The 247,149-nt window shown below is 39.6% G+C and overlaps 4 protein-coding genes across 12 annotated transcripts in view; 3 read left to right on the top strand and 1 right to left on the bottom strand.

Annotated features, from left to right (window-relative positions):
• Positions 1-34,768: 34,768 nt before the first annotated feature.
• Positions 34,769-101,126, top strand: g6fl (g6f-like). 3 transcript variants are annotated; one of them, XM_039773160.1, is made up of 10 exons: positions 34,769-34,909; positions 35,088-35,432; positions 43,702-43,962; positions 68,898-68,930; positions 73,993-74,316; positions 78,095-78,349; positions 80,836-80,946; positions 81,018-81,094; positions 84,893-84,934; positions 100,790-101,126. In XM_039773160.1, exons 1-10 carry the CDS (start codon positions 34,810-34,812, stop codon positions 100,835-100,837), a joined length of 1,596 nt encoding a protein of 531 aa, XP_039629094.1. In that variant the 5' UTR covers positions 34,769-34,809; the 3' UTR covers positions 100,838-101,126. The 3 variants fall into 3 exon arrangements, with proteins under 3 accessions (XP_039629094.1, XP_039629095.1, XP_039629097.1); XM_039773161.1 differs by lacking the exon at positions 84,893-84,934; XM_039773163.1 differs by lacking the exon at positions 78,095-78,349 and having other exon boundaries at positions 34,770-34,909.
• Positions 101,127-109,334: 8,208 nt separating this feature from the next.
• znf526 (zinc finger protein 526) lies at positions 109,335-138,801 on the bottom strand. Of its 4 annotated transcripts, XM_039773152.1 has the most exons (9): positions 138,604-138,800; positions 136,832-136,914; positions 134,112-134,622; positions 128,827-129,044; positions 124,265-124,390; positions 120,507-121,354; positions 120,167-120,329; positions 113,518-115,035; positions 109,335-109,721 (listed from the first exon to the last, which is right to left on the bottom strand). In XM_039773152.1, exons 3-9 carry the CDS (start codon positions 134,473-134,475, stop codon positions 109,524-109,526), a joined length of 3,435 nt encoding a protein of 1,144 aa, XP_039629086.1. In that variant the 5' UTR covers positions 134,476-134,622; positions 136,832-136,914; positions 138,604-138,800; the 3' UTR covers positions 109,335-109,523. The 4 variants fall into 4 exon arrangements, with proteins under 4 accessions (XP_039629086.1, XP_039629087.1, XP_039629084.1 ...); XM_039773153.1 differs by lacking the exon at positions 136,832-136,914 and having other exon boundaries at positions 128,827-129,038; positions 138,604-138,801; XM_039773150.1 differs by lacking the exon at positions 136,832-136,914.
• A 6,195-nt stretch (positions 138,802-144,996) lies between these two features.
• gsk3ab (glycogen synthase kinase 3 alpha b) lies at positions 144,997-217,273 on the top strand. The gene is made up of 10 exons (XM_039773149.1): positions 144,997-145,343; positions 171,993-172,180; positions 181,362-181,445; positions 181,530-181,640; positions 183,963-184,093; positions 184,308-184,512; positions 184,595-184,690; positions 206,540-206,726; positions 210,083-210,163; positions 215,530-217,273. The coding sequence occupies exons 1-10, from the start codon at positions 145,169-145,171 to the stop codon at positions 215,604-215,606; spliced, it is 1,335 nt and encodes a 444-aa protein (XP_039629083.1). The 5' UTR covers positions 144,997-145,168; the 3' UTR covers positions 215,607-217,273.
• A 28,001-nt stretch (positions 217,274-245,274) lies between these two features.
• Positions 245,275-247,149, top strand: part of znf574 (zinc finger protein 574) — a 46,715-nt gene continuing 44,840 nt past the window's right edge. The window contains exon 1 of one of the 4 annotated variants that reach the window (XM_039773147.1): positions 245,275-245,339. The gene's annotated coding sequence lies outside the window, so the exon portion shown is untranslated. Of the gene's footprint in view, positions 245,340-245,566; positions 245,606-247,149 lie in introns of those variants that run through there. The other 3 variants (XM_039773144.1, XM_039773145.1, XM_039773148.1) reach the window with 3 other exon arrangements.

Here is a 247,149-nt window from a genome sequence, read left to right as displayed (position 1 = left end):
AGCAGAAAGCATGTTTGGATTGCATCAGTTCTATTTGAGAACGTGTTAATGTGTCTAGATGTGTCTCCATGTATTCCGGAAACAGGGGTAGCCTGTATGGACGCATCCCATTTTTTTTCCTGGCGGTATCGAAACTCTTAGTAACCTTATACAAAGTGTCGTGTGACATTCTCATACTCAGTCCAATTCGGGATCACGAAGGAATGATGTTATATCTAAGCACAGGGAATAGCTTATTGCGAAAGAATTTATAAGGGAAATGCCTTCGCCATAGCCTCATTTAAAATCAGTGACGCCTGAGCAGAGAACACAAAACTGAAAGGAAATAAAAAAATGTTTGAGCTATTTACTATTTAGAAATTATGTATGCCTAATTTGTAAATATGCCCATTAATACACCACATCTATATGTGTCTGCTTTATTTAACTTTGTTCGGTAGTCATTCTAAAATGAAACATTTTCCATATCCTACAGCTATGATCACGCAGTCCAAAAGTAACCGCCTCCTTAATGCTCGGCAGTAAAGCAGGACCTGCCGTGTGCTTAGCCGATTTACATGGGGCTGCCAGCAGAGGGATTACAGCAGAAGCCCGGCATCGACACGCCGCCAAGCGCCCCACTTACCGAACGTATTGTCATTAACCGGCTATGATAACCAGCAGCTGTCTCGTTAATCAGCCTGCCAAGCAAGCTGTCGTGTACAACAGCGGCCTCTGCCGGGTTCGCTGTGATCTGCACAGTCTGTCCATCCATCTGAACGAAGTGGCTCCCAAACGACAGCCTTGACGAATGTCGTCCATCCATCCATTAATTCATTCATTCATTTGCTTTGTTCGCCTTTTCCCAGTCAACAGGGACATGCAAGCATGGTATGAGCCAAGCCGGGACGATTGCGCTAAGTGCTGTTTTGATGTCTTTCCATATTTGTTTTTGTTTAGCTTTGTAAAGATTATTTTACTAGTTATATAAAGTACGTGTGTACGAAAATAATCAAAGGATTTTTTAAATCCTTTATGTGTGCATAATTACGTGAGATGTAAATATTTTGCTATGGTATTTTGGTTAAGAGAAAACAAAACAAGAATTCATTGAAGAGCACTATATAAAGGTTATATTTTTCTTAATGCTTTACATAGACAAAAACAAAAATGAAACCAGTACAAATTATGGCAAAGGTGGTCCCAGCTCCAGTCATTTTGTAAGTGGTGCTCCCTTATTATCTACGACATCACTGCCCTCCTCTGTAATGTTATGGCTTCTTCCTGTGTTAGACAGACAAGCAGAAAAAGGCTTTCCAACATAGGACCCCCAAACACAAAAATACACACAAACCCACGTCACATCTGACCGGACCAATCACGAGATAAGCAGTCAGCCTTGTGTGTGGGTGGAAAGCACAGGGAGAACACGCAAACTCCACATAGCAGGCGCTTAAACATTTGTGTTTTTCCTATTGAGCCATGTAACAGCATGGCTTCCACAATACAAATTTTACAAAGTGTAATGAACAATGGAACAAACCAATAGAAATATGAAAAGCAGCAGGAGGGAACACTGAAAAGGGAAGAAAAAATGCAACAACTCTAATTCAAAATGCCACAGTAAATATGAAGAGAAGTTATAAAAAAGCAGAAGTGCAATGTGGACATTATCTGAATTTGAGCATCCATCCATTTTCTAAATCCACTTTATCCTGAGCAAGATGGTGGGGAAGATGGAGCCTATCATAGCAGGCATGGGGGCGCAAGGCAGGAACAATTCCTGGAGTGGACGCCACTCAATTGCAGGGTGAATACACAGACACAAAAACACACCGCATACACGGGCCAAATCGGTATCACCAAACAACCTAACCTGTGTGTCTCTGGACAGCGGGAGGACACTGGAGCACCAGGAGGAAACTCATGCGGACTCAGGGAGAACATGTAAAATCCACACAGGGAGGACCCCTGATGTGAACCAAAGCAGCAGAGCTACCACCATGTCACTCCAAACTATAATGTAATATTTGTAAACCTAATTCATCAGTTTCAGGGTCATGGGACACTGTGGTGTATCCTAGTATATTGGGCACAAGACAGGAACCAACCCTTGTTAGGACCCAATCCATTGCAAATTCCACTAACCCTTGGAGTATTTAGAGAAAAAACCCACACAGATATGAAAAGAATGACAGCAACTGGATGTGGGAACTGAACACAGGATGCTGGATCTGTGAGGAAGCAGCACCAATGCCTGCAACACCAAGGCACCTTCATCCATAATATGTAATGGCTATTTACAGATGTTAGTAAAGAAACTTCCATTTGTAGTGTATGCCATTACCTGAGCAGAGTTAGCTGGAGTAATGGAGGTGTGCACAGAAGTAGTGTCCCACTAGTGACAGAGAGCGTTCATTTTGCTTTCACTTTGAACTTATCTGTCCATCCTTCCATCTATTCAGCTACTCAAGGGACACCTTGCCTCATTCCAAAGGTACAAGACGTGGACTATTCCATCACATTCTGTCAGTTAACATTTTGTGCACTGTTCTGGACATTCTCTGTTAAAGTGAATACCCATTTTTTTGGAAGGAACCCCTTCAGAGAAGGTCCATAGGATGGATGCACATGCTGGGACTGAAGAAGTACGGATGTGATGCAGGGAGGCTTTAGTATGGTGACAAGACCATCACAGCAGCTTCATCGAGCATAATGACTGAAGCAAGGTGTACTGGGGTGTTAGCAGAGTGATTGTGCACATGACATGAAGGCACCACAGACATGACACCCTGGCACATACCAATGCTCTGTCAGGCACAGTTGGAACCAGCTTAGGCCTGCTGTCATGTCTTGCGGGAAGACCACCGAGCAGGCAACTGACTTAATTCACTCGCACAAGAATTCTCTTTGTGAGGTTTTTCCGCAACCTTCTCAAGAATAGGAGGAAGGCAAATCATTGTGGATCTTCTGTTTGGAGACGTTCTTGCAGGTCGCGCCTCCTCCCCATTCTCGTCACTTCTCTGTTAAACAGGTTCTGTTTGTTAAACCTCTTGATGGGTCCGAGTGTTGACATATTGTCTTTGTCTCTGATGAAGCTCTTATTTAATTTAGCTGGTCTCATTATTTGCTCATTTGAAGACAATGTACTTCCAATTGCTGGTATCTTTTACTAACAATGCTTTCAAAGCATCTGAGTGAAAAAAACAACCAAGAAATCAATGGGGCGTCAGCAGAGTCTAGACAGATATCTAGTCATCAGTTTCCAAATCTTAATCTGAATTTCCTTTATCTTAATATTGAAATATACAGTGCCTTCAGAAAGTATATTTAATATATATTTTCACATTTTGTTATGTCACAGCCTTGTGCTAAAATCATGTAAATGTATTTTTTTCCTCACATCAAACATCCCAGGATGACAAACCAAAAAACAGTATTTTGGGTAATTTTGATAATTCAATAAAAAACACATAAATGAAATCTAACACTGACACAAGTATTCAGACCCTTTGCTATGAATGGGTGCATCCCACTATTGCGATGTTTCTAAAGCTGGTTTGGAGACAACCTGTGGTCAATTCAATTGATTGGACACAACCAGGAAAGACAGCCCCCCCACTCCGTCGATAGAAGGCCTCACAGCTGACAATGCATATCAGAGTAAAACTCAAGCAATGAGGTCAAAGGAGGTGATTGTAGAGCTTAGAGAATGGATTGTGTTGAGTCACAGATCTCGGGAAGGCTACAAAAACGCTTAGCAGCATCAGATGCTCCCAAGAGTACAGTGGACTCCATAGTTCTTCAATAAAAGGAGTTTGGAACATCCACAACTCTTTCTAGAGCTGGCTGCCCAGCCAAACTGAGCAATTGTGGGAGAAGGGCCTTGGTAAGAGATGTGACCAAGAACCTGATGGTCACTGTGACCTCTGACTGCACTCTAGAAGAACCTGTGTGAACACGAGAGAAACTTCCAGAAGGACAGCCACCACTTGAACACCACACTAGTTCAGGCTTTATGGCAGAGTGGCCGGACAACACACGAAAGCCCACCTGGAGTTTTCAAGAAGGCACCTAAAGGACTCTCAGACTATGAGAAACGAGATTTTCTGGTCTGATGAAAACAAGATTGAACTGTTTAGCCTCAACTCTAAGTGTCATGCCACAAGAAAATGAGGCACCATGCATCATCTGCACCATACCGTTCCAATGGTGAAGTATGGTGGGTGGTATCATCATACTGTAGGGTTGTTTTTCAGTAGCAGCGACTGGGAGACTAGTTAGGGTCAAGAGAAAGCTGAGCAGAACAAAGTACAGAGATATCCTTAATGAAAACCTGCACCAGAGTTCCCTGGACCTCAGAGTGGGCTGAAGATTCACCTTGTTACAGTACAGTGACCCTCCACAGAAAATAAAGGCAGTGCAGGAGTTGCTTAGAAACAACTCTGGGAATGTTCTTGAGTGGCCCAGCCAGAACCCGGACTTGAACCTAATCGCACATCTCTGGAGAGATCTGAAAAGAGCTGTCCACTGACGATTTTCATCCAATCTGACAGAGCCTGAGAGGATCTGCAGAGAAAAATGGCAGAAATCCAGGAGTACAAAGCTCGTCATGTCAAACCCAAGAACACTACCGGCTGTAATCGCTGCCAAAGGGGCTTCAGCTATGTACTAAGTAAATCATTGAATACTTGTGTCAATGGAAGATTCCAGTTTTCTGTTTCTAATACATTTTTCAAAAATGTCTAAAATCCTATATTTGCTTTGCCATTTGGGGATGATAAGAGTTATTTGATTAGGAAAAAAATATTTAAATGATTTTATCATAAGGCTGCAATTAGCAAAATGTGAAAAAAGAACAGGGGTCTGCATACTTTGTGAATGGATGCACTATAAGCGGAATTATGCCCCTATCTTATAATAAAATGGGGAATTACCTACATAATCCAATTCAGGGGCACTGAGGCACTGAGTTTGATTTAGAAGCATTGAGCGCAAGGGAGACATCAAGCCAGATGGGGTGCCCACCCATAATATACATCCATCCATTTTCAAACTCGATTAGTGCAATTCAGACTACTGGATGACCCCAGCCTATTCTCAAAGCATCAAGCCCAAAGCAGGAACCAATCCCAGAAGTGATGCCAGTCAATTGTAATAGTACAATATTATCCAGTGTAAGTGCTCTTAAGGGGTGGACTGGTACCCCGACCATGATGAGGGTGCTTCCTGGCCCATATGGGAGGCCATAATTGATGGTCACTATCCATGGAGGTGTAACTTGGCTGGGATATTTCTTGATTATTAATGGATGGACGTGGGGAAGATTGTCTGTCAAGCATATTTTCTTCCTCAGTATGATAGATGGTATTACTACTCTACCAATGTCCCAGTATGGTTACCCACAGATCTATGGGATTCATAGTCATGAAGAACAATCCTGTCGGGGTCCAAGGGCGCTGCCGGGAGAAGAGCTCCCTATTTTGTGGGGCTTCCATGTGACCCAGAAGTCCTTCCACAATTCCATGCTAATGGCACCAGAAGTATTCCCGGGTCCAACATAAAAGAAGCCGCTTGAGCTCATTCAGCCGAGTTGGAGTTGGGTGCAAGAAGACAATACTTGCCAGGAGAAGTGTGAAGGGGGATTACTGAGTTCATGCTAGAGGTCATTTTGTACTTTGAGGAGGCTGTAAAAGGTACTGTTATGTAGTAAACCTCACTTGATTTAAATCCTTCACTCTGTGGATGCATTTGTGACTGGAGTCTGGAGCTCTGGAGTGCATACCTTTGCTCATACGAGCCATTCATTTCTGACCTTATTTAATGTAATTCAGGGTCAGGGTGAGTGGAGGCTCTGATGGCAGATTTGTATGCAAAGTAGGAGCCAATCCAGCCATTTGTAATGGAGAAATGCCAGATTAATGAAAACAAAAAGTGACATGACTAAGAAATGTAAAATGCCATGTAAGAGTTAAACATCACAGGAAAGTGTGGTGTAGTGGCTAAGGAAGTTGAAATTGTAAAGTTAGTGCTTCAATGCCCTTCTTCTGCCTGACCTGGTGACATTGAGCAGGTCACTTCAGCAGCCTGTGTCCAATTTAGAGAAACTATACATGGAAACAATTGTATTGTATCCCAGTCTCCTAAATCACCTTAGGTAGAGGAGTCGGCCAAACATAATTATAAGGCGCTCTGACCACTGCTGTTCGAACAGCTGGACTCAAGTATGGCAGACAATTCCTTGCCCTCCCACATTCCTTTTCTCTTAACCAGTTCCACAGATCTTTCCGCACTTCATTTCACTAAATCACTTGTAAGCTCATGTCTGAATTGGACTAATGCCCTGTTGAAGGGCTATAAAATATTTTCTCTTCCTCCCTTGGTTCCAGTAATGAGTAAGTAGCTCATTATCTCTGTGTGCGCCCCGGCTCTTCTCGGTCTTTGGTATTCTTTTGCAGGGGCCCCAGACCAATAAAGTCCAGTGGTGTCTTTCACTAAAAGATCGACATTCATTCCAAAAGCTGACATTGCATTGTCTGTTATTCATTAGAGAACTCTGCAGTCATTCCTGTTTCTGATTATCCTACTTGGCCCAGGTTCTTCTGTCGCCTCTAGCTTTTAATGGGAGTGTACATTTACTTGCTGCTTTTATGCAGTCACTGCCCTACTGTCCACAGCTGGTAGATTGTATGGCCATCTCTTTACAGAGGTAGAGGGTGAAAGGGTTAAGTTAAGGAATCCAGGGGCCTGTGTCTGGTAAATTCCAATATCTTCTGCTCCGGGGTGTCTGGACATCATCAGAATTGGAGATGACTTTTTATTTGGCTAACATGTAGATGCGGGCCAAGGTACTACTGGTACACAAAACTCATGTTCTGATTGTTCAGTCTTTATTAATATAGTGACTTTCATCAGGAAACCTCTATTAGTAGTTTTAAAAAATATTTGACATTACAGGATATGATAAGTAGCATCATTTTAACCCAGTGGATGGGAGATACTGCACACTCATAAGTTTCCTTACACAGTATAGAGGTTAGAGGTATGTTCATATGTTGCCCAGAGACCCTAAAATGCCCCATCGTGTGTGACAATGCCATGTGAGAGACTTGTATCAAGGTTTCAGATTTTTACCCATTACTTCAAGTATAACCTCATTGAGAAGAAATCCATCCATTCATTCATCTATCCCTGATATGGTTATTCTTTAGTCTCCACACTGACTGGCTTTAAGACATGGGTGAGGAGTGGGTGGACTGGCACCCTGAACGGAATAGAGGGCAAGGTCTTGCCCAACAAGGCAGCTATAATGGAAGGGAAACTTGGATGGAGGTGCAACTCAGCTCAGGATGGATTTCATTTCTTATCCTAGTTGGGGTGAAAGGAAAATCGATGCAGTAGGAGAAGCACAGAATCAACAGTTCAGCTCCCAGTACGAGAGGTGGCAGTGTTCCTCAGGCGTGTTTCCAGTTTGGACACATGCAGGGTTGCCTGGGACAAATGGTTTGGATGGGTAGCCCTGTTGGGGTTCTTGGATACTGCCAGAGGATGCTGTTGGGAAAATACCACCCTACTATGTGCAGCTTCCGTATGCCATGGCACAGGCAGCACTCCCAGGTCTCACATAAAAGGGGGTTCACACCGCACTCCTCACTATGGAGGAGGACAGAACAGGGTTACTTACAATACTGTGCTAAAGTGACTGTTGAGCCTGTTACGGTATCATTATGTGATAAATTAACTTTATTATAACCTCAAACTGCGTATGGTGTTCGGGGCTGTGAGGTGTGGCCCCCTAGTGGCACAAAGGGTATGTTCACACTACTACATTTTCATTTAAAAATGATGAAAACAATCTCCACCCACACTAGCATTTTCACATTGTTTACAAAAGTGTTTTTGTCCATATTAAAGCAACCAAAAATGCATATGACATGGTCGTCCACCCACACTGGGCATGCACACAGCGCAGACATTGTTAACCTAGTATACGCTGCACAATTATGACATGATTTTAAGCCCATTCTACAGCCACCGACTGATTTTCTGAGTCAGCCTGAATTTCAGCTTCACTGGCCGTCGTATCACATGCCGTAAGAGATTCATTGCGATGCCAAATGGCATCTTTTTGAATGATTTTTATGTCCTTTCAGAAATCTCAGTCAGCTGTCTTGCAGTGTGAGTAGTCTCATAAGCCAGTTTTATAACGTCGCCATCAAATTGCCCAAAATCCATTGAGCACTGACTGCAATAAGGGTGTATTGTACACATATAGTCTGAGCACCCATGTTGTGGCATCTCAATCAGACTGAACGTGCTTGTGCAGTTTAAACATATACTGTACAGTATATGACAGCAAACTCTATCCTGCAGCATGACCAGTGGCTTGACCATGATTTCTAAAAATCGCACAAAATTCAAATTGCACTTAATGGCCACTTTATTAGGTACACCCGTTCAACTGCTTGTTAAAGCAAATATCCAATCAGCCAATCACATGGCAGCAACTCAATGCATTTAGGTATGTAGACATTGTCAAGATGACCTGCTGAAGTTCAAACAGAGCATCAGAATGGGGAAGAAACGGAATTGAAGTAAATTTGAATATGGCATTGTTGTTGGTGCCAGACGGGCTGGTCTGAGTATTTCAGAAACTGCTGATCTACTGGCATTTTCATGCACAACCATCTCTAAGGTTTACAAAAAATGGTCAGAAAAAGGGAAGATATCAGTGAGTGGCAGTTCTCTGGGCGAAAATGCCTTATTGATGCCAGAGGTCAGAAGAGAATGGCCAGACTGGTCTGGGATAGCCAGTTTCTGTAGCCGAGGATCAGACCGCCGAGGTCCCCGCCTTCGGCCACCACCCAACTCACACTGCACCCAACCTCCTTGGCCCCTCCCATAGGTGGTGAGCCCATGGGGAGGAGGACCCATGTTACCTCTTCGGGCTGTGCCTGACCAAGCCCCATGGGTGCAGGCCCGGCCACCAGGCGCTCGCCATCGAGTCCCACCTCCGGGCCTGGCTCCAGAGGGGGGCCCCGGTGACCCGCGTCCGGGCAAGGGAAAACGTCGTCCATAGTTTTTATTCTTCATCGGAGGTTTGTTGAACCGCTCTTTGTCTCATCCCTCACCTAGGACCAGTTTGCCTTGGGTGGCCCTACCAGGGTCATAAAGCCCCGGACAACATAGCTCCTAGGATCATTGGGACACGCAAACCCCTCCACCACGATAAGGTGACGGTTCAAGGAGGGGACAACAGTAACTCAAATAACCACACAGTACAACCAAGGTATGCAGTAGAGCGTCTCTGAGCGCACAACATATCAAATGGCAGATGGGCTACAGCAGCAGGAGACCACACCGGTTGCCACTCCTGTCAGCTAAGAACAGGCAACTGAGGCAACAATTCACACAGGTTCACCAAAATTGGGCAATAGAAGATTGGAAAAACGTTGTCTGGTCTGACGAGTCTCGATTTCTGCTGCAACATTCGGATGGTAGGGTCAGAATTTGGCATAAATACCATCAAATCATGGATCCATTTTACATTGTATCTACGGTTCAGGCTGCTGCTGGTGGTGTAATGGTGTGGGGGATATTTTCTTGGCACACTTTGGGCCCCTTACTACCAATTGAGTATTGAGCATCTGAGTATTGTTGCTGACGTCTATCCCTTTATGACTACAGTGTACCCATCTTCTAATGGCTACTTCCAGTAGGATAACATGCCATGTTTCAAAGTCAAATTATCTCACACTGGTTTCTTGAACATGGCAATGAGTTCACTGTACTCAAATGGCCTCCACAGTCACCAGATCTCAATCCAATAGAGCACCATTGGGATGTAGTGGAATGGGAGACTTGCATCATGGATGTGCACCTGACAAATCTTCAGTAACTACATGATGCCATAATATCACTATGGGTGAAAATCTCTGATGAATGTTTCCAGCACCTTGTTGAATCTATGCCATGAAGAACTGCAAAAGTTCTGAAGACAAAAGGGCAACCCAGCACTAGCAATGTGTACCTAATAAAGTGGCCGGTGAGTGTAGATGCATACAGTTAAGCAACACAACAAGCACCATTAACAGCAGCTCTTCTATGCACACCAGACCAGAATATATTTTTCTTCCGTGAAGGGTGACCGATCAGGGAAGGGGATATTATAATGAACAGGGTCCAATCAGGGAAGAGCCACGTAATAAGCACTAATCAAGAGTGTGCGATGGGGTGCGTCTTTTCAAAAATCTTTGTTTGCATCCATTCATACTGAAATGCCCTGCTGCCATTGTTTAAAGCCTTGGCTCTGAAGAACATTTCCAGAATTGTTGGTTTTTGTGAGCTGAAAACGTTGGTGTAGTGTAGCTGAAAGGTGAAATCAGAGATAAATGTCTGTGTTTTTAAAGAAAAATGTAATATTATTGGAGGAGCTTGAATGACATAACCAGCTAAGGGACACAACAACATAGGACATTTGAGAAATGAGGAGACCATTCAGTCCATCAAGCCCGTTTGTTTAGCTAATAGCTAAGCTGTCCAGATATGCCTTAAAAGTTGTCAAGGTTTCTGCATCCACTCCATGTCTCAGTAGTTTGTTCCAGAGTTACACAACTCTTTGCCTAAAGAAGAGCTTCCTGATTTCAGTCCTAAATGCACTTCCCCTTACTTTCCACTGGTGTCCTTGAGTACCTGACTCACCCTTAAGATGATAGAATTCTGCAGGATTTCCTTTATCAGATCCATTGAGAATTTTGAAGACCTGGATCAGATCCCCACGCAGTCTCCTCTGCTCGAGACTAAACAGGTCTAATTCTCTGAGTCTGTCACAGTAGGACATGTCCTTCCGTCCTGGGATGCGCCTAGTTATCTGCGCAGCTTCAAGTGCTGCTATATCTTTCTTGTTGTTCATTGTCGAATTTTCTAGGGGCGCCGCGAAAACTTTTGTAAAATATTTAAAATTGCTAGTGTTTTTGAACTTTTGGTTGATTAAAAAGATAATGTTTAAAAAACATATTTTATGTTGGAAAAACAGATAACGGTTAATCAGATTGTTGAATAAACGAATTTATTTATTTTGAATGCAAGTTAAAATCTTCGCTGTTCACCATTCATCATAATATCAACACCAGCGGTGTCAAAAACACATCTCGTGAGACTTAAAAAGTCTCGTTGTTAGAAGATCTCGCTCACTGTACGGATAGAAGAAGGCGGAGCAAATATAGAACGAGAATACGAACGCTACATTTCGGCTCTTGCCGACGAGAGAGTATCGCTGTAGCTGCAGCTCTCACCACTTAATCGTCTGAGTATTACTATGGAAAAATTAACCTTATTTTCGCTCTGACACCGCTGATCAACACAGTAAACTTTGTAAACTCAGTGACCTTTTCCAGTTCTTTGTGGTGAAAAACATTTTGTTGTGACGCAAGCATTCGATACTTCCTTGTCATTTAATTCTCGACGATTATTACTCGCTTTTTATTTACGGCAATTTTAATTAAACTTTATCTAGAAAAATTCATACACAGTTTATTTTCGTCACGACTTTATTTATGGGCAGTCCCTCAGGTGCGCCGCGAAAGAAAATTTTTGGACTTAGTGCGCCGCAACTCGAAAAAGGTTACCTTTCACTGTTGTAGATATACAGTATGGGTAGTGTTGACTACACTAAGGTGCTATAAAAAAACCTTTAATGTAATTTTTTTAAATCTCCACTTCTGACTTCCTCTATAAACTTGAACAAATGACTAATTCCACTAAGATTTACATCAGGGTGATACGGAATGTGTTCTGCAGTGCCTGTAAAGTTCTGTAATGGATCACATTATAGAAAGCCATCAGAGTTTTCTATTTCAGTTTTTGAATTCCTACATGATGCTGAGTGAATCACTTACCACGCTAAAGATGAGACTGAAGAAATATTGCTACATATGCATGTTATTCATAGAATTTACTGGTTGACTGTCTGTTTATGACAAATATGTTCTGAGATTCTCCAGGTAAGGAAGACAGGAGTTTCAAGGTGAGTTAGTTATAATCATTAATCATGGCACCAGAGAGTGAGTCGTGACATCTTGCATGTTGATTACTCTGTACACGTGACAATAATGACCTTATCAACCTAGACACCTATGCATTCAAAAAAGGAACGGATGGATGGATTGGCTGCAGGGAAGGAACATGTCAAAGTCTGTAGGATGATAAAAATGTAGCCTAGACAGTCACAGTGACATACAGCTGCCCTGTTTCTGTTCCCTGAGAAGAAAAAAGGAAAACATATCAGAAAAGGATTTTTTTTACAGAGACAGACTAATATTTATAACCGTCTAGCCACACTGGTCCTCCTATTACCACACTCTGACAAGAAGACAAGACAGGATCTGATAAGACAGCGTCTCCTCTCTGTTCCATACTCTGACGTAGTGTTTATTAATAGAGGACCTCTGCTGCTGGCAGTACTGGTCCATGTCAGTCTCACACACTGCCATAGTCTGATTTTTATTATTGCCTCCTCAAACATGGTTCACTCTAGAAAAGCAGATGCAGCTTTAAGACTGAACAGACCTTGTACCTTATCTTCATTCCTAAAGTGCCGTTTACCAACCATCCATCATGGACTTTATCATAGAACAGCAGCTCGTCCCCTTTGAGGACACATCTCAGCTTGAATGAGCTCACTCTCAGTCTGTCTAGCATAACCTCCTTCAGAGACTGCATGCATTTAAAATGAAGGAAACAAAAACAAGTGGATGCAGCCAGTGAAGGGTCTTGGTACCTCTCTAATCTGTTCAGCCATCCAATTCTTATTCCTCTTTTAGATGTCTGAGTTTGATGGTTCCACAGACCTATTCCAAAAGATGACATTAAATTGGCCTTTCAGGAATGAGTGTGAGAAGCATGAATGGGTCCTGTTATGGACTGGTGCCACACTCAAGGTGGGTCCCTGCTTTGCCCGCAGTGCTTCTGCAGTAGCCTACAGCCTTATACGATACTTGAATGACGTTCATGCGAAACACTGACTGCAGTGTATAAGCAGACATGTGCCTACACTCTTAAAAATAAAGATGTCAGCGTGCTTCTTCAGAGTGATGACATAGGGGAACCATTATTTGGTTCCCCAAATGAAGGTTCCTGAAAGATCCATTTATTTATTTAGATCTGTAACAGGCTCCATACTATAAATAACCATGAATAGATGGTAACAGAATTGTGAAACAGCAATGAGTCATGACTTCAAAAGGACTCTGGCTGACAATAACACAGACTAAGGGCCTAGGTTTTCTTAATCTGTTAGTATCCTGCTAGGTAGCCCCCCACACATTAAAAAAAATCAGTTTTTTTTTTTTTACATATTAGGAAGGTTTTCAAAGCAGTTTTGGGTTCATCTGCCCAATTTGAAACATTGGTACCATTTGTAACACTGCAAGTGGCTAAAACAATCCTGTGTTTTAACGTACAACATCTGAAAAGGTTTTTTTGCCAATTTCACACAGAATTTCATGGACAGACCCTTCATATTTCATGTCATTCTCTAACTCCCTTAACCCAAAGGGTTGTGGGGGGGTGCTGGAGCCTAACCCAGCTAACATAAGGTGCAAAGCAGGAACAAAACACACACTGGTGCCAGTTTAGCATCACCAATCCATCTAAGCTGCATATCTTTGGACAATGGGAGGGAAACTGGAGTACCTGCAGAAAATCCACACAGATACGGGAGAACAGGCAAACTCTACACGGATAGGGCCCGGGACATGAACCCTGTTCTCCTTACTAAGAGGCAACAGTGCTACCACTGCACCACCATACCGCCTTCTTCATATTTCAAATAGCAAACAATCACAAAATGCACAGCAGACAACTTCACTACTGCATGTACTCAATGACTTAGTAATGCAGCCTGAGTGAACAAGTAGGGATTTTAATGGTCAGTGTCACCCCTACGCACCACCACTATCACAAGTCTGCTATACTGGCTCGTTGGCACCCTATTTAAGAGGTTTGGCTTCTTTGTGGACATACCTCATATAATCATCACAGAAACAATTAATAACAAGAATAATAATTCATTCTGATTCCTCAAATTCAAAAGTATAGATCTGACTATGCACACACCAAAATTTCTAAAGACAGGCAAACATTAACAAACTTTGGCATTCACAACAGCTTCAGTGTTGGATGAGTCCACTACAAATCTTCAACTAGAGAATTCAAAACCCAAGAACAGTGCTAAGAACTTAATGTTTCTGCTGTTTTGTGTACAGATTGTTTTCTCTAAGCATTTCACAAAGATACAAGGCCAAGGTACTAACAGAGGATGTCATTTATGTAAACCGTTATATAAAACTCCCAGAGGATCAAAAAAAAATGTGATTCTCAAATGACTGGCATGCCATCTGCCAATATACAGGACATGCTTAGATATTCCAATTAGGCATTGTTTTCAGTTCAATCCTGTTTGGATCAGATTATAAGCACCACGCAGATCTATGGTGATGGATGTACTCCATAGACACACATACTGCATGACATCAAGAAACGGTGAAAATCCGTGGACAAGGAAGTTGTTTCTCATGATTATCTGGTTTAGTTCTCAATAATCCAGTTCAACAGAAAACTGACAAAACCTTCTGCCATGACAGGGTCAATGAAGGTCTCCACAACCACAAAGAAATTCTGCTTTTAGATAGATAGATAGATAGATAGATAGATAGATAGATAGATAGATAGATAGATAGATAGACAGACATGAACGGCACTCTATAATAGATAGATAGATAGATAGATAGATAGATAGATAGATAGATAGATAGATAGATAGATAGATAGATAGAACTGAAGAGCACTATATAACAGATAGATAGATAGATAGATAGATAGATAGATAGATAGATAGATAGATAGATAGATAGATAGATAGATAGATAGATAGATAGATAGATATGTGTTCCTAGGGGGAAATTTGACTTTTTACAAACACTCTTTAAATAAATACATAAATAGATAGGTAAGTAAATAAATAAATATCATAAATAAAGCACAAGAACACATTAAAGTTTTCAGAATCCATCCCATATAGTGTCATAAATGGTTGAGGTCTTTACAGACTTGAGTCCAAAACAGAACTGCAAAACAACAAAATGGCGATCAAATGAGGTCATGGAAAGTGGCATTTTGGGATCGGAAGTGACATCCACAGGAGGTGGGATCTTGAGGCCTGAGACAGAAAGTGACGTTGTGGGTGTCTTCTGAGGGTCAGAAGTGATCTTTAGCTTGAAGGGTCATTGGTTGTTCTGCAGGAAGAGAGGAGAAAGACTTAGAAGTCAGCGCCAACCTGCTCCGGTGGGAATGTACTCTATTTTGAGCCTGTAAACTGTCTCCCAGTTGCACATGTGTAACAATATACTCACACTTTGGCCTGAACATTCAGCAGAATGACTATAAAGCATGAAAATTCAAAAGAAAGAACAGTTCTGACATGGCTTTCACAGTCCCAGTGAGGCATTATGCAGGTATATTTTGTTGGTATAAAGGAGCCCCCGTAGCGTTTCTTGACACACTTCTGAATAATTTGCTAGCTGAAAGTCCTCAGTATTAGTGTGTCAGATAGAGGATGTGCAGCATTGTTCATAATGACACTCAGTTTTGTTTTAATCCTCTCCTTTGCGATGACCTCCAGGGTGTCCAGAGTGCATCTTATAACTGAGCTTGCCCTTTTAATTAGCTTGTTGATCTGGTGGGCCTTTCTGGAAGTGATGTTATCAGCCCAGCACATCACAGCATAGAAAGTCACACTGGGCATTACAGAGTTGTAGAAGACATGAAAGATGTCACTTCCCACATTAAAGGAACGCAGTCTCCTAAGGAAGAAGAGCCTGCCCTGCCCGTTCTTATGTAGGATGTGCTCATTAATGTGGACCCCCAAGTACTTATAGGAGTGGATCACTCTTTATTGGTAGCACTGCTGCCTCACAGTAAGGAGACCTGGGTTTGCTTCCCAGGTCATCCCTGCGTGCAGTTTGCATTTTCTCCCCATGTCTGTGTGGGTTTCCTCCGGGTGCTCTGGTTTCTTCCCACAGTCCAAAGACATGCAGGTTAGGTGCACTGGCAATTCTAAATTGTCCCTAGTGTGTGCTTGGTGTGTGTGTGTCCTGCGGTGGGCTGGCGTCCTGCCCGGGGTTTGTTTCCTGCCTTGCGCCCTGTGTTGGCTGGACCCCCGTGACCCTGTGTTAGGATATAGCAGGCTGGACAATGACTAAGTGACTGACCACTTTTTATTCACGCCTTGAATAGAGACCAGACGCAGGGGCTCTTTGGCTCTTTGGTCAAAGTCAATAACCATTCCCCTGTTTTTCCTCATGTTAAGTTGCAGACAATTCTTTCTGCACCAAGAAACAAAGTTCTCCCCCTGATTCCTCTCCTCTGTCTCATCCTCCTTATCAATACACACCATAAGTGTAGAATCATCTGAGAATTTCAACAAGTAACATGACCTGCTTTTATATTTATAGTCTGAGGTGTCTAAGGTTCTGCATGTCCCACTTACTAGTCTCATCCAATTTCCCTTTTGTTTTTAAATACTTTCTTAAAATGTTTTGCTCCTGAACAATAAAAGCAAAGGCCTTATATAACCCATCTTATCATCCTTAACTATTTTGGCAGTAACTTTAAAAGTTCCTTTTTCCTACCTCTCATGAGTAAGATGAGACAAAACAGGTCTCAAGGCTTTTTTCTCACGGTGAAACTCCTATCTCTTTTTAGCACCCGCCGAATGACTTCCTCTGATGGAGTGGGCTAGTAAGTATCTTAAGGCAGGAGGGGTTCGGTTAAACTGAATCAGCGCAGCACAAGCTGAGTTGTAGGGAAGTCACTACTGGCCGAGAGAGGAGCGTCTGGCTGGTGTGACTACAGAGCCGGCAAACACTCAGTCAGTGAGACCTGATAAGAGAGAAGAGAGTGTTTGGAATGAAATTTTACACAGCTACAAATATCCCAAGGAACGGATGTTACGGTGCCCTCCATAATGTTTGGGACAGAGACACATTTTTCCTTGATTCACCCATCTGCTCCACAGTTGAAAATTAGATGTCGAACAATGGCAACTACAAACTGCAAAGGTAGTCTGTAGGTAGAAGCAAGTCGAGGTATCTTATGTCTGCACTAATGAAGCAATGAAACACGCCTGAGGAATCACAAACACACTGATGCTGATTGTCCCAAACATTATGGTGCCCTGAAATGGGGGGGTCCATGTATGAAAAGTGTTGTCATTTCCACAACGTTTGGCCAAAATATATAATCCTCTTAAATGAAAGTCTACAATGTGTAGCGACCCCGGCTGAATGATGATCAACTCTCAGACTGATGGTTTATGAATGTTTATTACTGTTTTTGTGACTTTGTTTCATAAACACACCGTAAGAGCTATAAAGGCAAAGTACAAAATAAAAAGCATGTAAATAACATAAACATTCGTAACTTTTGTTTTACATATAACACAGAGAAATTAATACCTTGTTCACTTTTCAGCTAGGTGCTTGTTTATTAACCCCATATGTCACCATTGTCCTTTCCTATTCCCGACAAAAATTCCACAATTAATTATGCAAAGACACCCAATAACTTATCAAAATAAAAGTAACTGTGTCTTTATCCCAAAAATTATGGAGGGCAATATATAATTCAGTAAGGGTCTCAACCCTAGCACCAGTATGTTTTCTTTTTGTTGGACTTTTTCTTCTTTTTGAATTATTTTGTTATGCATTATGTTTTTGATTCTTTTACATTTTATGTTATGAGTATTGCTTTGTTCAATAATGTTTTAGTAGTTCTGCATGTAACGATAACGTGCAGTGAATACACTTGACTTGAGCATTCCTAGTTTTCATCCTCTTTCTCTGTACGTTTAGCATGCGTTTGCTCAGAGGTTGATGCGCTCGCTACTTTCTGAGCAGCTCCTCGTTTCTCCACCCTAGCGGCCCGCTTCTTCTCTTCTTTCGTCGGCATCTTTTCACGTTAAAACTGATTACATCAGTGTTTGTGTTGCAATTACTTAGTACGTTTTCCTTAATTGTTCAGTTAAGCTGGCACTTAAGTTTTCAACCTGCCTCAAGAATGATTTAAGATATGAAGAGTTAGGGGAAGTGACAGCGAAGATGGTAGGGAATGAGAACGGCGCCCGTAAGCATGCGCCGCACAGCCTCCCTGCTGGCCACTGTTGAGAGTTGATTCTACAATAAAATAAAATAAAAATAAAAAGAGGAATAACCTTGGAGGTCAATCATCACCCTGAAAGCAGATAGTAGACGTCAAGTAGTATATGTGCACCAAATTTTAGGTCAATAGGTCAAACAGTTTGCGAGCTACAGGTGATTTAAAATCCTGGACAGACAAACGGACAGCCATGGTAGCATATTTTATATATAAAGATAATGTATTTGAATGCCCATTCTCTGCGTCTTGTGGATTGTTCTACAGGAGGTGGCATCGCCGGAAACATCACCCTCTGCCTACAGTGAATTCAAAAGGTATTCATACCCCTTCACTTTCTGCACTTTACACTTTTACTGTGTTGAAGTTTTCATTTTAAATGATAAATGTAATATTTTTGCCCATCTGTTTACACTCAATAACCCATAAAGGCAAAGTGAATGAAAAACTGAAATCTCTCACTCAAATACATATTCAGACCCTTCATTCAGGACTTTGGAGAATCTCCTTTGGCAGCAACTCCAGCTTTGAGTCTTTTGAATAAGCTTTGTATTCCTGGATTTGAGAAGTTTATTGCATTCCTTCCTGGCAAATCCTCTCAAGCTCTGTTAGATGGGATATGAAGAGTCTGTAAACTGCCATCTTCTGGTCTCTCTGCACATATTCTACAGGGTTTAAGTGTGGGCTTTGGCTGGACCACTCAAGGACAGTCAGAGACTTGTTCCAAAGCCGCTCCAGCATTGTCTTGGCAATATGCTTCAGGTCGTTGTTGTGCTGAAGATTGAACCATTGGCTCAGCATGAGGTTGCATGTCCACTGGAGCAGATTTTTTTTTCCTCCCTGTATTTGGCTTCTTTAATTCTGACTAGTCTACCTGTCCCTGCTGCTGAGAAGCACTGCCACTACACCATGTTTCACCTTAGGGATGGTATCAGGCAGGTGATAAGCAGTGCCTGGTCTTCGCCAGACATAGTGTTTGGAGCTCTGCACAAAGATTTACATTTTTGTCTCATCAGTCCAAGGCTTCTGTCTAGTCACTCCACCATAAAGGCTTGATTAATGCTGAGATAGTCGTCCTTCTGACAAGTTCTCCCATTTCATCTGAAACTCTATTAGAGTAGCCATTGAGATTTTGGTCACCTCCCTGAACAAGGTCCTTCTTGCCCAGTTACTCAGTTTGGCTGGTCAGCCAACTCTAGGAAGAGTCCAAGTGGTTCCAAACGTCTTCCAGTTTACAATTATTGAGACCACTATGCTCCTGTGAACACTCAGAGCTTTAGAAAGGGTTTTATGCCCCCGTCCCGATCTCTGCCACACTACACTTGTATAACACAGAGGTCTACAGAGCGGCCCTTGGACTTCTTGTGTAGGTTTTTGTCCTGACGTGCAGTCAGTGAATTGTAGGTCCTTACATACACAGTGATGGGCCTTTCTAACTAAAGTCCAAACAATTCGGTTGGCCACGGGTGGACTCAAGGATAATTAAAGCAAGCAGGATGCACTTGGCCACAGTAAAGGCTCTGAACTCTTACTATATGAAAGAAAGATTTCAGTATTTAATTTTTAATAAATGGGCAATCCTTTCTGAAAACATGTTATCACTTTGTCATTATGGGTTACTGATCATAGATTGATGAGTAAAAATGGCAAATATATCCATTTAAAATTAAATCTACTACACAATAGAGTGTGCAGACAGTGAGGTTGGTCTTAATACTTCCAGAGAAGTGCAGCAGAGAGTGAGGCGCTTCACTTTGGCATTGTGGTAAAGATGTCACTAAGTACCAAGTTGTCTGTTTTGGGATTTCTGTAGCTCTGTGTCTTGACTAAGTGTCTGGATTTTAGACTGGCATTGTTTATTCCTGCTTGCCATTGGGCACATTATTTGATCCTTTCTGCTTTTGAAGTGTTTTTTTTTTTGCGTTTAATATTTATGTTTTGCAAATAAATCTTCATTTTTTAAAGAATGCACTGTTTTAGTATAATGGAAACTGAGGCTTTTACCAGTTCCTTCTCCTTCCTTCTAATCCTTTTGTGAAGCTGTCATAATATTGTTATTGATGAGTTTATATTTGTTTTAAAGTAAGGCCTCATTTGTATTCAAGGGCTCAGATTTAGAACGCAAGGTCAGATCTGACTATTATAATTTAAGAGGCCTTCAGGCAGGAAAGGACGACGCTCCAGCGTGGAAGCAGAGGTCTCATCTTGAGTTTTCTTTTTTTCTTTTTTATTGAAATCCTGAAGGTTTTTATAACAATGAAGTGCACTGTTAGGGAAAGGCATAGTTAAAGAGGAGTCAGACTTTATAAATCAGTAGGACAGCAAAATGATTGATCCAATCAAGGACAAGAGACAGAATTGTAATTAAAAAATAAAATAAAGGCTGACCGTAAAGCTAGAAAATCCAATAAGTACTTTAGGTTGATTACCTGTAACTAATGCTAGCAGAAATTTACATTTCTTCTCAACAGCCCAACACTGGAGTCACACATATGATCTCAGAGTGCCGCAAATGTTTTTTCGCATGACGAATATTAGCACTTGGTGAATTTTTCCAGTGTTTAATATTTTTTCTTTGCACTTATTACTTTTTTACTGGGGAGTTGATGCAAATAGGGCTTAGTTTCAATTTTGTTCTTTTTTTTTACATTTGTTTTGGCTTTGGACTTATTTTATTTTACTCTCATATTTTTAATACTAGGGTGTTATATCATGTTTGCCATTATGACTGTAGTGGGAAGTCAAGCAAAATGACACCTTTCATTAGTTAGCTTAAAAGATTACAATATGCAGGCATTCGAGGCAACCCAGGCCCCTTCTTCAGGCAAGATGTCACCCACACACAGACACACAGACATCTTGCCTGAAGAAGGGGCCTGGGTTGCCTCGAACGCCTGCATATTGTACTCTTTTAAGCTAACTAATGAAAGGTGTCATTTTGCTTGACTTCTCATTACTGTTATGTTTTAAAATATTTGTGTTTTGTTTCAGCAAGAGTGTCCACTTGCGTTGTGGCTAACATTTGCTTCTCGTAGTCCCTGAAAATTGTCCTCCAGTGGCAGTACAGAGCCACGGGCACTAAGCAAACTCCTGTCAATCATGGAGAATCCACTGCATCCACTGAACAGTGTCATCTCCAGGCAGAGGAGTAGCTTCAGTGACAGACTTTTGTCACCGTCCTGCTCCACTGACAGACTGAGGAGATCGTTCCTCCCCCACACTATGCGACTCTTCAATTCCACCCGGGAGTAAATGCGAACATTAATTTTATTTTAATTTTTTCATTTTATTACTATTTAATTTAATATTGTTTCTTTGTATCAGTATACTGCTGCTGGATTATGTGAATTTCCCCTTGGGATTAATAAAGTATCTATCTATCTATCTATCTATCTATCAGTACATTGAGTGGTGATGTCATGTGTCATGATGATGCCTGATCTCGTGACTAGCGGGGTGGCCAAACATCTGTGGACACTTGACCATCACACCTATAAAGGCTTGTTGGACATCACATTCCAAAACCATGAGCATTAATATGGGGTTAACACCGTAACCCCTGCACCTGGATGCTGTAAAAGGTTTCACTCTTCTGGGATCCCAAAACATTTGAAGTGTGTCTGGCGGAATTTATGCCCATTCATCCAAAAGAGCATTTGTGATGGTGAACAAAAAAGACCTGTGTCACAATCAGTATGACAGTTCATCCCAAAGGTGTTCAGATGGGTTGAGGTTAGGGTTCTGTGCAGGCCACTCAAATTCCTTTGTGTCTTTATGGACTTGGCATTATGCACATGGGCTCAGGAACAGAAAGGGGCCTTCACCAAACTGTTGGCGCATAGTTGGAAGCATACAATGGTCTAAAATGTCTTTGTATGCTGTAGCATTAAGAGTACTCTTCACTGGAACCAAGGGGCCTACTCTAAACCCTAAAAAGCTGCCCCAGACCATTATCCCTTCTCCGCCAAACTATGTGGTGGTACAGAAGGCAACGCTCGCTCCAAACCCACCCAGATTTTGTCCAGACTGCCAGCTAGTAAAGCATGATTCATCAGTTCAGACAACATGTCTCCATTGCTCCAGTGTCCAATGGCAGTATGCTTTACACCACTCCAGCCCAAGCTTGGCATTATGTGTAGTGATCTTAGATTTATGTACAGTAGCTTGACCATGAAAAACCATTTCATGAAGCTCCTGACAGAGGTCTTGTGCTGATGTTCCTTACAGAGGCAGTCTGGAACTCTGTTGTGAGTGATGTCACAAAGAAGAGGTGTTTTTAACACACTATGCATTTTAGCACTTGGCGGTCTCGCTCTGTGTGTTTGTGTGGTCTCCCACTTTGAGTCTGAGCTGTTCGCTGCTCCTCAACACTTCCACTTCCCAATAATAGTACATTTGACCTGAGCAAATCTAGCAGAGCAGAAATTTCATGTACTGACTAGTTGGAACAGTGACATGCTATGACAGTGCCACGTTCAAAGTCTTTGAGCTCTTCAGTGTGACCCATTGTACTGCCAGTATTTGTCAATGGAGATGGCATGGCTATGTGCTTTATTTTAGCCCATTGTTAACAATGGGTGGGCCGAAACACCTGAACTTAGTCATTTGAAGGGGTGTCCATATGCTTTTTGCTATATAGTGTATATGTCAGTGGCTCTTTAGAAACACCAGAAAATGGCTGTGATCCTAGCAGAAAAATTCAAAGGTGGCACTGCAATGACACCACCACCAACATGATAAAATTAATATAAACACAAACTCATTTTCAGTAATTCCTAACTAAGAATTACTACAGGCATCCTGTCCAGAATGATAGCATGCTTTTACAGTTTATATTGTTTTATTTTTGATTTTATTAAATTATACATCTGTATTATGGGTTGGAGACAGTGGCACTGACCAGAAAGCAGGAGACAGAACTGGAGGTGACAGAGTTAAAGAAGCTAAGATTTGCACTGGGTGTGACGAGGATAGATAGGATTAGAAATGAGGACATTAGAGGGTCAGCTCAAGTTGGACGTTTGGGAGACAAAGTCAGAGAGGCGAGATTGCGTTGGTTTGGACACCAGCAGAGGAGAGATGCTGGGTATATTGGGAGAAGGATGTTAAGGATAGAGCTGCCAGGCAAGAGGAAGGCCTAAGAGAAGGTTTATGGATGTGGTGAGAGAGGACATGCAGGTGATGGGTGTAAAAGAACAAGATGCAGAGGTCAGAAAGATATGGAAGAAGATAATCCGATTTGGCAACCCCTAATGGGAGTAGCCAAAAGAAGAAGAAGAAGTAGAAGATACATGTGTATTTATCGCTCCATAATGAAGCATTTCTCTGAGTTTATCTACACACACACACTCCAGAAATGACATTGGTTGCTCAACAACTGTAGCCAAGGAAAAAAAATGGAACAAAGCTTACTGTGTATATACTTTCTGTTCTTTTCTTCAGTTCAAGTTGTTTTGTCCTTGAGTTTTTTTTGTTTTTTTTTTAAGATTTGTGAATAATCTAGGTCTGAACAACAATGCCTGTACTTACTTAGTATACCATGTCCAGTACACACAGTGGCTACCAGCATCTCTCAATCCAAGAGATGCATGATATCAGGACTAGGGGGAAAGTGGAATAAATCACTATGGACCCCACACATCCAGACAATCAAATGGATTCAAATGGTACTGCTCCACCAGAACCAGAACTGTGCGGCACTGTTTCTTTCCAGTAGCAAGCATCCTTCTTGACATTTCATTGCCAACAGATAGGCAGAGATGGCCCGCGTCCTTTATCTAACTTACTGTGTAGTGTTGCGGTTATCGCTACTGTTGTAAGTCTATGTGTGTATACAGCAGGCAACGGTCAGTATTGAGTCTACACCTCTCTGTGTTTGCACATTTGTGGCTCTGTATTTGTATGTTCTTGCAATGATCATCTACCAAGCTAAATCCCTGTGTACCGTTGCTTCATTTGGAGAATATAGAGATTTTGATTCTATTTGTATAACATGAGCCCTGAAACCTAAAATAATTCAAAAAAAATTTTTTGGTGAGTAAAACAAAATCATTATGGACCATCTCTCCAAGATATAAGATTACGATGGTGTTCTCCACCCAAATGAGGTCAGGGTTCTGCTCCATTCACCAAAGGATCATGTTGTTTTGCCTCCCTGAGAATGATAAAAGAAAGCAGACTCCTGCCAACTGTCAAAACCTGAACTCTGTTGTGATTGTTAAAGTGTAAAGTGCCTCTTTATCATGTACAGTACAGTATGTACTCTTGAGGGCTTATGGGAATCTGCCACCATTGTTGACACGTGTTTTGAAGAAGCTGAAGAAAACATTGCGTTTATATAGTGATTTTAAACTACTCAAAGCACTTTACATTGACAGAGGGGAGACTCTTCAAGCACCACCAATGTGTAGTATCCTGCTGGATGATGCAATGCCAGCCATTTTTGCGCCAGTATGCTCACCACACGTTAACTATTAGGTGATGAAGGTGTGAGAGTATTGTAAAATAAAATCCCAAACTAATAATATCCAAAGCCAGGAAATCATGCAGAGTCCAAAAGCCTTTAGGTTTCAGATTAGACATTTATTAAAGATAATAACCAGATGTGCTTTTCTGCAGAGAAAGTCACAGTTTCTGAGCGTGAGGACATTTTTATACCTAGCTTAACATAAATAAGATACCTTGACATGCTTACTATGCTAATGGATAACACCTAATGGCATTATGCCTCCATTGTGTGATCGTCTTTCAGTCATGCCCATTGTATTAGCCCATCCATGCTGATAGTCGACACCTGCTTGGCATTTGGCAATCTTTGTCTGGTCTGCCAGGATCCCTTATTGCTAATCGTCCCCCAAGTCTTTGGCATCAGCATTCAGGGAGTCATTTTACATTGGTGGAGTGGTTACACGTAAGACTCCGTGCATATCAGTGCATTCCAGTTTTTTGACTGTCTAATGTTCAGTGCAATTCAGTGTCTAATATACTTGAAAAATAATAGGCACAGAATCACATAGTAAAACAAGTGCTTAATTATAATAAGTCCTTAATCATATTCCATCCATCCATCCATCCTCTTCTGCTTATCCGAGGTCGGGTCACGGGGGCAGCAGCTTAAGCAGAGATGTCCAGACTTCCCTCTCCCCGGCCACTTCTTCCAGCTCTTCCGGGAGAATCCCAAGGCGTTCCCAGGCCAGCCGGGAGACATAGTCCCTCCAGCGTGTCCTGGGTCTTCCCCGGGCCTCCTCCCGGTTGGACGTGCCCGGAACACCTCACCAGGGAGGCGTCCAGGAGGCATCCTGATCAGATGCCCGAGCCACCTCATCTGACTCCTCTCGATGCAGAGCAGCGGCTCTACTCTTAGCCCCTCCCGGATGACTGAGCTTCTCACCCTATCTTTAAGGGAAAGCCCAGACACCCAGCGGAGGAAACTCATTTCAGCTGCTTGTATTCACAATCTCGTTCTTTCGGTCACTACCCACAGCTCATGACCATAGGTGAGGGTAGGAGCATAGATCAACTGGTAAATTGAGAGCTTTGCCTTACGGCTCAGCTCTTTTTTCACCACGACAGACCGATGCAGAGCCCGCATCACTGCGGATGCCGCACCGATCCGCCTGTCAATCTTGCGCTCCATTATTCCCTCACTCGTGAACAAGACCCCGAGATACTTGAACTCCTCCACTTGGGGCAGGATCTCGCTCCCAACCCTGAGAGGGCACTCCACCCTTTTCCAGCTGAGGACCATGGTCTCGGATTTGGAGATGCTGATTCTCATCCCAGCCGCTTCACACTCAGCTGCAAACCATTCCAGAGAGCTGAAGATCACGGCCTGATGAAGCAAACAGGACAACATCATCTGCAAAAAGCAGTGACCCAATCCTGAGTCCACCAAACCGGACCCCTTCAACACCCTGGCTGCGCCTAGAAATTCTGTCCATAAAAGTTATGAACAGAATCGGTGACAAAGGGCAGCCCTGGCGGAGTCCAACTCTCACTGGAAACGGGTTTGACTTACTGCCGGCAATGCAGACCAAGCTCTGACACGGTTGTACAGGGACCAACCAGCCATTATCAGGCGGTCTGGTACCCCATACTCCTGGAGCACCCCCCACAGGACTCCCCGAGGGACATGGTCGAACTCCTTTTCCAAGTCCACCAAACACATTTAGACTGGTTGGGCAAACTCCCATGCACCCTCCAGGACCCTGGTAAGGGTGTAGAGCTGGTCCACTGTTCGCGACCAGGACGAAAACCACACTGTTCCTCCTGAATCCGAGGTTCGACTATCCGACGGACCCTCCTCTCCAGAACCCCCAAATAGACTTGTGTGATCCCTCTGTAGTTGGAACACACCCTCCGGTCCCCCCTTTTAAAGAGGGGGACCACCACCCCGTCTGCCAATCCAGAGGCACTGTCCCAATGTCCATGCGATGTTGCAGAGGCGTGTCAACCAAGACAGTCCTACAACATCCAGAGCCTTAAGGAACTCGGCGTATCTCATCCACCCCCGGGGCCCTGCCACCAAGGAGTTTTTTGACAAACCTCGGTGACCTCAGTCCCAGAGATGGGAGAGCCCACCTTTGAGTCCCCAGGCTCTGCTTCCTCATTGGAAGGCATGTTAGTGGGATTGAGGAGATCTTCGAAGTACTCCCCCCACCGACCCACAACGTCCCGAGTTGAGGTCAACAACGCACCATCCCCACCATATACGGTGTTGACACTGCACTGCTTCCCCCTCCTGAGACGCCGGATGGTGGACCAGAATCTCCTCAAAGCCATCCGAAAGTCGTTCTCCATGGTCTCTCCAAACTCCTCCCATGCCCGAGTTTTTGCCTCAGCAACCACAGAAGCCGCATTCCGCTTGGCCTGCCGGTACCTATCAGCTGCCTCCAGAGACCCACAGGACAAAAAGGTCCTATAGGACTCCTTCTTCAGCTTGATGGCATCCCTCACGCGGTGTCCACCAGCGGTTGGGGATTGCCGCCACGACAGGCACCGACCACCTTGCGGCCACAGCTCCGGTCAGCCGCCTCAACAATAGAGGCACAGAACATGGCCCATTCGGACTCAATGTCCCTCACCACCATCGAAGCCAACTCACCACCAGGTGGTGATCAGTTGACAGCTCCGCCCCTCTCTTCACCCGAGTGTCCAAGACATATGGCGCAAGTCCGCCACGACCACAAAGTCGATCATCGACCTGAGGCTTAGGGTGTCCTGGTGCCAAGTGCACATATGAACACCCTTATGCTTGAACATGGTGTTCGTTATGGACAATCCGTGATGAGCACAGAAGTCCAATAACAAAACACCGCTCGGGTTCAGATCGGGGGGGGTCATTCCTCCCAATCACGCCCTTCCAGGTCTCATTGTCATTGCCCACATGAGCATTGAAGTCTCCCAGCAGAACGAGGGAGTCCCCAGAAGGTACGCCCTCTAGCACCCCCTCCAGGGACTCCAAAAAGGGTGGGTACTCCAAACTGCTGTTCGGCGCATACGCACAAACAACAGTTAGGAACCTTCCCCCCACTCGAAGGCGGAGGGAGGCCCCCTCTCGTCCATCGGGGTAAACCCCAATGCACAGGCTCCAAGTCGGGGGGCAATAAGTATGCCCACACCTGCTCGGCGCCTCTCACCGGGGGCAACTCCAGAGTGGTAGAGAGTCCTGCCCCTCTCAAGGAGATTGGTTCCAGAGTCAAAGCTGTGCGTCGAGGTGAGTCCAACTATATCTAGCCAGAACCTCTCGACCTCGCGCACTACCTCAGGCTCCTTCCCCTTCAGAGAGATGACATTCCACGTCCCAAGAGCCAGTTTCTGTAGCTGAGGATCAGACCGCCAAGGTCCCCACCCCGCCACCACCCAACTCACACTGCACCTGACCTACTTGGCCCCTCCCATAGGTGGTGAGCCTATGAGAAGATCATAATCTTAATCATATTACACATTCTAATTTCTGTACATACTATATTCTAAGTATCCAGTATGTGATTGTATATTTCCAGTAAATATTCATATATGTATTTATACAGGGTGGTGCAGGGAAACAGGAAATTTTCAAATGACGTTCAATGCACAAATAAACACATTACAAAATACATTTAATGATGAACTGTCTTGTACAGGATATGCATTTAATGATGGTAAGCAATACATTCAATTTTTATTTTATGCTTTGAAGAAGATATCGTGAAGGTGTTGTTCATTTCTCTGTACACATTCTGACAGGCTGTTGTGGAAATTCTGTACTGCTCAACGTATGTCAAAAGGAATGGCAGCGATTTCCTCTTCAATCCTCATTTTTAGTTTGGCAATGGTTGAAGGATGTGTGCAGTACACTTGGCTTTTAAGATGTCCCCACAGAAAAAAATCACAAATAGTGAGATGTGAAGATCTCCGAGGCCATGGAATGTCACCCGTTGTGTGAAATGACATGCTTTCCAAACAATCGTTGAATACCTGCCATCGATTGTCAGGCAGTATGCAAAGTGGCTCCACCTGGGGACTGCTTTTTTAAGGCTGTTCCCAATTCTTTGAAATTACGCACCCATGTTGTAATCGGATGAGCAGACAGGACATGATCGTGGCATCTTAACTGGTAATGACGCCGAAATTCCCTTTGTGAAGCAGTCACACTATCACCATTCTTATTAAATGCTTTCACAGTGAATGCCCGTTGTGCACAACTCCACTACTCCAGTATAACTAATGGCAAGAGGTTTTAAATGAAGTCACATTGGTCCCAAACAACTGCCGATGCTCAAGGGTCGCCAATACCTAGTTCCAAAATTTCCCGTTTCCCTGTGCCACTCTGTATATCTTTATATATAATACGCTACTGTGGCTGTTCGTTTGTCTGTCCAGGATTTTAAATCACCTGTAACTCACAATCCTTTTGAACTATTGACCTGAAATTTGGTCAATCTTGAGGCAGATTGACGACTTAAGTGCCAGCTTAAGTGAAAAATTAAAGAAAACATACTAAGTAATTGCAGCACCAAAAATTTACTTAATCTGTTTAACGCAAAAAGATGCCAACAAAAGAAGAGAAGCAGTGGGCCGCTAGGGTGAAGAAAAGAAGAACTGCTCAGGAAGCAGCAAGTGGATCAACCTCTGAGCAAACGAATGCTAAACAGAGACAGAGAAAGAGGATGAAAACTAGGAATGCTCAAGTCAAGTGTATTCACAGCACGTTATCGTGCAGTACACCATTACTGGTATATTTATTCCATAAGACAGGGGTCTTCAACTCCAGTCCTGGAGAGCTACTGTAGCTGCAGGTTTTCATTCTAACCCTTTTCTTAATTAGTGACCACAGTCTGCTGCTAATTAACTATTTTCCTTAATTTCAATTGATTCACATTTTAAGACTCAGGTCCCTTATTTATTTTTTCCTTAATTAGCAACCAAACAATATTAAGACACAAAATGTACCAACACATAAACAACAACCTGCATCCATCACACAATAACTGAAAATAAAGAAAGGTGAAGGCCTCAGTAATGTTGATCTGCTCAGGTCCTCAAAACATTTTGACAGCCAGCGCTCTTAAAAAAGAAAATCAACAGTTTGGGAAATGTCTTTCATGGCAGAATGAGCACCATGGAATTAAATAACGGGTTTAATTGGCAACGAGAATTGGCTTCAAATTAAAAAACTGAATAAAGTGAAGTTCATTGGAATTTGAGGCCCTAACTTAGTTGGTCATCTGTTGGCTCACTTCACATCAAATTTATGTTTAGGTGCTGTTTAAGGAAAAAAGAATTAATGCAGTGGTCAGAGTCTCAAGAAAAGTCAATTAAAATAAAGGAAAATAGTTAATTAGCTGCAAAAACTGATCACTAATTAAGAAAAGAGTTAGAATGAAAACTTGCCGCCACAGTAGCTCTCCAGGGGCCTCATGCATAGCGCCGTGCGTAGAATTCGCACAATAACATGGCGTATGGACAAAAGCGGAAATATGCTTACAAACAAAAAAATCCAGATGCATAAATCTGTGCAAACTCCAACTTCCACGTTCTTCCGCTACATAAATCCCGGTCAGCGTGAAAAGTAACGCATGTTCACGCGCCTGCTGTCCCGACTCGTCTCCTCCCAGAATTACGCCTCTTTGAATATGCAAATCAATATAAATAGTCCTTAAGCTCAGTGTTCTGTGAAAAGGCAATGGCAAAAGCACGGAGGGAAATAGAAGAAGTACAGCGAATACCAAGTGGAGGCAAGGAAAACGTACTATTTGTTGGTTTAAACAGTGGTATAAACAACAAATGGAAGTTGATCGAGTGACATAGAGTGTCGGAGAAACTCGAAAGCTCAAGTTCACAAAGTCGCACAGTGCCCGAAATAAAAAAAGAAGTTGTCACATATCAAAGTCGCCATGAAAAGGCAAGTTGTAGCCCAACGTCTGAGTTTCATATGAAAGCTTATTAGGGTACAGAGAAAAGAAAAATACATAGGGACACAGTGGGAAAAAAGCATGAAATGTCAACTTTAATCTTGAAATTTCCACTTTAATCACGTAGTTTATTTTGTCATTAAAGTAGAACATCAAAAACTTCATCTTAAAATCGTTTAATTTACTAGTTTCTCAAATCCCATCGTAACTAAAGTAGCACGTTAAATCCTTTGTTTTGTATTTGATCTTCTATGTGCTCTTTGTGTGTGAATCGCTACGTGCTTCCGGGCTTTCTCTTCCTGCGACAGGACACAGAATCCTTTACATTCGTGATATTACAGCTCTCTGAATAATTAAAATAGTGAGATGTATACTTGATATCATTTTCATGATGATAGGAGTTAAAGCATGTTATTAAACATGGGAACACAGTGGCGCAGTGATTGTGCGTGACTTTCGATGAAATAATTTATTGCAGCAGTACTGTTTCTTTCAAACACCCAATTCCTGTCCTTACTTTTATTTCTCCAAGTAACCAATCGCCACACAATCAACTCTGTAATAGATGTTAGGCCATCTGTAAGCTTAGAACGCCAATTCTTCAAAACTTTTAAGGAACTTTGAAATATCTTCTTAGTACATGTTTAAATATTCTATCCTTCCAGTGTCATGCCAGTCTCAGCAAGCATACAGCGTGAGGCAGGAACAATCCACGAACGGAGCGCCAGATCCTTGCTAGCGCAGCAATGCCGTGTCCTCACATGTTTAATTATTAACAATATACTGTAGATTATTTAAATGAAGTTAAAGTTTTATCTGTATAATATAATAAACATATTTTGCTGCATTTCATCTTAAAAATGATATCGTCACCATATGTAAATATGCGCTTTATAAAGTGGCTCAGGTTGTGCAATATTATAACTGTAGTGCAGGTTTACAGTGAGGTGATTGTACTTAAAAGTACAAACAGTTCTACAAGGAGCACTTGATGGACTGATGGAGTGCGTTTAGAGTTCTTGGGATGAAACTGTTTCTGAACTGTGAGGTCCCAGGAAAGGTTTTGAAGCATTTGCCGTGTGAGAAGCAGTTCAAATAGGAAGCATGGCTGAGGCAGTGTGTGCTTGATGCTGTATACCGATAATTCTCTTTCCGATCAACTACCCTGAGTGTTGCAGTGAGAGTAATATAGAAAAAGCTGATCCGCTGTGGCAACCCCTAATGGGAGCAGCTGGAAGAAGAAGAAGAAGGTGCAGTAAGAGTAATAACGCTAAAGCAGCTATGGTATTTGGAATAGTTTGGCCATTCTGTCGACCATTATATTGTTACAGGTTAATTAAAATCAGATGCATTAAACTAATAAACAATATGCGGTTAATTTCAGTGTATTTATAAAACTGTGTAAGGGATGTGGATCTAAAAAAGAAAGGGAAACCACACTGGAACAGTAGCACTACTTTGACGCTGGGTGCCGCCAGTTTGCAAAACCGAGTGCAGAACTTGCGTATGCCAGGGTATGAGCTACCGTGGAAATGTGCGTGGCTTTACACCAAGTTTAGGTTTTATACATCCGCAATGTGAACGTGGAAACAGGAGTACACAACATTTGTGTGCATACGCACCGTTTACAGTATACATGAGGCCCCTGGACTGGAGTTGGAGACCCCTGCCATAAGAGCTACTTAGCCAATTAGTGACAGGGGATGATTAGGGGGCCAGAATGAACAGGCCAGGATGGCACATTGGGGTATACCTAGCTCTTAACGAAGGAAGAGATATTTTATGACCACAGGGGTTCACAACCTCAGGACTTTTATGTCTCTTCTGAAGGACATTTTTACAGCACAGTGTCCCCAACACTGCAGTGGGCCATTGGGATCCAGACACAGACCACAGGATAAGGACCCCTGATGGCCTCACCAACAATTCATCCTGCAACAACCCAAGCCATTCCTAGATGATCTCCTGCCCAAGCATACTTTGCTTCTGGTGGATTACTTGTCCTAAAGTACAGGTGACATGGCTAAGAAGTCTTATGCCCTTCTACTCAGAAGTGGCAGGTGTTGCAAGTGCACACTGGGCTCACTGCCATGTGTCATTTGGTTTCCGAATCTATGGAGTGAGAGCTGTTCCTGTATTCTGAGTATTAAATTGATTCCAATATGAAGTGGCCTTAGGACTTAAGTATTCATCTTGCCTTCTCTTTTCTGTGATCTTCATGGGCAGATAAGGATTGGTGATCATCCTGTTTGAGATTAAAGACTTGTTTCTAAAGCTCTTTGAGAACAATGTTGTCGTTTTGGCCTCTGCTGATTGCAGTCACCAGAATCCACTTTAGGGGTACATTGTGAAGAAAGTGAGGTTAAAATCAGGAAATTCTAATCAAAGTTCATGGTCCTTTCAAACAAGCAGTAGTTTTGTTTGTACCAATAAGTGGGTAACAACTTTTCCAAATACCTTGGGGTTTTGTTCAAGGGAAGAGGACATTAGATTGACCAACTGTGACAACAAGAGAGCAGGAGTTGTCATGGTTGTGGTGTCCTTTCATAACATGGTTGATTTGCTGGATAATTTACTTCCCCATCCTTATCTATGATTACATAATAACAGGTACAAGCTGACCAAATGAGGTCCTGCCCAGAGTTAAATGTCTCTTTTTCATGGCAGCAGGAAGACAACAATCAAGACTGGTGCATTATGGTCCAGTCACACTAGACAAGTTTTCCAGCGATTTCAGACTTCATTTACATCACCCTAGTGAGTCAGGGACAGGCAATCATGTAGTTTGACACCCTCACAGACTCAGTCTCACCAGGTTGCAACTCACCTTGACAAGTTTGATTTTGTCTTAAGTCGTAAGGGTGGGCTCAGTGTGCATGTGAGAACTAACAACCAATGAACGCTCACCCAGAAGTACAATGCTTGCAATTCAGGCACATGCAAACAAAACACTTGCATGTTTTGGACCTCATGAACAGGGTAGAGACTTGCTTGTCTGATGCCATATGTTTTACATACCACGACAGAGCTTTCATACAGCACTGTGCCCAATCAGGCAGTCAGGGAAAGGGGGAAAGTTTACAATACTTTGGAAAATTGTAACAAAGTCAGGTAGTTTGTCACCAATGCAAATCCTAGTTTTGTAATTTGATATCCTCAGGTGACGAGATCAGCAACTGCAGGCGACAAGTTTGTCATTCCCTTCACTGAGTCACATTAACTGCAACAGACTTTACATTAAGAGGAGCTGGATAAAGAGTTTTGGGTACCTAACAAAGAAGCCCCTGTGTTTTTCATAGTGTTTAAGCAACAGTTATGGCCCAATGGGAGGAGACTCAAAGTCTTTTATGCTCTTCTTAGCCTTGTATGGAAAATGCAATGAGACATACCCCAAGAGATGAAGCTTTGAAGAGAAGCAGCAAAAACTGTGGAAGTCTAATTGGGCCATTTCTTAGTGATGGGTGTGAACTTTAGCCCGGATGCAGACAGGCATGGATGCAGAATGTCCCAAAACACACACATTTACTAACGTTTTGCACCACTACAATGTACACAGTGCCCAAACCTCACAAATGTTCCGTCCTTATCTCTTTTTCTTGTCCTTTTCTTCTGCTGCCTCCACTCCTCTCTCGCAAGTTCTGTCCTCTTCCACCCAACTCCGGCTCCCTGAGTGGAGTGAAGTGGCCTCTTTTATTCCGCACCTGGAAGTGCTCCAGGTGCTTCTTGATCAAGTTCTGGCAGGGCCCCCATAGGGTTGAGTTTCTAAGCTCCAATCCCGTGACCCTGATGTAAACCAGGGGGGCTGCCCTCTCATGTCCCGGGAGAGGTACTGCTGGTGATATGCCCACTCCCCCGGTCCTCTCCTCTAAAGGGCCTCCCCCGGCCGTCTATCACATGGCCAAACACTTTGTTTTTTAAATGATTGAGGTGGCTTAAAACTTGGGCGACAAATTCCATGACTTTTGTTTCCTTAGGATCCTTATAGTCATGTAATGGATGCAATATCTTGGAATACCAGCAGTAGCCTCTAACAGCATTTTGCCTGGCATGACCTCAGCTTCTTGGTATAGCTTTGTTTATCTTAAGTAGACAATGCTGCTAAGAAAGCGAGACCAAGTGACTTGCACTTCCTGCTGGGCATGATGCCTCTGCATTGTCACTGCAGCCAGAAGAAGAACACAGGAGAAGATCTGTCATATATCCCAAGCGATTCATAGGAGCTGCAATGATCTTCTTTGGGCAAGGACCTGTGTGCCTAATTTCGTCCACCAAGATTGTAATTATTTTATGCCTTTTAGTTTCATGTCCTTCCTCATCCTTCAAAGGTAAGGCTGCTTCTCTTTACTCAGCATATTTTTAATATGCTGCATACATTTGTTTGCTCTTTGCTTCACTCATATTTTCCTCCTTTCCCGGTTTGTCCATGCACTACACTGCACAAACTCTTTGGTTTTCATAGCTTTCAGATTATCTGATGGTCATTTCCACCTTTGATTCTTTCAGGTCTGAAGTGGGACACAATCATTGTAGGCCTTGTGCCCTCTCCTGTCACACTGCCATGTGAAGACCTGTCAGCAGTTGGAACCGACCGAGTTAAGTGGCTCTGGAAGTCCTCCACACGGGACAGCTGGTCATTGGTCATCTCAGCAAGGGATGAGAAGATCTACACAGGGGGAGGAGGGAAAGTGAGCCTTGGATTTGTGCACAAAGAGCCCCTGAAGTCAGGAAATTTGTCTCTGGTCTTCAATGCTCGGTTCGAGGACTCGGGTCTGTACTCCTGCCAAGTCCAATCATTTGAGAGTAAGGCCGCACAACTCAAACACTTAGTCCTTCTTGTTACACTTCAAGGTGAGAATCTTGTAGGTTTGTATCTTTGGGGTTTATTTAAGCAAATATGGCAGGCAGGCAGTATGGCATAGTGGTTAAGGCTCTGGACTCCAAGCCCTATGGTTTTGGGTTCAGATCCTGACACTGTGTGACCATGAGCAAGTCTCTTCATCCGCCTGTGCTTCAATTGGCCAAACCCAAGAAATGGAATGGATCATATGTCAAATGTTCCAGGTTGAATAAAGGTGTCAGCCAAATAAGTATAATGTAGATGTTGTCAAGGTTAGGAGGATTTGTCCTGTGGTGGTAAATTCAAAGAATAGCAATAATAAGGCACATAAACAGTGCTTGCTTTTTACATTAATTAGTCCATAAATGTTACATTTATATAGTGCTATCCATGGTGAGCAGAGTCTTAAAACCGTTGAAATTATTTAGTGCTAATATCAATCTGAAGATTTTAGTTATGGTCTATATAGTGTCTTTCATGGACAACTCCCCAGAACATTGTACGTATGAATTATGACAAAAAGAATGTGAAATGCTGTAGTTTAGGTAATATAGTGCCTTGCATGTTAAATAAATATCATCACATAGCACTTTATATGAATGCCATAACTTGCTAAAATTCATTTTCCCCCTTTTCTATTTCCAAATACTCTTCATTCAGTTCTATGTCCAGATGGCCATAACCCATACCAGCAACATTGGGTGCAAGGCAGGAACAAACTCGGGATGTGGTGAGGCCCACTCTTGCACACACAACCACACTCCAAGTAAGATCTGGACAGGGGGTGAAATGTGAGGGTCCTTGCAGGAGTCTTGGTTCCCCTAATATAAACTGTTGGTCCTCCTGAAAGCCAGCAAATCAAAATTGCAGGTTGTAAAGGGGGGGGGGGGGGGGTCCAATGAAAATAAAGTCAAAACAAATTGTGATAGTGTCACAAATTACTCAGTGCTTATTACTTACTGAGCTTGGCAGAAAATACTGAAGCAGAGTGCAGAGAGCTCTTCACAGGAAAGAAGGAGAGAGATGAGTGTATGGCCACTGGCTTTGTAGGTTAAGATGTTTTGGTGGCAGGGGCCGGGACATCGATTGCTTCAGTGCTGATTTGGGGCTTAGTCTCAGCTCCCTGAGGCCACCTTTGGAGTTTTTGCACCATTATCAAAACAGCAAATGGGAGAAACCAGGGCTAGTTCATAGGAAATCAAGGGCTATAGGAATATGTAGATTGAACAGGTTGGGGAAGTGCTCTCAAAGATTAGCAGCTAAAGCCCTAGAAACTCCCCACAAGACTGGGAACAGAATAAACCAGTCACGTATTGTTTCCAGGTCCTGTCAGTTCTGGAGGCAATTTCCCATGACCCATAAAAATGTGAAAGAGAAATCATCAGTCTAGTTAGACTCACAGATTGCTGCTGTTCAATACACAAGCCTGTTATTGAGGAGAACCTGAGACAGCACTTCTGAGAGGACTTCAATTCCTAGCAGTTAGCAAAGGGGCCAACTGACAAAGGAGTTGACATTCGGAGGGAAACAGTTAATAGAGGAGCTGCTGTGATTTTAAGTCTAAATGCTCATATTTTGTGAAGAATGGCATATCCATATGTTGCTGGCGTGGTTTTTGTTTGCAGACTGTGCATCTATTCTATATACAGTATATATAAAGATTAGCTAAATCGTGCAATGTTTTCATGCAACACTCATTTTTCTTCTATATATCTATATATCATTTTCTCATCTTCATTAGGAGAATACAACATACAATACTCTCATGTCAATACAACCAATTTAATGTAAATACATCAAAAGAAAAATAAGTAATATACATCTGCTTCGCTAAGAACAGTAGTGGTTGAGTTGTGTGTTATCAGTTGACAAGCCATGTAGGTGGTGCAATGCTAGCGCGGTTGACTTGCAGTAAGGAGATTGTGAGCATGGGTCTTCCCTGTGTGAAATATTGTATAAAGTGTTATTTTTCTTTTTAATTTAGCAAAAAATTCCACCATGCACTGATAGTAAGTGAAGCAAGATATCAATGGGAGGATGGGCCACCATAGGCAGCCAGGGGGGCACACTCCTAGTCCATGCATAATACAATTTGTCTAATTAAGATATACATTTTCAAAATGATAACATCATCTGTATCTGATTTATTGCATATTGCATAGTACCAGAGTAAGATTTCAGTGTTCACCAACAGGAACCCCAAACACCACGGGGTATTTCACACATTGGTCACAATAAGACCACCTGCACTTCTGGACAGGTAATCCACCTAAAGCTAAGCATGTTTGGGCCTGGAGGTTTTTGAATGGGAGGCCGGCAAAGTAAAGCTTGGGTTGTGGCTTAAAGAGGTGTTGGTGAGACCACTGGGGGAAGCTTATGATTACCTGATGACACTGTGTGTGGATCCTAATGCCCCAGTGCAGACATGGGTACACTGTGATATAAAAATTGTCACCATCTTCCAGATGAGACGTAAAACCAAGGTCCTGACTATCTGTTCTTATAGACGATTCCTGGGCATTTTTCCTAAACTGTAGGGTGTTCCCAAATGTACTGGCTTAATTGCCCATCATGGCCTTGTCATTTTGGCCCCTAAACATCTCCAGTCTCTAACTGGCTAAATATCTTTCTCATCCCTACACCACCTAACAGCTAACGTGTGCTGAGCCTACTGGCACAAGAATGGTGACCCTGGTGGATACTACACATAGGTGGTGGTTAGGTTGGCTCCCAACTGTCTACATAAAGCATGTTGAGTAGTTATAAAAGCACTATGTCAATGTAATTTATTATTATCTCTCTATTATAAAAAAAATCTTGGAAGGCTTGGAAGGAGACGAGACGTGATTTTCTCAGAGACACTTTAATGTCCTGTGAGACAAGGCAGTGAGACAAAAGGACAGCTGCTGTACAGGCTTTTAAATGTTCAAAGTGCTGCACGACATGCAGATCACGCAGCACGGCAGCAGCATCAGCAGCAAGCCAGCAGCTGATCCGACCACATCTCCTTAGCGTGCGTTCAGCCCCCCTCTTCACAACGTGAGCGGCAGATCCACAAAGTGGCTGGCGCATTGCACGCCCCTGTAAAGGGGTGGGCGAGCAAAGTGAGCAGTGGGTAAAGCCCCCTTGTTGTCATTATTATTATTATTATTATTATTACTGCGTTCTCATGCCAGGCTAATTTAGAGATGCCCAGTGTAAACCCCACATAGGCACACGGAGAGACAGCACCTGATCCAGGAGGTAGCTGACTATAGCACTACCCTGACACCCATCACTTAAAAGACTATATTTCAAGATCTCACTTCAGTTTTTCTAGAATATTCCATGGTCAACAGCATTCCAAAAGCACTCTAAATCATCTATACTGCTAATCAGAATTCAAAAACCTCAGCTTCAGTTTATACACTGCTATTCAGGGTGCACACCATATTAGGGCACTTCAGTGAACTAGTGAAGAATACAAAATTTCACAAATATCACATCAATATGTATATAGTGCCTTGTATAGTGCCTCGGTGTCCTTCCTGGTGAACACAGCCCTATAGCACTTTAGAGAATCTGTTAACCAAAGTCAGGTTAAAATCTGCCTCTTAGGTTCATATGCATAAATCTTTTTCTTAGAGTCATGTAGGGTCCTTCATGATGTTTTACTATATTAAAAAAATTGAAACAGATTAAAGAAATCCAAAGTCAAATTAAAAGTAAAATTTATTGTCATCTGAACCATATACAAGTATAAAGAAAGATGATATTTCGAAGATCAGGGCTCATAGTGTACACAAATAAGACAAGACATGCGTTATACAGTTTAAACAGGCAGTATGCCAATAAAATGAACTGCCACAATTCCTCCGAGTCCCATTAAATGCAAGGTCCACAGATCAATGCAGTTACTGACTGCTTGACATTATAGATAAAGTGACATGTGCATAAGCTAGAGGGAGAGATTGTGTGCTAGGATGTTAGGGTAAGATGGAAGCTGTTGAGTAGTATGACAGCCTGAGGGAAAAGGCTATCACACAACAAATAATAGATCAAACTTTCCTGATGGCATAAGAATTGTCCTGCACAATACAGCAGACCTTGGAGAACGTGCCTCCCAGAGAAAAGAGGGGCACCCCAATCATACTCTCCACTAACCTCACTATTCTTTGTAGTCTCTAACAGTCGACATGCTGCACTTGCCATACTAGACTGTAATGCTGCTGGTCAGGACTCTCTTGATGGTGCCTCTGTAAAACACAGAGAGAATGGGAAATGCCTTCACTTCAGCCACCTCAGAAAGTGTAGTCTCTGCTGGGCCTTTTTAGTTAAGGAAACGGTACTGGTAGTCCATGTGAGGTCCCTTGTTATGTGCACACCAAGGAACTTTAAAACCACAATGATTTACAAGGTAAAACATAAAACAGAAGCAGTATGTCATGTTTTGGCCAGGGTTATTCCTCTGGATGGGGTTCAAATTCATGTTCTGTTACTCTTCTGTTTATTTTTGCTTCTTTTATCTATGTTGATTATGTAAATCATTCTTTATTTTTGTTTTTGTCTATTGTGAGACCTACCCGGACACCACCAGTCAGAGACCACATCTTTATAAAAAGACACATGTCTATTTCTCCCAAATAAACACAGGATTTAAGTCCCGAACACCACACAATGCACACAGCAATCAATCACCACAATAATTCTCTTCTCTTCCTCAGTCCTTGGCCGCCTGTCTCCTCCTGGGAGCTTCGTCCTGCTCCCACTCCCGACTCAAGCTCCCCGACTGCAAGGAGGCGGCCTCTTTTATTCCCACCCTGATGTGCTCCAGGTGGCTGATGACGATCTTCTGGAAGCACTTCCTGGTGTGGTGGAAGTGCTGCTCTTTGCACCAGAAGATGCTTATATGCCTGTTAGGAGTCTCCTGTCTGGGCAAGGAACCATCCCCTCTTCTGGCTGGGATGCCCATCCAGCCCATGTGGCATCTGCAATGAACAATAGGTAATCAGAAAATCAAAAGTACACCTTATGAGAAGGATTTAGGAGTCATAGTGGACTCTACGCTATCTATTGTCAGACAGTGTTCAGAGGCCATTAAGAAGGCTAACAGTGTGACAGGTTATATAGCGCCCTGATGTGCAGAGTACAAGTCACAGGAGGTTCTGCTCAACCTTTATAATACACTGGTGAGACCTCATTTGGAGTGCTGTGTGCTGTTTTGGTCTCCAGGCTACAAAAAATATCAAGAGAAGAGCGACTAGGCTGAGTCCAGGGCTAGAGGGGATGGCTAATGAGGAAAGATTGAAAGAGCTGAGCCTATACAGTTTAACCAAAAGGAGATTAAGAGGTGACATAACTGAAGTGCTTAAAATTATGAAGGGAATTAGTACAATGGATCAAGACTGTTATTTTAAATTGAGCTCATCAAGAACATGGGAAGACAGTTGAAATCTTTTTCAGGTAAAATTTCACTCAAACATTAGGAAGTTTTTCTTTACACAGAGAACCACAGAGGCATGGAATAAGTGACCAAGAAGTGTGGTAGACAGTAGGACTTTAGGGACTTTTAAAACTTGGCTTGATGTTGTTTTAGAAGAATTAAGTGGATAGGACTGGCGAGCTTTGTTGGGCTGAATGGCCTATTCTCGTCTACATTGTTCTAATGTTCTAAAAAATTGACACGCATGAGAATAATCGTAATCACAAGAACTCACCAACACCAGCGCATACAATACAAGGCACTGTGGGTTTCCTCAGCTCCCTCAACAGTGATGGGCAGGTGGTCCCATCTCTTGGGGAACCACCCACAAAACACATTTAATGTAGTAGAAGATACCTAGACACACAGAAACCAAATGATGAAGAATGCTGACAATGAATACATAATTATATAATTGTTAAACATGAACAAAATTAACCTAAACAAAAGAATCAAAAGTGAAGAATAAAGGACATCCATCCATCCAACCCACTATATCCTAACACAGGGTCACGGGGGATTGCTGGAGCCAATCCCAGCCAACACAGGGCACAAGGCAGGAACAAATCCCAAGCAGGGCGCCAGCTCACTGCATGGCACACACACACCAGGAACCTATTTAGAATCACCAATCCACCTAACCTGCATGTCTTTGGACTGTGGGAGGAAACCCACGCAGACACGGGGAGAACATGCAAACTGCATGCAGGGAAGTGAACCCAGGTCTCCTTACTGCAAGACGGCAAAGCTACCACTGTGCCACTGTGCCGCCGAATAAAGGACATAAAAAAGGAATTTGAACCACTTTTGAACACCTTTCATGATGACAAAATAAGAACAGCAAATTTTAAATAGCAAAAGATGCCAGTTACTGTAACTCCATACCAGTGCTTATACCACCCGTCATGACAGCAAGCTTTGTGGTCGATAGCAGTTGTATGGAAAAGGAACAGAAGAGTATTTAGCCAAGTGTTCTAATTCTACAATGTAACCAGGAAACACTGGACTCTTCTATTGATTTGTGTTTATCAGCAGGCACACCTTCACCTCACAGCATGTATGTTTACAGAGTTTGAGATTGTTGTGATGGTGGCAATAAATCCATCCACCCACCTTAGAAACATTATTACCCAATGGATGAGTTCTAGAAACATCCAGGAACCACCTAAATAGGCACATCCCTGCACGAGGCCATACAATTCCAGGAGGAGCAGATCTATTATGAAACCAATGAATCTTAAGCTTCAGGGCCCCTAATCCTAGAGGGGCCACCAGAAACGACTTTAGTCCACATCGCTTAGAAATGCTGGGTGTCTGCTGTATGAGAAGGGGTTTTTAAAGCCCATACCTGGAATGGTTACATTTTTTAGAAAATCTGTGGTGATCTGTTGTGGAACAAACCCATTGAAGAAGACAGCAGAGGTTACCCAAGCCTCCTTGCTGGAAGTGAAAGGGCCACCATAACAGTTCAAGCTTCAGGGTCCAATTTAGTGTTGTGAATGACCCTAACGTGCACGTAGGGCACAGAGGAAAAACCCACTTAGAGCCAGGGAGAGTATGCAAACTCCACGTAGGCTACGTCTGGGCCAGGACACGAGCTGAGGACTCTGGATTTGTGAGGCAGGAACGCAGACCACTTGACAATGGCAAGTAAACTCACAAACGTGTCCATTTAGGATGAGCAGATTCAGTGAATGGATGTCACAACCACAAGAACACAACCACCACAAGGAGTGTCATGAATGGGTAGTTCTAAAACACTTTCAAAAATTGTCCACTACAAAAAACAATCTAAAACCCTGATTAGAAACCCAAAGGGGCGAGAAAAATCTTTATAAAATAAAAGGTTTATTTCCGCAAAAGACTTTGCAATACACAATGTTCTAAAGAGCACAAAGGAATTGCCAGTCATTACACAAGATAACCACTCAGGCAGTCATTCATTTATTTTTTTCTTTTTCCTATATAAAGCTATGGAGAGTTGGGAACTGTAGCTGATCCTCATTGGGTAACAGTCCACAATGGCACATTCACTTACACAAGCTCTAACTCCAGGCTAAAACAATTGATCCAGACTGGACGCCATTGGGGATGTGGGAGGAAACAGGAGTACCTGCAGAAAAGACACAAGGAGTGGCTGCAGTGCCATTTGAACCCTTCCTAGGAGCCACAAAATGCCAACCTATTCTATAATACAAATAATAATAACGGCCCAACAGCCATTCAGCGAATGATAGCCATGAGGGCTTCTGACAGGCTTTTCACTGCCTCTGTGGGTGACAAAAACTTCACAACAATCCAGCTAGTAATGACCCTTAGCAGAAAGGATATTTGGGAGTCTTGCATTCTTAGGAAGTATACTGTACAAGAGCTCTCTTTCTTGCCATGAGGCACATTGCACAGATTCCAGTGATGTCCACATTTGTCCTTGTTCATCAGTCATAGTCACAGTTACAAACGCAGACTCAGGCAAAGCATCTTATAGGTGACTCACTGATCATGAGCTCAGGCTGGGTACACAGCAAGTAGACTGCCAGATTACCATTGAACCTCTTAGAATGGCCGAATTGTACACATAAAATTGTAAACTTGTCGTAGATATCTCTAATGACGAAAGAATTAAGCCAGAATTCCAAAGGCTGCTAGTTCAGTCCCCACCTATGACTTACTGCATGACTTTGAACCAATCACTTAACCTGTTGATGCTCTAAATGTAAAAATCCATGTAAGTAATTTTATGTTATGTCTGCACTTGTAAAGAGTCCTGGATTGGTTTCATATAAAGTTAAGGTTATTGAGCTTTTTGCTTTCCCTTTCAGTCACCAGCAGTCCACCAAACCCCATCCCGATAGACAGTACGCTGCAGCTAAATGCCACCGTGTCATGGCCCAATGTGGTGGCGCACACACGGTGGATTTCTCCTTCTGGAAATGCTCTCCATGTGAAGAATGACCTTGGCATCACCTACTACACTCGGCTGACCCGCATAAGCCAGCAAGAGGCTGGGCACTATGTATGCCAGATTCTTCTCAAGACCACTGCCACCCCCCTGGCTTTTAGCCACCATATCTCAGTTAGCGGTAAGAAGAAATTTCTTATACTTATTATTATCCTTATTTTTATATTTATTCTTTTTTCTAATCTGTTTTAATTTTTCTATCTATCTATCTATCTATCTATCTATCTATCTATCTATCTATCTATCTATCTATCTATCTATCTATCTATCTATCTATCTATCTATTTATCATATAGTGTTCTTCAGGTCTATCTATTTATCTATCATATAATGCCTTTCATATCTATCTATCTATCTATCTATCTATCTATCTATCTATTATATAGTGTTCTTCAGGACTGTCTATCTATCTATCTATCTATCTATCTATTTATCTATCTATCTATCTATTTATCTATCTATCATATAGTGTTCTTCAGGTCTATCTATTTATCTATCATATAATGCCTTTCATATCTATCTATCTATCTATCTATCTATCTATCTATCTATCTATCTATCTATCTATCTATCTGTCTGTCTGTCTGTCTCTCTGTCGGTCTGCCTGTCTGTCTGTCTACCATATAGCGCACTACATTTCTATGTACAGTGCCATCCGTAATGTTCAGGACAAAGACACGTTTTTCCTTGATTTCCCCCTCTGTTCCACAGTTTAAAATTTCAAATCAAACAATTCAGATGTGATTAAAGTGCACATTTCAGACTGTCATTTGAGGGTATTATCGTACATTTCAGTCATACCATATTGAAATGACAACACTTTCTCTACATGGTCCCCCCATATCAGGCTCCATAATATTTGGGACACAGTCTCCCAGGTGTTTGTGATTCCTCAGTTGTGTTTCATTGCTTAATAAAATACCTTTGCTTGCTTCTACCCTTTTGGGTCTGTAGTTGCCATTCTTCAACATGGGGGCAAGAGCTGTGTCAATGAAAGTCAAAGAAGCCATTATGAGGCTGAAAAACAAGAATAAAACTATTAGAGACATCAGTAAAACCTTAGAATTACCGAAATCAACTTTCTAGAATATCATTAAGAAAATGTTGTGAGCTCAGTAATCACAAAGGGACTGGTAGTCCAAGGAAGACCTCCACTGCTGAGGACAGACAAATCATCACTATGGTAAAGAAAAAGCTCCAGCTCCTACTCAACAGATTAGAGACATTCTTCAGGAGGCCAATGTGTTTGTTAGACGACTGTCTCCAGAAGAAGACTTCATGAACAGAAATACAGAGGTCTAGTTCTGTCTCCTGATTGCTGTGGTGACTTGCATCACAGTGATAATGATTTTATTAAGTTTAACAATTCATATCATAAGTGCCACTTTTGTAAATAGTTGAAGGTGCGCTTACCTTTAGAAACAAGGTTAGTGCAGGGGAGTCGCACTCTGGTAATAGTAGCTCCAATAATGGCATACAGGCGAGCTTTGGCGGTGACTGGCCTAGCACAGAGGCCTACACACACGCGCATGTCTTCAGGTAAAAACGAGCCCATCATCGCAATGGTAGTCTGCCACTAAGGAGCAGTGGAGCATAAACGGCTCCAAGCACACATAGACAAAGAGCCCAAAGTTAGCTTGGACAGCCACTAGAAGCAGTGGAAAGAGAAACCTCACACACATGAGAAGGTCTGAATAGTTTTAGTGATTTCCTACCAGAATACAGCACAACGCATAGCCAGCGTCGCAACATGTATGATAATTGGAAAACTCCCAAGAGCATCCCTGGAAATTGAGAGAGAAAACCCGGAGGTAGAATAAAATGAATAAGATGAAGCCAGGGGTCACCATTTGATCGTTCTGCTTTGCTGATCAATCAAGCAGCAGTGAGGAAAGTGTAAGGGGGGCTTCAGATTAGGCCTCCGAGTTAACAGGAGGAGTGCAGGGGATCTCTGGGGATGGAGCTGGGGAGCTCTGTGCTTATTGGATTCCTTTCCATTATTTTTTTTTGAACAATTCTCTAATATTTCTTTATTATTCTTTAAAGGAAGAAAAGCTTCTTTCTTCTTTTTAACTGCATAGCTCCTGGAAGGTGCAGTCATGTAATTGGTGTATTGAGTCTTTAATTTTCTTTTTTGCATTTTCCTTTTTGTGTGTTAGTGCTAATTGACTGTGTTTGATACAAGTACATGACTCTGGTTTCTGATCATTGATTTACTGGCACTTGCTGCAAAAAATGACGGCTAGTTTCTGCTCGGTGATGAACTACAAGATGCCCAGAGTTTAATCCATGCAGGGGTTCATAAGCACAGGGCATCATAATTCCAGTTTTTTAAATCACCTGCCATCCCAAACAGGTCAGAACATAGAGGCTAAATCATTTCAGATTTTCTGGTCGTCAACAGTCTTTTATGTTCTGCCATGAAGGTTTCCATAATTCTTGTAACTAAGTCTGTTTATGTCATATCTGGTTGGTCCTTTCACCTTTTTCTTTCTACTTTTCAAACATGAACGTTTTGTAAAAAGTCCAGTCTTCTCACTGTGACAGACGGCCGGGGCCCATGCCCGGCCAGGACGCCCCTTCTCTATATGTTCCAGGGGAGTAAGAATGGGCTGCGCAGTACCTCCCTCGGGCCACTTGGTGGCAGACCCCTGGGTGACTCTGGTGCCTCAGATGCCCGCAAGGCTCCATGGGAGATGGAGTTCTCCACAGCTCTGTTGGGATCATGGGTTCCAGGGCCCGTCTAGGCCGTAGTTCAGCCACACCCAAAGGTGCAATCGGAGGCAGGTGTTCAAGCACTTGAAGCACTTCCGAGTGAGCTATAAAAGGGGCCAGCAGCCACCAGTCCAGGATCCTGAGTCGGGAGGAGGAGGACAATGCTTGCCGGGAGCAGTGGTGGTAAAGAGAGTAGTGAGCCTTTTATTATGTTTTGGTTTTGTGCTTTTGGGATTGTGCTGTGACTGAGGGGCACGGGGAAGACGTGCCCCCCAGCTGAAGAAAAACAAATCCTTTTGGTTTAATTTTAACATGCCTCCGTTGTCAGTCTATGTCGGGTTGGGCGAATATACAGTATAGCGCCTTTAACATACTATATACCCAAAAAATGACAGTTTATGTCTCCTCATATGGACTCCTTATGAATATTGACAGTTAATTCGGTTTGAAATCATCATAAAGACTTTTTCATTTCCCTGTCTTGCTTCTTCATTGTCCATCTTTCACATTTGGACAATACATCACTTAACCATCCTGGCCTGACCTTTCACAACACTTACATCTTTCTTTGTTGCTCTTCTAAATGCCAACATTCCACTTATTTCCCGAGTGCTGGAGCCATTATTATTGCTAACTGATCAAAGAGTCTTCCACAAAAGTTGATCAATCAATCAATCAATCAAGCACTTTACTGTCATTGTATAACACAATGAAATTACTTTTGGAAGTCAAAAATCTTCATCATCTGCTTTGTCAGGTTCACCTGATTGTCTTAAAAGTTAAACTGAACCCAACTTGTCACTCTTTATTTCCAATTGACCAATAAAGCTCTTAAATTTTCTTTCTTTTCTTCTAACTGTGGAATCATCTGCGTATCTGGGATTGTTAATATTCCTCACACCTACCTTGAAGCCGCACTTATCTTCCTCTAGGTCAGTTTTTCTTATTGAGTATTCAGCATATAAATTAAACTCTTTGTTGTAACTCCCTTGGGAATGACTCTGTTTCTCCATGCACTGCTCTAACTGCTGCTTCTCGGCCAGAATACAAATTCCACATCAGCACATTCAGGTGTTTGCACAGTTTAACATGATCAACGCAAGAAATCAGCCACATCATTAAAAGCACTGACAGGTGACGTGAATGACATTGATGATCATGTTACAATGGCACCTGTCAAAGGGTAGGCAGCAAGTGAGTAGTCAGTTCTTGAAGGTGACGTGTTGGAAGCAGGAAAAATGAGCAAGTGTAAGGATCTGAGGGACATTGACAATGACCCAAATTGTGATGGCCGGATGACTGGGTCAGAGCATCTCCAAAACGTCAAGTCTTGTGGGGTGTTCCAGGTATGCAGTTGTTAGGGCCTACCAAAAGAGGACAACCAGTAAAATGACAACAACAAGAACAAAGTTTGTTTATAGAGCATGTTTTCATACAAAATGCTTTGCAAAACAGAAAAAAATCTAAGAATAAATTTAGGCAATACTAATTAACAAAGAATAAAGTAAGGTCCTGAGAGCTGGAGAAAAAAAAAACAATCTGCAGGTCTTCTGAGGCCATGGGACCACCCAGCCCCCTCTAGGCATTCTACCTAACATCAATGACCTCAATCAGTCCTCATGGTTTTCGGGCTTCACATGGAAGAATTAGATGATGATGATCATGTGGACTTCTGGCCTTTAATCCATCAATGTAAGGAGTTCACGGTGCTTTGATCAGGTGGTGGTGGTGCAGATCGCCACCACAGAAAACCGGAAAAAGAACAGCAGAGAAAGAAGGGGTTAGTACAGACTTCAGAGTCATAAAAATAAGATAATAAAATGCATATACAGAATATCAGGATTAAACTAAAATGAAGTTATGAGAAAGCCATGTTAAAGTAATGTGTTTTCAGCAGTGTTTTAAAATGCTCCACCGTATTAGTCTGGCGAATTTCTATCAGTCAGCTATTCCAGATTTTAGGTGCATAACAGCAGAAGGCCGCCTCACCACTTCTTTTAAGTTTAGCTCTTGGAATTCTAAGCAGACACTCGTCTGAAGATCTAAGGTTACGATTTGGAGTGTAAGGTGTAAGACATTCCAATATATATGATGGAGCAGATTATTTAAGGCTTTGTAAACCATAAGCAGTATTTTAACGTCAATTCTAAACGACACAGGTAACCAGTGTAGTGACATCAAAACTGGAGAGATGGGTTCAGATTTTCATTTCTTAGTTAAGATTCTAGCAGCTCCATTCTGCACTCTTTGCAATCGATTTATGTCTTTTATGGGTAGTCCTGAGAGGAGTGCGCTACAGTAATCTAGTCAACTAAAATATGTAAGAAAGCTCAGAGCAGAATATACTTTCTGAGAAGGTTGGCATCCTTCAACATCTGCAGTAAGATGCTGCAGATGTTCTACCAGACGGTTGTGGCGAGTGCCCTCTTCTACGCGGTGGTGTGCTTGGGTGGCAGCATAAAGATGAAAGACGCCTCACGCCTGGACAAACTTGTTAAGAAGGCAGGCTCTATTGTAGGATTAAAGTTGGACAGTTTAACATCTGTGGCAGAGCGACGGGCACTAAGCAAACTCCTGTCAATCATGAATAATCCACTGCATCCACTGAACAGTGTCATCTCCAGGCAGAGGAGTAGCTTCAGTGACAGACTTTTGTCACCGTCCTGCTCCACAGACTGAGGAGATCGTTCCTCCCCCACACTATGCGACTCTTCAATTCCACCCGGGGGAGTAAATGCGAACATTAATTTTATTTTAATTCTTTTCATTTTTATTACTATTTAATTTAATATTGTTTCTTTGTATCAGTATACTGCTGCTGGATTATGTGAATTTCCCCTTGGGATTAATAAAGTATCTATCTATCTGTCTATCTATCTATCTATCTATCTATCTATCTATCTATCTATCTATCTATCTATCTATCTATCTATCTATCTATCTATCTAAAAACAAAAGTATGAACTCATATTTCAGCATCTTGCAAAGTTATAAGGGATCTAACATTCGCTATATTTCTTAAGTGAAAAAATGCTGTCCTAGTAGTCTGATTAATAAGTATTTTAATTGACTTTTGATGATGACATTGATGTGTGTGGGGAGCAAAGACTAGCCTGTCTGGTCCCGTCTGGTCCAACTCCACAGAAGAGCTACTGGAGCACAAACTGCTGCAAAACTTAAAGCTGGCCATGAGAGAAAGGTGTCAGAATACACAGTGCATTGCAGCTTGCAACGTATGGAGGTGCCCATGCTGTCAAAGTGCCCATGCTGACCCCTGTCCACCACTGAAAGCACCTACAGTGGGCATGTGAGTGTCAGAACTGGACAATGGAGCAATGGAAGAAGGTTGCATGGTCTGATGAATCACATTTTCTTTTAGATCATGTGGACAGCGAGGTGCATGTGTGTCATTTACCAGGGGTAGAGATGGCAGCAGAATCCACTATAGGAAGGAGGCAAGCTGGTGGAGGAAGTGTGATGCTCTGGGCACTGTTCTGCTGTGGAACCTTGGGTTCAGGCATTCATGTGGGTATTACTTTAACATGTACCACCCACCTAGAAATTGTGGCACGCAACGTACACCAGTTCATGGTTCAACGACAAAAGCGCGATAGACAAATGAGCACCGACAAACTCGCTAACTGGTTTTCGACAAATGAGCACCGACAAAATTTTGAGAGAAGCCAAGAGAGTGGGACGCCCTTTCTGCAATTCTTCCTACATACGCAGGGCGTGATCTTAAGGACTATCTGCGTGCCGTACTGATGGCATGCCGCGTCTCATAATATTGACTTCTAAAATAAACATTATTATATATGATTTAAACTAGTAATTCATATTTAATGAAACTTTCGCGATTTTGTCGGGGCGATTTTTTTCAGCGTGTTTTAATCTGCGCTATTTTGTCGACGCGCATATGTCTATCGCGCAAATGTCAGGTCACTCCATTTCTTGGCAATGGTATGCCTTAATGGCAGTGGCCTCTTCCAGCAGGATAATGTGGCCTGCCACATTGCAAAAATTGTTCAGGAATGGTTTGAGGAACATAACCAAGAGTTCAAGGGGTTGGCTTTGCCTCTAAATTCCCCCAATCGCAATCCAATTGAGCATCTCTGTGATGTACTGGAAAAACCAAGTCTGATCCATGGAGGTCCCAACCGCAGCCTACAGGACATAAGGGTTTTTGCTGCTGCCATGTTGGTGCCAGATACCACCGGACACCTTCAGAAGCCTATTGGAGTCCATGCTTTGACAGGCCAGAGCTTTTTTGGTGGCACAAGGGTGACCTACACAATGTTAGACAGCTGGTTTTAATATTGTGGCTGATCAGTGCATAGCAGCTTCCTTTTGATATTCTTACATCACTAACGATATCTCTTGTTTCTCCCTCTTAAATCTGCTTGTACGTCTGGAAGTTCTCTATCTCTTTAAGTCGGCAATCTACTTTGAATGGTCTCCAACATGACCTTACTAACATTTGAGAGAAGAGAAATTGCACTGTAATTGGAACAATTTATCAGTTTCCCATCCTTGGGTATCAGTACATAAACTGGTGGCTTCCAAGCTGTTATCCACTAAATAGTTCTCTAAATTCACTGTCAAATTCTCGTTAGCCCCTTAAATGATCCTTCCTCTGCTATCTGCCGGACTTCCATTGCAATTTCATCAACTCCTACAGCTTCAGGGCTGTGAATAGCCACACATGGAGAAGGGAAACTGATGAAAAAACCTGGCTATACAAATAACATTATTTGTTATTTAATTTATTAATTAGAGCAAATAAACAGCCCAAGAAACAAATGAATTTAAATAAATGTAACATGTTAAATTGTGAAGTGCTAAAACAAGAAATCAAAAAAAAAAAACAAAATTCCAGAAAACATCCATTATCCAATCCTCTATATCCTAACTACAGGGTCAAGGGGGTCTGCTGGAGCCAATCCCAGCCAGCACAGGGCGCAAGGCAGGAAACAAACCCCGGGCAGGGCGCCAGCCCACCACAGGGCACGCACACACACACACACCAAGCACACACTAGGGACAATTTAGAAATGCCAATGCACCTAACCTGCACGTCTTTGAACTGTGGGAGGAAACCAGAGTACCCGGAGGAAACCCACAAAGACACGGGGAGAACATGCAAACTCCACACAGGGAGGACCCGGGGAGCAAACCCGGGTCTCCTAACTGCAAGGCAGCAGTGCTACCCACTGTACCATTGTGCCGCCCGCCCCAGTGGTCAATCCATTATTTTTTTCTCTGCTTGATGTTTTGACATTGTTCCTTTCCATATCTCTAACTTGTGTTCTGAGAATCTCACAGATGTTCTGGTCGGCTCCATGCAAACTCCATGTTCTCCCACGGGTCTCCTAACTGTGAGGCAGCAGCGCTACCACTGTGCCACAGTGCCGCCCTCCAGAAAGCAAAGTATTAAAAAAATACAAAGTACAACTAAAAGATCCTACAGCTGGAATTATAAATTAGCAACACAGAGGAAGGACCCAATAAAAGCTACGACATCCTCCCCAGTGGACTGTGCTCTGGTAATGCTCACCACGGAGGAAAGAATAAGGAATAAAAAATCAGAAGGGCAAAAACAGTCAAAAATACTGACTGGGTAAAAAACCACAAAAACAGAGAACCAATAGTTAAATCACAAACTGCTAAACAAAGCACAACGTCTATAAAACCTTATAAAATGTTATTGACTACCTACCTTAAAATGTTTTACTTATACCCTGTATAGCTAAACAGAAATGTTAGGTTTTAGCTGTTTCTCTTTTTCCAGAATCTGAAGTGTGAGGCCACTTTAAACGCCATTACAATGATGAGGGCAAACAGTTGGACGTTCAGGACACACCCCCTAACAACGACACTTTGTATCATAGCAACAGTGATTCAAAAATGCATCACAGGAATATTCCAACAAAATGACAAGCTACAAACACCACTTCAATAACAAAATAATTGCACAAAATGAGCACAAGACAAAAATCCTCATGATTCAAATGACCATAAAAAAATTTATTAGAACCGAATTAAAAAAATGACAACAAAATAACACCAAAATACTCTCATTCGTGACAGCCAGCCCATTAGTTTTAGCAGGGAAGTTTTAAATATTTTCACTTGCTGAACTTGTGTCATGTTAATGCAGCACATTATCAGCACTCATCTGTCCAGTTCAATTCAATCTGTCCAGTTCCACCATTAATTACCAGTAACAGACAGATATTAGTGATTTCCATTTATATTCATCATTTTTAAACTACTTTGTTTTCTTGGGTGTTTAAACAAATTGGTGTCTTTATTTGTACTCATTATTGAATTAGTAATTTGTAAAATTTATACTTACATTTTACCAGAGAACTTGTTACCATGCACTGAGGTTGTCTTTAGTGAAGAGTGCTATACAAAAATAAACTGAGCTGGATTCATACCAACCCTATTGTGTGTTTCAGTTTTCTTTCTGTTTATTCTTTTAAGTTTTCATTTGAATATTATATTGTAACAACTGAATTTTTATTTGTTTGCATTTTCTGTTTTTTTATTTCTTATTTCATCCATCCATCCATCCATTATCCAACCCGCTATATTCTAACTACAGGGTCACGGGGGTCTGCTGGAGCCAATCTCAGCCAACACAGGGCACAAAGCAGGCAACAAACCCCGGGCAGAGCACCAACCCATCGCTGGGCATGCACACACTCACACACACACACACACACAAAGCACACACTAGGGACAATTTAAGATTTATTGTTTATTTCTCTTTCCATATTTTGCAGACCGTGTTAGCTACATGTCTAAGACAGGTTGAAATATAAATAATCAACGTAGACCTTAGCATTATTGTTTGCAGTGCACCATCTACTGGAATTTATTTCGTAATGTTTGTAGTAGTGAAATTTGATTTGATGTGGCATCTGTCAGAAAGACAAATGCAATGCATATGTTTCTGTTATATGCCATTTGGTTTAGAATTTGTAAAAGCAGTGTTAATCTTTCTGATGTGCCATCTGTTGGAATGAGAAATGCAATTCATTTTATTACAGCAATTGCTTGTGATGCGCCATTTGTTGGAATGACAAATGCAATGCATATGCCTCTGTTATATGCCATTTAGCATGTTATTCATAAAAGCAGTGTTAATGTTTGTGATGTGCCAACTGTTGCCAAATGCAATGCATTTTATTACTACTAATGCTTGTGATGTGCACTCTTTTGGAATGACAAATGCAAAGCATTTTATTGCTACACATGTCTGTGATCTTCCATCTGTTAGAATGGAAAAAACAATGCATATGTCTCTGTTAAATTCCTTTTGGTATGGGATTCATAAAAGCAGTGGTAATGTTTGTGGTGCACCATCTGTTAGACTGACAAATGAAATGCATTTTATTGCTATACTTGTTTTTGATGCACTATCTATTGGAATAACAGAGACTTAGCAACCAGATGGACACACAGATACTTACCATTTTATCATGGTGGATTGTTAATTAGTTACTTGTTATTATTGTATTATGTTGATTTTGCATTTATTTGTTCTTCTGTTTATGCTCCTTGCAATATAAATGTGTATAATATGGCAGCTAAGGGACTGCACTCAGCCTTTCTCATGGACAGAGATGATTCAGAGCCCGGTTGAAGCATTCATTCTCACTTCTGTTTTTTCCTCACGTGTCTGTTTGTAAGGCTCTTTAAGGTTTTCTGGTGGATGAACTCTGCTATTGATTGTGGATTCTGCTTATTGGATTACACACTGGATTTTATTAACCTTTGACTTGTCTTTTAGTCAACTCGTTTGGAGTTCTGTTGTTATTGCCTTTCTGTTTACATTTGTATTAAAACGTTAAGTATATTAAGGAACATTGTTTTGTTATTTGGGGCCAGGGTTGTATGTGTTTCCCCTCTCTCTTCAGTTAATAATTATGACTTGATCCCTTGGGACTTGTGCAGATGTCAAAGCCAGCTGCTCAGTTCTGGGGGCCAGGCAGGTGAAGCCCACCCTTTGTGTTCAGATCAATGTAGGCATACAGGTCTGTGTTATTATCAGCTACTCTATTTAATTGTTTTAAGCTTTTGTTATTCTCGCAAGCTAGAAATGAAGAGAGTGAGACCTGGAGAAAAGGTATAGTCAAAAATACAGAAAGAGGGGTAGAAAGTGGAAGATTAAGCTGAAGTAGCAACCAAACCAAAATCTGAGGTAAAAAATACAAGCAAAGGAAGCTGAGGCGCGGCTGTGTCACATAAGGCTGGCGGGGATGGTGAGACAAGGCCGAGCTGCACTAGGGTCCTTCTCCACTGCTCACCTTAATGCTGATAAAAGGAAGGGAAATGTTGCCTGGTCCAAGAGGAGGTGAGAACAGCAGTTGAAGAGGAGAGACCTAAAGGGCAAAGGGAATGAGGGAGCAAGGTGTTGGGTCAAGATGGGAGAATGCGATAAGGAGGAAGGTGACCTGGGCTAAGCTGGACAGAGCTGCATTAAGTTTCTCATCCAGGCGATGTACAACCTGCTACCCAGTCCATCTAACCTACAAAGATGGGACAAGCCAGAGATACCAGGTTGCCTTATGTGCTTAAAGCAAAGAACTCCGGAGCACATTCTGAGATGCTGCCTGAAGACACTGGATTGGGGTGACACAGATGGAAGCATGACATGGGTCTAAAGGCAATTGCTGGAACAATGGGATGGCTCTAGCTGCAGACCTCCAGAGCTCCACATCATTGAGGAGATTGTTTCTTTTTATTATAAATCAGCTGTAAACCTGGTTGAGATTAGGGTGAGGGAGGGTTATCTGACTCAAGTCAAGTAATCCAAGTGACAAAAACCTGCAATCCAACTGGCTGTCCAGCAGAACTACTGAATCGTGGAGCTATGGAGGTCTGCAGCTGGACCCATCTCAGGCAATCCACTTCGTCAAGCCTGAAGATTGGCAGGAAGCCTTCAGCAGACAACCTGGCCTCCACAAATAAATGGCAGCTGTTGGTGAATCTTAAGTGACAGTTGAAGTTCCCCAAGCTAATAGTATCCATGACCCTGAGTCCAGATATTGTACTTTGGTCCACATCCTTGCAACAGGCAGGACCTTTGGTGCTAATAGACCTTTGGGAAGAATGCTTGGGAGAGGCCTTTGAAAGGAAGCCTGCCAAGTATAAGAGGCTGATCAAAACCTGTCAGGAAGCTGGATGAATAGCAAGGTGTCTCCCAGTGAAAGTGGGCAGTTTGCAGCTCGGTCTTTAGCTAAAGCCCTCATCTATTTGTTTATCGATGGAGAAAGGAATAGGAGAGCCACTCGCAACACCACTGAAGTGGAGGAGAGAGGCCCAAGGTGGCTGTGGATTAGTAGAGTAAAGCAATGGGGGCAAGTAGCTAGTTAGTCAGCTGCACAAATGCTGGGGTCTGATCAGTCTTAGATGAAGGAAGAAGCAACAGTGATTTTTTAGTACGGGACCAGAAGATGAAGCACGGTCAAAAACTGGCAAAATAACAAAGTTTAACAATCAAAGTGTCAAGAGCCAAAACAAAACCCAAACAAAAGTGGAAGTCATTCTGTAAAAGAAAGCCGAGACTGACAGCAGGGCAAGGACAGCTCACGAAGACAGCAAATACCATGAGGCAGTTTAAACACTTCACAGGGTGTCTCCTGGGAGTTAGTCAGGGTGACTGTCAGAAAGATAACCCCGCCAAGAGCCATTAACTGTTGCTTGTGTCTGTTCATCAGTGCTTCCTCCACTACACCTCAGGTTATTCCAGTGGCAGAAGCAAGGGATGTGAACTGGGAGGGTGAAGCTCGCTATGGGACCCCTTCCTCAAGCACCCGCCCCACCGTGTTAATGCACGGCCAGTGCACAACATACACAAATTCTAAGGTTTTAGTGTATGATCAATAAAAACTGTTTACGCTGCTGAACGGGGAGAAAGACATTTGTAGACTCACATTTTTTTTTTATGTCACATTTTTGGACCCCCCATTTGGGTGCAATGGCCTGTCGCTGCCTCTGGTACTGAATACAATGAATTGCTTAAGGAAGGTAAATGTTGAAAAAGTCCAAATCAACCTTGAAATGTCAATTGATTAAATAAAGAATCAGACTGATTTTATAATGCCAAATATTAGCACAGAGTGATTGACTAAGATGAGTGCCGAAGAACAATGAGATGCAACGCATCAACAAACCTGCAACATGGTGAAACACCAGGCATAGGCACAGCTAATGTGTGTGGAAAACGTGCTTCTGCCGTCTTCACAGGTAGCTTGTTTTTTTTGCATTACATTATACCTGAATTATTTTCTGAATACAGTATTTGAGAAGTAGATACACCATGCAATCCTTCTGAAGGAGTGTGAGAATTTTAATGCATAATTAAACTTGCTTTCAAATTATATAAATTAAACATACAGTGTACATAGTGAATTCAGAAATTGCCACCAGGCTGTCCAGGCAGCATTTGTGTGTCTGAAAGAGAGTAAAGTAGGCTGTGATGTGCAGGCTTATTGTCTTTGTTGCATCCCACTTTTGTTTTTCTCGCTGTTGGAAAGGCCGCTGCGTGCCTCGGTAAACAACAACACTCTGCTGGCATCTAAAAGAAGAACAGGCTGTTCTTTAGAAAACTGTGATGTTCTTTATGGCATGTGCCCATCATTTCTTTTACATTTGTCTTAGAAGTGTGTCTGATTTTGTGCTCATTGATATGCTTTGTTCTATTTCGATATAAAAATGTAACATCATTAGCTGTGCTGCCAGTCTAAAACAGGTTGAAATCTAAGTACTCAAAGTGGACCTGATTGTTAACATTTGCAGTGCACCATCTATTGGAATGTATTTTATAATGCATGTAGTAATAAAGTGCATTGCATTTGGCTTTCCAACAGATGGTGCATCACACAAATTTGTAGTAATAAAATGCATCACTACATATGCTGTTGGAATGACAAATGTAATGTATATGTCTCTGTTTTATGCCATTTGGTATGGCATTTGATTTGAAAAGCAATGCTACTGTTTGTAATCCGCTATTTGTTGGACTGACAAATGCAAATTATTTTATTAATACAAATGTTTTTGATGTGCCATCTGTTGGAATGCAAATTCAATGCATATGTCTCTGTTATATTCCTTTTGGTATGGGTTTTATAAAAGCAGTGTTAAGCTTTGTGATGTGCCATATGTTGTAATCAGAAATGCAATGAGTTTTATTATTACAAATGTTTGTGAAGTGCTATTTGTTATGTGCAATTTAAATAGACAGACAGACAGACAGACAGACAGACAGACAGACAGACAGACAGATAGATAGATAGATAGATAGATAGATAGATAGATAGATAGATAGATAGATAGATAGATAGATAGATAGAGAACTTCAGTTGTCCCCAATCTCTGTTAGATGCCATTTAGAGCTGACGCCTGCCATTTTAATTAGTTTGTTAACTCAGTGGGCCTCTCTTTAAGTGATGTTACCAGCCCAACACACCAAAGTGTAGAAAAATCACACTGGCCTTCACAGAGTTGTAGAAGATGTGAAGGACGTCACTTCCCACAATAAAGGAAAGCAGTCTCCTAAGGAAGAAGATCCTGCTCTGCCCATTCTTATATAGTTCATCTGAGTTCTGAGAGCAGTCCATCCAGTCATTGGTGTGGACCACCTCTACATCCAATACTTGAATAGTGATCGGACATAGAGGATCTTTGCTGCGGTGAAAGTAAATAACCAGTTCCTTGGCTGTCCCTTATCAGTGCAGAATTATCAGAGAATCTCTGGAAGTGACATGACCTACTATTATGTTTATAGTCCGAAATGTATAGAATGAAGAAAAAATTAGACATTTAGTAAGGGAATTCATAAAAGAAGTTTTAATGTTTGTGATGTGCCATCTGTTGGAATGACAGACACAAAACAATCAGATTGACACACAGACCCTTGTCCTTTTATTAAGGTGGATGTTTGCTTAATTTTGTTTTTCATAAGCTTATTTGATTTTACTGAAGTACCAATAATAAAAACATTTTATTGTCAATTGATTGATTTTCAATGGACCTGTGAAGCTTTTTTTGTAGGTGATATTCACAAACTATTACTTTATGTTCACTTGTAAATTGAACACTTAGGAGGGTTTTTGGAAAAAAGTAGCTGTATGTTACATAGGCACTCTGTAAAATTACTAGTTAATCACAAAGATTTATTGTTCTCATAAAACGCAGCTCCAATCATGTAGTGATATCACTCACAGTCGTATGCCCTGTAAATCAGTCGTTCCCAACCTTTTTCTGTTCATGGCACACTTAAAGTTTCAAGATTTTCCCACGGCACCCCAAGTTAAACCAGAGTATAGTTTATAGTTCTATAATACATACCTGACAGTTGCGGTGTGCAGTTGGTGGCTTGGTGCGATTAGTTATAAAAAAAAATTAAACATGAATTATCACAAATATTTAGAAAAGTATTTAATTAGTTCTTCTCTGTGGTGCACCATATGGTTGATAAAAAGGCCAATTTTCTGAATTAGTTGACTATGATGACAAACACCAATCAGAAAACACAAATTTTGACCTTGTGACTTCTTTTGCGCATGTTGATTGGCCCTGACTAGTTCATGCATCATAAATGGAACAAGCCTATTATATTCATGTGATTCATACGCATCTATGCTTGTTCCCTAACGTCTGGATGAGTTCATTTAGTTCTCAAAACAATACTGTGCAGTCTCATCAGTGGCACGTCATTTATCTCTCTATATATAAATTCCAACGTCTGTCTGTCTGTCTGTATGTCTATCCGCTTTTCATGAGAGAACTACTTAAAAGATTTAGATCAGGTCCTTCCTCACTTACACACCAGGCTCAGGGCGTGTACATTACCTCCGCTTAGCTAGCAAACAAGAAAACTACTTAAAGGATTTACATCGGGTTTTTTTCTATAATTTGCTTGAACATTCCGGTTGATTTTGCGACTTCTATTATCAAGCTAAGTATCATAGTTTGCTTGCAGGAGCGATTTATTTGCGCTAATCTGAGACAGAGGTTGTGGGCTGAGGGGAGGGAGAAGCTTGACGTCAGGAGCGGGGATCTGGGCAGTGCCCTCCTCACTGTTCTGTTTCACTAATATGCGGGGCATGACGAGTTATGAAAAAACTGATCATAGCACCGGAGAAACACTTAACTTAGAATAACAGTTGGATATTGTTTTTATAATGGTAGTATAATTATTATTTCTATATATTTTGAATTATTTTTGGATTTGTTATGGTTGCAAAAGATATTTTGTGGTGCCCCTGTAGGCCAGTAGCACAGTATGGGAACCGTTGCTGTAAATTGCTCACGCATGCTTAAAGCAGATTGGTCAGAGCCTGTAAAGTACGAGGTGGATGCATGTGTGACACAAATCAGGCAGCTAGTGCAGATCAGGTAGTGACATCCCCATCCAACATTGGCTGTTATAGCTCTTTGTTGTCATGCTGGTCTCACAAAGCTTCATGGGGTGGTGGGAAAATAAAGTTTCAAAAGTCAGCTGCATGGTACATTTGTAGAACAAAAAAAAAATGATGAATTAAGTTACCGGTGAACCAGGAAGTTTGCTGCGAATTCTGCCAATCAAGACCATTCAACGCTAAACTAACTGCAGATTCCAAGCCCACTGGCTCGTGCACATAACCAACATCATTCAGAGTTGTCTTGTACATTGCTGTCTCTTTTTAATGTAACTCTTCTGTATATGTTTGGTAGCCTAGTTTACCGTCTGTCCAGCCACAACTTTCATGATTCTGATTCAAGGTTGAAATTGTCTCTTTAACTGTCTCATTTTTTCAAAAGCGAATCTTGTTTTTCTCCTTATCTTTTCTAACACCCATTTGAAATCCTCTATTTAATTCTCTCATGTGCTTTCTGTTCTACTGGCATTTTGCCTCCCTTCTCCTGATTGCTATTTCCTCTGTGTCAGCTGATGTCCACTTTAGCTTTCTTCTCTGTGACTTTCCACGCTCATCTTTGATGACCTTTTTAGATTCCAGCACTCTATAGATGAGTTTCAGTGCCTCAAAACAGTTCTTCACACAATCTTTAAAAATAGTAATGCTATCTTCCAGATCGAAATTTGGGGTATATTACTTTTTCTTTCGCTTAATGTGTATCTAAGAAGATGGTGATTTGTCATGCAGTTTGTTCCTGGCAATGTCTTCTCAGGAAATAAATAAACAAAACATGTTCTGACCTAACATGACCAATGCTGTAATTGATCTGGTGCCTGTAGAGGCTGAATGGTGAGCTCCACGTGTACAGTATAGCCCTCATTTGGTTATTTAAAGCATACATTTGCTATAAAGACATTGTTTGCTCACAGAAATCAATAAGCCACTCTCCAGTCTCATTCTTCCGGTGGAGATCTTGTAGTCCACATACCTTCTTCTAGTGACTAATTCCCAACTTTGCATTCAAATTTCTTGTTACCAACAAAACATCCTGCTTATGTGTGTTCTGGGGTGAAGTGCTGTCAAAACCAGAAATAAGTCAAAACTGTGAAGATGAAACCTTCTGCACCAAAGCCTAATCGCTAACCCAAAATCAAAGTCAGAGAGAAAACTGGGAAGAAAAGAGAGATTTGCATAATGTTCGTTTAAGCTTTGCATCCAAATCATGAATATGAATGAATCATCATGCCAGTATATAAGGGGTCGCACTGATGAAACTCTATAAGACGCTGTGTTGTCCAAAGCCACATTACTTGGAAACTGGGAGCAGTGTATCAGTAATGGGAATGATAGATTGTTTAGAACAATTAAATGAATTCTCAAAGTGAGCATCTCATAACAAAAGGTTTTTCTATTTCTCTTGGACTGATTTCAGAAGGTGTCTGTTTTATAATTTTCTCCTTTCATTTTTGAAGCATCTCAATAACGATTACATTAGAAGGCTGCATCCAAAGCCTGACTGACATTAGTTGGTACAGTGGCATCTTTGGCATAAATAAATTTGGAAGGATCATGTTAGAATTTTCCTTAACATTAACTTACCTAACTATTAATATGTGTTATTATTTTCCTGTGACTAGTGAGACGTGCACATTCACACACCATTCGCATCAAACAATGGGGTGCTGGTGCTTGGTTTGTTTCAATTTGCCTTCGATTATTGTGAAGCCCTCTGACATTGTCATCATCTGAAAAATGACACCAATAAGGTGTGCCAACTCGCTTCATCAGCACATACGCCCAACCTCCTCCTCTTCCTCATAACCACCAACTGCTCAGGAGAAACATTTGGCTAGGAAGTGTGCACATTGAAACAGCAACAGCTCAGGTTTAGAACTGAATGGCTTTGAGGTGAAAAGGCAGAGCTGGTCAGTACATTGGGTGACACCTAGGACGCCGTCATCCAAGGTGCTCCGTTTCTGAAAGTTATGGGGTGGAAACATCTCCACTGCCACACTATGGACAACTAGGTGCTGTCATTTTGGTAACTAAATTGGTGCACAACAAATGGGCCTTCACCTTCCTCATAGTTTAATAATGATGAATGCAGTCAGTCAGTCAGCCCACTATATCCTAACACAGGCTCACAGGTAATGCTGAATGCTGAGGTCCACACAATGGAATAGAATATTAGAACATTAGAACAATCTAGACAAGAACGGGCCATTCAGACCAACAAAGTTCGCCAACCTTATCCACTTAAATCTTCTAAAATAGCATCAAGTCTAGTTTTGAAATTCCATGAAGTCCTACTGTCTACAACACTACTTGGTCACTTACTCCAAGTGTCTACTAAATGGTTGGTTCTCTGTGTAAAGAAAAACTTCCTAATGTTTACGTGAAATTTACCCTTAACAAGTGTCAGCTGTGTCCATTTGTTGTTGATAAATTCATTTAAACGTAACATTCTCGATCCGCTGGACTAATTTCTTTCCCAATTTTAAACACATGTCCTGCAAATGCTCAGCTCTTTGAACCTTTCTTTATAATTAATCCCCTGTAGCCCTGGACTCAGCCTAGTCTCTCTTCTCTGGACATTTTCTTGTGCTGCTATGTCCTTTTTATACCCTGGAGACCAAAACTACGCACAGTACTCAAGGTGAGGCCTCACCAGTGTGTTATAAAGCTTGAGCAGAACCTCCTGTGACTTGTACTCCACACATCAAGGCACTATATAACCTGACACTCTGTTAGCCTTCTTAATGGCTTCTCAACACTGTCAGGAAGTTGATAGTGTCAAGTCCACTATGACTCCTAAATCCTTCTCATAAGGTGTACTCTCAATTTTAAGACCTCCTATTGTATATTCAAACCTAACATTTTTAATTCCTATGTGTAATACTTTACATTTAGTGACATTAAATTTCACCTCGGACAAATCTGCTCAAACCTGTATGCTGTCCAAGTCCCTCTGTGACGATTTAACAGATTCCAGATTATCTGCCAGTCCACCTATCTTGTTATCATCTGCAAACTTAACCAGCTTGTTACTTATATTGCTATCCAAACCATTTATATATATTAAAAATAGCAGCGACCCTAGCACTGACCCCTGACGTTAGAGATTGGGCATCAAATTAAAAGAAGTGTTCGGGGTGTGGTGTGTAGATGGGTACAGAATTGGCTCAGACACAGGAAGCAGAGGGTGATGGTGCAAGGAACCTCATCAGAAGTGGCCGATGTTAAGAATGGTGTTCCACAGGGGTCAGTGCTAGGGTTGCTGCTAATTTTACTATACTGTATATAAATGATTTAGATAGGAATATAAGTAACAAGCTGGTTAAGTTTGCAAATGATACCAAGATAGGTGGATTAGCAAATAATTTGGAATCCGTTATATCATTACAGAAGGACTTAGATAGCATACGGGCTTGGGCAGATTTGTGGCAGATGAAATTTAATGTCAGTAAATGTAAAGTATTACACATAGGAAGTAAAAATGTTAGTACACCTTATGAGAAGGATTTAGGAGTCATAGTGGACTTGACACTATCAACTTCCCGACAGTGTTCAGAAGCCATTAAGAAGGCTAACAGAATGTTAGGTTATATAGCATGATCTGTGGAGTATAAATCACAGGAGGCTCTGCTCAACCTTTATAACGCACTGGTGAGGCCTCATCTGGAGTACTGTGTGTAGTTTTGGTCTCCCGGCTACAAAAAGAACATGGCAGCGCTTGAAAAGGTCCAGAAAAGAGCGACTAGGCTGATTCCAGGACTACAGGGGTTGAATTATGAGGAAAGATTAAAAGAGCTCAGCCTATACAGTTTAAGCAATAGAAGATTAAGAGGTGATATGACTGAAGTGCTTAAAATTATGAAGGGAATTAGTACAGTGGATCGAGAGTGTTATTATAAAATGAGTTCACCAAGAACACGGTGACACAGTTGGAAACTTGTTAAGGGTAAATTTCGCACAAACATTAGGAAGTTTTTCTTTACACAAAGAACGATAGACACTTGGAATAAGAGACCAAGTAGTGTGGTGGACAGTAAAGACGTTAGGGACTTTCAAAACTCGACTTGATGTTTTCTTGGAAGAAATAAGTGGATAGGACTGGTGAGCTTTGTTGGGCTGAATGGCCTGTTCTCGTCTAGAGTGTTCTAGTGTTCTAATGTTCTAATCTAGAGACTTGCAGCATCTTAGCAAACAAACTTCACAATAGCAGGGCGGGTGATGTCTTTAGTGCCGAATTCAAAACAATGGTAACTGAACTAAAATAAATGCAATGAAATGCTTTTTTTTTGTTTTATATCCTGTGTCACAGTAATGAGACATACTCAGATAAAAGTTTGGGGGAGCCGCCTGTATAATCCAATATCCTGGCTGCAAAGTCATTTTTTATGAAAATTAACAGCACTGGGGATTTAGGGAAGAGGGACAGGCTTTTAAAAGGGAAGACAGGAAGTCAGGTCATAATGTTCTTAAGCCATTGGTTCGAGCCCGGACGTGACATCACAGGGGCCGGAGCCGGTAAAGTCTCCTTCCATTGGCCCGGTCCCGGAAGTGACGTCAAGAGAGCCAGATGGAATCTCCCGGGAATGGTCTACAGAAAAGAGAGAAAAAGAGTCAGTGAACTCTGCCAGCTCCCGGCATGCCTCAGAACTGCCTTCACTCAAGCCCTTTAGCTGCCTCCCATGCGCACATGTGTGACACCTGACAACTGTATTATGATCATTATTTCTTAACAGATTTAGTTCTCTATAGTATAAATTTAGTCTAGATTAATACAAAACATTCATTCAAGGTAGGTTTTCAGATTAACATTTATGCATATGTACAGTGCCTTGCAAAATTATTCAACCCTCTCTGTGTTTGTCCTGTTTTGTCAAATTACATTCAGGAACTAACACAGATTTTGTTGAAGTGGAATGAAAATAATTGACCTGTGTATATATATATATATATATATATATATATATATATATATATATATATATATATATATATATATATATATATAAGCTATGTAAGCTCCTAGAAACTATTGAAATCGTAACAAGAAAATTAGAATGCAAAATCAACGCTTTTGTTTTGCGGATGTTCCCGACTTCCCTTGTCTATCAGTGGCTAAGCAACTTTCTCTCTCGTTTGTCTTTCCACGGCCTTTTCACTTTCTCTTTCAGCTTCATGCTGTAGCCTTATACTTCTTTCTTCTTCTGACTTGTGAACTTGGGGGTGACTTGCCAGCTCTTTGAGCTTCATGCTGTAGCCTTGCATTTCTGGGCCAGACAGACACACACAGACATTTCCACGCATCGATGTTTATATATAAGATACAATAGGTACGGAAAGTATTCAGACCCCCTTCAATTTTTCACTGTTTGTTATATTGCAGCCATTTGCTAAAACCATTGAAATTATTTTTTCCTCATTAATGTACACACAGCACCCCATATTGACAGACAAAAAAAGAATTTTTGAAATTGTTGCAGATTTATTAAAAAAGAAAAACTGAAATATCACATGGTCCTAAGTATTCAGACCCTTTGCTCAGTATTTAGTAGAAGCACCCTTTTGAGCTAATACAGCCATGAGTCTTCTTGGGAAAGATGCAACAAGTTTTTCACACCTGGATTTGGGGATCCTCTGCCATTCCTCCTTGCAGATCCTCTCTAGTTCTGTCAGGTTGGATGGTAAACGTTGGTGGACAGCCATTTTAGGTCTCTCCAGAGATGCTCAATTGGGTTTAAGTCAGGGCTCTGGCTGGGCCATTCAAGAACAGTCACAGAGTTGTTGTGAAGCCACTCCTTCGTTATTTTAGCTGTGTGCTTAGGGTCATTGTCTTGTTGGAAGGTAAACCTTCGGCCCAGTCTGAGGTCCTTAGCACTCTGGAGAAGGTTTTTGTCCAGGATATCCCTGTACTTGGCCGCATTCCCTCGATTGCAACCAGTCGTCCTGTCCCTGCAGCTGAAAAACACCCCCACAGCATGATGCTGCCACCACCATGCTTCACTGTGGGGACTGTATTGGACAAGTGATGGGCAGTGCCTGGTTGTCTCCACACATAACGCTTAGAATTAAGGCCAAAAAGTTCTATCTTGGTCTCATCAGACCAGAGAATCTTATTTCTCACCATCTCAGAGTCCTTCAGGTGTCTTTTAGCAAACTCCATGCGGGCTGTCATGTGTCTTGCACTGAGGAGAGGCTTCTGACAGGCCACTCTGCCATAAAGCCCTGACTGGTGGAGGGCTGCAGTGATGGTTGACTTTCTACAACTTTCTCCCATCTCCTGACTGCATCTCTGGAGCTCAGCCAAAGTGATCTTTGGGTTCTTCTTTACCTCTCACCAAGGCTCTTCTCACCTGGTAGTTTAGCTCGTCCAGACAGCCAGCTCTAGGAAGGGTTCTGGTCATCCCAAATGTCTTCCATTTAAGGATTGTGGAGGCCACTGTGCACTTGGGAACCTTAAGTGCAGCAGAATTTTTTTTGTAACCTTGGCCAGATCTGTGCCTTGCCACAATTCTGTCTCTGAGCTCTTCAGGCAGTTCCTTTGACCTCATGATTCTCATTTGCTCTGACATGCATTGTGAGCTGTAAGGTCTTATATAGACAGGTGTGTGGCTTTCCTAATCAAGTCCAATCAGTATAATCAAACACAGCTGGACTCAAATGAAGGTGATCTCAAGGATGATCAGAAGAAATGGAAAGCACCTGAGTTAAATATATGAGTGTCACAGCAAAGGGTCTGAATACTTAGGACCATGTGATATTTCAGTTTTTCTTTTTTAATAAATCTGCAACAATTTCAAAAATTCTTTTTTTGTCTGTCAATATGGGGTGCTGTGTGTACATTAATGAGGAAAAAAATTAATTTAAATGATTTTAGCAAATGGCTGCAATATAAAAAAGAGCGAAAAATTGAAGGGGGTCCGAATACTTTCCGTACCCACTGTATATATATGTTACCGGCAATGTATGAAAGGCAGGCATTGTATAGAATCCCTAGGCAATATATAGAATGCCGAACATTGGACGGCAAAATATGAAACGATTAATATGTCACACATTTCCTAGGCATTCTATGCAATGCCAAAAGACAAACCGTCAAAGTATAAAATACTCCCGTTAATGACGTTTCTAATGTCACGTGGCAACAAGTAGGTTCATATTTTATTTTCTCTTGTTTTCATCAATAAGAAAGTCCTGTACTTTATTTTGCATTTCTTTCATTTTCAAAAACGTCTTTTCAATAAAAGCCTTTTCATGACTCTCTTTTAATACTTTGCCTAAATAGCATTTGTCATTCTGTATAATGCCTACAGTAGGTATTACATACAATGCCTAGTAATTTGGAAATTTCATACTTTGCCCAAAAATGCATTCTATACAATGCCTGTCTTTCATACATTGCCTGTAACATATATATACAAACAAGTAAAAACTGAAAAGTTGTGCGTGCATATGTATTCATCCCCTTTGCTATGGAACTTCTAAATAAGATCTAGTCCAGCCAATTAACTTCAGAAGTCTCATAATTGGTTAATTAAGGTCTATCTGTGTCCAATCAAAGTGTCTGCATAAGCTGACCTGTTCCAATAGGTCCCTTACTGTGAAACACCACTAAGCCAGCAACATGAAGACCAAGGAGCACTCCAAATAGGTCAGAGGCAAAGTTGTGGAGAATTATGGATCAGGGTAGGCTTTGAATACCCCCATGGAGCACCATTAAATCTGTGGGGAAAAAAATCATAAAGAAAGATTCAAAGGGCTGAGCATTTTCAGGACATGTCTTTAAAATTAGGAAAGAAATTAGTCCAGTGGATTGAGAATGTTACATTTAAATGAGTTTATCAACAATGGAAAGAATATGGCAGCACTGCAAACCTGACAAGAGAAGGCCACCCACCAAAACTCACACACCAGGCAGGAAGGGTATCAATAAGTGAAGCAGTGAGGATAACTGAATGAGCTGCAAAGATCCATATCTGAGATGGGAAAATTTGTCCATAGGACCTCTTTAAACCAAGCACTCAACCGAACATGGCTTTATTGAAGACTGGCCAGAAGAAATCCATTGCTTAAAAACACAATAAGAAAACACATTTGGTGTTTTCCCAACAGCATGTGGCAGACTCCCTAAACACATGGAAGAAGGTTCTCTGCTCTAAAAAGTCTAAAGCTAAAATTGAACTTTTTGGCCATTGTGGATATCACCACGTGTAGCGCAAATCCAACACTTGCCATCTCCCAGAGAACACTATTTCCACAGTGAAGCATGGTGATAGTAATGTGACATTGGCTTTACTTAACAGAGGTAAGTTTCGGTGAAGACTCAGATCTGGGTTTTGTTTATTATGGTTAAAGTGAGATTTTCCACTCTCCACTGGGTGAGAGAGAGGTTGGGAGTATCCTCTGACAGCACAATGCCACACCCACCACATGACGAACCACCTGGATTGGGACCCGAGTGAAGCGGGTGACACCTCAGCACCACACTGGAACAGTGAGAGTTTTTTTAAGGTGGCTGGAGTGCCAATCCTGTCACCGACCCCCAGGTTTTCCCTGTAAATTGGAGGTCCTGTTTGCAGGGCTGGAGGCAGATTAACGTCATACCCAGGACAGTGGCACAATGGTGCATGGCGCAATAATGCAGTAGTCGGCACCATTGCCTCACAGCTTGAGGGACTCTGTTTCAATTCCGGTTCCAGTTTCTGTGCTTTTCTGTGGGGTTTCCAAATGCGTAATTAAGCCTGTGTGTTTGAGTGTATGTGTACCCTATGACAGACTGGTGCTCCATCTTGGGTTGCTTCCTGCCTTGTATCTGAAACTACTGTGACCATTCAAAGGAAAAAAATGATTAGGGAACAAGAAAAGATGAATACTGCATTTACTGACATTTTATTTTATTTTTTTCTCCTATCTTAAGGTACCGGAGTCAGCCCCATGAGGATCACCTATGGTAGGCCACTCCTCATGTCCACTTCTCCTGTTCAGTTATCACCAATGTTTCTTGTCTTTTTGTTGTTAAGTGTGTGTCTAATTGTTTTGTTGTTAATTGTCTCATCCTTACTGTGCTGTTCTTAATTTTGGAGCTTCATCAAATGTTAAGGGCGGCACGGTGGTGCAGTGGTAGCGCTGCTGCCTCACAGTTAGGAGACCCAGGTTTGCTTCCCGGGTCCTCCCTGCGTGGAGTTTGCATGCTCTCCCAGTGTCTGTGTGGGTTTCTTCCGGGGTGCTCCGGTTTTCTCCCGCAGTCCAAAGACATGCAGGTTAGGTGCATTGGCAATTCTAAATTGTCCCTAGTGCAGGGGTGGGCAGAGTCATTCCTGGAGGGCCGCAGTGGCTGCAGGTTTTTGTTCCAACCCAGTTGCTTAATTAGAAAGCAATCCTTGCCAATAATTACATTTCATGGCTTGTTGGTGCTTTAACTCTGCCATGTCAAGTCATTCTCATATCCTGGATTTTTTTTCCATTCTAAGGATATCATCCGAATACTTTGAAGTGTAAAACGGATGGGTAATTCTCAGTCCTTCACTTTTTTCTCTTCTTTTTTTCTTCCAAGTATTTAATTAAACCAAATAGTGCACGATAAATACACACAGCTGTAAAGGGTAACAAGCAAAATGGATAACTGCTGGTTTCTTTTGTCATTTGCATCTTATTGCTAATAAGGAGTAATTAAAAACCGAGAATGCAGCTGTTTAAGACTAAAATAAGCAATAAGGGTTCAAAATCTTAACGAGAGAGACAACTAAAAGTGTTTCTAGAGCAAGAAGTGCTTCTTATTAAGCAACTGGGTTGGAACAAAAACCTGCAGCCACTGCAGCCCTCCAGGAATGACTTTGCCCACCCCTGCAGTGTGTGATTGTGTGTGTGTGTGTGTGTGTGTGTGTGTGCCTTGCGGTGGGCTGGTGCCCTGCCTGGGGTTTGTTTCCTGCCTTGCGCCCTGTGTTGGCTGGGATTGGCTACAGCAGACCCCCGTGACCCTGTAGTTAGGATATAGCGGGTTGGATGATGGATGGATCAGATGTTAAATTTAGCAGGTGTATAGCACCACGAGCTGCTTCAAAGAGTGAGCCCAAAGTTCAAACTCACTTCAGCGGTCTACCTCCCGGAGTCCAAACCTGAGGTGTCCATCTCAAAGGTGATGCTGAGGCTGGCGTTTCAATTAGAATTAAAGGTGATCGTAGTAAAGGCAAGTCAGGGACTTCTCTCCAGGGATTTACCATTCTGAAATGTACCTCTCATGAGCATCTCTGAGGGGGCTTTCCAAAATTTACTTTAGAATTACCCTTTCTCTATACAGTGCAAATTAGAGACACAGTGAAGTTGAGGTAACTACTTACAGATAATCACATGTCAACAGGGAATAAAAATTAACAGTTTTCAGTTTTATTTGTTTATTTATTTATTTGCTAGTTGTGCTACCTGTCTAGGACTGGGCTGAAATGTAAGTAATCAACTCAGACCTCTACATTAACGTTCAGTGTGTCCATCCGGTTACTGCATCCCTGCTAAGTGCCATTTGGTTATAGGATTCGTAAAAGCATTGCTAGTGATTGTTGGATAGCAGAGACATAGCAACCAGACCCCTTTCCTTTTATTAGGGTGGATTTATTTCTTGAAATGAACCTGATCAGAGAAGTATTCTTTGCATTAGCTATTAACATCATTTGCTGTGACTAAGTAGTGTAAGTTTATCACAAATCTATCAATAAGGCTTCTCGATAGCAACATTTCAGAGCTACCACTTTTTTAAACATGGCAGGTCTGGTCTTTTAATGCAGTGAACGTTTAAAAGAGAAAGATTCTCCTAATATGATGCTACTTTTTGCGGTACTGCTTTGCCATTTGAAACAAATGACAACAGAAAAACTATTATTAGATCTTTTGGAGCAAATCGGGCAGCACTGCTGTTATACAGAATAATTTACAGGTACAAAATGCCCTTGTTTGATTTAAAGAGATGTTGTTTTGCAGTGTGCTTTGATTCAGCAATTTTGAAACTGCCTTTCAGTCATTGCATAGCCATTTGATCAAAGTGAAATACTGCTGGATGTGAGCACTTTAAACAGACTTGTATTTTTCAACAAATTTCTTATCATAGCATTCCATCGGTATCCAGTTTAGAAGCAGCCATCCCCCTCACTGCTTCATACTTAATTGTGGTCGTGTCTTTTCAGTTCCCATGCTCTATGATAATACTGGTTTCTTACCCAGCAATTTTCATCTCATCGTGGGAGTGTCATTTTATCTTCAGTGATAAATGCTGTGCAGTGCAGTGACGCTTCAAAACAATAATGCTCCACTGCAGATGAGACTTGTGAGCAGTATTGAAGGAAAGTCTCCTGGCGGCTTCCCTGGTGGTCCACAATGAACATTGTCATATTTTACTTCTCTGTCCTGCAGAACACAATGGACATAGTTTATCTTCTGTAATTTATAGAGACAAATGGTAACATGACCAGGATTCGTCCACTCGAAGGGCGAGTGGCGAGCCTGCTGCTGAGGAAGAGGTGCCCTTGCAGTTAGATGACCGATTGGCCACTGTTAATAAAGAAGTTCTCCTGTAGCTTCACTGGCTGAGAGAGTTGTGTAATCCAAAGGCTGAGTCCTGCAGAAGGTAGGGGGCATCGTCCTGAGTGAATTCTTGAGAAGAGACAATGACCAAACCCCACATGCTTTACCATACTTTCACAAAAAAGCTTATGATCTGACGTGTGTGTGCCACTTCCTTTAAAATCTAACTGCTTGCAAAAAGAAATGTCTATCCTGCTGTATGCCAATCACAAAAGCTGAAGAAAACTGGAGGGAAGAACAATTAACCATGTAGCTCCTTCCCATCAGAAGCTGCATAAAAGGCCTTCTGTCATCGAAGGGTAACACTGTCTGAGTGGACACGGGATCAGACATATGCAAGTTGTGGGACTGGGTGTAAGAGAGCATCTGGAACTCCACATCACCCCAGCCTGCAAACTGCCATCTTGAACGTTGCTCTATATTCACCCCTGAGACCATCATTCTTTATACTTAAGCAGTAAAATGGGCATACTATTTAAATGAACTCTTGTGGTTTATTGCATTCAACGATGGCTTCCTCTTAGTATACTTTTGGAAAGGTGGGTGTATTCTTACTTCAGGTCCCACCATGTGTTTCATAGCTACAGCCCCCTCTAGTGGCAGATCTGGATGAATCAAAAGACCAATGTGCTTCAGATGAGAGTGAAGTCGTGTTGTAGGTTGTGTGCTGCTCTGTTAACAGGGGTAAGACGGCATTCACCCCACCCCAGCTACAGATCATTACATAACACACGACAATTTCACACCTGCTTAATCTACTTTTAGCTCTACAGGGGGCCGAAGACTATATCATCACCGCTTGGTTCAAGGCAGTAACCAACTCTATATTTATCATGGGTCCCATTTTTGGACATGCACACACATGTTTTAGAGCAGGAAAAGAAAACCAGTGGGGTCAGGGAAAAGCGCATTGTTGTGAAATGGTGATGCAAATATGAGAAAAGGGGTAATAAGCCTCAAAAAGACCCATAAACCGTGCTGGAGCCTTCCTTGGCCAGCTCTGATATGGCCTCACCCCAGGTAGTCAGTACACAAACGACACTAAAATTGATCCCTGTTCAAAAGTTTTTAAACATCCTTCAAAATATGAGGGTAAATCAAAAAGTAAAGGCAATTAGTGAATTACAAGGTAACTGTGATGGATAGAAGCTGACATGATACAACATGTTCACAATGGTTTATGCGTAGTGTGAACACACACATGTAGTGTTGTTAGTCTAGTTGAAGCCATGGTCAAATGAACATGGAGGCTCCACTGCGAATTGCACCATTGTTAAACAACAAGGCATGGCTGACACAAGGGAGGCTGGTTGCATGGATTCATGCTGTTGGAGCCAAATTCTGACCCTTCCATCTGTGTGCCTCAGCAGAAATCGAGATTCATCAGACCAGGGTATGTTTTTTGCGTCTTCAGCTGTCCAGTTTTGGAGATCCTGTATCCACTGCAGTCTCATCTTTCTGCTCTTGGCTAACAGGAGTGGAACCCGATGTGGTCTTCTGCTGTTGTAGCCCACCTGATTGAAGGTTCAACATGTTGTGCATTCTGTGAGGCTTTTCTGCTCACCATAGTTGTACAGAGTTGTCATCTGAGTTACTGGAGCCTTTCTGTCAGCTCCAGCCAGTGTAGCCATTCTCCTCTGAACTCTGTCATCAATAAGGTGCTTCTGTCCACAGAGCTGTCTTTCACTAGATGCTTTTTGTTCTGAGTGCACTCTACAGGGTACTGTGTGTAGAAATCCCAGGAGATCAACGGTTACAGAAACGCTCAAATCAGTCCATCTGGCACCAGCAATCATGCCATTGTCAAAATCAAAAAATCAAAACCAAGGCCGCATTTTTTCCCACTCAGGCATTTAATGTAAACATTAAGTGGATCTCTTGACCTGTATCTGCATGATTTTATACACTGGACTGCTGCCACGTGATTGGCTGATTAGATAACTGCATGCATAAGCAGGTGTACAGGTGTTCCTAATAATATGCTCAGTGAGTGTACAGTTTATAAACAATTAAATGTGTACAGTACTCTGATGCTTAGCTACGAATGCATGCATACGTGCACTGTGCACATGTAAAATAGTGGAATATAAAATGAACATAATAATAATACATATGAGTTGTACTAATTTAAAGGATCTGAACTTACACTAAAAACAGAAAGTCATGTCTGTGCAGAAGCGGATATGGGGGGCTTTAGGAGGAAAAATGGAAGTATTGGTTGTTGGTGTGGATGTAAAATAAAGAAAAGATAGTTGAGCATTACACGTGTGTGAACTGCTATTTCTGATACAACAGTCATCTAAAATGCTCTACTTTTGGATAGTTTTGGAAAGATCAGATTCTGCATGCTAGCATCAGCCTGCTTCAGATTTTATTCTCCTCCTCTAGCTGTCACATTCAGGCAGTCTAAAGGTTGATGACTTCCCATTCTTGTTCCATAGGAGATTCACAACACCATGCTGTCACTGCCGGTTCAGATGTGATCATTCCATGCCACACTTCAGGAGATTTGGACTATATCTTTCTCTATTGGGAAATACCTGATTCAACGGCTATAGAACTCATCTTCGAGGTGGACCTCTGGAGGGGGACACTAAACAACAGCAAAGGTTCTAATCTACGAATGGCTTATGCTGACCCAACCCAGTCAGGTAATTACTCCTTCCTGTTGACTCCAGCCCTTGAGGACAGCGGCATCTACAAATGCGAAGTGTTCACAGGAAATGACGTTTCCACCTTCAATTACCGACTAACTGTAGTCCAAGGTAAATCTTTTCAATGTCTATGAGGTAGAAAACTTAATAAAAAGCCATGCTGAGCACCCCCAGGTCACTTGATTCAATCTGTCGTCTGCTATAAAATGAACCCTGGAACAGAGATGAGGAATGTCACTGGGATCACTCCTACTTAGTGTAATGGGTGACCAAAATATCTACATTACCCCACATGCAAAGTACAGTAGGCTCAGTTTGAATTACCTTTAGATTAGAGACTTTCAGTCAATTCTGTGACAGTCCACTTGCCTGTAAATATACAAATCACAAATGCAAAATTGTAAAAGGCATTTATGTTATATTGAGGTGGATTTGACCACTCAAAAGACTCAGAATAACAATTGTCACAAAACATCAAAGTTGTGCTACAGGTGGAAAAAATAGCACAAATAAGAAGTTAAGAATCAGGAGATAAGACACAAGAAAGGATTGTAACCAACAGACTATAATATGAATCTGAAAATGTTTCAGTGAGAATCAAAAATACAAGTCAGAAGGCTGTACCAAAAATATGTCAACAGGAAGTCAATGAAAAACAATATTATAAAATAATAAAACAGCTAGAGAAGTGTAGTTACTGTATATGCAATCTCAAATAAAGATGAGACCAAAATGGTGACCTTTTGATGACGTATGATGAAGTACTCTTCTACTGCCACATTACAGGGTCCCACCCCCACATGGTTGAACATACGTAGCATAAGAAGCATAACTCAAAGAACAAATATTAAAAGAATTGTTATGAATGGAGTTTTTTTTTTATTTTTTTCCACACTTTTCTTGAGCTATAAAAATCATCAAGGTGCCATTTCTGAGATTTTTATACTGTAGCCTGAAGGGGGCACTCCAGGTCCCCAAACCCGACACAGTCTCAGACACCAGTATAAAAGCAGTAGAGAGTTTTATTGTGGGAAATTCTTCAGTAAGCGTTTCCCACCCAGCCACAAGGACATACACAATAAGCACAGCACATACCAATGCTTTATTTTCTTTCTCTGTCTCTCTCTGACTTCTCCACTCCCCAGAGCAAACATTGTTCTCCACCTCCTGACTCTGGCTCCTGATGTGGTGGCAGCCAGCTTCTTCAATACTGCACCCGGGTGTACTTCCGGTGTCCCATAAGCCTGGTCCAAAGTAGGGATCAGCAGTACCTGCAGCACACCCTGGCCAACCCTCAGAACCCAACAGGGCTGAGCCACCAAACATCTCCCAGCGTACCCTGTGGGAATTTGTGTTTCCACAACATCCCAGGTGGGTGGCTATTTAGCAATCTGGGAGGGATAATACCCTGAGTATGCATTCTCCCCCATCCTTCCATTAAGAAGGCACCCTGGCTGGGAAAGGGTGCTGGCTGGCCAACACAGTACTTAAGGAATTCAGTTCTGTGCTCATTTTCTTGGTAATCTTGATAATAACAAAATAACTTTGTTTAGAAGTTTACTTTTATTTAACATCTCTTCACATGCCATTTTGTTTTGATGATGGCTGCCATTATTCTGTGGATTTGGTGATCAGGATGCTGGTACTGGTTGCCAGGGATGTGATGTGGCCTTTAGGGTTACAACATCTGGGGCCAATTGATGAAGAGTTAAAAGTTCTTCTTGATAGCCACTTTATATCCGAGATTGGACAAAACTTAGCAACTTGCACTTCTTTTGATATTTGGTGACTAATTCTAGAAATAAGCTCTGCGCTTTGACTTGGTCTTGACCTTTGCTTTATCTTTGTCTCAATTCTTTCCCCTGATCCTCTAAAGTTTTTTTAAATGTCTGCCTTTTTTACATTCAGTACAATAATAAACACTTAACATAAATACACAAAATACTTGTCTCTATTATATAAAAAAAATCCTGCAATGAAACAAGACTTTTTTCATTAGATTTTTTTTCAAGAGAGTTTTTCAAGTCCCACGAGACGAGACTTTGGCCATGAGATTTTATAGTACAAGTGTAAGTTTAAAAAGTATTTGCGTGTTAATTTCAAAATCCAAACAGAATGAAATCATATTACTCAACGAATAACTCTAACGCAACATGAAGCATAATTTACTTTCAAATTATTACATTTTACTATTTTTTAATATGGTTAATTACTCGCTGTAATGTAAAATAGTTCTATTATGCATATGTAACAATTCCCATGAACATAAAAATCTGTTTAAATTGTATATCTGCATCCCCATACATGAGCAGTAGAACCGCAAAGAGGGTGGTGCGTAGCACCTAGATGGAGGTTGGCGAGCAAGGCGAGCAGAGGGCAAAGCCCCCTAGTCTTAAAGAATAATCGACTACAAAGAGAAGAAGTATATAAACACTTTCAAAAGCCCAATTTACAAAGGAGAATGCGAAGAATGAAAAATAAAGAAATAAAAAGAGAAGAGCCTTGAGTCAGGTATCTCTTTAACACTTAAGCACTATATTGTGATGTATGCATACCTATGCTGACTAGACTGGCTTGTATAGCACTTACGCTCTGCATTTGATTATTATTAGTACAGTAGTATTGACAAAACATTTACTTCAGAATCCTTACTTTGCCTTTGCTACAAATCATCTGACTCTGCTAGTACATCAAAAAATAGTTTCATCAAACCAAAGGCATTATTACAAAGAATTTTAGTGTCCAAGGGCACTTTCCATAAGGATATACAGCAACCAAGGGAGGAGCAGGCACTCAGGATGACCAGCAGCATAATCCCCCCACACTCTCCTGGATCTTCATTGGGTACCTCACAGTCTTGGAGGCTCTAGGTAAACCATAATGATGCTCTCTGAATCTCTTCTACATAGGAGGCCCATGCACACACCTAACAAATAGCCTCCAATGTCCATATCCTACTTGTTTCCATTAATTGTTATTGGTCAAAATGCAGATCCAACATCAATAGCCCCAATGGTCATTATCCATTCCGCTATATCCTAATTACAGGGTCACGGGGGTCTGCTGGAGCCAATCTCAGCCAACACAGGGTGCAAGGCAGAAACAAAACCCAGGCAGGGTGTCAGCCCACTGCAGGGCACACACACACACACACCAAGCACACACTAGGGACAATTTAGGATCACCAATGCACCTAACCTGCATGTCTTTGGACTGTGGGAGGAAACCAGAGCACCCGGAGGAAACCCACAAAGACACGGGGAGAACATGCAAACTCCACGCAGGGAGGACCCGGGGAGCAAACCCGGGTCTCCTAACTGCGAGGCAGCAGTGCTACCCACTGTACCACTGTGCCGCCCGCCCCAGTGGTCAATCCATTATTTTTTTCTCTGCTTGATGTTTTGACATTGTTCCTTTCCATATCTCTAACTTGTGTTCTGAGAATCTCACAGATGTTCTGGTCGGCTCCATCTTTATTCAGTCCATCAGGTAAACAAGAATGTCCTCAAATCACCTTTTTGGTCCTGCACTCTGTTGAACTGCTTTTGCCTCCTGCGTCTCTTATGTAACCAAGCTTTATGTGATGCAAACAAGGCCAGACAGCTATTCTTGCTTCCACTACACTACACCGGCAATTCAAATATGAAACAAAATTTAGAGGTACAGATAAAGCCAGGCTGCCAATGGACACTGTGGCAGGAAGGCATTACACCACTGCCACTAACTTCAAAATAGGAATGTGTAGCTGCTCCTCAAAATCGTTCAAAGATAATTACAGTTAACCCAAATGTCTCCACCTTAGCTAATGTAACCACTTGATCAACTTCAGAAAGTGCACAGTGCCATCTGCAGATGACAATGGTGACCTTATTTTTTGCCTTTTTTAAAGTGTTTGCTCGAGAGTCCCAGAGTGGGTGGAAGCTGGACTGCCTGTACAAGGAGCGCTTGCTGGTCAAATCTGTGGGTTGGATGTTTCAGAACTACAGTTTAGATGTCATGTCCGCTGGGCCCGGCTCCCTCTCTACGGAGATCCTAGTCGGTGAACGTCCTCCTAGCAAGTGGCAGGGAACTTACAGTTGTGTAGTTTTACTAAAGAATGGGAAGAAATATTCTGCCAACTATACCCTCCAGCCAGTAACTGCAGGTAAAGCTCATACTTTTACAGAAGGCTTCATTAAACATAAGAACACAAGAAATTTGACAAATGAGAGAAGATCATTCAGTCCATCAGGCATAACTAAACTGTCCCAATAGCTCATCCAGACACTTCTTAAAGGTTATCAAAGTTTCTACTTGGTAGTTTGTTCCAGATTCTCACAACTTTTTGAGTAAAGGAGAACTTCCTGGCTTCAGGACTAAATGCACTTTCACTTAATTCCCACTGGTATCCTCCGGTTCATGATTTGCTGTTTAGTTGAAAGAATTCTGCTGGACCCAATTCATCAGTGTCTCTGGGAATTTTGAGAACCTGCATTTGGTTCCATGCAGCCTCCTCTGCATGAGACTAAACAGCTTTAATGCTTTGATTTTGTCAGAGTGTTACATGTCCTTAAGTCCTGGGATGCACTTGGTTACTGTCATGTTTCACACAGCATTTCCCCCGGTCTGGTGTTCAAAGTGGTGTTTCTTGATTGTTTTGTTTAATTTTATGCCATTTATTTGTATTCATTTGTATTAATTATTTATTATGTACATTTTTCTATGTGTGGGTTGGCGAAGGGAAATGATCTAGGCCAGTGGTGGCGAACCTATGCCACGCATGCCAAAGGGGGCACTCAGAGCCCGCTCAGTGGGCACGCACGGCGTCGCCCGAGTACAGAGTTCGTTACTATAAAGCCAGAGGAATGCAGGGCCAGGCTGCTCCCCTCACCGCTCCCCCTCTTCACGCGCACCGGAGGACTTTTCTCACATCACCCGCCCCTCTGCCCAGCAGCCCAATGGGAGCGCTTCCTTCCTCTCCTGTCTGGGGTAAGGCGGGCGGCACACATGCTGCTTGAGGGTGCGGCACGGACTGCAGACTTTTGAGCATGTGATTCTCATGGTGGGGTTGGAGGGGATGTGGTATAGCGGGTCCACAGCTCAAAATTGAAAAGGCCAGTTTTAACAGATAATTGCCGCACTTCGCTTAAAGGGGTTATGGTAGAGTGGCCGGAGCGGTTTCCGGGAGCTTTGTGATGCGGGCAGTCCTCGCTTAAGCACACAGGTGAGGAGTCGTCCGCATCTGTAATTATTGCCGGGAGTTGCTAATCGCCACACCTGATCCACGACCCGTAATATATAATGGAAGCTTTGGGGGGGAGCTTAATAGGGAAGACCTGCGTGAAACACTTGAGAGGATCGAAGGGATGACAAAGGACAGCACAGTTAGTTATGAAAATGAAATCCTTAAAGTGTGGAATTCTCTGCCAAATAATCTTAAGTCAATGAAGGCACTTGAGATTGCTTTCCTTACTTTGTTTGGAACATCTTATGCTTGTGCGCAGCTGTTTTCAGCTTTGAATTAAATCAAATCTGACACCAGAAACAGACTAACAGATGACCTGAGTGCTGCATGTGTTGCTCTCAGACTTACAAAGTATGAGCCAAGGTTAGACAAATTATCAGCATGCATACAACAGCAAAAAGCACAATAATTGTTCAAAAGCATACAGAATGCAAACTTTTACCTTTCAACAAAAAGTTGTTTGTATCATTGAAAGCTCCGCTATTATGTTTGTCTTTTAAGACAAAAGATGTTAATGTATGAGTTGCTTTTCTAAACTAAAAGCTCAGTAGATAGATAGACAGACAGAGCATCAGTATTGGTAGTTCAGTCCAATTTATCATCCAGCTGCACTCCCAGGTATTTATAGGTCTGTACCCTCTGCACACACTCACCTCTGATGATCACGGGGTCCATGAGGGGCCTGGGCCTCCTAAAATCCACCACCAGCTCCTTGGTTATGCTGGTGTTCAGTTTTAGGTGGTATTCAGGTTAAATTGCCATGTTGGCACTTTGCGATAAATAAGTGGGTTTTGGATTGCAGTTTGGGCACTTGGTTTCTAAATGGTTCGCCATCACTGATCTAGGCTATACCCCATGTGATTTGTGGGTGGTTCTCAAGGGGCGGGGCCACCTGCCAATCACTGCCAGGAACAGCCCTCCACCCTAATTATGGGAGGGCTTTCCATAGTTTCTGGTGGTTGATTTGAAACACACAAAGGATTGGAGAGTTTCTTGTATTACTGTCCCTTTGCTATTGCCTTTGTGTTTTCCAGATTTTTTGAACCTGTACCCAGTTTTCGACTACGACATTGGATTCTGTATTGAGACTTTGTTTACTGTGGATTGCTTTGTCAGTTCAGGCAATTCCTTTGTGCTCTTTGCAGCTTGGTGTATTGCAGAATGTTTTTGTGTAAATAAACCTGTCATTTTATAAAGAGTTTTCTTGGCCCTTTGGATTTCTAGTCAGGGTTTTTAACATCCCCTCTAGTGGGCAATTTTTGAAAGTGTTTTGGGACTTGTGCTTTTGACACTCCTGAGTTTCACAACAGTTGCTTCAAGTGCTGCAATATCTCTCTTGTAGTGTTGTTTGAGTTCCTATTACAGCCAACTATTATGTAATTAATAAAAAACAAATTAATTTCCAGAAATGCTCAGCACTGTTCCCATCTCCCTGGGAGCCCTGGGAGGCCTGCTACTCCTGGGATGTGTGGCTATGTGGATCACCTGGAGATATGGAATTTGCTTTTCATCTCAGAGTAAGTTGCAGTTTCATGTGCTGGGTCTTTCTTTGGGGTCGCATTACTGATCTCTCTTTTCCATCTTACAGGATTCAGACATGGTAGATCTGTAACTAGAAATGTTAATGATGACAACGTTTATGAAACCATAGAGGATGCAATGCAGGTAAATTCTTCTCATTAACCAAAGTGCTTTGAGGGCGCTAATTTGTGTTACTTGCCTGAACAGTTTAGTTACATATTATTATATATTTGGCTGACACTGTTATCCAAGGTGATTTACAAGATCATGATACATTACAGCTTTAGGAATACAGGCAGGTTAAGTGACCCTCACAGAGTCGCAGACAGGACTTGAAGTGGAGGCCTTGAAATATAAAGTCCAGTGCATTCGCTACTACTTCAAACTGTGTAGCTGCCTAGTCCTACAGTAATGGCCAACATTATCAGCACCCCTGGAATTTTTCCTGAAAATGCACCATTTCTCCCAGAAAATTGTTTCAACTACAAATGTTTTGGTATACGCATGTTTATTTCCTTTATGTGCATTGGAACAAAACAAAAAAACAGAGAGAAAAAGCCAAATCTGACATCATGTCACACAGAACTCCAAAATGGGCGGACAAAATTATTGGCACCTTTTCCAAATTGTGGGTAAATCGTTTTATTTCAAGCATATGATGCTCGTTTGAACTCACCTGTGGCAAGAAACAGGTGCTGGCAATATAGCAATCACACCTGAAGCCAGTTAAAATGGAGAAAAGTTGACTCAACCTTTCTGTTGTGTGTCTGAGTGTGCCACACTAAGCATGGAGAACAGAAAGAAGAGCAGAGAATTGTCTAAGGACTTGAGAACAAAAATTGTGGAAAAATATCAACAATCTCAAGGCTACAAGTCCATCTCCAGAGATCTTCATGTTCCTTTGTCCACTGTGCGCAACATAATCAAGAAGTTCACAACTTGGCACTGTAGCTAATCTCCCTGGACGTGAGCAGAAGAGAAAAATTTATAAAAGACTGCAACGCAGGATAGTCTGAATGGTGGATAAACAGCCACAATCAACTTCAAAACATATTCAAACTGTTCTGCAGGCTCAGGGTGCAACAGTGTCAGCTTGAACTATCCGTCGAATTCTGAATGAAATGAAACGCTATGGCAGGAGAGCCAGGAGGACCCCACTGCTGACACAGAAACATAAAAAAGCCAGACTGGAGTTTGCCAAAATGTACTTGAGGAAGCCAAAATCCTTCTGGGTAACGTATTGTGTAGACATGAGACCAAGGTACAGCTTTTTGGTAAAACTCATCATTCTACTGTTTACAGAAAACTGAATGAGGCTACGAAGAAAAGAACACAGTACCTACAGTCAAACATGGTGGAGGTTCTAAGATGTTTTGGGGATGTTTTGCTGCCTCTGGCACTGGATGCCTTGACTGTGTGCAAGGCATCATGAAATCTGAAGACTACCAAAAGATATTGGGGCGCAATGTAGGGCCCAGTGTCAGAAAGCTGGGTCTGTGTCAGAGGTCATGGGTGTTCCAGCAGGACAATGACCCCAAACATACCTCTAAAAGCACCCAGAAATGGTTGAAGACAAAGCGCTGGAGAGTTCTGAAGTGGCCAGCAATGAGTCCGGATCTAAATCCGATTGAACACTTATGGAGAGATCTCAAAATTGCTGTTGGGAGAAGGCACCCTTCAAATCTGAGAGACCTTGAGCAGTTTGCAAAAGAAGAGTGGTCGGAAATTCCAGTTGAGAGGTGTAACAAGCTTGTTGATGGTTATAGGAAGCGCTTGATTTCAGTTATTTTTCCAAAGGGCGTGCAACCAAATATTAAGTTGAGGGTACCAATAATTTTGTCCAGCCCGGTTTTTGAGTTTTGTGTGAAATGATGTCAGATTTGGCTTTTTTCTCTGTTTTTTGTGTTGTTCCAATGCACATAAAGGAAATAAACATGTGTATACCAAAACATTTGTAATTGCAACAATTTTCTGGGAGAAATGGTGCATTTTCTGGGAAAATTTCAGGGGTGCCGATAATTTGAGCTGCTCACCATGTGGCTGGGTGATCTTTCAGCTGAGGTCTGCTGGACTTGACTGGGACTTTGATGGATTTGATGTTTATTTTTATTCATTGCCACCAAATGTTCTTGGATGTGTCAATTTTTTTGATAGTTTGTGAGATGCTTTGAGTCTAACATGAGGTCATATGCAAGAATCACTCATAATCAGAACCTGTGTGGAGAGGGTCAGCATGTATACTTTAGGGTGTAAGAGTAGACCAACGCAATAATAAGCCTGGTGAGTTCCACCTATTCAATGATAATACAGTAAGCAAATTGACTCCCTTGACTCAACAGTGCTTCAGTGGACTATTAGAGTTGCACGTTCTCCCAATGTCTCTGTGGGTTTTTTTGCTCTTTCACAGAGATGTTAATGGTGTTGCTGAATGTCCTTTTTAAATTGACTCATGAGGATGCTGGCCTGCAGTAGACTGCTATCCAATCCAGGGATGCCTTTTGTTTGAGCCTGGGTTCCCCCTCTGGTGTCATGTTTCAGCTCGAATGTCTCCCCTGGCTGGGGTTCAAAGTGTCATTTCTTGTTGGTTTTTCGTTATTTTATGCAATGTATTTGTGTTAATGTTTATTTAATTTATTATGCACATCTTTCTAATTATATGTTGGAAAAGGGGAAGGGCTTTAGTTATGTCCCATGTGCTTTGTGGGTGGTCATCTGCCCTTCACCGCCAGGAACGGCCCTCCACCCTATTTAAGGGAGGACCTCCCCATGAATCTCTGCAGTTCATTGAATGCGCTGGGAGTGAAGCGTTACTGTCATTTTGCTGAGCTTTATTATTGCTTTTCAGTTTTCTGGTATGTTGAACCCCTGCTCTGTTTTTACTTCGTTTTTTGGATTTCATATTTTGACTGTGTGGATTGATATTTTTTAAACCTCTACTCTGCTTTTGACCTTGAATTTTGTATTCTGTATTGGGTCTTTGGTTACTGTGTTACGCCTTGCCATTTCAAGCTTTTCCTTGCACTCTTCGGAGCTTTGGTGTTTGCACAGCCTTTGTGAAAACAAAACTTTATTATTTTATCAAGATTCATCTCAAGCCTTTTTGGTTCTAGTCGGGGTATTTTGATGGTGTCCCTAACCCAGTGAGCAACCTTGGCAGCTGTGTTTTTGGAATTCATGCACTTTCATGGCATTTGGCTGGGGTCTCTTTTGTGTCTTTTTGTTCATTTTTTGATTCTTTTGTTTATGTTAATGTTGCTGATCATTTACTTTCTATGTATCTATGTACTTTCTGCCATGTTCCATGTGTGTTGTGGGTGGTTCTCTAAGAGGCGTGGCCACTTGTCTATTGTTGACAAGGAGCTGCCCTCAGTCCCTTGCGGTTCATTGAATATGCTGAGTTTCAGTAACTTCTGATTTACTAGAATTTTTTTACCTCTGTGCCTTGTCTTCTGACCATTCTTGGAATTTTATATTGACACTGAGTTTGCTTCTGCAATTGCCTATTTTGCAGGAATTGACTTATGTGCCTTTGTTGTCCTCAGATGTTATTTTGTGCCACAGATCATTTTCCTAATAATAAACCTTTTTATTGCCCTTTTTTGTGACAAGCCAGGGTTCGATGGTCCTTCCACCCAAACCCCCCAAGGGGCATTTTGGGACTTATTGTGCTGAGGAACCCCAAGCTCACGACAACCATGACTTTGATATCACACAAAGCACTTTCAAAAAATGGGTTTGGTGTTTAAACTGTAGTAACTGAGTCTCCCACACTGATTCAATATTTATGACATGACTACTGGTGTGTAAAACACAAAATTGCAAATCATTTGAAGTTAAAATTTAGTTTGGCACTCACCAACTTGTGGCATTTAATTGCTATCCAGAGTGTGTTAACTGAACAATTTAAAAACAACTTGCAATAATTTGAAATTGTCTCTTTAGAAAATGACAGCAAAAGAAGAGGCATCCAGCTCTGTCTATATGGTAAGGCCATCTTTCCATCTAAATGTTTGCATTTTTCTTGTTTTGCCCATTTTCTCGTCTGTGAATAGTTATATCTTACTGTCTACAGCAGGGGTGCCCAATACGTCAATCACGATCAATCGGTAGATCGCAAAGGTAGTGCAGGTAGATCACGTTGCATTCAAAAAAAATTTTTTTTTAAACGTTAGTCTATCATATATCCTCCGTATGGCATTTGCCACTTGATTGACATACAGGGCGGCCAGTCTGAGATCTCTTCTCTTCTAACACACTGGTCATCCCGCACGCACGATTAAACGCACAAGCTACTGAAAACTCCTGCTGTGATCTAGTTAGCCTTCCAATTTATATCGACTAAAGAAGGGATTTTAAAAAAATATTTAGGGAGGGTATGGGCTAGATGTGGAATCAGAATAGGATTTTTTTTCTCACAATGTCACAATCGAAGTGCGTTTGTCTGATCTGTCAATCTATCATTGCTATTCCAAAGAAGGAAAATGTGGAAAGACACTTTGGAACAGTTCATAAAAACTACGAAACTGAGTTCCTTACGAAAAGCGATCTGAGAAAGACAAAGGAGAGGGAACTAAAATCGCAGTTAATCGGATAGCCGTCATTTTTCACTCGGCTGAATTCAAAAACTCCTTGACTGCATTATTCGGCTCTACTTATTTATGCAAGTCAGCCTTTTCCCACATGAAGATTATTAAATTCAAATACTGTAGTGTCCATAAATGTATTGAATTGTTATTGTGCCATAAAAGTTATTCAGTTATGCAAGGTAAGACAATATATATTTTATGTATAAAGTATACTCAGCATATATATGTATATATATATATATTGTGACGTCCCATCGAATAAACACACTCAGGAGCCGCTTGTCCGGGGAAGTCTTCCAAATGCCGACTGGCTTTTTATTCAATATGCCGCGATATAAACGGTGCCCTACAGCCGCCCGTTGTCTGGGTCACGGGGACACCTCCAAAATAACAAAGACTAATCACCTTCGTCCTATCTACCTCTCTTAAAAACAGTTACTTTCCTTCTTTACACCTGATGCTGTTCTCCTCACTTTCTCCAGCTCCTCCAACTCACACTTCTGGCCACACCACCCCTTTTTATCACGCCCCATTAATTAACCCGGATACCTGTCACTCATCATTCTCTAGGGAGGAGCCCCATGCCCTTACAAACAGGGTTCCCCAAAGACTCCACCCCAACACTGCTTCCCTTCCCTATAGCCCATGCAATGGCAAGACACGTCACGATATATACAGTATATACTGCATATAGTATTTTTATTGTAGGTAGATCATGTCGACCTGGTCATTTTAAAAGTAGCTCGCAAGTCAAAAAAGTGTGGGCACCCCTGGTCTACAGTATGTTTTGAAATTGTATCATCTTTCTTTCTTGTTGTCACTCAACTTTCAGAATTACTTCCAGCCTAAAAATGTATGTCTGCCTTCCTATCAGCTTAAACTGCAGTCTCTTGATGAAGAATGTCTCTTGTTTTAGTTGCATGTTCTCCATCTCTCCCTTATTCAAGAATGTCCTTCCTGTCTCTTATTCTGAGGTGTTTCTCGCTATTTTATAGAGGAATTACCATTTTTAATGAGCAATCAGTACCCAACACCAATAGAAATTAAGAACAGTTATGACAAATAGGGATACTGAGCAGGTTACTTTCCTGAGAAAGGTTTTCACTTCCAACTATCAGCAACTGAAGGAAGCTCACGACAATGCAGCAATGATCCTAGCAATCCAAAGTCATCCTGTGTGTTATGAAAAGGGTATTCGTTTAATTTTTTGCTGTGTTTCTGTTCATCTTTTCATGATTCTTAGCACTCATTTTCTCTAGTGCCTGATTCTGAATCTGACATCAGTTTTTAAACCAGAGGATGATTTTTGGTGTTGTTAATTAACTGAGCCATTTTAACATTGAGGTCAGTGTTGCCATCTCCTCATTAGGACGACTCCACGTTGTCAGGTGTCCTCAGAAGTCATGAGCCGCTGGTAACGACGCGATGGGTTAGAATGTTGCCGTTTCAGCAATTTCTTCATCTGATTTTGGTTCTTCAAAACACAACTTTTGTCGATCATTTCTCTGCTTCTAAAATGTTTTTTTTTCTAATGGCCTTTTCCTGGTTTCAACACGTGCTTGACATTTTGATCTTGATTTTTAATTTGGCTTTGGTAACATTGCAGTAGATCTGCCAGCTTTAGACTCTTTTTTTATTTATGACCGTGCCTTTTCTCTCGGTTGCTTTTAAAAATATTCTTGCTAAGACTTCTAGCATAATATTGTGCCAGCTCAGCGGAAGGAAATGATCTTGTGTCAGACATGATGTAACTGTGTGCTCATGATCTTCAAACTGTCCTGGTTGAGTTTCAGTATGCTAGTATGAGCAACCTAGAGCTTGACTAACAGCTCCATCCATGAAGGAGGATGAAAGTTGTACCAAGAAAATGATTGGTTCCAAATTGCTTTAAATCTCATCCAATTGGCTTTATACTCATTGTTCTAACTAGTTATGGGTTATAACTCTCTCTTTGCTCTTAAACTGGGACATTACTACCATTCCGGTTGGGGTGGACCGTTCAAAGCAGTCCAAACACTAGGCTATCTGGGTGTTTTCTGTCAATCTGAGGCTTCACTACACTATGCTAAGGCCGTTTAGCTTAAGACTAGGAAACACTCAGACTTTTGGTCCTCACATAAAAGTGGCTCATACAGAACAATCTGAACTTTGACATTTTGGCAAGACAGTGTTTTATTTTCAGCATGCAGAGTTTCCCAGTGATGAGATTCTTCATGTATCCTTCTAAAGTAGTGCTCATTTTTTGGCACATATTTCTTTCTTGTTCTCATTTGTGATTTCTGTATCCTGCATTATAAGTGCATTCCGTGATGCGCCAGACACTTTTTTCTTTTTCTAATTATGGAGTTCTTTGTCACGGTTGAAGATCAATTAACGCAGTGCTTACACCTGATTATGAATTTGGAAGATGTATGAGTGTCCTGAGGGATTATCTACAGGAATCGTGCTTTAATTGCAGTAAATTTTTCTGTGCACCATTAAGACACTTATTGATTGGCGCCAGTTCTCTTTGTAGATGTTTGCATATGAGCAGAAGCGGTGTGTATTTAATATTATTTGTCAGCTATGGAGATTCCAGCCCCTTTACACAGACAGACAGACACCCGATGTCCAAAGAACACACGTTTAATATTTCTTTTGCCTTATACAGCACCTCACAATGTCCGAAGTAGACAAACTCTCAGATCCTTCTTTCTCTCTTCTTCTACTCTTCTGTCGCCCTCACTCCCCCTCTCACAAGCTCTGTCTTCTCGACATGCGGCTCGACTAATGAAGTGAGGCGGCCTTTTTTATAGTGCACCCGGAAGTGCTGCAGATCTTGCTTCCGAAGCTGTCCAGGCGGCCCCTGGTGGTGGCAACAGACCCCAACAGGTTTGAGCTTCAGAGCCCCAAGCCTGTGGCCCTGATGCAACCCAGGGGAGCTACTCTCTCATGTCCCGGGGTATAAGTTGCCCTCCTCCTGGTTCTTTGCTCCTCCAGGTCACCCGGTAGGGCACAATCCCCAGCCATCCATCACACAGCATACATTTGTCTGTCATTATTCTTGCATTCTATAGTGTGGGGTATGTCTGGGGTATGTCTGCCAACTGCTTAATGGCTCTATACTGTATTCAGGCTTACCTCTTGCTTTGCTATGTGTGTCAGTATCTTTTGTGTTATTGTTTGACACTCAGAAGATGGTGCTGCTATTCTTTTCCTTTTTAATAAGAAAGAGGAATTGGGAGATAGCATGAAAAAGGTAGAATGAGCACAGGAGTTGTAACCAGGAAGACTACAATTAAAAAACAAAGCTTAGTATGTGTAATCAGAGCCATAGTCAAAAAACAGTGTAGTAAATTATACAGTATGCCAAAAAGGGTATGAGTAACCAGAGGCAAGAAACATGAGATGTAAGCCATAATCAAAGGGCAGAAAAGAATGTCGTAACCAGTAAAATCAAAGACTAACAATTCAAAATGGCGCAAAGCTTTTTCTTTCAGGAATCCAACCTTGGATGAATAGGTACATGTAGCACCGGCTTTTTAAAATTCGTGCTAGTGACGTCACGGCTGTGTGAGTTTTAATAACCATCTCTCAGCACAGCAGCCTCGTGTCCTACCCACCAATCTCTATCATGACGGCATCAATAGGGAAAACAAGACAACACTGCAGAAGAAAGTTTTTAACAACATTCAAAACACACTAAAGGAAAAGATGAATACAACCACTAGATTTATTTTTCTAAGGAAACATTGGGGGAAAATGCATAAACAAGATTATGACACCTTTCAGGCCTGTCACCCTTTTTAGCAGTTTGCCTTAAGATATACAGTAATCCCCCCGCGATAGGTGAAAATCCGCGAAGTAGAAACTATATGTTTGTATGGTTATTTTTATATATTTTAAGCCCTTAGAAACTCTCCCACACTGTTTATAAATATTCCCTGCACAGTTGTACAGCATAATCTCTTTGTATTCTCTTAGATATTAGGTAAGATTCATTGAAATTATGTATATAAACACACTGTTTATATACAGTAAAACCTAAATATTATTTTAAAGATATTGAGTGTCTCCGATATCACATATGTTACAGCCATACAGCCATTATGATAGACAGGCCACCAGCAATAAATACGTAAAATGAAAGAAAAATTGTATACAGTAAATGTGTGTACAGTGACACTAAATGTACTGTAAGTAGAAAACTAATTATGGTTACTCACCAACAATGACACGATGACTTGTCCGATAACAATGAGTTTAATTTTACTGCACAACAAAGGAGAGCGTTACAGCCCTTCTAAAGGAGCCACTTCAGGCGATTGTGTAGCACTGCCATTGTTCTTCTTCTGGCAGTCTTCAATCCAAATCCCTAAAGTAGATTCCATCCAGACTACTGCCTTATTACGTCCACTTACAACTCGTTTGGCACCCTGGTTAAAAGGACACTGCGGCCGTAGATCTTATATTCCTTTCCTAATTTTTAAATAAAAAGAATCGTAGCCTTATTGATGCTGTAATGGCATCCTACAGCGGTGTAACTTTTCCCTTCCTTCAACAAATCCAAAACGTTTACCTTTTCGGCAATCGTTAACATCTTCCGTTGGCGCTGGGCACGGCCCTGAAGCAGTAGCAGGAGCAGATCGTTTTGGAGCCATAATGAAGGGCTTGACTACGCACAAAGATAAACACAAAAGAGCACAAAAGTTAACTTTTTACACAGCGAAACATGTTGATACTGAATGAGCAAGACAAGACTTCCTGGTTAACATCGCATTCAGCACGCAGGAACTAAACTGCGTGCTCTGATTGGTTAGCTTCTCAGTCATCCGCCAATAGAGTCCCTTGTATGAAATCAACTGGGCAAACCAACTGAGGAAGCATGTACAGGAATTAAAAAGACACATTGTCCGCAGAACCCGCGAAGCAGTGAAACATCCGCGTTATATATTTAGTTATGCTTACATATAAAATCCGCAATAGAGTGAAGCTGCGAAAGTCGAAGCGCGATATAGCGAGGGATTACTGTAAACCCCAATAACTTTGCAGAGGTTAGCACTACCCACATTTTTTTTACTTTTGTCAGCACCTATCACACCTTAGCTTGTAACTAAGACCAAGATCGAGCTTCTAACCCCAGTGGTTCACAAGTAACCGTGTGACAGACTTACACAACCCCTGACATTTAATATGTAACATACAGACATACCATACTAAGGCCATTTAAGTCACGCTGAACCAGCAGTGTCATGCGGCCCAGCAATTCTCTCATTCTCCAGGCACTCGTCTGATTGTCTCTTAACTGTAGGTGTCTATCAGCTGCTTTGTCTAACTGCTATCTGTTATGAATTTCTACCTTTAGAATGGATTTATCAACTTTATAATTTAATTATCCTAGTCCTGTTTAATTGTTCTGATATGGAAACATTGGTTTGGTAGCTGCTAGAACAATTCTAGACAAGGTTCCTATTTTTGGAGAGATAATTTAATTTTTGATTTTTATTTTTGTTACATTTTCATGGTGTCATTCTTTTTGTTTCATGGGTACCGTCATTTAGTGGACTCCATAGCCATTTTGAGTTACCAGAGGGCATGGTCATGTATGTTGCATCAACTGAAGTCACTACTGTGATGGTTTAAATAATGTCAGAATACTTCACTATTTACCCATGATTTTGATACTAGAAACTCTCTTTTGTGCTTGTTTTTCTAGTATTTCGTGGTCTCAGATCTTTGCTTTTCCCCTCAACAATAATCTTTGGTTTACATTGTGGTTTTGGCACTTCCGACTCTCTGTGCACGGTCCCCTAGTCTTCTTAAGCCAGATGTATACTGCATATTCCTGGAGACAACTATGAGTGAATTTTCTTTAGAACTGGGTGGAAACAAATAGAGTTCACTGGGTGTCTCGTTTCTGAACTGAACCAATGCATTAGGAGGTGGCACTCAAAGTAGAGGTGGCGATTTTGAACTGCAATGAGCAAATGTGCTCTTATTAACCAGATCTAACAGACAGCAAGCTTTGGATGATGGTTAACTGTCTATAGCTGAAAAGTCTCCTAAAGAAACTGCAGATAAACAGAACCTGTTTCAAGCAAAAAAACTACACATTGGCCTTCAAAGACATCAATGGACTAGTGGAAAACGTGCAGGTGCTGTGTGTGCTCTCTGTTGTTCAATTACAACACTGTCAGAGTAAATGTAAGGTTGAAGGAACTAGCAGCTGTTTGTAAAAATATGAATTACAAACTTTGCATTCAAAGTAAATAATGTGTGTGGACTCTGGCCCGGACACAGACAGACGGACATCATAAGTTACACCACACACTGTTTATTTTCACTGATATTTACAATAATTACGTGCACTTTCAACCCCAGTGCCTCCAGCACCGATTTCCCAAAGCACAGTCCTCACAGTTCCACTGTCTTTCTCCTGGCCGCCTCCCGTCCTCTCTCTCCAGCTCTGTCCTCTTCCACCCGACATCCACTGCTGACTGGAGGGAGGCCCCTTAAATGGGAACCCGGATGGGCTCCAGCTGCTTCCCGGCAATCAGTCCTGGTGTGGCGGAAGTGCTGGGCTCCAGGGTTCCTCAGGCACCTGGGTGCCGCCTGGCGGTGGCCACGGGCCCCTACAGGGTTGGGCTTCCAAGCCCTCTACCCGTGGCCCCCAATACAACCAGGGCGATCGCCCCCTCGCGGTCTGGAGGAAACACAAGTCCTCCTTTTGTCCTCCTGGGCGTCCTGGCCGGGCTCCAGCCCCAGCCAGGGACCACACGGGATATTCCGGCATCGGGGTGCCGCCTGGTGGTGGCCACGGGTCCCTACAGGGCTGGGCTTCCAAGCCCTGTACCCGAGGCCCCCAACATAACCAGGACGGACGCCCCCTCATGGTCTGGAGGAGGCACAAGCCCTCCTCTGGTCCTCCTGGGTGTCCCGGCCGGGGACCACATGTGTCACATCCCATCAAAAGGAGGTGAAAACAACAACAGCAACATTTATTTATATAGCACATTTTCATATAAATGATGTAGCTTTACAAGATGAAGAAAGAAAAAAGAAAAGGCAATACTAAGTAACAAAGAATAAAGTACGGTCTGATGGCCAGGAGGAGAGAAATAAACAAACCAAAATCTGTAGGAGTTCCAGGCCACGAGACCACCGGGCCCCCACTGGGCATTTTACCTAACATAAATGATCTCAATCAGTCCTCATGGTTTTCAGGCTTCACGTGAAAGAATTAGACAATGATGATCATGTGGACCCATCCATTATCCAACCCGCTATATCCTAACTACAGGGTCACGGGGGTCTGTTGGAGTCAATCCCAGCCAATACAGGGTGCAAGGCAGGAAACAAACCCCGGGCAGGGTGCCAGCCCACCGCAGTCATGTGAACCTCTGGCCTTCAATCCCATCAATGTATGGACTACACGGTGCTTTCATCAGGTGGTCGGGGGCGCAGATCGACACCACAGACAACCAGAAAAAGAACAGCAGAGAAAGTAGGGGTTAGTATGGATTTTGAATATGAATACCATTAATAACAATGATAATTAATTGAATATACAGAACATCGTGTTTAAACTAAGATGAAGCTATGAAAAAGCCATGTGTTTTCAGCAGTTTTTTAAAGTGATCCACTCTATTAGCCTGGCGAATTCCTATTGGCAGGCGATTCCAGATTTTAGGTGTATAACAGCAGAAGGCAGCCTCACCACTTCTTTGAAGTTTAGCTCTTGCAATTCTAAGCAGACACTCGTTTGAAGATCTAAAGTTACGATTTGGAGTGTAAAGTGTAAGACGTTCTGAAATATAAGATGGAGTGAGATTATTTAAGGCTTTGTAAACCATAAGCAATATTTTAAAGTCAATTCTAAATGACACACATTACCAGTGTAGTGACATCAAAACTGGAGAGATGTGCATGGATTTTCTTTTCCTAGTTAGAAAAGGACTGCCATTAAGAGAGCTGATAAGTAAGAGCCAGATGAGATGTAGACTTCAGTATTCAAAAACACATACCCAAATCTACAAATCTGTCTAATGACGCCAGTAGAAGCTAGATGAGGTGGCACAGCATCCATCTTCTGACTGCATATCTAAATGAATAACTCAAGTAAGTCAGAATTTCAATCTAATTAGAAATGCAAACATGGCATGGCAGAATATACAGTACAGTGTATCCAAAGACCACAATGCTTATCTAAATTCTGTTTGTGATTGTTATGCCAGGGGGCGGCACGGTGGCGCAGTGGTAGCGCTGCTGCCTCGCAGTTAGGAGACCCGGGTTCGCTTCCCGGGTCCTCCCTGCGTGGAGTCTTCATGTTCTCCCCTTGTCTGCGTGGGTTTCCTCCCACAGTCCAAAGACATGCAGGTTAGGTGGATTGGCGATTCTAAATTGGCCCGTGGGTGTGTGTGTCCTGCAGTGGGTTGGCGCGGTGGGTTGGCACCCTGCCCGGGATTGATTCCTGCCTTGTGCCTTGTGTTGGCTGGGATTGGCTCCAGCAGACCCCTGTGTTCGGATTCAGCAGGTTGGAAAATGGATGGATTGTTATGCCATATAGCGATGCAATAGTTAAAATAACAGAAAGACATTATAGCAGAAAGAAGCACTTCTCAAAAGCGTACCCTCAAATAGCTGCAGTGTGTGTGTGTGTATATATCCACACTCATTACAATGTAGAAATGAATCATTAAGCTTCACATATCTTGTGCTACTGAGCTCCTGAATTGATAATGCTTATTTTAACTTTTCATTTTCTCACAGCATCAAGTCTTCTGTTCAGTTTGTTTTGCTCGCTCCCTGAAACCCCAGCAGTTTTAAGTGCACGGACTGAAGGAATGGGGACGGGTATTTTAGGAAGAAGCCCTGTGGGCGGAGCCTTTGCAATGATGGATTTTGCTGCTATTCACTACTAACTTTTTAATTTGTATTCTCATTTGTGAATCACATCTGGACCCCACATGACTACCTGCCCCCTGACTACAATTCATTCCTCGGCCCCATGTGCTCAACTATTTAGTTCGCTGGCAAGACTCTGACATGTCTCACCACCCCATCTTCTCCATCTCTTGGCCTAGTTATCTTGCACGTGTCTCTGCTGGTCTGATTGCCCACCTCAGTGTGAGTGTATCCTCCTGCTTTTCCTCTGACTTTTGTTCAGGAATGTCTTCACCTGGGCTGCCTCTTCACTGAGGATGCAGCTCCACTTCTTTCTCCTTTCTGATTGTGTCTCTCTCCTGTTCATCACTCATAGCTGAGCCATCTCCCAATGTTTCTTCACCTCACCATACACAAGCTTATCACAACTTTCACAACTATCCTCACCTCCAGGCCCCCTGAATAACAATTCCTGTTGCAAGCCAAATTAACACTTAGAGGTAGCTTGAAGTAAAGCCATAGATGTCGACCCACCTGCCTTAGAAATGAGGGGGCTCCTCCCTCCCTGCTCTTATGAAATGGGTTTGATTTTAATTTTTACATTTTTCAAGCCTTTATTTAAGATTTTTTACATTCAATCGTAGGTTTTTCAGTTTGCGAAATCCATTTTTGACATTTATTTCAGTTTTGAGCACATTTTGAAAGAGTTTTTCAACACCACATTGTTTTTCTTGCAAGCTATAATTTTGTGGGTTCTTTGAGTTTCTTTTCAGCCTTTGTCGATTTTTCGTAAAGCGTTTGACTCAGTTGATCGAGCTGCCCTGTGGGACACCCTGAGGGTTCGCGGGATCCCCTCGAGGTTGCTGGATATCAAGGCCAGCCTGTACTCTGGTACTGTAAGTCCTGTGCAGAGTGGAGGCAGAACCTCTGTGTTTTTCCAGGTTGATTTCATGGTTGTGTTTTTGCTCCTACTCTGTTCAACGCTTACATTGACTGTGTGTTGGGCAAGGCCATGGGGTCCAGCGGCTGTGGGGCATCTGTTGTTGAAGAAAGATTCACTGATCTTGACTTTGCTGACAATGCTGTGATCTTCATGGGGTCAATGGAGGCTCTGTTCGGGGATCTCGAGAGACTGAGTGAGGAGTCTGAGTGTCTGAGCTTGCAAGTGTCCTGGATGAAAACCAAGAGCCAGGCCTTTAATGACCTCTTAGGCATGGCCATCAGTAGTGTGTCTGTCTGCGGAGAGAGTGTTGAGCTTATCGAGAGGTTTACTTACCTTGGCAGTGCCATTCATGTCTCTGGTGACTCTTCCTATGAAGTCAGTAGACGGATTGGGAGAGCATTGGGGGTCATGAGGTCACTAGAAAGGGGTGTGTGGCGCTTCTGATTTGCAAAATGACGAAGGTCCAAGTCTTTAGAGTCCTGGTGCTTCCAGTCTTGTTATATGGTTGTGAGACATGGACGCTATCCAGTGACCTGAGACGAAGATTGGTCTCCTTTGGTACTGTTTCTCTTCAGAGAATCCTTGGGAACCGTTGGTTTGACTTTGTGATGAATGGGCTGTTGCTCATGGAGTCCCCAATGAGGCACATTACCTGCATTGTGAGTGAGTGTCATGCCACTATGGCCATGTGGCACGATTCCCCAAGGGTGATCTGAATTGCAGGATCCTCATTGTTGAGGACCCAAGTAGCTGGACCAGACCAAGGGGATGCCCACATAACACCTGGCTACAGCAGATACAGGGTCACTGGACCGCATGTTTGCTTCACTGGTTACCAACCAGGATCCTGAGCTGTTTTCGTTGTGTGGTGGGTGAAACAATGTGCTGTACCAGTGCATGCTTCCCAGCCTGACCCTTGTATAATGTTGCTAGGGTGAATGCCACCGTTGGCTCACCAGAGATCACAACCTCTGACATCATTGGGTGAAGAGTATAAAAGTCAATGCTACTCACTTCCTGGATATCCAAGACTGTGGACACAAACTTAAGTTGTTCATGTGCGTGATACCCCAGTGCCCACAGCTATGGGCAGCACCTTCTGTCGAGACATCTAGTAATGATGAAAAAGATGGACTGAGGTGAGTGAGGAGGCAGACAATACTTTCAGTTCAAAAGTGTTAGCAGAAGTTTGTTAAGGAACGAAGAATTAAAGAGGTAAAGTGCAACAGGGCTTCAATAAAGAAGTCTTCCTAAAATTGTCCCCATAAAAATTACATCTTTGGGAGTACTCCATAAATAAATATCTTAATAAATATGTTTAAAATCCAAAGAATACTTTCTGAAGTATTCATTTCACTCTTGTCAGGATATCATAACATACAGTGCATCCGGAAAGTATTCACAGCGCATCACTTTTTCCACATTTTGTTATGTTACAGCCTCATTCCAAAATGGATTAAATTCATTTTTTTCCTCAGAATTCTACACACAACACTCCATAATGACAACGTGAAAAAAGTTTACTTGAGATTTCTGCAAATTTATTAAAAATTAAAAAATTGAGAAACCACATGTACATAAGTATTCACAGCCTTTGCTATGAAGCTCCAAATGGAGGTGCCTCCTGTTTCCCCTGATCATCCTTGAGATGTTTCTGCAGCTTACTTGGAGTCCACCTGTGGTAAATTCAGTTGATTGGACATGATTTGAAAAGGCACACACCTGTCTATAGAAGGTCCCACAGTTGACAGTTCATGTCAGAGCACAAACCAAGCATGAAGTCAAAGGAATTGTCTGTAGACCTCTGAGACAGGATTGTCTCGAGGCACAAATCTGGGGAAGGTTACAGAAAAATTTCTGCTGCTTTGAAGGTCCCAATGAGCGCAGTGGCCTCCATCATCCGTAAGTGGAAGAAGTTCAAAACCACCAGAACTCTTCCTAGAGCCATCTAAACTGAGCGATCGGGGGAGAAGGGCCTTAGTCAGGGAGGTGACCAAGAACCCGATGGTCACTCTGTCAGAGCTCCAGAGGTCCTCTGTGGAGAGAGGAGAACCTTCCAGAAGTACAACCATCTCTGCAGCAATCCACCAATCAGGCCTGTTTGGTAGAGTGGCCAGACAGAAGCCACTCCTTAATAAAAGGCACATGGCAGCCCACCTGGAGTTTGCCAAAAGGCACCTGAAGGACTCTCAGACCATGAGAAACAAAATTCTCTGGTCTGATGAGACAAAGATTGAACTCTTTGGTGTGAATGCCAGGCGTCACATTTGGAGGAAACCAGGCACCACTCATCACCAGGCCAATACCATCCCTACATTGAAGCATGGTGGTGGCAGCATCATGCTGTGAGGATGTTTTTTAGCGGCAGGAACTGGGAGACTAGTCAGGATAAAGGGAAAGATGACTGCAGCAAAGTACAGAGACATCCTGGATGAAAACCTGCTCCAGAGCGCTCTTGACCTCAGACTGAGGCGATGGTTCATCTTTCAGCAAGACAACGACCCTAAGCACACAGCCAAGATATCAAAGGAGTGGCTTCAGGACAACTCTGTGAATGTCCTTGAGTGGCCCAGCCAGAGCCCAGACTTGAATCTGATTGAACATCTCTGGAGAGATCTTAAAATGGCTGTGCACCGACGCTTCCCATCCAACCTGATGGAGCTTGAGAGGTGCTGCAAAGAGGAATGGGTGAAACTGGCCAAGGACAGGAGTGCCAAGCTTGTGGCATCATATTCAAAAAGACTTGAGGCTGTAATTGCTGCCAAAGGTGTATTGACAAAATATTGAGCAAAGGCTGTGAATACTTATTTACATGTGATTTCTCAGTTTTTTTATTTTTAATAAATTTGCAAAAACCTCAAGTAAACTTTTTTCATGTTGTCATTATGGGGTGTTGTGTGTAGAATTCTGAGGAAAAAAATGAATTTAATCCATTTTGGAATACGGCTGTAACATAACAAAAAGTGGAAAAAGAGTTGTGCTGTGAATACTTTCCGGATGCACTGTATGTTGTTATATAACCCACCACATCCTGTGCCCTGCAGACCTGAACTGCCACCTCAATCAGTGCCCTCACTGTGCATCTCACCCAGCTTTTTCCCCTCTCTATGGAAGCCGGCTATGGTCTTGGTCTAACTTTCTATGTATTGTTCCTGCTCTTCCTGTCCACTCTCATCTAAGATTCAAACATAAGACTCAAACATAACCACATTAAGGACCCGATCTGCACCAGCCATCAGTCCTGCTCCCACTTCGTAGCTTAAAAGGGCCGGTGATGCAAACCCCAACAATGAATACCTCTCACTCAAAACATCTTCAAACAAGCGCTTGTTCTTTCTAATTCTTTTCTTATTCCCAGTTTTTCTCCTTTATCAATCTCCTCTAGCACATATCCCTCCCTCTTTTAAACTGTGGCAACCCCAACTGACACCCATTTTTTATATGCAGCTCCTCCTGTAATTCACTAACCACGAGTGGCGATTGCATGCGCTCATATGTGCCATTTGGACACGGCAATGGGAAACTTTTTAAACCATCAATCATATTTAAAATGTCTTGACACGACTTATCACATTATGCTTGGCTTCATTTCTGACTAACATTTTTGAATAACAGACCTCTGAGTTTTATTCTTCTGAGCATAATTTTGGATTAACCCTTGAACTTACAGTGGTGTGAAAAACTATTTGCCCCCTTCCTGGTTTCTTATTCTTTTGCATGATTGTCACACAAAATGTTTCTGATCATCAAACACATTTAACCATTAGTCAAATATAACACAAGTAAACACAAAATGCAGTTATTAAATGATGGTTTTATTATTTAGGAAAAAAAATCCAAACCTACATGGCCCTGTGTGAAGAAGTAATTGCCCCCTGAACCTAATAACTGGTTAGGCCACCCTTAGCAGCAATAACTGCAATCAAGTATTTACGATAACTTCCAATGAGTCTTTTACAGCGCTCTGGAGGAATTTTGGCCCACTCATCTTTGCAGAATTGTTGTAATTCAGCTTTATTTGAGGGTTTTCTAGCATGAACCGCCTTTTTAAGGTCATGCCATAGCATCTCAATTGGATTCAGGTCAGGACTTTGACTAGGCCACTCCAAAGTCTTCATTTTGTTTTTCTTCAGCCATTCAGAGGTGGATTTGCTGGTGTGTTTTGGGTCATTGTCCTGTTGCAGCACCCAAGATCGCTTCAGCTTGAGTTGACGAACAGATGGCCGGACATTCTCCTTCAGGATTTTTTGGTAGACAGTAGAATTCATGGTTCCATCTATCACAGCAAGTCTTCCAGGTCCTGAAGCAGCAAAACAACCCCAGACCATCACACTACCACCACCATATTTTACTGTTGGTATGATGTTCTTTTCTGAAATGCTGTGTTCCTTTTACGCCAGATGTAACAGGACATTTGCCTTCCAAAAGTTCAACTTTTGTCTCATCAGTCCACAAGGTATTTTCCCAAAAGTCTTGGCAATCATTGAGATGTTTCTTAGCAAAATTGAGACGAGCCCTAATGTTCTTTTGCTTAACAGTGGTTTGCGTCTTGGAAATCTGCCATGCAGGCCGTTTTTTCCCAGTCTCTTTCTTATGGTGGAGTCGTGAACACTGACCTTAATTGAGGCAAGTGAGGCCTGCAGTTCTTTAGACGTTGTCCTGAGGTCTTTTGTGACCTCTCGGATGAGTCGCCTCTGCGCTCTTGGGGTAATTTTGGTCGGCCGGCCACTCCTGGGAAGGTTCACCACTGTTCCATGTTTTTGCCATTTGTGGATAATGGCTCTCACTGTGGTTCACTGGAGTCCCAAAGCTTTAGAAATGGCTTTATAACCTTTACCAGACTGATAGATCTCAATTACTTCTGTTCTCATTTGTTCCTGAATTTCTTTGGATCTTGGCATGATGTCTAGCTTTTGAGGTGCTTTTGGTCTACTTCTCTGTGTCAGGCAGCTCCTATTTAAGTGATTTCTTGATTGAAACAGGTGTGGCAGTAATCAGGCCTGGGGGTGGCTACGGAAATTGAACTCAGGTGTGATACACCACAGTTAGGTTAATTTTTAACAAGGGGGCAATTACTTTTTCACACAGGGCAATGTAGGTTTGGATTTTTTTTCTCACTAAATAATAAAAACCATCATTTAAAAACTGCATTTTGTGTTTACTTGTGTTATATTTGACTAATGGTTAAATGTGTTTGATGATCAGAAACATTTTGTGTGACAAACATGCCAAAAGAATAAGAAATCAGGAAGGGGGCAAATAGTTTTTCACACCACTGTATATTGGGTTTAGATGTTAGCTTGGAATAACACCATCATAAATTCTCCTAGCCCCTTTATAAAAATTCATTGCTCATCCCATCAGGCGTAACACGTACCTCTTGCTTGACGTTTCATCGAGGTTCACCTTTATCACCCACATTTATGTTTTTTGTTTTTCTTTTTGAAGGATCTCAGACCTTGTGATGGAGAAGTTTATTTGGATCTGAGCAGGTAAGAGTGACACTTGCATCAGTTGACCTGTCACTCTGAGGCCAGACGCAGAGTCTACAGAGAATCTTAACTTTTGAGTTGAATTCTTGAAGATCTAAACCTGCAATATTCTTTATCATGTTTCCAGCTGCCAGACTGTTTCTCCATGAACATGTATTACATCTTTCTGCCATCTCATTCGCCAAATTTTATTCTCACATCCTGAGACCCTTCTATTTTTAAATCGAGTTTTTTAATTCCAAGAGATTCAGTGCAGTATGCTACACAGGCAATAAATTAGTTAGTAAAAAAAACTTGACATTTGTGTGAAATGGATTGTGTCACGCGTGGGGCTGCTTACCGTCGGTCTTATAATTAACCTAAAGATTGCTTAGCAACTAAGCAGCGCTCCCCACGGGATTGCTCCTCTGTGGGAGTACGGCTGACTTCACGTAGAGAGTGAGCGGTGGTTTCGAATCTAGAACCGGATCTGTCCGGTGTGGATGGGTTTCCTCATGTGCCCCTCGGAGCACTGTACCACACCGAGGCCAATATGCTCACTAACGTGTCTCACTCTGAAGCTAACAGAAGTTGATAGGCACTGTCTGCTGGCATCACTGTTACTATGGCACTCCCACTTAGCGACAGACCCAAGCTGTTCCCGTGCTGGATGAACAGAAAGAGGAAGCAAATAATTGAGTTCTGTAAGTGGCAGGTGTTGCTCTCTAATACTGTAGATTATCACACCATTCAGACCATTACAATAGAGCAAGTCAGCTTGTGCAGTTGATTTACAAACCTTATGTTGCTGCCATGAATAAAAATAAAACAAAATGACAAGAAATGTGTAGTTCTGGATTGGCAATGTCAGCTCTGGCACATCAGGATGACCAGCTGGGTGAGGGTTGAGATTTTCTGAAGGCCAGTAGGGTAAAGGTTACTGTAGATTGTTCAAAAGGTGCTGGGCAGCTAGCTGGTCAAAGTCCACCAAACTTTGATTGTTCGCCAGTGTATTTATTGTAGTGTATTAGGAACATCTGTGTACCTGCTTATGCACACAGTTCTCTAATCAGCCAATCATGTGGCAGCAATGCAATGCACAAAATCCTGCAGATACAGGTCAGGAGCTTCAGTTCATGTTCAGTGAAGCCACTGTGATCTCGGTGATTTTGACTGTGGTACGACTGCTGGTGCCAGATGAGCTGGTCTGCGCGTTTCCTTAACTGCTGATCTCCTGGGAGTTTCACACACAGAGTTTACTCAGAATGGTGTGAAAAGCAAAAAATATCCAGTGAGTGGCAGTTTTGCGAATGAAAATGCTTTGTTGATGAGCGAGGTCAGAGGAGAATGGCCAGAGTGGTTTGAGCTGACAGAAAGTCTACGGTAACTCGGATATCCACTCAGTACATGTGTGGTGATAAGATAAGTGCCTCAGAATCCACACCACATTGAATCTTTAGGTAGACAGGCTGTAGCAGCAGAAGATCACGTTGGATTCCACTCCTGTCAGCCAAAGACAGAAAGCTGAGGCTGCACAGGGCACAGACTCACCAACACTGGACAGCTGAAGACTGGAAAATCATAGCCTGGTCTGATGAATCTCAACTTCTGCTGAGACACACAGGTGGTAGAGTCAGAAGTTGATGTGAATCCATGTATGTAACCTGCCTTGTGCCAACAGCCTGGGCTAGTGGAGGTTGGGTGATGGTGTGGAGAAGGTTTTCTTGGGCCCGTTTATACCAATCAATCACCACTTGAATGCCACAGCCCATTAGAGTTATATTGTTGTCCACATGCAGCTTTTCATGGCCACAATTCACCCACCTTCTAATGGCTAATTCCAACATGACAATGCACCATGTTACAAAGCAAAAGTCATCTGAAACGGGTGTCACGAGCATGATAATGAGTTCATTGTTTTCCAGTAACCTTCCCAGTCACCAGATCTGAATCCAATGAAACAGGAGATAAATTTGCAACTGACCAATCTGCTACAATTGTGTGGTGCAATCATGTCAACATGGAACAGAATCTCAGAAGAATGTTTTTTAACATCTTGCAAATTCCATGTTTTGAGAGCCCTACCCAGTATTAGTATGGTGGTCCTGAGAATTTGCTCAGTGAGGGTATACCTTACATCCTGCAATCTATCCATTTCCTAATGCATTCAGGGTTGAGAGACTCTGGTGCCTGTCCAGACATCACTTGGTCCAAGGAAGGTGCTACTTCTGGATGGCACACCAGTGTGGTAGAAGGTATACACATGCCTGACACTGACACTGGACCAATATGCCCATTCTTTCATTCATTGTCTAAGCGCCAATCCTGTCCAGGTTTTTGTGAGGACGTTGTGTCCACACAGTGTTGGAAGCCATCCTGGTTGGAAGCCCGTCAGCCCTGGATTAACCATTAAGCAAAAGTAGCAGGTGCTTAGGGCACCACAGGGTTTTTATTATCACACCTTTCGCTACCACACTCAATTTTAGTCACATTTTTTGTAATTATTCTTACTTGCCAAGTTCATCATTAATCTGCATTTACCTTCTTTGGCATGGTGAATAACTAAAGTTTAAAAGATTGGCTTGAAGGTGTTATCGGATAGAACATTTGTTTCTGTTGCATGGCCTTAAGGTTCCAAGTCTGTCAAGTGTAAACACAGCTGGCTCGGTTTGGCTGGCATGTACATCATCTGCTAATTCGTGTAATGGATCCTTGAACTCTTTATTATTTCATTTAAGGTTTTTACATAAAAAGGTCAGTTTTCATCTCTTATTTCACCTTTGGCACTTACAGAGTCTTAATGTCTTGTTAATTAAGCAATGGCAAGGCCAAGATGGCACCATTTCTGGTTAGTGCTTAAAGTATCAGTTGGCCTTAATCTGCCAAAGAGAACACGGACATTCTCAAGTACTGAAATAATATAACCCAAAAAAGGATGTCTTCATTTTTTGACAGTTTCAGATTTTTGGATCTTCTCTAACCTTAAAAATTGACGGAGAACCAGTAAACAAATGGATGCTTTCCTGAAAAACAGGTTTTTCAATAAGATAAAAAAGTGATAAATCCATGTGGCTACACCACAAATTACAATTTCTTTATTTGTGGAGATATTAAAATCCAGTCTGAAAGAAATGATGAATAACCTAAAAATATGGCTAGTATAGTTCAGAATGGATGGAAGCATAGACATTAGAAACTACATTATATTGAGTGCCTATAAACAGAACATGGAGTCCCGAATGAGGCACATTACCTGCATTGTGAGGGAGCATCAGTTACGGCACTACGGCCATGTGGTGCGATTCCCTGAGGGTGATCTGAATTGCAGGATCCTCATTGTTGGGGACCCGAGTGACTGGACCAGGCCAAGGGGTCACCCACGTAACACCTGGCTGCGGCAGATACAGGATCAGTTGCGGAGGGTGGGACTGGACCACGTGTCTGCCTGAGGAGTTGCCAACCGGGATCCCAAGCTGTTTTGTCATGTGGTGGGTGCAGCAACGCACTGTACCAGTGCATGTTCCCCAACTTGACTTGACTTGAAACATAACCGTAGAGTTTGCATGTTCTCCCTGTGGTTGTGTGTGTTTTTTAATTCCAGGTGTGTTTCTCTCACATCCCATGTGTGTGATTGGTGAGTCTAAATTGGCCCGATGTGGGTGTTGCCCTCTCAGGCTGGGCATTCCCTCATATGGCACACATCATTTTGAATTTGTTAAATTAATATAACTTGAATACCTTTGAGATGTGAGAGGAGTACTAAAATACTGGGGGACTAATTTTTTTTTTTTTAAACAGTACAACTTAGGGGCTGGACTGCCATGGGATGTTTGGTGAGGAGGGGAGCTGATTTCTTAATTTGGTCAGCTGCTCCACATCCATACCCTGGTGAATCATAATTAGAACTCGGCACCAGCAGCAGTATAAAATGGAGTCTGAGTAGAGAGGTGGGGAGTTCAGAGAAAGTGACTGAGCGAATGAATGGATGAATGAATGAATGAGCGAGAGAGAGAAAGGGAGAGGTGGCATCGAAAGGAGGAGCCAATGCACAGGATAGGTGGCACTGTGGTTGAAAGTTGACCCTTCGTAGAGCGAGTGGACGACGCTCATGGGAGGGGGTTACTCCCACTCAGGGGAAAGGACGCGGAAGATCGTCCTGCGAACACTGGGATAAGAAAATGCTGGAACGGTGGAGCTGGACCATAGGACACAAGCCATTTAAATGGTAGACTGTGCATGCTGCTGTCTTAGCTCCTGGCTGACAATACAAGATGGGTGAGCTGGGGCTGATAGGGCAGAGCAAGGCATTGAGGTAAGAAAGGGGGAAATCACCCAATTCCTTTTGTGTGGATTATTACAACTGATTTTAACTCCCATAAAGCATTGTGGTTTTACTACTTGTATGTATTCTTTTATGCATAAGTGACTGCACTGCACTTTATAGTTTGGAACACTGTGAATAAAAGCATTTTGCACTTTTACACCCCCCTCTTAATGTTTATATGCCCTTATGTCCCGGAGTTAAAGAGGAGTATGACAGCTGCAGGCAACCCGGGCATCACAACCCCAAGTTAAAAAAGCAGAAACAGGGAAATTACATATACAAAGCAGCCTGGCTTTTGAAAATGTGAGGTAATTGTGTTAAAGCCTCAATAATGTGGGCATTTTTTTATTTTTAATGGAAACTGTTGTTCCAAAGGTCAGGTCTAAGGATATGTAGACAAATACTTAAAGGGAGGTCTGATAAAAGTATTACCAAAAATTTAAAACGGAAACTAACGTCAGGAAACACATTACTTAAAAAAGCCTGCCCTCTAGTGGCATAAATATAGTATCACATAATTGTTTATACTTGACTGACTGTATTGTGTCTATAAATAAAGTATTCATCCCTTGGACGTTTTAGCATTTTATTGTTATACAACATTAAGTGATGCTGGGTTTAAATTGGATTTTGTGACAATGGATAAAGACTCTTTAATGTAAAAGTGAAAGCATATCTCTACAAAGTTAATAGTAAATATAAAACACAAAATAATCTCCTAACTCTTCACCCCTGTGAAGTCAGCGTTTAGCAGCTGTACCTTTGGCAGCCATGACAGCCTTGAGTCTGTTCGCACAGCTCTCTCGCAATCTGTCAGCTTTGCACATATGCACACTAACAATTTTTTCAAATGCTTAGTAAAATTACTCAAGCTCTGCCAGGTTGCACGGAGCTCACGAGTGGACAGCCTTTTACAAGTCCAGCCACAATTGGATTGAGATCTGGACTCTGGCTCAGCCAGTCCAGGACATTAATATTTCTGTTTAAAGGCCATTCCTGCATAGGTCCGGCTGTATGCTTGGGGTTGTTAACTTGCTAAAAAAACAAATCTTCTCGCAAGGAGGAGGTTTCTTATAGACTGTATCAGCTTTTTCTTCAGTTCTCTTATTTCGCTGCATTCATTTTATCCTCTACCCTCACGATATTTCCAGAGGCTGCTGCACAGAAGCATCCCACCATCTTGATGCTGCCCCCAACCCACCATGCTTCATACGGAGGATGATGTGTTTTTAATAATGTGCAGTGTTCAAATATTAGTCTCATTGCCAAAAAGCTCAATGCTGATCTCTTTAGACCATTGAACCTTCTTCCAGCTGTCTCCAGAGTCTCCTTCTGGTAAACTCTCTCCAAGATGTGCATTTCGGCACCCAGGCAACATTTCTCGTCTACACAGTCTCTCCCTTCTCTGCCAGTGCGGCCTGTAACTCCATCAGAATTATCAGAGATCTCTGGGTGGACTACCTCACTGGTCTTCTTGCACAATCACTCAGTCTTTGTGGATGATCTGCTCTAGGTAGATTAACAGCTGTACCATAATTTTTCATTGTTAATGATTGATTTAACAGGTCTTTAAGGGATATTCAGTTACTTGGATGTTTTCTTATCTCCATCGTCTGACTTATTACCTTTTCATGGAATTGCTTGCCAATTTCGTTTGTCTCCATTGTGTGGGTTAGGCAACCATACTAATACACTACATGTCAGACCCTCCAGGTCTGGTGTATTTATACTAAAATCAAATGAAACACCAGACAGGTGTTCTCCATTGAATGAATTCTGTGACTTCTTAAACCAGTTTAGGGGGATTTAGGGGTGCCATATTAGATGGAATTACAACGAATTGCACTGGGCCATAAAAAATTGAAAACAGATGGCACTCAAAAAGAAGAATCCTAAAATACCCTTTCAAAACTCAGAGTAGTTGATTGGTGGCAAAGCGATGCTCAACGTTATCCTAAATTGGAAAAAACAAAATTCTCTTTACAAAGCCATCTGTTCCAAAAATTACACATGATGTCGCAAGAATTCATTAAAAGGTATACTTCATCCATAAATGATATTTCTTTCATATATCACTCACCCCATGGAATCTGTACCGGTGGCTGAGAAAATTTTCATAAAGAATAGAGAGGAAAAAAGGTTATGACATAATAGAAGCCAATGGTGACCAATGCTGTATAATGGCTAACAAGAAATTGCATTGTGTCATATAAGCCACACGTCCACTAATCAGTTGTATGCACAAAACATGTAAAATGAATGCTTTTTTTGCTAAAATATTGATGAAAAAATACTTCCAGAATTATCAGTGAACATCATAAACAAGACACTCAAAGCCTCATGGGAATGATTTTTTGAAATGAAGACAGGACTCTTAATCAGGCAGGTGTTCAATTCAAAATGTCATTCCAAGTGTTACTTAACTGTCTGGTTTTATGGCTGTTGCATGTATTCCTCCATTAGAACTTCCATTCAAAAACATAACTAAAAAAAAATTACAACTATACAATAAACAAGATCACTTTTAAAACCTGTAAAAAGTAAACATTAAATGCTTGTTTTGTTTGATTCTCTTTTTTGGCTCCCAAGACTTAATTTCTATTTCAAAGTAGCACTGACTCATCGATTTATAAGTTTATATACAAGGCAGGAATTCAAATTCACTTTTTAAAATCAGAAAACATTCAAAACAAAAATATATGAATGTGTTTGTAAACATTTAGAGTTAAACACCAAGTCACTAGTTTAATCTCATTTACTATGTAACCTGAATCTATTTTATGTATCAACCAACTAGATGGCTTTATCAATAAAGGCTGGTCTAGAAATGTATATACTTTGTACTGTCTTTTATATCTTGCTCAATCCAATTCAGAGTTGTGGAGGGCCGGAGTATATTCCGCCATCACAGATCCAACTGAAAATATATAGCTTTATCAAAATTGCCAATCAACCCGACATGCAGGTCTTTGAGGATGTGGGAAGAAACCCTAAGCATGTGGAATAAAACTCATGCCGATATAGAGAGGAAGAATATCCTTCACAAGGACAACTGATCTGCTAAATCTAAGATTTAACTCCTCGCCATGCTGTGTCAAGCTGTCCGAGAAATCATTTTATGCTAAACGTGAATATTTCTAATCAAGAGTTAAAAATTATTCGTTTGCTTATGTGATTTTTTTTTCTACTTTTCAAGCTCAGTGTTAGACACAACTTCAAGTAAAATTATTCATTAATAGTACTGAAAAATTATAAATACACATGTATTGTACATTTCTTCCTTACTATATATAAAGTCACTTAAGTTTTAGGAAAGGCAGAGGTTTAGCATTCGTTATGATTCCAAAATTAAATCCCTTTTCAACGTCTTCTTGCAATTTTGGGGAATATTACCATAATGTCCAGAAAAACAGTCGTGCATTGCAGGTAGAGTCTAAAAATCTCCCTGTGTCAAAACTGAAAAATAAACTGTACTTAAATTAGTTCAACATAAGTTATTCTGCATTTTGTCTTCACCAACTAAAAAATTTGATAGAATAGCTCACCTAGACTGGAAGGGAATAACTCTGCAGTTTTATAAATTATAAAAAGCAATCATAAATACAATAATGAACTCCATGTGGCTCAAAATAGTATACTGTACTGTATGTCATATATTAATCAGGAATCTGTGAATATTTTCAGAGAAACTGCATTTTGCCGACACTGATGACTCTTGATGCAGCATTTCTTATACACTACAGAACACTTTTTACTGTTCCCATTCCATCCAGAAAAGTGTTTATGAATCCATCCCTAAAGCTTTGCTTCCATGTAGAAATTACAAAGTTTAGAAATAAAGTGGCATATCATGTCTGCTTTAGAAACTGATACTGTATTAAAAGAAGGAAACCTGGACAGCAAAATCTATACAGTGAACACTTTTTATTTGCTGACCACATTTAGGGTGCACTGTACTTTTAATACATGTGTCTGACAAATCTGTATCCTCTCCATTTTGTAGGGTTGTTACTCTGTGTGTAGAACTGTAATATGGTAAACTATCAAACAACAACTGTTTTACTATAGCTTTGTTGATCATTATGGCTTAGCAATAAACCCTGAGGTGTTTAGATTGATGTTGGATCTGAAACCTTGGTAACTTTTACTGAATTTGAAGAACGGTAAAATATATGGACAGATGAAGAGTTACTAAGACTCAAAGTACATGAAACTGCATTTATTGAACATTTAATATACAAAAAACCCAAAACAACAAGCAATTGCAGAAATGAAGCTGTATAAACTGCTGGTCATGGGCTCTGCTAGCCAACAGAGTCATTTATTAACAAAGTTTCTCTGACTGAGTTGCTGGGTCACTGTACTTGCTCCAATCAGTCAATATCCTTTACATGATAGTGTTGACTTGGATATTGTCAAGCTGCATGTTTTCTACAGTAATGTTGTCCAGCTGTAAGCTGCTCTCAATAGCTGCCTGGTAGATTTCAATGGTTTCCACAATTGGGATGCTGGAATCGGACGTCTCAATAATGGCAATTGTGTCCCCAAATTCAGTGCACATAATGGTTGGTGTTTGAGACTGTGGCTGCAAAAACAAACATGGTGTTAATGGTTAACTTGGCAAGATGTCAAACGTTTATCCCCTGGCTCCCTGACTTTCAAACAGCATAATCAGGTATAAAATATTATTAAAAAAATAACATTAAAAAAAAACAACAAAACATTGAAATTTGTCAACAAACAAACTTTAGAAATGCAAACACTACTGCATTCCTTTCCCATTAACACCAATGAAAAGATTAGCAAAGATTGACTGAAGTTGTAGAAATTGTCACTGAACACTTAAGGGAAATAGAATGGGTTTCTTTTCTGCATACTTCCTCAACTACAAAAACTTTAAACCAGACAAGGGAATGCTGATTTGCTAGAACTAGACAGTTGGCAAATCTCTAAATCATTCTGTCAAGGTTAGTAGGAACAACATAGCAGGGAGTGCTCAATACTCTGTCAAATTATAGAAAAGAACATTGTTTTAATTCAGTTTTTGGAAGCTCACAGGATATACTAGGAGGACAAAGTCTTTAATTTTGTTGTAATTATTGTACAGTATGTGCTTATAAATCCATATAACATACAATGAGTTAGAACTATTATTTATCAAGAATCCTCATAAAAGTATCGTTTCATTTTCCAAAAATATTGTTTCACCTCACTTTACATTCACTTGTCTTGGTGGGGATCACCAAATCAATGCCTGCAATCCCCAGTAACACTATTCACTACCCTCTGGGAAACTCTCAGATGCTCCTAAGCAGGCAGAGAAATATAACCCTCCAGTGAATGAAGAGCCTGCAGTGGACCAAGGCAAATGTACACTGCATCTAACTGGAGACACCCAACTACATGCCCAATCTCCCCCTGCAATGCAGAACTCTTCATTATTATCTTAAACATTTATTCTTACAAGTAATTTGTTAGCTTCATCCAAGTGCATAGCTCCAGCTTTACCACCACAGTCAGGCACAACAGTCACAGATCTTCTGCCACTATACTGACTTGCCAGTAAATCATGCTATTACATTTACCACCACTTTTGAGCAAGACTCTGAGCCGTGTTAATTACTCTACATGGGGCAGTTTCTCATCTCTTATCTGGAAGGAACAAGCTGCAAATTCTCACCTCATTTTCATCAGACTCCGCTATAGACAATTCCAGTGATTGTAGAGATCAAACTGACAAAGCCAAGAGAAATGCACCACCTGCAAACAGCAGAGGAATAACAGCTACACTGTAGATCTTTAAGGGCTGGCCAACATCGGTCCTGGAGGGTCACGGTGGATGCAGGTTTTCGTTCCAACCCAGTTAATTATAAACCAATCCTTGGCAATCTCAGACCAGATTTACCTTTATGGCTTATTAGTATGCAATGTTAGGTTTTTTAAGTGTAGATTTTTTTTTTCTTTCCAAGGATATCATCCAGATGATTTGAAGCCTAAAACAGGTCATTTTCAGTTTTCACATTAGTCTTGTGTTTTATTAAACCAAATCGTGCACGATGAATCCACGTAAGTGTAAATGGAAAAAAGTTAGATGGAGAACTGCAGGCTCCTTTGTCATTTGCATCTTATTGCTAATAAGGAGCCATTAAAAGCAGTGAATGTAGCTGTTTAAGACTTAAATGAGCAATTAAGGATGGATAACCTTAACAAATTAAAATGAAGCATCAAAATGTCACTTGAGCAATAAGTGCTTCATCAGCAAAAATCGACTTCACATTAAGAAACAAAGTTGGAACTAAAATCTACTGCCACTGCAGCCCTCCAGGACCGATGCTACCCACCCCTCAACTAGATGCTCTCCAAGCCTCATGTGCACTTTGATATCCAGTCTATGAAAACAAACAGAAAGGAGAGACAAGAGGCACCACACATGCTTTACAAAGTCATGGTATAATGCCACATGTGCGAGCATGATGCTCACTCTGTAAATGCAGGGACAACATGATATGCAGAAGTGGCCATCAAACTAAGGGATATTCAAAAAGTTTCTGTACTTTTTTTTTTTTAAAAACACTATTTATTAAGAATTTCAAAAACAAATGACATCACTTTTCCACAGTCACCTTTGTTTGTGATGCAATTTTCCCAACATCGTACCAGCTTTTTAATGTTCAATTTACTACTCTTCCCGCCTTCACCGTTTCCAACGAAAATACTTTTTGAAAGTCCCTTGTTTATTTTCTTTTGACACTACACAGTGGGAAGGCTTCTCAAAATAAACACTGCATATGCAGAAAAGACGGACAAACTCCATGACCTTCCAAATATCTGTGTAAAACAAAGTATTGGATGATATCTAAATTGTTCTTTCCAAACCTGAGGTTTAGTTTTAAAACAGTCTTCCTTCCAGTTCTCTGGGATATGCTTACCTAGGGAGGCTGAGGTTTAGGATAATTCTGCAACTGAAACACAAGCTCTAATCCATCCAACCCGCTATATCCTAACTACAGGGTCACGGGGGTCTGCTGGAGCCAATCCCAGCCAACACAGGGCGCAAGGCAGGAAACAAACCCCGGGCAGGGCACCAGCCCACCACAGAGCTCTAATCCTCTTAACATTTCGGAAGCAGTGTTCCTGTCTTACAATCACTAGATCACTAAAGAGATGTATTAACCATGACACAAGATACATTTTTGGCTGCATCACATCCAACTATGTGGCCTTGACAATTCAGACCTTTTTAACAATAACAGTGACCTCAGCTACTAAAATAGACCTAATGCCAAACAATGCTTCTGTTACTGCCTTTCCAATAGGACATGCCAACTGAGTTAAGGATTCTTCAAAGTGCTCCTTCAGCCTCTAAATAATCTCCCATGTTTAGGTTGACCTATCCTAACCTTCCTGAGAATAGCATGCTCATTATCCTATTTACATTTAGTGTAATGGTTTGCCAGAACTCTCATTTGCCATGGCCTACCAAAATTCCTCTCACATACAGGCCTTTGGCTCAACATCTTGGTCTGCCAGGATCACTCAGTCAAATCAGAAGACCATTTTGCTAACACTTATGGAAAGCTCTTTCTACAACTTAACATCTTTCTTTACAACCAGCATTCAGGGGTACTGTTCAAAAAATTATATTTCTTTTAACAGCAAGAATGTGCAGTAGATCAATACTCGCTATTTTACCTTATGAGGTTCTGTTGCAAGCATTTATAGTTGCTTTAAAGACAGTGATATAGCTGAAGTTCTAATCCATTTGTTCCATACTTAGAGCTACAACTCTCTCAAATTCCAGAGGTACTTTTCATCAATTCTTTATTTTAATACAGGATTGTTGATTTAAAAGTTGTTTACCTAGCACATAACTAAATCATTTTAAAGCACAGTTCTGAAAATGAATGGGAAATTACCTTTAAACTTTTAAGTCTCTACAATATAAAATGTTATATATTTCATCTTTTTACATGAACTCTAAAAACTGACCATGTTTCATATATGGCCCTCTACATGCTTTTGCACAATTTAATCATGCATTCAGGTCCAATCATGTTTCAGGTTAGGTATGCTAATATTTATAGAAAGACCAAAAGTTGGTGAGACAAGTATTCCAGCTGACCATTTTCTACCAAAAATAAACAGACAAAAAAAATCTACATTTTCTGGGTACCAGTTTGTTGCAAATAGGGTCAGTTCTAAGCTTGATAGTTTAAAAGACTTCACATTAATAATACTAAAAAGAAAAGTGAAATTCACATTATAGCATATACAAAAACTGACATATTTTCACATCCATCTCTCACCAAGCTGGGGAGAACTGTTATCTATGAATCAGGGTTAGGCTACACAACCTACATAACAACAAAAGCATCTCTTACCTGCTGTACCTGAAGCTGTATGTGTTGTTGTGTCTCAGGGGGAAGGTTTCCTTTCTGTTTCCCATGTGTCTTCCGATGGCAGCGCAAGTTTGAGAAAGTCTTAAAAGCTTTCCCACAGTCTGGGCATTGGTGTGGTCTCTCTCCAGTGTGAGTGCGTCTGTGCTCTGCAAGGTGCATGGACTGTACAAAGCATTTTTGACAAATTTCACATTGGAAAGGCCGTTCACCTGAGTGTGTGCGCAAATGCTCACGAAGATGAGTGGCCTGTCGAAACCTCTTGCCACACTCGGTGCAAGGGTAGGGTCGTTCTCCTGTATGGATGCGCTGATGCAAGGCCAATCCAGAGGCAGAAACAAAAGACTTTCCACACTGTGCACATTTATGTGGACTTAGCCCCCAATGACGACGCTCATGCAAATTTAGGCTTCCTTTGTTAGTGAACCCTTTAGGGCACTGTGAGCATTTGAAGGGTCTTACCCCAGAGTGAGCAAGTTCATGAAGTCTCAAATTGGCTGGAGAGTTTAACCTTTTTCCACAGACAGTACACTCAAAACTCTGTTTTACTACACTCTGGCTAGAAGTACACTGGTGTTCTGACAACTTGGAAGGATTTGCAAAAATTATTCCACATTTATCACAGTGGTATGGTTCTTTTCCTTGATGTGACAATTTATGGAGCTCTAACAGTCTCTTCTTCAGAAAAGAGCGATCACATTCAGAGCACTTATAAGGGAGTTCTCCTGTGTGCTGATATCGATGAGCTGCAAGCTTTGAAGGGCGGGTGAAAGTAGCCCCACATTCACTACAGGAGAATGGTGCAGTGGAAGAGTGGGAAAGCCTGTGCTGTTGTAGGTTTGAGGACTGTGTAAATGTCTTTTGGCACACTTCACAAGTATATGGGCGTTGTCCAGTATGGGTAAAATTGTGTCTTGTAAGGTTAGCTAAAGAAGAGAAGGTCTTACCACATTCACTGCACTGATAAGGTCTCTCTCCAGTGTGGGTACGTAGGTGGTTTTTAACATGCACCTGTTTCTTAAAACTCATTCCACAGATATTGCATTTAAATTTCCGTTCAGAAATATGCACTGTACGTTTATGTCTAACAAGCCGGATCTGTGTAGGAAAAGACTTTGGACACAGTGGGCAAGGGTAAGATTCTTCAGCTTTGGGTACATCTTCACCGGTAGTACTAGCAAGTCCTTCAGTGCCTGGTGGATTACTTGCATTCTGGTCTCCCTCTGGCACAACATCAGGACTCCCATGAAGCACACCATTCACAGCAGCATTTCCATTTTCCAAAGTCACTGGCACACTAACCAAACATTCCTGTGATTCCTCTGGCTTTCCAGGACTCAACTGACTGCAACTGCTTTCTATTGTGGCACCTTCAGTATATACGGCATTGACAGACTCTGTTCGGCTGGCTTCTTCCTTTGTTTGTTGACAGTCAGTGGAGCCATCAGGTAATGCTACCCGTGGTGGCTGTAGTAACTGTGTAACTGTCCTCCGAACAGGAATCTGAAAAACAAAAAAGATGACAATCCAAGCATAAAAATATTGCAAATTGAATCCTAATTCTTAATTGTTTACTACAGCTTTTACAAAATTACCCAAAATGATCTATACATTCCTTCTTGAACATGCATTTTCCTTCGTAAGGTCACAGAAAGATGGTACAACACAGGAATTACTAACATTAAAATCCTACTAATAAAAAACCTGTTTTGACATTAGATTAACACTTTACATAGGAATAACAGACTCACAGAAAAGAACCAAAAGCCATAAGCATGTTGCAAGTACTTCACTTGCTCCTGTTAATAAGGCCAAGGTTGATTAATACATCCCTGTTGGTATCACACTGGCATCTTTCTATATTTAAATTTACAACTTTTGCCTTAAAGACATGGCAGACAATATTTTCATATTTTTTATTTCTGGAAATAAGACATGCCGTAGAAACATAAATTCAACCAAACTAGTTATCAGGCAAGGCATTTTGTGATGACAACAATAATGCATTCAAACTGTCTAAGCAGAAAACAAAATTTTAAAACCATGATATTACCATCTTTATATACATTATTCAAGAGGGGCAACATTTACAAGGTGAAATAATGAAGCTTAATGATATAAATAATCTGTTTATTTTAAATTTCACAGAAAATCAAGTAAAAGCTACGATGTAGGGCACCTTTGAGAGGAGACAGATAAATGTAAAAGCTGAAACGTTATGAATATATGAGGCAAACCATAATATATGAAATAATAACAAGTTAAACAAAACAATTTGCCAGGGAAAAAATATCACTCTCAGTGTATCTTGACCATGCATGTACAGTGTATGTTGAACCATTTGCAATTACTTTGCAAGTAACCAGGGCAAAAAAATGCTATAATTCTCTGAAAATGCTTCAAAAAAGTCTATAAAAAGAGAAGCAGACTGTCATGGGCCTGTGGTTCTTAAATACTGCCATAATGCTGACACATTGCTCTCTTTGTCATACACAAAAATACACATTACTAAATACAATCCAAGACCTAGGATTGTCTAAAGTTAAACTAAGGAATTTTTATTAAAGGTTTTGTCTGAGGCAAAGAACACAGTAACATTAATGGAAATGAATGGGACTATATAGGGAACTATATAGAAAAAGGCAGACCAGACTGACTTTTTTTTTGTGTAATTTCCGAAATCAGGTGTGCTGACCTGGTAAAATCATTTCAAGAGAGCCCTGCTGAATCAACAAGCTGATGAAGAAGGTGGGCAAAGTTATGTAATCCCCTCTGTACACAGGAGGAAGTAGAAACAGTAAAGAGAAAATGACTGAATATTATGAACAAACCTGCACATCCTCTCTATGACATACTATCATTGAGTACTTTTAGCCAATGAATTATTCAGCATGTGTGTCAAAAAATGCGATTGTGTTTCCTTTATACCTATGGTAATATGCTTTTATAATGCCTTACTGTGACTGTATATTTATCTTTATTCAAGTCATATGTGTTCCACTAAATCAATTTCATGTTGGATTTATGCTTTCAACAAAACTGAACTGTAAAAGTACAAGTTGATGAAAAACTTATTTAAATGACTCTTTTTAATAAGGACATACTGTATTTAAAAAAACTGAACTAAAAATAGATACATAGGTTAAAAAAAAAATCAGTAACATTGCAATCATTCCTTCTCTAACTAGTCATATGGATGTATATTTATTACTGAGTTCAACTTGTTTAAACAGCATTGATTTGTGTCGAGATTCAATTTGTCTTCCTGTGACTTCTCTTCTTCTCCCTTCCTTTGTCCTTTTATTTTTGCTTTCATAAAAGCACTGCATTTTCTCTCAGTAGGTTAATACTACTAAAGAAAAGCAGTTCTATTTGAAAGTGTCAACAATAACCAGTGCAGAAGGGCAACAGAAAGAGTGTCACACATTTGGTCAAACAATTGAGCATTTTTACTCATTCGTCTGAACATTGTGCATTTTTTCTTATTTTTAAACAAATAATTTTTCATGATTGAAAATTCTGTGCAGCCATAATCTGAGACACAAACAAAATACCAATACGACTACTGCTACCATAAATAATAGTAATAAAAAAATTGAACCCAAATGCAAGAACAATTCAGTTATTGCTGACAATCCAAATGCACCACCAGTAAGGAAAACAGTCTTGAGAAAGACACGAGTATGTGATGTACCATCTGACAAAAATGCGAATTAGCACACCTTACCAGCATTAAATACAACTAGCTGACGCCGTAGCATATGTCAGTGTAAAAATAGGAAAGGAAAACGGTGAGAAAGGAATTCAGAAATCAAGAAGAAAGAAATACTTCTTGAAAGACGTAGTTGTGAATAGATGTTTGGTAGTCGAAAGGAGGAATAGGAATCGAGAAAAGCGGCGTGGGGGTGTATAGTAGGCAGCAGGCAGTGTGAAGAAGGGTTTGGAAGAGGACAAATAGGAATTGAGAAATGTCGTGTTGGCTGTGTGTGAGCAGGACTGGTTTTAAAGAGGAAGCAGGACGAACCGAGGAGCAGGGAATGCGGTAGTCCGAAGGAGGAATAGGAATCGAGAAAAGCGGCGTGGGCATAGACATATATAGATAGACGCCGCATTCACTGTGTTGCCCAGTCGACACAATACGTCAGCGCGTCCGTCCTATTGCGAGTGGCAAAAGTGCCATTTAAACTAATACAGGTAGACGTGGAAACCGAGTTTTCTGATGAAAAAACATTTAAAACAGTATCGTTTACATACAACAGATTTTGGTGAATTGTTTAAATGCAATTATTTATATCCATTTATACACTAATAATGGCAATTATTGAATAATAATAATTATTATTAAATAATTCCTCCCATATAAGTAACATTTCTTGGAGTGCCTTCTTCCATCTCCGAAAAATTTCTAGACTTCATCCTGTTCTTACGCAACACAGTACTAAAGTATTGGTTAATGCCCGAGTCACCTCACATATTGATTACTGTAATGCTATTCTATCTGGCATCCCACAAAAACGTATCCATCGCTTACAGCTTCCTCAAAATTCTGCTGTAAGGATAATAACCTGCCGTTATAAATCCACTGAACATATTACACTTACTCTCTCTCAACTTAACTGACTCCCTGTTAACTGCAAAATACTAAATACTGCTCTGAACATTTAAAGCTCTCCACAACCTCACTGATCTCCTACAGACTTGCACTCCTCTCGCTCACTCAGGTCCTCATCTGCAGCTCTACTTTCTGTACCACACATCAGACTCAGTGCTATGGGAGCTTGAGCATCTCTCATAATCCTTGTTAACTCTGGAATTCTCTTCCCTCTCAGCTCGATTCAGAACACATTTTAAAACTGCCCTCAAAACTTATCTTTTCAAACTGGCATACCAATTGTGAATTTTGCACTGTTACTGCCAGTTATCTTTGTTTGTTTGCTAATTATTGCTTTTTGATTTATCATTCTCGTTTTAATTTTACTAATGTTGTTTAATTTTATTGTAAGGTGACCCTGAGTGCTAAGATTATAAAACGGGATTTTCTAATGGCCAAATATAACCAAAACAATTGTTCAGCCTTACCTATGAAATGTAATCCCCCGGGATCTGGTTTAGAGCATACAGCGGTTTGTACAATCCCAAGTAGCACATGCATGAGACATCTTTATCCATTACTTCACTCCACAGCAGTGCCACTCGCAATATGGCGGCGACGTTGACGTACGATGCTGCTGGTCATGCGGAGTCTAGTAATTCTATGTCTATGGGCGTGGGGGTGTATGGGAGGCCGCAGGCAGCGTGGGAAAGGGTTTGGAAGAGGACGAATAGGAATCGAGAAATGCCGTGTCGGCTGCGTGTGGGCGGGACTGGTTTTGAAGAGGAAGCAGGATGAACCAGAAGAGAAATATACATAAGAGATAGTTTCTCACCTTAATTTCCATTCACAGATTTTAAACTAAAATTGAAGTATTAGAACTTTGGACACCTTGAAGGATAATCACTTTTCACAGTCAAGATGCAGATATTTTTCAAAAGCAAAGGAAAATTCAAACTTCGAAAACCTAGGTAAATAGTCATTACATAATGCAAAATAAACAATAAGTTGGGACTTGATTTTACCGTATAATTCCTGGTATTTTATAATGTTGATCGCACAAGCCGAACGCGGGAAAACTCACGCCATCGGCCCAAGAGACCACGACACACCAATGCCCACCTGAGAGTGTAACCACGGAGCACACGGCCTTTTTCTCTATGTATTCTGTCTATGCGACCACACAGTAATATCAAAACTATTCCAAAGCAACATTTTCACCGTTTTGTGTTTTTTGTATCTCACACCCTCATACACCTTTATTGTGTGAGCATCCCTTATCTGTGATGAAGTATTCAATGAGAAGAAATTATGAAGCTGGTTTAAAATAAAATGTCATTGAAGTAGCGAAAGAAATTGGTAACTGCTCTGCTGCAACAAAATTCAATGTGTCTGAGAAACTTATGTGAGATTGGAGGAGGCAAGAAGATGTATTAAAAAAAGAAAATGTTAAGTGTCACATTTTTGAACGAGCATATAAAACACCAACCTTTAAGCCATATGCACACAATAACGTATATTTTAAAATATTATAGTAATATTTGAAGATAATTAAAACTATAGGAGGTTTTCTTCATTGTAGTCATTGTCTGATGTTGATATTTTACTATTGTCACTAGTCTGTGAGAGATATGCAAGTAAATGATCACTGCAATATGTTCACACGAAATGTGCAAAAAATACTAATGTCAATTGATTCACTTTCATTATCTTAAAATTGTAAAACAGCACCAACAGGAAAAGAAGCAACCACTAGCGCGGGAAGCTTAGTGTAGCACAAAGATTTGAACATGACACTTCTTTGTTATGTGACAGATATTTTGTGTGTAGGTTTACTGTTCTTTGATTTTAAATTATTGTTAAACATAATTGTTATTCTAAAGAAAATATACCTAGCAACTTCAGATAAAAACATCACATTGTGAAATACTGTCCTTTCACTGTGTAGTATGTGTTGACTACCTAACTTCGCTACTGTAAATATTCTGTTAAAAGAATATCTAATTACATCATAGAAATATTTTTTCACCCTTTCATACAGACCTGTGCAACACTGGACACAGGGTTGTAAGCTGGTTGTGGTACTACAGCAGGGGTTCCACTCTTCCCTGAATGAGTTCTTCTATGATAAAGATACTTGGTCATGTTAGTGAAGGTCTTGGCACAGTATTGGCAACGATGAAGAGGTTCAGGTGTATGCGTCTTCCTGTAAAGAATAATCAACATACAAGAAATACTTAGACAAATTTTCAGCTCTTTTTAAAATGTATATTTTTACCGCATTAAAAGAGTTTAATATTCAAATATGATAGTTTTACTTTAAGATATTAATATATGTTCACATCTATGTTTTCAAATGGTTATAAATATTGGTAAGAACTACCTGTGAACAATAAGAGTCATTTCAGTGGCAAAGCCAAGTCCACAGTCGACACAAAGATACAGTGCCTCCCCACTGTGAACACGAGCATGTTGCTCCAGAGAGGCAGCTTTCTTGAACACCTTTGAACATTCTGGGCATTCATGTGTCCCATCAATGTGTACCTTCCTGTGAGCAGCAAGCCGATTAGCCGAGGTGAACAGACGTTGACATTCAGGACAGCGAAATTCCTCACGCATATGGTCAATACGTCGATGCCGCCTCAACTCTTCAGCAGAACTAAAGTCTAGCTTGCAGTCACTACAACGATGGTATGGGCTACGATGAGCATTCTGCCTTGAGAGCACTTCATGGAAGGCACTGCTACCACGTTTAGAACTACTGTCCAAGACCATGATACCCGTTCCTGACTCTGTCACCACTATCACACTTTCATCCTCTTCTTCATCCTCTTCTTCTGCTTGTCCATTTAATTCAGGTGGCATCACTGTCTCACCACTCTCTTTATCAGCTTCCAAAAAGTGAGCACCTTGGTGCTCTAGAAATTCTTCAGGGGTCTGAAACAGTGCACCACACTCTGAGCATTCATAAGGATGGATCTGTACTGGCTCATCGTCCTCATCAAGGCAAGTCCCAACAGTTGCTCTCTGATAGGAATGTTCAGAATCAGACAATGCTATCACAGAACCACTTGTCTGTTCCACAGCTAAAGGTGTTGCAGCACTGATAGCAGATGATCCTGCAGACTTTGAAAATGTTTGTGATGAAAGCAGTAGTCCTCTCGATTCACCACCCGGTGCCGAGCAGATCTGAAGTTGCACAGTGCCCGTTTGTTGCTGTGTGGCCAATACCTAAGATAAATAAAAATGTACAAAATTATCATTGCTGCACTACTGAATAGAACTAGGAAAGGACACTAGGTAAATTAATGACTAAAATATTCATGCTGCCATTAGACATAAAACAAGACATTTGAACAGGCTGACCTGCTGCATCTATAGTCAACTGCCAACCTACAGCACATGACTTTAGACCAGAAACAGAGGAAATCAATTTAGCTGATGAGAAAATACCAAATGCATTTAAACATACAGTATCTTAAGTGTAATTTTTTTTCTCTTTCTTTTTGTTTTCGCAATAGGTTACACAATTTGAAAAGAAAGTAAAAATGAGTTGTAAATGTGACGGAAAATGTAAATACAGACTACTCAAAGTGATTTCACATGCATACAATTTTATGCTTAAGGCATTCTTAAATTCTTTTATTAGTAAAACTCAAAAAACTGAATTGTGAGATTAGTGAAGAAATAGGTATAACTAGGAATAAAGTTTGAGAAGACTAATGATGAGAAGCTGTTCACTTGCTTTGTATGAGTAGAGAGATACCGAGCTATACAGTACCAGATTTGCTTCATTAATACACTAAATGTCTGTTACTTCTGCTGTTGCAGGAAAATACGCAACCAGAAATTTGTGTACCGGTTTAACTGTGGGCCATGCATGTTCACATTAATGTACTGTTTATAAAAAGCATGGTGTAAAAATAGTTTAAATGAAAAGAAATGTTGAATGAAAGTGTTTTGACCTTTATATACACAGCTTAAAGATTTTTTGAACATATCTTATCGAAAAAAATAGAAATAATTCACTAAATATTCCTGTCAACTTAATGCAAAAAAGCCGACCCTATGATAATTATGTTTAACAGCATTTCTAAAAATAAACATTTATTGCAGTTCATAATTACTTATAAATAAAGTACAAGGACAGAAAATTACAGTCTTATGTATTATTTTCTGGATTTCACTGGCAAATGGTGTTTTCTTCTCATGGTTCTTTGGTGAGCAAATGACTTGTAACTGACAGTTGGATTATTATTTTCATGAATATTTTGGCATTGTCTGCTGTTACTCAAACTGGATTCCCATTCAAGCCCATTGTATCATGAATTTTCTTATCTCCATGAACACAAGAAATTAAACATTTTTCATGATCATCACTACAAAACAACACGGATATATGTTTATCATTTTTGGTTGAAATAGTCCTTTAACGAGTATGTTTTTTATGGTAATATTTTGCATGACTTTCTTCTCACAACTAATCTTGAGGTCCCTTCATCATTTTCTTAAACGGAAATTCCTATTTGCACAGTTAGATTTTGAATATTCTACAACTGTTCCAGATCATTACAGGTGGTTTAATGGAAGAGCACTGCTTTAGAGCTGATCAGCAATACAAATAAACAAAATTTCAGGGCTCTGCATACAATGTCAATGCTGCAATTCAGTCAACATGTAGCTCGACAGATAAAGTCCTGCAAGTGGTGTAATGCTCTAATGTTTTACAACTAATCAGACTCTTCTAGCTAAACATTTGTTCAAATAATCCTTCACAATTTAAAAAGTAAATCTGCTAATACAAAATATTTTAGGTCTATATAAATACAGTACATGCTTTATTTTCATTGTAAATAAAAGCCAAAGTAAATGACTTATTTAGTTTTATAAACCATCATGTCCAATTTTAAACATGACCACTCCACCTCTACTAAAAAATGACAATGACAATATAAAATGCTTGTAAGAGAGTCAATATATGTGACAAAATGGCAAAATTTAAGGAACATACCATTGTTTTGTTGCAGTTCAATGTGGTCAGTGAAATTTTGCATCAACTCAAGATGGCACTTATTCACACAGTAAGTAATATTACCAAAAAATGTGTAGACTAAATCAAATACATTAGTTATTTACTACCACCATCTATTTTCTGTCTCAAATTAAACTTCTAAAACATTGCAAGCTTCAAGGAGAAAACAAGAAGAAGATGTGCAATTGTAGCTAGCTTGTTTCCACTAAAGTGGAACTGTTGGTATTGCTGTAGTGAAACATAAAACAGAAACTATAGTAGGAGTTCAAACACAAACTATATAGTCTAGTCAAATATATTCAAATTGAGCACTTCTAAATCCACAATTAGTACTGCATGCATCTCACTCTGCTACTAGTCACTTAAACAAATTGATTCCTTGATCATTTGATAGTTACTCGCGCATATCTATGTGGGACAATAAAAAAACTAATCAAAAACTGCATATATGCAGCTTCTAATGCACAGTCCTCTTTTTCCCTGCTGTTTGAACATTTCTGAGTGGAACTTGACATACATATAACATAAGTAAAAACTTAAAAAGAGGACAGAAAAAAAAAAAATCAGAACCTAGCAAAATCAGAAGAAGTAAAAGGTCAAGTTGCTTGTTTACACAATTGTGTTTTTATATATTTATAAATTATAAAGTCAAAAGAATCGAAAGTATAAAAAATTGGGAGAGCTGCCGGGGAATGTAATGTCGGAGATGGCAGTCTCATGTGAGACACTGAAATGGAACACTGATTAGTTAAACAACATTCATTCTAATGACAAGAAGTACAACTGAAGAAAAATGTACCAATAAGTACAGAATGTCTGGTGAGAAAAATCAGTAACAGGCTAAAAGGAAGATGACAGAGAGAACAAAAATATTGTAGATGAATGCTACAAATGAAAAGAACTCCTATATGAAGACATTTTTTTTCTTTCTAAACATGCTTATTTAATTTCAGTATTGGAAGTGCTGAGGCCTAAATCAGTAATATCAGAGAAGCATGGAGTGGCACTATATTGCAAATCAAAGATAATCACAAAGCCACAGTTAAAGTACTATATTAGTTGCTCCTAACCACAGAGAGATAGGGGAAATTAAAAGTAAAAAATCTGACCTGTGCCAGGCTAAGAATTTCCCCTGCTCTTTCATAGCGATGTTCACTTAATACAAGATTTTGTAAATTGAAGAAGGGCCCTCCTGGGCCATCTGTCTGAACCAAGATTTCTTGATGCTGAGGAGCCTATCAAATGAGAGATTTAAAAAAAAAAAAATCATAAACCAAACTGAATCTTTTAATATGTGCTAAAGCATAAACTGCATGGAGCTTGCAGAGTTTCTCAACAATCTCTGAATTTCTCTCAAGCAAATTGCTAACCACATGCCACATACATGTCCACCTACCCAGAGTTCTTCCTGAATGCATTACAACACAGCAGCAGTAATACTGAAGGAATACTCCACCTAAAATATGTTTGTTACTGATCCCATGTGTTTTGTAGTGATGACGAAGAAAATGTTTTTACAAATGTTTCATGGAAAAACAGATAAAAATTTTTTAGATAGAATGGTGGTCTACAGTGACCAACACTGGACTATAGTACAGGGCATAAACAAGAAATGCAATTCACATGGGATTGAGTCTTTGAACTGAAAACAGGAATTTCCTCTTTATGCCCAGCATTAATTTTTTCCAGAAGTATTTATTTAACAAAAAATGTTTGCATTTTGCATGTTGTAAGCATAAAACTAGATAACGGACATGTGGATTAGGCAACATAAGTATAGCCAAGATTTAATTTTTTTTTCATTCCCTGTATATTTTTGATATTGTTTGCTGTGGTCCTTGGTTGGTCATCATAGACCACCATTCCATGTTTAACTTTTTTAACTCCATTAAAACGTGCACTTAAAAATCTTCCTTGGTCATCAGTACTGCGGAGGGCTGGAGCTCTGCCTGAAGTTTGTTTCCTGCCTTGCGCCCCGTGTTGGCTGGGATTGACTCCAGCAGATCCCCGTAGCCCTGTGTTAGGATATAGCGGGTTTGGTAATGGATGGATGGTCATCAGTTCAAAACACATGGGTAAGTAACATCTAAAAGAAAATATCATTCCAGGTGGCGTATTGCTTTAAGAAAAATTATTTTATAACATTTTCATTAAATAGTAAAAAAAAAAAAAATTTTTATTGAAAGGAGCATATTTTTGAACCATCAGTACTTAACGAATGAACCAATTATATGTGGATACAATTAAATACCATCACTATTATGCTTGTAATATAAATACACTTACTAGATCTTACTGACTGGTACACCTATTATTTCCTAGCTTAATAGATAAACCCTGATTATCCAAGGTAATGTAGACCAATGCTACCGCGGACTCCTGAAAATTCTGATAAAATGGATAGCCCTGGCCATCTAAAGTTAAATATTACAGACCTAAAATATCTTGCCAATTTATATGGTACAGCATCACTTTTAAACCTCTTTCATACCCGTTATTGCAAACAATCTTTGCTTCCATTTGGGAGACTGGTGTCATCCCAACTGACTGGAAAACTGAACTTAGCGTCCTTATCTGGAAAGGTAAGAGTGTGTGCAGAGTGGAGGTAAAACCTCTGTGTTTTTCCCCTTTTGATTCTGGGGTTCATCAGGGGGTGTGTTCTTGCTCCTATTCTGTTCAATGCTTGCATGGACTGGGTGTTGGGCAAGGTCATGGAGTAAAGCGGCTATGGGGCATCAGTTGGGAAAGAAATTTTCACCGATCTTGACATTGCCGACGATGCTGTGATCTTCACGGAGTCAATGGAGGCTCTGATTGGGGCTCTCAAGAAACTGAACGAGGAGCCTGAGTGTTTGGGCTTGCAAGTGTTGTGGATAAAAACCAAGATCCAAGCCTTTAATGACCTCTTAGGCACAGCCATCAGCAGTGTGTCTGTCTGCGGAGAGAGTGTCGACCTTGTCAAGAGGTTTACTTAACTCGACATTAACATTCATGCCTTTGGTCATTCTTCCAATTAAGTCAGTAGACGGATTAGGAGTGCATGGGGGATCATGAGGTCAATGGAAAGGGGTGTGTGGCGTTCCTGATATCTATGCAAAAGGACAATGGTCCAAGTCTTTAGAGTCCTAGTGCTTCCTGTCTTGCTATATGGTTGCAAGACATGGATGCTATCCAGTGACTTGAGACAAAGACTGGCACAAAGTTTCTTCAGACAATCCTTGGATACCACTGGTTTGACTTGTCATGGAGTCCCAAATTAGGCACATTACCTACATTGTGAGGGAGCATCAGTTATGGCACTACGGCCATGTGGTGGATTCCCCGAGGTTGATCCGGCTCACGGGATCTTCACTGTTGAGGACCTGAGTGGCTGGAACAGGCCTAGGGGTCACCCACGTAAAACACCTGGCTGCGGAAGATAGAGGGTCATTTCCAGAAGGTAGGATTGGACCACATGTCTGCCTGGGGGTTTGCCAACTAGGATCCTGGATGTGGAATTAGAAGAGGATTTTTTTCTCACAATGTCACAAACGAAGTGCATTTTTCTGATCTGTTAATCTATCATTGCTATTCCAAAGAAGGAAAATGTGGAAAGGCACTTTATGAACTTTTAGTTCATAAAAACTACTAAACTGACTTCCTTTTGAAAAGCAAAATGAGAAAGAGAAAGGAGAGGTAACTAAAATCGCAGTTAATTGGACAGCCGTCATTTTTCACTTGGCTGAATTCAAAAGCAAAGGCAGACACACCGAAGCATCTTTCTGGGTGAGTCACTCGATCATTAAGCATAAGAAGTCCTTCCAAGATGGAGAGATGATAAAAAGAGGCTTTCGTTGAGGCAGATTGCTAGAGAGAAATTCTTTCAGATATTTCACGACCCCTGGCCGGAGAAAAAGGAGTTTCTCCTTGTCATTAAACATGAAGAATACAAGCAACTTAATAATGATCAATGGCCGCTAGACTTGGCATTTTTTTCCCCAGATTTGACCAACATGTTGAATGAGCTTAATTTACAGCTGCAAGGAAAAGAGAACTCCATGGTCAATATGATTAGCTCAGTTAATGCTTTCAAATGAAAAATGCAACATCTGTCCTCAAAGCTGCAGCGCCTTGATTGGGGGACAGCCAAAACTTTGTGTCAGAGCTGGAGATGCAATGGCATGTGCGCAACTTGACAGCATATGCTACACACAGCAGATTGAAAATTGCCTGTCACACTTTGACAGACAGTTTCAAGACTCAGCTTTACTTGAGCCAATCGCTACATTTAAGTGCTATCCATTTAGGGAAGATGTTGAGGGGGATTCACTTGCATCAGAAATTGCAACACTGTTTCACCTAAAACTCCTCTACAATGGAGGATGAGATTTTCACACTACAGGATGACATTCAGATGAAGTCTGGGGCAGTTCTGGAACTTACTCACAGAGGAAAAGTACCCAAACATGCGGGAATGTGCCACCTCCTTGACTGCATTATTCAGCTCTACTTATTTATGCGTGTCAGCCTTTTCCCACATGAAGATTATTAAACCCAAATACTGTAGTGACCATAAATGTATTGAATTGTTATTCAGTTATGCAAGGTACGACAACATATATATTTTATGTATAAAGTATACTAGATAGAGATAGATATAGAGATACAGATAGATAGAGAATTTTTAATGTAGGTAGATCATTTTGACCTGGTCATTTTAAAAGTAGCTCACAAGCCGAAAAAGTGTGGGCACCCCTGGATTAGAACATGTGTTCATGGTCAATGCTGGCAACACACTGACAATAGCTGTGGGGTACACTTGGGGAAGGGTAAATGAGTCACACCCATGTTCCTACAGTTACCAGCTCCTTGATTGTTCACTTGGTATAGTTGAGGTTAAAAGTATATTAGTTATGTGTCGAGTACAGTATTCACAGCAAAGTCTTTAGTAGTGTATGACATCCAGAGGTTTGCCTAGGATAATGTGAAACCTCAGGAAATCAGGATGCAGATAATTGGGGTTCTACTGTACTCTGCTCTAATGTAATATTTATGGAGAGACAGTTTAAAAATTCTCAAATCTCCTCCAAACTATTAAAAAACTCTCAGATCTGCTTGGGATGTATAGTTTCTAACCCAGAATGCTGGGTCAATGAAGAAGCATCGCTATCCACTGCATCATCATGCCTCTGTACAAATGAAAATAGTGAATACATTCATTGAAATTGGATTTTTTAATTAAGCTTGAAACACAGGACTGAACTATGAAAAATGTCCAACTTTTTTAGTCTATAAACTTTATAAAACGTTTTCATTATTTTTTTGTTTACAGTATTAGGCATTGTAAGGTTCTTGCCCATCTTCAGCTTTGAAAGACAAAAATCAGTCTCTCTGCCTCTCCAATTATAATATCAATGTACTTTAAAATATTACTGAATGAATAATGGCAGTACAGTCTACTGAACTTATACTTAATCCAGATGAGACTGTTTTTAGTTGCAAATAAGAGACCGATTTTAGGTATTATACCTGACCTAGAGTACCATCACAGAATGATGCATAAAATTAAAAGTTTTAATAACACTAAAGTAACATTTATCTTTCCACTGTACTGTAAAAATTCACTGAATACTTTTCATAATTTAAAAAAAAACCACACACAAACAAAACACTACCACATTAAACAACTGACCGAATCCGTTGAAGCAGAAGGATTTTCTGCAGATCCAACAACTTTTTGCTGTTGTGGTTTAGTATGAGTTTGTCGATGAGCAAGCCACATGTCTGGACTATCAAACAAAGCCTGACACTCAAGGCACTGATAGTGAATCTGCTGTGTAGATTGCTGCGTTTCTCCAATGCTGCTGTTAGCATGACTCTGTGCTGCTTCATCTAGGCCTTCAACTGCAGCTTTGAAGAAAGAAAACAGAAACATAAGTATTACCAAGATAAGAATAAGACGGCATATCAGCTGCAAACATGGATATGATACAGAAGAGAAGAATCCATAGAAGCCTCGGTTTTAAATTTATTTATGAAGACTAAAAAGTTAAATTAGAAATGCAGCTGTTGGAAAAGATACAGTACAATTCTGTAGTTTAAAGTTAATGTGCCCTCAAACATGCCTATGGTGAAAAAAGATATCAAAGAAGCTGCACATTCTTTTGTAAAAACAGCATGCTTTACAAATCAGTATATTTACAGAATATATTCATAAATGTGACAGTATGCCTAGAGTATAATTGTGTTGCCGATATGGTTGATGACAAATGCATAAGTCATAAAAACCTGGTGACAATAGATACAATATTAGAAAGATGCTAGCAAGGATGTGTGCATTAAGGTACTCATGCCCATCTAGAAGGACTTGGCAACTCCTGAGAATCAATAGCATATCATAGCAAAGCAGTTGGTGCCTTTGACCTTGTAATCTCACACTGAGGAAGAAGTCCAACCACAGTGCCATTATAACATCACAGAGTCCTTATGAAAGGCCTGAAAAGTATGGCAACTGGATCATCTTCTGTGACAAGTCCACTACTAACTTGGGGTTGGTGATCAATAATTATATGTACCTGGAGGCAAGGATAAACCTGGTTTATTCCACTCAATATTTTTGAAAAGCACACAACCATAAAAAGTATTGTGGCGTTAAGCACTATCACCTATAACTGATGTTTACAGGTGTGATGCCAGGGTAATTTCAACACGTCTAACAGATTCTGTAAATCACAGAGTCCTCAGATATGTCCACAGCTACAGTCTGCTCAACACCTTTAATGGTTTACTGCCTGTTTACAAGAGCCATTGAACAGTGCTTTAAGAAAATGTGCCATAGAACATTGCTCAACAGTGATATGATTCTGCACACCAAACAAACCACTGGCTGTACTACTTACCATGAGAATATTTCTCTAGTCTGTATTTCAAAAATGTAAAAGGTACACATATGTTCCTTGGTACTAAGCTGTGGCACCATCTGTTCCACAATATAAGGCATAACTGAGAAGGCTCCTCACAGAAACTACATACAGTTTCACACAGAGACTAACAAGACTCTTATTTGAAAGGACTCTGAAGTAGTGGAAAATTTCTGATAGATGAACCACCAAGCCACCTACAGTGTATGCAAAATTTCTTTAAATACATTTACCAGACTGGGAAATACACATTTCTCTTTTCCAGTAACCTTAAGGAAATGTTGAATTTTGTGGGAACTATTCCTTTTAGCAAATGATGATTAAAAGGTGACATGACTGAAGTGTTTAAAATTATGAAGGGAATTAGTACAGAAAATCAAGGCTGTTATTTTAAAGTGAGTTCATCAAGAACATGGGGACACAGTTGGAAACTTTTAGGGGAAAATTTCATACAAATATTAGGAAGTTTTTCCTTACACAAAGAACGATAGACACTTGGAATAAGCTGCCAAATAGCATGGTATACAGTAAGACTTTAGGGACTTTCAAAACTCAATGTTTTTTAGAAGAATTAAGTGGACAGGACTGGCGAGCTTTGTTGGACTGAATGGCCTGTTCTCGTCTAGATTGTTCTAATGTGTTCCAAATAATACAATTTTATTCTCCCCTGTTATCCATATCATTTGAGTGCAATAATTTAACTTAAATTGAGTCTGGGTATTGTGATTAGCATTTCTTTTGTGAGGTAGACCTTTTCTTATTTAATCATGACAACAAAATCTTAATTTTATATATAAAACTTAAGACAACCAGCCTCTCTCCTTTAATAAGAAGATCACACAAAACCTACTGAAATTCTCAGTTTCCCCTTGGGATCAATAAAATATCCATCTATGCAGTTGTCTTCTGTTCTTATTGACATCTGCTTATTGATCTTAACTGTAAAACAAGGCTAATGAACTAAATTGGACTACAGTAAAAGAGTGTGGGATGCAGTGCAGCAGCCAGGTCACTAGGAACCTTGTTAGATTTGACTCCTGCCTTGCTTACAGTGCTGCAAGGCTATGTTATGACCCCCAAGATCTTGTACCAGCATAAGCAGATTCAGGAAAGGACAGTAATAAAATGATAGCATGCAGATATTTAACTTTATTTTGTCTCTTTATCTTAAACGACGGTGACCTAAAAATCAAAAAGATACAATGACTTCTAAACATACACAACTGGGATACCTTGTTTTGTGAATAACATACTCTACATCACTTTCATTTTCATCTTTAACATACAACTTATATTGTACATTATTTAATAAACTGAAAGTAACAAAGGAAATAAACATACTATATAATAGGAGAGTAACAGAATCATAAATAGATCTATATATTACAAAGGTACTCTACCAGTCAAAGGTTTTAGAACACCTAATCTTTCCAATTTTTATTGAAATGTAAGTTGCTCAAGGCCAGTAAATAACCTGAAATGGTATAAAGATTAGCAGTAAATTGCCAGAGGTTTTTTTCTTTTTTTTAAGTTTTGGTTATGAAAAACTGAAAAATGTTATATTTTATTTAGTAAAATATTTTTTACTATTGAAGTAGGTATTAACATAAATTAAACACAAAAAGTAATATAAATTAAGCATTAAAGATATAGACCCTGATACATAGAACATTAGAACATACAGGATAAAAGTAACATGTTTAAAAACGCATCAGTTTTCAGATTATGGTTAATGGTGTTCCAGCGGTGTGCAAGCCAATCACTATTAAGAGCCTGAAGAAAAATTCAGAATCATAGAAATATTTAGTTGCCAATTTCCAAACATCATAGAAATATTTAGTTGCCAATTTCCAAACAAATGTTTCAACAAATTTTTGTGTACCACATTTGATAGACTAGATTTATATAATATTAAACTGTCTCTCTCAGCATCAAATACCATTCTTTTGACACTGCCAACCATCTCATTTAAATTCTTTGTTAATACCTGCATATTTTCAGCAGTTAGATCGCTATCTCCTTCAAAGAGTTTCTGACTTTATTAAAAATATCAGCTTTTCACCAACAACAAAAAAAAGAAAAAAAAACTGCCAAATCAAAAATGGAAACATTCTGCAATTGCTTAATGTTTCTGGGATATTCTCCACTTTTTTTTTTTTAGTAAAGGGTGACATTTAAGTATTTTGTTCTCTCCGACTTCCAAACTTTGTAAGATCACTTTGGTTTTGAAGATTTAAAATGCATGTGTACTATATCACAGAAAGCTGGGCAAACTAGCCTTGCAATTTTTGATAAATTAACCTAATCATCTAAATTATGTGACTGAGAGACATATAGATATATACACATAGTATGGCAGTTCATGGCACTGAAATTTATTAATTCACTTTTTGATTAATTGACCTTTAGGAAGTGTCACGGGACTGTGAAATATTCACAGCACTTTTGCCTAACAATACATAATTTTTTTCTTGAAATATGTAATGTAGATAGCATTTTCTGTTATTGCAGCAATGACAGGTTTAGGGTTGTATACACTGCTAAAGGTTGCTGCATTTTGAAGTTTTTTTTATTCATACAGAAAAACAGATGAAGGCACACAGGTTATTATTCCAAATAAGGAAGACAGAACTTCTGCAATAAGAAAGACAGGACTTTTGAGGTAAAGTAGTAATACTAATCATGGCGCCAAAGCGTGGCAACATGTTGCATGTTGATTAGCACATGCGACTAAGAATTTAACAGCACTATGTGACAATATCGACTCTATGAACATATGGTAATATTACACTCTGGTCACCCTTTGCAAAACTGAGCAATAGAGTGGTGGATATAGAGATAAAGGCCTGAGGCTGAGAATGAAAATAATTTCAGTTATCCCAAAGCATTGAAACATGTGTCCTGAAATGTAAATTCTGATATGTTTGAATGGGACCATACTGGTAAGTTTGTTTGATAAACTAATAAAGAATATTCATAATAAATAATAAATTATGATTACAATATTGCTACTTGATTATTGTTCAAGTTTACTATACAAAGTGAATGAGTGGAGTAGTTTTAGTTATAGTGTGAAAATGGTTTGTGTGTGAAAAAGTTGCAAAACCTATGAAGTAAAACACTATATGTATTATTAGCTGCTCTTTTTGCATGTTATGCATGTCATAAATTATCCCCTGCACATATGTAAATATCTTTAACTCTTTGTCTACATTATCTGCATTGTGCAACATCCGTGAATAAAAAGAACAAAAGGATTTGACAGCTGAACTCTTGCACTAAAGACAAGGGTATTTGGATCCGGTCCTGGTGGGCCGCAGTGGCTGCAGGTTTTCATTCTAACTCTTTTCCTAATCAGTAAACAGTTTTCATTGCTAATTAACTCCTTTTATCTTAATTTTAATAGCCTGTGTTTTTAAGGATTCAGTCCTCTGAATTGATTTGTTTCTTCATTAAATAGCAGCCAAGCAGAAATGAGATGTGAAATGAACCAACATATGACCAGCTAAATTAGAACATTAAACTCTAGCCAATTTCACTCCAACCAGTTTCTTAATGAGAAGCCAATTCTTGCTGTTAATTTAAATCCATTACTGAATATCATGACGTGTTGCTGCTCTCATTCTGCCACAGCAGACTGTTGATTTTCTGTTTTTTCTCTGACCACTGTCAAGATGTGACCTGAGCAGATCAACATAACCGAGACCTTCACCTTTCTTTATTTTCAGGTTAGCTGGTCATGTGGAGGCTTGTTTTGTGTCTCATTGTTTGGCTGCTCATTAAGTATGGCTGCGTCATGTCAATTAAAACTAAGGCAAAACAAATTAATCAGCCGCAAAAGCGGCGACCTAAATAAGAAGATGGTTGGAAAGAAAACATGCAGCCACTGTGGCCTCCAGGACCAGAGTTCGACACACCTGCACACCTTACTCTCTAAATTTATTATCAGTAACATGTTGTTGTCTCATTTACCTAAACTTTACTTTTGTTACAGCCACTCCAATCTTTCATTATATTGTACAAGGGAGTACTAGCATAGCTCAATCAGTAACTTTACCTTGACTCGCAATTGCATCCTTCATGTGTAGTTCCTGGTGCTGAAGTAGTTCATCAGGTGACATCAACAACTGACCGCACTCCAGGCACTGGTAATGACTTTCATGGACCCCAGCAAGTCCAGCAATTTGAACCTGTTCAACACCTTCAGTATTTTCCTCTTCCATCAGAGGACCGTTTTCTTCTTCCAAATCTTCTGCCTCTCCACTTGCTCCATCCTCATAGACTTCAGCCCCAGCAAAGTGACTTTGCTGGTGAATCAGCACTTCCTCTAGCATGTTGAACAGCTGTCCACACTCACTGCACATGTACTGATGCTGAATGTATACTGAGGAGGGCGAAATGCCCCCTTCAGATTCAGCCATTATAGTAGCTGTGTCTCAGATTTCTCTGATGAAGACTTGTTGGCTTTTCAGAGAACTTGCTTCAGGTGAAAGTCTGTTTTTCCATCACCTGCTGGGAGATTCTTCCTAAGTTACAATACTCTCAGTTACTGCTATCATGCTGTCTTCCTTATTTAAAAAGGGAAAGAGAAAAAAAACATACATTGATATTAAAAAGGCAAATATACTGCCATTATGTTTAATATTTTTTGTAGAGAGGCAAGCCTTACTAACACTCACAATAAAAAAGCAAAATTAACTATACATAAATTTGTAAAATAAAAAGGCACAGAAAAGGACAAGAACAACAAAAAGCTTACCAATAACATATGACATAGGTACCAACTTTGTAGCTTATGTAAAATTACCATAAAAGCTACATTAAATATTACAACCATTCTAGCTCACACTTACAAAAGTTAACATTCAAAAATCATCCTGGGTTAATGAGTTCTTTCAACATAAAAATATATACAACATCCTATATTTTGCTAATATGAGGTAAATAATAATTACATTTACAGTCTCCTCCATAAGTATTGGCACCCTGGTAAAGCAAAATAAGAAAAGAAAAAAAAAACAGCTAAATAAAAATAAAATATCACCTTTTGGTGAATGACCTTAATCTCACACTGAAGAATATGACAGAAAAATCAACCGTTAACTGAAGTAATTTTATTCAGAGAAAAAATTATTCCTCATCAAGAAAGAAATATTTTTAACAAAACCATATGTGCTATGATTATTGGAAATCCTAGAAAAGTCTTATGAACAAAGTTTAACTGGAGCATTTTTCCCCATTTATATCTGACATTTTTTTTTTTTTAAGTTGATCAGAGTGTGTAGAAACTTTCAGGTTGTGAACCATGACTTCCTGTTTTGTTGGGCTATAAACAAACACAGTAAAGGTAAGAGAATGGCTATATAAAACTGCTGTTAGCCTGAAAATGCCCATATCTTCATTAAGGGCAATAGTTAAAAAGTTTACAACAGCTGGAACTGTTACCTACTTGCCTGGAATAGCACCCTAGTTTATTTTGCTGCCATATACAGTGAGAAGGATTGTAAGCAGGATAAAAATAAATCCCCAAAGATCACTGTTGGATAAATACAGAAAAAGGAAGCATCTTGAGATCAACAAGTCTCCAAAACTTCCATGCAAACAGATTATTTGGAAGGCATGCTAGAAAAAAAGCCTTTTCTGTCCTTTAACCACAAATGTATGCACCTAGAGTTCGCTGAACACTATTGTAAGTTTGATTGTTCTATGGTAAGACAACATGAAAATTGTTCTTTCTGAAAGGAAAAAAAAAACCCTTCAATTGGGCTTGGCGGAAAAAGGCCATTCTGTAAAAAATTAACCACCGCTGTCAATTACGGTGGACGTTCTGGGATGTTGTGGGGCTGTTTTTACTCCAAAGGCCCTGGGAACCTTATTAGGGTACATGGCATAATGGACTCCATGAAATACCAGGAGATTCTAAATTTAAATCTGGCTGCCTCTGCCAAAAATATAAAACTAGGTCATCATTGGATTTTCCAGCAGGACAATGATTGGGAAAAATATGTCCAAATCAACACAAAAATTTTTAAAGGAATACAAAAAATCAGGTTATTGCCATGGCTCTCTCAATCCCCATACTTAAACCCCATTGAAAATCTGTGGGGCGAACTCAAGTGAAAAGGGCACAACAGAGGACCTCGGACCCTGGATGATCTGGAGAGATTCTGCAAAGAGGAATGGCCCTGAATTCCCTGCTCTGTATGCTCCAAACTTATAATGTTATAAGAAAAGACACAATGTTGTTATTTTATTGGAAAAAGGAAGTTGTACAAAACATTAAATGCAGGGATAATTGAGGCATGTGCGATTTTGTTAAAAATAATAATTTCTTAATAAGGATTTAGAATAAATTTATTTCTGTTAAAGATTGGATTTCTTTCACTTTTTTAGCATGAGATTAAGGTAATTCACAATAAAAGCGTTTTTTTTTTTCTTCCTCTTTACTAGGCATGCCAATAATAGTGCAAGTGAATGTATATAGAAAGTACCAAATCTCATTAATAAGTACCGGTTATTGATTATATGTACAAATGATTGCATTAATTGGGGGTTGCAGCTCTGTGTATGTGTTAAACTGTTCAATAATATTTCAGGCAGCACACATACAAGGGTACAATGTATTGGCCATTAAAATATTTCATTGATATACTGATCAACTGTAAATATTATTCTACCCACAACTGAGAAATACAATTGTAGACTAACTCAATATAATTTTTAAATTTCACACTCTCAAGTTTGCCAAAATAATTGCTAGGCACAATTAAAATGCACCTTTCCTCCTTTTCCAAAGGCATTACAGATTACTCCATATCACAGTGTTTTCGCTTCAGAGTTCACACTCAGCTGCAACTCCACTAAAAAGTAAAGAGCAGACAAAGTCAGCCTGAAATTGATATTTGTTTCACATCCATTAACTGATGCTCAATATTTTTTCCTCCCCCCATTCAAAATATCTTTGAGTCTCTGAATATAAACAGAGCGAGACAAAACTTTAAATTTAGTCATGTTTTCCCTTTTTTATAATGAGAAATCACTTAAAGTAATTAATTCAATTTATAAGCAATACAGTACAAAGAAAACAAACTAGGAAATTAATGTATTCAAAGATTGGTATTGGAAACTTTAATGGATTTTTAAAAATTATTTCAGTACTAATAAGCCCTAAGACACCATAAAAGTAACAGTTTAATGTTTTAAAATGGGCCTAACAGGACTTTAACAAGTTATATTTTTAATCCTCAGTCCAAAACCTTTATTATGAATCTAGGAGGAAACACAAACTGAGAGCAATGCCACAAAATTTGAAATTAAAAATATATTGGGTAGAATAGTATATTATCTTTAAAATCTTAATGAAACCACTGACCCTGCAATCACAATTCTTGCTGAATGTGTAAATCACTATTTCACAGATCCTAAGAGTCAATAGTTCTGTTCCTATGGCCTTGTTTCTAAACTACAATAAAGGTAACCATTTGAAAATAAAAGTAAATTTGTGCATTTATATATACTAAGCTGTAAAATACTGTAACTACATTTTACAACCTTTCAAAAATGTAACTAAGTAAACCTATTAAAATAAGTGTATTTTCTATAAACAAATGCAACATTTAGAAATATCAAATTGCTTATTCTTTTTTGATTCTAAAGAATAAAAATATAATCATCCAATCATATTGTCAACTTTAATTACTTTATTCCATTACAAGACATCAACCCTGCGTAGACGGATGCAAATTTACAAGTTATTTCAAATTTTAAAAACATGTAATTGATGTTCCTACTATGTACTCTGTCGGATGCAAGGTTTGTTACAATTCAAATATTTTAAACAGAAACCAGAATAATATTGCTCCGAGAATAACTACTTAGTCAACAAAATCACCAATCTTCACTCACTGAAACAGGCTGCACTACTGAACATCAAGGAAACATTTCTGTGCTACTAAAGAGGCCCACTTTTATCAGCCTAACAAATTTCGCGCCGTTCACTGCATCTGTGTTAGCGCGTTCCCGTGAAGCCGAATGGCAGCAAGCATAACAGTTTGTCCCCGCTCCCTTCTTATCAGGGCGCAGCCTCTCCGCGGCGCTCTCGCATTCTCTGTGCCTTTTCTCGAGAAGCCTGCTTGATCGTCTTCTCGTCGGAAGGCCGCAAATACCCAAGCGGTGGTGTTCAGTTGGCGGGGCCTCCATGTTACTCCAGCAGGAGGCCTAATTAGTGCTAATTGCAGACCTCAAACAAATAAGCATCACAAGGCTCGGAACTCCACTACCAAAAACTCAGACTCTGGAAGCACCAAGAGCTCGCAAGTCATTTGACTTTTCTTTCCAATTCTCTATCAGAATTTCCAGCAAGTGAAAACCAGGGACTCCATTAGTGACGTTCCCCGAGCAGACGGACGTCAGGCGGCGCTCTCCCTTTTTCTCGTCACGTCTTGAAACCAGTCGGCCTGGCTCAGACATCCCTCCCTGCTCTCGCTGGTATCTCCTCCTCGTTTACACCGCAGCCGTGGGAACCTCCCGTCAATCTGCCCACCACTTACCGTTAGTTACCTGCTGGTTAATCGTGCTTTCCACTAGATTTTTTTTCTCACTTTTTATTACCCTTATTGGAACCAAAACCGTAGAAAACCCCGAAAGCAGATTAGAGTCGCCGGCCTCTTAGAATCGCCCAGCCGCTACACTGTCGAGTTATCCCGCACAAAGCGATTGGACAGTCAAGTTGTCAATCAAAGCGTGACCACTTGCCGAATTAAGGCGGTTACTTATGACGTCAGTAGGCCGCACACTGTCACCCAGTTGTAGCTGAAAGCTGACCCATTAGACGAGATGTTGAAATTAACATTTATACAATTTCATGCATTAACATATACCCGATACTTAATAAAACGAGTTAGCGTTTCAAGCAGTTGAGCCTTCAATTACACGGAAACGAGGAATATATTTTCGAACTACATAGAAAACAAATACGTCTTATTATTTAGTGTGCAAATATCAACCGACGTCTTGGCAATAGTTGTAGGTTTGCTTTAACGTCTTGGCAATAGTTGTATGGTTCGTTTAAGATTACTTTTATAATTCAATATATCAGGTTACGGTTTACTTTTTGCACAATACTAGGTTCAGAATGCTATTGAAATCCTTATTCAGACCAATTATAAATTTCATCTGTACAGCGCCTTTGCCATGATCCGAGCGATTCACAGAAACTCAAAATGAACAACGACGTATACAACAATGCAAACAAATAATATCCGCTTAAAACACTAAATAAAAATAACTACAGGAAACACAAAGCTTTAAATTAGAATAAAACAATAAACCAGAATAAAAGTACAAACTACTGTATACAAAGTATTACAAAACCATGAACAAATATAGTTTGCGATAGAAATGCAAATCATTCTGAACACTTGGAAAGAGAGAGTAAAGTGAAAGAAGGGTCAGTAAGTCAGGGCAAGTTAAATGCCTTCCTGAACAAATGAGTTTTTAGCTTTTTTTTTTTTTTATACAGTGAAAAAGCCTGAATTAGTGTAAGCCTCAGGGCATAAGAAATGTAATGCTTTACTTCATGAGGTAGCAGTACATAATAAACAAGAATAGTTGTCCCAGTTATTTGAAATTTTAAAATGTGTGCTTCAATTTAAAGTCTAAATATTCTCAATTGAAATAGAAATTTGCCGTTTTTCACAGTGGTCAATAGAGAGCTTCATCCTTAGTAAAGGATCAAAAATCAAAATAACATATTTCTAATCACTGACCCTGAAATAATCTTAAATAATATACAAATGTTTGAAATTTGTCATTTTTAAACTTCTGGGAGTGGCGGCTCTTAGAGAGCTAGGACCTCCTGAAAGAATCAAATATCAAAAATACATATATTCATGATCAGCAATCTCGAAATAGCATAAAACATCACTCAGGCGCTATAGAGCTAAGAGCTCTGTCACCCTTAGAGAAAAGGTTAATTTGGGGACTAGTGGTGAACGGGAACATAGTGATGGTGGAGGTTACTGATATAGTCCATTCCAAAGGCATTTAAAGGTTTTTAGGTTTGTAATCAAATTTTATTTTCAATCCTATAAGACACAGGGAACCAGGGAAGGCATGGCAAGATGGATGTTATTTGCTCGCTGTTGCAGATCTGGATAATAACTCTTGCAGCCAACCCAACGTAATAATTATGTTACTAATTCAAACAACTAGGCTATTGTGGCTTTCTACCTTCGTTAAAATTATCATTAAACTTCACTTGAAAGGCACTCAACCAAAACACTTGGTGTTCTCAAACTGAGCTTTGCAGTGGCCATGCCTAGTAATTAATTATCTTTAAGTTTTTATTTCTCTCTAAATCATGCACACCAGATATTTAAATGGAGCTCAAAAGACATTTTATTTTGTTATCATTAGAGAATTAAAGATGTAATTATTCATTTTAACTTTGGGGTTTTACCATTGACATAGATCCATGATGACATTTATTGTTTACGTTAATTTTGCTATTTCTGCACTATCTATCTATCTATCTATCTATCTATCTATCTATCTATCTATCTATCTATCTATCTATCGATTAATTGTAGTATTTGTCCTGTAAGTATTACCTAGAAAGATAGATAGATAGATAGATAGATAGATAGATAGATAGATAGATAGATACTTTATTAATCCCAAGGGGAAATTCACATTAAGACAGTGACAAAAGTCTGTCACTGAAGCGACTCCTCTGCCTGGAGATGACACTGTTCAGTGGATGCAGTGGATTATTCATGATTGACAGGAGTTTGCTTAATGTCCATCGCTCTGCCACAGATGTTAAACTGTCCAACTTTACTCCTACAATGCAGCCTGCCTTCTTAACAAGTTTGTCCAGGCGTGAGGCGTCTTTCATCTTTATGCTGCCACCCAATAATATAATATAATAAATAAATATAATATAATAAATATAATTAATGACATGTACTGTATATAGTTCTTTTTCTAACTGCTCAAAATGCTTTACATAGACAATGGGCAGTCTCTGTATTGGTGATGTCATAAGAGTCATTCTTGCTCTAGTACACTCACAACTCATAACCAGTAAGGGACAGAGGATAATTACAAGGGCCAGAATGGACAAAGCCATAATGGTCAGTTTAGTCAGGACCTTAATAGCATTTATCTGATGTTCCTAGAATCCCTTCAATTTTTTATAATGGAATTAACTTTATTGTTGTGCTGAGTAAAATGCACAGTAAGTGTCCACATATTTTCAAAGTTACTATATATTTTATGAAACAAATAAAACCATACACTGTGAAAAGTGTTAATATTCTTTGTATAAGGTAGCTTGTAATACACATTAGAACCTTGTTATATTTTGTCAATGACAAACAGAGATCAAATTATAGATCCAGCATATCAGTGCACGCTCCTAACCTCTCTCTCTCTCTGTTCTGATAGCTGTGCATAATTTAAGTTTCATCTGCACCAAATAACTTCTGAACCAGAGCATAAGTTAAAGACGGTGATCAGCATGAGCTCAAGTGCGTGCAGAAGGAACTCTGAGTCCAGCTCAGGGCGGCGAAACAGCAGTACAGTAGAAAGCAGGAGCAGAAGTTGCAGAATAACAGCATGAAGGAAGTGTGGGATGGGATGAAGATTATCACTGGCTGCAGCTCGAAGCGGGGCGCCACCATAGAGAGAGACGTGGAGAGTGCAAACCAAATAAACAACTTCTTTAATAGGTTTGACCACCCTAACCCACTCTCACCTCGGAGTACTGCATCCTCCAACCATCCTTCTGCTGATACCAGCATAGGAAAGACATCCCCACCCACAATTACAGCAGCAGAGGTGAGCTGAGAGCTGAGGAGACTTCGTGCCAGCAAAGCAGCGGGTCCAGATGGTGTATCGCCACGACGGCTGAAGGCCTGTGCGTTGGAACTGGGGAGTCTTCTACAGCGCATCTTCAACCTGAGCCTGGAACAGGGGAGAGTCCCAAGGCTTTGGAAAACATCTTATATCACCCCAGTCCCAAAGGTATGCCGTCCTAGTGAGCTGAATGACTTCCGGCCTGTTGCTTTGACGTCATATGTGATGAAAACCATGGAGCGGCTGCTGCTTCACCACCTGAGGCCACAGGTCCGCCACGCCCTCGACCCTCTGCAGTTCGCATACCAGGAGAAGGTGGTAGCGGAGGATGCCATCATCTATATGCTACACCGATCCTTCTCCCACTTGGACAGAAGCAGTGGTGCTGTAAGAATTATGTTTTTGGACTTCTCTAGCGCCTTCAACACCATCCAACCTCTGCTCCTTAGAGACAAGCTGACTGAGATGGGAGTAGACTCACACCTGGTGGCATGGATCGTGGACTATCTTACAGACAGACCTCAATATGTGCATCTTGGGAACTGCAGGTCTGACATTGTGGTCAGCAACACAGGAGTGCCGCAGGGGACTGTACTTTCTCGAGTCCTGTTCAGCCTATTTACATCAGACTTCCAATACGACTCAGAGTCCTGCCACATGCAAAAGTTCGCTGATGACACTGCTATTGTGGGCTGCATCAGGAGTGGGCAGGAGGAGGAGTACAGGAAGCTAATCAAAGACTTTGTTAAATGGTGCAACTCAAACCAATTACACCTGAACACCAGCAAGACCAAGGAACTGGTGGTAGATTTTAGGAGGCCCAGGCCCCTCATGGACCCTGTGATCATCAGAGGAGACTGACTGTGTGCAGAGGGTACAGACCTATAAATACCTGGGAGTGCAACTGGATGACAAATTGGACTAGACTGCCAATACTGATGCTCTGTGTAAGAAAGGTCAGAGCTGACTATACTTTCTTAGAAGGTTGGCGTCCTTCAACATCTGCAATAAGATGCTGCAGATGTTCTACCAGACAGCTGAGGCAAGTGCCCTCTTCTACGCGGTGGTGTGCTGGGGAGGCAGCATAAAGATGAAGGACACCTCACGCCTGGACAAACTTGTTAAGAAGGCAGACTCTATTGTATGAGTAAAGCTGGACAGTTTAACATCTGTAGCAGAGTGACGGGCATTAAGCAAACTCCTGTCAATCATGAAGAATCCACTGCCTCCACTTAACAGTGTCATCTCCAGGCAGAGGAGTAGCTTCAGTGACAGTCTTTTGTCACTGTCTTGCTCCACTGTCAGACTGAGGAGATCGTTCCTCCCCCCACTCTTCAATTCCACCCGGGGGAGTAAATGCTAACATTACTCAAAGTTATTGTATGCTTTTACATGCATTTTTATTACTCTTTAATTTAATATTTATTTATTTATTTATTTATTTTGTATCAGTATATTTCTGCTGGATTATGTGAATTTCCCCTTGGGATTAATAAAGTTTCTATCTATCTATCTATCTATCTATCTATCTATCTATCTATCTATCTATCTATCTATCTATCTATCTATCTATCTATCTATCTATCTAAAGAAGGTGCACTGATAATGAGCTAATATCATTTATTCTGAATCCATATTTAAAGTACTTTACTACTGAACTTAAAATATAGTAAAATACTCAACTTTCTTCAAGGTGAAAATCTACACAAGTGTCTTAATTTCTTTAATTCTCACATTAATTGTAACTTGACCATTTAAAGCCAAGACTTGGTTAGACTACTGCATAAGACTTGATATACTGTATCTACCTTGTGACAATAAATGATTTGTTACAAAAGATAAAAAGATATCAATTATTTCTGTTTCTGTACAAGATATCACAATATCATATGGGAGAAATGTTTATATAGTTGAACCACTTGACCTTTTTATTTACCAGTTGACAAGTTTATGTTACTTGGGTCTACTACAAGCTTTTTATGAATGTATGTTAAATGCCCTGTGTTATTAATAAACTATACACTTCAGTGATTAACATGTAGAATGACACAGAGTGAACTACCATAGACTGAATAATTCAATACAAATGTTGAACCTTTATGTGTATGTCACATTTCTATAGAGAACACAATTTCAGAATACAATTGTTTACATATATTTCCTATGGGTAAAGCCCAGGTAGATTAAGTTACTTGTCCAGGATCACACAGTGAGTCAGAGGTGGGACACATTTCAAAAAAGTTGGGAACATTGCAACAAATAATAGTATTTAAGCTAGAATTTGTTTTATGAGAGATAGATTTTTTGATTGTTAAATAACAACAAAATCTAGATAAAACGATTTTTAAATAACAACAAAATCTAGATAAAGCCTTAAAGCACGTTAAATAACAACAACATCTAGATAAAGCTTTAAAGCACCTATTCTTTTCATACACATATGCAGTATGTGGAGTTAGTGAGTTAGTGGGGGACTGCATTGTTTATCTGCATAAGGAAACATTAGGTAATGGTTATTTACAAGCTGAAAAACTAGAAAAGAAGGATAGAGTCATGAAGCACTGGTTGTATAGCCATCTACTCATGAAAATTATAAAACGGAAGCATTACGTCTTTAATTTTCTTTTGAAACTCATTCATAAACTATAAAGAGGCTACCTAATATATTTAGTTATTATATATACTCTGCTGTATGTAAAATAATACGTATATCAGTGACTTAAAATGTATATTACAGTTCTATGCATAATACACAAGCTCAAAGATCTGAACTTAAACAAACGGACAAGTGCACTGTCCATACGAGTAATTCAAGCATTATTTACAGGTGTTTACTTCATTTCCCAGAAATCTGTAGCAAAAGTAGTAGAGGTAATTTCTGCAATGGTTTCTGGACGTTTGGGTTTTTTAATTAGGTTTTATAATGAGTTGCAAAAGCTACTATTCCCGATTACCCCCATTATAGAAAAGCGAGTTGTTCTTTGCATGGTCACGGGAAATGTAGTTTTATTTTGAAAATCTCACTTCTTTTTAGCCTATAGGCAGGGAAACGCTATGCCGCGGGACTTCATTTCCCAGAATACATTGCATGGGAGGGGTGACGTCGCGCTGTTCCCTGAATCCAGACGAGACAGAGTTCCCCGTCGAGAGAGTCTGAATGCCGGCTCAAGGCACCTGGACTAGCTGAGGATTTGTATTCATCTACTGAGCGACTTCTGAGATCGGGTTTACCTCGCAACACCGTTTCCAGTAGATATGAGCGGCACCGGGCGGCAAAGGACTAGCTCGTTCGCCGAGCCGCCGGGAGGACCTGGAGTTAACGGCGGATCTAGTACTGCCGCCGTTGGGGGCGCTGCAGGAAAGGCCGGCGCATCGCAGGCCGCAGCTGGTAGCTCGTCCGGCTCCGGCTTTGGAAACCTAAAGTTGGGAAGTGAGTGTTCGGATGATCTTCGGGGTCTATAAATTATGATTTCAATAGGAATGGCGAATATTACGTAGGTCAGTTAGAGGCCGACAAGGAAAGCAACAAGCTCTCTTTCCCATTACAGTCACTGAGGTTTACCGTAACACCCTGGCTAACTGGCCTTTAAGGCATAAGGAGGGCGTTTTAGTGTTGGGTCCCGATGTATAAAAAGAAATTGCAGAGTTTAACTTTTACAAGACGAGTGCAGAATCTAAAGTATTAGTTACGTGGTAGGTTCAAGGAGATCGTGATAGCTGCCTTAAATGTAATGTGATCTGTCCATTATGAGGAGGCAAAAGTGCTAACCCGTATTCTCAATCGTAAGGCAACCTGTCTTGAAAGGGTAATGTATCTGGCCTGCACGTGACCCGTGGTTAAGGAAAGTTTAACAGATTGGATAGAAATAGGTATAAATTGGTAACGACCAAAGTTAAAGAAATGTTATAAAAATGTAATCTTGTTACTTATTAATGTTCAAGATTAGGTTTATTTTAGAAAAGAAATTTGCTACTCAGTTTTTAGAGATTCCGGCAATATTTGAATAAGTATAAACATTTCTTCCATTTGCAAATGCATGTTAACAGCCATATGAAAAGCTCTTAGTAAACTGAATTGTATTGGGAAATTTGACCAACTAAGAAGCTTATGAAGTGTAATTTTAACATATAAAAGCAAGTTACACGCCATTTAGTATGTTATAGTATTATTTGCCAGAAAACATTTTTATTTCTTAATTTTTAAGTTGAGGTGGATGAAATATCACCATGAAGGAGAGTTTCCCAGAGAAAAAATATTATAATGTCCTTTACAAAGATGTAAAAAGAAATGTTTTATATCACCTGCATCATTTGCATGCAATTTATAAAGTGGAGGTTTAGTGAATCCAAAAAAAGTACTTAGAGGGTCAGTTTGTTAATTTCCATGTGGTGTTACTGCAAATAATTTTACATGCAGATTTATTAATCAGCTATACCATTATGTGCACAGAATTCTTACGGAAAAGGCTTGTATATCAGTATCACAAATTATCGCATGAGATCCATCTTTTGGTAAATGTGGTTTACTGACATTTAATGTTAAAGATTTGGCTAGTGGACTTTTATCTTAGTTTTTTGTAATGTATTCCTTTTTCGTGCAGTATTTTAAAGAAGATAAAATATGTACAATCTGCAGGCACAGATTTAATTTAGTTTTGTAAATTTATTAATGATAAAACAGTAAAAGTTTGATAATATATCATAATGTTAAGGTACTTAAAGCAAACAATCTGCTTTTTTATTTTGTATTTAATGCTCACTTTTACATATTTTAAGTAATGGCTTGACTCTGATATATGCAACGGTTATTTTTGTGATTAGTACAGTGATTTATTTGATAATTTTATTACTGGAGATCTGGGATGCACCGTTTGCAGAGTTAAATAGTATAGTTAGTATTTGAAGCAAGGTATTCATATAAAGATATTAAATTAGTCTGCATTGCATTTTACAGGACAATGGTATAGTGTGTATGATTTCTAATGTTTGTTTTTGTTAAATTATGTTAACAGTGAGCTAGTATAGTTGGGCTGTGTGTGCATATGTATAATTCATTAATAATGGCAAAAACTGATTTTATATTCTTTTGTAGAATTAGTCTAAATATTGCTGTACGTTCCTAAATTTCTAGATCTCTAATTCAGTCTATATTGATATGTGTACTTTCTTGTTATCTTTTGTTTACTGAGTTAGTTCATTAAGTTAATCAGATGATGATTATGCTGTTCTTTGGTGAGATTTGTTTTTGTTAAATTCAGTGATTGGTAAATATTAGCCCACTTAAAAACTACATTTAGGTATTGTTTTGTGTTTTCTCCTGTTCAGCTCTTAATAAGAATATTGTTTTTTGGTGGTGATCTATTATTACCTTAAGTTTTATAATATATTTTCAATTTTCAGTGGTGTAACATTTTGAAAGGGAGAGACAGTGCTGAAAAAGGGCTGACATCTCATTTAAGGGTTGGTTTCTGCCTTGTGTGTTGTGGCTGCCCATAACTTATCTTAGACCATGTAGTGAAGCAGGTTCAAAATTAATTAATGAACCACATGGTCTTGTCCATTGTAAGAAAAGTATTGAAAAAATGTGTAACATTTAGGTTACTTACATTCAGAAATGAATATGAAAGTATTGTAGTTCTACTTTTGTGGATTTTATATTGATTTGACTTTATTAGTGATGAACATTCTTCTGTTTTATTGGTCCTTGTCATGTAAAGTCATTAAATATCACTTGCAAGTTTGTCCACTATGGCAAAATGAAAAACTGTCTGTAAAGCAGGTGTTTTGCTAGGAGGAGCATTCCTTCTGAACTTGGATCATATGTAGAAGGCAAAGAATTGAATACATGAATAAACTTGCTAAGGCGTTTTGCAATCAATCTGTAGAAAAAAAAAATATTCTTTGCTGCTCGCTGAGTACAGAAGGTGGTGGTGTTTTATGGGTGGCATCTAAACTTTTGGATTTAGAGTTTTAAATATAAATTTAAACAAAAAAACGCTGCACAGTTGGCACATGGGAAAATGTTCTCTGATGTGATGCTTTTCCCCTTTTATTAATGTCTGTTTCTGAGCCCAAAACCATTTATACAGTATGTTTTTTTTCTATATTTGCTTGTAGAAATGATATTTTGTAGTTAATTTATGTTTTACACATTTTTAGAAATTGTCAGATGCCTTCATTGTGAATGTTCTATTGGAAAAGGTAGTGCTTCCCCTTCTTTCAGATCTAAGTGAAACGAATGCACCATGGTATTCTTTTTGAGCTTTTTTAGCTGGTGCATCAGTGCATCCTTTTAACAATAAATTAACACATATTGCAGTAATACTGCTTTGTTTGAATTGCTTTATCTAATATAAAATATCAGGAAAATGCATTAGTGTTAGCCATTTTCATTCTCATGCTTCTTATCCTAGTCCAACAAAACTTCAAACCATGATACCTGTAAACCTGTCAGCTTGTGAAACTGTTTAGCCAAAAATTGTACTTTTTTTTTTACTTATACAGTGTGTTATGCATTGTTTTTATAGATTTGTTAATACTGAATATTTCTTACTTGAACTGCTCAACCAGAGTGGGTGGGTTTTCATCTCCTTTCAGAAAAGTTAAAGTTCTGTTTGCCGAAAGTTGCTCAGAAAAACTTAAGTGCAGGATTACTGTGTCATACCCAGTATGTTATGTATTCTTGTGTTTAACCACTATGGAATGTATTCCACCATAATTGTGTATAAGGCAGGAACCAACCATGAAAGGGGCTTCTGTACTTTACAGGACACATTTGCATGCATATGTTTATAGTCTCTTGTACCAGGCCAATTTTGAGTTGTCAATTAATCCAGCAAACAAGTCTTTGGGATGTGGAAGGAGAAGCAGAGCTTTTACAGAAAATCCATGCAGTGTAGATTGTGAAAGCTCCACTAGTAAAAATGAGTAAATTGTATCCACTATTGTAAAAAAAACAATAGTCTATCTGTTGTTTTTATTATAGTACACAGTATCTGTTTATTTATTTTTTACATTTTGCAGTTTTGTCTTGTTTACCTAAGCATTTTAAGTTATGCTACTGACAAAATGTGGATTGTTAGCTAAATATAAATATGAGAATGCAAAGGTATACATAGGTAACCATTTTACTAATGAACACATATCAAATAGTGTGTTGCTCCTGTTTTGGCCTTTATGTATGGTGCTCTTGAGGACCAGGCACTTTGCATGTAACAGAACCAGTGAAAACTTAATGACCTGTTACTAGAATCATTTGGTTTGAATACTTGCAGTATGATATGTTGTCTTACAGTGTCTGGCTTAGGGTGGATAAACTGTAGCAGTGAATTGATGCGCTTGATCAGCAGTGATGCTGACCTTTAGGCATAGTTCAGTTGGTATCTGGGATCCTAGTATGTGCCCAAAAAAATCCCCACACCATCATACTGTCATTGTCTGCCAGTACTGTTGACATCTAATAGAATGTTGTTTTTGTCACCACTATGATGCGGATGAAAACAGAATCTTTCAGTTTTTAATTGTCTAGTTTTGATATAGCATTTTGAAAGAGAGAGAGAAGCAGTGAATTTTTGCTGACAACATTGGTATCCAATTTAAGACAAAGTAATCCATCCATCCACAAAGTAATACATGATGCATTCTGAAATAACTTTATGCACATCAGTTTGAAGTCAGATGAGTTTTGGTTAGGGCCCATCTGTTTGCTTTTATGATTCAAACCATTCTCCTTTAACAGTCCACAAATAAACATGCTGTTTTCATTTACATGATTTCTGATCACTGGTAATTTTTTGCTTTTCACACTAAATTTGTTAAGCCCTAATAAAAGGGTATGCATAAAAAGCCCATGATGTCAACTGTTTGGGAGATGTTCCCTAGATCCTACATGCTTGAGCCAACGATCATGCTCCATTCACATTTAGTAAGGTAATTTATTTTGTGAATTCCAGTGCTTGGTTGAACACTACTGATAGCTAGAAATACTGTTTTTTCTAAATTATACCTTACCATCTCATATGACTGAAAGTTTGGAATGTAAAAATTATGTAAAGGTGGAAAGTGTATCAAATAAACTGTCAGCTCAATGTACCACAAGTATATTCATTTCTTTCTTCTTAAAACTCTTAAAATCATTTTAGTATACAGTTTTGCCGCGGCTGTATTATTGACATTTTAGAAGCTATGAAGATTTTCCATATACACTGTGTGCACAATTATTAGGCAAGTTGTATTTTTGGGATTAATTTTAATATGAAACAAATACAGTGCCATCAGTCAATCCAAAATGTTAATAAACCTGAAACCTGAATGTTATGCAAAGGAAATGTGAGTGTGAACATTATCAGGGGAATACATGTGTGTGCACAATTATTAGGCAACTATTAGTGTGCAGAATTATTATGCAACTAAATCAAAAATTTACATTTTCCCGATCTCTCTTGTTTATTTTCATTTGTTAAAGTGAGAATAATAACCTTTGGCCCCTGGTAGGGCCACCCAAGGCAAACTGGGCCTAGGTGAGGGATGAGACAAAGAGCGGTTCAACATAACCTCCTATGAAGAGCAAAAAATTTGGATGGCATTTTCCCTCACCCGGACGTGGGTCACCGGGGCCCCCTCTGGAGCCAGGCCTGCAGGTGGGGCTCGACGGCAAGCACCTGGTGGCCGTGCCTGCACCCATGGGGCTCGGCTGGGCACAGCCCGAAGAGGCAACGTGGGTCCCCCTTCCCATGGGCTCACCACCTATGGGACAGGACAAGGAGGTAGGGTACAGTGTGAGTTGGGTGGTGGCTGAAGGCGGGGACCCTGGCGGTCCGATCCTCGGCTAGAGAAGCTGGCTCTTGGGATGTAGAATGTCACCTCTCTGAAGGAGAAGAAGCCTGAGCTAGTGCGTGAGATCGAGAGGTTCTAGGTAGATATACTCTGGCTCACCTCGACACACAGCTTGGACTCTGGAACCAATCTTCTTGAGAGGGGCTGGACTCTCTACCACTCTGGATTTGCCCCCGGTGAGAGGCGCCGAGCGGGTGTGGGCATACTTATTGCCCCCCACCCCCCCCAACTTGGAGCCTGTTCATTGGGGTTTACCCCAGTGGATGAGAGGGTAGCCTCCCTCCGCCTTAGGGTGGGGGGATGGGTCCTAATTGTTGTTTGTGCGTATGCCTTCTGGGGACTCCCTCGTACTGCTGGGAGACTGCAGTGCTCATGTGGGCAATGACAGTGAGACCTGGAAGGGCGTGGTTGGGAGGAATGCCCCGATCTGAACCCGAGTGGTGTTTTGTTATTGGACTTCTGTGCTCATCATGGATTGTCCATAACAAACACCATGTTCAAGCATAGGGGTGTTCACATGTGTACTTGGCACCAGGGCACTCTAGGCCTCAGTTCGATGATCGACTTCGTGGTTGTGTTGTCGGACTTACGGCCACATGTCTTGGACACTCGGGTGAAGAGAGGAGCGGAGCTGTCAACCGATCACCACCTGGTGGTGAGTTGGCTTCAATGGTGGGGGAAGATGCCGGTCAGGCCTGGTAGGCCCAAACATGTTGTGAGAGTCTGCTGGGAATGTCTGGTAGAGTCCCGTGTCAGAAATAGTTTCAACTCCCACCTCCGGCAGAACTTCGACCACGTCCCGAGGGAGGTGGGAGACATTGAGTCCGAATGAGCCATGTTCCTTGCCTCTATTGTTGAGGCGGCTGACCGGAGCTGTAGCCGTAAGGTGGTCGGTGCTTGTCATGGTGGCAATCCCCAAGCCCATTGGTGGACACCGGCGGTGAGGGATGCTGCCAAGCTGAAGAAGGAGTTCTACAGGACCCTTTTGTCCTGTGGGACTCTGGAGGCAGCTGATAGGTACCGGCAGGCCAAGTGAAATGCTGCTTCGGTGTTTGCTGAGGCAAAAACTCTGGCATGGTAGGAGTTTGGGGAGGCCATGGAGAACGACTTTCGGACGGCTTCGAGGAGATTCTGGTCCACCATCCGGCGTCTCAGGAGGGGGAAGCAGTGCAGTGTCAACACTATATATGGTGGGGATGGTGCGCTGCTGACCTCAACTCTGGACGTTTTGGGTCGGTGGGGGGAGTATTTCGAAGATCTCCTCAATCTCACTAACATGCCTTCCAATGAGGAAGCTGAGCCTGGGGACTCGTAGGTGGGCTTCCCCATCTCTGAGACTGACGTCACCGAGGTGGTCAAAAAACTTGGTGGCAGGGCCCCGGTAGTGGATGAGATACACCTGGAGTTTCACAAGGCTCTGGATGCTGCAAGACTGTCCTGGTTAACACGCCTCTGCAGCATCACATGAACATCGGGGACAGTGCCTCTGGATTGGCAGACCGGGCTGGTATTCCCCCTCTTTAAGAAGGGGGACCAGAGGGTGTGTTCCAACTACAGAGGGATCACACTCCTCAGCTTTCCTGGAAAAGTCTATTCAGGGGTCCTGGAGATGAGGGTCCGTCAGATAGTCGAACCTCGGATTCAGGAGGAACAGTATGGTTCAAGTCCTGATGGCAGAACAGTGGACCAGCTCTACACTCTTGGCAGGGTCCTGGAGGGTGCATGGGAGTTTGCCCAAACAGTCTACATGTGTTTTGTGTACTTGGAAAAGGCGTTCGACTATGTCCCTCAGGGAATCCTGTGGGGGGTGCTCCTTGAATATGGGGTACTGGACCCGCTGATAAGGGCTATTCGGTCCCTGTACAACCAGTGTCAGAGCTTGGTCTGCATTGCCGGCAGTAAGTCAAACCTGTTTCCAGTGAGAGTTGGACTCCGCCAGGGCTGCCTTTGTCACCGATTCTGTTCCTAACTTTTATGGACAGAATTTCTAGCCGCAGCCAGGGCACTGAGGGGGTCCGGTTTGGTGAACTCAGGATTGGGTCACTGCTTTTTGCAGATGATGTTGTCCTGTTTGCTTCACCAGGCTATGATCTTCAGCTCTCTCTGGATCAGTTTGCAGCTGAGTGTGAAGCGGCTGGGTTGGGAATCAGCATCTCCAAATCCAAGACCTTCGTCCTCAGCCGGAAAAGGATGGAGTGCCCTGTCAGGGTTGGGAGTGAGATTCTGCCCCAAATAGAGGAGTTCAAGTATCTCGGGGTCTTGTTCATGAGTGAGGGAAGAATGGAGCGTGAGATCGACAGGTGGATCGGTGCGGTGTCCACAGTGATGCGGGCTCTGCATTGGTCTGTCATGGTGAAAAAGGAGCTGAGCCATAAGGCAAAGCTCTCAATTTACCAGTCGATCTATGTTCCTACCTTCACCTATGGTCATGAGCTATGGGTAGTGACCAAAAGAAGAGATTGCGAATACAAGCGGCTGAAATGAGTTTCCTCCGCAGGGTGTCTGGGCTTTCCTTTAAAGATAGGGGGAGGGGCTCAGAGTAGAGCCGCTGCTCCACCGCATTGAGAGGATTCAGATGAGGTGGCTTGGGCATCTGATCAGAATGCCTCCTGGACTTCTCCCTGGTGAGGTGCTGCGGGCACATCTAACCGGGAAGAGGCCCCAGGGTAGACCCAGGACACGCTGGAGGGTCTGTGTCTCCAGGCTGGCCTGGGAACGCCTCTGGTTTCCCCCGGAAGAGCTAGAAGTGGCCGGGGAGAGGGAAGTCTGGGCATCTCTGCTCAAGCTGCTGCCCCCACGACCTGATCTAAGATAAACAGAATTGGATGGATAAATGGATGGAGAATAATAAACAAACAAAGCATAATTTCCAAATAAACATTTCTGGCATGGAAAAAAAAATCAGTGACCAATATAGCCACCCTTCTTTTCAATAATGGCAATACGCCTTCCATTCATGGAATCTGTTTCTTGATCTGTTGCCAATCAACTTTTTGTGCAGCAGCAACCACAGCCTCCTAGACACTGTTCAGAGAGGTGCACTATTTTCCTTCCCTGTAAATCTCCTGCTTAAGAAGGGCCCACAAGTTCTCAATAGGGTTTAGGTCCGGTGAGGAAGCGGGCCATGTCATTATTCTGTCATCTTTAAGGCCTTTACTGGCTAACCACTCTGTGGAGTACTTTGATGCATGTGATGGAGCATTGTCCTGCATAAAAATCATGGTCCTTTTGAAAGATGCTGACTTTTTCCTGTACCACTGCTTGAAGAAAGTGTCTTCTAACAACTGGCAGTAGGTTTGGGAGTTCAATTTGAGTCCATATTCCACCCGAAAAGGACCAACTAGCTCATCTTTAATAATACCAGCAAATACCAGTACCCCACCTCCACCTTGCTGGCGTCTGAGTCGAAGTGAAGCTCTGTGTCCAATACTGATCCAGCCACGGGCCCATCCATCTGGTCCATCAAATGTCACTCTCATCTCATCAGTCCATAAAACCTTTGAAAAATCTGTCTTCAGATACTCCTTGACCCAGTCTTGTTCAGTGGTGGTCGGGTTTCAGCTTTCCTTACCTTGCCAATGTCTCTGACCACTGAACACCTTGTATTTCTAGGCACTACAGGTAGGTTGCAGTTCTGGAATATAACAGCACTAGAGGGTAACGGGTTTCTGGTTGCTTCACATTTGATTATTCTCAAATCTGTGGCAGTTAATTTGCATATTTTTTTCTCAATACGTTTCTTGTGACCCTGTTGACTATTTGCAACAAAACGCTTGATGGTTCTACAATCACGCCCCAATATCTTAGCAATTTGGAGAGTGATATAGAGTGTTGGTCTCCTCAGGCTACACCCTCCCTCATTACACAAATACATATCGCCTGATATTCTTAAATTGAATAAGCATTCAAGTTTATGCAGCTTGGAAATCTATACTAATAAAAGGCAAAGCACGCACTCACTCACTCCCACTCCCACTCCCTCTCCCTCTCCCTCTCCCTCCAACTTCCCATGTAGGTAGAAGGCTGAAATTTGGCAGGCTCATTCCTTACAGCTTACTTACAAAAGTTGGGCAGGTTTCATTTCGAAATTCTACGCCTACTGGTCATAACTGAAAGGTATTTTTCTCCATTAACTGTAATAGAGTTGAGCTGGAAAGACGTGGGGGGCAGAGTTTCGTGTGACATCATCACGCCTCTCACGTGAACTGACTGTCAACGCAGTGCGTAGAAAACCAGGAAGACCTCCAAAAAGCGCTTAAGAAAACATGCATTATATAATTGAGAAGGCAGCGCAACAATAAGAAGTGATCGAGTGACAGAAAGCAAAGTGTAAACATAAACTTTAAATTAAGTTCATAGACAGGCTACCGCTGGCGTTTCACATGCCCACAGGTAATGCGGGATACAAGTTTAATGAGAGGACGAGGATATAAACGAGTTTTGATCACTTTGTAACTAAGTTAAAATTGTAGGTGAAGGGGTGTGCTTATGCAAATTCCGAGAGACTGTGTTTGTGGGGGATTGACAGTTAAGGCGGTGGGGAGTCACGCCATCATCTCCCTCCCATTCATCTTATTTCGCTCTGAGCTGAGCTCCGCGGCTAACGCTGTCTTCCGAAGCAACTTCGTCAGATTGCCACCAAATACTCACAGAAAAATCCACAAGTTAATACACACGCTGTCTCTAGAGTTTCTACACACTGAATCCTCCAGGCACTACTTACAAAAGGTCACATTGACAATCGTGTTACGTTATTTTTAAAATCTTTCCTTTTCTTAGCACAAGCACAGCTGAGAAGCTTCATGCATGTGCTCCATAACGCTTAAAAATAATGCATTTAATCACACTTTGCATTAGAAGCAAAGGGGAGCTTTTGTCAATGCATGATTTCCTGGTACACCGATTACATTGATCAGCGCATCCCAATTCATTTTACCCTCGCACCACCTTAGAAAAAGTATGAAAAAATATGAGGTTAACACAGAAAAACAGATCACCAATTCAAGCTTTATGAATAATCGATTCGCCATCAATAATTGTTTTGGTAAAGCCATCCTCCTTCCATTTTATAATTTTTCCGCCACTAGCCATGATTAAATGAACGGTAAAAAGTTAGAGCAAAGCGAGGGTGACTTATTTAGGCAGGCATATATATGACAGCAACACTCATGACAATGTCAATCATGTTACGCTATTATTAAAATGTTTCCTTTTCTTTTCATTACTTTAACACACTACTTCTCTGCTGCAGGCACGGGTATTTTATATATATATATATATATATATATATATATATATATATATATGAATGACCTCCAAAGAGCGCTGAGACTTTTGATATCATGAACGTGTCTGCAAAAACTGTGGTCTCCTGCCCAGCAAAAGTCGAGCAGCCAGCGCGCGTGCATAGCTGTGCCGGCCTTTGAGACGCTGACTGCGCTTCTGCCTTAAGTCAAAGTGAACACTTTCAGTTTTTTTCATCCTCCCCCTGCGCTATAGCCCAGACAAGTGCAAACACAGGACCCCTTTTCTACACCACGGCAAAATAATATTAAGGCGATTCACACTTTCTTTTGCACGTATACGATTATGAGGTCCTCCGCTCGGATTAAGAAGACGCACACAGGAGTGGAGGACTGACAGTGCCATCACAGCCGATTAATGGCGGGACGCCTCACCAGTCTACACAAGACCCACTGCGACTGTCCCCAAAAGGCGATCATAACGCCAGCTTAACACATCTCTATACTATATAAAAGAAAAAGGCAACTTTCCTTTCTTTACACCTTTTTTCCTTTTATCCCAAACCAAAGCATTTCTCTCTTAACACTGCAAAGGACACAAAACTAATTTTCTTTAAATGCCGGTAAGGCACATTACCAGAGGCACAAATTTGAACGTTCACATAGAAAATGTAATTTCAATGTACCTGTACTTCTTAAAACGTTAATGTTTTACTGTTTAATAACTTATAGACTATAATTTATTATTTTTCCCTTGCACTCATTGACCAAACCTATACACACACATATAGACACATACAAACATACACACAAGTATATGTATGTGTATATATATACACACACACACACACATATAGACACACACACACACATACATACACACATACATACATACATACATACACACATATATATAATTTGTGTGTGTGTATGTATGTATGTGTGTATATATATGATGTAGATAGGTATGTGTGTATATATATATATATATATATATATATATATATATATATATATATATATATATATATGTAGATATGTATATAGATGTGTATATATGTATGTATGTGTGTGTGTGTGTATATATATGACAGCAGCAATCCAAGCTGTGAGAAAACAGTAAAAAGGAGGCGGTCAGACGTCGTGGTACATTTTCTGATGCAGCTACCAAAACAACTTCGACGCTGCCGCCAAATACACAAAACAATTACTTTGACAATCATGTTACATTATTTTTAAAATGTTTCCTTTTCTTTTCATAACTTCTTTAACACATGACATCGCTGGCTGGTATTTTGCCATATATATATATATATATATATATATATATATATATATATATATATATATATATATCACAGCTTACACTCATAACAGTGACAAAACAATTACATTGACAACCATGTTATTTTCAAAATGTTTCCTTTTCTTTCTCTTTCCTTCTTTAACACACTACTTCTCCGCTGCGAAGCGCGGGTATTCTGCTAGTGGAATATATGCATGAAAATTATATGGTCAAAATACTCACTTGCCTAATAATTGTGCACACAGTGTAGTAGTAGTATTTTCAGTAATTTGGAGTATAGTTAAATTCATACTTGCATGTCTGACCAGCGTGTACCACGTTGTCTCCCTCCTATGCCCTGATACGAGTGCATTAAAAATGCAGAACTTTATTGTGAATTAAGCTGTAACCATATTTAGTGCATTTACATGCACCTCAATAACCCCATTGTTCACAGAAACCTGATTTCTAACATGCCATTTAAAATCATCAGGCTATTGTCATCTGAGAAATCTGGTTCATATAGTTAGACTGCTCTGGGAATAACCTAATGTGGCCATGTAAACCCTTAACTGGGTTACTGTTAAGGATTTTGTAGTCTGCGCCTGTCCATTGCAGCTTGTCAACATGCATATATATTTGCTTTGCACATGTGTTCACCTGCCACATATATAAGTGATTGGCTGAACATTTGCCTTTGGAAATTTATTTTATGGATACAATTTTACATCTCCTGACTGAAATAATCTGTCTCAATTTTTCAAAAATTGCTAAATTTGTGTCATTGGGCTAAACAGGTATACAGTGCTAAACTCTGAAACATGATCTCAAGAGCAGTTGGTTAACGTTAAAAGTATTGTGCATTACGTAGTCCAATTTACTTTTTAAAGTGATGAGCAACCTAACGCAGTACTTACCTTATTGAAGTAAAAATTATTTGCATTTTTATTACATTAACAGCCCTTTGTGTAAGGCAAGAAGCACACGGGGTCCTTTTCAGGGCTCAATCATACATCCAAGTAGAAAAGTGTGTGTGCTGCATGCATTCAAGTAACAGAAACCTGTTAATGAAATGTTTATTTGACTTAACATATTTATAAAGCACAAGAAAATTATCACACGTGTCATGCTCATTTTTGGATTAACATGGCTGAAAATTACGTTTTTGCACAGTTTAATGACATCAGAGTGTTTTGATAGAGAAGAACTTTGGAAGATTACTTGCCCATGCAAACACTGAAAAAAAAGAAAAAGAAAACAGGCTTCTGTTTTTATTCACTCTAAATTTATTTTTTTTTTTTTACTTTCCAAGGTTGCAATGTAGTATACATTTTAAAATTTTCCTTTAATAAATTATTCATTGGATAGTAAATTGAATATATTTTCCCTAAGAGGACTGTCATAGGTCAATTCATGTCTAATTTTTAACGTGGTTTTGATCTTTCAGGGAGCATTTAAATTTAATATTTAATACAAATTTAAATTGATAATAACCGTTCTTTTAATTTAAATTACATCAGTGTTCAGTTTTATGCTTATAATCAACATTAAGAGCTAATGTGAATTTTATATTTTAACAAATTCATTTAAGTGTTAATATTAGGAATGTGCACACTTTGAATAGCAATTTGTGATTAAAAAATATATATTAAAACAAAATCACAGCTTTAAGAGTGCTGTGCAGACTCATTGATATATTTTTTAAAAGTACAGTAGCTAGCCATCATCACGGGTATGTTTTTGCTTGAACTTAAAGACCAAAAGATATCTCATCTGGCTAGTCAAGCACACATGCATTCTGCACAACCCCATTTGGATGAAATGGTGAAAAGGTGGTCTGGTCACATCTGCCTTTAGCTGGACCACTTTGCTCACATCCTGTTTCATAAGTATTTTAAAATTCAAAATGGGTATACAGATTGTATTAGGTATGTAGTTTCACAATAAGTAAAGCACAATGTAAAATTTACTTCTGGCAGTTCCTGAATTTTTCATCAATGTATTGTAAGACAGCACTTTAAATAGTCCCCAGTGTGGTGTAGAATGCTAATAGCAGACTCCCAATTAGGTACAGCATGTAAAGGAGGGAGCACATATTGTTTTGGATTTTGCAACAACTTTTAGCCATATCTTTGCTAAAGATCTTTGCTCTGATATTTTCAGAATGGATAGCTGCATCTCTTCTTTAAATATTGAAGTCAATTTGACACTTTTGTCTTGCCAGACATGTCCTTAAATCTAATGTTTAGTATATTTTGCAACACCAGTTGCTGTATACCCTCCAAAGTACATTGTGTCCTGCTTTGTACTATTGAAGGATTTATTTCAGTTTAGATCTGAATGGTGGAAGTGCGTTAGAGTACTGATGAGGTTCATGCGTTCTTAGGATAGCTAAGCAGGGTTAAAGCTATTGCATCACTTGTACTATGTATTTGCTGATGTTTGCATAAACAATTTTGTCACAAAATGTCTGCAGAGATCAAAAATGTTTAAAGAGAGAACATTATAGAGAATTGACAATAATAGTCTTACTTATTTGGTGTATTATGTCAAGACATGGGTACAGATTTTAGCTTCTTTATACATCATTCCTGGGACAGAGTGCTTTCACACCTTTGAATTATGTCATGAAGTCATGATTATTTTTATTTTTATTTTTTTTTTTTGACTCAACTCTAAATTGACTCTTTCATTTAATAGTTTGTGTACATATGAACCACAGTGTACTGGGATCCAGTTCCAGGCTGCATTCTGCCAGTTGCTATATGGGTAGGTTCTGACCCCACACACACCCCTGAACTCAATTAAGTGACAAATGGTGACCTGTTTAAATTAGCTTATCAGACTGCTACTTTTAGATACCTTTAAATATATTTCGCTCCTGTCTTCAATAGGAAACACTGACTGTTTTTTCAAGTTCAGAATGAAATCAAAGCAATGTTATAGAAACGGAAAAACATCAGCTAGTTGCATTGAAAATTATTTTATGGCTGTTTTATCAATCTGTTTCTTTGCAATGACAATCTGCCTTTCTCTTTCATAAAGATTGGGCCCATGCAGGAGGAGAAGTAGAAGTAAATAACGAATTCCACATGTCTAATTGACACCCCTAACTAAACAATATTACATTAATACACTCACTGGCCACTTTATTAGGTACACCTGTTCAACTGCTTGTAACGCAAATATCTAATCAACCAGTCACATGGCAGCAACTAGGCATGTGGACATTTTCAAGACAACCTGCTGAAGTTCAAACCAAGCATCAGAATGGGAAAGAAAAGTGATTCAAGTGACTTTGAACATGGCATGGTTGTTTGTTTCAGACGAGCTGGTCCGAGTATTTCAGAGACTACTGATCTACTTGAATTTTCACACACAACCACCTCTAGGGTTTACAGAGTATGGTCCAAATAAAGGGAAAATACCAGTGTGTGGCAGTTCTGTGGGCGAAAATGCCTTATTGATGACAGGGGTCAGAGGAGAATGACCAGACTGGTTTGAGTTGATAGAAAGGCAACAGTAACTCCTATAACCACTCATAACCAAGGTATGCAGAAGAGCATCTCTAATTGCACAACACGTCACATCTTGAAACGGATGGTCTACAGTAGCAGGAGACCACACCAGGTGTCATTCCTGTCCGCTAAGAACAGGCAACTGAGGCTACATTTCACATGGACTCGCTGAAATTGGATAATAGAAGATTGGAAAAAACGTTTTCTGGTCTAATGAGGCTTGATTTCTGCTGCAACATTCAGATGGTAGGGTCAGAATTTGGCATCAACAGCAAGAAAGCTTGCATCCATCCTGCCTTATCGACAGTGCAGGGTGGTTGTATAGTAATGGTGTAAGAGATATTTTCTTGGCATACTTAGGTCTCCTTTGTACCAATTGAGCATTACTTAAATGACATAGCCTACCTGAGTTGACACTGAACATTATTTGGAACAGCAGCTGTAAGAATAATGTAATTTTGTAATATCAGATTCAGTATTTGAGTATTTAATGTATTGTACAAAAATATTAATAAATTATAGTTTTACTTTGAAAAAATGAAATGAAGTGTAAAGTTCACACAAAAATTACCCATAAGCTTAATATCAGAATCACATTTATTAGCCAAGTATGCACGCATAAAAGGAATTGAACTCCGGTTTTATTGACTCTCCAAGTGTATGTTACATGTAAGTCAGCATATGCATAACTGTTAATCACACACCTGAGATAAAAAAAACAAGCCAGAGAATGTTAATATATTTTTGAATAAAATGTGCAGAGAGCAACTCAGTGCTAGAAATGCTGAAATAAACACTGAAAACCATGGGAGGCCTTGGGGTGCGGTGTGCAGTCTGATTAAGCAGAATTGACTGTTTGTGAGCTTGATGGCCTGCGGGGGTGGAAAAAACAGTTGTTATATCGACTTGTTTTGGCGTATATTAATCTAAAACGCATGGCCAATGGAAGAAGTTCAAATAGGTTGTGGCCTAAATGTGAGGGGTCAGTGATGATTTGTCCTTCCTGTTTCATGACACTATATGTCCTATAAGGGGAGCAGACTGGCACCAATGACATTTTTGCCTGACCTGACTATATTCTGAAAGTTATTTGCGTAAACTGCGTGTAGATTTGCAGACTTGGGTATGACTGTCGATCCTAATGTGATGTGGGCGACCTCACATGACAAGAACCTGAAGGTTGCTGAGGGCTGCTTGTGTTGGTGTTGCCGTTGTTCCCAGAACTAAGCATTTCATCTCGCAGGGCACCCTGAATATCATTAAGAAGAGTTGCAGTGCCCAGCTTGATGGCTACTCCGGTCTGTGCCGGGAATTGAAAAGGACGCCTACAAGGGCTCTTGAGGGCAGATAAGAAGGTGCTTGTTAGAGGAATGTTTGAGCAAGTGACACACCGTCTATGGTCTAGCAACCCACATCTTGCTTACACAGGAATTGAAGCATTACACACATCCAAACCTGTTCCTCAGAGAGTCTTATTCAGGGAAGATGATGGAACGGTCCTTATGGATGGCGCTGCAGCTGTGACCTACTGGATTGGCTACTTTAACAGCTATGTAAAGATGATTCTTAGGCTAAGACGTTGGCATCTCTGGGTCCACAGTTCTTGAGGCTGGTTCTCCAGTTAAATGTGAACCGCCAAATCTTACTGGTGGTGAATTAGCTGAGGTTAGGGAACGCTATAGGGATCTGTGTTATCCGAGGTGACCTACTCCAGGTTGGTGGTAAGGCTGTTCTCCTTGCCTTGCAAGCAATCTTAGCTTCCATTTGGGAGATGGGCCTCATTCCAACTGACTGGAAAAAGGGATTTGTCGTCCCTATCTGGAAAGGGAAAGGGGATTGCCTGGATTGCGGCAGCTACAGAGAGATGACACTGCTGTCAGTGCTGGGTAAGGCCCTTGCAATAAGAGCTTTCATCAAGCACAAATGTGATTATCAGCAGTTTCTTTGCAGCCTTTGTCGATTTTCATAAAGCGTTTGACTTAGTTAATCGGGCTGCCCTGTGGGACGTCCTTAGACTTCATGGGATCTCCCCCGAAGTTGCTGGATGCCATGGCCGACCTGTATACTGATACAGTGAGTGCCGTGCAGAGTGGAGGCAGAACCTCTATATTTTTCCCAGTTGATTCTAGAATTTGTCAAGGGTGTATTCTTGCTCCTACCTTGTTCAGTGCTTGCATGGGCTAGGTGTTGGGCAGAGTCTGGGGGTCCAGTGGCTGTTGGTGAAGAAAGATTCACTGATCTTGACTTTACCGATGATTCTCTGATCTTCATGGATTGAATGGGGGCTGTGATTGGGGCTTCTGAGAGACTAACTGAGTCCAAGTGTCTGGGTTTGGGTCTGTTCTGGATAAAAACCCAGATCTGGGCCTTTAATGACCTCCTGGGCATAGCCACCAGCAGTGTGTCTGTTTATGGATAGAGTGTAATTTGCATCGAGAGGTTTACTTACCTCGGCAGTGACATTCTTGTCTCAAGTGACTCTTCATATGAAGTAAGATTGGGAGAGCATTGTTGAGGATCCAAGGGGCTGAACCAGGCCTAGGGGAAGCCCATGTAACACCTGGTTGTGGCAGATAACATCAAGTTCCACCCTCTGGAAGAGACAGTCTCTGTTTGCTTGGGGCTTTGCTAAGTGCTTGCTCCCTGAATTGACCTACCCTGACTATTCCTTATAGCCTGTTTTTTCATGTTTAGTCACTGATCTGAACCACACTGTTATGGATGTGTAGAACTGAATCAGCAGCTCCTGTGGAAGGATGAACTTCCTCAACTGTCGCAGGAAGTATATTTGCTGTTGTACATTTTTTATTATGGACCTCACATTGGTCTCCCATTTGCAGTCCTGGGAGATTATTGATCCCAGAAACGTGAAGGTTTCCACAACTGGCATGGCAGTATTAAGTATGGAGAAGGGGGATAATATTGTGGGACCTCTCAAGTCCACTTGCATCTCCACAGTTTTGAGAATGTTTCGCTCCAGATGGTTCTGACTACTCCAAAGAGCCAGCTGCTCAACCTCCTGTATCTATGCAGACTCATCACCATCCCTAATGAGCCCAATGATGATTGTGTCATCCTCATATTTGATTAAGTTTGACAGAGAGGTTCTTAAAGGTCATTTGTAACTAGACATATGAGCGCCGACAAAATAGTGCCGATTAAAACGCGGCGACAAAATTGTGAAAGTTTCATTAAATATGAATTACTAGTTTAAAGCATACACTAACCTAAAGGATTATTAGGAACACCATACTAATACGGTGTTTGACCCCCTTTCGCCTTCAGAACTGACTTAATTCTACGTGGCATTGATTCAACAAGGTGCTGAAAGCATTCTTTAGAAATGTTGGCCCATATTGTTAGGATAGCATCTTGCAGTTGATGGAGATTTGTGGGATGCACATCCAGGGCACGAAGCTCCCGTTCCACCACATCCCAAAGATGCTCTATTGGGTTGAGATCTGGTGACTGTGGGGGCCATTTTAGTACAGTGAACTCATTGTCATGTTCAACAAACCAATTTGAAATGATTTGAGCTTTGTGACATGGTGCATTATCCTGCTGGAAGTAGCCATCAGAGGATGGGTACAGTGTGGTCATGAAGGGATGGACATGGTCAGAAACAATGCTCAGGTAGCCCGTGGCATTTAAGCGATGCCCAATTGGCACTAAGGGGCCTAAAGTGTGCCAAGAAAACATCCCCCACACCATTACACCACCACCACCAGCCTGCACAGTGGTAACAAGGCATGATGGATCCATGTTCTCATTCTGTTTACGCCAAATTCTGACTCTACCATTTGAATGTCTCAACAGAAATCGAGACTCATCAGACCAGGCAACATTTTTCCAGTCTTCAACTGTCCAATTTTGGTGAACTTGTGCAAATTATAGCCTCTTTTTCCTATTTGTAGTGGAGATGAGTGGTACCCGGTGGGGTCTTCTGCTGTTGTAGCCCATCCGCCTCAAGGTTGTGCGTGTTGTGGCTTCACAAATGCTTTGCTGCATACCTGCCCATTCTCCTCTGACCTCTAGCATCAACAAGGCATTTTCGCCCACAGGACTGCCGCATACTGGATGTTTTTCCCTTTTCACACCATTCTTTGTAAACCCTAGAAATGGTTGTGCGTGAAAATCCCAGTAACTGAGCAAATTGTGAAATACTCAGACCGCCCCGTCTGGCACCAACAACCATGCCACGCTCAAAATTGCTTAAATCACCTTTCTTTCCCATTCTGACATTCAGTTTGGAGTTCAGGAGATTGTCTTGACCAGGACCACACCCCTAAATGCATTGAGGCAACTGCCATGTGATTGGTTGATTAGATAATTGCATTAATGAGAAATTGAACAGGTGTTCCTAATAATCCTTTAGGTGAATGTATATAATAATGTTTATTTTAGAAGTCAATATTATGAGACGCGGCATGCCATCAGCATGGCACGCAGATAGTCCTTAAGATCTTATCACTTTAATTTCTGTTTTTTTTTTTTGCATGTACATTATTTTTATTAGCTCAGTCTTTTAACTTTTGTAAAATGCATATCAACACTGGGCATTCTATAGAAAGCACATTAATAGAGTTTGAACTGACCGCTTCAAAAACCGATAGTTTTATGTTTAGAAGTTTGTGTCATACAGTAAACAAACTAATGTAACAGCCTGCAGTACGATGAAGGGAGAACTGACACACAGACACAAAAAGCTTTTTTTATTTATTAATATTCCTCAAAAGGACTCTATATTGGATCTTTAAGAAACAACCTTGATCAACTCCCTCCATTAGCCTATGAGGCGCCGCTCTTGCTCTTCTAGGGGAATCTCTGTCTTTGTGCTCCTTCTAGCCTCACTGGCTGCACTGTTTCCTTTGCAGGGACTGAGTCAAACAGTCTGACATGCCTTGCTTTTCATCACACCTCCTTTTAAGCTTCTTCACCGTATATGGCTCTGCCCTTCCTGCTGCAGTCTGCCATTTGATCCTGCTGTCCATGATAATCATTATGGCATGCATTTTCTGCAATACACGTGTTTATATAAACTCAATCACTGAAAAAAACACAGTATCAGTTTTAGGATGTGTGCACTAAGCGCTTCTTAATTGCATATGAACATTCAAATTTATCTATATCGTGTTTGGGCTTTCATTTCCACAGTTAGGCAGGCATATGGCTGCACTGTGTTACAAGGACAAGTAACAAATGTGTCTTCCTGGTGTACTCAACTGCTGAAAAAAACAATGTATGAAAGTTTCTACCGGTTGACTAATTTCTGTCACACTCATCTTTTGCTTTTCATTCTGGGGTCACTGAATGTGATGTCATTATTAAAAGTGGAGGCCTGATTTCTCAATTTTTCATTGTTGCATATTAAAAAATATGTTTGAGAAAGGCAGTTCCAATGTGTGTTAAGCTGCATGTGAAGAACAATTTGCTGTAGAGAAAACTAAATCTCTTCATGACTGTAACAATGAAGGGGCACTATGTGCAAGTTATCTACAGTACTGAAAGCCAACCTTTTTCGAGTTGCAGCACACTAAGTCCAAAAATTTTCTTTTGTGGCACACCTGAGGGACTGCCCATAAATAAAGTTGTGACAACACAATCTATGGACAATCGTCAATAAAAAGTTAATTTTACAAGTTTGAAAGACATTTAATTAGTAAAGGAATCAAAGGATAAATCTTAAATTTAATTAATGTGAACATTGAGATTGTTTTTCAGCACATATGAGATGATGCGAGGATCAATTTTCGAAAGACAGACGCACATTTTCTTGTTGATCATTTGAAGTCTCTTGCGTTTCTTAGACTTTATTTCTGTAAGTGTTCCGTTATCTGTTTTTCCAACATAGAATATATTTTTTTAAACATTATTGTTTTAATCAACCACAAGTTCAAAAACACTAGCAATTTTGAATATTTTACAAAAGGTTTCGCAGCGCCCCTAGAAAATGTGCACCGGTTGCCTGACAATGATCTACAGCTTAGGTAAAAAGTACTTTTAAGAGGTAAAACTGCCAAACAAAGGTAATTTGAAAAGCAATTATTTCTCGTCCTACAACTGGATTGTATCTTATAAATATAAGATAAAGATATAAAATCTTCTAACTATATAATAAAATTGTAAAAAAAAGTTTTTGATGTCACAAGAAAAGTTTACACTGGATTTACGCAGTTGCATTAATTTCAGAGTTGTAACACATTTAAAAGTTGTAAGTAGATGGATGCTTGGTGGCGCTATTGCCCACCTTTTTCCCCAACAGACAGTACGCAGGACACAGGGTAAAATCACCAAGAAGTTGATTTTTAATTATTAAATAAAGTGCACAAAGCACCACAACCACCACAATAAATCAATGATCACACTACAATTCTCTCCTCCCAGCAGCTCTGTCACACTCCCTCCCAACTCTGGCTCCACTTGCTGGGTCTCGATCAGTCCTTTATATATCCCTTGACCTGGAAGTGCTCCTCCTCTTCTTCCGGGTCAAACGACACATCATCAGTCCTCAAGCAGCCTGGAAGTACAGTGGGCTTCCGTACTTCTGGGTTGTAGGAAAGGGAGGAGTCCCCAGGTCCTTTATGAGCTCCCCCTTACGACACCCAAGGTACCCTACAGGGCTGAGAAAACGGACTCCATGTCCCAGGATGCCCTGAGGGAATCCGGGGCACAGCTACTGTCCAGCGTCCTGAGGGAGGCAATGTCCTAGAAAGGCTGCCTTCCTCCACTCTTACAGTTCAGGGACGTCCCGGCCGGATTGAACTGCCAGCCGTCTATCACAAAGTAAAATAGGTTTACAACAAATAATCACATTTAAGGATGAAGATGTCCAGTGTGAAAGTAAATAATGTGTTTTCTGCAGTAATAAATACTGGATGAGTGAACACATAATAAAACCAGAAGTAGATCTTTTCTAGTAGCTCAAACAAGGGGGTTTTAAGCCAAAATTCATATCAAAATTTGTTTGATTCAGTGGTTGCACTTAATTTGACTTTGATAAAAATTTGAATAAAATTTGTACATATACAGATGTAATTTTAAGCAGATTTACCTTTAAAACATTGAATCAAACATTCCAGTTAGAAGTATGAAAAATCAGTGGTGAAATATTGTGGATTGAGAGTGTTCAGAGTTTTGCATCAACAGGCTACATGCATTGAGTAGAGGGGTCATTAGACTCTTTGAAATGTATCAGAACATTCCCTTTAGTTATGTGGCTTGTGAAAGCTGGTCTGCTAAGGCACTACTTGGTGGTTTCTTTTGGAAACGTGTGTGTGATGTTGATAGTGATGTTGTGGTGGCAGAGGGTAATTTTTCTTGATAAAAATTCTGAAATCTGACATGCATCCTCATGTGATAAAGCAGAAAATATACTTCTTGATATATTTTTTTTCCTACTGTGTCTACTTAACAGTAGAGTGTCATTAAATAATAAGTAGTTATAATTTTTGGTAGCTTCTTAAACTTGTAGTTATAAAATATTTAATGTTTGTGAAATAATCATTCGACAGTAACCTGAATGCATAGTTAGAAGTTTGTTATATAAATTCTTCAATTATTCTGAGTAAACAGATAATTTAGTTTAAACAAATGTTTTATAGTAGCACAACAATGCTAAAAGGAAAATGTAACCCCATTATTAAATGGAATTACAGAATAAGTACTTTGGAAGTTGTAAGATCTAATACTAAGTTCAATATTCTTTAGTTAACAACATTTATATGTTTATACCTACTATAGTTAAATGCTGTCGCTGGTGTCTGTATATAACTGTAAACTAATGTATAGTAGTTTGAACAATAGCAAATATTTTAGTTTCAGTGTCATAATTGTTCATTTTATTGAAAATTTTGTAATTGAATGATTCATTCCTGTTCATGTCACCTACATTGCAGAAAATAAAATAGAATGCTAAGTTTCAGCTAAAGGTCACGTCACATTACATGACTTTTCTCATAATTATCAGTCATAGACATCATTTACATGATCTTATTGAGTCTGTGACAGTCACATCTTGCTCCCATGATCCACCCCCAACCCTCTAGTTGTGCAGTGTAACATACCTAGTGACTTGGTCCAACTACCTTGTAACTCACCCTGATATGCTGGATTTTGTTTCAAGTCATAGGAAACATGAGAAATAACAACCAATGTGCATTCAGTGATGCAGCAACGAGGAATAAGTAGCACAGATGTTTTAAACCTTGCACATAGAAGACAGTCTTATCTGTTTTTTGTCATGTGTCTTATGTACCACACTAAAAGTTTAAAGAAAGGATAGAGACTGTGGTTGATCTTAACGTATCTGTACAGCACCAGCTTAGTCAGGCAGCACTTTATTAACAGTCATAAAATGGGGAAAGCTTGTGATATTTTAGAAATGTGAAACTGTGCAGGAAATTTCTCATACATGTGGGTGATTTGATGCCCCCAGCGATTTCTAGTCATATAAATTCATGTACTCGGATAACTAGATTTATATTTGCAATTGTCAGGTTTCACATATCCTCCAGGTAAAAGTCATGTAATGTGACATTGGCTTAACTGGGGTTTTTTTAGTTCTTACAAGTCTGTCCCAAATATTTCTCACAGTGTGCCAGTTCAGATGAGTCGGTTTCCCCAGGAAAGATGGTTAAATGCCTCTCCCCCTAATTCATTAGTCAACAGGGCTGTCTTTAATTTAAAGAGCAAGCCCATCTATAGGTTGTTGTATGTGAACTGCTTTTTCTGTCATTCAACTTCTGTTAAGTTTCATGTGAAAAAAAAAAAAGTCTTAATTTTAGTTATACAAATTTTAATATGTTTGCATATTCAGAGAAAGATTTATTGCAATAAACAGAAAATCTGATTTTTGACAAGTCAAACAAGTTGAATGGGAAGTTATACTGTATTAGCCATGTGTGCCCAACTACGTTGCTCGTGTTAAAGTTGTCTGTGAATGGTTCCCTGTTTAAACGTGGCTGCCAGTTGTGAACTGGTCCCTTCATAGTACAGCATTATGATTTTTTATAAGGGAAACAAAACTACAAAAGAAAACCCTTGGATATTGATTCGATAAGAACGGCCTACTCGGAATCACTGTCCGAATCGTAATTATGTGGTGGTGTAGGAGCATTTCTGCTTTTATCCGTTCACAGTCCGTCTTGTTTTCACGACGCTATCGTTTCCTCTCACGATCTCTTCTCAACCTTTCTCCAATCTCGCAGGTTGCTTTGTGGCAATCCAAAGTGTAAGGCAATATACACGGAGCAGTGGTTATAAAAGGGGGACACAGGTATCCAGGCTCTTTAGCGTATAAATAGAAAGCCATGGTACAACTGTGAGACGCGCAGCACTCGCCGGCTACAACGTAACAATAATAATTTCTGGAATGTGCTGTTACGTTGTCATTCATTTTACCCACTGTCTTTCTTTCATTCATATGTTACGTAGGCACGTACCTTTTATCTTCGGCAATCTCATTCTCTAACCAGGCCTCAGGAGCTAACCAGCATAACACTGTCCACCACCCCTTTCGTTATTCCGGCACATTGTTGACATCCGTGAGTAATAACAACGTACTAAACTAGAAGGTGGTCTACGCATGCATAGAATTCGCGGACAAACAAAAATCAAGATCTAAATGAAGATCTCTTTAGTTAATTTAAAGCACAACAATTTTAGTTTGAATGTTTTGAGGTGTGACTGACGTACTACAGTCTTCAGTAGTATAAGCCTGGAGGAGATTCTTAATGCAATGCCTATGTTTTAGCTGTCTCTCTACTGCCATCTAGTGCTTCTTCTTCTAATTCATTCAAGGACAAACAAAGATCAAGATCCAAATGAAGATTATATAGAGAGATATAATTTCCTAAATTTTTCTAAACCATGTGTCTGGTAGCTTCATCCTACAGCATCTTAAATATGGAGGAAGAGCATATGATCTGATGATAAGGTCTTTCACTAATCACTGTATCTCCTAACCACTTTTAGATACAGATCACAAGTCATGAAATAGGGGGAAAAAAAGAATAGAAGTGGGTTAGTAGCTGATAACTGCAACTGACCATATATCAGGAAAAAGATGATTTTGGGTGTTGGGTACCATAGCTATATGTTTTATCTGTGGCAATGTTGTTTAAGGGGATAATTATAAGAGTTCCTACATCTTCTGACTAGAGTGTGTGTTGTGGTGTATGATGAAATATGTAAGGTAAAGAAAAGCAATCTCGGGGGACAGGGAATTGCTACTTGTCTAATTTTCTCTTCTCTCCATATATTTCTTCGAAACATCATCAGCACGCACAGATGCTAGATGGTCAAAATTAGCTTTTCGTTCATCTATGATCAAGATATCCTTTTTAACTGGTGGAAGAAATAAATATATATTATACTCCCATCCTCTTAATCCAGTTCAAGGTCAGCAGGGTCCCAACCATATCCCAGCTATATTAGGCATAAGGCAAGAAATGGCCTACTCACTCACACACATATACACACCTACATTTGGCCAAGTTGAAATCACCCAGATCTTGAAGATTGAGTGTTTATGAGTATTACAAAAGCAAACTGGTTTGACTTTAGGAAGACTCCTGCAAACACACAGACTGCCTATTCTCCACGTGGTTGCAACCTCAAAACTCGGGGTCTTTGAGGCAGTAGTGCTAACTCCTGCACTGTAATGACACAAATAAAAGGAAAGAGACTGCAGCTTTTTAGTGTAAAAAAAAGTGTATTTTTTTAACAAAGGAGTTCTGATTATAAATGCAAATACACATTTCACGTTCTCTGTATATGTAATGATAAACTAAATCAAATTTAGAAAAAATATATGCTGCTTTGGCAGCACCAATTAAGTTTGATTAAGAAACAAACAAAAAAAAAACAAACAAACAGCCATGGAAGAGGGGCAATTATGTTGCAGAGCACATTCAGGTTTATTTTTCATATGTTATAAGCTTCTTCGTGAAGAGAAATAATGTTTATCATGAGTACTTTTTGTGATTTGAGCAGTTGGTTTTAAATTTACACAAAGTACGAGGATGCATTAGACATCCAGAATCTGGCATGTAATAAGCTCGTAAATATGGTCCTTTTTTCACCAGAGATCTATTTGTCAATGTAAAATTTTTTTGCTAAGCTCCATTTAAGTAAAAATGGTTAATAACTAGAGAGAGCTCAGTAACAGATTATATTCTGACATTTGTTTATATTTCTAGGAGACAGTGGAAAGGTGACAACAGTAGTGGCCACGCCTGGCCAGGGCCCTGATCGCCCACAAGAAGTATCCTACACTGATATAAAAGTGATCGGGAATGGCTCATTTGGAGTGGTCTACCAAGCTCGGCTTGTTGATTCTGGAGAGATGGTAGCTATTAAAAAAGTGTTACAGGATAAAAGGTTTAAGGTAGGTCTTTTAATACATTATTTTATTTAGCAAAAGACCTTTAGAAGTGTGTCATAATAGAATGTTTAAATCCTTTTTGAAAGCCTGTCACCTAAGGCCTTTTCACATTAAGGCCTTGTTCACATGGGCGTTAAGTTTTTGGATAAACGAACTTGCTCTGAACGTCCTAGACGTTTATGTTGCATTTTGTGGTGGCGATCGATTGACTTCTACACCGGCGTTCGTTTGTCTCTGTCTAACACCAGCCTGCCGCCCAAATTGTAGTTTGTGTGTTAACCTGTGGAGGCAGTGTCGGGAACTGGATATGAAAGCCCTTATCGTTTTATTTGAGGTGCCTCCTTTCAATATGGACCATTTTGCTATGTTAGATATTAATCTTCTTGTTTTAAAAATACTCGTAATACGGCGATGTAGGGAGAGAAAAAATCGCCGCTGCTACCTCTGACTGCACAACGTCGGGTTAAAGCAGTGCTTCTCAATTATTTTCTGTCATGCTCCCCCTAGGAAGAAGAAAACATCTCGCCCCCCGCGCGACTGTAAATAGTATCATTTGTCTATAAAATTGTTATAAGTACACCTCTGCATAACACTGTATCCTTATTAACGTATAAGAGAATAAAAAAAGAAAGAAATATGGACCAATTTACAACAAAGAATAGCTTTGTTAAATGTAACAGAAAAGATTTAAAGTGCATTCTAAATTAAAAAAAAATTAAAAGAAAAATAAAAAAGCATGTTCCCCGAGGTCAAACGCGACCCCCTTGACGGAGCCACAGTGGCGCACCTCACTATTTGAGAAACACTGGGTTAAAGGAAGTTTTTTTGTGCATTATGAAGAAATTCGAAAATTTACGCGCAAGTTTTTTAATTACTGTCGGATGTCGGTTTTCTCTTTTGATTGTTTGCTGCAGCTGGTGCAATGCCACATTGCACACCGATCAACCAATATGCGACTTGGTGTTAGCCCGAAGAGAGACTACTTGTCACTTTGAGGTAAGGAAACAGTAGTCGAGTGTGCGCTTACACCGGTGTTATGCACTGAAATGCAAACCCGCCATGGATTGCCCCCCCTACATAATCGTTATCAAATATTATATTAGAACATAAATTAATAGGTTCATGGTTTACAAATTACATGAGACAATAAAATAAAATAAGCAATATGAAAATATATATGTTGTATATGAAAACATAAAAATATTAATATTTTTTCATATACAACATGTAAACTTATATATATCCGTCCTCGGCGTAAAATAAACGCGCAGAAAACTAACTAGAAGCGGTTTCCTTGCGCTTGTTGGGTTTTGAACGCCAAGAAAAGCTGCATGCAACGCTTTTTGATGCCGTATAAACGCGCTGCCGGACAAACGACGCCACCAAAGCCCGTGTGAACACTCTCATTGACTCCTACGTAGAAAACACTCGGCGCTTGATCCGCCACCGGACGCTTAACGCAAAAACGCTCGATTTTAACGCCCGTGTGAACAAGGCCTAACACTTCAGCTTTCCTTGTGGCACTGATCATATGAAGTACAAGGATGCATACAGTGATTGTTTAGCTTTTGTATAAAGACATTTATTTAAATAGGGGCCAAAAGCTAATCAAGCAATAAAACAAAACCACAGCAAAGGCCCGTTAACACTACAATCCCTGAAGCCTACTAAAAAGTTGTAATCCCGGGCCACCTCAAATTCCTTCACACCTCTCCATTAGCATCTTTTGTTTTGCAAATGTGTCGATCAGCACAAGCAGTAAATAGCCTGCTATCCCATCTCACTCATCGCCGCAGCTCAAGTTGGACAAAAAGTCCTCCCAACTCAAGTCTGTTTATCTGGGTGTATAGGGTAAATAATATATCATTATTTGGAACACATGCATTTCATGTGTGTTCCATGTCTACAATGATCTGGGTTAATGTAGGATGACAGGAAACTTTCTTCATGCTATAGTACTAATAACAAAATTTTGACATGAAGTGCATAATATGTGAAGACTGAAGTCCAAATATCAAATAAACACTTTCACAAAAGGTACAAAAATAATAAAACAAGTGCACCTTTAGGCCGGGTTTATACTTAACGCGACGCATGCTGCAGCGGATGCTCCTGCTACGCAGGCGTTTTACTGTTTATACTTGCACGCGTACTTTACGTAAATCTTGAGGAATCCACCAGGTGGCAGTGTGAGATATTAGCATGGTGATTAGCAGGTTCGGCTTCACTGTGTTATGAATTGCCTGGAACACCCATTAAATTCCGATGACACCTTACCACAATATCTCTGAAAAGGATGTTTAATGATTATATCCATCAATCCAGGGATGTGTCCATTCTAGCTAACATTGGGCACGAGGAAGAAACAATCCCTGGACCAAGGCATCAGCTCATCGCAAGGTGAATACAAGCACTCGCATACACTAGCGTGATTTTAGTGTCACCAAATCTCCATATCTTTGGAAGGAAACCGGAGCATACTGTGGAAACCCAGCAGGAAAACATGTAAACTCCAGGCAGGGAATATCAGCGACGTGACTTCCTGCATGAGAGCAGCGCTACCGCTCGACCACCATGTCACCCCCATGTGTGTAATTATTAACAGTGTTCATTATTTAAACAAGATTAACAATTTATCTGTAAAATGTAACATACATACTTTAATGCATTTCATCATGAAAGTGATATCAAGTATAAATCTAAGGATTCTAAATGTGCAGAGAGTTGGAGTATCATCCATTTAATGTGTTCAGTGTTGCCATCTATTGCTGCTGTCAGGTCAGGAGGAAGCCCCAGGAAAAAAAGACAGCACAAAAGATATATGTGAGGTATGTGAGACTTTTAAAATGTATCATGTCATTACGATTGGGAATATGTGACGCTTGAATATAAAAGCACCATGAATGCATCTGTATGTCGGCATTTTGCTTCACCACAGCGAACCATTCATCAAGTATTGAAGTGTGCACATCGAACCTACTAGGATCTGCATAGTGGCTTTCTGTCACATATAGATAGTAAACAGAGACTCTGACGTCACTTTCTGACTTTTATCACACTGTGCCACCTCAGGAGTTCTTACCTCTGCACCAGCCAAGCATTTGTGTCAGTTTCATACCCTAACCAGATTTCTTTTTCTTCGGTTATACTGTTGAATAAAGGTGCACTTGTTTTGTTATATTTGTACCTTTTTGTGAAAGTGTTTGATATTTGGACTTTAGTCTTCACACATTATACACTTCATGTCAAAATTTTGTCATTAGTACTATAACATGAAAAAGTTTGTTTTAGCTATGTGCTCAACATTTCTTGCCTCATATTTCCTGTCATCCTATATTTAGCCAGATTGTTGTAGACAATATGTATGTGTTCCAAATAATGCTATATTATTTACCCTATACAATTCCATGCACCTCATACCCAGATAAACAGACTTGAGTTGCAGCAGTGGGTATGATGGGATAACAGGCTACTTGTGCTGTTTAACACATTTGTAAAACCAGAGACATTAATGGAGAGGTGTGAAGGAATTTGAGGTGGCCCGGGATTAAGACTTTTTTTTTTTTCTCCGTAGGCTTCAGGGATTCTAGTGTTAACAGTCCACTAAATTCCATCTATTAGTGTTTGTGTAAATTTCAGCACAGGTTTTCAAAATGTTTTCTCAATATGTGGTGTTATTTTTGTGGTTTTAGCAATGAAGGTGAAAGATTTATTTAAAAAAATCTATTGCTAAACTGATCGTCCGTTCCAGTCTATATAAGTAGGCTTGTTTTTTTTTTTTATCACATAATTTTAAAACAATTTGGCCTCCTATCTTGGTTTTCCTTATTTTGAAATATTTGTTAGCAATGAAGGACTTGTCTTTAGATATACTAACTTTTTTAAATATTTTTAATGTCAACTGAAAATCACTTGATGACTGGTATTAATTAATATTAAACAGCAGATTATAAATAAAAAAATTTTTATTGATCCTAAAATTTAGTACCTTAGTTTAGTTTATTTGTGACGTGCCGTTAATTTGTCTAAAACATTCCCGATTTTTTTTTTTTTTTATATATAATGCAATTCAACATAATGGGCTATGTATTTCTTGCAAAGCTAAGTCAATGTTACTGTTGCACATCTGTTTCTTGTTAGAAAGAAAAAAAACGTAAAAAGGTACCCTTTATTTACTGCTTCAAAGATGTTATTCAAATTCATCCTTCAAAATACACTCCTTCGGATGTAATAGACTTGTCCCAGCACTTGTCCCTTGAGAAGCAGTAAACCTCAGCTTTATTGTCAATGAAAATCTTATGCTGCATATCCTCCAGTAATTAACAAGAACACACAACAATAGACCTCGGGTACAAAAAAATGAAGAAAAAAAACTGCTAGGGGAGATGGGAGGGTCAGTGGATGGGCTTTATTTACAAGCTTAATGGAACAAGGGAGAAAATTATCTTTCAGTCTTGTTGTCTTAGCTGTTATGCTCATGTAGCATCCCCCTGATTTTAGCAGTAATGTTGTGGGTGGGTTTTGTCCTTAATAATTTTATGGGCCCTACTGAGAACTCTGGTGTTATAGATGTCCTCCAGTACAGGGAGTGCTGTTCCAATTATATTTTCTGCCAATTTTATCACTTGCTGTAAAGCATTGTGGTCCTGTGCTGTATTGTTCCCAAACCAGACTCTGATGGAGTGGGTGAGGATACTTTCAATTGTTCATCTGTAGAAGTTTCTGAAGATAGTGTTTGGCATCCCAAACTTCCTCAGCATTCTCAGAAAATACAAATGCTGCCGGGCTTTCCCCACCTGGTCTGTGATGTTATAGGTCCAAGTGAGATCCTCAGAGATGTTAATGTCAAGAAATTTATAAGTGGTCACTTTCTCCAATGTGCACTGGTGCCTGCTGTCCTCTTTTCCTCTGTGTGTCAACAATCCTCTCCCTTATTTTGCTGGTGTTAAGAGAGAGATTACTGTCCTGACACAACTTTACAAGGCCAGCGACCTCCCTCCTGACTCGTGACACATTGTTTTTGATCAAAAATTCTTTGACTGAAATGCAATATGTGTAGGTGTGGTGTCATGGTGCAAAATGCAGTTTTGCATATGCTGCAGCTCCACACATTTTTTTCCTGATGCTTTCTTGTGGAAACTTCAGCAGTTCAGTGTAACTGTAATGTCACTGATTAACAGTGGGTAACAAACCCATTATCCACAAGTTTGTGAGGTCAAAAATGCATTCATCATCAGTCTCCTGAAAATCTGCTCAATTGTAGAATAAATTGCAGTAGTACACACTTGGACAGCTTGACACAATGCCACATGGTGGACTGTTTAACCACATTTATAGGCACACAATAACTAACGATAATTACACCCTACTATTGTGTTGTTGACCAGTTCTGGGAATTTGAGTCCCCTCTAATATATAATCAATTTTATATTACTGTTCTTATTAAGTGACTGCTATGATAGTTCTCTCACTCTGTCATCTTTCCTGAATGGTTTTCTGAAAGAACATATCACTGCTTTGCACCACTTTTGGTGTAGTAATACTCTAATACTCCCTAATTAACTAGCACTGTTTGTTTTGTATGTAACTTGTTAACAAGAATTCTGTCACCATTTCATACCTGTTTTCCTTATTTCTCTTCCTCCTTTAATCTGTTAGTTTTAAAAAAGAAAGTATCCGAGTACAGTCTTCAGTTACAGTAGTCTTGTGTTATAGCAATTACGCAAATACAAATGACCACATAAAATGCAAACTTTTCTTTTCAACTGAATTTCAATTAATCTTCATATAGTGACTTTTATTTATGAACTAAGCAAGCTGCTTTTGACATGGATGTATAACATCACATTCGTCATTACCTTGAGCAATAGTACTGCACATTACAAACTTTATCACTGTTTTCTGCCATTTCATTCATTTGTGCTCGCGTGTCACTGAATGTCTGCAGCAGCATGTGCAACCATGCAGTATGATAATTAACAGGTTTTGCAGCTTGATAGGATGCTGGCTGTCATTAGAAGTGTCCTAAGTACTTGTTCAAGCCAAGGTGTTTTGGGAAATAAAGTACTGGAAATGGAAGGTGACACTGTTGCTGATCCCTAAGCAAAGATAGCATATCTCTGCTGAGGGATCAGTCATCAATTAGTAGTGGGTTTTCATGCCATCTTTATGCCTTCTACAACTCTTATGAGATACCGTGTCATTATCAAAAACTGTAGGTTTTTTAGGCATAAGATCAATGTACTGTAGATACCTGAGGTTTTTAAATTATGTGTTGTGTGATTCTAAGTACAGTAATGTTGCCTTTATTATTTTATTTCTAATTTTAAATCGTTTTTCTGTAAAATAAGTAATAAACACAATGTATTTTTTGCTGATCATTGCCATTAAATTACATTTTCAGTGCAAGTTCTGACTTGCATGCAAAATTGAGTTATGAATGTCAGCAGGAATGGAACTTGTTCTTTACACCAGAGCCACCTGTATTTAATTATAGATATCTATTGATTTCTAGGATCCTGGCACTTTTCTGGCATTTTCACAAGTCCACGCCTAATACCAATTTGTAGGAATTTACCACGTAAATATGTGTATGTGGGCAACGTCAGAAAATTGTCAGTTTAAGCATGTGAGAATGGTCACTTGTGAGGCTCACTGATAATAATAATACAAGTGATCAATCTAAAAGAGATTTGACAGATAATGTTTAAATGTCTACATCTGTCCATTTAACAGTAATTTGCTTTATCTTCCATTTTTGTTTGAAAATATTAGATGCTGAAATAAGGGAGGTCCTTTCCATTCAAGCCAAGAAGTAAAGGTGTTGAGCCTGTTTACCCTATGATATGGTCATGTGTCATGACAGACACTATTTTCCACAGAAGTGTTTGCTAATTAGTTGGCTGGGAGAAACTAAGCTTTGTGCTGCATTTACAGTCAATAAAAATGCAGTTTAATTACCAATGACCTTTTGATCAAACTGTAGGATCACTGTATCAAAGCCATGAATCAAGAAACTCCTGGCTTACCCCAAAATGTGTGAATGAGTAAACAACTACATTATTGGGTAAAACTGGGAGTTTTCTGGGTTCTGGGTGTGAAAAGGACTTTTGTTCTGGGTCTGTGTTTCTTCAGCCTTCTTTTAGGTTTATAAGCATTTTCCGTTTAAAAGTGCATTTCTTTTTTTCTGCCTCTTGATTATATTCAAATTCCAAAACTAACGTTCTTTGGAAGTTTAGTTCTTCCTACCACTTCTGTTCCAATTTTATGTTTAAGCATTATGTGGAGAAAAAGATATTTCTTTCTATTTTCTTGAAAAGTTTCCTTAGTTGTCACCTGTTTTTTCTGCATAACTAGTGTCTGACTTCCAAAGCAATATCAACTAAGTTCTTGATTGTTTCATTTTATCATCTGGTATGCTAATTTATTCACAGATCACCATAGAATTACTGACTAGATTTTTCTGAATTAATAAATGTTTCACATTCATGGTTCTTGTCAAACTTTTATTGTTCTCCCACTAGCTGTTTGGTTTATATACTGTAGGTTTTGCAGTAATCAGATCTTGTTCTCTAATGTTGCTGAATTACATGTAAAACTGACACATCCTGATTTAATGTGGATGTATGTTGCATAGGTTCAACACAGAAAATTGTAATGATAAAATTGGTTATTTGTCAACAGACACCAAATTCAATGAATGATACTTGCTTTCTGTGTAAGCATTCAGCAGAACATAGTCTGAGACGAGGCTCCAGTCCATTGCAGGGCCCACTAATGTGTACACACATACACGCATGCATTAACTCACACACATGGCCAGACGAGAATCATCAATTAATTTTACACAAGTCTTGGAGAATATATAAGATGTACCAGAGTACATTTGCAGAATGTAGAATTTCCACTTGAACAGTGACCAAATATAGGTCACTCCCAAAGTTGAGACAACCCTGCCAAATTACATATCTTGTCAACATTATTAAGTAAAAAAAAAAATACAGCTTAAGAACACACAAACTAAAAACACTGATATTGTTAGAAAAATAACTGTTCAGTAATATTTATTTGAGGAACTGCTTTGAGGTTATGTGGCAGCTAGTGGCACAGGAAGCATTGTGTGAGTACAGATAAGAATTGATTCCACTAACTATCATCAATTCCTCGAATGTCAGACATTTAGTTAAACTGAAGCTCAAGACAGGAACGCTTCTATAAGAAGACAATGATCCAAAACACGCTGAAATATATTTATAAATGGCTACCTCAGTACCAAAATGTGAACGTGATTAAAAATGTGGGTAGATTTTAAAAGAGGTGTGCATGCTGCAAGACAACCCAAGAATATCTCACTGCTGAAAGTGATCTGCAATGAAGAATTACCAAAAAATAATTCATAAAGTCATGGCTGGGTTCAGAAACCTTTCTAAGCTCTGTTCCTTACCAAAGGGGGAGTTACTGAGTACGGACTTAGTAGACAAATGTCACATTTACTTGTATATTTTTTCAGGTCATCCAATAATTAGTGACTTTAGATTAACATTTTCATAACAATGCCAGTGGTTTAGTTTGATTGATGGATCTGTCATCCACCAACATTTAGACATTCTTAAAAGGTGCATATATTTGTGCAAGGCACCCAACTTGATCTACATGTACTTTTTGCAGCTCTATATTAGGTTTGTTGGACCAGTTTCAGTCTGTACTTTTTGCAGCCAATTACTGTGTTGTTAAAGTAGTCTGTTTGCCTTCACTTCATATTGTACTCTACTGTTATTTTCTTCATCTTCCTGTATGTTTAAGCTTACTGTACATCTATCGTAGGAAAAGCTCTTCTTCAGGCCTATTTCTCCAATTGCTTTCACATTTCAGGGTCTGATTCTGATAGGCATCTTCATGTAAGTACTTTGCATGTTGGCAAAATCAAAGACCTTGCTTCCTGCTAGAGTGAATCTTGGTTTCATATGCCTCAAGCTAATGATGTTAGACATTTTTCTGTCAATTTTATGTTCCTACACATTGCCAGTGAACGTTATATTACAGTCAAGGTGATAAGGTTCTTTACAAGTTCAATGCTTTTCTGTGGGGATTCATCTGCTTTTCCTTAAGCAGATTGAAGATATGTGAGTTGTGTAACAGTTTATTTTGAGTGTTCCAAATTTATTATTATTTTTTTTTTTTTAAGAATCGTGAATTGCAGATTATGAGGAAGCTGGACCACTGTAACATTGTTCGGTTACGCTATTTTTTCTATTCCAGTGGAGAAAAGGTATTGGTATGCTTTTAAACTAGTCCTTTGAAAATACATCATCTTTTATTCTATTATAAAAATGTGTCCCCTGTCTATTTTCAGAAAGATGAGGTGTACTTGAATCTGGTGCTCGACTTTGTTCCAGAAACAGTGTACCGAGTGGCTCGGCACTTTATCAAAGCAAAAACGACCATCCCTGTTATTTATGTCAAGGTAAGACAAGCATTTTGTAGAATATACATTTGGAGAAACCTTGGAGTGTTTTTTGGCATCTCACTTTCTCTCTCTCTCTGTGTGTGTGTGTTTCCATAGTGATGTCAATTACGTTTTTTCTGATATTGTTTTTCTTAAATACGTATTGCTGAAATCATTAGGTATTTTTCTGTTTTTGTTTAGTTTTGACTGATACAATTAATAACTTTAAATTTGTTTTACTGACAGTTAATGAGTAAATGATGTAATCTCATTAGTGAAAAAAATGTGTACTGCGGCATGTCCTGCATGTAACTGTCATCTTTTACTTAGAATATATTATTTATTCATTAATATTTTTCTTCTGTTTGCAATTGAATGTGAGGGGTATTGTAAAGCGTTCATGTTACATTAGCCAATAACAGCATAGAAATGTGTTATTAGACATCAAATATGCTTTGGAATGAAAAATATTTTAAACATGTCTAATATTTGGACTGGAGTGATCTAATAATAGTAGTACTATCAAGAGTATAGTGAGATTCTTATTTGCATCTTCAAACAGCATGCAATACTTTACCACTCTCCAGCACTTGATTAAAAATAATTAAAAAAAAAAAAAAAGTAAAATGCATAATTTTATTTAACATGAGTCAGCTTGCCAAAGCTACTCCTTAACCCTGTTTCCATTGCAATTGTTCAGTTATTTTCAGTTATTCTTAGTATTCCACCAGCATCGGTGCATCCAGCATATGTTTTTGGCCACTCATTAAAAATGTTTGAAGCATACGCTTTTACAATTCAGACTCTCAAGGCATCATTAAGAAAAGAGCCAACATGATAGCAAAAAAAACTGCTCGTATTTTTATAAAAAAAATAATTTACATTAATACTTTGTTCAAATTTTATTTAAATAGTCACAAATTAGTGTTGGTGTTTTAAATAAAATTCAGTTACATTTTTGGCTAAAATACAAAAGATGGGCAAATACTTTATATTTTAGAGGCATTTGTGACTTATTTTTCCTCTAATGTTCTTGGTCACACCCAGATGAGGGAGCAAAAACTATATTCTTTCACTAAAATAATTAAAAAAAATATATAGGTAAAGTCACCATTTACTGACTATGAATATTTTATATATGTATTTTCTCAGTTTGCGTGTCATTCTGCTGATCTTAGAAAAATTCCTGCTTTATGCCTTCCAACTGCCTAATATTCCCAGTATATGTTGCTTCTGTGAGAAGTGAGTCTGTACTCCCTGAAATAACTTGTTAGACGTAATCTCCAATTTGTGTTTTAGTTACACTGCTGTAAATAAACCCACATTTCTTTCCTTTGTTGTGATGTTGTTTAATCACTTTGTGATTATTGGCACTTGCCTTTTATTGTCTGTGTGTTTGAAATATATTGTGTAATCATTCAGAATGATTTCAAATATCTAAGTAGTGGTTGGAAAAATTCAATGTTAATGTATTTGATTTATTGCAAACTTTATACTTAATCAATTAATCAATTAAAATATGCATTGAAAATGTTTTCTGTAGTTTGTTACTCCAGTGTAACTGAATGTCATACCTTTCCTATCTTTCTAATAATTCTTCATATATTACTGAAAACGTTATTAAAGTATAAATTCCAGTTTTTTGAATCATCGGTTTTGGAACAGATGTTTTATTGAGTCTCCTTTACATGTTATAACCACAAGGGAGTGCCCTTGATCACCAAACCTCAGACACAATAATGTCCAAACACAATTCCTTCACACCTTCTTTACAAGAATGCCAGAAATGTACTAATTCACAATTTTCTTGTTGCATCTTCTAGGGTGTAGCCTGCTGATTCCCAACTCTGACACGATTAAGTGAGGCGGCAGGCTTTCTTTTAAACTTGACCAGAAAATTACTTCAAATGTCATGCCCAAGTCATCCAAAGAATTTCTGGGTCATATGGAAACCAAGGCAGTTCTGCCTGGCAGTACCCTCTGGCTACACTCAAAGATCCCAACAGGGCTGTTTTTCTGGACCCTAACTCCCATGGTCATCCTGCAGGTGTCTTAATCAGGTTAAGCCATGAGGAACACTCCCACCTAACATTTGGGGGAATTAACTGCTCCCGGCATGTCTGTTTGTTCAGTCCATCCATTATGGCCTCCTGGTCAGGATGCCCATCCTTCCTAGCACCAACAATGTATTTTTGATTTCATCAAAAACAGGTTTTTTTATACTTCATTTGCTTTATATAGGTTTTGTTCAAAATTAATAGCATCTTTTTGTAGTTTGTAAATTTATAGTTAATTTTATTTTTGATAAACTTTTTAATAACTGATTTTTCTCATTTATAGGTGTATATGTATCAGCTATTCCGAAGTTTAGCATACATTCACTCACAAGGTGTTTGTCATCGGGACATAAAGCCACAGAATCTGCTGGTAGACCCAGAAACAGCCGTCCTTAAGCTATGTGATTTTGGCAGGTGTGTTGCCTTTTTTTTAAATATTTGTGTTTGTTAAGAGAATTATTTATACACTGTTTGAGAACTTTGAAAGAAGAATTACATTTTTAATAAAAGCATATATGATGGTTTAAAATTAGAGAAGTCTTTAAACATCACTAGAGTTTGGCAAGGCATTGTAATTAAGATTAGACATCATAATTTTGTGTTTTTAATTTTATTTATTTTTTTTTAGTGCAAAGCAGCTGGTTCGAGGAGAGCCAAATGTGTCCTATATCTGTTCACGCTATTACCGTGCTCCAGAGCTCATCTTTGGAGCTACAGACTATACTTCTAATATAGATATCTGGTCGGCAGGTTGTGTGCTAGCAGAGTTGCTGCTAGGCCAGCCAATCTTCCCTGGGGACAGTGGAGTGGACCAGCTTGTTGAAATTATTAAGGTAGATATCTATTTTAAACTTTCCTGTTACTAGGGAATGTATAATTTTGAGATAGATATGTAATTTTTTTTTTATTTTACAGGTTTTGGGGACCCCTACAAGAGAGCAGATACGAGAAATGAACCCCAACTATACAGAATTTAAATTTCCACAGATTAAAGCACACCCTTGGACAAAGGTAAGCAGACTAATTAATGCTATTAAACTATTATAATATCTTAGCAGCACTAGGTACAAAAAAAATCTTCCAAATTCAAAAAAAAAAAGATCAACCCCCTTTTTAATAAGTTCATCAGTAAAAAAAAATAAAATATTTAGCCTGCTCTCACTCCTTCATCCAAAAACTAGGGGTTAAAGATGGCTATTCCTGGCAAATTGGAATACTAGTCTATTCCCTGCCAGTACATAACCCTGCAGTTCTTTTATTAACCTTCTGATCTGATCTGAACTGAACTCTCCTGTTTCTGGCGTAAAGACTGGCTTTTATTCCGGGTCAGCCATCACCTAACCCAGGTCTAACACTCCTCGCGCGCCTAGCCTAAATGTTATCTGTGCTGATTGCACCATGAGCTTTGCTGACACTCCACACCACGTCCATCTGTTATGCCCGCAACCATCGTCTGTTGTGTGCCTGTCTGTTACTCCTCAGCACTGCAGCCTCCAAATACCACAGCCTTTCCACTTGTGCACCTGAAGAACAAACCAGTAAGTACGTGTTTTTTTTTTCCTTTTATTACAAGGATGATTCATGCAAACAAACAAATACGGAGCAAAGTACCTTTAAATGACTACATTGGGGGGGCATTTCCTCACAATGCCACAAGAGCAATTACATCAAACAATCATCCGTCAATCCATTTTATAGCCCATGAGAAATAAACGGTTAAAAAAGCTAAATAAATAATACCTGTAAAATCATTCATATGAATTCCCTACTGGACTTGTAAGTTATGTTATATGAGTTGTCTGCAAAATTGAGCAGCTTCAGAAAATAAGAACGTTATGAATTATTACAAATGCAAAAGAAATATGTAGACCACTGCATTATTATGAAAACTGTACTGAATAATTTAATGTGGTTTGATGAGAGAACCGGTATGTGATAAGACAACTCTATTTTTTTGCCCTAATGCCAAAACAATAGTACGTTTTTTGTTTTTCAAACATATGTATAACATTTTTATTCCAGATCTCTTTCCACCTCTATTAAGGCTAATCTTGAAAATATCAATAGACTGTAATTGTAAATCACCCTTTAAAAGATTTTGAAAAATCTTGCTGACATTACTGGTAGAGGTGAGTGATATAGGCAAAAAAATTCTCCATATTTTCCATTATTTTGATAGGAGCAATAATTTTGTGGTGATTCTTGTATTATAAATTAATCTGTGCCCTTTAGTAAATTGGCTGAAATTTAAATTTACAAGAAAATCATTTTTGGGTTTGTTTTATTTTGGTCTTGTAGAGACTTGTTTCTGCCATCCATGCTCTTTACTAAATGTGCTGCTGTGCTGGTCTGTAGCAAGATGACATTAATGACATTTTGTTTAGCCTAATTCATCTCTGAATGTGTAGAAAAGAACGCAAGGTTCTCTACTTCTATATTTTGGATTTTTAAAAATTCAAACAGAACAATGGAATGTCCCAAATGATGGAATTTCAACCAAAAGCTTAATTTCTGTTGAAGGCAAGCACCAGCTCTGCTTTGGCAAGTGAGTTGGCAGCTTCTCTCTTTCCTCAGAGAATTGAGTGTGTGTCATAAACAGTGGCTGTCTTGCCGGAGTCTGGTCACTTGCTGATTGATTATCTGTTTATAATGCTGTTTATCTAATTAAGATATGTGTAACGTAAGTGATAGCATTATATGCAGCTAATTGTAAATTCCACTCTACTAGCGTAGGTTTTAAGAGTTCAAACGGCAATTGAATACTAATAGTACATACACCTCAACCGGGGTATTTCACACACTGGCTTAAAGTTGTATAATACTATGTATTTTATGTAATTAAAGCTTTCATCTCACACAAATTACATATCCATCTCTAAACTTTTCAGAGGTTGATGAATTCATCTCTCTCGATGAGGTGAATTGTTGCCCTGTTTTTGTTTTGCAGTTTAAGTTGTGACACCATTTGTTGTGTTCTAACAGTGTTGGTTATTTTTCTTGTTATTGGGGCATTTTGTGTTAAATGATTCAGCTAATTCTTTCTTAGCAAGTTTTTGTACAGTGAAATTGGATTCCTTTAGAGAACCAGATGACTCTCAAAGCATTTTATAAATTGTTTCAAATGTCCTTCCTGCACTTGTAAATCAAACATTGCTTGCTATTTGTATGATGTGAGATGTTGCTGTAATGTATATGGGGCAAAATATCCTTGTACAATTTTGATACAGACTACATTAATGCAATATAAATAATGTATTTCATTAACACAGTTCACGTTCATACTTTTAACAGTTTTTAAAAGAAACAGAACACAGCATTTAAGTACAAGGTTGGAAAAATGGACAGATGGATGAATGGCAGATAGGCTGTTCAGCCTCAGCAAACTTATAACATTTAGAATATGTGCTATATATGAAATATGTCTGTCAATACAGCTACAAGAAGGAAAAGGTAATTAACTGAATGACCATTGAAATGTGATTGATGTAGTGTTTAGCACCGTAGCTGTACAGTTCTAGAACCATTTTAGGCTAAACTCTAGTGATTTATAGCAACCTTAGCTGGCATAATTTAACCGAAAACCCTCAAGAAAGCAAAAACAAAAAGTCCTGTTGTGTGCTCAGATAAACTCTGTCAAAATGACAGGTAAGAAAGAATTTGTCCCATCATGGAAGCATGGAGGTGTTTAGGAGAAATGGCAGTGGAGTTTTTAACCTGATTGTTTAATGGAATCTTGAAAATGAGAGGATGCCTGAGGAGTGGAGAAGAAGTGTACTGGTGCCGATATTTAAGAGCAAGGGGGATAAAATTGATGAGCCACAGCATGAAGTTATGGGAAAGAGTAGTAGAAGTGAGATGATGATTAGTGAGCAGCAGTATGCTTTCATGCCAAGAAAGAGCACCACAGATGCGATGTTTGCTTTGAGGGTGTTGATGGAGAAGTAGAGAGAAGGCCAGAAAGAGTTGCATTGCGTCTTTGTGTACTTGGAGAAAGCATATGACAGGGTGCCTTGAGAGGAGTTGCGGTATTGTATGAGGAAGTCGGGAGTGTCAGAGAAGTATGCAAGAGTTGTACAGGATATGTACGAGGTAAGTGTGACCTTGGTGAGGTTTGCGGTAGGAGTGACAGATGCATTCAAGGTGGAGGTGGGATTACATCAGGGATTGGCTCTGAGCCCTTTCTTATTTGCAATGGTAATGGACAGGTTGACAGACGAGATTAGACAGGAGTCCCCGTGGACTATGATATTTGCTGATGATCTTGTGATCTGTAGCGATAGTAGGGAGCAGGTTGAGGAGACCTTGGAGAGGTGGAGATATGCTCTAGAGAGGAGAGGAATGAAGGTCAGTTGGAACAAGACAGAATACATGTGTGTAAATGAGAGGGAGGTCAGTGGAATGGTGAGGATGCAAGGAGTAGAAGGTGAAGGTGGTTGAGTTTCAATACTTGGGATGAACAGTACAGAGTAATGGGATTGTGGAAGAGAGGTAAAAAAGAGAGTACAGGCAGGGTGAAATGGGTGGAGAAGAGTGTCAGGTGTGATTTGTGACAGACGGATATCAGCAAGAGTGAAAGGGAAGGTCTACAGGACGGTAGTGAGACCAGCTATGTTATATATGGGTTGGAGACGGTGGCACTGACCAGAAAGCAGGAGACAGAGCTGGAGGTAGCAGAGTTAAGATGCTAAGATTTGCATTGGGTTTGACAAGGATGGATATGATTAGAAATGAGTACATTAGAGGATCAGCTCAAGTTGGACAGTTGGGAGACAAAGTAAGAGAGGCGAGATTTCGCTGGTTTGGACACCAGCAGAGGAGAGATGCTGAGTATATTGGGAGAAAGATGCTAAGTAGTGCTGGGTAGTATACCGGTTCATACCGAAAACTGTTTTTTGTTTTTGTTAAGGTAAGGATTTTTCTTATACCGCAACATCGGTTTAAATTGCCTAAACGACATTCGGAACGTGGCACAGCGGGAAAGTGTTCAAGTGGGAACCTTTCTCACTGCTACACCGCTAAATAGGTAGTGTAGGTATTGCACAGTGAAAATGGACAGAACATTCCAAAACTGAAGCTGTAGGTGACTATAAAGTTGAATATGATGACACAGAAGAACTTTTGCTGAAAAAAAGGAGTCACGTCCATTGCCTGGAGAATACTTTGGTTTTAAAATGTCGGATGTGTACAATTCTGTTCAAATGTGTAAATACTGTTTCTATACTACTCGATAATACTACAAGCCAAGTTGTACTTGTTTTATTTGTTTTCAATACAGTGTAATGTGCTTGGGTACTGTGTCGTAGTGTGACGACATGTTGACTTTATTCCAACATTTCCACTGTAATCTCAACGCATATGACGAGAATAAAGTCGATATGTTGACTTTATTCTCGACATTTCTACTTGATTCTCGCTGTTTATGTCAAGATTAAAGTCAACATGTTGACTGTATTCTCGTAATTTGTCATTAAAGTAGAGCATCGTAAACTAACCTTCATCGTAAAATGAATATTTAGTTTACTAGATTTTCTCAAACCCTGTAATAAGTTATATAGCACATTAAATGCTTTGTGTTAAGTGTTCCCAGAGCTGTGTTAATCGCTACTGCTTCTTAAACTGACTTCCTCTTGAACTAAGAGGAGGCGCAGACAGCACACAGAATACATTAATTTCATGATAGTCCTGCTTCCTGAACATTTACAATGTTAAGATAAATACTTGATATAATCTTCATGATGAAATGCATTAAAGCATGTTTTAATCATGTGGGGGCACGGCGGCGTGGAGGTTGCACTGCTGCTTCGCAGCAGGGGTGTCTCGGGTGTACCCTGCTTTGAATTTGCATGTTTTTCTGGTGGGTTTACTCGACATGCATGCTTCAGTTTCCTTTCAAAGTCATGTAGGATGTGGGGTTTTTGTTATGCTATATTGACCCTGCTAGTGTATGTTTTGCTCGTATTCATTCTGCGATGTGCTGGCGACTTGCTCAGGATTTGCTCCTGCCTTGCACACAATGCTTGCTGGGATGGGCACAACCCTGAATGGATGGCATAATTAAACATGTATAACGAAAATAAGTTCTGAACACTCCGTGGGCTAAGTTTATAACTAGTTTTAATTTCACAAAGACGTTTATCGTGTGGTGATTGGTTATGTGGAGAAAGAAAAAGGAAGGATAGGAACTGGTGTTTTGGTAGTCAGACAGACAGCACGCATGCAATAAAGAAATCCCACTCAGAAAAACATCCCATCGGATTCTGTGTTCGTGTTTCCGACCACCAGATCACAAACCCAACATTTACACAATATTTAAGTTGAACTCCTGTGCGATACCCATTCATACATCCAGATTTTTGGAGCCTTGTTACACCTGCCATAAAGTTCTCTACACTGAACATACACCTGGGGACCTCTTACTGCAAGGGAGCAGCACTACCGCCTCACTCCCATGCATGTTTAATACCTGCTTTAATACCTTTCATCATGAAAATGATATCAAGTATTTATCTTAGCATTCTAAATTTTCAGAGAGCAGGAATATCATGAAGTGAATGGATTCTGTGCGATGATCGTTGCCGGCGCCACCTCTTAGTGCAGAGGAAGTCAGTTTTAGAAGCATAGTGATTAACAACTGGGTCGGGGAACACTAAACACAAAGCATTTAATGTGCTGTATTAACTTATGACGGGGTTTGAGAAAATCTACTAAATTAAACATTGATTTTAGGATGAAGTTTAGTTTACGACATTCTACTTTAATTATAAAATAAACTATGAGAATAATGTGGAAATGCCGACTTTAATCTCGACATAAACGGCAAAAATAAAGTGGAAATGTCGACTTTAATCTTGACATAAGCGTCAAATTTAAAGTGGAACTTTCGAGAGTCAAGTCATAGGTTATTCTTAGCCAGTCTACTGCAGTAATTGCAGTGGAAAATTTGTTAACATCCACTCATGCATGGGAAAAAAATACCGTCGAATACCGTGAAAATTTACAAAAATACTGTGATATAGAATTTTGGTCATACCGCCCACACCTAATGCTAAGGATAGAGCTGCCAGGCAAGAGAAAAAGAGGAAGGCCTAAGAGAAGGTTTATGGATGTGGTGAGAGAGGAAATGCAGGTGATGGGTGTAACAGAACAAGATACAGAGAACAGAAAGATATGGAAGAAGATGATCCGCTGTGGCGACCCGTAATGGGAGTGGCCGAAGGATGAAGATGGGATCTATCTGTGACAGAAGACCAAACCAATCAAATAAATGTGATATAAGTCAAAACAATTGCAATGTTCAGCAAACTAAATAGTTTTAACTGGCAGTAGTAATATATAGTAGTATAACTTATGCGAGAACAGAATAGAATAACAAGAGGATGGACTCTACCTAGTACTATACATAGACCAAGCACCATTCTTGGAGCAATTCTACTACAATGACCTTTTAAAATGAGATCTCATGCTGCACACCTCCCCAGGGGCGTCATGCATAATGCCATGCATAGAATTCACACTATAACATGATGTAAGCACAAAAGTGGAAATGTGCCTACGCACAAAAAAATCCAGATGCATAAATCTATGCAAACGTCAGCTTCCACGTTCCTCCGCTACATAAATCCAAGTCAGCGTGAAAATTAACGCACGTGCACGCGCCTGATGCCCCACCCCAACTCCTCCCAGAATTACGCCTCTTCGAATATGCAAATCAATATAAATAGCCCTTAAGCTCAGTGTTCTGTGAAAAGGCAATGGCTAAAGTATGAGGGAGAATAGAAGTTCAGCGAATACCAAGTGGAGGCAAAGAAAAACGTACTATTTGTTGGTTTAAACAGTGGTATAAACAACAAAAGGAAGTTGATCGAGTGACATAGCGTGTCGGAGAAACTCGAAAGCACAAGTTCACAAAGTCGCATAGTTCCCGAAATAAAAAAAGAAGTTGTCAAATATCAAAGTTACCATGAAAAGACGAGTCGTAGCCCACCGTCTGAGTGTCATATGAAAGCTTATTAGGGTACAGAGAAAAAAAAAGGCACACAGTGGGGAAAAAAGCACGAAATGTCAACTTTAATCTCGAAATTTCCACTTTAATCACAGAGTTTATTTTGTCATTAAAGTAGAACATCATAAACTTCATAAAATTAGTTAGAAACTAGTAAATTAAACAAAGTAGCACGTTAAATGCTTTGTTTTGTATTTGATCTTCTATGTGTGTGAATCACTATGTGCTTCCGGGCTTTCTCCACCTCCAACAGGACACAGAATCCATTACATTCGTGATATTACAGCTCTCTGAATAATTAAAATACTGAGATGTATACGTGATATCATTTTCATGATGATGGGCGTTAAAAGCATGTTATTAAACATGGGAACACGGTGGCGCAGTGATTGTTCATGTCTCAAGCAAGATGCTTGCTGTGCCATGCGCAATCTTTGATGAAGTACTTTATTGTAGCAGTACCGTCTCCTTCAAACGTACTAACTTCCAAATTCCTGTCCTTACTTTTCTTTCTCCCAATACCCAATTGCCATACAATCAGCTCTGTAATAGATGTTAAGCCATCTGTAAGCTTAGAACGCCAATTCTTCAAAATTTTTAAGGAACATTGAAATATCTTCATAGTACGTGTTTAATTATTCTATCCATCTATATTTCCAGTGTCGCAGCAGCACCATCAAGAATACAGCGCGAGGCAGGAACAATCTGTGAATGGAGTGCCAGTGGCTCGCTAGCGCTGCAGCACCGTGTCCTCACATGTTTAATTATTAACAGTATAGATTATTTAAATAAAGTTTTATCTGTATAATATAATAAACATATTTTGCTGCATTTCATCTTAAAAATAATATTGTCATCATATGTAAATACGTGCTTTATAAAGTGGCTCCGGTTTTGCAATATTATAACTGTAGTGCAGGTTTACAGTGAGGTGATTGTACTTATAAGTACAAACAGTTCTACAAGGAGCACTTGATGGACTGATTGAGTGCGTTTAGAGTTCTTGGGATGAAACTGTTTCTGAACTGCGAGGAAAGGCTCTGAAGCGTTTGCTATATGAGAGTAGTTCAATAGACAGCATGTCTGAGGCAGCGTATGCTTGATGCTGTATACTGATAATTCTCTTTTCGATCAGCTGCTGTACAGCTGTGATTCACACTCAGATACAGTGATATAAATACTCTGAATGGTACAGTGAGAGTAATATGGAAAAAGATGATCCAATGCAACGGGAGCTGCTGAAAGAAGAAGACAAAGGTGCAGTGAGAGTAACAACGCTGAAGCAGTTATGGTATTTGGAAAGGTTGACCATTCTGTGGACTATTATATTGTTACAGGTTAATTACAATCAGATGCATTAACCTAATAAACAATATCCGGTTAATTTCAGTGTATTTATAAAGCTGCGTCAGGGATGTGGATCTAAAAAAAAGAAAGGGTAACCACAAGGGAACAGAAGCACTGCTTTGACGCTGGGTGCCACCAGTCTGCAAAACCGAGCACAGAACTTGCGTACGACAGGGTATGAGCTACCACGGAAATGTGTGTGGCTTTACGCCAAGTTTAGGTTTTATACATCGTGATTTGAATGTGGAAATGTTCTTACGCAACATTTTTGTGCGTACGCACCATTTATACATGAGGCCCCAGGTGTGGGTTTTTGCATAATAAATTATTATTACAAGATATTGGTTGAATCAACAAACTCTACAAGAATTAAATGAACTGTACCACAGCCCCAGGCAATTAAACAGCACAAACCATTTGAACAGTTTCCAAATGTGAAAAACAAACCCAGAAGTTAAATAAACGTTACTGGTTGTAACAGTTAACCTAGGCTTCAGGATTACTCTCTCTTTTTTGAACAATGGTAGTTTTGATGGTATTGTTTGACATTATGTTCCAGATATTAATTTTCCAGTCTGTTGTACAGAATTTGTTTCATGGTTGTGAACTTCATGCTCTGCAACTTTTGCAAATGTGCAGTGTTTTCCTCAAATCCTGTAAATTACTGTAGTCTGACAGATTACATATTAGTTAGTGACTGCTTGTGTAATTTTAGCATTCTCAGTATGTGCAATTTTTGGTCAATCAATCAATCAATCAACATTTATTTATATAGCACATATTCATACAAAAAAATGTAGCTCAAAGTGCTTTACAAAATGAATAGAGAAATAGAACACACAATAAAAGATAAACATAAGTCAACATTAATTAACATAGAATAAGTAAGGTCCGATGGCCAGGGTGGACAGAAAAAACAAAAAAAACTCCAAAGGCTGGAGAAAAAAATAAAATCTGTAGTGGTTCCAGACCAAGAGACCGCCCAGTCCCCTCTGGGCAATCTACTTAACATAAATCAAACAGTCCTCTTTGTATTTAGCGTTTTCATCGAAGGACCTGATGATGATGGTCACGTAGACTTCTGGCTTTCAGTCCATCAATGTTGGTGCATCAGGATGCTTTGAGTAGGGTGGTGGCGCAGGCCGCCACCACAAAGAAACCGGAAAAAGAAACAGAAGAGAGAGTAGGGGTCAGTACGGATTTTAGAGCCACCATGAATAGTTATTATGATGAATTGAACATACAGAGTATCAGGATTAAGTTAAAGTGAAGTTATAAAAAGGCCATGTTAAAGTAATGTGTTTTCAGCAGTGTTTTAAAGTGCTCTACTGTATTTGCCTGGCGAATTCCTATTGGCAGGCTATTCCAGATTTTGGGTGCATAACAGCAGAAGGCCGCCTCACCACTTCTTTTAAGTTTAGCTTTTGGAATTATAAGGAGACACTCATTTGAAGATCTAAGGTTACGATTTGGAATATAACGTGTCAGGCATTCCGATATATAAGATGGAGCGAGATTATTTAAGGCTTTATAAACCATAAGCAGTATTTTAAAGTCAATCCTGAATGACACAGGTAACCAGTGTAGTGACATCAAAACTGGAGAAATGTGTTCGGATTTTCTTTTCCCAGTTAGGATTCTAGCAGCTGCATTCTGCACTCGTTGCAAATGATTTATGTCTTTTTTGGGTAGTCCTGAGAGCAGTGCGTTACAGTAATCTAGTCTACTGAAAACAAAAGCGTGAATTAATTTCTCAGCATCTTTCAATGATATAAGAGGTCTAACTTTAGCTATGTTTCTTAAGTGAAAAAATGCTGTCCTAGTGGTCTGATGAATATGCGATTTAAAATTCAGATTACAGTCAACGGTTACCCCTAAATTTTTTACTTCCGTCTTAACTTGTAATCCTAGTGCATTAAGTTTATTTCTGATAACCTCGCTGAATCCATTGGTGATGATCTTGCTGCATAGATATTTGTTATTGAAGATGCTCAAAACCAAGCAGTATATTTACGTTTTGTGTTTAAATAAAGTTTTATAAACCTATTACAATATTTATTGTTTATCGCCATTATAGGCCATAATTTATGATGTGTCATAAATTATGATAATAACTGTGGTAGTTAATTTTTCTGTTATCTTGACAATCCAAATGTTACCTAGGGTCACCCTTTTTGCAGCCCCTGTGTGAGGATACATTTTTGGCTTTCAAGGTTGTCTGCTACACTTGTGCTTAATCATTTTATTTTTAGCTGTTTTAGAACAGTGGTTTTTCAACCTGTATTACTTCAAGGTCTGTATATCACATGAATATGTGAAAGCCCCCGAACTACACAGGGAATGGTATTTTCCATCTTGTACTGTTGCTACAGTCTTACTAGCGATGCTTGCTTTTTGAACTTACAAAAGCATATTTCCTGCTAGTGCTGTTACTCTGCTTGTTTTTTTAAAGCATAATAGAAAATTAATAGGCCATAAAGAATCAACCTATAATTTTTGTAACTAAATTTATTTTTTTATTGTTGTTTGAATGTCTTAATTATAACATAAATTCCTTAGCCATTTTAGGGGTAATATCTAGCAATTACCAAAATACAGAAAGCTACTACAGATATTTTGATAACAAGAGAAGCTGCTAACCACTTACTTGGTTTATATGTTTTTGTTTTAATAATAAAATGATTACCTATTTCTGAAAATAAGTGTAACTATTAAAATGCAAAATTAATGATTACTTATTTCTGAAAATAAGTGTTAAGTATTAAAATGCAAAATTATTTGTGTCGGGCGTGTTTTTCGTAGCTGAAGCTACTTTGTTAGCCTGTAGACTGGAACAGTCCCACCAGTGTTAACGAAAGTTAGCACAAGCTGAAATACAAATGCATTTTCCATGTACAACTTCATTATTGTATGTGGAGAGAAAAGATAAAAGTATCATGTAGGACTGTGGTAGCAGTCAGTTAAACAGCTGAAGGCTTGGTAGCACTGACACAAGTGTATCTTCAAAAAACTGAGTGACTACAGTGCCATATTAGATTGTCATAAGTCTTTGAGATCTTTGCCATCTTTCCAAAAAAAAAAGTTTTTTTTGCAGTGTGGATTGTCACCTTCTTTTCACTTTTTCTTGTTTGGGTCATTACAAGCAGTCTGTTGCCATTCTAACTGTAGGTTAGTAGCTGTAGTGCGCTGTGATGCACAGAAAAATATGAGCAACAACTAAATCCAGAATTGCTGTGAGTAAGTGGGGAGTCCATTTGATCTCTGCCTGGACTGGAGACGCATTTTAATGCCACGTGTAAAGATAATCCAGCTAAACTTTACATGGAAACAGTCCACATATTGTAGTGACCTCTTCATAGGTAGAGGAAAAGAAGACATGCAAGTCTTCGAATGTAGTCAACCAATGTATTAGAATGTGAGGGAAGTAAGGACTGAGTAGGAAAAGAACAGGTTAAAAGAAATAATGTTGTGAACTGTACATTCTCCCCCATTTTGGTGGAGGCCTTAACTGAGTGGTAGCTAAAGGCAGCCACCGCTCTAAGATTTTCTTAGGTTTAGACATGCCACTTAATCCTCTGCTTCTATTACTGCCTTTCATCTCCAGGTATAGCTACACCCAGACTCAACCACTGTCTTTTTCTGATTCTACATCCTTTCCTCCTTCCACACCACAGTTACACCACCCTGTAATGCTGAGCTTTTTGCACCCCACCCATCACTCCTGCTTTTTTTTTTATTGGGCGGGGTAGCTGGCAAGCCCCAGCCAAGCGAAGCCTTAGCACAATGCTGCATTAACCATGTATGCATTGCACGCAATAGCATAGCTGAGACAGTACGGTATGAGATGCACTTTAAAGTGGGTCTTTGAGGTAATAGACATTGCACACCATAAGTAACATGCTTTGATTATCGATGAAGTGGTCCACTTTAAACACTTCAATTTGACACCCGTGCTGTAGCAGAATATTTAATGATTTTAAATATTTTGCTGTTATTTTATAGTTGTTTTCAGTTATCTTGTAGTCCCCTGCAAGTTTACCCCCCACCCATCCCAGGTGCAAAAATATCTTGCACACGCAACCAATTGTTTTGCAAAATAATTCTTTTTTTCATAGAAATTGTTTTTCGTCTGATATAGGAATAATCATTACTGGAATAAAAGTGCCACATAAATTGCATTTTAAGTTGTTCTATAGTGTGACATGTATAAAGCAGTTTACAAATAGCCTTCAACTTTTATCCTGCTGTATTTATGTGCTGTTCTAGGCATAAAGTAATGAGGATACAATTACTATAAATGAAGAGTGATTGTCTTAATTTTAGATTACATTATGTAGTTTATACTTTATATATTCATGGGTTTTACCCCAGCTACTCCAGCCCTCCACATCCCATATACAGTCAAAGTAAAATGTATGTGAACCCTTTGGAATTATCTGATTTACTGCATGAATTAGTCATAAAAAGTGATCTGATCTTCATCTAAGTCACAGGTACTGATATACACAATGAGCTTAAGCCAATGACACACTTTCGTGTCTTTATTTTACAAACGCATTCAACGCTCACAATGGTAGTGGAAAAAGTAAGAGAACCTTGGGATTTAATAACTGGGTGACCCCCCTTTGGCAGCAATGACCTCAACCAGGCGCTTCCTGTAACTGCAGATCAGACCTGCACATTGTGCGGGAGGAATTTTAGCCCATTGTTCCCTGCAGAACTGCCTTAAGTCTTCCATACTCCTTGGTTGTCTTCTGTGTATGGTTCTCTTCAAGTCATTCCACAGCATCTCAGTAGGATTGAGATCTGGGCTCTGAATGGGTTGCTCCAAAAAGTGGAGTTTGGTCTTCTAAAGCCATTGGTGCTGAGGATTTGCTGCGAGTCATTTTCCTGTTGCATCACTCAGCCTCTTCTGAGCTTAAGTTGATGGACAGACACCCTCACATTATCCTGGAGAGAATGTTGATAAACTTGTGAGTTAATTTTCTCCTCAATGATGGCAAGCTGTCCAGGCCCTGATGCAGCAAAGCAGGCCCAAATCATGATGTTCCCTCCACCATACTTTACTGTAGGGATGATGTTTTGATGTTGATATGCAGTGCCCTTTTTATACCAAATGAGGTTCTGCTTGTGCCTCCCATATAGTTCAATTTTGGTCTCATCACTCTACAAAACATTTTCCCAGTACTGTTGTGGAGTGTCCAAGTGCTCTTTTGCAAACTTCAGGTGTTCAGCAATGTTCTTTTTTTGATAGCAGTGGCTTCTTTCTTGGTGTCCTGCCATGGACTTTCTTGTTCAATGTTTTGCGTATAGTTGACTCATGAATTGAGATGTTAGCCAGTTCTAATGACTTCTTCAACTCCTTTGCTGTCACTCTAGGGTTCTTCTTTACCTCATTGCTGACTTGTACGTTGTACTCTTGGGATCATCTTGGTAGGGCACCCACTTCTAGGCTGAGTAGCCACAATACCAAATTGTTTCCATTTATAAACAACTTGCCTAACAGTAGACTGATGAATACTTGTCTAAAATCTTTAAGATTACTTTTTATATAACCATTTCCAGCCTTATGTAGATTAACAATTCTCAATCGTAACTCTTCAGATAGCTCTATTGTGCGAAGCATGATTCCCATCTGGATATATGCTTCTTGTCAAAAGCTCAAACTTTATAGTGTTTTTTTTATCAATCAAACTAATTCTAGGCCAAACCTCTGAACTCGTTTCATTAAATGGACTCCAGGTGTGCTAAATTCTGACTGCAATGAGCTTTTTAAAAAGTCATTATCTTAGGGTTCACTTACTTTTTCCAACCTTCAGTTTCACAGTTCGAATGATTTATTCAATATGGTCAAAAGTTCTCTGAAAATCTGTGTATCTTTAGTTATAGGAGACTGTGTTTGTTCATTATTTTGACTGACATGATGATATGACCATGTTTTATATGTGAATTAGACATAAATATAGATTATTCCTAGGAGTTCACATACTTTTTACTTTGACTGTATGTGTGTTTGCAAATTAGCAACTCTAAATTTGCCTAATGTGTTTATGATTGGGCATTGCAAAATATTGGCATGTAGTCCATGGTAGACTTCATCCACATGCTCAGTGCTGCAGAGATATTGAGTCAAACCTTAATTGGATTAGTGGTTTTGAAAATGTTAAAGCACTTTGATGTGCTCCTGTGTTCCACTTTGTTAAACAGAGTGGGTTTTCAGATTATTGTGCCTGGTGATAGATATGGCATCCTATTGTCTACAGTTTTTGTTCTGCTTTGATGATGATTTTCAGAAATAGTTGAAAATGTAACAACTTTTGATCATCCAAGGTTTCCTCATCTTGCATGTATTTTTTTTTACAGAAAAAAATGTAAATATGACAGTATAAAAGGCACACCCTTTCCTAATATTTTGCACAGCCATTAGCACTATTAATAATAATTTCTTCACCACCTTATCTAGTTCAATTACGTTTTCTGCCATGTTCTCAGAGCATAGCTTCACAAACCATGTGGACTCCTTGTCAAATATGAGCAAAACACAGCTAATTGCAATTAATGTTTCAGTGCATTTAAGTAGTATCGCTAACATAACCTGTTTATTCCAGTGATTGAATGCCTTCACCTTTCATTGCAATATAGACCCAAAACCCATGTTTGTACAGTTGCCACTGCAGATTTGTGAACGTGACATTCATAGGCTTGGTTATTTACAAGTGGTCATAAACAAGTGAAAATATTTTTGGAGATTGCGGAAAGATCGCGGAAGCTTGCAGATGATGCACAAGCCAAAAATATATAAACAATACTGACAATAATTTGTATAAAATAAAAATAATAATGTTAATGGTTATTTTTGGTTTAAAAAAAAAAAAATAGAACAGTGGAATGTACGCCAGCTACCTTCCACTTCACTGCTCCCTTAGTTATTTAGTAGATCCAGACATCTCCTTCAGTTTCACAGTTATTAAATTAAACCACAAAAGTAATCTACTGTGACATGCTTTGCCACCGTTAGGGGAGGCTCTAAGTATTATTCGCGAATGTTCTCTTTCACATGAGTCAACTGCCCCCTAACCCTCTTGGGGTAACTTTTACATTTAATGACCACACAAAACCTAATAACCCATTGAGTTTTATTATGACCACTAGCTATAGTGACTGGTTTCAATTAATAAAAGCTTTTTGTATGCCTTTGCTTCCCAATTAAATATTCACATTAATGTACTATAAAACTATAGAGCAACAGAAAAAGTATTCAATTTGGTGTAGATTACAGAATTACTATAAAAAATCTTATTTTTTAAATGAAATTATAATTTAATTTGCACACTTTATTTTAAAATATTTTCTCATATTTCTTTTCTAAAAAAAATCTTTTGACTGAAGACGTTTATTTCATATACTCTTCATTAAAAAAACAAAATGCTTTTGAAATGTCAGTTTTTTATCCCCTAGTATATTTTCTGACTTTCTCTGATCAAAATTAATATCTGCAATCAAGTGCTGTCTGCTCTCTTGGTGTGTGCAACTTAACAGGAACTGCTTAGCTGGTGTTTAAGGTTTGGCCATGAGCAGAGCACAGCTGTACTAATGATTTTTGTTATACATTTAGATCTTAGAAATTCTTGCAGTTACACAAATTATAACCAGTGATCTTGTATACCAAATATTAGCAGCATAATTTTTAAGAGTTTATAATGTTAATTTGTTTACTGTTTTACTGCCTGCTCCTTCATGAATGCTATTTCACTATTTAGGAGAAAAAAATAGCATCTTGCAGTCTGTGGTCCAGACATTTGGTTTCAAACTTGCTGGAACACTGTGGCAGTGTGCACATGCTGAACAGATTTTAGCAAGTCTGTAGACATAATTTTATGCTTTTTTTCTCCTTCTAAACTTGGCTTTTAGCTTATTCATGCTGTGGTGTGCATGCCGTGATTGCTAGCTTTCATTTCATTGCACATCATACTCGGTTATATTACTTACTCAATTATTAATCCAACTTGCATATGTTTGAGATACGGGAGGATGTTGGAGTACCTTGAGAAGAAGGGAATTAAAAAAAAAATGCACAGCAGTATCCTTCCTGATCTCCCTGGTGTACAAGTCCTTGGCTTAGCAATCTTAATAAAAAGGTCTCAGTTTCTGTGATGGGGCTCCTTTTCAGAAATGCGGCCTCTGTGACTGATCAGATTAGTTGATTGATCCCAGAACAAGTAACATCACTGAGAGATCTCTTGGAGGCACCAGTTTGACACCCAAGTTCAAACAAAACTGATGGACAGAACTTTGCGCTATTTGTCTACTAAAGGATGGACTTATCTACATCCAAGAAACAAATGACAAAGCCCAGATCTGCTCTATTCTAATCGCGCTCACTGTACCCTATCTGGCTGTAACTTTAGCTCATTTGTGCATGGAGCACAGTTATGCTGGAATGGAAATTGCCTTCTCCAAACTGTGGTAGTAACATTGAAAACACAAAATTGTCTAAAATGTTTTTGTTGTTCTGTGGCATTAACAGTACTCTTTACTGGAACAACACAGCCTAGCCCAAACCCTGAAAAACAACCCCAGAATTTTAAAGTGGGCAATACTCAGTCTTCTTGCATTAGCCAAACCTCGATTCTTGCATCAGACTGCTGGATAGTGAAGTGTGATTCATCAGTCCAGAAAACAAGTATCCACTGCTCCATAGCCCAATGGTGGTATGCTTTACGCTGTACCAGTTGACACTTAGTATGGTACATTATAATTTTAAGATTGTGTGCAGCTGCTTGGCTTTGGAAACCCATGTCGTGAAGGTCCTGATGTGCATTTCTTGTCCTAATGTTAATTTCAGATGCAGTTTGGACTTTTGTTGTGAGTGATGCAACAGAGGGGTAGGTGTTCTCTGCACTATGTGCTTTAGTACTCGGTGACCCTTCTCTGTGAGTTTACATGGTGTGCCACATCATGACTGAGCTATTATTGCTCTTTGAAGGATCCACTGCATAATAACAGTGCTTACAGTCGACTGGAGCAGATCTAGCATTGTTACTTGTGGAAAAGATAATGTCCTATGGTTGTGACATGATTTAAGTTACAGCGCTCTTTAGTACGACCCATTCTACTACTGATGTTTGTCAATGGAGATGGAATGGCTGTGTGATTAATTTTATACACCTGTTAATGATGGGTGCAGCTAAAACTCATGAACTAATTAATTTGAAGGGGTGTCTACAGACCTGGCCAAATAGTGTAGATGCACTAGTAACTTGTTTATGAGCAAAAGGAAGAGGTGCAAAGGTTGGAATTAATCTAATCTGAAATTGCAGACTTAATCTATGGAGATATGCAGAAAGTCAAACTCAGGCAGTTAAGTAGTTTTTGTTGCCTGCTTGCTGCACCATTTGTTTGATTTGAATTTTAAACATATCACCCTATTGGTGGGAATTATCAAAATAATTGCATATCACTTGTGTTCAGTTATCTTGTGCCATATATGTCGAGTGTTTATCACAAATCTAAACACATGAAACTGATAGACATCTGTTTTAAGCCTTTTGCAGTTGGTCCTGCAAAATGGGTAAGCACTACTTCACATTTTTTGATTGCAGTAGTCTTTTATCTAATTGATTCTTAAACTGTCAAAACTACTTTCAAATGCATCCACAGTCAACATGTCAATTATGTTGAAAACTTGTATTTTTCTTGTTACCTTACTGAATAGTGGAAGTGAATCCTTCTGCTAGTTGGAAGATTGAAAGTCCCTTTAAGCTAGTAATGTTGAGAAATTAAGCAAAACTGGATTTAATGTTGAATGGTCCAGGTTATAAAGCAAATTCAAAGCAATTTAGTGATAAACTGTGACTTCCATCAGATTATAATTTTATTCATGCTAAATGCCTGAATGTTTCACCCTGCTTTATTAGAGTGAAATGACAGCTTTTTTAATCCTCTCCTTGATTTGATGATCAGTATCTTTGTGACATCTAGATGTAAAAGTTAGAATTTTTAAAAAGTTTGAAAGTATTGTTTTATACTGTATACACTTGTCATCGCTTACATTTCCTGAGTAGATAATAAAACTGAAGGCTGTGTAGCATTGCAGTATTTTTCAAAATAATAATTGGCACACTGAGAAGAAGGTAAGATTTTTTTTTTGGCCAGTTAATGTACGCTGAAGTTTTCATTACTACATATTTTGTTACATAAAATTCTCTATGTATTTAAGTCAACTATTATTCTTCCATTTGGTTTTTAAGCTGCTACAGGTAAGAGTGAGCTTGATATGAAATTTGTAAGCATTGTCATATGAAAATAAAGTATTCTGTTTCATTGTGAACTTGGACTGCCATTCATTTTCAAATTTTATTTGTATTGAAATCATAGTTTAAATTAAATTGGAATTAAATTTTTTGAATGTTTCCAGTGAGCATCACACATGGCAGTGGATATAGAATGCAACATTGCAGGATTTTCATTGTGCCACTTAATCCTCAAATGTATCTTTTGAGGAACTGCCTGTTTATTATTTACTTTTGATGGCTTTATATTCTCTTGACCTCAAAGAACTAATGACCTTTTCATTTTCCAATAGAAAAGTCCCAATATGGCTTGACCCTTGTTTTAGCTGAAATATTTTTACTGTCTAACATTAAACTTTCACCTCTAACTCAACAGAGCACCAGTGGAGCTGAAGTTTAGATTCTAAGCATATAAATGTTGATATTATCAGAGTACATGGTGGAGAAGCGTATACTTTACCCTGTGGGTCTCTCTCTTTAATTGTTGCACACAGTGAGTTTCACAAAACTAAACATTAAATTGCTTGACATATTCATCTGCAGTGTTCACACATGTCCTGTTGGGTACATTGTTCCAGCCCTCAAATCCCCATCCATGTCTGTTAAAGTGGGCTTGCATGTGAAGTATATGACGTATAAAGCTCCATGAGCAAAAAAAACACCACCACTACCTGGTTGAGGCTCTGTGCAGCCACCTGTGATGCTCAGATGAAGACTGGTTCCCTAGCCATCCACAACACGTACTGCATTGAATCCTCTGGGACGAAGCCTGGAAGCAGGGAGGTATTAGTTGAGAACATTTGTGTTAGGTAGATTGCCCGGTGGGGGCTTTGTGGTCTTTTGACTTTGGAACTCTTGCAGATTTTGTTTTTCTCTCCAGCATTAATAAAGGTTTTTTTCCAACCGCCCAGCCATCTGACCTTGTCATTGCACTTCTCTTTAGAGACTTAGATTATGATGATTTATATAAGGACTCAGCTTTTCTACTAATTACATATATATGTGTGTGTTGTTGAAGCTTGTGTTGATATATTTTTATTGCTTCATTTTTTGCCTAATTTAACTTGTTCTTTTTGTTTGTAACTATTTCTTTGACATCTCTTAAAACATTTTGAGCTACATTACTTGTATGAAAATGTTCTATGTAGTAGTGTTGTTGTTTAACAACAGTCAAATTTGGAAAAGGCAACAACAGCATATATTACATAATCTGATCACAAAATGGAAAAAAATGCAGTTTTTTTTTAATCTTGCCCCAAGTGAATTATGTCATGGAGGTTCTGTAAATTATCACGTGAAGTACACACAAAGTGTCCAAGGGGTAGGACTCCCTTTTTTATCTTTTGTGCAAATCTTAGAGGCAAGGTTCTGGAAACATACCATAGGGAGTTCATAGTACTCAAATAGCACCAGGCAATTCCTGAAGTGCTATAAATCTCCCAGTTCACATAATCCCAACACCACAACATTGGAGATTTTCAGATTTGAGGACTGGGCAGGCCATTGGAGTAAACAGAAGTCACTGTTATGTTTTTGACAATTTTTCTTTCATAACATAATTTCAAGCTGTGTCATTTAAATTAGGGGTCCCCAACTCCGGTTCTGGAACACTACAGTGGCTGTAGGTTTTCATTCTAACCCTTTTCTTTTAATTGACTTGTTTTTATAAGATTTGTTCCCCTGAATTTCTTCACCATTCCTTTCCTTTCTTTCCTTAAAAGGCACCCAAATGGAAATGAAATGTGAAATGAGCGAGCCAAGATAAGACCAACTAAGTCAGGGCCTCAAACTCCAACCAGTTGCTTAATTAGATGCTGAGACTTGTCATTAATTAAACCATTTGTTTAATTCCATGGTTTGTTGTTGCTTTCATTCTGCGATTGTATTCATTTCCGAAATTCTTGATTTGCTGTTTTCTAAAAACACTTAAAATATTTTGGGGACCTGAGCAGATCAACATTCCTGAGACCTTCATCTTTCTTTATTTTCAGATATTGTATGAAGACACAATTTGCTGGTCATGTTTTGGCATATTTTGTATCTCATTATTGTTTGGCAGCTAATTAAGGATAAAGCAGTCTGAATCTTCAAGAGCAAGTCAATTAAAATTAATTTTAAAAAAAAAGTTACAGTAATTAGAAATAAAAATAGATCACTAAGTAAGAAAAGGGTTAGAGTTAGCCACTGTGGTCCTCCAGGACCAGAGTTGAGGTCCCCTGATTTAAATGACCCTCTGTTGGCGTGGTGCTCCAAATATGTGGCAAAAAAAATACACCATTACACTCCACCAGCAGCTTGTACTGTATGTACCATTGACACAAGTCAGAATAGATCCATGCATGTTTGTTGTTTACTCTAAATTCTGACCTTACCACTTGTTTGTCTCTGCAGAAAATTTTTAAAACTCATTCCAGGCAAACATTTATTATTCTTCACTTATACAATTTTGGTGATCACGTGTACATTGTAGGTTCATCTCCCTGTTTTGTAACTTGCAGCAATGGAATCCAGCATATTTTTCTGCTCCTGCAGCTCATCTATACACCAGTATTTGAGCATTTGTAGTCTTTGAATTAATTTGAAAAAGATGCAAGTTGCATTGCAATCAATATCAGCACGCTCTATAAAACATGTATGCAGCAAATAATAATGCTGTTTTGCTACGTTTCTTAAATTAAGGGGAATAGTCTTGATTATTTATTGACTTAAAGGTATAATGAAACACATGCTGTATGTGATATAATAGATCTTTTTTTTTTTTTTTTTAAATTAGCAGCAAAATGGATACACAAGTAGTATTTTGTGGTGGTGTTCCACACTCAATTCAGCCCATGGTTACCAAGTGAATGGTATTTAAATGTTTTGCTATTGTATGTTCACCAAGTGCTTAGTTTATGTCCTGCAGTGTAAAAACGTACTGTTTTGTAAATGATTGACTATGATTTCTTCATTAAGATTTTGCATGTGACTTTGTGTACCTGGATGGTCTGTTGCCCTTATTTACTTGTGTTCATTGCTTCTGAGTTTGAACCTCATGTTCTTGACAAATCAAGGTCTAAAACTTGACATACTGATACTGTTTCATTTTTGTAGAGAAATCTAATTTGTTTTTTTAACACATTCTTCAGTGTTTGCTGATTTTCCTAGCTTGCCAAGTCTTGAATAGAATTTTTGAGAATATTTCAGTCCAGTTCAAATCTGACATGTTTTCATATACAGGTATTTAAGCCTCGAACTCCACCAGAAGCCATTGCACTGTGTTCACGTCTGTTGGAGTACACGCCTGTTACTCGTCTCTCACCTCTTGAAGCCTGTGCACATTCATTCTTTGATGACCTGAGGGAACCAATGGCCCGGTTGCCTAATGGTAGAGAGCTACCTAATCTGTTCAACTTCAGTCCTGTTGGTGAGTATACTTTTTCACTTTATAATACTCAATATTTCATCATCTTCATTGAAAGCATTAATACCCTGGTGTAGCTGTCTATTCCAGGTTTTCAAAATTTAGCTTCTACTAAGTTGGCAAAGCAGGACCCAGTCCAATTCATACATAAAACGCGACAGTCCTGTAAAGTTTGTTTTAAAAACTATAGAGAAAATTCAAAAAAAACAAATTGCAAAAAAACTCTGGAGAAAGTTGTTTAACACACAAATAATAAAGGGAAAAAAGTTTCTTCTATGTTGTTGTACACTTTGTCATGTTACGTCTCAATTATTTTCCATTCTTAAAGTTAAAATTCTTTTGTATAGCATATTCTAATAAATTTATAGTAGCAAGGTATAGATTAGTTAAGTGACATTACATAACACTACCTTTTGCCCTCCATGCCCTGTCAGCTGCAAGGCAAAGCAAAAACAGAAAAGGCTTTGCTCAGAATGACAAGAAAATAAGTTAGAATAATCCATTAACATGTTAGCTAGTAGGGGCTGAGATAAGATCTTCCATTGTCTGTTTATTCTGTGTAGTAATACAAAGCCAAACATTTTTACATAACTGGATAAATACATTAATTAATTTAACATAGCATTAACTTAATAGAATGTCTCTTACATAAAGCTGTTTTTCTTTTCTTGGTTTCTAATCCATGGATATTTGTATTATATTCTTAACTGCCTATCTGATTTTTTTCATTTTTCATTCCAGTTGAGTGAGACATTATACAGCTTTACGTCCTTTACTTATTTATCTGTTCCAATGCACTCAGGACCTCTGTAACTAACTGAATGAGCCTCATGAAGCTTAAGATGCATTGACAAATTCTTTTACACACATGACTTTATATAATAAACATATGAAGAACTGTTAATTTCTAAAGTTTCTGTTGCCAGATCTGAAGCTGACCAGAAAATTTTAATCAACAGATTAGTAAATTAAATCAATTTTTAAAACAAAATTTAATCAAAATTTACAACAAACTTTGATTAAATCTTCAGTTTCAGATCCTAGGAATTACTATAGTACCTGTTGTTGTGTTGCTCAGTTCCAATACTGCATTTTATAAACCACTATTAAAGTTACCTTTGATTTATATTTAAAATATTGTACAGGGTGGGCCATTTATATGGATACACCTTAATAAAATGGGAATGGTTGGTGATATTAACTTCCTGTTTGTGGCACATTAGTATATGTGAGGGGGAAAACTTTTCAAGATGGGTGGTGACCATGGTGGCCATTTTGAAGTCGGCCATTTTGGATCCAACTTTTGTTTTTTCAATAGGAAGAGGGTCATGTGACACATCACACTTATTGGGAATTTCACAAGAAAAACAATGGTGTGCTTGGTTTTAACGTAACTTTATTCTTTCATGAGTTATTTACAAGTTTCTGACCACTTATAAAATGTGTTCAATGTGCTGCCCATTGTGTTGGATTGTCAATGCAACCCTCTTCTCCCACTCTTCACACACTGATAGCAACACCGCAGAAGAAATGCTAGCACAGGCTTCCAGTATCCGTAGTTTCAGGTGCTGCACATCTCGTATCTTCACAGCATAGACAATTGCCTTCAGATGACCCCAAAGATAAAAGTCTAAGGGGTCAGATCGGAGACCTTGGGGGCCATTCAACTGGCCCACGACGACCAATCCACTTTCCAGGAAACTGTTCATCTAGGAATGCTCGGACCTGACACCCATAATGTGGTGGTGCACCATCTTGCTGGAAAAACTCAGGGAACGTGCCAGCTTCAGTGCATAAAGAGGGAAACACATCATCATGTAGCAATTTCGCATATCCAGTGGCCTTGAGGTTTCCATTGATGAAGAATGGCCCCACTATCTTTGTACCCCATATACCACACCATACCATCAATTTTTTGTTCCAACAGTCTTGGAGGGATCTATCCAATGTGGGTTAGTGTCAGACCAATAGCGGTGGTTTTGTTTGTTAACTTCACCATTCACATAAAAGTTTGCCTCATCACTGAACAAAATCTTCTGCGTAAACTGAGGGTCCTGTTCCAATTTTTGTTTTGCCCATTCTGCAAATTCAGTGCCGATCTGGGTCATCCTCGTTGAGATGCTGCAGTAGCTGGAGTTTGTAAGGGTGCCATTTGTGAGTAGCTAATATCCGCCGAAGGGATGTTCGACTAATGCCACTCTCCAGTGACATGCGGCTAATGTGCTACGCTGTGGGCTATTGCTAAATGAAGCTAGGACAGCCACTGATTTCTTTATTAGTGACAGTTTTCATGCGTCCACATTTTGGCAAATCCAACATTGAACCAGTTTCACGAAACTTAGCAAGCAGTTTGCTAACTGTAGCATGGGAGATGGGTGGTCTCGTAGGGTGTCTTGCATTGAAATCTGCTGCAATGACCCGGTTACTACGTTCACCAGACATCAACACAATTTCTATCTGCTCCTCACGTGTTAACCTCTGCGACATGTCAATGGCTGTAAACAAAGAGAAACTTGTAAATAACTCATGAAAGAATAAAGTTACGTTAAAACCAAGCACACCATTGTTTTTCTTGTGAAATTCCCAATAAGTTTGATGTGTCACATGACCCTCTTCCTATTGAAAAAACAAAAGTTGGATCCAAAATGGCCACCATGGTCACCACCCATCTTGAAAAGTTTTCCCCCCTCACATATACTAATGTGCCACAAACAGGAAGTTAATATCGCCAACCATTCCCATTTTATTAAGGTGTATCCATATAAATGACCCACCCTGTATATCAGTACAAATTGCAATAAAGTTCGTTGTTTTTAAATTGAAAGAATTGCATGCTAATCTTCAACTAGGTTTGTGAAATTTTTCACTTGTAACAATGTAACTAATGTTTCTGTAGTAAGAATTTTGCGTTTCGTACATTTAGTTAAAACAAAATAGGATACTTTAGTGTGAGTTACATGTAACCTTTAGACAAAATATTCTTGCAAAAATTTAAAAGACCAGATAGTTATTCAACTCATTTGTATATACCTTTTGCTTAAAATAAATTGTTTATTAATTAAAATACTTGTAGAATGGATCAAAGTTATTAATGAAAATATATTTTATTCAAACAATCAGCTCAATTAAAGTTAGTTTCTAACTTTTGATTTGGTTTTGGTGAAAGCCTGAAGCTGCTTGTTACCCTTCATTTTGATAAAACTGACAGAAAAGGTTGAGTCATGCTTTGAATTATTGTTGCAGTACTATATATAACAGATTGTAGCAATTTCTTTTTATGTTTACATGGTCCTGTTTGGATTTATGTTATCTTGGAGTTTTTCATCGACTTTGCACTTTTTTTGCTGCTTTTTACACAGAGATGTCTATTCAGCCGCAGCTGAACTCAGTCCTCATTCCTCCTCATGCACGTTCACAGACTGCTGCCACATCCTCGCATGGTATGTTTTCTTCAATACTAGAGCTACAGTGGGTAAAATGAGTTGAAAGGAAATTGCCTTTTTAAATATATCAACCTTAATAATTATCTCTGGATTGTATATGTGCTTTTTATTTTTCTTCTTCACTACTTACATGTAAGATGCAAGTACTCTGTTCATAAGTTTCTGTGTCCACCCTTTATGCTGTGGGATAATGTGAAAGAAGTAGGTAGATACTTGTAAGAACATTTGAACAGAGCTTTATCTGGCAACAGATCTATAATTAAGGACTACCGTTACCTTTCCTTTTTGATTACCCTGCGCCAAAGACCTTAATGCTCAGAACATATCAGTGGAAAACTTTTTTGACAATACCTTCTTACTTTGTATGGCATAAAATGGAGAGTTTAAATAAACCGTCTATAGTAGGAACAGTATAATGCTGCCAACTGTTTTGTCAACTTCAAATGTCAAGATCAACACAAAAATGATCAATGTCCTTCATTCAATATAGTTTTCTTAACTCTTATGTCATGAGCCAAACTGGCAGTTTTGAGTGGAATACCTTGAAAGGTCTAGAATATTTTAATCAAAATGAAAGTGGCAAAGGGAAAAATCACAGCTGAAAGGACCACATAACTTTAGAAAATTGCCCTGTGTTTATAGTAATGGCTGAGAAAAAAAATAATCTCATAACTTTATGGATTACAAAGTTCCTGACACAATACACTTCTGTGGGGAGTAAGGCTGAACAAACCACAAATAAAATCTCAGTTTACTTGTGTCACATGCATGCAAACTCATTGGCCAAAATATTATTAAATGAACCACTTTCAGAACTTCTTCTCCTTGTTGGCTAGGGTAGTGTATTTGAATGGATCAAGCTTTTGAACTGAACTATAGTGTGCATTGTTGGTTACCATACAAAAGAAATTCACAGCATCTCTAAAAGTTGTTCAGACAAAAGCAACCAAGTATATTCTGGAACTAAGGGACATATCCTACTCTTGACTGGCAAATAAAATGAAATGTCTATATGAACATTGAAGGCTGTGTGAAGACCTAATCCAGGTTGTTAGTATACTCCGAGATGCTGATAGCAGTATTCTAATTGATCAGATTTAGTTAAATAGTGATTTATGTGTTTGCAAATACTAATGTAAATTAAGGGAATGTATATTTAATATTAGACACAGGAAGCACTTCTTTAACCGAACCATTGAAGTAGAAAGGCTTTTAATGAGCTGTTGAGACAATGTAGCGAACCAAAATCTTGTTTGTCATATGGCTCTCTCTGCTTTATTTGTTAAAAAAAATGTTCAGACAAATGTCTCCTAGTTCTGTAACTAAGAAGCTGTTGAATGATGGTCATTATGGAAAGGTTCTGTCATGTATACAATAGCATTCTGACTTTTTTTAAACAAAATAATACGCTTGTTGCTAAGCTTCAAGGTAACTCTGACCAAGTAGGCAGAGTAGTCTAATATATACACACCTGTTCAGAGGTTTGCAGTATGCCAAAAATGTCATGTTTTTGATAGAAATTTATACTACCATTAAATTAATTTAAAAATATAGCCAAGACATTTCTAGTGTTGCTAATGGCTGTTATTGCTTGAAATGACAGATTTTTAATTTATTACTCTCGTAAGACTGAAAAGCCTTATTTTCAGCATCCATTCCTTTTCCCCACTGTTAAAATAAAAACTAAATAGTGTACAACAGAAGTAAAAGACAATATGATTGAAATCCATAAACAGGGAAAAAGGTTACAAAATATATCAAAGTGCTCTGTGAGCATAATTAGATCCACCATCAGGAAGTGGCAGGTTTATAACATTACTCAGCCAGTGTGTAAATAAATAAAAAAGCAAGCAAGCAAGACATACACTGATATGGGAAGCAACAATAAAGCCAGACATCACTTTGAAGGAACTATAGAATTTAGTTGCTGAAACTGGGACACATGTATTTGAGTCCACAATATCAAGAACTTCCCATAACAGTGGCTTATTTGGTATGTGGGGTAGGAAGGAGCCATTATTCAGGAGTATCCTTAAAAGAGTTATTATGAACTCCTGACATATGAGAGGTACCCAGACAGGATATGGGAAAAGGTTTTGTGGCCAGAATTCAAAGCATTATGCAGATACAGCATGGCACATGCCTCAAAACAGATCCATCACCCCTACATTGAGGTAAGGATGGCAGCATAATCTAGTGGAGATGCATTTCATTTACAGGGTCAGGGAGTCATGCTGAGGCCAATGGAAGGATGGATCGAACCAACTAAAGGGAAATATTGGAAGTGACCCTGTTCTAGTTGGCTGAGAAACTAAGGCTTGAGAAGAGGCTAACCTTCCAGTACATCTACAATCTCATGGTCAAAGTGCAAAACAAATGGAATGGCTTAAAAAAAAAAAAAGAATTCTACAATGGCCTAGTCAAAGTCTTGACCTCAACCCCATTGAGAATCTCTGGCTTTCTTTGAAAATTATAGTCCAGATGTGCCATCCAGGTACTCCGGTTTCCTCCCACAGCCCAAAGACATGCAGGTTAGGTGGATTGGCGATTCTAAATTGTCCCTAGTGTGTGCTTGGTGTGTGAGTGTGGGTGTGTGTGTCCTACGGTGGGTTGGCGCCCTGCCCGGGATTGGTTCCTGCCATGCACCCTGTGTTGGCTGGGATTGGCTCCAGCAGACCCCCGTGACCCTGTGTTCGGATTCAAAGGGTTGGAAAATGGATGGATGGATGTGCCATCCAACCAACCAGCCTAAATGAGCTGCAGAAAATTTGCCAAGAAGAATGGGACAAAATCACTACTGAGTGACATAAAAAGCTGGTTCAGACTACCCCAAGAGACCTAAGGCTGTTAATGTAGCAAAAGGAGCCCATACTAAATATTGATGTGTGGGTTTTGAATGTTTATGTAAACAGTTTTTTCCAGTGTTTATTTTTAGTAATATGCTTTTCACAAATGATTTACTTTGGCTTTAAAATAAATTGTTAGGTTGTAAATAAAATACGTAATTGGAGAGATATGTTTCTTTAAAAATTCAGAGAATGTGAACAACTACTTTCCAGGGCAATTCAATACTTTTGCAAAACTAAGTAATTTTAATGCAGACTCTCAAGGTATGTCACATAAACCACAAACAAGATATCCCTGTGCTTTTTGTTTTGGTGTTCCAATACTATTCCATTCAGTTAATTTCAAAATTTTGTGGCCGGCATTCTAGTAATGAGTCCATTTACCTAAGTGTGTAGTCAGCAAGTATAAAAATAAAATGAACCAGGAGCTTTGTGTGCTAAAATGATCCTTGCAGCTTATAAATTGCATTTTTGCTTATTCGATATGCATTTTTAGATGTACCTGAATATAAGCAAAAATTGGTTGTAAGGTTAATCTTGTTTGCTTATTGTTTTGCTTTTTTTCTCTCTTCTATTAAAAATAGAAAATTAAAAATAAGAGACTATAGAATTAGAACATTGCTTTTAGTGTATTTTTGGTATTTAGAGCAATGTATCAAAGTTTTTTTCCGTTCTCAAAGCCTTACAATCAAAGCACACATACAGAACTGCCAGTCATTTATAAATTTAAGATACTGTATTCAGATAAGAAACTTCAGTCATCAGTATAATCCGGAATAGTATAATTCCATAATTATAAATGGAAATCATCAGTACAATTCTGTTTACAAGCAACATGTACATGCTGTAAAATTGTGGAGTGCAAATCTTTTAGATTATCATTTATTTTTATCATATATTCCCATAGGCAAAAATACCAATCTATTCCACATATACAGATTGTGTTTCCCTCTGTGAAGTATTAAGATGGGTTGTTCAAGATTCAGATGGACATACCCTGGTGGTATTTTAGTTCTGCCTAATTTAAATGAATTTTAAGAAAAAGTTATATGTCAAATACATTTCATATTTATATGTTAGGTTATATAGCATGATGTGTTGAGTACAAGTCCAAGAAGGTCCTACTCTTGTAACCCACTTGTGAGGCCTGATCTGGAGTACTTTGTGGTTTTGGTCTCCAGGCTACAAAAAGGACATAGAAAAAGTGCAAAGAAGAGCAACTAGGCTGATTCCGGGGCTACAGGGGATGAATTAATAAAAAAGATTAAAACAGCTGAACATTTTCAGTTTAAACAAATGAAGATTAAGAGGGGAATGATTGAAGTTTTTAAAATTATGAAGGGCATTAGTCCAGTGGATTGAAACTGTTATTTTAAAATGAGTTCATCAAGAATACGGGGACACATTTGGAAACTTGTTAAGGGTAAATTACGCACAAATATTAAGAAGTTTTTCTTTACACAGAGAACCATAGACACATGGAATAAGCTATCAAGTAGTGTAGTAGACACAGTAGGACTTTATGGACTTCAAAACTAGACAGTGTTATTTTAGAAAAAATAAGTGGTTAGATCTGGTGAGCTATGTTGAGCTGAATGGCCTGTTCTCATCTAGACTGTTCTAGTATTCTACTCTAATTCCAGTTTACAACACTCCTTGCTGTCTTCATTTCCATTGGCAAAATAGTGAGGTTCAGTTACACAAAAAAAAAAAAAGTTTTATGCAACAAGTGGAGAAAAAATAAATAGATCAGTCTGACATTTTATTTCTCAATCCTCTATGCTACATTTTCCAAAAATTAAACAGAGTTCTGTGAAGAATCCAGATTTGTACTTCAGTCCGCATACAGCCAGAACTGACTGAAAAAATTCTAGTAAAATGGATGTGCAGCCAAATAAGTGAAGGGCTAACACAACTTACATGGTCATCTTATCTAACCAGCTAGCAATGCAGAAGAAATAAAGTTTAAGTGCTATAGCATTTGAGATAATTAACTGGCAGGTTATTTCAAATTGTGGATTTTTTGAAAGGCAAAAAGCAGTATAAAATGGATACCGATGATGCACAATTTTTATACTAAAAATGATTATTTAAAAGCTATATTCTTGTATTCAACCCTTACTTTGAATAGTTTTTGGACATGAACATAAAGGTTTATGACAGAGTAAATCACTTCTTGGTCATTACTGTATATATTTAGCAGTATAATTGCCATCACATATCAATGTGCTTCATCAAATGTACAAATACACACATTTTTAAGATTATGCACATGTTACACAAGTACCGGATGAAAGAAAGTAAAGGATCATTTCTTCTATTTCAGCATAGCATTCTGTATCACCTTCATCATCAAAAAGGACATTAAAATATTGATAGTAGTGTTAAGAGTAATTGCGATGTGTACATTAGTAATTCTAATGTATACATTGCTGTAGTTTGAACATGACTAATTTGCATAATTTATATCTGGTTAACTAAACTAATGAGTAACAACTTTTTTGTTTTGTGTTATAGGGGAAGGCAGTTTAGCTGCAGACAGCGGTTCATCTCCATCCAACAGTGCATCAGGACCTGTCGCCAATACCTCCTGAGTTTAGAGACCTCATCATGAGTCTTCTGTTCCCCTCCATTGTGTTCAATCTGCTGTCCACATGTATCTAGCTATGTCTTACTCCTCCATCCTGCTGTCTGTCTGGCCCCTTTCATGAACAGGCAGGAGCTACAGCAGCAAGCTTTTTCTCTGCCAGTTATCAAGGGGCGCTTTGAGCAACACAGGGAGATCTCCCATAGCCAAACCTGAAGTTTCTGTGAAAAGCACAGGAACTGAACACCAAGGGGCATTTTGAACACAGGAACTGAACTTGGCTGTCACCTCAGTTGCCATCATGTGTTACTGTTGTGTTGGCATAAACGGGGGAGGAGACTTATTTTTTCTTTTTTTACAGTCAGTTGTAAGTGTATAAATATAATTTTTTTTAAACAAAAGGTATGGTGATTGTTGCATTTTGGAAATGTATATTTTGTTTATTTATTTGTTTTATATATATATATAATTATATATCTTTGAATCTTTGATCTGTAGATTTATTAGATGATGGGGACCCAGTTCCAGTGTATTTTCTGAGACTGTAGGGAGTGCCACTATATATTCTGTAGATCTGATCATTTTGAGTCAAAATGTAGCAGATGCTGGTGATAGTCTGAATTCTGTTGCTTCTTATGCCTACCCTGGCAATACCGAGTTCAGGCATTCAGCAGACTGTCTGTATAATGCACTACAGATTGGACTGCAGTAAAATTACGCCGAGTTTAGTTGATAGAGACCAGTGCCTTGATTGAGCTGTGCTGCCAGAATGAGGTTCCACAGGTTCATGAATATGTTTTACATATCATAGGCCTTTGTCTTAGCACCTCTTTACCTGGCAGATTCATATTGTATTGTGCTGTATTTAAATAATGTGCTGGCAAAGCAGTCTGATCAGGCATTGGAATGATAAAAGCAACATTTCAGTCAATAATTTTTTTTATCCGGTGATATTACCCACCCACTCTCTGTTTGTCCCTTTAAAAAAATAGCCATTGTCTTTGTTTTCATCTGTTTTACTACTTGATCTGAGAACCCATCTCTGGATTGATTCAAGAGATTTTGTGTAAGTTTTACTAAATCCAGACATTTATTCGTCCCCTGCTTTTTCCCCAAATTAAAAAAAAAAATGTATGATATTAGGTGTGGGTTTCCACATCCATATGTGCAGCAATCAGCTATATTTCTTTCACGTATAGGCTTTTATTTGATAAGCTAAAATTTTATCTTTTCACTCTTGTAAATGCTTGCTGTAATATAAGTGTAATATGCTATGTCACAAAGAAATGTCGTGCAGCTGTTGGGAGCGTTTAATGCTAGTTTAATAGACAGTTGCAGGCTTGCTTTAGTTAGAAATTTATATCCAATACAAAATTTTGTTTGTAGATCAGCCTTTGGAGCTGAATACAGTTTTCCCTTTTTATCCTTGCTGAGGATTTTATGGTTTTAAGTTGCACAAATGCTTGAATTTTTGTTGTAGAGCGTGACTTTTATGGAGAAGCTAAGAAACTGTCTTCCTAGTAATTACATTTCTGCATTAATAAGTGTTCCCTACTGACAATTGCAAGTTTCTTGCCCACTGAAGGAATTATTTGTGCAGAAATTATGTATCTGTGGATGCAAAAGAGTCTTATATTTTCCTTGGTTAAAAAAATATATAACCAAACCTATACAGAAAGTTTTATTTTTGTTTGTGTGAGACCCCTTCTCAAGATCTGTAAAGTGGGTTAATCATTTTGTTGGATCAGACATGATGATTAAGACATTAGTGTTTCTAAGTATCTCGAAAATTTGCATCAGTTGTCCTGCATTTTTCTTTGGCATTCTTTTAATGCTGTGCTTGAACTTTAGATTATGGAAACTCATTTGCTGTAATTTTTGATCTCTGCTGTTCAGCCCATTCTGCAAAACAGTGTTTGTGAATTTGCAGTAATTTATTATGATTACAACATTTGATTGTATAGAGGAATCACTTGTGTTCTTTGCTAGCCCTGTTTCTTAGCGTTTTTTTTAATTATTTCAGTTTTAATGGAAATGGTTGACTGTCTGTACAAAAAAAAGCAAAGCAGACATTTTTATTTATATATATATATATATATATATATATATATATATATATATATATATATATATATATATATATATATATATATATTATATGATATGATATGATATGATGTGGAATGCATGGCTCCAAAGTTTTTTGTGTGGGTATATGTATATATACACACATAAATACATATAATATGAGAGATTAAACCTATTAATATGTATGATACAGGGTTTGTAAATGGGGTGTCTGCAGAACCTTTTGTGTTCAGTACTCAAAGAATTTTGCAATTCTGAATACTGTTAACTTAGATTTTATTTGTAATATGGGGGTTACTCTGAATTAAACAGTAAAAGAACCAAGAACAAAGTAAAAGCAGTTCCTGCAGACATAGCTAAATATGGTTCTGTGGGTTGGTGGGGTTTTGCGTCACAGAGTTTGCACATTTGACCTTTTGGCAGCACCAATCTTTCATCATGCCCTTTGTTTAAAATTTCAGTTTTCAGAATTTTATGTCCCCATTCCACTTTTAATTTATTTTATTGTTTTAACTTGTTTTCATATTTGCTGCTAGTTGGGTGAAGGGTTTTTTTTTTTGTTTTAATTTACTCGGATTAAATGACATTTTGTATAGACTTTCAGTTTCTTGTTGTAAAATCTCCCTTTGAGTATCTCCGCTAGTGTATATGCTGTCTCATTCTAACTACCATCCATCTTATCGAGTGCCTGGCGGGCTGACTAGTTAACTAGTCGCTACATAGCCTCTCTTCCAGTTGCGGCAGGGTCTGATTATTTTTTTTATTTCATTTTTTTTATTCTAAATGACTGACTGCTTTGCATTCCGATTGTGTGATGGGTCATTGGTCAATAGTTAAATGCCATGCCTAGTTCTTGCATAAAGGGAGGTCCAATCTGCCTGTGTTGTTCACAGCGCCCTGCTACTCTTGGCCTTCAAGTCTGCAACAGGAAGAACTCCATTCACAAGAACTGACGAAGTCCCAAACTGCATCCCTATTACAATGTTGCTGTCATTTATTACTATTGTTGTTATTATTCTGCTGAAATTCACTTTTAAAATGTTTTTATTTCTTAAACGATTAAAGAAAAACTCTTGAACCCCAATGCCACTGGCTTATTTGTCCATTCAGGTGCCCGGCATCTGATTTTGTTTTACTGCTTTAAATTAGTGGTGTTATTTAAAGGATTGATTATACAGACAGTGACCTTGCAGCAGTTATGTTTTCTGTAGATGTTGCAATTACCAAATATTAATCATTCAGGTTCTTTCTAATCTTTCATTTTGGTAGTTTTAGAGCAGGTCAGGTTCGGGAGCATGCACTGGTACAGTGAGCTGAATCACCCATAGGGAATTGCGCCACGTGGCCTTAGTGCCGTAACTGATGCTCCTTCACAATGCATGGTAAGGTGCCTCATTTGGGACTCTGTGAGCAACCACTCATTCGAAACAAAGTCAAACCAACAGTACCCAAGGATTCTCCATAGAGACACAGTACTGAAGGAGTTCAGTCTTCATCTCAGGTCACTGGAAAGCATCCATGTGTCTTAACCATATAGCAAGATAGGAAGCACCAGGACTCTACTGTAAAGACTTGGCCCTTCGTCCTTTTGCAGAGATATTGGGAGCGTCACACACCCTTTTCCAGCAACCTCATGACATCCCACCCAACCCCATGCTCTACTGACTACTATCTACTGACTTCATAGGAAGAGTCACCAGATACATGAATGGTGCCGTTGAGGTAAGTAAACCTCTCTCTGCAGACAAACACACTGCTGATGGCTATGCCTAAGAGGTCATTAAAGGCCTGAGTCTCCTCACTCAGTCTCGAGAGACCCTGATCAGAGGCCTCCATTGACTCCATGATGATCACAGCATTGTCAGCAAAGTCAAGGTCAGTGAATCTTTCTTTACCAACAGATGCCCCAGAGCCGCTGAACTCCACAACCCAGCCTGACACACAGTCAATGCAAGCATTGAACAGAGTAGAAGCAAGAATACACCCCTGATGAACCCCAAAATCAACTCTGCACAGAACTCACAGTACCAGTGTACAGGCTAGCCATGATATCCAGCAACCTTGGATAGTCTCAGGATGTTCCACAGGGCAGCTCAATCAACTGAGTCAAATGCTTTACAAAAATCGACAAAGGCTACAAACAAACTCTGCCGATATTTGTGTTTGTGCTCCATGAGAACCCTCATTGCTAGAATGTGGTTGATGGTATACTTCTTAGGTGTAAAACCAGACTGTTCTGGTCGCTGGTAGTTCAGCAAGTGTTTACGAATCGTATCAAGGATGGTCTTAGCAAGGACTTGATCACCCTTTCCATTTAGGGACATGTCCAGTTTTCCAGTCAGTTGAGCTGACACCCCTCTCCCAAATGGAAGCAAAGATTGCTTGCAATGCCAGGAGGACAACCTTACCACCAGACTGGAGAAGTTCATCCCGAATACCACAGAGCCCCACACCCTACCCTACCCTCAGCTGGTTCACCACCTGTGTAATCTCAGAGGTTGGGTAGTTCAGGTAATCGGAGGATCAGCCACAAGAACCATGCAGATGACTAATGTTGTTGTTATTATTATTATGAAGATAGTGTCTAGAACTCAGCCAGAAGGGGATGCACAAACCAGTGTGTTTGTTCGTGATGGTCCCAAGCCCGGATATATCGGGAGGGTTAGGTCAGGAAGGGCATCCAGTGTAAAATTTTGCGAGATCAACATGCAGACAGCAATAGAGATTTCCATACCAGATCGTTCGAGTCCTGGGTTAAAAACAACCACCACCAGTACTGTTAGCCATCAGGATGCTGGTGGAAACTGGGCCACTGTTGGCCAAAGAAGGAGGAGAGGGGGAAGGTAAAGAGAGTGGAACTGAGGGTAGGAGCTTTGAAAGCTGGCAGTATGACTGGTAAGGGGAGAGAGTTAGTTGTAATGATGGAGAGAAGAAAGGTTGATATATTGTGCGTGCACAAGACTAAATGGAAGGGTAGTAAGGCCAGGTGGATCAGAGGTTGATTCAAATTGCTCTATCATGGTGTGGATGGGAGGAGAAATGGGGTAGGAGTTATTCTGAAGGAACAGTATGTCAAGAGTGTTTTGGAGGTGAAAAGAGTGTCACAGACTGATGATTATGAAGGTGGAAGTTGAAAGTGTGGTGATGAATGCTGTTAGTGCAAATGCCCTGCAAGTTGAGTGTGCGATGGACGAGAAAGAAGATTTCTGGAGTTGAGTTGGATGAAGTCATGAACAGTGTACCCAAGGGACAGAAAGTGGTGATGGGTAGGTATGGTGTCAAGGAGAGGAATGAAGAAGGTCAGATGATGGATTTTGTAAAGAAAAGAATGGACATAGCTGTGGTGAATATGTATTTTAAGAAGAGGGAGTAACATAGAATTATGTACAAGAGTGGAGGAAGATGCACACAGGTAGATTACATCCTATGCAGAAGAGTTAATCTGAAGGAGATTGAAGACTGCAAAGGGGTGGCAGGAGAAAGTGTAGTTAGACATCATAAGGTGTGGTCTGTAGGATGACGCTGGAGATCAAGAAGAGTAGGAGAGTGTTGGCAGAGCCAAGGATCAAATGGTGGAAGTTGAAAAAGGAAGACGGCAAGGTTGAGCTTAGGGAGGAAGTGAAGAATTACCAAACAGTTGGGAAACTACAGCAGAAATAGTAAGGGTGACAACTAGAAGGGTGCTTAGCAAGACATCTGGACAGAGGAAGGAGGAAAAGGGAACCTGGTGATGGAATGGGGAAGTATAGGAGAGTAGAAGAAGTGGGATAGTCAGAGAGATGCAGAAAGTAGACAAGAGAACAATGAGATAAGGCGCAAGGTGGAGAGAGAAGTGGCGAAGGCTAAAAAAAAGGTGTATGATGAGTTGTATGAGAGGTTGGACACTTAAGGAGGGAGAAAAGGACCTTTACTAATTGGCTAAACAAAGGGACCGAGCTGGAAAAGATGTGCAGCAGGTTAGGGTGATAAAGGATCAAGATGGAAACGTATTCACAAGCGAAGAGAGTGTATTGAGAAGATGTGGAGAGTACTTTGAGTGGCTGATGAATGAGAGAGAATGTTGGATGATGTGGAGATAGTGAATCAGGAAGTGCAAAGGATCAGCAAGGAGGAAGTAAGGACAGCTATGAAGAGGATGAAAAATGGAAAGGCTGTTGGTCCAGATGACATACCTGTGGAAGTATTGAGGTGTTTAGGAGAGATGGCAGTGGAGTTTTTAACCAGATTGTTTAATGGAATCTTGGAAAGTGAGAGGATGCCTGAAGAGTGGAGAAGAAGTGTACTGGTGTCGATATTTAAGAATAAGGGGGATGTACAGTACTTTAGTAACTTCAGAGGAATACAATTGATGAGCCACAGCATGAAGTTATGGGAAAGAGTAGTGGAAGCTCAGTTAAGAAGTGAGGTGATGATTAGTGAGCAGCAGTATTGTTTCATACCAAGAAAGAGCACCACAGATGCAATGTTTGCTCTGAGGATGTTGATGGAGAAGTTTAGAGAAGGCCAGAAGGAGTTGCATTGCGTCATTGTGTACCTGGAGAAAGCATATGACACAGGGTGCCTCGAGAGGAGCTGTGGTATTGTATGAGGAAGTCAGGAGTGGAGAGAAGTACGTAAGAGTTGTACAGGATATGTACGAGGGAAGTGTGACAGTGGTGAGGTCTGCGGTAGGAGTGATGGATGCATTCAAGTTGGAGGTGGGATTACATCAGGGATCAGCTCTGAGCCTTTTCTTATTTGCAATGGTGATGGACAAGTTGACAGACGAGATTAGACAGGAGTCCCCGTGGACTATGATGTTTGCTGATGACACTGTGATCTGTAGCGATAGTAGGGAGCAGGTAGATGAGACCCTGGAGAGGTGGAGATATGCTCTAGAGAGGAGAGAAATGAAGGTCAGTAAGAACAAGATATGTATGTGAATGAGAGGAAGGTCAGTGGAAGGGTGAGGATGCAGGGAGTAGAGTTGGTGAAGGTGGATGAGTTTAAATACTTGGGATCAACAGTACAGAGTAATGGGAATCGTCAAAGAGAGGTGAAAAAGAGAGTGCAGGCAGGGTGGAATGGGTGGAGAAGAGTGTCAGGAGTGATTTGTGACAGACGGGTATCAGCAGGAGTGAAAGGGAAGGTCTACAGGACGGTAGTGAGACCAGCTATGTTATATGGATTGGAGACGGTGGCACTGACCAATAAACAGGAGACAGAGCTGGAGGTAGCAGAGTTAAACATGCTAAGATTTGCATTGAGTGTGACGAGGATGAACAGGATTAGAAATGAGGACATTAGAGGGTCAGCTGTTTGTTGATTTTATTATATTTTGCCCTTTCTCTGTGCAGTTTTCCCACTTAGTTGTATCTTATTAATGACTTAAAAACGAGAAGAGCAGACACCCAGGCAAACAACACTGAATAATCAAAGGCAGACCCACTTATTAGTAAATAATGGATTAATTAAACAATTAGAACACCTGGAAAAGTAGAATGAAAATCAAGATGAAAATATTGTTAAAAAGAAAAACAAATACATTACTCCCATATAACTGCTTGGTACATTGGGTCTTGTTCAAAAACCGGACGTCAAAAGCCCCTACTACAAACCCAGAACTTAAGGTTCATGGGGGTCAAGCCAGGTACACCAGGCTGCCTAATCTTGAAATAGTGTAAGGGTGCCTAATCTTAAAGTTGAACCCTGGTGTATACTGATGGTGTCTGCTTTTTGAACAAGACTTGGTACATTTTTTTGTTTGTTTGTTTTTCGAATTTCTATATTGTTCCCAAAACACAGAACTTAGGATATAACAGTTCACTTAATTAGTCCAGGAGTCCAATTAAAAACAGAAGCTGACTGGAACAAAAACCTGCAGTCATAGTGAGTCCCCAGGACCGAGTTTGGGAAGCACTGCTCTAAAAGGATTTCTCAATTCTGTGAGATTTTTGCAATAAAAAAGGTATTGAGAAAATTAAAATATGCATTTAGCACACAATGTAGATTTCTAATATGTTAAGAACAATAGATTTGAGTTATTTACACATAGATGAAGGAAATAGTTAAAGTTCTAAGCAAAGAGTACAAGAGGTTCAATCTGCTTGCTGTGTTGCTTGACTTCTTTATTCTTATAGTGTGATTGTATGGTCTCTTCTGCTCTACCTCAAGGTCGCATTGGTGCTCCTTTTATAGCATCTTAAACCAAAACGTAATTTGTTGGGACATACTTCTGATTAGCAGGACCTCATAATACAAGCAGTAGAAACAACAGAGTCCTTAACTATTTCTGATTATAATAATGAGTCTAATGCTATGGCCAGGGAGGAACGAAAATAAACTCCAGATGCTGGAGAAAATAAATGTGCAGGGGTTCCAATGCCAAAAGACCAACTATGGGCAACGTAGAAGGTTAGCCTGTTCTTTAGATTTTTAGTATGATAAGATTATTCTTCCTGGTTCTTCTGAACAGTTTTGCAGCTGACTAGAATAATTCACCCATTCACTCCACTTCCCAAAAGGAAATGGTTTGCTAATCTTGTAAAACCCCAACCAGTTCTGAGTCAACAGTCCCCTGCCCCTCTTGTGCCAAATGGCCTTGACAAACTAGCACAAGTAGACAGGTTACAATGAGCAGTAAGACAGGATTCTCCAAGACAAAGTTTTATCATGTTATCTGCTCACCTAATATGAAAGGTACCAACCGACCTCTTTGATTACCGTATATACTCGCAGATAAGTCGGGACTTGATTTTACCGTATAATTTCTGGTATTTTATAATGTCGGTCGATTAAGTAAAATGCGGAAAACTCACGCTATTGGTACAAAGGATTATGATATACTGGCACCCGCCTGAGAGAGTAACCATGGAGCACACAGCCTTTTATTTGTATGTGGGTGTAGCAGTGCGCTGTATCAGCGAGTCCTCCTAACCTCTCTCTCTCTGTTGTGTCTACGTGACCACAAGGTTATACCCGAACTATTCTGAAGCGACGTTTGCACTGATTTGTGTTTTGTGTATCTCATACCCTCATACACCTTTATCGTAAGAGCATCCCTTATCTATGATGGAGCGTTCGATCAGAAGAAATTATGAAGCTGGCTTTAAATCATAAGTCGTTGAAGAGGTGAAAGAAACTGGTAACTGCTCTGCTGCAACAAAATTTGACGTGTCTGAGAAACTGGTGAGAGATTGGAGGAAGCAAGAAGACGTAAAAAAAAAATAAAAAAATTAAGGGTTGCATTTTTGAACGGGTGTATAAGTCGGGGTCTGATTTTATGATCAAATTTTCGGGTTTCAAGACCCGACTTATATGTGAGTATATACGGTAATTTCTTAAAGGGCGACAGAAAAGAAAAGTCAAAGGTAGCCTGTAGTCTCTGACCTGTCTCACTGTCCATATTGTACATCCCCTATTCAGCCTTAGGGGGCTTCTAATGGCAGGCTGCTCACTGACTGGGGTTGTCTTTACTTCAACCCAGTTTAACTACCAGTAGAGAGCTTCTCAAAGGTGTTCTGTTGAGCTCTTAAGGGACTGCGGCTGGACAAGGAATGAAGCACCAGTACTATTACCAGTTCAGACAGAGATGGTCGATGCATTTACATGCACATGTAACCTGATTATTTACAGACACCTGATTTCTATAATGCCATGTTAACTCTTATTCCGGTTAAGGTAATCAGGTTATTGGCCTCTGAGTAACCTGGTCAACAGAGGTACATTTCTCCATGAATAACCCAATTACGTGGCCATGTACATCCGTAATTAGGTGACTGTTACAGATTTTGTAGTCTGTGCATGTATTTCCGTCACACACATTTTCATGAGCCATGGGTAGAAGCATCCCCAAAATAAATTTCCAGAGGCAAATTATCTGTCTCGATGTTTCAGAAATAGCTAAATTTATGTTGAGGAGCTGAAGTTATGGTGCTTAGCCCATCAACACAATCTCAAGAGCAGTAGGGTAACATGTTAATAGTAATGAGCGTTACGTAGTCAGATTACTTTTTACAGTAACCTATCACAAAACTTATTGAAGTCAACATGCCATCATATTTATAAAACACAAGAGAATGATCATAGGCATCACGGTGACCAATGGTGATTTTTTTTCCATGTACACTTAGATTTTTATGAAACCAAGTTTTCACCTTAACTGGGTTATTCACTTTAGCCTGATTATCAGTGTGCATGTAAATGCACTGAGTGAGTTTAAGCTTTTACTTAAAAATGAAAACCAACCTTGTTTAATTCTTCATACCAGCAAGACACTTCAGGTGGTCCAGTTGCTTCATTACAAATTATATATTCTTTGTTGTAAATGAAAAGAACGATTTTCTGTTCAAGACAGAGCTCCTTGGAAAGTGTCTGACCGCTAAGCATCAACCAATAGAGAGCTCAATGAAAATGTCTCTGTCACTTTGAGAAAGTGTCCTTTTTTGGAACTGAGCTGAGCTCTTTACAAAAGTGTCAGAAAAGCACCAAAATGTTCATGAAAAGTGTTCATGTCAGCGAATGAAAAGAAAGAACTCTTTTTCTTCATAAATAAGTTGCAATAAAAGACAGCCATTCTACCTCCTTTCTAACACGCATGCCTTCTCCCTTAGCAGAGAGTTTATTTTCCCTAAATACTTCGAATGTTACTGAATCATTATCACAAGCTCAAGGGTATTTTTACATGAGAATTATGAGCAGCTTGAAGCTGCAAAAAGGCTACCTATATAATACATTTTAACTTTCTGCTCCATTGTTTTATCTATATAAAATGCTAAGAGTCCTGCTCTGCCCTTCAGCTTTCCCAGAATACATTGCACATCTGTTCAGCCTGACAAGACTTTCAGGCTTATGACTACCACCTGAGATCACTCGGCTGAAAACTTTCAAATATCTCCCATGCTAATACTTCCACTAATTTATTATTCATATGAATATGTTCTATGCACCAAATTATGGAGATGCTCTTAATTTTTTTCCCCAAATTCTGACACTTGAAAGTTTATGTTTAAGTGAAGGAACAAAATGTGGATGCCATGTCGGCCATTTATGGTGATAAAGAGTCTGGGAGGAATTGGACTACAAGATGGGCATGAGCTGTGTGAGCCAGAAGTGAGGGAGAACCTCATTTTAGCATTTTTAAGATTAGGAAAAAAAAAACTGAGAGATATTTTACAAGTTGCCAATACTACATGACCATATGATATGCAGTTACTGAGTAATGTTTTTAAATTCAGTTCTTTTTGAATCACCCGATATTTTGACTTTTATATGAAAACTAGTCGAGTGCTCTGCAGGTCTTGAAAGAGGTTGCAATTCCACGGTCCCAGTAGGCGGTGTACTGATGTTATTCCCAGAGCTGAGGATGCATCTCCTACATCTTTTGTGCTGCAAATTGGCTTTCAGGATAGTCCACACACACTTTGAACAGAATTGTGGGGCTAAGACGAGGAGTAAAGTATATTTTAGGGTTAAGAATACACTCTCCAAACATCAGTGATATCCTAACAGGAATGAAAACTGAAAAGCCCTTGCTAGCATTCAAAGAAGGAAGCATCAAATGCCAAATGGCGGAAAGATGGGTACCAAATTCAGCAAGGGAAAATAAAAATGTTCCACATATAGCAACAATGAATGGTGACGCCATTATAAAACATGGTTGCTCACATGTCAAAAGGCTTTGCAAAAGCGACAAAGCAAATATCGAGCAGTGCACATGGTGAAGTGTTGCCACTGGCAGCATACACAGCATTCTAACAAACACTCAGACCCAAATGGCCAAAGGACCAGTGAGATAAGAGGTCAGATATCAATCACCCAGCTGCACAAAATACGCAAAAGAAGAGGTGTTGGCAGACAGCGAACTTCAACACCGTACAAATGGTGTTTAACAATGGGGCACACTGCAAAGAGGTTTGTGTCTTCCAGAGTATACAAACAAGCTAAAGTTTGCTCCTTTTTGAAGGATGAGGCAGACAAGTGTGACAGTTCGGGTCAGCTCCATGCTCCCTGATTACTCCCAGGAGCCTCTTGAACCCGGAACTGTCCATAGCCGTTAACCCAGATGAGCCGTGTAAATGAGGACACGTGTGGTCAGCAAGTGCCACGTGCTTTTGTTAAAAACCAGACAATGTCCAAAGTGCAGGGCAAGCTCTTCAATAAGTAATCCATAAAATCAGGTGCCAAAAAGTGGAGCTTAAAATGCACTATTGGTCAAAAGTTTAAGAGCACCTCAGTTTTTATGGAAATGCAAGCAGTTTAATGTCTTAATATTTCATAAAATCAAGGCATAGAACACATAAACAATAGCAAATTAAAAAGTAAGTCAAAGAATCATTAAGTGTACAAATATGATTCAGATTTTTCATTCATCAAAGTAGCCACCTTTTGCAGATATAACAGCCAAACTGTGGTTTTCCTTTTAATTCAGAATGCCAGTCACCAACTCTGCATCCAGCAAAACAACCCCAGACCATCACCCTTCCTCCTCCATGTTGGACTGTTGGCATCACACACTGAGGAACCATCTCTTTCACCAACTGGATGGCATACAAACACCCTGCGTGATGAACTGAAGATTTCAAATTTTGATTCATTGGTCCATAAGACTTTCTTCCAGTCTGCAGCAGTCCACGGCCAGTATTTCGATGCTCTATTTTGCCCTTTGGCTTTCTTACTGCCACTTGCCCTGTCAAACCTGCTGCACACTGTCTCCCCTTTACAGTGGAAAGTGACATTTGCTTCTTTTGACCTGCACTGTTGAGCTGTGCCTTAAGCTGATGTGCTGTGAGGTGCCGATCATGCAACCTGGTGACCTTCAGAAACTTGTCTTCTGATTGGGTTGTGACTTTGGGTCTGCCAGATATCTTCCTATCGGAGTTTCTCCCAGTTTCCAATTGCCGTTGGATTGTGTAGGACATCACTGGACTTCCTGACACTTGGATTTTTTTTGGCAATTTCTTTAAATGAAAGACCTTCACTTCTAAGTGTAATAAATGGTACTAGCCAACCTGCGGCGTAGCATACGCCACATAATTATGTATTGATGGGTGAACACTTCCTGAAAGACACAGTTGTCCAAATGGGGTGGGTTTGAGGATACCACTGTAAGTGAATGAAATGATGGAACTTTGGAGAGAGCAACATACAATTGTCCGTGACTGAAAACTGGAGGACCGCCACCGCACCCCCACCTTCCAGAGCGAGGGACGGGGCTGGACGGCGTCCCCCTAGGAAGTTGGACGCCAACCGCTCAGGGGTCGCGTAACTATTTAGCAGGAGGGAGTATCGCTCGTTATCGGAATTAACCAGACAAATTGCTCCACCAACTAAAAACGACCATGCACCAGCACCCACAGAATCGAGATAAAACTATCAATCTGTCAATCCTCTCCGTGTCCGGGCCGGGTGAGGTGTCCCGTGTTGAGTCAAAGTAAGCCACAGGCTCCACTCCTGGTGGTGCCCTTCCATCAATTCCTTTAAGTTTCAGCTTTGCAACCATACTCCCCCTGGAACCCACAGACTTTGGTGTCCCGGTTGGCTGCCTCCATGGCGTCCCGGCTGGGTCACCCCCCCAGCCATCTGCCACAAAATTCTTAATAAACACAATATCACATAAATACAATAATGACAAAGTTAGGCCAACAACAGAATTCATAATTGTTACATGAAAATATAGACTAAATAAACAAAAAATAAGCTTTAAATTTTGAATTCGAACCCATTTATTTACAACTATAGCTTAGTTTTAGTAAACTTGTTTGTTGTGACTCAGATCCCTTAATTGCCTATTTAAGTTTTAAACAGCCGAGTTAAAGTTTTAAGTTTTTCATTTTCTTAACCAGCCATCAGATAATAATGAGGTGCAAATAACAAAGGAACCAGCAGCTCTGCAGCTAACCTCCTTCCATTTAAACCTGTGTATGAATCCTGAAGTCTCTGCATTAACAGAATGTTTTAAAAGAAATGAGAGACAAGGGAAGGACCATGAGGTGCAAATCTATTGCAGACCACAAAACCTATGGTTAATGTTAACGAACAATCTACAATGTGGTAAAGACTTGCCTTGGAAGAATGAAAGCACTAACAAGCCATAGAATTAATTAGCAAGTTTCAGTATCTGCTATAAGAATCTGGTGGGAATGAAAAACCTGCAGCCACTGCAGACCTCCAGGATCGAGCTGTGGATCCCTGAAATAGGAGAAATTTTAAAACTGTTCAGGTAAACAATCTCTTGGCTTCTTCATGTATCCAGCAGGGGCCGTTTGTTGCCTGGGATGGTGTTGTTTATTGATGCAGAACAGACCTGAGCCATACATATCCCTTTAGTAACCATGGTGGAAATAAGCAGACTTGAACAATATGGTACAAAAACTGGTCTATGTGTTTAACTTGCTTAAAAATGTAATTTCTACCACAAAAAATAAAATGTATAATTCATTTATACATATATATCCAGGCCAGAGAAAAGCCAATGGAATGTACAGTCATCATTCAGACTTCAGTGGGGGATGATGACAGCTATACGAACCTGGTCTGACAAGGTGGGGAGCAGCGATAGTTGGCTTCTACCTTCTGGATGGTTTCTCTTCATTTTATATACTTGTGCTTTTATTAACCGTACCAGGTACAGGCAACTGCCATCAGAGCCGTCTGTTATTTCTGAACTGTGCCCAAACAGCACCTTCCCCTGTTCTAATCACTCATGGCTTCTGCAGACAGTGGCCCTTAGTCATGGACCAAATAGGGCATCTAGCCTGCCTTCCAGTTCTCATCTGTCCATCTCTCTGTCAGTTTATTTGTGCGGTCTGAGCTATGATGAATTTGAAATAAACTCCACAGATTACAGTGACACACTTCAAACCTATTACTATACTTAGTCTGAGGTCTTGTCAAGCTGCAAAAAGAACTGTGCATGCTGGGAAAGCTGGAATGCTAAGCAGGTTTTTTTAATTATTTGTATACCTTTACTTACTGGGAGAAAACCGGCCTTGAGCTGATACCAATGTCAAAAGCATTTTCACGTGTTGTGAATAACCAGAAAAGATAATGCCAACATGCTTTGGTGCCAGTGTCTCCTGTTTGGGTGAGAGGGGTGAGCTGATGCTAGAGGGTCCCTCTTCCTCCCTTTATTCAGCTGTTGTTTTAAACCTGCCAAAGAGTCACCTATCTTTGCTTTAGAATTCACAACTTGCAAGATAAGAAGACACCTGGGAATGGAATGATCATTGGCGGCTTACTACTTCTATTTGACCTGAATGAAGATTTAAAGCACCCAGACTGTATGATTCTGTGCATTGCTTTATATACATTATGACTGGCTTTAATGCAGAAAAATATAATTTACAAGTAAAATCTTAAAAGTAAATGCATTTGTTTAATTATTAAAACCAGCGATCCAAAGGGCTGGACTGTCCATTCTCCATAATTTAGAGCCTGAGAAGGTGCTTTTTAGAATTTCCCTATTGGTGGTAAAACTGGGTTGAAGTTAAGGTTTAGAAATAAAATGCAATCCCAGCCAGCAAGCGGCCTAACATTATAGACTGGGTGCATCATGGGCAGTGGGACAGGTAAGTGATAGCAAGTAACAGCTGAATAGAATAGGTTTTGACATTTCTTCCTGCACCTCATTTAGAGCCTAAGAGGTTAGTTGGTACCTTTCTAGTTAGGTGATCTGATAGCACAGCAAAACCGTGATTGTTCAAATATTCAATTCTTTTGCTTAAACTGTGAATTGTGTACTCAAGGACACTGGGGAATATAGGGTGGTCCAGATCTAATTATGCAATTTTCATTACTCTATAACTTATTAAGTTTATTACATAGAAAATCACCTGAAAAATCTTGGACCATCGAGAAGTGTGTGAACTGACGACATGAAGAATCATCTTCACGCCGAACTGGAATCGTCCCAGCATAAATTAAAGTCATCCAGACAATCTGGATCTGTATAATTAGATCTGGACCACCCTGTATATATATATATATATATATATATATATATATATATATATATATATATATATATTTTTACTGAGTTTATTGTAATCATTCCATACAAATAGATCAATTTTTACAAATAATAAATTTGAATACAAATCAACCCCCACACCTGAGAAAGAGAGCATAGCCAATGGAATAAAACTTAAAACTAATAAAAAATAAATAAACTTAATAGGTGGATACAGATAAACGGAGATGAAAAAGAAATGGGAAGATAATTTACTTCCTCAATGCTTTAAGAACTTATTCTAAAAAGATATTGATTAGATCCTGCCAAGTTTTAAAAAAGTTCTGTACAGATCCTCTAAGTGAGAATTAGATTTTTTCCAATTTCAAATACTATAAAACATGAGTTACCCACTGACTTAAAAGAGGACAGTTAGGATTCTTCCAGTTTAGCAAAATAAGTCTACGTGCCAATAGTGTAGTAAAGGCAGTCACAGTTTGTTTGTCCTTCTCCACTTTAAGCTGTTAAGGGGTTAGGAGGGATTGTAACACCAAGGCTGTCTGAAAGGCACTTAAGAATTTTTGTCTAGAATGATGTAATTTGGTGCAGGCCAAAACATGTGACACAGTGAGGCTGGAGCTTGATTGCAGCATTCGCAGGTTGGATCTTGCTCTGGGAACATTTTGGACAGTTTTAAGTGAGACAAGTGCGACCGATATATAATTTTAAGTTGAATAATTGTATGATTTGCGCATATGGAGCTCGAGTGAATTCTCTGCATTGCTACCTTCCATTCCTTTTCTGATATGTTGAGTGACAGATCCCTTTCCCATTGTCCTCTTGGATCTTTGAAAGGGAGGAACTGTAAAATATGTTTATATATTGCAGAAATGCTGTCTGAGTCCTCGAGACTGAGTAATATTTTTTCCAGCATAGAGGAAGGTAGGAGATGAAGAAAATCGGGAAGGTTCTGTTTAACAAAGTTTCTAATTTGAAGATAGTGAAAGAAATGTGTTGCTGGAAAATTAAATTTCGAATGTAATTGTTCATAGAATGCAAAGATGTTGTCTATATAAAGATCTCTAAGCAATTTAATCCCAAATGTTTTCCGGATATTAAAAACTGCATATGTTTGTGAGGGCTGAAAAAGGTGGTTCTCATGCAGAGGTGCCACAGATAAAAGATTCTCGTCTTAAAATGCTTACTACATTGGTTCCATATTCTGAGTGAGTGAAACACAATTGGGTTATTAGTATATTGCCGATAACTTGCATTTATTGGGGCACAAAGCAGGTAATATAAAGAAGTACTGCAGGATTTAATTTCTATTGCACACCAAGCCTGTGTATGTTCATCTATTTGTGTCCAGATTTTAAAGCTTGTATGTTTGCTGCCCAGTAATAAAACTGAAAGTTAGGTAGAGACATGCCACCTTCTGCCTTAGGTCTTTGTAGGGTCGCTCTTTGGATATGTGGATATTTTAAGTTCCAAATAAATGAGGTTACAGTTGAATCTAATTGCTTAAAGAATGATTTATTGATGTACTGTATATTGGAATGTTTTGAAATAAAAAAAGAAGCGTAGGAAGGATATTCATCTTAACAACGTTAAGTCTTCCAGCTAGAGTGAGATGAAGGGTTGACCATCTATGCAAGTCTTGCTTAATTCTTTCCATACAGACGGTGAAATTTTGTTGGTAAAGAGCTGTATGTTTACTTGTGATGTTTACCCCTAGGCAATGTTCCCTCTAAGCTGAGCGCGTGAGCGATCGCTCACACGAATTCAGAGCGTCGCTCATACTTCCCGCACGATCGCTCATTCCGACGGCGTCGCTCGTACTTATTGCGAAAATTGCCTAGGTATTTAAACTGATCTGCAATGATAAAAGGAAAGGTGTCCAATCTAATATTATATGCTTGGGAATTCACTGGAAATAGTACACTTTTATTCAAGTTAATTCTGAGACCAGAGATCTTTTGAAATTCTGTAAGTGCAGTTAAGACTGCAGGCACAGTATTTTGCCGGTCTGATATATACAGTACCATATTATCTGCTAGGAGACTGGAGAATATTAAGGAGAAGTGATTTTAAGACTGAAGCCAGGAAGCACTTCTTTACGCAGAGCCGTGCCAAACCAGGACAAAGTATCAATTCATGTAGCTGAAGCAAAAACTTGAACAGACTTTAAAATGATCTGGATGAGATATTGGACAACCTAGCTATCATGTGTATCATGCCTCAGTGGCATCCCAAGTTCAGTTCTGGTGGACACCCGTGACCAGGGCCATCTTAACAGCTTTATAGGCCCCTGGGCAAAGCAGTGCACTGGGGCCCCTACCTATATAACCACTCACCAAGTCACAACATACATAGATTAAAATGGGGCCCCTATGCTTGTGGGGCCAATGGGCAACTGCCCAGTGTGCCCATGTGTTACGACAGCCTTGTCCGTGGCTGCAAACTTTTGTTCCAAATTGTATTGCAATCAGTCTGTGCACACATAAGGCAAGTAATCTGGCTAAGTCATAAAACCGGTTTCTTATAAATCTACATTTACATGGGCAAGTCATCTTCTGGAGTTCCCCTTTAACAAAATGCTCAAATGTCATTAAACTGTGCCAAAAAAAACCCCCAAAAACATTGAACGTCATTATCGGCCACCCTTAATCAGAAAGCAAGCACGAAGCTTCTGATAATTTTCTTGTGTTTTATAAATACATTTACTCAATCATGTGTTGTGGAGTAAATAACTTCCATCATCTTTTCACATTTCCAACCTGAGCCCCTGATAAAATGTCCTATGACCACTGGCCGATGCATCACCTGTTTCAACATATCTAGAGTTAATAGCTGGATGAAAATTAAATGGACACTATATTTATGTTTGTTACTGGATCGCATGCAGTACACTCTTTATGGCATGGCTATATGATTGAGCCCTGAAAATGACCTGTACTATACTTGTGATTCTTGCCCTTACACCCAGTGTTGCTGCTGTGATAAGTATACTTAATAAAATAAATATTGTGTTAGGTTGTTCATTACTTTAAAAAGTAATCCAACTACATAGCGTGTGAGTTACTGCTCCAGACAAATTGTTGCTGAACCTAGAACTCTATGTTAATCTCATCAACATAAACTTAGTGATTCCTGAATTAGTGAGACAGATTTTTCAGCCAGTAGAAAGAATACTGCTAGCGCCTAAGCATTTGCCACTGGAAACTTGTGGATGCTACTACCCGTGGCTACTGAATGTGAGTGTGAAGCTAACAGAGTGCAACTGACATGCGCAGACTTCAACTTCCTTAACTTTAACCCAGTCAAGAGTTTACATGGCCACATAATCAAGTTATTAGTGGAGATCTTCCTCTGTTAACCAAGCTTCTCAGCAGAATATCTCCTTTCGAAAGTAACACATTTTAGTCACACAGTTTATTCACTTAAACACTATCTATACTAATAAAAGGTAAAGCCCTCACTGACTGACTGACTGACTGACTGACTCACTCACTCACTCACTCATCACTAATTCTCCAACTTCCCGTGTAGGTAGAAGGCTGAAATTTGGCAGGCTCACTCCTCACAGCTTACTTACAAAAGTTAAGCAGGTTTCGTTTAGAAATTCTACGCGTAACAGTCATAACGGTCGACAACATCCGCCATTTTGAACTTTCTTATTTATGGCCCCATCTTCACGAAATTTGGTAGGCGGCGTCCCTGCGCTAACCGAAACCAATGTACATACTTATTTCAGTGGTATGATGCCACTGTCGGCTGCCATATTGAACTTTCCAACATCACTAATTCTCCAACTTCCCGTGTAGGTAGAAGGCTGAAATTTGACAGGCTCATTCCTTATAGCTTACTTACAAAAGTTAAGCAGGTTTCATTTCGAAATTCTATGCGTAACGGTCATAACGGTCGACAATGTCCGCCATGTTGAACTTTCTTATTTATGGCCCCATCTTCACGAAATTTGGTAGGTGGCTTCCCTGCGCTAACCGAAACCAATGTACGTACAGTGGAACCTCAGTTTACGAGTAACTTGGTTTACGAGTGTTTTGCAAGACAAGCAAAATTTTTTAATAAATTTTGACTTGATAAACGAGCGATTTTTGCAATACGAGTAGTATGGATACACTTTGTCTGCTGAGCGTCATGTGATCACAACTGAGCTGATAGTTCTTCTCTCTCCCTCTCTCTCTCTTTCTCTCTCTCCCTCTCCCTATTTCTCTCGCATGCGCGCAGCGTGTCTCTCTCTCCTTATCTTGCTCGCTCACACGTCTCTCTCTTTCTCTTCTCTTGAGGGCAATCGTCTCCCATTCTCAGTCTGAGTCTGTCTGCCTCACTCATATAGTCAACATCCGTACGAGCGTATACTGTTTACAACAGCATTGTGACTGTGTGTGTGTGTGTGTGCTGTGACGTGCGAGTCCCCGTCTTGCGCCCCAAAACACGAAGCTGAGTCTCAGTACTTTAACAACACCAACTTTATTCAGCTTGAAACAGTAACAGCGCTGTTATTTATTGTAGCGAGATCTTTATAATGTTCCTTGTATCACCCATCAACGGCAGGTGCTTATAGCTTGTCTGCGATCTTTTTAAATGCGCTTATATGACGAACTGCTGCAGCGCTGGGAGACTGCGATTGCTTTGGGACACTCTTCCGTGTGTCATCCCGCTGGGTGGAATCCCACATGAGTTTAGAAACTCACTCACACCAGCCATGATTCTTTTTAAAGGTAAAGTGCAGGTTAATTTGTTTTATGTATTTTTACTTTATATTTTGTATTAATCATTTTTATATGAATAGTTTTGGGTTGTGGAACGAATCATTTGAGTTTCCATTATTTCTTATGGGGAAATTCACTTTGATATACAAGTGCTTTGGATTGCGAGCACGTTTCCGGAACGAATTATACTCGCAAACCGAGGTTCCACTGTACTTATTTTTTATATATATTCTTATACTTATATTTAACTTCCCAATGGTCTTTGTTACTTATGGGCCCATCTTCAAGAAATTTGGTATTCTTGGAATTATTGGAATCCTACTTACGTACATTTATACGTCCATAGCCTGCAGCTCAGTCCCCTATCCCAACACCTCCCACGTTGTTGGCTGCCTGCCTATATAGGGCCATCCGTCGCTCCGGTCTCTACATTCCCTTCCTTGCTTCACCATGGGATTCACGTCTCCCTGCTGATAACTACAGGCTTTTTATTTAATCCACGGCTTCTCCGCTGTTTTATTGTTCGTTTATTATGATTATGGTTATGATGTAGGTATTTTAGACTTACTTTACATTGTTCAGGTATCCATTTCCTTTATCATTCCAACCATACCCCTATTAACATGTCTATCGAGGTGATCACCATCGATCAAAGAACTGTCACATACCGAGTGGTTTCCATGCCCAGAGATGGCACTTACCTTTTCCATTCTCTTTGTTACATATTGCACAGCCATATCAGGCTCACTCTTGATATCCGGAGGAAGATTCTGTCTTATGTATTGAATGACTGGGACAGGTTCAAGGTGTGGACTGATAATAATAATAATAATAATAATAATAGATTTTATTTATAACGCACTTTTCATTGATAAGATCTCAAAGTGCTACAACAAAAGCAATAACCAAAAAATTTAAAAGTTTAAAAGACTAGATTAAATCAACAATCACAGCAATTATATGCTTTCCTAAATAAAAAAGTCTTCAAATTTGCTTTAAAAATGTCCAGGTTTTGTGTATTTCTCAGTTCAACAGGGAGCTGATTCCAGAGCTGTGGGGCAGCAGAGCAAAAAGCTCGACCCCCCATAGTACGGAGCTTAGTAAGGGGAGTATGAAGCTGCATGCTGCCAGATGATCTGAGGATCCGATTGGAAGTTTTTAAGTGAATCAAATCCTGAAGGTAAGAAGGTGCCTGGCCGTAGATACATCTGTGGGTCAGTAGAAGAATTTTGTACTCAATCCGGAAGGAAACAGGGAGCCAATGAAGTGATTTGAGGATGGGAATAATATGTTCGAATTTCCTTACTCTTAGTAGGATTCTTGCAGCACTATTTTGGATATATTGAAGCTTTTGTATGTCGTTGGGGAGATAAAGGCATGGACAAGTTTCTCTGCATCTGGGATGGTTAATAGGGGGCGAAGTTTGGAAATTTTTCGTAGATGGTAAAACGATGCCTTACACACATGTTTTATGTGGTCACTGAAGGTCAACTGTGGATCAAACCGAACCCCCAGATTAGTGACTGCAGAAGAAAGAGTAATGACCTGGCTGTCAAAAGTAAACTGGAGTATTGGAAAAGAACGAATCTGGTGGGGGGTGCCAACAAGGAGTCCCTCAGTTTTATTGCTATTCAGCTGTAGAAAATTGGTGTTCATCCAAGCCTTTATCTCCTCCAGGCATGTAGTAAGATGTAATATGGCCTCTGAATGGTTTGGGGCAGTTTTAATGTAGAGCTGCGTGTCGTCGGCATAACAATGAAAAGACAGTCCGTGTTTGGCAATGACATGCCCAAGAGGTAACATATAAATAGTGAAAAGAATAGGGCCAAGAACTGACCCCTGCGGGACCCCACATAAAACAGTTGACAATCTGGAGGAGCAATCTCCCAACGAGACCTGTTCAGTCCTGCCAGACAGGTAGGACTGGAACCACCGTAGTGCAGTTCCCGAGAGTCCAGCTGTGTGATGAAGACGATCCAGGAGGATGGAATGATCAACTGTATCGAAGGCCGCTGACAAGTCCAGAAGAATAAGCAGGGATGGTGAGCCTGCATCAGCTGCCATCAGTAAATCATTTGTCACCCTGAGCAGTGCTGTTTCTGTGCTGTGGGCTGAACGAAAGCCTGACTGGAACTTTTCAAACAGGTTATTACATGTAAGATGACTCTGGAGTTGAAGGGCAACTGTCTTTTCTATAATCTTTGACAAAAACGTCAGGTTTGAGATGGGCCTGTAGTTTGCAAGAACCTCAGGATCTAATGAGGGCTTCTTCAGCAGTGGACGAATGACAGCTGCTTTGAGAGATGGTGGCATATGGCCTGTTTGTAGCGAGAGATTGACTAACTTTGTAATAGTTGGACTGACAATGGGGATAAATGACTTAAGCAGAACTGTCGGAATAGGATCCAATGTGCAGGATGATGACGGTACAGGAGATAATTATACTACACAGGAGCACTATAACAGTGAAATTCTTAAGCCCTTCACCTATGGTTCTGCATGTGAGTTGATGGCTGCCGCTGAATTGTTTGGTTGTCGCTTTCAAGTTTACCGAAATGGCCAAATATTTTACAACTTTGGACAACCGCCAATGCCTCTTAAACATCTCAAATTCACAGGTGACGATTTCAGTAGTGGACACTTTGATGTTTATGAATGTTTCAACTCTCACAAGCTGGATGTGAAGTTATCGATGAAACCGGTTGTATGCTTACAACGCTTGACAGATGCCGAATGTCACTTCAACACAAGTCCTGCAAATACTGTCGTAATTGAAACAAACCATGAAACTCAAACCGATTATGACAGCAGCAATCCAAGCTGTGAGATCTGAAACAAGATTACTGTTCACATGGCCAACTGTACATTGCATGCTCAAGAGTAAGCTCAGCACACAGCTTGGTCATATTACAACCGGAGGGCCGAAATGACAATGTGGTATACAAAGAGATCCTTAACAAATAATTATTGGTATATTATCCTTCAGTTTAAAAAGGTTTAATTTTCTTCTTAATAAAAATTTTTAGGCAGTACTTCGCCACTGCGAAGCACGGGTATTTTGGTAGTATCTAAATATTTTTAAAATACAACACTAAAATAACAGGAACAAATTAAATATTACAAGTTGTATTTAGCAAACTGTACATTTTTTTTTATCTTCAATACACAGTGGAAGTACTCTGTCAATACTTTTGGGGTCTTTTGCAATAACACATTTAGTTTATTAATAATCAGGCAGAGGTGGCACAGTGGTGCAGTGGTAGCGCTGCTTCACAGTTAGGAGACCCGGGTTCACTTCCCGGGTACTCCCTGCGTGGAGTTTGCATGTTCTCCCCGTGTCTGCATGGGTTTCCTCCGGGCGCTCTGGTTTCCTCCCACAGTCCAAAGACATACAGGTTAGGTGGATTGGTAATTCTAAATTGGCCCTAGTGTGTGCTTGGTGTGTTTGTGTGTGTCTTGTAAAATGTAATTGTTAACAGCAACAGTGTTCTTTCCAAGATGTTTGTCATTTTAGTTTAGGATGTTCTTTGATTTTAAATGTTCAGCCTTCCATTTTCTGAACTCTATTTCTTTGCAGTATAGACAATGGTGTCCTTTCCTGAGTCTGCAACTGCCTATGGCCAAAAGCTTGTATGCTCTTCTTCATATGACAAACTCCTAAACCCTGAGTGCACCACCTGATTCTAGTCTGACATATGCAGTTCTTTCTATAGAATTATATCTACGACAAAAGAACAAAAAACTATGATAGTTTGTGCCAAAATTAAACTCAATCCAGCATGTTAACTACATTGCAATGCAATGTATACACACATTATGCATTTAATATTGGCAGGTTTTTATTGTGTCATAATTAAATACATAGCCATCAAATGACCAACTACTTTTCACTCAAGCACACTACTTTCGTGTCAGTATAAAATGCAACACAAAAGCATACTGAATTTTAGTCAATGTCAAAAGATTGCATGTTATAACTAATGCAAAGCAAACATACTGGATTTTTGTTTAGCAGCTACTCCGAGTTTACTGCATTTGAATTCAAGACCACACATTAATCAAGCCAAAACTGAAGGTAACCACAGTGACTGATCAGTGTTAAAAGGTGAGGCACATGGCATCAAAAAGTGGGGCAAGAGGAGCTCCATTTCGAAACATGTTTGTGTCCAATGTGGAGTGATTAAATAAGTATGTTTTAGGTCTTGCTGAAAAACACTTATGCTTGCCTTATAGCATATTGTTCCATTCTTCATCCGACAGCCCTGACCGAAGTGTCAAGAAGTTTAGCAATATCTGGTACAGTCATCCCCATCTACAGCTATTTACAAACCATATTTAGGGAAGTATTGGTGTATGGATGCCCCAGATGATCATCTGCAGTAGCAGCTGGAAATTCTTCTCCCATTGCTGCTTTCCAATAACCAGTTAACATGGAAGAGAATGGAATCATTATTTACAACACCAGCTTTCAAAGTGTTTAATGAGACAGCATATCCCCTGCCTTATAAATTCCTGTTTTCTGTCTTTAGTACACACACCCATTATTAGAAAACCACTTACTCTGACTGTTGACCCTCCATACACCTCTTTTTGATGCTGACTAGTTATATGACTGCATTCAGTTTTGGTGTGATTAGTGCTACACAAAATGCAATGCATTTGCTTTGCTTTTAGCTTATGACATGCAATCTATGGACATGAATTAAAATGCAATAGCCTTTTGCATTGCATTTTAAACTGACATAAAAATTGTGTACCATAATGAAAAGTAATCATTCTTTTAGTTGATATGTTCAGGAAAAAAAAAGTGCCAAATTAAATGCACTACATGCATACGTATTGTACTGTGATATAGTTAACACATTGGATTTCATTTAATTTTGCTGCAAATACTCTCTCTATATTATAATAAAAAAATCTTGGGAAGAGAGGTGAGACATGACTTTCTCAGAGAGACACTTTCATGTCCCGCAAGTCGAGACTTTTGTGCTAAGAGATTTAACCATGCCCAAGGCCGGAAATAAAAGACAAAGAGACACACATGCAGAGCAGGTTATAGATAATGGAAGTATGAAAATTTTAAATTCTCAAAAAAATTATAGTATAGACTGCATTAGCGCAAACAAATGGAAATTATTACTCAGTGAAATAATGGAACAGCGAAAAGAGATCGAAAACATTGTTTGGATTTAAATTTTAAGTTGGAGACTTGTAGAACGTCTAATTCGTGTTGCCATCGGGGAAAAGTAGTGTTTCTTTCCAATGAAGAGGCCTATCTATGAGAATTAAAAGTTTTGTTGTTTGGTGAAAGTGAAATCCACATACGCGAGTGTTAGAGACGTGAAGCTGCTGGCGCATAGCGTAGGCAGTGGGGTTGGCGAGCGAAGCCCCCTAGTCTTCCATGAAAACAACTGGAATGTCACTGATGAGCAAGGCTTTTGTTAATTGTTGACAACTATCCCAACACCAGCTCATGAAAATCGTAAACCTCTCATTGGATCATTCTAATAGGATGTTAAAACTTGAACCCTTACAAATTGACAGTTCTGTGCTTAACACACACTTGAAGGGGCCTGAATAAATTCTAAATACACTGTATTTAATAAAAGCACTGCCATTATATCTTTTTAATTATTGGACATCATAACCAAAATATTTGTAAATTGTGTAGTATACAGGTAGTTAATGATTTTTAGTTTGTGTTCAGCCATTCATCGCTACACATGGCAATCAATACCATCACACAAATGGTCACATTCATGCAACTGCTTTCCTTACTCTAAATAATGAAAAAAATAACGCAATCAATACCAAGTTAAATTCTATTAATTTATTTCAATGTGCAATTTCAAATGTTTATTCCTAGTCTAAATATACCATTATTAATCTATAAAGATATTATGCATCAAAATGACAAAAAGTGCTGTCTATCTACCAAATCTATTAAAAGCTCCAGTAATGATACATGATCTGAAATATTTACCACATATTATGTATTTTTATTTATATTTATTTACACAGTCCTATCAACTAATATTGGCTTGTTTTGGACCCACTGAAAAGTTGCTAGAACTTGAACATTTTTTAATTTCCCATAATACTATTTACAATGTGTTGTCTCAGATTTTAAATTTAATGTCGGATGATCTATATGGTTATGTCCTCCAAGACAAAATGCAAAGGATAAACATTAGTCAATAATTTTTACAAACTTAAAAATGGAGACCATCAGATTAAAATATTCATTCCTTATATATCTTCAAACATGAACTTCCTCAGATAAAATGCATTACCTCGACAAGTCATACAATATGTTAATGGACCACCTGTGTAAGAATTTAATGAATCAATTGTAAGCAAGCAGGAGATCTCACTATGGGGAGTACAAGTCTAGGGGAAAAGTACATCCCTAAGAGCTCAGTGCAGACAAAGTATGAAAATACTGACCCACTAGCGACATCTGACTACTGCCATATAACAATTAGGGTTATTCTTAGCAAAGCCACGACAGGACCAATTGAAATTTTAAATGATGTTACACGTTTCAGCAATCTTCAAGGCATTCCACTGGAAGGAAATTTGGTTAAAACATATAATAGTCCACAGACATTTTACAAAATGTCACCATTGTGAAAACTGTGTTGTGGTCTGAATTCTGAATGGTATGAAGGCTGCAAATCATACACTGCAGAGTTCTGCCTGTTAAAGCATTCACAAACTTAAAAAAAAAATGTTCTAGTTTCAAAGCACAAAGTACATCAGCTCTAAGTGATCTACCTCCATTAACTTTGTTTTTTCTTTTTCTTACATTTATAAGGCATTGAAATATATTCACCCATGCTACAGTGAAGAATTGCTGTTTATTTGTAAAATGGAAATTCTTTATTAGCAAATTAAATTGGTACTGGAATTTTAACCACATTTGGAATCCCACATAGGATGGTTTCTGCCTGGCACCATGGGTGCAAGGATAGGCAGGTTCACCTCACTGTCCTAAAACTGAATTAAGTGGATTACTCATTTGGCTGTTAATGTGAATAATATCAACTGAACATTTTGTGAATGGAACCAGACAGTATGCCCTAGGTACTCAATACCCTTTGCCATTGCTATTAAAATTCTCACCATCTGTATTTCTAAACAAGAGGATATTTGTGGGATTTTATGAGAATGACTGAAACAGAAGGCATCTCTTCAAGCAAATGGCATGCTACTTTATACTACTGATCCATATTACTGAGCATAACTGTATATTGGAGGAATTAATGGCACTGTTGATATTTCATGCCCAAGCTGCCCCCGTTGCCAAGTAATGGGCCAAAGATAAAAATGATATACTAGGTCAATGATGTGACTTATGGTGTGAAACATCAAGTGTGTCAAATTTCAAGTCTGTGGCTTAAAAAACAAGCTGTGCATAAAGAACAAAGAAAGATTGTGCTTTACAGATAAAATGATAAATGAGAGTAAAAATAAAACTTCTGAACTACTTAAATCATACATTTTGAAAAAGAAAACAACCTCAAGTGATTATATTTTATATATGGGGATGGCACAATGATACAGTGGTTTGCACTGCTGCTGTATGTGTCCTGGGACCAAATCCCATGCCCTGTGTGAAATTTGCAGTCTCTGCCCATGTCTGTAAATATTTTCCATCCATAACCCCTATATGTGATTTTTAAATTGACTTATGTGAATGTGCGTGAGGGTGTATGCATAAAGACACTTGAGGAAAGTGTGAACTCTTGTTTTTAATGTCCATCTGATATTCATCTTAGTGATGCTTTGAACTGCTCTTTTGTCTTTACTGATAATATAACAATTAGCAATTGTGGACAATAATTGTGTATATATATATATATATATATATATATATATATAATTTCCTGTGAAATTCAAAATCAGAGATATTTTTTATACTGTAAAATCAATATGAGTTAATTGATTTGGCTGAAATCTCTCTATTTTTTTTTTTAATTGGTGCACACTCAGGTAAAGCGACTTATTCATTGTCGCAGTGTTGCCGGGATGTGAACCCAGAACCTCAGGAGTCACAGCCATTGTAGTGACAGAAACCCGTGCATTCGGTATTTCAGTTGTACATTTCCACATGATACTGCTGTAAAAGACACTGTATAAAATACAGGCAGACTGGTGTTACAACATTGTCTCTCTTAATTTTAACCCGTTTTATTTTTTTAACTTGTTTTAGAAAGAAAATTTAATCAAATGAAATAGTGAAAGTACTAATGAAAAAAGTACTACATTTAAAAATAATCTTTACACTGATGTAGTACTTACTCTCCGTCTTTCATTTTCCAGTAGTACTTCTTTGATCTCCCTGCAGCCTTTAGGATATCTTTCTTTTATAGTGTATATTGATTAAAATGAATATATTCAAATGTGAAATTCACTTTGACTTGCAGCAATTTTTCTTTCATTTAAGTAAGAGAGAACCGAGTGACAAACAAAAACGGGTGAACTGCTTTTTATTACTGGGTTGACAGATTGTTGGGTTTTTCCAGCGTAGCAATTTAAAAGTAAATTGCTGCTTTCTGTCTCTTCATTTTATTTATAGAGCCGGCGTATAGACGCTACTTTTCCTTTCAAACATTTAGAAGAAAACTGGGACAGGACGTTTTGTCCGAGACGTAGGTCTTAACTGACAAACCGGGACGGCTGGTCACCCTACGGGTTACTAATGTTTAAGTTAATGCTTTAATGCTTTATATCAATAGTGCCGACGCTCATTACCATCGTTTCAAAAGTCTTACACAAAACATTGAGCTACAATGGAAAGACACACAATCCGCCACTTCTTACGATTGTTCCTTCAACGCCAATGTTAATAAACAACCGCGTCTTCTCTAAAGCGGCCGCTGTTACTGTAGATATTTCCAATTGGTTAGCGCTACAGGGGAAGCTACCAATGAGCATGCTTTTAGTTGGGAGGTGTATGGCAGCCATCGAAGTACATTGAGGCTAGAGCGTGAGTAAATAAATAGTATCTTATTACAACTGGCTTTATATTAAAGTGAAGTAATAGCTACTGTTCAAATGAAAAACATCGAATGGCATGTTCTGCGTAATATACCCTCTTTTTGGTTTTATATAAAAGTATAATAAGGTAAACCAATAGACATCCCGAAGGGTCGTATCATAGAGCTGTTGAAGGGGGCCTAGATCGTGAGGCTTCGGGAGGACTGAATCACCTCCCTTCTACGGGGCACAAAAGCAGACGTGCTGAGCCGCAGAGTACGTGGGTAGTATAAGCTGGGATAGTAAAAAATAGCACATATTGGTGGTCTCAGTGATACAGGACTTGCCATGCCATCCGATATGCAGTTTTCTGGGTTTGAATCAATTCACTGGCACTTCTACAAAAACGTTATTTCTGAGAGACTTGTTTGTGTTTAGCTCATAAGACAAAGAAGAGCATCTTAATATTTTAGTCCACGGCGTTTGTATTTGCCTTCCCAAACACTGAAATGGTGTTGTCGCACTTGACAATAAGTAGAGCGGATTTTTTGTTTTTATGTTTGCTGAGCAGCTGTTACACCAAAGGGCAGAAATATGGAATCTGCTAAATGCTTTGTATGTTTTTTGTAGGTTGAAATGCTATTTAGCGAGAGTCTTCAGTTAGAGATGCTGGACCGAATCGTCATTTTGTTGTTTCTTAGTTATGAAGTAGTATCACCATTCAGTTTTTTTATATCTCAGTTATTGCGGCATTTCATGTCCGTTTTACCGAGTCGTTGTTCTGTTAATCTGCCAGAGTCCTGATTTCGTTCTTCACAATACAACAAATTTCTTCACATTTTTAACACGCAGTGATCGGGGCATGTTTAGGTAATCGACATTCGACACATACCCTGACACACGAATATTTCTTTTTCTAAACAAAATTGATATTCAGCTTCTTCCTAAGCAGTTAATTAAAATGATTGCTTGCTATTTCTCTTTCATAATTACAAATAATTAAATAACCATAAAATGAGGGCAGTTGCATTCATCATAACCTAGGACAGGGATCTTCACTAAATACAGTGCTGTAGGCCACAGCTGCTTCAGGTTTTCACTCAAGATTTCCACATTTTATTTGTCATGTGCACACTCAAGGGTATATAGTGAAGTACAGCTCAGTGAACAGCCTGTACTGTCCAATGAAGCTAAAAACTATTAATTGAAAAAGATAAAGTATTAAATGCAGATCGAGGTATAATAATTCTTGAGTAATGTTACTTATAAATAATAGCAATTTTTGCAATAAGAGAAATGTCAATTAGTTGTTCTTATCACCATTTCAATACCAGGCAGCGATATATTCTGTCAGTATGCTTTTAACTGCCACGTGATAGAAGGACTTCAGGACTCTTTTTGACACTCTGAATTTCTTAAGTTGGCTGAGATGACAAAGGCATTGCATTGTCTTTCTCACCTGAATGTGTGTGTGGACCTTGTTAAGTCACTCCCGCTGTTGATTCCCAGGTATCTGAAACACTCAACCCTCTCCACTGCATTAATTGCCAATGAACAGAGATGTGTACTCCAGTTTTTTTGATTCTCATTCTCCCTTCTGAAATCCACTATATGAACTCATTTGTTTTGCTTAAACAATGGACAGACTGTTTCCTTGACATCATAGTAACAATCCAGCCACTTTGTCTAAGTAGGGCTTTTCATTGTTGATGATGAGGCCGACCAGAGCTTTACCATAAGCAAATTTAACAATGATGTTTGAGCTTTACCTGGCTACACAACCATATGTGTATAGTGAATACAGCAGGGAACTAAGAACA

This window comes from Polypterus senegalus, chromosome 12 (genome assembly GCF_016835505.1).
Source record: "Polypterus senegalus isolate Bchr_013 chromosome 12, ASM1683550v1, whole genome shotgun sequence".
NCBI classification, from domain to species: Eukaryota; Metazoa; Chordata; class Cladistia; order Polypteriformes; family Polypteridae; genus Polypterus; species Polypterus senegalus.
The sequence above is the reverse complement of the archived record's forward strand: the minus strand, read 5'-3'. Positions and strand labels throughout refer to the sequence as shown.

Coding starts and splice junctions, on each gene's coding strand:
- g6fl (XM_039773160.1), top strand. CDS start 34,810: ATGATCTTCTTTGGGCAAGGACCTGTGTGCCTAATTTCGTCCACCAAG. Junction 43,963..68,897: donor CCACCATATCTCAGTTAGCG/GTAAGAAGAAAT, acceptor TCCTATCTTAAG/GTACCGGAGTCAGCCCCATG. Junction 78,350..80,835: donor CCTCCAGCCAGTAACTGCAG/GTAAAGCTCATA, acceptor ATTAATTTCCAG/AAATGCTCAGCACTGTTCCC.
- znf526 (XM_039773152.1), bottom strand. CDS start 134,475: ATGGCTGAATCTGAAGGGGGCATTTCGCCCTCCTCAGTATACATTCAG. Junction 121,355..124,264: donor AAATTCTTAGCCTGGCACAG/GTCAGATTTTTT, acceptor TATTTATCTTAG/GTATTGGCCACACAGCAACA. Junction 115,036..120,166: donor CTGTGTCCAGTGTTGCACAG/GTCTGTATGAAA, acceptor TTTGTTTTTCAG/ATTCCTGTTCGGAGGACAGT.
- gsk3ab (XM_039773149.1), top strand. CDS start 145,169: ATGAGCGGCACCGGGCGGCAAAGGACTAGCTCGTTCGCCGAGCCGCCG. Junction 184,513..184,594: donor AGCTTGTTGAAATTATTAAG/GTAGATATCTAT, acceptor TTTATTTTACAG/GTTTTGGGGACCCCTACAAG. Junction 206,727..210,082: donor GTTCAACTTCAGTCCTGTTG/GTGAGTATACTT, acceptor CTTTTTACACAG/AGATGTCTATTCAGCCGCAG.